Source organism: Natrix helvetica (assembly GCF_964273705.1).
Source record: "Natrix helvetica genome assembly, chromosome: 9".
NCBI classification, from domain to species: domain Eukaryota; kingdom Metazoa; phylum Chordata; class Lepidosauria; order Squamata; family Natricidae; genus Natrix; species Natrix helvetica.
The window spans coordinates 13,327,820-13,616,177 of record NC_138560.1 but is presented as its reverse complement, the minus strand read 5'-3'; the positions used below and the strand labels follow the sequence as shown (position 1 = coordinate 13,616,177).

Genomic DNA, 288,358 nt, shown 5'->3' with positions numbered 1-288,358 from the left:
GTGAAAGAAGTAGATTTCCTTTTATCAGCCAAATTCACAGGGTTATGATCAGAAAAAGGCTTTGGTAACATCTCAGTTTTAGAAATCGTAGCCAAATTAATGTGTTTTATATCTCCAGACATTTATTTTACAGAATTTTCCATCTTATCAAGCCTTTCATCTTTTTTTAAGGGCTGTACATTTGAATTCAAGTGATTGAGCCAATTTAGTTCCTAATTGATCGAGCATTATCTGAAGTAACCTCAAATTGCTTTATCATCTTTCTTGACCAGCTGTTCCAAGGAAACTCTTCTACTCTAATCTTGCAGCCCAGATGTTAAGCACAAAGAATCAGGACCATAGGTTAAATTGCAGTTCAGAAGATTTATTGCTCAATCCTATACATAAGAATGCAGTCAACTAAAGTTCAATACTAAATTTGGTGTCAGATAAGGATCAACAAAATTGGAGAGGCTGGAGTTAGACTATGGGAAGATAACGATTCTAGGCTAATGACTTGTTTAATTCCACCTCCAGCTTTGTCTGCTTTTTTCCTGCACCCTTATTTAAAAATGAAAGTGCTAAAGAAGATAAACAAACTTCACACACCCTTTATGTTTTTTAAAGCTGTAATTGCAAGCACGTCATATTTGCATCTCCATGGTTACCATCAAGTACTCAATCTACTCAAGTTATCTTCATAGTTTGTTTTGGAAATTCAGGCAATTATCAGGAGTCTTTTAGTGCAAAGCAAGCAGCGTTCCCACAGAAGAACTGAGCCAATTGTTTAATTCAGATATGATTTTGGCAATGCATTTTCATAGAAAAATTAAATCTTTTCCAAATAACTTTCCCCTTCATCCAATTTAAAGTTACTTATATCATCTCTTGTTAAGCTTTCTGCCAAAAATCACCAAGGTAAGTCCTTATCTGTTGTGAAAGGGAATCTCTCTCAGACTGTACAGTAATTATATCAAAATGTGATTAAGAAATGCAGAATGGCGGGTGGTTTGGTCCATTTGTGACTGTTCCCCAGCTGTGTACGTAGATGGAATCCCACACCTCACAACCACTCAACTCACTACCAAATTGCAAAAGCTTCCAGTTTTGCAGTTAACTTACAGGAGTATCTGTCCAGAGTCAAATAGGTTATTTCATCTTCCCTTCTTTGTCTGGAGAGAATTTGGTGCCTCCAGGTGCTGATCTCTGCTGAAATACTGTCTCCGCTCCCTGTAGACGATGAAACCCCTCTTAATCCTCACCAGAAACCTTACTGCAACTTTTAGATGCATATAACTCAGTATGCCTGTTTATGAAGTCCTGTGAAGATCCTCAAGTTTCAGGATTATGTTATTAGACTGTTAAAGAGTAGCAGCAGCTTGCTGTGCGTTACTGAAACGTAACCTCATGTTACAGAAATGCAAAACACAGTTTTGCTTTGCAGAAGCAATGGTTAAGAAGAGAAGATAATTCTCTATTTGGAGCAGATGTTGAAATAAAAGGTTGTACCAGATACCATACATGGGCATGACCAGCACAACTCATTTATGTTATTATTTTTTAATGGCTCCCTGAAGCAATTGAATAAGAGGTATGGGAATTATGCCCTATGAAATACGTCACTCAGTGACGGATGGCAACCAGAGTTTCAGATTTCAGATTAACAGAATTGGAAGGGACCTTCTAGGTCATCTAGCCCAACCCCCGCCCAAGCAGGAGACCTTACACCATTTCCGACAGATGGCAGTCCAATCTCTTCTTGAAAGCTGATGAAGCTTCCACAACTTCCAAAGGCAACTTCTGTTCCATGGATTGATTGCTCTCACTGTCAGAAAGTCCCTTTCGGGAGAGGGGGCGGTATATAAACGCTAATAATAAATAAAATAAAATAAATAAGTTCCTCCTTATTTCCAGGTTGAATATCTCCATAGTCAGTTTTCATCCGTTATTCCTTGTCTGGCCTTCGTGTGCTTTGGAAAATAGCTCAACCCCCCTCCTCTCTGTGGCAGCCCCTCAACTGCTATTAAGCCTGGTTTCACCCAGTCTCCCAGTCTCTTATGTGTAGCTTTTGGTTTTTCTTGCCTAAGTGTAAGACTTTACCTTTCTCTGCATTGAATTTCATTGTGTTAGGTAGGGCCCATTGTTCAAGGGTTGCTTTCCAAACTTATAGCTTAATGAGTCCAACCCTCTCTTGTTCATGGATCCATTGCGATGGGTATTGGGTTGTGGTAATGAGCAGAGTGAAGTCACTCCAATGGTCTCCTTCAGTTTTTCTCCAGACCTCGCCTTGGATTCCCCTGGCACCGATCACTTTGTCATCATAGCCCAACTGAAGGAAGAAGTAGCTACTTTGAAGAAAATGCTACACCAGAAGGATCAGATGATCCTGGAGAAAGAAAAGAAGGTAACATCTTAGAGCTCCCCGCTGGGATGCTTTGCTTCACCACAGACTCTCCTGTGTCGCTCACTGTCCTACTTGCCGAGTGTTACTTGAAGAGGAGGGGTCAGGATCTAGCACCTTGATGTGTCTCTAAGCCAGTGTTTCTCAGCCTTAGCAATTATAACCCAGCTATGCTGCTGAGTGGGGAATTCTGGGAGCTGAAGTCCAGAAATCTTTAAAGTTGCAAAGGTGGAGAAACACTGCTCTAAGACCGGAAGGGCTATGGGGGTGGACCCATGCTGTCTTTTCAGGGTTTGCATTTGAAAGTGATTGATGAAGTAATGTCTCTGTTGAGTATAACTTTATACTAATCTGAGAAAAGCAAAGAAAAATCATCATTTCTTTTTCTGATTATTGTTTAATACAGTGGTAGTCAACCTGGTCCCTACCGCCCACTAGTGGGCGTTCCAGCTTTCATGGTAGGCGGTAGGGGTTTACTGTAACTCTGCTTTATAAATTTTATAAAGTAAAGTTACTTCCCTACTTTATAAATCACCATTACTGTGGAACCGCTGGGCGGTTAGAAAATGTTACTACTAACAGAGATACAAAAGTGGGTGGTAGGTATAAAAAGATTGACTACCCCTGGTTTAATACATACAGCCGCCTTCCCAACCAGCAGTTAAAACAGCATCAACTTATCCATCCATCCATCCATCCATCCCTCTCCCCCCCCTCCTCTCTCGTATTAAAAGAATAAACATTAAAAATCCAGCACCAAAGTTAAACTTTCACATGCAGTCCATCACTGAGTCCTCTCATCAATCTCACCCTCTTTCACATTTGGAAGACTAGGAGGGCAGGGGACTGCTGAAATTCAGAGGAAAGGTGTTCCATAGGTAGAGGCTGTCAACAAAAACATCATGCTTCCTAAATCCTGTAAGATAGCAACATTTAAGGGAATGGAATAGGAACATGCCCATCCTATTTGACCTGATAAGACTGATGAACATCCTTAGGAAGAGGCAGTCCTGCAGTACCTGACTCTGTGCCATGGAGGGCTTAAAAGTAATGGCCAACACCTGGAATTCTGCCCAGAATAAAATTTGGAACCGGTGCAGCTTGCACAACAGAGGTGTTGGAGGTGCACAGTGGCCATGAATTTCTGCACCACTTCAGATCCCTGGCCCAGAGAAAGCAGGTTTAACCACCACCCCCAGAACCATAAACGTGGGGAACGCCACTGCTCTCCCAGTCAAAGTCCAGGAGCACAAGCAAGGATGTTGCTGCAGTGCAGGGAGCAAGGTAAGTAAGCAGCAATCCCTATGGATCCGTTTGGCCCAACCTTACAAAGAAGGTCTCACATCTAGCAATCTCTTCTTTTATATATATACATTTTTTTCATAAACACTTTTTTTGAAAAACAGTGCATTGTCTGGTTATACCATTTACAAATAAAAAAGACCAAAAGAAGAAGAGCGGTATTAAACATTGATATACAAGCTAATAACAATAATAATACTATAGTAACAATAGTAACTATAACAAAAAAGCTTTTAGCTAAGTTTCTTCTTACATGAAAGTATTGTAATTATTTACCTTCTTGTTTTCTTATTTTATCATCTTATGTTTCTCTAATTTCTACCTCTTGCTTCTATCCATTCATAGAATTTATTCCAAATCATATAATACTCTGTATCTTCTTGATCTTTAATTTTAAAGGTTAGTCTAACCATTTTGGCACAATCCAAAAAAATTTCAAATTACAGCCTCCTCTGGTGGGCTATTCACATCTTTCCAATATTTAGCATATATGATCCTTGCTGCTGTTAGTATGTGTAAAACTAAATATGTGGTCCCTTTATCATAGCCTTCTGGTAGTATACCTAGGAGAATGTTTCTGGTTTCAAAATATTCTATTTGACTATCATTTCCAGCCGGTTTTGTATTTTCTCCCAATATTCTCTTCCTTTACTACACGTCCACTACAGTAGTAGGTACATGGGGTCTGATTACATTTCCAGCACTTAGCATATGCCACTTGTAAAACATTTTATAAACATTTTCTTTGTAAGCTGAAGCCATAGTCAATTTGTAGTTTCTGTCCTTAACCCTAACCCAGCAATCTCTTGTGCCTGGTGGCCACCAGTGACTCACAAATGACAACAGTCACACCCTTATCCCTGCCCTAGAGTCATGCTTGGTGCCACGGTCGAAGCCCAGGAGGGCACGTTTCAGGGAGGGGAATCTTTGATGTCTTTGTTTCCTTTCTTCTCACTATCATTTTTTATTACTATTGTATCTTTTTAACTGTTCTTCTATATTGTTGCCAAGAAAACAATGTGGGGATTGTCCATAAATTTCCCAGGAGTCTAGCTTCATTTGAAGTTGGTTTTTATCTTTTCCTTGTTTCCTCTTAAATCATCACTTTGAATGAGATGATTGAAATGACTGATGAAATCATGACATGGGGGGAAAAAAGAATAGAATTGAAAAGGCAAGATAATTGTCCAAAAAATAAGTAAACTTGTTTGAAGTTTAAAGCTGGGATTTATTGGTAGACAAATAAAACACTGGGTTGTGTTTTATTTTGCCAGTTCTATGGGGTAGAAATAAGAACAGGGACCAAAATGACAGTCAAGAAAATAGAAACTTTGAAATGTTGAGTTACAAAAGATGACCAAAACTATCTCATTTTGAACGTGAACAAACTGTGCTAGCCCTCCATATTATGGGAAAGATGGAGAAGTTGTAAATAATTTCCAAAACAGAAATAGGAATATTTAGGACATATAATCATCATCATCATTTAAAGACCCCATAATCCCTTGCGGGGTGGAGTCTGGGCAACTGAATGGAGCTAGCAGAGCATTTAATGGCCAGATGCCTTTCCTGTCGCCAATGCAAAGCTTTGTTCAGCAGATATATTCCCATTGTGCCCAGAGAGAGAAATATCTGCCTCTACCTAGGACTGAACTCACAGCCTCCTGATTGTGAGGCTAGAGCTCCACCTCTAGGCCACCGCACCATTCTATTTAGGACATATAATACACCCCAAAAATCCTGACTTTATCCATATCTATCTCTATCCATCCATCCAGGTATCTATCTATCCATCCATCTAGGTATTTATCTCACACTGCAATCACAGGACTAAGAATAAACCCGAAACACAATACATGGCATTAGACCTTAAAAGCTCCTCAGAAAAGCTGCATCTTCAGCTTTTTCTGGAAGACAATTTTGGAGATAGATGAATCTCCAGTGGGAGATGATTTCAGAGGTCCTGCCCCATCATGGAATAACATTTCTGCAAAAAATGGGGACAGCTAGTTACTTGTCCCAGCATGATTGAAGTTGACTTGAATTAGGATTGTGTGGTCCTACAGATAGCCAGGCGCCAGTCCATAAAGGTTTATGGATTGAAATCAGCACTAATTAATTCAACAGAGTCATGGGAGATGCAGCACTCAAAAATGATACATATTCTGGCTAAAATATTTAACTGCGTGGTTTGGCCCCAAAAATCATGCCCGTCCTTTGGACAGCAACCCAAAATAACAAATAGTACTGATAGTCACCAATGTCCAATAGAAGATAGCATCATTCTTCTGAGGTGCTTTTCTTCCTCTTCCTCTTCTTTTTCTTTTCTTTTTTTAAATATATAGTGTTATTATTTCACTGGATACTTAGTAGGATGAGGCTCCAGTGTTAGTATATTTCATGTGTTTGAAAAAGTATTTACTGTAACAAAGTACACATGCATCATCAATGTAATCATTTCTTTATCTATTGTTACTTCTTAACTTTTTGTGTGGGTGCTCCGTCAAATGCAGTAAACCTCATGTCTATGCACGTATTTCACGGATGCACTGCCCAAGGACAGAGGCAATATTCAGCTCCCGGAAAGTGATAACAAAATGGATTAACTTTTCACTATCACTCCAAAATACAGATTAGAGAAATGGAACTAAGGTACCTTGGAGAGGCAAACCAATCCAAACTCCGCCTTTTTTTTTTACTTTTCTGCCATCACCAATTAGTTCATAATTATTTCTAGTGTTTAAAAATTTTAAGTCCATTGTTCTCAATAGGATGGTAGTATTAAAAGAGACAAGGAAATGGCTTCATGTTCTGCAAGTCTGGAAGAAATCAGAAGGAAATTGGCCTCAGCTAGGCCAGGTGCCTGTTTCAGTTTTCCAGAAAAATATATTAAGAGGTTAATAAAACACCTAGGGACACAGTGACTCAGTGGCTAGGACGCTGAGCTTGTCAATCAGAAAGGTCGGCAGTTTGGTGGTTTGAATCCCTAGTGCCGCGTTACTTGTCCCAATTTCTTCCAACCTAGCAATTAGAAAGTGTGCAAAAAAATGCAAGTAGAAAAATAGGAACCACCTTTGGTGGTGGGAAGGTAACAGCATTCTGTGCACCTTCAGCATTTAATCATGCCAGCCAGATGACCACAGAGATGCCTTGGGACACCGCTGGCTCTTTGGCTTTGAAATGGAGATGAGCACCGCTCCCTAGAGTCGGGAACGACTAGCACATATCTGTGCGGGAAACCTTTACCTAAAATACCTTCTGTTATTCTTCAGCCCGGAACTGACTTATCGATTCCCCTGGGAAGGGATGGCGTTATATTAGTTCACTTCACTGCAAATGCATCTCAGCAGCTCTATTTTCTTTGTTTTGGTTTGCAGATAACAGAACTGAAGGCTGACCTGCAATACCAGGAATCCCAAACGAGGGTGAAAATGAACCAGATGGAAAAAACTCACAAAGAAGTTACAGGACATTTGCAGGTAACCTTGATTTCATTTGGACTTTTTACAAGGATTCACGCAATTCGGTAGACTTGATTGCTACATCAGGTTGTGCCAAAATGTTGTTTTTTCCTCAGTTTTGGCTTGATGTTCGGTGCATTGCATGAACCCAGCCATTGTGGTTTATAATGTCCCTTGTTATGAAAGTGTTTCCAGTCTCAGCAACTCAGGTGTGTGGACGTCAACTCCCAGAATTCCCCAGCCAGCATGGGCTTGTTCCTGCGGTCACTAGGAATCAGGATCCAATTTGGATCAATCACCAGGACCAGAGGTTTAATCTTTTGAGTTTTTGGACTCCTGCTGAAGCTCATTCTCAGAGAACTTCTCTCTCACCAGAATGAGGTTCCCTGAGGATGGGCTCCAGTAGGAGTCCAAAAACTCAGAAGATTCAACCTCTGGTCCTAGTGACTGATCCAGATTAGATCCTGCAACGATAATCTCTGCCTTCATTCACCAGAAATCAGGTTTGATTCAAGAGACCATAGCAGTGTTAAAACCACAGATTAGCAGTAAGCAAATCCAGCCATTTTGGCTTACTCCAGGGTAGTTAGCCATGGTTTAGCATGCTGAAATGCACATTTTATACACACCTCTCTTCCTTTCTCCCTGCAGGCCAAGAACCGAGAGCTCCTGAAACAGGCTGCAGCTTTATCCAAGGGCAAAAAATCGGAGAAATCAGGAACAATAACTTCCCCTTAAATTCATCAGATCTCTTGCCTTAAGATGTCTGGAGTTTAAGGCCCCATGGTTCCAGAACCACAGATGGATTGCTACTCTTGCGCACATGACAGAATCCTTTGAGATTGGCTGTTTAATAGAGTGCCCCAGGGCTGGTCTATAAGATCTCTTCCTCCTGTCATAGTACAGTGATGAGAATGATTGGGAGGCTTGGTCCTCCTGTCCCCCAAGCTCAAGAACAAGCCCTTTTTAGCTCAGATGTTCCTCTCCAACCATTTTTACCGCCACTGCCTTGGGATTGATGAAGAAAGAGGGCCTCCTTGCCAATTGGATCCTTTACTAGACAAGAGAGCCGTTTTTTTAAAAAAAAAAATTTTTTAAGCATTTTTAAAATGAAAATTCTGCCTATTTGGGGATGTGTCTACCCTTCAATTTTTAAGGACAGTGTGAGACTTTTTCTCACAGGTTTGTAAATGGAGAACGGAGTTTCAATCAGCAATTCTCTCTCCAGCTTCTAAAAATTCAAGAGTTTCTTGGCAGAATAGTTGAATACACTCACGTGGAGGCCCAACACTTATGAATTAGTGTTGGCTCACGTTTTTTATGCTCCTAAAGGTAGCACAGCTGTTTAGGCTGGTCCAACAGCTCCTTCCGTTTGGAGTGATATCAGGAATCAGAAGTAGGCTAAAATTACTTTTCAGGTACACAAGGTGAATTAGTAACAAGTGTACATCTATGCAGTTTTTCTGAAGAAAAGCAAGATCATTTTGACTTCCTTGGCAGCAGAATTAAAGGAATTGGGGGAAATGCTGAAACTAGAGGACAAAGATTTTCTGAAATCTTGATCTATTTTTTTAAAAAAAAGACACCCTCAAGTCAGGTTTATGTGGCTTGCAAGAAAATGAGGCAGCTTTAAGTGCTGAGCGAGAACTCTTGATGCCTGTAAAGTAGAGATGAAAAGAATTCAATGAGTTTTTCAGCTAAGGTCCCTCCCTGAATTTTCTGGGAAATGGTAAGTGTTCAGAAGCAATGAGAAGCTGCTAGTTTGTTTTCAGTTTGCTCCAGGCTGATTGAATTGGGGTGGGGGTGGGGGGTGAAGAAAATCATCGCAAAAAAATGCCTCACATAGCAATTTGAGATGAATTAATCACCTTTTTATATATAAATAAGAGAAGAAACCTGTGCTGCTGTTAATTTTCTGATGCCTATCTCTTTAAAAAAGGAAGACAACCTTGAATGGGGAAGCATGTAGAAATTGACGCTGTACTTCAGGTTATTTATTTTTTCATCTTTGCTCTTTTTGCTCATTGCCTAAGAAAGAACATACTAAACAGAACCTAATTTTTATACTTAATATATATATATATTTAGGAAGAATTCATTCATACAGATTTAAGTATGTGGTTTTTCAGCAACCTTTTCCCCATCCCACCCAATTAAGAGGAGAATGTTATTTCTGGAACAATTTAGGTGCCCCCCCCCTGTTGTGACAGTTCAATCATGCATTAAACTGATGCTTTGCCGTGATGCTGTTCTTTCTGGAATGTATTAATTTGATTTGTACAAAAGACATGCTAAAATACGCATCTGGGGGAAGGGGGAATCTTACAGCAACTTTTTGTTTTGGATATTTTGTGTATGGCTTTCTGGAGTGGTCCAGACAAAATAAGCTTTATTTTCTTTCTCGCTGAACTTGGGCCTGGTTTAGGCATTGCAATCCTCATGACACACAAAGAGCTTTGGTGCTAGGGTTGAATTCACTGTCTGTAGCAAATTAAACACTTTATTTTTCATGATTAGGATTTATTGTTTGGTTTGTCCCCTTAAATCTTCTTTGCCTATCTCTGTAACTGTTGTTATTGCTTTAAAAGCTTCTGGGGATTTTAATAGACTGAATTGTTTTCTACCTGCGCTACAGTTGAAAAAGTCTCTCAGTTTGGAAGATGACATTTCCTGATCAGCATTCTTCCCACCACACCTCCATGCCCAGAGTGATGTTTCATGAATTAAGCAGATAGCTGCACCTTTGATAAAGGGCACAAAATGACAGTCCCTTAGGGAAATCCATACCCTCATTGCCTTACCCCTCCAGGGGGTCCCCAACAGATGAGTAACTGATCCCACCCTTCACCAACTCAATGATGAAGAAAAAGGTGTGATGTTTGAAGTGGCAGATTGTGAGGGCCATCAAAAAGAAAGTATATATTCCTAGACTGATTATGAGCCACAGTGGTGCAGTGGTTAGAGTGCAGTACTGCAGGCTATTTCTGCTGGCTGCCTGCAATTTGGCAGTTCAAATCTCACCACGCTCAAGGTTGACTCAGCCTTCCATCCTTCCAAGATGGGTAAAATGAGGCCCAAATTGTTGGGGGGCAATAGGCTGACTCTGTAAACTACTTAGACAGGGCTAAGCACTGTGAAGTGGTATATAAGTCTCAGTGCTATTGCTGTTATAGTTTAATAGTAACAATTATTTTTTCCTTCACAAGTGATTAAACAGGCTACTTTGGTTGAGGTCAGAAAACCTAGGCAGAAGTGTAGCTTAATAGGACTTTGATGGCAGACCACCACAAAACTTCCCAGGTGTGTGCAGACTAGACTGGGAAGTTAAAATACATCCCTGAAGCAGTACTTCTGTATTGTTGTTGCCAAGAAAGCTACATTGTAGCACTCAGGTGTCTCAATTTAGGGACATCCTTACCTGTTTATACCTGTTCATTTTTCATATCAAGTGCAATGGCATACATGGGGCATCCTAAATGCAGGAAAGGGCAGGTAAGGTTGATGACATTTGTTTTGGTGGTTTGGGTTTGTTTTGTTTTGTTTGTTTTTGCTTTTTGTTTCTTAAATGGGCCCATGAAATCTTTCTGTGAAAAGTTAGTGGAAATGATGTCTTAGAATTAAGGAGCTCTATTCTCACAAACGAAGAATTTTTTTTTAAAAAAAATAGAATGAAATAGAAAAATTGGATTTTAAAGCATAATTTTAAGGAGAAATGCCAACACTTTAATTATTTCCAACAGTTCATAACATTTTACAGATGATGGCAATAGTTAATACAGCTAACAAATGACAACCTTTGAATATAATGAATCTTTCATTGTAAGGTTTTTTTAAACTTGTTTGATTACTTTTTTTTAGCAAGAACAATTGATAATGTTTAAATACCTCTGAAAGATGTAGTTTAGCTTTCCAGTATTTTGTGAAAACAAAGGAAGAATCATTTCTTATATTTATATGCTTAAGAAAATGTGGATAAAAAACCAAAATTAGAATTCATAATGAAATGTTGGATGCTTACTTGTTTTCACAGTTCCTTCAGGCTGTTTTCATTTTGTTGTTACTAAAATTATAATTTCTTCACTAACACTGTCCAAAATATAAATACATTCAAATGGAATATTGTGCCATTTATGGATTACTTCCATGATCAATTCTCTTTTTCCTCACTTTTTAATGCTGAAGTAGATTTAAAAGGAATTCCATATTGCGAAGAATTTGCACAAGCTTCATTCTCAGAGGTTTTTTAAAGACTTTCAAGAAAATATAACATTTTTAACAGAAATTTTTTATCACTGACAATATTCTTTTGGCAATAAAGTTGATGTACATCATTGTTCAAATATTAATGGTCTTAATTGATGAGATTTAAAGAGCTTGTAGAATGACTTAACTTGGCTTATTTGTAGCTAATTTAAAGCTTGTGACCAATCCTTTTGCAAAGTATATTCAAAGTAACAGCATAATCTTCAGCTCTATAAAATCCCCATTCCTTGTGCTGAGTAAATTTATCCTCATAGTTGAGAAGAGACTAATTGGAGAATAAGAAAATATCAGGCACTATTAATAGATTCTACTTTTCCAGACTTCTTAAATAATATTTGAGGATTTTGAGACAGTGGATAATTAATGTTTTTGTACTCGGATGAAACAGTATCACTTTAATCAGATCCAGAGGGAGAATGTATTTATCCTTTAATTATTATTTTTATATATAATCACTTTTCATTTTAATTCCATAGCAACAAAATAATATTCCAAATTGGTACGTCTAAGCCTCTCTCATGCTTTTATTAATATTCTGTGGTCAACCTAATCTGTTTTTCACTGTACATAACTGAAGAAAACTTGCCAAATATGATATGAAAGTAGGTAATAAATTGGGAAGCTTGGAATAACATAGAATTTTAAAGGAAAAGACATTTTAAGCTATTTTGCCAAATAATGAAAGCAGGAAATATTGCCCTGACTTAAATCCTCTTTTAATCTTGTGCAGAAGAGAATCGTTAATGATTAAAGCTTCTTTAGCTGGTGCCAATTGTTTGAAAAACTATGCCTAATTAAACTCACATGAATTAACATAAAACCCAGTAACTTTTTAAAGCCCATTTTATGCCTGCTTAATGTTAATTAAACAGAATTGTTTGTTCTGCTATTCTGTTCTAATCATTTTATAGTAGCATTCAACAAAGTAGTCAGATTCAACCAAATTTATTTGGAGCTTTTATTTATTTGCAAAAGAAAATACGTATATAATCAATTGTTGGTAATTGCTATTCTCCTTAACCTCTTCAGAGCCCAGGAATTAGATCAAAGAAGTACTGCTTCTTTAGTAGGGGTGGGGGAATCTATTCCTAGCTGTCTTCCTTCGTCTCCATAAGTTCTGAACCAATACATTTACAGTTCCCATCATGCCTGACCTAAGGTATGCTCCTCTTCACCTGTCACACAGCTGGCAGCTCCTTGGCTCTTTCCTCAAGTGACAGGATGGGTTGCATTAGCCAGCAAGAGGTGGGTTTTTGTTATTGCTTAGCTTTGCAGCCTGTCCCCTGCTATAGCAGAATTAGGGCAGTGAGCTCATTGGGAAAGGATGGCATGAATGTTAATAGCTGTCTACTGGATACGCTTCCAACTGTACTGTCTGGTAGCTGGCTTGTCCTGTTACAAAGAAATGGTAAGCGTGAGAGTCATCCAGAAGATTAAAAAGCATGGGGGGGGGGGTAATCATTAAAGGAATACAGTGCCCCTTAATTCTAGAGTGTGACGAAGCAGCATGATGGTTTAGAAGTGAAGCTCTCGCCTCACAATCAGGAGGCTGTGAGTTCAGTCCTAGGGTAGCAACAGATATTTCTGTGTGTGCAAAGAGAAAATATGCTGTGAACTCTGCATAGGCATCAGGAAGGGCATCCGGCCAGTAAATGCTCAGCTCCATTCAATGGTCTCAATTCCACCCAGATGCAAGGGATTATAGGGTCATTAAAAGAGAAAGAAATTCTTAGAGTGACCATTCTGCCCAATTCTGAGGTCTTAACTTGGCTTTTCAAGCTCTGGGAAGCAGGTCATCCTGTGAGATCAAAGGAAAGATCCAAGAAGAAGCAATGGACACCAGGGTACTGATTTCTATTCCCCATCCCTCGGGTCTTTCTTAAAATGGTCTGAAAAATAGATGTTCCTCAGAAGCTCTCGTGTTGGAACTGCATAAGATGCTTCTCCCACTAATGAGTCCAAACATTGTCCTTTCAAAGAGATGGGTGTAGTGCTTAAGATTGCAATAAGCCAATGGTATACAAGTTAAAGAGAACAGAAATAACAAAATGTATTACCGTATTTTTCGGAGTATAAGGCGCACCTTTTTTCCTCAAAAAAGAGGCTGAAAATCCGGGTGCGTATTATACATGGAATACAGCCTTTTTGCCTCCCAAAACCCCGCCCCCTTCACCAAAATGGCCTGCATGCCCTTATAGAGTCTTTCAGAGAGCTCCTGGGGGCTGGGGATGGCAGAAATGAGCGGAAAAATTGACCGTTTTTTGCTCAATTTTGCCCAGCCCCTAGGAGCACTCTATAGGCTTCCTAAAAGCTATCCATGCCCCTTTTTATAAAAAAAAGGGGTTGTTTTTTTTTTTGCAAAATACGGGCCATTTTTGGGAGGTTTGCAGAGTGCAAAAAGTTTTTTTTTAATTTGCTTCTTCAAAACCTTGGCGCGTCTTATACTCTGAAAAATATGGTAAATCCTAAAACATCATTCCGGAGTTTTCATTTGCAGATCCTAATTGATGTTAACCTTGTAGTCTAGCTTGAATGTAAAGAAATGGTTCCAAAGTAGCAAACTATCTAGAACAGGAGTGTCAAACTCAAGGCCTGAGGGCCAGATCCAGCCCGCGAGGTGTTTAGATCTGGCCCATGGGGCCACCCTGGAAATAGCAAAGGAGTGGCCCGCAGTGCTTCTGCCAGCGAAACCGGAACTCAGGAGCCAGTTTTCACTGGCAGAGCACTCGGGCCACCAGAGGAGCCTCTGGCATACAATACAATAGCAGAGTTGGAAGGGACCTTGGAGGTCTTCTAGTCCAACCCCCTGCCTAGGCAGGAAACCCTATACCATTTCAGACAAATGGCTATCCAACATCATCTTAAAGACTTCCAGTGTTGGGGCATTCACAACTTCTGAAGGCAACTTCTGTTCCACTGATTAATTGTTCTAACTGTCAGGAAATTTCTCTTCAGTTCTAAGTTGCTTCTCTCCTTGATTAGTTTCTACCCATTGCTTCTTGTCCTGCCCTCAGGTGCTTTGGAGAATAGTTTGACTCCCTCTTCTTTGTGGCAACCCCTGAGATATTGGAACACTGCTATCATGTCACCCCTAGTCCTTCTTTTCACATGAGTCATGTCGAGCAGGCCACGCCCACCCTGATCCCCTAGTCAACACAACCCTGATGCGGCCCTCAATGAAATCAAGTTTGACACCCCTGATCTAGAAGTTACGCCTCCTTTTTTCTTTGCTTCTCTCTCAGAGATTTCTCCAGGCCCAAAAGGTGCTTAGCCAATGACCAAAAAGGAGGCATAACTTCTAGATCAGGTTCTTGCTTCAAGTGAGAGCTTGGAACTGAAATGATGAAAAACAGATGTTCTTGGATCACTGCAAGATTATACAGAATAAAATCTATAGATACACACTTCATTAAGTATTGCTCATATGCCACATGTATTCGTTGCCAGCACTCGTCGAAGTATTTTGTTCAAAGGAAAGCTCTCATATTTTTAAGATATGGCCTGTTCTAGTTTTTCTGTTTGCATGACCGAGCCAAGAATTCACAGTGCAGAACATGATGAATTGATAAGGAAATCAATGAAGACAAATGCAAAAAGAAATTAAGTATATTTTTCCCCCACCCTCATTTATTTTAGATGAGCCTCTCCAGAGCCAGGCTTGGAAACTTCTGCAATATTTCCGTGTAGAGCAGAAAATAGCAACTATTCCGCGGCTGAGTCCATGCAATATGTTCAGCTACTTAAAGCTGAGTTATAGATCTAGCAGCTGTTTTGCAGAAGCTAAACTTGGTTAGATTTATTTGTGGCTTAGTGTGTTGTGCAAACCCTGTCTATTTGGACAGTGGTGTGAATACAAAACTTGAATAGTTTGAGTAAGCATCTTGTGAGTTCACCCACTTTTTTTTCCTAACTAAGGCAGCTGTATGAACTACCAATACATGGTATCATCGTATCACATAATTGGCTGTATTTCACCTACCTTTATTTGACACTCAGAACAGTTGGCAATTAATACTTTTGATATTCCCCTTCTAACATTTTTTTAATGTTATTTGCTCATTTTATGTTCATTATTTATACTCTCCCTTTAAGGTTCAACAACCCAATTTGCTGTGTTATTTAAAAAAAAAACTGCAAGAGAGTGTAGTAAAAGAAACGCCCATTCTTCAAAATTTAGCTCCTGCTACAGAATTTTCAGAAGCAAAATATGACGAATACTCAAAAAATAGATATTGTCATCTTTAAGATGTATGGACTTCAACTCCCAAACTTCCCAGCCAAAGGTTAGCTTGTGTGGGTGTGGATGTGCGGGCATGTGTGTTTGATACCAGATCCTTAGGAAGGACCAGTCTCCTGCAAACATATATCCATTGTATAGAGCAGGCTGACTCTGGAAGCAGAGGCCAGGACAGGATAGAAGGGCCTGTATCAGATGCCTGTTTACTTGAATGAGCAAGATGGATGTAGAAATCACATCATTCCTTTCCATTTTAGATGCAGGGCGTTTAACTTCTAAGAAGCTGATATTTATAACGGGCCAGTTCTGTGAAGTGATGTCTCTTTTTAAGCTTGATTCACACATGCAGTGTGTGGCAGGTAGTGGAAGAACTGTGACAAAAGCTTACAACAACAGTAAGCTTTTGTGCAGCTGGGCAGCTAAAATTCAATCAACTATACTTTAAAAGAAAGGAATATGTATGATAATGTACTACCAACATAACATCTGTGCAAACAAATTGACTTGATCCCCAGTGTATATTCAACTCTTTAATTTTGAATCGGTTTCTGAAAATGGTTTGCTAAACAGACTTCCCCAGTGTAGAGTCTTGAACATTGGAGTATCTCTACTGAGCATGATCGTTGGGTATTACTAATTGCATGATGGGACTTGCAGTCCCCCTGGAGGAGACTAACCTAGAGGAAGCTGTTGTGACTTGAACCGGCTGGCTGAAGATGATGGGAGCTGCCAAACATCCTATATGGCAGACATCTGGTCAAGAAAGGCTGCCTTATAAAGTTACTGTTCCTCTTTCTTGAGTCCTATATCAAGCTGTGGTACCCATGGTTTACCACATAAAGGAGCTGGTGTGAGACATTATGGAAAATAGTGAGAAATAGCTTGACTGTTCAGAGTCAAAACCAAAGAGACTATGGCTAAGCATAATGCACACTAATTAGAAGCCATTGTGTTGGCATCTGCTTCAGGTTCTGGAGAGCTTGTGGTTAAGAGTTTCCACTCTCAAATGGTCTCTGGTAATTACCTTGATAAATCCTTTGGTTCTTCCAAGGTGTTTGCAGTCTCTGTATACTTCTATGTTTATATGTGTGTGTATACATACACACACACATCCATCTCTTTAGTATCCTATACATCCTATTAGTATAGTGATGTATCTTATGATTCATGATGAATGTATTTATGATGACTGATCATGATTCATCACGTATCTTTTATGTACACTGAGAGCTTATGCACCGAAGACAAATTCCTTGTGTGTCCGATTACACTTGGGCAATCAAGAATTCTATTCTACTCTACTCTGTATCAGGTGAAACCTGTCAAGTTGAACTTGGCACCTAATAACTTTAGGTTACCTCCATGTAGTTTCTTCGACGATCATATGGAAGTGATTTTCCATGGTTCCTTTTGATATATTTTTCAACTTCTAGCCTTGGAATTCTTTTGTTGACTTCCATCCAAGTTGAAATCGGCTCCAATCCTGCTTCACTTTTTCTAGATCAGACAAGGCTGACTATCCCTTGGCTCCTGTGTGTTTGGGCACATCCATGTGTTTGCATCCAAATCAAAAGGATAAAAGATCCCACTAGAAAACTCACTAAAGGCAGCATGGTCCGTTGGCAGAAATGTCCATCTGGGTTCAGTTCCAAGTGGGGAAAAAGACACTGAATTCATGGAAGTTGATTGGAAAGAAGGTTTATTGATGAGGGACAGGAGCACGTGGTTTGAGGTCCTGGGAGGGGAAGGGTAGAGATGCTGAGAGTGCCCTGGTTTTATGCCATCTCTGGGCTGTTGAATTTGAACTTGTATTCTGATCAGTTGTCAGACTCCCATGGGGCCATGCAGGGGCAACTCTGTAGGCTGTCCTGAGTCCCAGGCTTGGTTAAGCCTTGCTAGGTGATATAGTCTCCCCAGGTGCCATGTCGTGAGATGGGTAGACGGTTAATCCTATCATGTCCTGAGGGCCATATCTTAATCCCATCACCCTGGAGCTGAAGGGGGGAGGGGCAGGGAGCTGCAGGGAACTATTTTGTCTTTAAAAACATGTTTCTCCTTTTCTCATCCAGGGAAACAATATTCTGCCTTTTTAATATTTCCTAGGATATTTCACTCTTCTGGGAGAGGGGTGAGTGCTAACTTCCTACAATACCTAGTCCATAATCTATCTGGTGCAAGAAGACCTCATTTCCTCCTCCCCCCCCTCCTCAACAATTCAACCTTGCTCAACAATAATCTCCCTGAGACAGTTCACAACAACAGCAACTGGTTCAACAAGTTCTTTTTCCAGCTATGTTGGTAAATCCTTATTGAGCCACTGTTGAGCAATGGTGAACCGTGGTTAAAAATAGCTCTTAGATGTGTGTGTGAGAGAGAGAGGGGGGGAAGGGGGCATTTTTTTCTGTCCTTGCTATTACGGCAACAATTCCAGGTGCATTGGGACAAGCCAGCTTCAGCTAAACCATAAATCCCTTCTCCTGCCCCTTTCTTTGTGCCCAAGCGCACACACCACTACCCCTTTGCAGTGTGATTTGCCCAGATTGGAGGAAAAGCCGTCTTTCTCCATAGACTTTGTGTCTTCCTCTGCCCCTCCTCTGCTCCCAACTGATCACTCATTGGCTCTGCTGCAAAGCAGGAAGGCAAGACACAGAGATATGTTGCTCTAATTGGCAGACTGGCTTGATTCATAGAGAGAGAGAAAGGCTGTTGCTGGGCAAAGCAAAAAAAAAAAGGCATTGAAATACTAGTTGCAGCTTCTGCTTTATGGACTGCAGCATAGAGCTCTTAAAAATCAAAAAGCAGAACTTGTTATCAGGGCATTGTTACCCCAGTTAAAAATCCTTTTCTCCTGCTGAAAGGAAGCTCAAGCTAAAATAGGGTGAACGGCATCAAAACTGCAACAATCCACATAACCATTAGATGGCATCAAAGAGATAGAGCAAATTCTCGTTCTTGGTGGCCCTCTGATGGCCATCTGGGATTTAGCAGCCCAGACATACAGTAACCCTGTCAGAACAGCTGGGAAAGGCAAAAGCCAAGCTTAGTAGGGTTTTATTGCTGCTGCTTCTAACCGTGATTTTCTGGAATCAGAATGGAACAGTTACACCCACCCTTATTTTGGAAAGAGACAGAAGAGTTTTGCACTGCTTGCAGAGATTGTGTGTAACTTACACACTTCTTGGAAACTTTTCTTGGATCTCTCAAGAAATAGCAGCCTGGCCAATACACACTCCCACTTAGAGCTTCCATAACTCATATGCGCAATTCCAAATGACCACAAGATATTTCCCCCCAAAAAAAGTTTTATTTGATGCCATCTTGGTTGTGTCAACCTGTAGATGAAAGCCCTACATATCGGAATTTTGTCCTACTGAAATATGTGGAGCTGACTTTGCGGTATTCTGACAAGACTGTCCGTCAACTACAGTCCTCTATGTTCACTTTTTATTTCACAAAACTTCCTGAGGAGGAGGAGGCCTTCTCATCTTTTTATCTTAATTTACAGCCCTGTTTTTGTGAATAACCCCCAACTCCCCCATCCCAGTATTAACTAGGATCACCCCCTGTTTAGCCAAGGTCAGGCTAACCATCCCATCCCAACAGTTGGGTTCGGTGCCCCATTCTCCGCTGAGTACCCCAGCATCTTCTATTAATTACTAAAGGATGGGATGAGAGAGGCTCAATCTTAAATTAGGTAATTCCCACATTGCACGTCTTTTGATTTAAACACGTCCTCCTTGAGTACAGATGGTAAAAAAAAAATTAAACATAACTTCTCCGTTATGGCTTCTTTGTGCCTTTTTTGTTTTTAAAAAAGACGATTGATTTCTCAATCTCACTAGAGATGCCCGACTATACTTATCTGTACCTTCTTGGAATTAAATTTGTTTTAGCAGCTCACAATTACCTTTTTCATCTATCTGCAAATATCCAAATATCTCTTTTCTTCAGGAGAGTTTCAGTCTGATGAGTCACGAGTTAATAAAAGCAGATGATTGCATTATGTTTAATCTTGCCAGTCCAGTTATATTTCAGGGGTTGGGGAGAACCTTAATCCAAGGTTGCCAGTGATAAATAATATATTTAAACTGACTGAAGTTTTTGAGTAACCAAAACCTCATTAGATTAGAAAGTTAAAAAGTGGGGAAGTAGAAGAGAAAACACAGCAAATGTTAAAGTGACGTTCAACTAGCAAAACATGTTTTTTAACCAGTGTTAAGTCCAGAGTAATGGGACGCGTTGGTTCAGTGGCTAAAATGCTGAGCTTGTAATCAGAAGGTGGGCAGTTTGACGGTTCGAATCCCTAGCGCCACGTAACAGAGTGAGCTCCCGTTACTTGTCCCAGCTTCTGCCAATCTAGCAGTTCGAAAGCATGTAAAAAATGCAAGTAGAAAAAATAGGGACCACCTTTGGTGGGAAGGTAACAGCATTCCGTGTGCCTTTGGCGTTTAGTCATGCCGGCCACATCACCATGGAGATGTCTTTGGACAACACTGGCTCTTCGACTTTGAAACGAAGATGAGCACCTCCCCCTAGAGTCAGGAACAACTAGCACTTATGTGCGAGGGGAACCTTTATCTTTAAGTCCAGAATTGATGGGTTAGCTTCATAATGCAGTAGTGCAAAATGTGAGTTTCTCATAATGAAATTCAGTTCCAAAACATTAGGAAGAAATCTTCAATACCACACCAGCATAGCATATAAGGTAGTCCTTGCCCTTCAACAGTTCATTTAGTGACCGTTCAAAGTTATGTCATTGAAAAAAGTGACATGACTATTTTTCACATTTACAACGGTTGCAGCATCCCATGGTCATTTGATCAAAATTCAGATGCTTGGTTCATATTTATGATGGTTGCAGTATCCTGAGGTCATGCAATCACCTTTTGTGATTTTCTGACAGTCAATGGGGAAGCCAGATTCACTTAACAATCATATTACTAACTTAACAACTGTGGTGATTCACTTAACAACTGCGGCAAAAATGGTCGTAAAATGGGGCAAAACTCACATAACAAAAGGCTTAGCAACAGAAATGTTGGGCTCCATTGAGGTTGCAAATCGAGGACTACCTGTAAATTGCTAAATTGCTAATTCCAGTAAACTTCCAACTCAATAAAATACAGCTCCAAGATATACCAACTACTGCTAGGACTCAGCCAGTTACTTACCAAAGACTTGTAAAAGTCTCCTTATGAGGTTCATGGAGTATGGACTTGTCAGGGCCATCTCTTCTATATAATATGCTCCCTGAAAATGTTGTTGTTAGTTGCAAAGTCGTGTCCGACCCATCACGACCCCATGGAAAATGTTTCTCCAGGCCTTCCTGTCCTCTACCATCCTCTGGAGTCCATTTAAGCTCACACCGACTGCTTCGGTGACTTCCTCCAGCCACCTCATTCTCTGCCGTCCCGTTCTTCTTTTGCCCTCAATCGTTCCCAGCATGAGGCTCTTCTCCAGGGAGTCCCTCCTTCTCATTAGGTGGCCAAAGGATTTGAGTTTCCTCTTCAGGATCTGGCCTTCTAAAGAGCAGTCAGGGTTGATCTCCTCTAGGACTGACCGGTTTGATCACCTTGCAGTCCAAAGGTACTCACAGGAGTCTTCTCCAGCACCAGAGTTCAAAGGCCTCCATTCTTTGCCACTCTGCCTTTCTTATGGCCCAACAGCCATACATTGCAATTGGAAAAACCATAACCTTGACTATACACACTTTTGTTGCCAGGGTATCCCTGAAAATACAGTTGGCCCAATCCTGCCTGAATATTACCAAAAGGTTAGGACTATCTTGACTGAGGGAGCTTTTAGTTCTTCATTGTTATTTGTGCCTTGTTACATCTTTTACATTTTTTTTTGTACTGTGTTGTTTTATCTTATTACTCACCCAGAAGTTTTTTCAGACCAGATGGAAATACAATAAATACAGGAACTTTTTTCCTCTCGCAAACCATTTAATAGATTGTCCCAATCTCCTGGACCTTATCTATGACATTCAACACCACTGTGGTATTCCCTACATAAAAAGATTAACCAAACTTCTATCTTAATTTTATTTCAGGCAGCCTGTGTGTAGAACATGTCCATTAGAATGATTATAATAGGAATATGAATTCATTCCATCTTTTGTTTTTAAAGCTGGTCATCTCTTATCCTCAATTTATTCACAAGAACTGGAACTGAAGACCATGAAACTTGTCCTTCTCCTTGGAGAGCCTTTTAAAAGCCAAACTGTGATTCATAAACAATGATAGATGTCAAGAACAAAACTTGTTTATAAGGTGATTACTTGTTTCCTGGGATTGCAGAAATGGATTTTTTTAAGCATTCCCTATCTTGAAGACAAAATTTATGAGCTGGAATTGGTACTCCCCACGAACAAATATTATTCGAAGAAAAGCAACTTTGACCTCTCTCTACATATCCTTTATCCCTCCGTGGGATTTTGCCCCACTGCACTTGTTTTGCACATTCCACAGACAAGACTGTCCCAACATATACACCTATGATCTGTCTGTGTTTGTTTCCTTACCATATCTCAGAAACGGAACGGAAGGAGAGACACCTATTTTGTTTGTCACTCGCAAAACATCCCTATTCGCAGTTGAGTCATAGCAAAGCAATATGGGAAGATTATTAAGTCCATGTGTAGAGCGATAGCGGTAGCAGAGAGTGAGTTACAGTTCAGGCTGTTACAATTCAGTTCAATTCAGTTCCTTCGCATGCTTACTCAGAAGTAAGTACCTTAATTTAGGAAATACTGATTGCTAAGTAAGAGTCTACTAAACTGCACCTCAGCTGAATGAAACTGCCATTCTACTATGTAATTAATTAGGAGCCTATCCTACTCAGCTTACCTAAGTACTCTGTTTCTCCGAAAATAAGACCTCCCCGGATAATCAGCCCAATCAGGTTTTTGAGCGCATGCGCTAAAATAAGCCCTCCCCGGAAATATTTAAATGCATGCGCAGCCAGTCCCCGTCATTTCATCTGGTTGCTTGCTGTACAAACAACACGAGGTGAGGCAGCAAGGCCAGAGGGGGGGGGGAAGGGAGGCGGAACATGCCCCACGCACCCCACAGGCCCTTACCTAACAGCTGCTCCCACAAGCCTAGCCACCATGCCCTTTCTGTCACGCTAATGGCCGCCACAAAAAAGAGCAGCCTTGCACCTTGCTGCCACAACAGAAAATCAGCCATGAGGTCACCACACTACCACCTCCTGCACCTCAAAAATAATAAGACCTCCCCGAAAATAAGGTGGTGCTTATTTCAGGGGTCAAAAGAAAATAAGACCCTGTCTTATTTTTGGTGAAACATAGTAAGTGCATGTGGGACCATAGACCATTATGAGCCACTCTGAATTTCAGCAGGATGCAGTCTTTCATCCCTCCACGTAAGATCAAGTTGTGCAATTTAAAGCTTGGACATTTAGGTTTATTTTTATTTCACCTGTCAAACAATGTCTGCCACTGGTGTCCTTCAAAACAGTTTACATAATAAAAGCAGCTACGACCCAAATGCTGCAAAGTAAAGAAAAAAAATTAAGACAAAATGAGAAGTGTGAACTCTCTCTGATAAATAAAATGGAAGGAAGGAAGGATGGATGGATACTGGCATTCCATTAAAAAAAGAGGGAGAGAGAATGGAGAGAATTCACTAAATGTGGTGAGCATTAAAAAGATGTTGGGACTCTAGAAAAAGTGCAGACAAGAGCAACCAAGAAGATTAGGGGACCAGAGGCTAAAACATACAATGAACGGTTGCAGGAACTGGACATGGCTAGTCTAGTGAAGAGAAGGACCAGGGGAGACGTGATAGTCTTCCAATATTTGCAGGGGCTGCCACAGAGGGGGGGGGGTATTTTCCAAGGCACCTGAAGGCCAGACAAGGAATAATGGATGGAAACTGACTAAGGAGAGTTTCAACCTCGCAATAAGGAGAAATGTTTTGACACAGAAAGCAATCAATCAATGGAACAAAAGCTGCCTTTGGAAGTTGTGGGAGCTTCATCACTGGAGGCTTTCAAGAAGAGACTGGAGTGCCATTTGTCACAAATGGTGTAGGATCCCCTTGGGCGGGGGGATCAGGGGAGTTGGACTACATTACCTACAAGATCCCTTCCAACTCTGTTAATCTATAAATTACTAAAAAGGCCCTGTTTCTTCACTGCCAGCTATATTTTCAAGGGTGGAAATGTTACAGAGAAAAATTCCAGTGCGTGGCATAGGCTTCCTGTAGGATGAAAACAGATCTTCAAACCCGATGATACCGCACTAGGTTTTAAAGTATAGGGCAGCATTTTCCATTCAGAGCAAGTCAGCAGCCAATGTAGACCAAGTGAGTATCCAATTCAACTTGGCCCTTGATATTAAGCCAGAAATGTCCACTTATTTTTCCACTGTATTTATATGATGGAGTCTACCTAGCTGAAGAGAGACACAATGGCTCAGTGGCTAAGACGCTGAGCTTGTCGATCAGAAAGGCCAGCAGTTTGGCAGTTTGAATCCCTAGCGTCGTGTAACAGAGTGAGCTCCCGTTACTTGTCCCAGTTTCCGCCAACCTAGCAGTTCAAAAGCACGTAAAACTGCAAGTAGAAAAATAGGGACCACCTTTGGTGGGAAGGTAACAGCATTCCATGCACCTTCGGCATTTAGTCATTCCAGCCACATGACCACAGAGATGTCTTCGGACAGCACTGGCTCTTGGTCTTAGAAACGGAGATGAGCACAGCCCCTTAAGAGTCGGGAACGACTAGCACATATGTGCAAGGGGAACCTATACCTTTACCTAAAGGTCACCATGGCATGCGCAGCAGGGACAGAATAGTCCTCCTTGCCTGCAATTGTTAAATTGATTTGTGAAACAATGTCATCCAAGCAAAAAGTAAAAACCACAATCATGGGTTTGTGTGGTCCTTTCTGGAATAAATATTAGCCTTTTCCCATAATGGTATTTTTTGTGGTTTAGGCTGATTCTGTATTAAGAATAAGACTGTTCACACAGTGCGCCAAACCACAAATTGTCAAACAAAGCTCAGCCTTATCAAGCACCCTATCTGTGTGATTAATCTATTGCTGTGCAAATCCAGACTAATTATTGAGCAACCTATGTTTAGATGAAGCATGGGTTGGCGTATTAACTGAATATAGCCATAATGAACTTTTTCTATATTATTCTGCATTTAAATTTTGAATCTTAAGAGCAGACACCTTGAAGGTGTATGTTTCTCCTCAAATTTTGAAGATTGGCAATTAAATTTTTCAATATAGTACTGTATACTAAGCTTTATTACAATCTTAGACCAGCATGTAATGCAATAATATGCATTTATTACAAATAAATCCTATCAAAGTTAGCAAGGCTTGCCTTTTAAACACAGGTAAGTTTGTACTCATTAGGCAACTAATTTTATTTTTTTAAAGGTAACTTAATGGCAGCTCACTGGCACATTTAAGCCTTGTTCTTTTTAGATGCTTTTTGTTTTGTTTGTTTTGTTTTATTGGATTTATATGCCGCCCTTCTCCCAAAGGACTCAGGGCGGCGTACAGCATTAAAAAACACATATTACAAAAGTTAAAAGGAAATTAGAAACAATCCAAAAAACAAACCCAATTAATATAGCACTAACATTTTAAAAATTGAATAATTTTTTTGCTTCAAATGACATTTTAATATCTGTTGACCAGATTTTAAACTTGGCACAAATGACGTACAGATGCCAAATTCTTCTTGCATGTGTCAATAACTTGGATCGCTGCAAGAAATATTTTTGTTTTTGTTTTCCTGCCCCAGAACAAATACATTGTGCAGTGCGATTCTTCCTCGTGTATTTATGATAGTGTTGCCATATCTCTTCTAGTTTATGGGAGTAATAGCACAATCCTAGACATGTTTATTTGATTTTATAAAAATAGAATAGAATAGAATTCTTTATTGGCCAAGTATGATTGGACACACAAGGAATTTGTCTTTGGTGCATATGCTCTCAGTGTACATAAAGAAAAATAAAATAGAATACATTAATCAAGAATCATAAGATGCAACATTTAGTGATAGTCATAGGTTATTAGTAAGCTATCAAATTATACTAGGAAACAAAACAATATAAATCGTAAAGTTACACGCAACATGGTTATAGTCATAAGTGGGAAGAGATAGGTACTGGTAAGGAAGAGAAGAATAGAAATAATACAGTCTTAGTAAATTATTTGACAGTGTTGTGGGAATTAGTTGTTTAGCAGAGTGATGGCATTTGTGGGGGTGGGGAACTGTCCTTGTGTCTAGTTGTGCTGGTGTGCAGAGCCCTAAAGGGTCGTTTTGAGGATAGGAGTTGAAACATTTGCTCCACACACGTTTTCATTGATCTTTGATGAGTTTGTCCAGCACATGCCCCCCTGGTGGTTTAAGTATGCAAGACTGCTTGCAGAATTAATCGTGCCACATCTCTTTCTGATACATTTTGCCAGCTGAATGAGATTCAGTATGCTTAATACACAATGAACCGATGTAGATTTCACTCCTGTTTCCAAAATTTAATGAAGCCATTTCGGTGGCATAAGAAATTTTGTGTTGAATTTATAACCAGATAGAGCCTTTGAATAGACGTAGTACAAAAGTTGGATTGTATTTTATTTATTCATTGGATTGTTGAACATTTGTGAATCCCACCACTGCCCCACCCCCACCCATTCCCTCCGCACCAGCATTCAGGGTACACGTGAACCCCCGCTGGAGAGACAGCCCTCAAAGAGATAAACAATCAGGACGGGAACTACATTTCCCATGACGCCAAGCGCGCCCCCTTCCTCCTCATTGGTGCAGAAAGTCGGAGGGGCGGCGCCTAACTGTAGAAAGAACCACGCCTTGCTCCGACGCGATTGGCTGCGGGGCGGGTGTCCGAGGCTTCCTCGGAATGATCTTAGCGCCTCCCTGCCTCTTCTCGGCTATGAAAGAAGCGACCGGCGGGACGCTTGGAGCGCTTGGGCTTTTCCCCGCCACCACCGATGCCGCTTTGGCAGGCGCCTTCCGACCCGAGTTAGTTTGACTCCGGCCCGCCCGACAGCCGCCCTGAGCGTTCTAGAACCCCGATGCACCTGGACGTTCTAGAACGTTGCAACTTTCGGACGTTCTGTCGGCTGCCGACGCTGGACATCCCCCCCTGTCCTCCGAGGGGACCTTCCTCAATTACGCCGGAGCAGTTTGGGAGAAGAGAAGGGACGACGGGAGGCGGCCGACCCACCCACCCACCCACCGCCCGCTGCTGTTTTTTTTCCCTCTCCCCCTCGCCTTCAGCTCCGATCGCGTTAAACGGACACCATGATCGTCGCCGACTCGGAGAGTTGCGACCCGGCCGGAGTCGAAGGCTATTTGCCCTGCGAAGGCTGCGAAACTTTGAGGCGTAAGAAGGTAATCAAGTCAGACAGTGAGAGAGAGAGAGAAAGAGATGCGCTTTGCCATCTCCCGATCTCGATCTTTTCGTCGTCGTCGTCTTCTTTTTTTTTTTTTTTTTTTTTTGCTAAGCGATCCGAGTCTTTCTCTCCCTCTCTCTTGTGTGTGTGTATGTGTGTGAGAGTGAGTGTGCGTGTGTGTGTGTGTCCCGCCGCGTTCTTTGCCATTTTCGGGGGAAGGGGCGAGGGCGGGGGCGTGCGCTCCAGTTGTTGCTGCAAAATTGCGTAAAGGGGCGGTGGTGGTGCTGGTAGCGCTGGAGTCCTTTCGAAGAACATGTATCAGAATGTAGTTGCATCAGCCGGAGAATCGGGAGTAGGAAAAATAAGCCGGGGGGGGGGGTTGAGGTGGAGGGAGGTGGGTGCTTTGGGGGGGGTGAAAAGGCTGGGGATGCAAGCAGGCGGTCGCTGCAGGGATCCAACTCGGGGGTGGGGAGAAGTGGATCCCCACGGCGCGAGCGTGGAGATCTTCCTTCCCATTGTTCAGGGTGGCAAAGGAACTCAACTGTCAGCGGTTGGCTTGCAAAGGTTTAGACCAGGGGTCCCCAAACCTGGCAAATTTAAGACTTGGCTGGCTGGAGAATTCTGGGAGTTGAAGTCCACAAGTCTTAAAGTTGCCAAGTTTGAAGACCCCTGGTTTAGACTAAGCCAACCACCCGGATCTCCCTGAAGATGAGGACTATTCTCCCCCCCCTCCCATCCGCTCCTATTTCCCTCCACGAAGCATCGGGGCTCCTTACATTTCACTTTCTTAGGGACTAGAATCTTTCTTCCTCCAGTTCTGCCCCGCCGCAAAACCCCCGCGCCGCTTGATCCATCTTCCCCGCGAGATAAGCAAAAAACAAAACCCCCCCCAAAAAAAACCACGTCGCCCCCTCCCACCCAGGCCCGATCGCGAATCAAAGTCGGCTCTTGTGCCTGCGGGAAGCAGGCTGGATCTGGGTCGGTCGATGTTGGGGTGATCCTACCTAGCGAACGGTTTAGTTGCTGGAGGACGCTGGAAGAAGTTCCTCTTTGGGTAGGTCGGCGTTATTGGGCGATTGCTGGGTCCCTGCATGCACGGGCATGTCCGACACGCGCGGACCGAGGGGCGTGTTGTGCGCGCTCTGAAAGACAGCATTTATAAACCTTCGCGTCTGCCTCTGCCCTTGGGCGACCGATTTCCTTGGCTCGAAAGGGCTTTTGATTTTATGTATGTATGTATTTTATTTATTTATTTATTTATTTGTCAACATATTTGTCAACAGGTATTAGTATAGACATGGACATAATCACATGAGATTGGTACAAATAGATGGATATAAATAAGTATAATATGGCCATGAACGCATAAAATGAGTACCTGTCAACGGGGACAGTAGGACAGGGACGTAGGCACGCTGGTGCGCTTATGCACCCCCCCCCCAACTTTAGGGACCTCTTAGGAATGGGGTGAGGTCCACGGTAGACAGTTTAAGGTTAAAGATATGGGGGTTTGAGGAACTGACAACGGAACCAGGTCGAGGGTTCCAGGCGTTGACCACTCTGTTGCTGAAGTCGTATTTTCTCCAATCGAGTTTGGAGCGCTTTACTTTGATTTTTTATCTATTGTTTGCCCCGTGTATTATTGAGGTTGAAGTTGAAGTAGTGGTTGACAGGTAGGACGTTATACAGCAAATAATTTTGTGTGCTATGCTTAGGTCGGAACGTAGGTGGCGTAGTTTGAGGTTGTTCACAACGAATCCTGCTTTAAAACTCTGTGCTTGAGTGCAGCTAGTTTCCACTTTGTTTACTTGCTCATTGCTTAATGTGTGGTGTGTAATGGCCCTGCAATGAGTTTACACTACAGTGTGATAGTTGTTAGTTGCAAAGTCATGTCCGACCCATTGTGATCCCATGGACAACGTTCCTCCAGGCCTTCCTGTCCTCTACCATTCTCTGGAGTCCATTTAAGCTCATGCCTGCTTTGGTGACTCCATCCAGCCACCTCATTCTCTGTTGTCCCCTTCTTCTTTTGTCCTCCATCTTTCCCAGCATCAGGCTCTTCTCCAGGGAGTCCTTCCTTCTCATTAGGTGGCCAAAGGATTTGAGTTTGCTCTTCAGGATCTGGCCTTCTAAAGAGCAGTCAGGGTTGATCTCCTCTAGGACTGACCGGTTTGATCACCTTCCAGTCCAAAGGGACTCACAGGAGTCTTCTCCAGCACCATATCACATACAGTGTGATACGATTGTGCAAACCCAGATAATGGATTTTATTTCATCCTCCTTGATTTTGTTTCATTTTTTTTCCACCCACCTTTTTGTAAGCCACCTGGAATCGCTTCACGTAGTGAGACAGGGCGACATATAAATTAAATAAATAAAGGAGAAATCCAGTGAGTAGGTCAAGGAGATGTTTAAACATTAGCTCCTGAGGCAGTCCGTATCTATTTAAACTGCTGTGTCAGCTCAATTTCAGAGGGAAGCTTTCAAGCAATGATGCAACCAGATAACTTAATTAAGGTCCTTTAATTAGTGCATTTAAAGGAAGTCCGGCCCACTTGTCATTTCAATTAAGAAATATGCAATTGATCCTAAGCATGTTGGGTATCTTGCTGGTTTTTTTAAAAGCATTCTTATCCTTATCTTTTATATTTTACTGTAGAAGTAGGAAGAACTGTTAATGAAGTATCTATATCACCTCTCCCTGATTGTAAACTTGTGCATGCAAGCAGCACTTGGTGGAAATAAGAAAAGCGAGCTTCACCCATTGTTAGGCACTGTCGCTTTATATTGACTTGGATAGCAGTCCTCGACTAACAAGAGTTCATTTAATGACAAGTTACAACGGCATTGAAAAAAGTGACTTATGACCATTTTTCACAGTTACAACCTTTGCGGCACCCCCATGATCACATGATCAAATTTCAGGCACTTGGCAACTGGTTTATATTTATGACCGTTGCTATGTCCCACGTGTTCCTCTTTTGTGGCCTTCTGACAAGCAAAGTCAATGGAGAAGCCAGATTCGTTTAACAACCAGGTTACTAACTTATCGACTGCAGCGATTCATTTCACAACTGTAGCAAAAAAGGTCGTAAAGTGGGGCAAAACTCACTTAACAAACATCTCATTTAGCGACAGAAATGTTGGGCTCAATCATGGTCGAGGACTCCCTATGTTTCTCCCATTATCTGTTACTCTTTGGATGCTTGGAAAAAAGAATATTAAAGAGTAGCAGGCAGGTGTCTTTCCTAACCACCCCACCCCATTTAAGTGTAGGCTTAAGAGCCAATAGTAACAGTCATAGTAAAAAAGGAAATATTCAGTGTTTTTCATACCAATTGCCAAGCAGCTTCCCTTGGCTTGGCTCCAGTCCCCTCCTGTGTAAGGGCTGAGAAGTGTGGTTGTCTCCTCTTCAGTAGTTGTGCAACTGAGAGACACACCCCTCCGGATTGTGGCTTTGTCCGTTAGGCCCCAAGCGGGGAAGCCCTAGGCATTCTCCTTGCCCCTTTTTCAGACTCCAAAAGGATGGGGAAGTTTCTGGGAAGCTCTCCCCATCATCACACAGCTATAGGCACAGACTGGGGGCTTTTAATTTCTTATCCCCCCTCCCCATTGCTCTATTACAGTATTTATATATTAAATGGACAGCTTGCTCTTCCTTTGGTAATTTCAGACAGCACAGTGTGGAATTGTTGTTTTTTTTACGACAGCAATAGGGCACTGCACACCAGAACAACTAGACACAAGGACAGTTTTTCCCCCCCGAATGCCATCACTCTGCTTAACAACTAATTCCCACAACAGTCAAATAATTTACTAAGACTGTATTATTGTTATTCTTCTCTTCCTTCCTAGTATCTATCTCTTCCCACTTATGACTATAACCATCTATAACCATGTTACTTGTATCTTTCCTTTTACATTGTTTTATTTGTTTACTAGTACAATTGGATAGCTTATTAGTAACCTTGATTATCATTAAGTGTTGCATCTTTTTATTCTTGATGAATGTATTTTATTCTCCTTATGAACACTGAGAGCATCTGCACCAAACCCAAAGTCCTTGTCTGTCCAATCACACTTGGCCAATAAAGAATTCTATTCTATTATGTTTAAAGAAAACATGAGTGGCCCAAATTTACTCCCTGAGATCCAGGAACTTAACATTTTTGGTCCAGCACTTTTAACAAATACACAAAACTGCCCCCCCCTCCCCCGGTTAAATTGAATAAGTGGTTATTTTTGTTGCATTCCAAGGTAAGAAGATAATACAAATAGTCTTAAACTCTCTTGGGCCTCCCCCAAGCCCCAAATTTTGGCTGTTCTCGCTGAATAATTCCATTACTCTCTTATCTTTTTCTACCTGATTCGATAGCATCATGGGTTCACACTAAATAATTAGCCCGGTTTATTAAGCCATTTGATTGCCTTCCTGGGCATAGCAACATAAACCAACTAGATATCCTGTGTTGTACAATACGCTATCTCAGATAATGCAATGAACCTAGTTTACCTCTAATGAAACTTTACATTTGTGCACTTGCTGAGTTGATCGATGGCTTGGCTAAGCGTGCTGTGTGAACCCAGCCAACAAATGCAAGGGTTAAAATCACATAGTACACATACTGTTTTTTCAGCACTTGCGTCAGGACAGAAGCAGTTGTGTTACTAGGCCTGGAGATCAGGAGGTGTGGTTATGTTGACTTGTGATAGATGGGTGTTTTCACCCCGACTGCTATTTCTAGGTGTGTTGTTTTTCTGTTTTTCTCAGTGTGGTGTTTTTATCTTAACATTTTAATATTTTCTTTGGATATTGTTCGCTGCTCAGAGTCATGATTTTGAGACGGGCGACCTTACAAAACTGAATAAGTAAATGATGTGATTGGTATCATGTATGCCATAATGTTATTTTATTTATTATGAAATGTATTTGCTATCCGCCTCATATCTGACGATGAAGGATGCAAGTTAAGTGCCAGGACATTATAATGCCTGTAAAGCAGGGATGTCAAACTCAATTTCATTGAGGGCCGCATCAGTGTTGCATTTGACCTTGGGGGGCCGGGGTGGGCATGGGCAGGGCGGGTGTGGCCAGCTCGACATCACTCGTGTCGGGGGTGCCTGTGGTGGTCCAAATGCTCTGCCAGTAAAAACGGGCTCCCGAGCTCCATTTTTGGCTGCTGCGGCCTCCCACAACCCTCTGCCAGTGAAAATGGAACTTGGGAAGGCATGTGGCCGGCCAGTCCTTCACTGTTTCCAGGGTGGCCTCGCAGGGCAGATCTAAGCACCTTGCGGGCCGGATTCGGCCCCCGGGCCTTGAGTTTGACACCCCTGCTGTAAAGTCACTCACCAAAACAGACACCTGCGAGGAACAGGAAAGTTGGAGATTATGATCCCGCATAACCTGGAGACAGAGTTTTAAAAGGATATCACTTTGTAGCTGTGATTCACCCAGCTGCCAAATGCTTGTTGGTCGTTTGAGGTTGTGCACGGGCTCGTCTATGAACTGAGCAGTTCACGATTTGCAAATCATAGTTTAGGGCTTAATTTTTAGGAGATCAGGCAATTGTGACCGAGTCCACCGTGATCTTTTGTGTGCTATTCAGAGACAGCCACTGAATCTGCAGGTTGGTGTGTGTGAGAGAGAGAGTTGGGCTTTTTGGCTTGTGCAAATACATGCATGCAGGAGCAACGCAAAGCTCATGCAGGCGCGCAGGCACAGATTGCTCGCCCTGAGGAGGTAAAACGCAACCTAAGGAAATAACAGAAGAAAGGGAAGGAAGTATGGGTAAGAGTAAACAGGGAAACAGCCTGTGCTTGTTTGCTTGAGTAAGACGTGTATTAGCGTGTGCATGCACCAGCCACAGAAAGACATTAAGGCTTTGCACACACAAAAAAAACCCACCCACAAAGATTTTTGGAAGAGGAATTGAAGGAAATAGAATGACAAAATGCCATTCTTCTGGATGGAAAGGATAGAATTAGAGTTCCATGGGAGACTGGCTTCCGCCATTGACTTCACTTTTCAGGAGGTGCCTGGGAAGGACGCAAATGACTCTGGGATGCCGCAACCATTGTAAATACACAATGCCCGAATTTTGATCACCTGACGATGGGGATGCTGCAGCGGTCATACGTCACTTTTTCCAAGGTCATTGCAACTTTGGTCTGTAAACAAATGGTTGTACGTTGAGAACTGCCCACACCTCTGTTGCAACGAGTACTAGAATACTTGTATTCCCCTGGCATCCTTGATTATTAACCTCACTAGCTAGTTTTGATGGAGATCAATAGAGGTAGTTCTCGACTTACAACGGTTCGCTTAGTAACTGTTCAAAGTTGCAATGCCACTGATGCATCTTCTTCATTGTCAATGAGAAAAGTGATTTATGACCGTTTTTCGCATTTATCGCAGTTGCAGCATCCCCACGGTCACATGATTAAAATCCGGATGCTTGGCAACTGACTCACATTTATGACGGTTGCAGTGTCCCCGGGGGGGGCGGTGTCATGTGATCTGCTTTTGCGACCTTCTGACAAGCAAAGTCAAGCCAAACGCACTCAACAACCTTGTTATTCATTCATCACAAGTGCAGTGATTCACTTAACGTATGGCAGGAAAAGTTGTCAAAGGGGGCAAAACTCGCTTAACCAATTTCTCACTTAGCAACATAAATTTTGAGCTATATTGTGGTCGTAAGTTGAGGACTACCTGTAGTTTTTGGAAAGCCAAGGACTATTGTAAATGATAAGTTTATTGCAGAAGTTGGGTTGGCATGCACACTTTGGGTAATTGGTGGATACACCGTCGTGTGAATGTACCAGAGTTTGGAACATAGTAGACTGACATTGTGACATTGAAGAAGATGGACCAGTTTCAAGTAATTTGGTGGTATTTGTTGGGGTGTCACCCCAACAAATTATGGGTTATCAAATGAAACCAAACCTTTGATGTACAACATGTGTACAATGAAATTGAATGAGCCTCCCTGGTGTAGCCCAGCCAAGGACACAGAATACATCTCAATAAATCAGTAAGTAAAAAGAAATCCCTAAACCCAATAAGTAATAAACTAACACAACTATCCTCATACATACTAACACACACACACACACACACACACACTATTATATTACACCATGAGGGACGCGGTGGCTAAGACGCTGAGTTTGTCGATCAGAAAGGTTGGCAGTTTGGCAGTTCAAATCCCTAGCGCCGCATAACAAGGTGAGCTCCCGTTACTTGTCCCAGTTTCTGCCAACCTAGCAGTTCAAAAACATGTAAAAATGCAAGTAGAAAAATCTGAACCACCTTTGGTGGGAAGGTAATAGTGTTCCATGCTCCTTCGACGTTTAGTCATGCCGGCCACATGACCACAGAGACGTCTTCGGATAGCGCTGGCTCTTCGGCTTTGAAACAGAGATGAGCACTGCCCCCTAGAGTTGGGAATAACTAGCACATATGTGCGAGGGGAAACTTTATCTTCTTGTATTACACCGTACATACATGTTGCATGTTATACTGGCACTGCAAGTCTATCACATTAGCCTGATTGTGGTGTTATGTTGCATTTAAAAGTCTGACTGCCCATGGATAAAAGCTATTTTTCAGTATATTTGTTCAGCTGACTATGCTTCTATATCTCTTACCTGATGGTAGGAGAGTAAAGAAATGCTGTCCAGGGTGTGACTCATCCCTGAGGATTTTCCTTACTCTGCTGAGATTTCATCCAGTGGGGTTGGGGGGCAGCCCATGATTTTTTTCTTAGAAAGTTAGAAGCTTTTTGTTAGAAACTTCAAAGCTATACAAATACATTAAGTCATCACATGATTTGCTTGTATTTTGGATTAGCATGTTGTTTGAGATTGATCACTCTGGTTTATGACTTACTTTGTGTTACAAACCCAGCAAGTTATTGTTCAATTATAATCAAGCATTTAGCTGAGGATGAATATATTAGAATAGAATAGAATAGAATAGAATAGAATAGAATAGAATTCTTTATTGGCGAAGTGTGATTGGACCAACAAGGAATTTGGTGCATATGCTCTCAGTGTACATAAGGAGAATAAAATACATTCATCAAGAATAAAAAGACACAATACTTAGTGATAGTCAAGGTTACTAATAAGCTATCAAATCATACTAGTAAACAAATAAAACAATATAAATTGAAAGATACAAGCAACATGGTTATAGTCATAAGTGGGAGGAGATAGGTACTTGGAAGGAAGAGAAGAACAATAGTAATGCAATTTATTTATAAAAATTATTCAGTTTGCACTGGCTTTGCCAGGTTTTTTAGATGTCTTTCCATTGAAGGAGAGATTATTCTTCTCTTTAAAATTTATATCCAACTCAAACATTCCTGCAGTGGCCCCTTCTGCATCATTAGGGTGACTTTCAAATCCTGATGGTGGAACAAGGAATGGAGTTGATTGCCTAGTCTGCAAACACTGTAGGAGGAGAGCCATGTTAGTTGCTATGTTAGCCAAAAATCAGAAGCCGTCTGTAACACCTGTCCAGACTAACAGATTTTATTAAAAGTTATATCAGGTGCAGCTCACAAAAATGTCTGCCTTTTAATAAAATTGGTTAGCCTGAAAAGGTGCCACGAGACATCTCCTCCTTCGGTTGGCCTGGAAAGTAGGGCAAATGCAGAATTAATCAGAGACAGCGAGAACTTCTATGAGATTACTATATATTGCATGCCCAGAGATGTGCCATTTCAGAAGGCAGAATAAGAAGACATGTTTGGCAGTGTTTGGCTGTGGGATGGTGGGTGGGGGAGAGATTGTAGCAAAGTATGTCTTAGAAGATTATTGCAATTGACAATTATGAGCTCCAAACAGATTGACAAATGTTATGTGTGTATTTTGGGAGAGAAGGTGCTTTTGAGTCAATCTTCACTTCTAGAAACTGCCTGGACAAGTTCCTGCCAGATCTCACAAGTCATTTGTTATTGCCTCCTTCCTAGGGCTAAAAAAGAGTGACTGGCCCAAGATCAATCAGTTGGCTTCATGCCTAAGGTGGGGGTAGAACTCACTCTCTCCCAGTTACTAACCTGACACCTTAACCCACTACGCCAAACTGGCTCTACAGTATTGTATGTATTTATTAAACAGATTTCTGTGCCACTGCAATCAAAACAACTCTTGATGGCTTAAACAGAAAAAAAACACCATATAAAACATATCCAGTGCAAAAATACAATCACATGACAGCAAAACAAAGAAGATAGTTTGAAAGAGATGGCAAGGTCAATTCAAACGAGAAGAAGTCTCTCAAAAGAGTTTGTCTTCAAGCTGATAATATAAAGGAGCTTTATTAGCTTGTATGCAACTGGATCTATTCTTCCAAAACAACACAAACTGGATTTCTTAGATCCGTCAATGTAGAATTAGGGCTTCAGGGCTTCAGACACACTTTTAGCATGCCTTGTTATCTCTTACAAAATAAATGCAATTAAAATGCCAGAAGTCTTATCATGAAGTTAAATAATCAGACTTGAGTCAAGTCAGGAAAGCTCAAAATACATCGGAAACTGAAAATATAAAATACATACATCTTCTTCTGCGCCAGTGTTTCTCAACCGTGGCAACTTTAGAATTCCAGAATTCGTGGAGTAGAGTGGAATAGAATAGAATAGGGTAGAGTAGAATAGAATAGAATAGAATAGAATAGAATAGAATAGAATAGAATAGAATCCTTATTTGCCAAGTGTAAAGCCAACACTTCTTAAACTTGTCAAGGTTGAGAAGCACTGGTTTAGAGATATATTTGACCCCAATTTATTTATTTCCAACACTGAGAAAAATTGTTAATAATAGCAACAGTGAATTCCTAAACCAGAGATTTTCAAATTTTCGGGCTGCAGGCTGTTATTAGTTAAAATAATAAATATATTCACCAGAACCTAGCTAAGGGGTTGGTTTTGTTCCTGATTACAGGTATCTGATCTGAACTTCAAAAATCCAGGCAGTTATTAGATAGTATTAGATACCTAGAATATTATATATCCAGGCAGATATTAAATAGTAGCCTTTTCCCTCTATCTTTTTGTTGACATCTAATGGCGATCCAGTTTGCTACAGTCCAGAATTGATGGCTCTGGTTTTGAAACAAATAGAACAGATGTGATGGCTCTATGTGAATTAATGCCTGTCATTTTGATGAGCAGTATGTTTACACAGTGAGAGATTTTAGCATCAGTCATCTTAGGATCTTTCTTTCTTTCTTCCTTTCTTTCTTCCTTCCTTCCTTCCTTCCTTCCTTCCTTCCTTCCTTCCTTCCTTCCTTCCTTTCTTTCTTTCTTTCTTTCTTTCTTTCTTTCTTTCTTTCTAAGTTTCCGTAGTGAAAATGTAGATCTAAATAGCTGATTCATCATTATTTGGTTTGCTTGCATTGCCTCCAATAGGTTGAGTAAACGTCGACCTTCAGAGTTGGTGACGATATAAGAACCTTGTTTTGAAGCCTGGCTTGTAATTTGCTTAACCTCTCCTGACTTGCTTATCAAGAATGTGGGTGCCAGGTTCAGACTAAGTACAAGTGGCATCATCACCCCACTTAGTCAGCATCTTGGTACTTGCCTGGTCATTTGGCTACCTAATATCAGCTCTGGGAGGCGGGAGGGAAGGGAGAATTAATTATGCAATTTGAGATGGGGAGGCAGATTAGCTCTCTCTGAAATAATTCTTTTCTATTATTGGATAGATATCACCGCTGGAGGAAGTGGGTGTGATGGTAGATTAGTTTTATTAAGACTTAATTATTCTGTAGGTGTATTTTCCTAAACCTTGGGCCCCTTGCCAGACAATTTCTATATTGAAGGGGATTCGTCCAATTAGGCCGTGCTACCTGCAAGCAATATGTGGTCCTCAATGCATTCATGGCAGTAAATCATGATTTGTTTAACTATGGTTTGCTAATTCAACTTCCATTGCTAAGCCCTAAACTTTGGTGTCAATCTCAGGGAGGCTGTTGACGTATTATATAACATAACCTGTCAATCCAGCCTTTGCATAAATTAAGGCAGAAATAATATTTGAAACATAGAATAATATGGTTGGAAGGGGCCTTGGAGGTCTTCCAGTCCAGCCCCTTCCTTGATTCGGAGTGTCTATACCAGTGATGGCAAACCTTTTCGGCACTGAGTGGTCAAACTGAGCGCGTGTGAATGGAGCCCCAGAAACTTGGAGGCCAGTTGGCCCGTAAGCATACGTGTGCCGGTCACCTAGTCTTCTGGCTTCCAGCCAGCTGGTCTTTGCTTGTGTTGAAGCTCCGGAAACCCAAAGACCAGCTGGCTGGTGTGCATGCGCATGCTGGCCACCTGCTCTGTTGGTTTACATCGCACGCATGCCTGCTGTGCAGCTGCTCTTTCTGCGTGCCAGAGCCCTGGAAACCCAAGGACCAGGTGGCCAGTGTGCGTATACGCACCGGCCAGCTGGTCTTTGGGTTTCTGGTGCTCTAGCACGCACGAAGATCAGCTGGCTGGCATGCATGCGCACACCGGAAGCCAGAAGAGCAGCTGGAGACAGCGCATGTGCCCACAGCGAGGGCTCTGTGTGCCACCTCTGGCATGCGTGCCATTGATTCGCCATCACAGCTCTATACCATTCTGGACAAAGAGCAGTCCAGTCTCTTCTTGAAAACCTCCAGTGATGAAACACCCACTACTTCCAGAGCTAAGCCAGAAATTTGAATTTAAATTTAGAAGAACATGTTTATGTCATTTTTCGTCTGTCAAAAGTACCTAGAATCAACCTCTTTGTTTCTTAAAAGGGGGTGGTGGTGGAATAAGCAATAGCTGGTTTGCCAGTTCTTTTAACCCAGTGGTTCTCAACCTTCCCAATGCCGCGACCTTTTAATAATGTTGTGGTGACCCCCAACCATAAAATTGGTGTCTCGGTTCCTAAGACCATCGAAAATATGTGTTTTCCGATGGTCTTAGGCGACCCCTGTGAAAGGGTCGTTCGACCCCCCAAAGGGGTCCCAACCCACAGGTTGAGAACCACTGTTTTAACCTGACCTGATATATTGAAGCTTTAGCTTTTAATGTTACCACCAAACTTCTAAAAATGTTAGTAGTGAGACTTGGGAAGAGTTTGAGCTCTGTTATCAAGGGTGCTGAAATCATTAAGAGTTCAGAGCAAAGCTGAATGATGATCAACTCTGATGAATAATAGGTAGTCTTTGACTTATGACCGAAAGGGAGCTTACCCTTCAACGGTCGTAAGTCATGGTGTCATACAGTAAGTTACCCAATAGACCAACCTGATTGTAGGACCCATTTTGTGGTAGCCATTAAGTGGCCATCATAATTGTTAAGTGGAATTGGAGTTCGTTAGGGGCCAGTTTTTTATAAAAACCGGAAATAAATACGATTTTTTGGCAGAGACGTCATAAAACATGGTCATGTGGCTTGCAGGATGCTGCAAACAGCCATAAATGATGGCCAGTTGCTCGGAATATGGTCACTGGGGGAAGGGGGCCACCGGAACTTCAGAAACAAGTTGTGTAAGTTTTCCCAGGGAGATCCATCATAGCCTCAAGCAGCCACTCAATGATGGGTCATAAGGCAAGGAATACTTGAACACAAGTTTGCACTCATCTTCAGCAGGGGACAAAGAAAAGAAGAGATCTCTAAGATCTTTTGTTGTAGATTGAAGAATAGAATGATATTTCTTCCCTGTTCAATGAACACATTCTAGCTGGGCTGAGGGTAGAATCTTGTTCCAGCCATAATTGTGGAATATATCTCCATTAGAGGAAATCCAGGGCAGGCTGTGTAGCACTTACAACTGCACTCCAATGCTAAGATAACAACTGGGGAATTCCAGAGGAACAAGTTGGATATTACCCCCTGCTGTCCTTGGGCATCTGTACTCATGGTAGTACTAGCCTGTGATAGTTATGGGGAAGACTTTATCTTTTCCCAAGAACTCTGGGTTAGTCTGTTAATGCATGTTTTGTGTTGACTGATATTTGTGAGAAGGAGTGATGAAGCCATTCATGGGAGCCTCCCACTCGTGGTTATCTGAGGTTTTTTTAACCTTCTCTATTTCTGTGTAACCCAGTTTAGATCTCGGTTGTTTTGGAGATATTAAACCCGAGATCCCTGATTTTATGGCACTTTGAGAAATGCTTATGAGACTTTAGCTCTGGGAATTGAGGGATATTGGATTTGCAAATAGAGTTATTAGTGGAGGTTTTCTTTTGGTTTCAGTATTTCTACCAATTAAGGGATGCGGTGGCTCAGTGGCTAAGATGCTGAGCCTGTCGATCAGAAAGGTCGGCAGTTCGACGGTTCAAGTCCCCTAACGTAACTGAGTGGGCTCCCGTTACTTGTCCCGGCTCTTGCCAACCTAGCAGTTTAAAAGCATGTAAAAAGGCAAGTTGAAAAATAGGAACCACCTTTGATGGGAAGGTAACAGCGTTCCATGCGCCTTCGGTGGTTAATCATGCCAGCCACATGACCTGAGAGGTTTTTGGGCAGCGCTGGCTCTTTGGCTTTGAAACAGAGATGAGCACTGCCCCCTAGAGTCGGGAAAGACTAGCACATATGTGCGAGGGGAACCTTTTCCTTTGCCAATTAAGGGCTTGTCTTTTGTCAGGAGAATCACCTGGTGGGAAGTGGAATTATTCTGAAGTTAGACTGGATGCATTTGAACTTTTGGGGGGGGGCTCTTGATAGAAAGAGGTTGCATCATAAGCATGAGACGAAACCATGGGCAGAAACAGGACTTTTAAAGACTAGAGGAAGAATCTAAAAAGCACTGAAGATGGAAAGAGATTTAATTAGAAGCAATCGTTTTTCAAAAGTCACAAGAAGCCGCCTCTACCTGCTTACCTTGAACTGGCTTGTAGACTTAAATAATCAGTAATTGGGAGTCAACCAATTCTGAATTTGTCCATGTTCTCCAATCTAATGTCCTCTAAAAAAAATTGGCCTATATGCTAGGATGAGGATGATCGGGTTGCGGGCCCGTACACCAAACTGAGGAAGACTGTCTTGACTTCTCAAGTTACTGTCACGTACTGCTATGTGATAGTATCTAGTATCTTTAGATCTTGTCCATCCTTGAAGAAAAGGGACTTGTGATTATAATGCAGGTTACCAGTGTCGCCCTGTCCTTATCCAATGGGATCAAGCACAATATAAGAGGCTAACAACTGGTATCCCAAGATTGACATCTAGATCAATATGGAAAGTGATTTGGCTCCATGAGTGATAACTTGATAGCCAAGTAGTTGGTTGAGATCTGAAACTATGAGGGTCACAATGAGTCACATCACCACACCTTTTGTGGATTGGGAGAGAAGAAATAATTCTTGCAGGATCCAATCTGGGTCAGTACCCAGGACCAGAGGTTCAGTCTTCCAAGCTTTCAGCCTCATGCTGAAGCTCATTCTCAGGAAACATCTCTGAGAAGCTTAGTCCCATCCTCAGGGAACTTCTGCCTCTTATCAACTTCTGTCTCTCTTCCTTGTGAGAGAGAAATTCCCTGTGGATGGGCTCCAACATGATTCCGAAAGCTCAGAAGATTAAACCTCTGGTCTCATAAACCATTCTCATAAAGCAGGGGTGTCCAAACTTGGGAACTTTAAGACTTGTGGACTTCAACTCCCAGAATTCCCCAGCCAGCATGGCTGGCTGGGGAATTCTGGGAGTTGAAGTCCACAAGTCTTAAAGTTCCCAAGTTTGGACACCCCTGTCATAAAGCTAGTGTAGTAATAGGGGATCAGAAATTTGGAATAGAGGGATTGGATTGGATTGGGATCACCTTTGATTTATTTATTTTTTTGCCTTAGGTACTGCAGATCTTGTTTGAGCAAATCCAAGCCATGCAGGCAGATTCTAGCCTCAAGTGACATGTGTGAAATCAACTGTTAACTGGTAGGAAAGCATCAAGCACAAAACAACATCTTTGTGGTGCGAATTAATCAAATTTAAAACGTAAAGGAGTGGGGGAGGCAGACTGCTGCCAAATTGTAATTAAGGTGTGGTGTCGTTGCACCTAAATCTATCTGGAGAAAGAGGAAGCTTGCCAAATATTGAAATAATGTTGATTAAGTATTCAGGATTCGCATATTTGCTGCTCTTGGCTAAAATACACTCTTAATGCTGTGCAGGTTGTCCTTGACTTTACACAGTCAGAAGTACCACAATTGGGACTAGAATTTCTGTTGCCAAGCCAGGCAGTTGCACACCCAATTTTACAACTTTTTTTTTTTTTTGGCCTGGTTGTTGAGGCAACCATTTCAGTTGTTAAGTGCATCACGTGGTCGTTAAGCGAAGCTGGCTTCCCCCATTGACTCTGCTTGTAAGAAACCAGCTGGGAGATTGTAAATGAGGATCGCACTCTGTAACTGTTATAAATACATGCCTTTTGCCATGTGTGTGAATTTTGATCACATGACTGGGGAAACCATTTGTTTAGTGACCGTTCGAAATTAAAACAGCACTTTTCGAACGGTCACTAAACAAATGGTTGTAAGTCGAGGACTACCTCTATTAATGTACATTAATATATTAAATAATAGGCAATCACAATGCAATATTGTGAGTGCTACATCCCTGGAGGAGATTGGGCCACCATTGGTCTAAAATGGTCCAGGGTCTCCTGCTTGAGCAGGGAGTTGGACTAGAAGACCTCCCAGGCCCCTTCCAATGCTGTTATTCTGTAATGTGATATGATGTTAACCACCCGTGGTGATTTACCTTTTGAAACAAACTCACCCTATTTTAATGCAAGTAGTCCTCGACTTACGACCACAACTGGGCCCGGAATTTCTATTGCTAAGTGAGACATTTGTCAAGTGAGTTTTTCCCCATTTTACGACCTTTCTTGCCACCGTTGTTAAGCGAATCACTGCAGTTGTGAAGTTAATAACCCGGTTGTTAAGTGAATCCGGCTTCCCCATTGACTTTGCTTGTCAGAAGGTTGCAGAAGCGGATCACGTGGCCCCAGAAACACTGCAACCGTCATAAAAATGAACCGAATGCAAATCACGTGACTGTGGGGATACGGCAATGGCCATAAGTGTGAAAAATGCACAAGTGCCCTAAGTGTGGAAAATGGTCCTAGGTCACTTTTTTTCCAACAGTGTGTGGTAACTTTGAATGGTCCCTAATTGAACTGATGTAAGACGAGGACTACCTCTACCTTTTTAAATATAGTTACCCTTTGCTGAAGCACCTGGTGCTGAACTAGCAATTTGGCAACCTGTGCCAGCTGCTGGGCTGTGGCCCTGCTGTTTTCCTTTGATGGATCACATGTGCGCTTGCTCTCGCTGCCCGGCTGGAAAAGACGCCTGCAGAGTCAGCAGTTCTGCGGGCTTTATTTGCCATCGGAGTCGCACTTGCTCACTTCAGATATGTGTGTTGCAAGGGGGGGAGGAGTGGGGCTGGGGAGGGGGAGGGCCAGAGGGTTGCGGGGAGAAGAGGGGTAAAAGCTGGTCTTCCAGAAAATCTTGTTTGGGCTTCCGGCTGTCGGTTGCTGGCTTCTCTCCATTATTATTATTTTTTTTCAGATCCAAGAGTCAGCATTTGTACGAAGTGTTGACTCAGGTTGCTTTTATCTTCCTAGTGAACCGTGAGTGGGTAAAATGTGAAGATTTTTGCTTCATGAGAAGGGGAGGGGGAAAATGAGTCCTGTTCCATCCCTCAGTATCCAAGGCAGCTTTACTTATGCTTTCAGCATTATTTGCGTTATGCTGTAGTGTAACATCTCTAAGAGGAGAGCAGATTCACACATTACGTATCTGGCACGGATTCTGCCCGAACAGGTGTCTCTATGAGATTTGTAGTTTGCAAGTAGACTTATGCCTTTGAGTGCTGGTTTCCAAAAGTGTAACTATGTTAAACATCTTGCAGTCTGGATTCATGTGAAGTATAGTTCTTCTTAATCATGATTCCATTTGTTCATGATTCTAATTGACTAAATCAGGAGCAGGGACCTACCTGCACAATAGTAATATTTTTTCTCTCAAGACCCTTTCCCACTTTTAAAAATTATGGAGCACCCCAAAAATCTTTTGTTTGTACAGTGTGAGTTATATTTATCGATATTTACTATATTAAACACTGAAATTGATTTATTCACTGTTTCCTCCTCTCAGAATGATAAGATGGGAGAATAGAACAGAGTAGAGAACAGAACAGAACATAGAATAGGAATCTGGAAGGGACCTTGGAGGTCTTCTAGTCCAGCCCCCTGCTCAAACAAAAGAACCTATACAATCTCAGACAAGTGACCGTCAAATCTCTTCTTAAAAACCTCCAGTGGTGGAGCGCTCATGATTTCTGGAGGCAAGCTGTTCCACCGGTTAATTGTCTTCACTGTTTGGAAGTTTTTTCCTTAATTCCAGGTTGCTTCTCTCTTTGATCAATTTCCAACCATTATCTCTTGCCCGGTCCTCTGGTGCTTTGGAGAATAATTTAACCCCCTCTTCTTTGTGGCAGCCCCTCAAATGCTGAAATTTTAATATTATATTCTTTTCCGACAAGGGCTGGAAAATAATTTTGATTTCAAGGATCCCTGAGAGGGAGTTTTTTTTTGGGTGGGGGGAGTCCCAGGTCTCGTAGGACCATGCATTTAAGAAACAGTATACTAAGCGATAACTCCATAAATTTACAAACTAGGTTGCCTCGTTATACATAGTGTACTAAGCCAGTATCTAACATGCTGTAAAAACTGCTGGGAACGTTCACCTTTATAGCGCTGTCAGATTTTAAAAACAACCATAAGAAGGAAAACAAAACGAAACAAAACAAAGGCTGAAGTTTGCCTAAGAAATCACAAGGTTGATCATATCCCTTGATTTCGTGGCAAGGAGCATGTTTGCTACGAAGCCACATCAAAAGAGCCTAAACAAGCCCTCGAGCTGATCGGCTTTACATATCACGGCTGAGCATAATTCTCTTTGTGCAAGTTTCTCTGTGGTAAGAGATTGGAAGCTGCGGTTATTGGGCGCATAAAACCCCCTCCTTCTTGGAAGAGACGTGCTTAAGGGAAACAGCTCTGTAAGGAAGGGCGGTTCTAGTGTGTTGGTTAAGAAGATGTGAGCCAGTTCAAATGTTCATTCTGCCTCAAGTTCACTTAGAACAGGAGTGTCAAACTCAAGGCCCGCGGGCCAGATCCGGCCCATGGGGTGCTTAGACCTGCCTGGAAACAGTGAAAGACCTCAGTGCCTCTGCCAGTGAAAACAGGCTCCCAAGCTTCACTTCGTCCAAGAAGTGAATTGAAGAAACTTCTTGGATGAGAAGCGAAACGTTTTCAAAGGGAAAAAAAAAACCCAAAACCTACATTGCCTTTTGGAAGAAGGACCTTTGGGCATGCAATTATTCTGGAGCTACTGGCCTGTACATCCAAAGGTAGAATTGGTGCCACCTTGAGTTGGCGGAGGGAGGGAGGGAGGGAGGCAGGCGTTTCAAAGAAAGAAACATCTGCTTTCTGTTTACTTAGTCATGGAATTCACCCAGCAATGGGTAGGATCAGCTGTCTTGATAGTCTAATAGCCTGGAGGGATTTCCCCCCCTCCTCCTTCTTTTCATTTGGCACCGTCAGCTCTGCGAAATAAGAAAAGGAAACTGGGTTAAAGATCTCCAGCTTCTCCAGAGCAGAGGTGGGGGTGGGAAGTGAAGTAAAATGATCAGCACCTCCGGCTGATGTAAGCCTGAACTCCATTGCACAGCACGGATGTCTCGACCCATAGCAAGGAATCCTGGTCCTGGTGGAGGTTGAGGCAGTTGAGGTCAAATATGGGAGCTTGTTATTCGGGGGTTTAGTCCTGCGCCTCACTGCCTGCCCTGCCATGCACCTGGCTGCACCTAAGTCGGTCTTTCTACTGGGCTAACCAGGTTTGGATTGGTGCCTCTGATGCAGTTCCTGCAGCCGTCCCATCGGGGAGAGGAGGGCAGGGAACAATTTATCAGCAAGCGTTTCCCCCCCCCCTGGGAAATCGGTATAAGGATTGCTCTGGGCTAGGTGTGCTCCTCTCTACCCCCCCCCCCCCCCCCCCGTGCTCTTTGGCCTTGCAGCTTTGTCTTCCTCGTCCCGTCAGATCCCTGCCGCTGTTTGATCCCGGCTCAAGAGAGCTGGGTGGGGAGCTTCCCCTTTGAAGCCTTGAGGACAACAGGGGTGTGTCCAGGATGGGAGTGTCTTGTAACATCCTTTCTTTTATTCCCAGGATAGAGGGATAAAAATCCCCCAGCAGTTGGGAAGAGGCCCCAGTTCTTTCATCCCAGTGGAAGAGGTAAGGGGATAAGCACAGTTTCTCTTCTCCTCTTCCCTCTCCCTTCCCCTCTTTCCTGCCCTCTTCTCCTCTCCTCCCTTGTTCCTCTCCCTTCTTCTCTTCTCCTTTTCATCCTCTTCTCCCTCTATCCTCCCATCCTCTTCCCTCTCCATCTCCCATCTCTCCTACCCTCTCCTCCTCCTCTTCCTCTCCCCTCCTCTTTTCCCTCTCCCCTCTTGTTCCTCTCCCTTCTTCTCTTCTCCCTTTCATTCTCCTCTCCCTTTCCCCTCCCTCCCTCTTCCCTCTCCCTTCTCTCCTTCCCCCTCCCCTCTCTCCTGCCCCCTCTCCTCTCTTGTTCCTCTTCCTTCTTCTCTCCTCCATTCTCCATAGTGAGGGGAGGAGTGTGCAGGATGGGTTGACCTTGTCCTCTCTTGATTGGATTGAGTCAGATAAGCTCTTTTAGCCATGCCTTGGTCACCAGGCTCCACCCAGTTATCGACTCAGTCCACCTACGGACTGCTGTGTTCATCCTGAGATCCTGAAGAAACCTAAAGGGAAAATGTTAAATTGCTGCAAAAGCGATCGAAATTGCCTCCATGCTGCCTGATCAATCACTAGAAGAAACCCCCAGCGGGGGTAGAAAGCCCCGCAGCAACTGCTAAGGGGGCGCACAGCCCAGGTCACAGAGCGAGATCCAGGGCACTAAGTGAGGACTCTCACCAAAGACAGGCAAGCGAGCTCCGCAGAGACCTCTGTAGCAAGGGTGACGCCCAAGGAGGCTCTAAGGGCGCCGGAGCGCTCCACCGCTCCCCTCAGGGTTTGAGCAACGAACCACAGCATTTTAAAACGCCCTGGAGTGCCTGCACTGGTAGCGATCGCCAGAGAACAAGGTGAGAGCTGGAGAGGCTCAGAAAGAGCTGCGGGAGGCAGGGGGAGGCGAGGGGGAGCCCCCAGCAGCAGCGGAAGCCGCGCAGCAGCCTGCAAAGGCACAAGCTGCTTCCACGTGCACCAGCAAAGAGGAGCTTTTTGAATTTGGAGCTGGGAGCCATTTTGAAACCATGTGGTCCAAGATGGCGGTCCCCAGCAGCTCAGAGGAGGCCAGCAGGAGCCAAGCACTCAGCCCTGCAGCCAGCAACCACCGGATGCACTGAGGAGCCCTTAAAAGGGTTAGAAACCATCTCGGAGGCATCAGCCAAGGGGGGGGGGGAGACAAGGCAAAGGCCAAAAAGGAAGCATATCTCCACCAAGGGGGCTAAAGAGGCAGGCTGTGGATCCAAACCCCCCAAGCCTAGATCCAAGTATGAAAGGCAGAGGCACCAAGCCTTGGAGTGCATCGGCCATCAGCAAGAAGGCTCCCCCTGGTCTGGAGCCTGATTCGATCACAGAGGAGGATCCCTCCCAGCAAGTGAGAATTGATACCTCAGGCATCTGGGGCTCTATCCAGGGATGGCAGTCACCCTCACTATGGGGCATTCTCCTCAAGCCTCCCTTCTACCTCTGCAGGCATGAGGGTGGGGCAACCATCCGAGGTAGAACAGTGTAAAGATGAGGTTATTTTGAGCTCCCCTTGAGTAAAAGGAACATTGAAATTGAATCCCAAACTCTGTTTGCAGTCTAACTAAAATCAGCTGCTGGGATTTCCCCTCTTGGAGCAAAGAGGAACATCCCGTTTCAGTGAGAAAGGCTGATGATCTCTCCTGAGATGAAGGACTCTTGTGATTAAGAAAATATGTTTAAAAGGGGCCAAGAGTTGCATGAGAAATGCAGCGTCTACCACCTAGCTGATTCAATCTGCTCTGAAAAGCCTGTTTTTGTTCTTCTCTGATACACTGAGAAAGCAGATCATGCAAAGTTAGAAAAGCATGTTTCCTCTCTCTCCTTGTTTGAAAGCAAGATCGACCTTGTTTCCATCTAATTGAGCTCCAGGGGAAGGGATCCAGGAATCGCATGATAAAGCAACCCCACCCCTTCCCAACCTATGTAATCTGATCTGCTGTTGTTAAGGCCAAACACATGTGGCCTAACAAAGAAAGAGAAACCTGATGCAGATTCCAAGCCTTACCCCTTAAGTGGTTGTAAAAGTGGAAAGATCTCCATGGAAACGAAACTTGAATGAGAAAGAGGTCAGCTAGCCCAGACTCCACCTCCCAAATCCTCTGAACTTTAATGATAAGTTGTCCTGACAACGAGGGGCAATAAAGACGCCCCAACCATCCCAACATCAGCTTACTTTGTAGCCTTCGGGCAGCCAAAGGGCCAAAAGGCAGATGTAGTTCAGCTGAAGAGATTGTTATGCTCTTGTGGATTGGTTACTATTGTTTCTGAATTATTTGGGAAGGGCTCAACCCCTATAGAAGGTACCAAATTAGCCAGGTCCAAGACGGGTTCCGAGTTCGGGTAAAGACCCTTAGGAATTCCAAAATTGGAGAGTCAGGTTGACAAATTTAACCAGCAGAATAGCCTTGGCAACTAGAGCTGAGGTGGCACAGGGGTAGAATGCAGTACTGCAGGCTACTTCAGCTGACTGCTAGCTGCAGTTTGGCAGTTCAAATCTCACTGAACTTCATACAAAAAATATTGCGGGAGGGGGCGGAGGTGGTACTGATTGCCCCACACTGGCCCCAAAGGCCTTGGTTTGCCGATCTCCAATCCTTCTCAGTGGACAGCCCTGGAGGATACTCCAGGAGAGGATCTCCCTCAGTCAGGGGCCACTGGAACACCAGGCATAAGTTTGGGCATATACTCAAATGTGTAACCCTCCCTAGGGACGTGTAGGCTTTGGTACGTCCCATCCTGGATACTCCTCCCCTCACTATGGAGGAAGGGCGTTGGTACTTACCTGATACGCCTCTTCTCATAGTGGGGGAGAAGTATCCAGCCCCTCCCTGATATGGGTATGTTGCAAAGTTGTTCTGTTGTTTGTTGAACTGTTCTGTTGAAGTAATAAATAAAGGTTTGAAACTAAAATAAAGTCTAGAGTGGACGACACAGCGAGTCGGATAGAGTTCTTCGCCAATAACTGGGTGGAGCCTGGTGACCAAGGCGTGGCTAAAAGAGCTTATCTGACTCAGTCCAATCAAGAGAGGACAAGGTCAACCCCATCCTGGATACTCCTCCCCCACTATGAGAAGAGGCGTATCAGGTAAGTACCAACACCCTTTTTCATCCCCTTCTCCCCCTCCCTCCCTCTCCCCTCTCCCCTGCCCCTTCTCCTTCCTCTCCTCTCCCTTTCATCCTCTCCTCCATCTCTCTCTCTCCTTCCTTTCCCCTCTCCCCTCTCCTCTCCTCTCCTCCTCAGTCTGGATTCCAGGCTAATTTCTTCTAAGGCACACCTTTGCCAGGTTACTTTGCTTGACCAGGCAGAGGTTGTGTATGTGTGTGTGTGTATGTGAGGGGTGCAATTGGAGGAAAAGGGGGCTCCTCCCTTGCTGGGATGGAGTGGGCAGGGATGGCTTTGCAGAAAAAGAGCTCGCATTCAATCAGAGTTGCAACAAAATGTTGCACTTTATTTCATGGCTGTTCAAAGTCCAGCATGTCCTCCTCCTGGAGACTACGAACCACTGGGAGAAAATCCCTTGTGTTTGTTCTGCGGTCTCACATGTGCAACATACTAAAGCACAGCGTCTGTAACTGTAGTTTGCAGAATAAACTCCAATTTACAGCACAATACAAAGAAAGTGTCTAGATTCACATAATGCCCTAATCTAGTGGTGGGATTCAATTTTTTTTACTGCCGGATCTGTCGGCATGGCTTGGTGGGCGTGGCTTGGTGGGCTTGGCAAGGGAAGGATACTGCAAAATCCCCATTCCCTCCTGATCAGCTGGGACACGGGAGGCAGAGAATAGATGGGGGCGGGGCTAGTCAGTATTTACTGGTTCCCGGACTACTCACAATTTCCACTACCGGTTCTCCAGAACTGGTCAGAATCTGCTGAATGCCACCTCTGCCCTAATCCATGGTTACTTTAGTCGTGGCTTTTTGACCGTGAAGGAGGAGATCCGTGTCAGGCTGGGTTAGGCAACATCAGAAGGAGTTTGGTAGCCCCTTTTCTAACTGTCAGATTTATTCAAACGCATCAATGTTCTTGAGCTGCCGCTCGTTTGATCAAAAGCAGATCCTGGTTGAATCAATGTAGGATTTAACTTGGAAAGGGGCGGGAAGGAGGGTGATGGGGTGAGGACCGGATTCTATGTTTCTCCTAAGGGAGTACTGGTTAACTGAGTGTTGGGTAAACTCAACCAGGGTGTTGGGCATTTAGAATTAGCTCTTCCATCCAGTTCCCTGCCAATCTGTTTGCACTCCATCACCGAAGTGCGTTGGGGAGTTGCCCTTCTTCCGAAGTCCTTCAGTCCAGGTCATCAAAGAGAAACTCCCTTTTGAAACGGAGGGTGAATGGCCAAGGCAGTGGTTTGCCCCCCCCCCTCCTTTCTGTGAAGCCATGCCAGTGTTGCAAGAAAGCTGCGGGTTGGGCGCCGTTGGGAGGTGTTAATTCGCCAGTAAGCCAGGCATCTCGCAACATAGGGTAGATATGGTATTTACTTATTGCAGCAGTTAAGACCTTGGCTTCCTCGTTATTTTTTTGGCTTGTGTGATGAGAGAGAGAGGTGATAGCTTTGCCCCAGGGGTGTCGTCATCGCCGTATTTATCAAATGACCTTCCCTCCCTGTTTTGCACAAACAACTTATCAGGATGACTGCCTTTCTTCCTGGCTGACTGGCTGGCTATCCTGTGCCTTTCCCCCTTTGCTGGATGCCACGGCTCCTTCCCTTTCCAACTCAAAGGGCTTTCTCATCCAGTGGAAAAGCTCCGTGGGTTTTCCCCTCTGCCGACAGCTGGCCCTCTCCCTCCCTGCTGGTCCAAGGCCAGCCCCACCGCCTCCTTTCCTGCTGAATTGGTAGCTCTTGGCTGGAAAGGGGATCCTTGCGTGGTCCTGGACAGCTTCTTGACAATGCCAGTTGCAGAGTGTTTGGGCTTTTTTGTGTGTGAGAAATTTGCTGTAATCAGCTGGGGTTTGGGACACCCCTATCCTTTCCTCCACTTTTGCTTTGCAGAGCATGCAGCAGGGGGGCTAAATATTTGTGTTGTAAAGGGGAAGGGCTAACTTTTTCTTTTAATTAGATTTTTAAAATCTGTTTATTATTATTATTATTATTATTATTATTATTATTATTATTACTACTACTACTACTACTACTACTACTACTACTACTACTACTACTACTACTACTATATACTTTATTCATTAAACATGAATCTCAGCCAACTGAACATTCAAAAATGCATTATAAATACCAGTGACTGGTGTTAATGGTTGATACCGGTTGCTGCCAGCATCCTAGGTATCAACCAAGTACCTTCTTAAAATATACGATGTTCCAAGTAGCACAGTTTTTTGCAGTTCCGCTGGTGTTATTGCAGGAAGCTGCAATTTGTTGATGTATCTTGTAAAATTCATGGATGATTATTATTATTATTATTATTATTATTATTATTATTATTATTATTATTATTGATAAATAACTCAAATTAGTGACCATGGCTAAATACTCCTCCTTCCTCCTATTTTCCCCACCATGACATCCCTGTTAAGATAGATTGGGCTGAGAGAGAGAGGGACTGATCCCAAACATCACCCAGCTGGCTTTCATCATCGCTAAAATGGAATTAAAACTTACAGGCTCCTGGTGATTGGCCAAAAGTCACCCTAGCTGATGTCATGCCTAAGGTGGGAGGAGAACTCACAGGCTCCTGGTGATTGGCCCAAAGTCACCCTAGCTGATGTCATGCCTAAGGTGGGAGTAGAACTCACAGGCTCCTGGTGATTGGCCCAAAGTCACCCAAGCTGATGTCATACCTAAGGTGGGAGTAGAACTCACAGGCTCCTGGTGATTGGCCCAAAGTCACCCAAGCTGGTATCATGGCTAAAGGGGAACTAGAACTCCTGGCCTCCTGGTGATTGGCCAAAAGTCACCCTAGCTGAGATGGGACTAGAACTCACAGTCTTCTGGGGATTGCCCCAAAGTTACCCTAGCTGGCATCATGGCTAAAGGGGAACTAGAACTCACGGTCTCCTGGTGATTGGCCCAAAGTCACCCTAGCTGTTGTCATTCCTAAGGTGGGACTAGAACTCACAGTCTCCTGGTTTCTACCACTTCTCCTTTACCACTAGACCAAACTGCAGCTCTCTTTTTCGTTCTCTCTCTGTTCTCATAAGTTGTTTTGAATGACGCTTGCAGAAAGGGGGGGCAACAGCTGACCTCCTGTCTGATTTCTAGGCAACTGGTAAAATAACATCAGCAAGCATTTCTGATATCCGTATGATTTTTCGTGGCAGCGATGAAGTATCTTCTCTTGAAATTAAGCAAGCTCGGAGGGAGGGGACAGTGAGGCACGTGACCAAAATTAGCCTTTTAACATTGTCTTTCTCCACCTATCTACCTGGAGGCTTAAAAAGACTTTCCTGGGTTCCGCATGTTGAGCCTGTGTCTTTTGCATGGGGCTTCAGCAGCTGGATATTGTAGTTTCAAAAAAATCATCCAGGAGGATGGTCTTGAACTCTGCCCATCCCTGCTTTTAGGACAGCAGTGGCAAATAATAAACAGGAAACCATAAACAGTAGCAGAGTTGGAAGGGACCTTGGAGGCCATCTAGTCCAACCCCCTGCTCACGCAGGAGACCTGTAGTGCCAAGTGGGGACTGCTCCAAACAGGTGGATTTAATTTTAAATTAATGACACCTACGTTCCAATCCTTTCATACTATTCCTCCCAGGATATTTAATACCTTTTTTCTTTTACAATAAATGACAGCTTCATAGTTGTGACTTTGAACGGGCTCTGGGCAGCAATTGACTGCGGGCATTCAGGCGTGAAACGGACTGGATAGAGAGCATGTCTTGTTTTTCAAAACAGGAAGAACCATTTCAGAGTCAGGCTAATCTTAGAACTGTTGACTAGCATCCCGATTTTGGTAAATAGCCGAGAGGCCGTGGAAAGCTACGGCTGCGGATAAATCAAGTTCAGTTTGCAGATCTTTCCAAATAAAAACCACCTTCTCCCGTTCTTCCTCCCCACCCCACCCTCTTCTGCTAGTGTTTTATTTCTCCAACTTCACTTTGATTGCTATTGTTAGACAATTAGGAAGAAGGAAAATGGCAAATGATCTGAGAGACATCCCTGCAGCCTGCTCTGCCTTGCATTCACCCCAAATCGAATATATTTATTGTGAATGTATTTACTTTATTAAATCTATGGACCGATGGAGCATAATTTCTGCTGTACCTATTCTTTGGGAGCTGGTTTAAAGTAATGGACAATGGACACGTTTTAGATAGATGGGTAGAATTCTTTATTGGCCAAATGTGATTGGATGCACAAGGAATTTGTCCTTGGTGCATAAGCTCTCAGTGTACATAAAAGACATAAGTGATAAATCAGGATCATAGTCATCATAAAAACATTGGGCCAGTCTCACACACTCGTCCCTTCTACTTAGTGATAGTCATAGGATATTAAATAAGCAATCAAAATCATACTAGGAAACTAAATAAAACAATATAAATTGTAAAGATACAAGCAACAAGGTTATAGTTATAAGTAGAAGGAGATAGGCAATAGGAAGAATGAGAAGAAGAATAGTAATACAGTCTTAGTAAAAAGTTTGACGGTGTTGTGGGAATTAGATGTTTAGCAGAGTGATGGCATGCGGGGAAAAACTTTGACAAGATGCGGGGCGGGGAGAGGAATTGACAAGAAATCTTGTTTTCTTGACAAGATTTCAGAAGGGACGAGCGTGTGAGACTGGCCCACGGTCACCCAGCTAGCTTTGTACCTAAGGCAGGACTAGAACTCACAGTCTCCTGGTTTGCACACCTAGTGCCTTAGTCCAGGGGTGAAATTCAATTTGTTTTACTACCAGTTCTGTGGGTGTGGCTTGGTGGGCGTGGCTTGGTGGGCGTGGCAAGGGAAGGATACTGCAAAATCTCCATTTCCATCCCACTCTGGGGCCGGCCAGAGGTGGCATTTGCCGGTTCTCCGAACTACTCAAAATTTCTGCTACCGGTTCTCGAGAACCTATCAGAACCTGCTGGATTTCACCCCTGCCTTAATCACTACACCAGGGGTGTCCAAACTTGGCAACTTTAAGACTTGTGGACTTCAACTCCCAGAATTCCCCAGCCAGCATGGCTGGCTGGGGAATTCTGGGAGTTGAAGTCCACAAGTCTTAAAGTTGCCAAGTTTGGACACCCCTGCACTACACCAAACTGTCCCTCATTGTTTTCTGCCTTTCGTCCATTTGAGATAGCAAAATTCATCCCAAGGGATCTTTGGGCAAACCAACTATTTTCCTCTCCTGTTGCTCCAGCAGTAGAAACTATGATGATGTTCTACCTTGCAGCCCCCCCCCTTTTTTTTGGCCCATTCTCTGTATATATCAATGTACTTTAACAGCTTAGCTAAATGCTCTGCCCAGGTGAGTTATTCTCTCCCTGCCCTTCTCCTTATTGTAGATCCTACAAGAAGGAGTGGAAAGCGCCCAGCGACGTCTCTTCATCGAAGCCTTTGTTTCAACGGGCAGAGTGGATAACATTACCATGGTGATGGGACTACATCCAGAGTACCTGACGAGCTTCTGGAAGACTCAGTACCTCTTGTTGAGGATGGATGGGCCATTGCCATATCACAAGCGCCACTACATCGCAATTATGGTGAGTGGGTGAGCACCGCAGGGTTCAAAGCCCCAACAGGCAGGGACATGCAGCTCCATGGGAAACTGGGCAAGTGATGTTCTCAGCCCAACCCTCCTTTACTGGGTGGTTGTTGTAAATAGAACTTGCTACCCATGTCGCCTTTTACCCCGTGAGTATTAGGTGTGAAGAATCAGGGCCATACTCTAAGTTGCAGTTATTGCTTAAGCCTAAAGATCTAGTTAAGTAAGGTTCAGTGCTAAATCAGTGCCAGATAAGGGTCAGCGGAATTCAGGAGGGTTTGGACTTGCATCATTTGTGGCAACGTATTGATTCTAGACTTATGACTCGCTTAACTCACTCACCCAGCTCAGTCTGCTCTTTTGCTACAACAGGGGTGTCCAAACTTGGGAACTTTAAGACTTGTGGACTTCAACTCCCAGAATTCCCCAGCCATTCTGGGAGTTGAAGTCCACAAGTCTTAAAGTTCCCAAGTTTGGACACCCCTGTGCTACAATGAGTGTCATTCTGGATTCTGGGGAATTCTGGGGACTGAAGTCTACCCATCCAAGTTGCCAAGGTGGAGAAACACTGCTAGGACTAAAATTACAAATAGAACTAAAAAAAAAAAAATAGACCCTCATTTCGATTTCCTGCCATTGCTGTAGATAGCACTATACTGGATGGATCAAAGTCAGTCTTGATATAAGGTTGATTCCTAGATATCTCTCCCTTCTTCTGGAAATTACGTCTTGCCCACATGGGAATGTGAAAAATAACAGGCCTCTAGCAACCTACAGGGACACAACAGCTCAGTGGCTAAGATGCTGAGCTTGTCGATCAGAAAGGTTGGCAGTTCGGTAGTTCGAATCCCTAGCTCCCGTTACTTGTCCCAGCTTCTGCCAATCTAGCAGTTCGAAAGCACGTAAAAATGCAAGTAGAAAAATAGGGACCACTTTGGTGGGAAGGCAACAGTGTTCCCTGCACCTTTGGCGTTTAGTCATGCCAGCCACATGACCCCAGAGACATCTTTGGACAGCCCTGGCTCTTCGGCTTTGAAACAGAGATGAGCACTGCCCCCTTAGAGTCGGGAACGACCAGCACATATGTCCGAGGGGAATCTTTACCTTTACCTATAGCAGCCTCTGATTCTGTGCTTATCTTGGTACTTGGGCATATTTTGCACCTCTGCATTAGATCCTCGCAGGTTGTCCCTGGGAGTTACTTTACAATATTTTCCTTCTATTCCAGGCAGCTGCCAGGCATCACTGTTCCTACCTGGTTGGCTTCCACATGGGAGAGTTTCTGCAGGTAGGAGGGGACCCAGCCTGGCTGCGAGGCTTGCAGTATGCCCCGCAGAAACTCAGGAACCTGAATGAAATCAACAAGATCCTAGCTCACCGGCCTTGGCTGATCACTAAGGAGCACATTGAAGTGAGTGCCAAACTTGGTGGAAAGTGAGTTGGATCAAACCAACTTGGAGCTAGTATTTTTGTTTCCTGCAGTCGAAAGAAGAAGGCAAACATTTCGTTTTCCTATCGGGTTTTTTTGTAAAACCAGTTTGTCCGGCATGCACAGCAGCTTGGTTCTTTCCACACTAAGCCATAAACTGTGATTTACAGTCCATAATGCCTGGGTTCACTAAGACAAAACCAAATAAACGAAATTATAGCATTGCACAAGGAAGGAGACATCTCAAGACTTGGTGTGTTGAAGCAAATTCCTCTGGGGAATTTCCTTGGTCCATTTTACTTTTGTAGATGGCTTTGTATGTTTCCGAATGAGACAAATAATGATTTGGGGTAGACTGTGGAATTCTGGGAGTTGAAGTCCACAAGCCTTAAAGTTGCCAAGATTGGACACTCCTGCTTTACGGAAAAGCTGTTGTCTTCTCCCTAAATACAGAATAACAGAGTTGGAAAGGACTTTGGAGATCTTCTAACCTTCCAACCCCCTGCTCAGGCCGGAAACCCTATATATACCCTTATGATGGGGAACCTATGGCACACGTGCTGGAAGTGGCACATAAAGCCATCCCTCTGGGCACACGAACCGTTGCCTGTTGCTCTTCCGGGTTCCAGAGCACCAGCCAGCTGGACTTCATGCTTACAGGAGCACCGGAAACTGGAAGAGCAGCTGCCCGGTGTGCATGCACATGCCAGGAAGATGATCTTCCCGTTTCCGGCACACACATGCGCACCAGCCACATGGTCTTCGGGTTTCTTGTGAAATGCGCAGGTGAAAACCCGCTGGCCAGTGTGCATGCATGCACTGGAAACCAGAAGATCGTCTTTCTGGCACGCATGTACCCAGGGACGTGCGGGCAGGGGAGGCAGGGGAGGCAGAGCCTCACCGCTCTCATCATGAAAAAAAAAGGGAAAAGGCGCTGAGGAGCCTCGGGGAATGTGACTGCGCGAGCCGCGGTCCCCTTCATGTTGACTCAGGAAGGCGGGGAATGGGACCACGTGTGCAGGACAGAGGGAGGTGCAGGAGGCCTTCTGTCGGGTTCTGACGCCGGAGCTCATGGTCCAGGGGGAATGCGCATGTGCGAGCGGCTCCCTTCCTCGCACTGAGCAACGTCAGGTTTACAAGAAGTTGCTCGCGAAAGGACGGATTTTTCAGACTGTCGGCTACCATTTCCCTGCCAGCTCGCTCGCGAAAGGACCCTGGAAACTGAGTCGTGGCCGGCGCCTTGCTAAGAATTCCCCGCCTTCCTGATGTCGTCACCAGCCTCACTAGCCATAAACCTCACCACACGTCACTGATATTCACGCATGTTCCCGTTTTGGCACTCGGTGCCGAAAAGGTTCGCCAACACTGCCCTACACCATCTCAGACAAATGATTATCCAATCTCTTCTTAGAAACCTTAAAAACCATTTGATAAATGTGATAGAGGTTACCAGTCCTGTTATTGTGAATTGGTAGGAAAAACAGGTAAGAATTCAAGCACAAAAGAGAAGAGATGACGTTAGACATTCTCCTTTGATGTATGGTTAAATAATACAACGAGGATTATATAAATTTGATAAAGGCGATAGAGACGATGAGCGATGTTAGCGCGAATTGGATCCATATGAATGATAGCTAGTCAAATTTGTTCATACACAATAGAGAAATGTTTAGATTGAACAAGAAAGACACAGATGGAGATAGAAATAAAGATGAGGAGTCAGGTATTTCTTCTGTAGGTATGTTGGAACAATATAATGAGGATTACTTAAATTTGATAAATGTGATGGACATTACTAATACTGTTATTGTGAATTGGATTCAGATGAATGATACTCAGAGCCAACTCCGTTCACACACAATATGGATGCGTATTTAAAATAATAATAATAATAATAATAATAATAATAATAATAATAATAATAATAATAATAATAATAATAATTATATATATATATATATATATATATATATATATATATATATATATATATATATATATATATATATATATATATATATATATATATATATATATATATATATATATATATATATATATATATATATATATATATATATATATATATATATATATATATATATATATATATATATATATATATATATATATATATATATATATTAAAAAACCTTCAATGTTGGAGCACCCACAACTTCTGGAGGCTAGTCATCCAAATGATTAATAGTTCTAACTATCAGGAAATCTCTCCTTAGTTCTAGGTTGCTTCTCCCCTTGATTAGTTTCCACCCATTGCTTCCTGTCCTGCGCTCAGGTGCTTTGGAGAATGCGTTGATTTGAGGCAGAGAGCTGAGAGATTTTTTTTGGATTTCTTTCTTCCAGGCCCTGCTAAAAACGGGGGAAAACAGTTGGTCTCTAGCCGAGCTCATCCAAGCCTTGGTCTTGCTGACACACTACCACTCGCTGGCTTCCTTCGTCTTCGGCTGCGGCATCAACCTGGAGCTCGACCAGGAAGCTGGGAACATCTTCCGACCACCTTCGCCACGCAGCTGCGACAGTAGCCCCAGCTCAGAAGATGGGACAAACAGTTCCAGCGTAAGCCCATTATGGGGAGATGGATCCTGGTGGTTTTTTTTTTTTTAATGCCTTTAGGGAGCCCTTAAAGTTGGAGAAAAACTGGCCCCAAAGTGGGTGGGCTCTGGTTGGCGCGGGGGACACAACATCTTGCGAGATGAGCAGTCACAATGCCTTTGCCTGGGACTCCCAAAGGTGCTTTTTCAAGAGGCAACTCGACTTTTTCTTTGAAGATGCTTCGCTTCCCATCCAAGAAGCTTCTTCAGCTCTCTTCAGTAGAACCAAAGAAGCTTCTTGGATGAGAAGCGAAACGTCTTCAAAGAAAAACCAGAAAGTCCAGTTGCCTCTTGAAAGAACACCTTTGGGACATCCACGACCTGGATGGCTGAGAATCTCCATAGACTTTTTGCCTGGGGAGTTAGACAAAGAGATAGTCTTTGATTTGCCACCATTCTAAGTTACATCAGTACTAGAAAAAGGTGACTTAAGGCCTGTCCTCAGACTTAACAACTGTTGCAACATCCCCACAGTCATGTGATCAAAATTCGAGGGCTTGGAAACTGGCATGTATTTTTGATGGTTGCAACATACCAGGGTCATTTGTGACCTTATGATTGTTGTTTGTGACCTTCACAACCAACCTTTGACAAGCAGAGACCATTAATGATTGCATGATTCATTTAACAGCTGCATTGACTCTCTTAATAACTGTGGCAAGAAAGGTCGTAAAGTTAGAACTCACTTAACAATTGCCTTGCTTAGCAACAAAAAATCTGTCCCCAATTGTGTTTGTAAGTTGATGACTAATTGCATTGCTGATTTTTCCTCTACAGTCGTCATCCTCCTCCTTCTCCACTTCCCCCTCTTCCTCCTCCCTGGATAATCCCAAAACAAGCAACATAGGTGTGGTCTTACTAGAGTTTGCTTGGTTCCCCGCTACTCGTCCCCACCAGGGTTTCACCAGTGGTAGAAGAGATCAACAGATAGTAAAGGCAAAGCATAATAATGCAACATTGCCGCTGAATTGTGAAGTAACGCCGGTGGATTGCTGCCTGAAATGATCTTCCCTGTTCTCACTTTTTCTCAGAGCAATGATGCTATGGAGGATGTGGAAATGCTGATGGAGAGGATGAAACTGCTGCAGGAGTGCCAGCTGGAGGAAGAAGGTGTCACCCAGGAAGAGATGGAGACCCGCTTTGAGATGGAAAAGAGAGAGAGCCTACTTGTGACTCCCTCAGGTGAGGCAGGGCCACATCTGAAGGACGTTGAGACTTCCACCCATTCAGAGTTTTAGTCAAACAACTTAGTGGAGAATGGCTTGGAGATCTGGAATCTTTCAGTGTGCATGCTTCATCCATCCCCCCCAAAATCCAACCAAACCTTTTGATGTATGAGCAGTAATGGCGCAGTGGTTAGAATGCAGTATTGCAGACTAATTATGCTGACTGCCAGCAGTTCGATCCTCGCCGGCTCAAAGTTGACTCAGCCTTCCATCCTTCCAAGGTTGATAAAATGAGGAGCCAGATTGTTAGGGGCAAGAGGCTGACTGTAAACTAGTGTCCCTCAACCAAGGATTGGATCCATGGAGAGGGGTTTTTCCGTGGCCCGAGGGGGTGTGTTCTTTTGTGCTGCCTGCATCCCATGGATGGGGAGCATGCTTGTGTGCATGATCCGTTTTCTGGCATGCTGTGGACCAGTGCCGGTCTATGGCCTGGGGGTTGGGGACCCCTGCTGTAAACCTCTTTGAGAGGGCTGTAAAGTACTATGAAGCAGTATGTAAGTCTTAATAGCACTTAGACTTATATACCGCTTCACAGTGTTTCACCAGCCTCTCTAAGCAGTTTACAGAGTCAGCCTCTTGGCCCAACGATCTGGGTCCTCATTTGACCCACCTTGGAAGGATGGAAGGCTGAGTCAACCTTGAACCGATGAGACTCGAACTGCTGGCAGTGAGCAGAGTCAGCCTGCAATATTGCATTCTAACCACTGCACCACCAGGGCCAAGGAAAGGAAAGGAGAAATAGCAATAGCCCTTAGACTTATATAATGCTTCACAGTGCTTTATAGCCCTCTCTAATTGTTTTATAGAGTCAGCCTATTGCCCCCGACAATCTGGGTCCTCATTTGACCCACCTCGGGAGGATGGAAGACTGAGTCAACCTTGAGCCTGGTGGGATTTGATCTCCAGCCAGCAGTCAGCAGAAGTAGCCTGCAGTACTGCACTCTAACCACTGTGCCACCGAGGCTCGTAGCTTAAGTGCTATTGAGGGCATTACAACATGGTTTATGTGTGTTTGTTTTGATTCCTATCTCCAGCAGACATTGCTGAACACTCCCTGCCCCCCAACGTTCTGTGCTTTGTGGAGGATCCAGAATTTGGTTACAAGGATTTCACCAGGAGAGGAGAGCAGACACCTCCCACTTTCCGAGCCCAGGTACCATGAGTCATGCTTTGGATACATGCTTATCCCCATCCCCAACAGAATGGCAAAAATCCCACAGCACCCGCTAATCAAATGATGAATTGTTTGGTTTGGCTTAATTAATGTGTTCTGTAAATGTACCCTTTGGCTGTATGAACTATGGTTCATAGTTTAATACTAGAAGTGAGCCAGGTGTTAAATGGCTCAGCATGATAGTTTGTGCACTGGTTTATATGGTTTAAATAAACTGGGACGCGGTAGCTCAGTGGCGAGGACGCTGAGCTTGTCAATCAGGAAGGTCAGCAATTCAAATCCCTAGCGCCGCATAATGGAGTGAGCTCCCGTTACTCGTCCCAGCTTCTGCCAACCTAGCAGGTCGAAAGCACGTAAAAAATGCAAGTAGAAAAATAGGGACCCCCTTTGTTGGGAAGGTAACAGCGTTCCGTGAGCCTTCAGCGTTTAGTCATGCCGCCCAAACGACCACGGAGACGTCTTCAGACAGCCCTGGCTCTTCGGGTTTGAAAAGGAGATGAGCACCGCCCCCTAGAGTCGGGAACAACTAACAGATATGTGTGAGGGGAACCTTTACCTTTATCTTATGGTTTAGCTTTTGATATGAACTCAGCTGTAGTGACTTCCTGGATGGCACTGGCTTGAAGGAGATGTCACCTTTATTGTAAAGCTAATCCCGGTTTAGTGCAGATTATAGATCCAACCTGTATTTCACCTTCTACAGGACTATACGTGGGAAGATCATGGTTACTCGCTTATCAACCGGCTGTACCCTGATGTGGGACAACTGTTGGATGAGAAATTCCAAGTAGTGTACAATCTGACCTACAACACCATAGCCATGCACAGTGGGGTGGACACATCCATGCTCCGGAGGGCTATCTGGAATTATGTCCACTGTGTCTTTGGCATTAGGTGAGTCGCCTCAGCATCCTCTTTTTCCATCCCTCCTGCAATTCATTTTCTTCATCCTTGCTGGATTTGGGTAAACGGTATCCAGATTTTTCCTTCTGCCTTGCCTTTGGCCCAGACCAGTTACCAATGTGCATCCTTAATCATTGGAAAGAAGAAAATCGCCCAACTACAGATGGTTCTCTACTGAGCAACACAAATTTTGGGCTCTGCTGTGGTCGTAAGCAAGACGTTTGTTAAGCGGGTTTTGCCTCCTTTTACAACCCATCTTGCCACAGTTGTTAAGTGAATCTCTGCAGTTGTCAAGTGAGGTCGTTGAATCCGTGAATCTGGCTTCCCCCATTGATTCGTTTGTCAGAAATGATCCGGGACACTGCAACTGTCACAAATTATGACTCTGTAGCAGTGGTGGGTTTCATCCGGTACGCCCAGTACGGGTGTACTGGTACCTGCTGGGAGCCATAGGCACCGTTCCGGTACAGTGCTGCAGAGGGCCCACCCGCTCTCCTTAACTCTATTTAAGTCAGCCGGGGCATTTGCGCATGTGCATTCAGCGTACGGCGCCTGTGCGATGCTCCGCTGAGCAGCTGGAGCGTCGCAGGGCAGTGGTATGCATGCACGCTCAGCTCACGAGCACGTGATGTCCACCCGGCCCCGTTGCAGTGTACCGCTTGTGACGGGATCCGGAAGCCACCACTGCTCTGTAGCCAAGTGTCTCAATTTTCATCCCATGTCCGTCGTAAGTGTGACAAGTGCTCATAAGTCACTTCTTTCAGGGCTGTTGTTAACTTAGAACGGTCACTTAACTGTTGTACATCAAGAACAATCGAATGGCCTGTTTTGCCTACAGTGGCAAGCCATACTAAGCGGCAGTAGGAGTTTGGGCCTACTGTGCTGCTTCCCATCTCTTCTCCCCTGACCTGCATAGCTAGTTTATTTCTGGCTTTAAATCATGCTGGTTCAGCCGATCCCGGCTGAGCTGTTGTTTGCCAGCATGTGCAAAGCAGGAGGAGGTTTGCTTTTCAGTAGGGAATAACCGAGCAAGCCGAGTGCACCAGAGAAGAGATGGAGGCTGTGAGTCCAAAGTTCAGCGTATAATTTAAAGCATGCCCTGGCAAGGCAGGGGAACAAATGACTGAGAGCATCCTTGTCCTGTCAAACGAATTGCCTCAGGTAAATCATTTGTGTGTGGGGTGGCCAGGTGACTTTAGGATGGATGGCTAGGCAGAGATGGCAGCCGCCGGTGTGACCGAAGGATGTGAATCATCTAATTTACAAGAGATAGGAAGTAACGCATGCTCAAAGCATGAGGGAGAACTTGTTTCCTCCTTGCATGTGTTTAAACTGAGGAAACCTTTTACAGCAAGGACTGGACAGAGGATGGATTTCACACAGCCTCCTTCTCCATTTTATTTTTTAATTGTTTCAGAAGACCAGCCTGCCAAAATGCAATAATGAATCGCTGATTCAGGGCCATGGTTTCCTTCTGAAATCAAACCTTCACCAGTTTTATTTTTTGAAAATTTTTATTAAACAGGTGTTTTTTTTAAAAAAATATTTTTTGCAATTTCCTTCTGTACAACATTTCCACCTCGGTATGCATCCATTGTAAATGCACGTCTCCCCCCTTATTCCAGTTTCTCTTTGTCTATATATGTGATACTATTATATACAGTCCTTAATTTACAATTTATACATGTTTGCTCATCTCTACCTATACATTGTTAATTTCTAACTCCTGTGTCTTCTTCGTGTAGTCTTTCCTTAAGCTTTACACCTGCCCTCTGGCCATTTGTACCACTCGTTCCATACCATGTAATATTCCGTTTCCTCCTTTTCTTTTATTTCTATTGTAAATTTGTCAGTCTCTGCACACTCTTAACCCTTTCATGGTAACTTTTCCCTCTGTTGGTATATATTATTATTCTTCCAATTTTGTGCATATGTTATTCTCACTGCCGTTGTGATAAGTATAATTAAATATTGTGGGTTTTTTGTCATAATTCCTTGTAGGTATTCCCAATAGAAATAATTCTGGTTTCATATCTATTTGCTGTTTAATGTTTTCTTCAAGCCATTTTCTTATTCTATTCCAATATTTAGCCTTTGGGCATAGCCACCACATGTGATAATACATTCCTTGGTTTTGCCTACATGTCTGATGATAAGTTTGGGTACATTTTATCCAGTCTCGCAGGTTTTAATGTGTCTGTTTCTCTAGGAAACCCCACAGGCCAAAAAGTCAATCTCAGCCATTTTATTGATATCTTTGCACTAAGGGTTGTATAGTTTCTTAGATATTTTTCTTTTTCAATTAAAAAAAAATGCACCACAATTGCCACTATTGGCTACCAAACCCTCCACTCAATAATACAAAAACAACAACAACAACCCTTCCCTCCTCCCCGCCCAGCCCACCTCCCTGGCCTTAAGGAAAGAAAGAAGGATGATGCAAATGTTGGCTTGCTGGTATTACATTGGAGACAATTTCTCCAAACAAATTCTCCTGACCACCTGCTTTGCATGGAGAAGTTCCCAGTTCAAGCTCTGGCACTGTAAAAAAATTTGGCAGGCCTATTTTATCTTTAAAAATAGAACTGGCTGAGGCAACCTGGAGCTCTGGGGCTCTTGAACGAGATCCCTGGATTACTTTCAGAAATCCTCTACCAGCCATTTTTCCATGCTTCCTGCGCAAGAAAATAAATAAGATGGTTTGGAAAATAACAGAGAGAGAAATGGAGGTGTAAATATTATTTTTACAAAAAGTGATGTTATAGTGGTTTAGATTTGACTTTGTATTCATGACCTGCTCTCAGTTGACCGTTTCCAAGGAAGACAGTACAGGTAGTCCTCGACGTACAACAGTTCATTCAAAGTTACAATGGCACTGAAAAAAGCGAGCGAGGAGCATTTTTCACGGTAGCAACCTTTCCAGCTTCCCCGTGATTCTAAAGCCCATCTGTGATCTCTTGTAGGTATGATGACTATGATTACAGGGAAGTGAACCAGCTTTTGGAACGGAGCCTGAAAATCTACATCAAAACCGTGGCCTGCTACCCGGAAAAAACCACTAAAAGAATGTACACTCATTTCTGGAGACACTTCAAACATTCGGAAAAGGTAATGCGAGGTCTACTGGGTGATGGGTTGTTGGGCTTCCCTACTTGGAATCCCTGATTTTATTTATTTATTTATTACTTGAACTTATTAGTCGCCCCCTCTCCCCACAGGGACTCGGGGCGACGTACAAAGGTATTATATAGCGTATAGAGGAGGTAAGAATAAATAAATAAGTTACAATACTTAAAAAGTTAAAACCCCAGTGAAATTAACCCTTAAAAACTAAAATTACAATTAAAAATGCCCTGGGCTGGGGAGGTTGTAGAGTTATGCCAGGTCAGCTAGTCGAAACAGGTAGGTTTTCAGCTTCATACGGAAGGAGCGAAGGTCGGTTGTAGTTCTGATGTCTGGGGGGAGGTCATTCCAAAGGGTGGGGCCCACTACAGAGAAGGCCCTACTTCTGGGCGCTGCCCTCTGGCACTCTCTGGAGGACGGCACCCGGAGTAGTCCCTCTCTGTGTGAGTGGACGGGTCGCAGGGATGTATGGGGCAGGACGCGATCCCGCAGGTAACTAGGCCCTGTGCCATGGAGCGCTTTGAAGGTGGTAACCAGTACCTTGAAGCGCACCCGGTAGACCACAGGAAGCCAGTGCAGCTCGCGCAGGATAGGTGTTATATGGGAGAACCTCGATCTCCCCATAATTACCCGCGCGGCTGCATTCTGGACCAACTGCAGTCTCCGGGTGCACCTCAAGGGGAGCCCCATGTAGAGAGCATTACAGTAGTCCAGGCGAGACGTCACCAGCGCGTGAGTGACTGTACGCAACGTTGATTGACCAACGTTGGGGTTGCATGTCACATTTAGCGAGCATATGTTTCCTTTGAGTCTGTAGATGGTCTCCTCAGCCACTGCAGAATGTAGTTCCCAATTTATGGGTTAGCACAATGTGTTTCACGCTTGGCAACTTTAAGATACATATGTGGATTATACGGCCAGCTGGGGAACTCTAGGAGTTGAGTCCACACATCTGAAAAGTTGCCAAGTTTTGAAAAACATTGTATGTTTTATGACTCCCACCCACGGTGGATTCAACAAACAAACTGTGGTTTAGCCAATGTAGGAAACCATTCACTAAGAAATAAAAAAGGTAAAGGTTCCGCATATGTGCCAGTCGTTCCCGACTCTAGGGGGCAGGACTCATCTCTGTTTCAAAGCCGAAGACCCAGCATGGTCTGAAAACGTCTCTGTGGTCATTTGGCCGGCATGACTAAATGCCGAAGGCGCACGGAACGCTGTTACCTTCTCACCCAAGGTGGTTCCTATTTTTCTACTTGCATTTTTACATGCTTTCGAACTGCTAGGTTGGAGAATCTGGGACAAGTAACAGGAGCTCTTCCCGTTACGTGTCGCTAGGGATTCGAACCGCTGAAACGGGTGACCTTTCTGATCGACAAGTTCAGTGTCTTAGCCACTGAGCCGCCACGTCCCTTTCACTAAGAAATAGGAACTGGCCAATTATCACCTAGTGAGCTTGATGGCTAAGATGGGGCCTTTGTCCCTTTTGGCTTCTGTCTGTTGTGTTAACACGACACCATTTCTTTATAGCTATATTAAGGACATTCCTACATTAATGATATCACATTGACTCTTGCCAAGAGCTCACAAAGGAGGGACAGAACAGGCCTTGTTTTGGAGAAAGGAAGGAAGAGAGGAAGGAAAACTGGATCAGGAGGGGTGTGTTTATATTAATTAATTAGCTTCTTCCTAATGAACCACAACAGTATTCTGGGATGTGGGGGGGAAAAATCCCAATTGCTCAGAAGGGCACGATTTTCTGCTTTCATGATTTTCAGCTCTTTTGGGGACAGGAAGCACACAACAACTGAAGTATAAGCCTAACACACACATAAAGTAGCAGAGCAACAACAAAAAAGAAGCTTTAAATTTCACCTGCAAACCCAGGAAAATAAGCACCTACACCTCACCCATTAAGTTGCATCATCAACCTAGCCCAGGATGATCTTTGAGTTCCTCCCAGGTGTTAAGGGTGCAGATCCTCAACTGCCAAAATGTTTGCCTTAGGCACATTTGAGAGCTGCACAATACTCAGCTGTAATCCTGAAAAGGAAGAAAAACAAGAACCAAACAAGGGACATACTAAGTAAAGAGGTGGTAGTGGATCCTTTTGATATCTATGTGATAGCAGTGGATCCCTTTGTGTGGTAGCTTCACTGGCTGAAGGAGAGGGGCGACCTCGAGGGCCGTGATGACAAACCTATGGCACGCGTGCCAGAAATGGCATGGAGAACCATCTCTCTGGGCACGCGAGCCGTCGCCCATTGCTCTTCCAGTTTCTGGCGCGCATGCATGCACCGGCCAGCTGGCCTTCATGTGCACAGGAGTGCCAGAAGAGCAACTCCCTGGTGCGCATGCAATGTGCCGGATAGCTGAGCTTCTGGTTTCCCAGTGCGCGTATGTGCACTAGCCAGCTGGTCTTCGTTCACGCATACATGCCAAAACCGATGACACATGCACACACCAGAAACTCAGTGACCCAGCATGCACACCTGCGCTGGGGAACTGCTCTTCCGGTTTCTAGCGCTCCCCCTCTCCCCCCCCCCCCCCCAGGCACATAACCTCCCGTCCCAAAAAGGTTCACCAACACTGTTCAAGGAGGAGTAAAGAGACATTCCAGCTTGGGGTCGGTTCAGGGGAGGAAACATTGGAGGGTAAACCTTTAAGTCTACATCTGCCATTTCCCAGGCAGTTTGGCACGTTTCCTGTAATGTAGGTGATCGACCAGAAAAGTGTCTATTTAGGCCTATTCATGGAGTGGTTCTGGTTGTTTGTGCCTGATATTTTGAGATCTTTCTGGGATGCTAAGTTTTGGTGCCAGGCCTCTCTGCTTGTGGCAAGTCTCGCATCGCTTTCTATCATGCCTCTTCTTGCCTTCGTAGGTGCATGTCAACCTGCTGCTTTTGGAGGCCCGCATGCAGGCAGCCCTGTTGTATGCTCTGCGTGCCATCACCCGTTACATGACCTGACTGGACTTCCATGGGCGAGGCAGCTTTGCTCCTGGACCCGGGAGCTTTCTTCCAAAGACCTGTTTCTGGAATGTCTGGTGGAAAAAAAAATCGAGTTACCTCACCTTCTACCTGTGGCTATTTTGGGGAAGCGTTTTGTATGGAACTTTTCAGTCGCTCTGCCCAACAGCCACCCAGTGAGACAGAGGTGGGCTGAACATGAACCGTTCCCTTGTGAAGGAAACCGACCACAGTTTCATCATTACCGTGGTTTCTTGGTTTTGCCAATGGTGGCCCAAGGTTTCGGAGTTTGATGCTCTTGTGGTGGCCACCTTTTGTTCACAAATTCAAGAAGGTCTTGCCTCCCACGCTGATGTCTCTTGATGACTACCTTGGTGCGCCCCAAAGTTGGAGATGGCAGCATTTTAATGAATTGTGCAATGAATACCCTCTGCCCTGTCTACATCTTCTTCTTCTTCTTCTTCTTCTTCTTCTTTTGGCAATGAAGATGGCCCTCAACCAGCTGAGGCAAAGATTGCCAAAGAGATTCCCTCTGCCATGGACACACCTTTACTCTTTCTCTTTGGTCTCAACTGGCTTACAGAACTTTGAATGTAGAACTTTGAACATTTCAAGCGGGTAACCCCTGAAGCTCTCTTAAGAGTAGGGAGCGGAGATGTGCCCTGAGTGTGTATGTGATGATGACAATGTATGTGCTGAATTTATAACTGGCGATTACACACTACATTTCTTTTCTTTTTTTCTAAGCTTCAGATCCCAAGAACTTTTGTGTTTCAGATGTTCTCTTTGCGAATATGGAAATCTCTCATCCGCAGAGTGGGTGGCGGCTTGCGGACGAGGTCAAATTAGAAAAAGAATGTGGGTTTGTTATTAGTTGGCTGGAATATTCTCCCCTCCAGTTGTTCCAAAACATGGGATTGATTTCTCAGATCAAAAAGCTAGTTTCAAGTTCACAAACCTCTCTTCCCAACCCCCCAGGATATTTGCTTTTTCCTTGTCCTTTTCTAAGAAGATTTTTTTCCCCTGATGTCAAGCTGTGTTGTTTGGCTATTAGATCCCATTATCTCCTCTTGCTCAAGGATTTGAGCTTTGGACATTGTGAAACTCTTTATCTTCTTTACCGTCTACTCCCCGCTATTCGGAAAGCTTATATCGATAGCTGTAAAAACCGGGAATGTCTCTCTCCATCTGTCAAGCCCATCTCCTTTTTGAGGTGACCGTCATAACACAGTCCAGGCAACTTAGACATCTGGAGGTTGGGAGAGAGATTGTTAAATGTCTGTGGAGATTTTCCAACATCCAGCTCATGGGTGCCCTAACGGTGGTTTTCAAAAGGCAACTGGAGTTTGTTTTTGTTTTTTCCCCTTGAAATTCAAATTCAAGGAAAAAAACCAAAGTCCATTTTACCTTTTGAAAAGCACCTTTGGGATCGTCACCTGATCTATTCATGCAATGAAAGGAGACTCTAGATTTAAGAAGTGGCCTGAATCATTTCAGATTATAGAACTGCAGTTTAAGCTTCTTTCTTATCATTTAAAAAAAAACCCATACTCTCTGTAATAAAATAATTTAGCATGGAAGAAGCTTGGCTTAGTTTCTCCCCTCTGCCAGACTAAATTTTATTTGCAAAGAATTTTAGACCTTGTTCCTTATAAGCCGGCCCGAGTTACCACTGCCTTGAGCGACTGACTCATCCCTTGAAGTAGCAGTACGTGATGACTGACGACATGGCCAGATAGGGAGTGGCCAAATTTGATTTTCCCCTAACTACCACTGATATTTGCTGGCAGTGTCTTCCCTAAGGGTTCAATACTGCCCCAATCCAAATAAAGGGAGCTTCATTTCTCCTCATCCCTTTCTCCCTTACCCTGCCCTGTTTGGAAGAGCGGGGAGAAGAAATGAACCACTTTAAAAGATGCTGATTCTGGAATTCTGGGAATTGAAGTCCACGCATCTTAAACATTTGCTAAGGTTGAGAAACGCTGCCTTAACCTTTGTCTGTTTTGTCAGCCACATGGGAGGTTGACCTCGTATCAACCCTCTTCGTGTTCACAGCTTTGTGCTGGTCAACCTGATCATGTGAAGTCTGCGCTGAGCTGCCAGTTCCCTACCTCTGATTGATTGGATTCTACTGCTTCTTGAAGCGTTCGCCATGTGTGTGTGTGTGTGTGTGTGTGTGTGTGTGTGTGTGCGTGCGTGTAACAAGACCTTTGTTGGAATGCTCAGTTGCACAATTATGATCCCTGAAACTGTAGTACAGCAGATCATGGCTAGTGTTGATGATACTGGGCTTTCCGTTACGGTCCAATGGATCTTCTAAACTCCATGCTCCTAATTATCATCAGGTTATTGGCAACTGGAGAATAGGATGGGGAGGATTTGAACGATGGGTCTTGTTGTTCCCTCCTGTTCCCTCTCTACTATGCTTCAAGCAATATTGCAGAAGATTCATGTTTTATTTAACTCATTTCACTGTCAACGCTAGCAATCCCCCTAACAAAAGAAAGTTACTCATGAGGCTGAAAGAAAAGATGATTGAGCTTGTTACTTCTGTCAAGCAATTTCTCCCTCCTGCTATTACTCACTCTTCCTACTCTGAGAAGGAATTAAACGTCCATCATTTCAAAAATTAGTACCTAGGAATGGGAGGGTTTAAAATACTTTTATCCCAACTTCCATGGACCCATTGATGTCAGGAGCTGGTAGGAGTTGGAGTCCAGCAGCTAGAAAACTGTATGTTGGTTAGATTCCCTGGCTCCTTGGCTCCTTTTTCATTTTTCCCCTCAGTATTACATTTCAGTTTGGTCCCATGTGAGTCTTCTCAATCCTGGAAAATTTCAGCTCTGACTTTTTGCTGTCTCTGCATGCTTATTATAGAAGATCGACACTTCTTTAGGTATTATGGGTTGCTAAAACCCATCCACTTTAGCCAGGGGTGTCCAAACAGAATTCTGGGAGTTGAAGTCCACAAGTCTTAAAGTTCCCAAGTTTGGACACCCCTGACTTTAGCCCTTGTGGCCTGTAAGTTGGAGATGATAGAAACCATAAGTCAACATATAGAGAACCACATATGGTTCCTCACCTCTTGTTTCCGGTTTCTTTCTTTTTGAAATCTTGGGATTCAAATCCGAATTTTAGACGGGGTACTAAGCCCTAAAGTCGCACAATGCAAAACAAGCAACAATCTGCCCCCCCTCCTTTTCCTCCTTGGTAACTACAACCCAGCAATAACCAGCTCCAAATAGCAGCTGTGATGAAATTGGGTTCCCATGAAAATGTGAAGCTTTCCAGGCATTTCTGAAATATACATAAGGTTCAGTTTGGAGCAAACAACTCGGGTTACAAGAGCTAAATTTAACTATTGCAGGCCTGGTCAAAGGTTGCCCCACCTAGACTGTACAGTTGGAGAGGGAGGTGAGTTTAGCAGCCAACACAACTTGGTGCGGTACCTCCTTGATGCAGAGTTTGTTTGGCTTAGAGACGCGGCCTGCGTTATTTTGTCCATTGGCCAGATTCCTACAGTAGACATATATCCTAGACCTAGAGGTCCATGAGAGAAGTCCAAATGGGATGGTTTACGCTTGTTGTTACTCTCTGTACCAGGAACGGTTATCCAGGGTATCCATGGTATCCATGGAAAATCCATGTTTTCGGGCATTTTATTCTGTTTTAAACCAAAGAAAAGAAATCCAGGATTCATTTGTGGAACCCGGCTTATAAAACAGGATAATCGGACGCCACCCAACAAGATTTTTCAAACATTTTGAGAGCCAATTTGGTCTAGTGGTTAAAGCACCAAGCTAGAAAGCATAGGACAATGAGGTCTGGTCCCACCTTAGCCAGGAAATCCAGCTGGATGACTTTGGGGCCACTCACTTGCTCTGGGCCCAACTGACCTCACAGTTTGGTTGTTGTGGGGGGGGTGGAAATGAGGAGGAAGAAGTGTTGGATATGTTCACCACCTGGAGTTATTTGTAAAAATAATAATAAATGCAAATAAGTAAATAAATACATGCGGGGTACATAATTGCAGGATTCCGGTCAGAAATTCCTGTTTGGCATAGAGTCAGTAATGGGTTTACTTAATTCAAGGGTGTCCAACTTAAATCCAACTTTAAGATTTGTAGATTTTAACTCCCAGAATTCCTTAGCCAGTATGGCTGGCTGGGAAATTCTGGGAGTTGAACTCCAAGTCTTAAAGTTGCCAAGCCCTAACTTAGTATATTTTCTTGAAAACTCACAAGAACCATGGTCTAAAATTTGCAAACTTTCTGACAGACCTTCTCTGACATGAGAAGATGGTCAGAGTATTTCCAACTACCGTAGTTGAAACTTCTTAGACTGAGACGAAAGCGCTTGTGTGTGGGGGCGGTTATTATATTGTTTGGTTGATCCTACTTCAGTTTTATTTGGATACCTGCCCATTTAATGGTTGTTACCCATCTTGAGCTTCAAAGCAAAACTTTAAAAATCTCTTGCAGTCTGTGAAAAATCACCATTCCTGCAGGTTCTTAAGTCTCTTTTATCTTCTCACTTCAGACTTAAAGGTCTGTAACGGGGATGAAATGCTATCAGTTTGGACCAGTTCGCCCGAAACGTTAGTAAAAAAATGCTACTGGTTCAAGTGAAACCAGTATTTCTGACGATCAGCTGTGATACACGATTTATATTAGCTAGAAAGCAGGGTTTCCTGCTTTCTAGCTAATCTAAATCGCATGATTCCCGCCCCCCCCCCCTCGTTGTTTGACTTACCTTTGCAGGAGCGCTCAGTAGCAGGCCCCGCCCACCTGCCTGGACCTCATCACATCTGTTTTTGACACTCTGTGCATGCGCGGAAGGTCCTGCGCATGCACGGAGGTGGCACGTACGCTCACATTTGCGAACCGGTAGCAAAGGTTAGTAGATTTCACCTCTGGTCTATATCCCTGAGCATTCAATTGATAACTTTCTTTCGCCTCTTCCTGAGGGAGGTTTGGTCCCCTTGCCTTAAAATGGTACAATTCTGTGTCCGTGAGGCAGCGAGAACATAACGTCTGGAGGTTTCACTTGAGTGTGCCACTACATTTCACATTGGTGCCAGCTTCAGTGAAATGTCCCCTGATGGACAAACTTGCCATCTGGTTGCCTCTTTTCCTCCAGGCCTTCTCCCAGATGGTGTCCTCTTCTTCCCTTCTTACTTATCACCCAGTAGATCTGCAGATCGGGCAGCCCCCAAATCTCCTGAATTCAATCTTTTGCTCCGCATTAAGTTATGTTGTTGTCGTTTTTTTTAATGTATTTTCTGTATCGGCGCTGTGACTCTTGATTCAAAGTGTTTGTTTTGGGAAAAAATAAAGTTGCCTTTTTGTTTACCAGAAACACGCCTGGAACGACATTCTTGACAGTGCCGGTTTTATTGAGAAAAGTTGGGGTTTTAGAACCTAAGAATCAGTGGTGGGATTCAAATAATTGAACAACCGGTTCTCTGCCCTAATGACCAGCTGGGTAGGCGGGGCTCGGTGGTCATGTGACTGTGTGGGCGTGGCCAACTCAACATCACTCACGTCGATGGGTGCTTTGTCTTAGCTGTTTCAATGTAATAAGGGTTACCCGGAGAGGCAGTTTCTGTAAGCAGCGCAATAAAGATTAGGCTAGAAACACCAGAATAGTTTCCTTCCTGCTTTCCTTACAGGATTAGCCCTGTAAAGTGGGAAAAAACAAAAGGAGATTTCTTCCAACAACTAGTTCTCCGAACTGCTTAGAAAGTTAACAACCGGTTTTCCCGAATAGGTGCGAACCGGCTGAATCCCGCCACTGCTAAGAATGCTCCCCTCCCCCATTTTTAATCACAGTAAGACTTTTTTGTCATTCTGTGTGGGTCATCACCCATGCTTCTTGTCTTATGCTAGAACTAAGGAGACATTTCCTGACAGTGAGGCCAGTGGAACAATTAATCGGTGGAATAGGTTGTCAGCAGAAGTTATGGGTGCTCCCATCACTGGAGATTTTTAAGAAGAGACTGGACAGCCACCTCTCTGAAGTGGTGGAGGGTCTCCTCCTTGAGCACGGGTTGGACTAGACTAGAGCAGGGGTCAGCAACCTGTGGTTCTGGAGCTGCATGTGGCTCTTTCATCCCTCTGCTGCAGCTTCCTGTTGCCGGTCAGCTCCACAATTGAGAGAGCTTTTGGTTAGGACAGGTAGAGGAAAAAGGACGCCCCGCTAGGAGGAGACTCTATGGGGAACCAGACTTCTGGTCAGCTCCAGAATTGAATGGGGGGCTTTTGGTTAGGACCTCTGTGGCTCTTTGAGTGTTTAAGGTTGCCAACTCCTGGACTAGAGGATCTCCAAGTTCCAACTCTTATTCTGTTATTTGGCTGTATTAATTTAAGAGCCTTACTGTATCTCCATAAATGAATCTTGGTTTTTTTCTATTCAGATGTTGGAACCTGGTCATTCTGGATTTCCAAACCACAGTTTATGACTTCATATATTATGTGACACCCCCCCCCCCTACCTAGCATTCAATAGTCTACAGGTAGTCCTTGACTTACAATGAATCATTTAATGATATTTGAAGTTATAACAGCACTGGAAAAAAGGGACTTATGATAGTTTTTCACACTTATGACTAGTGTAGCATTTCCACGGTGACATGATCAAAATTTGGGCATTTGACAACTGGCGTGTATTTATGATGGTTGTAATGTCCCAGGGTTCAAATTATATTTTTTTATCATTTTATCATTTTAGAAAAACCCAAATCGAAAGCAAATACTTTGACAAACAAGGATATTAATCAAGATACTACAATGCCCAACATCAACAGTTTGGCCCAATGCACCCTCCGGGTCTTTCTTTGGGGGACATGCTGTTCCATGGGGCAGGCATAGTGACAGAAAAGGCATGCTTCCTTGGTCTTCTCAAATGGCACTGCCTGGTGGAAAAGATCCAGAACATGCCAGCTCTATTGGATCTGGTGGGACGAGCAGAACAAATGGGGAACAGGTGGTCCTGGAAACAACTCTCCAATAACAGACCGAAGCCCAAAGACAACACCCCAAAATCCAGTTGAGTTCAATCCTTTATTTGTTTGCATCTAATGGACAGAATCGTGAGCCATGGTGGCGCAGTGGTTAGAATGCAGTACTGCAAGCTACTTCTGCTGCCTGCCAGGCTGCCTGCAGTTCGGCAGTTTGAGCCTCACCGGCTCAAGGTTGACTCAGGTTGTGAGAGAAGCTTTTAGTCATGTGCTTTGTCTGGAGTTGGTGAAAAATAGTGTCGCTTTTTCAGATGGGCAAAAGGGATCTTATCAGTAATGTGCAGAAGCGAAGAAGATCTCCCTCAGTCTTTGGGATCCATGAAGCAGGTTGTATTCCAGAGGTGGTATTCAGCTGGTTCCAGTTCAGGCTCACTGGTAATGGTGGCTGCAGGAGGCTCTACCCACCGTCCCCGACGTAATGCGCGAGCACTGCGCATGCACAGAAGGCGGTGCACTTGCACAAACAATGCACTTGCGAGCAAAGTGAACCAGCAGGGAAGGTAAGTGAATCCCATCTCTGTTGCATTCCTATATAATTTGGTAATGCCAATCGCCATGTCAACTTGGTGACCCATTTTGCTAAGACAACATAACTTCAACACATCCATGGTTGTATTTGAGAAACTGTAACTCGGTGCTAGAACAAAATGCATGTGGAGAACCTTCAGATTCATCCCCGGACTTCTTCTGGGCTGGGGAATTCTGGGAGATGGAGTCCACGCATCTGAAAGCGCTGTGGTGGAGAAACTCTGCTATTGATAATATAAAACTAGCTGCAACTATGCTTCCCCCAAAGCAGCTTCTTATGTTTGCCAATCAGCACATCGGACTGGATAATTTATCTCGACTAACTATTGCTGCCAGAGTCGAAGTCTTGCAAAGGCCCTTGAAAACAAAATCTTTGCCAAGCTTATCTCTCAACCTTCTGAAATTCCCTGAACAAACATTTCAGCTCTTTTAGTTAAAATCCACCAGCACTCGAAAGCAAACTTTTGACAAGATAAAGAGCTAAAAGGAGGGGCCTAGATAGCTTATGGGCTCACATGTGAATGTTTCTCAGAAACGGTTGTTTGTGGCATTCAGCTGCCTAGCCCAGCCCAAAAATGACTGCCAATTGGCCTTCAGATCACCTGAAATAAATCCCTGGTGTAGGCCAGTTTAAGGGATGCAGTGGCTCAGTGGCTAAGACGGTGAACCTGTCGATCAGAAAGGTTGGCAGTTTGGCGGTTCAAATCCCTAGCGTCGCGTAATGGAGTGAGCTCCCATTACTTGTCCCAGCTTCTGCCAACCTAGCAGTTCGAAAGCATGTAAAGATGCAAATAGAAAAATAGGAACCACTTTGGTGGGAAGATAACAGCGTTCCGTGCGCCTTCGGCATTTAGTCATGCCGGCCACATGACCACGGAGACGCCTTCAGACAGCGCTGGCTCTTTGGCTTTGAAACGGAGATGAGCACCACCCCCTAGAGTCAGGAACAACTAGCACATATGTCTGAGGGGAACCTTAACCACTACCGCCAGTTTGGTGATAGTGGTTAAGGCAGCGGTCTAGCAACCAGGACATTGTGAGTTCTAGTCCCACTGTAGGCATTAAAGTCAGATGGGTGACTCTGTCCCAGTCACTCTACCTCAAGTTCGCCTCCTAGGCTGGTGGTTGTAGAAGAAGTACTAGGAATGTTTGCCACCTTGAGTTACTTAAGGAGTTACTTAAGGACCCTATCAGAAAACATTATACCTGTGTGGGCAAGTAATAAAGGTGGGATAAAAATCTAAGAACTATTGGTTCTCTGCATAGGGTCAGCCCAACTATTTGGTGGAAGGTGTCATTAGTTTGGTGTTAATGGATACCACTATATATGCCACAAAGTCTGTTCTTCACCGATACCAGTAGTGGCCTGTTAGTGCATATAGGTTTGAGGGAACATATTGGTTAAAGGATATTTAATTGATATTCCATGTGCTGGATGTGGGGTGCAGGTGATATGTCATCTTTAGAATAGAATGACAGTTGGAAGGGACTTGGAGGTCTTCTAGTCCAGCCCTCTGCCTAGACAGGAAACGCTATACCATTTCAGACAAATGGCTATCCAGCATCTTCTTAAAGACTTCCAGTGTTGGGGCATTCACAACTTCTGGAGGCAAGTTGTTCGATTGATTAATTGTTTTAACTGTCAGGAAGTTTCTCCTCAGTTCTAAGTTGCTTCTCTCCTTCATTAGTTTCCACCCATTGCTTCTTGTCCTGCCCTCAGGTGCCTTGGAGAATAGACTGAATCCCTCTTCTTTATAGCAGCCCCTGAGATATTGGAACACTGCTATCATGTCTCCCCTAGTCCTTCTTTCTATTAAACTAGACATACCCAGTTCCTGCAACCGTTCTTCATATGTTATGGCCTCCAGTCCTCTAATCATTTTTGTTGCTCTTCTCTGCACTCTTTCTAGAGTCTCCACATCTTTTTTACATCATGGCGACCAAAACTGAATGCGGTATTCCACGTGTGGCCTTATCAAGGCATTATAAAGTGGTATTAACCACTTAATCTTCTACCAGTATCTCTGGCAGCTTAAATTATCAGTATGAGACCCTATCAGAAACTCTTATATCTGTATGGGCAATCCTGTTTTTGAAAGCTGTGTGAAGTTTGTTAAGACGTGTTGGGAATGTAATGAATATGACCAAGAGATTCATGTATGGAGTCAACCATGGGAAAAGGTTAGAAGAACCAAGGGAAAAAAAGACAAGGGGCATTTTAATAATATCCAAGAATGGATTCCATGTAATTTTGAAGAATCACTGCCTGGCAAAGAACTCTTGCATAAATCAGGAATAATCCTTGAGATTTGGCCCTTTGTGTTCCAGTTGACGTTTTCTGCTGCAGGTCATGGATGATCTTACATCAGGTCTCTGTGACACAGATATAAAGGTCAGTGAAGGGCAGCTCTTAAGCCTTTAGCAGTCTCGGTCAAGGAAGCATCGGAACTTTTCTCAGAACTACTTCAAGCTGGAAACAGAAGTACAGAAGAATGTCTTTGGGGTATGTAAATAAAGCTAAGCTTGATGTTCCGTCGTAAGAACATCCAGTGCTGGCCCCAGGATTTGGAGATGCTTCTCCCCTAAAACAAGTGGACAGACTGAAATTTCTCTGGCCCTGTGGCCGAACATTTAGGATGTTATGCGGAAAGTATAAATAGTATAGTAAAGTTGTTTTATCATCTTGAGATCTTCTGCTAATCTTGAAGTCATGGCACACGTCCTGCCTTCTCAACCTCTGAAACTAGCACTCTTACTTTATTAGGATCAAGGGTGGATCTCAGATCCATTTTATCCTCTTGAGAGCTGTAGCCAGGCAAAACTAAAGATGTAGGACTGTTTTTTTTGGCAGTATTTATGTATGTAGGGAATTTACTTAGGGAATGTATATTGCCGCCTATTCGCATAGGGCGACTCAAGGCGGCTTACAGAATATAAAACCTCATAAACGAATAAACGAAGAGTCATATAATAAATTAATATAATAAAATCATCCACCACCACCCACCCCGCAACAGCACCTCATGGCAATCATTTAATGGGCTCCATCCCACTCTGGGTTCTCCAAACCCACAAACAAATAATAGCTGATCACCATGGAAATGAAGAACGGTTGCAGGAACTGGGTATGTCTAGTTTATAGAAAGAAGGACTAGGGGTGACATGATAGCAGTCTTCCAATATCTCAGGGGTTGCCACAAAGAAGAGGGAGTCAAACTATTCTCCAAAGCATCTGAGGGCAGAACAAGAAGCAATGGGTGGAAACTAATCAAGGAGAGAAGCAACTTAGAACTGAGGAGAAACTTCCTGACAGTGAGAACAATTAATCAGTGGAACAGAAGTTGCCTCCAGAAGTTGTGAATGCCCCAGCACTGGAAGTCTTTAAGAAGATGCTGGATAGCTATTTGTCTGAAACGGTATAGGGTTTCCTGCCTAGGCAGGGGGTTGGACTAGAAGACCTCCAAGGTCCCTTCCAACTCTGCTATTGTATTGTATTATTGTATTGTATCCCCGCCTCCCCACTTCAAAATAGACTCTAGCAGCTAAAGTTTAATCATTGGACATTATAATTCTATTATGGCTACATTAGGTTGCATTTGATAATAGTCAGAAACGTGGAGCAATTTGCTCCTACGCTTATTTGGATGGCCCTGGACAAATCATTGCTTCTCTGGTGTTGCAAAAACAAGAGATAAGAGTAGCAAGCCTCCTCTTCTTCAAGGATTACTTTAAACCAGAGCGGCTCCTGTTGACAACTCCTGTTGACACATATTAGAAGGGCGAGTTGCTGACCGAGCCATACGTGATGGAAGTCTCAGAGCTGATCCCACTGACCACATGATCACTCTGATCAGCATGCAGCTCTCTCATTAGTCTGCTGCAAATGTTTTCCTGGGTGCAGAAGACGTGCGCTCTTCCGAATCAATAGGTTAATAATCACCCATTCCCTCCCCCCCCCCCACCATCCACCACCAAAAGCCTTGTTTGCAAAGTGCCAAGGGAATATAATGGCTGCGAAACAGCTGTTTGTGCTTTCTAATTTTGGAAGATCGGAAATCATGCATAACGAAAGTGAATTTGGACACTTAACTTTCCAAAACAGAAGGGGAGGGAATATGCAAGGATAACAGCTTGACATGTCAGATAAAACGCCCTGCTAATGTATTTTTTGCTCCTTTCATTTTGTTGCTCGTGTTAAATTTGGAGCACGCCCTGCTGCAGAGCATGGACTAAAATAACACAGGCTGGTAGGTGAGATTGCAGAATAGTAACTGTGTATTTATCATGCATCTAAGCCAGAACCTGGTTTGGTTGGGTTTGAAAGAGCACATTCAACAGAGGAATGAAACCAAACCTTCATTACAGGTAATCCTTGACTTACAACCGTTCATTTAGTGCGAAGTTACGACGGCACTGAAAAAACTGGCTTATGACTGTTTTTCACACATGGCCACATGATTTACATTCGGATGCTTGGAACTGGCTCATATTTATGACGGTTGCAGTGTCCCAGGATCATGTGGCCATCTTTTGCGACCTTCTAACAAGCATAGTCAACGGGGAAGCCAGATTCACTTAGCAACCATGTTATTCATTTAACAATTGCGGTGATTCACTTAACAAATGGGGCAAGAGCAGTTGTAAAATGGGGCATTTCTCACTTAGCAACATAAATTCTGGGCTCAATTGTGGTTGTAAGTCGATGACTACCTGTACAGTGATTGCTTTCCAGTGGTGAATACGCGATACGAAAAGTGTATGGAGCACTGTACTATGTACTTGTCATTCATACAACTGCATTACCACATACGTACTATCCTGCCCTAAAATACAGTGGTGATTGCTGTACTTTAGCCCAGTATTGGCTAGGGAATTCTGGGAGTTGAAGTCCATACACGTTAAAACTGTTGAGGCTCAGAAATACCGCTCTAGCCAGCAGACCTGTCTCCTCACCTCCAATAGATTTATTTATTAATTTTCTTAATCGCAACTTTATTACTTTATTACTCAAGGCAGCAGACATATCTAATACTCCTTCCTCCTCCTATTTTAGCCACCACAACTACCTTGTGAGATGGGTTGGGATGAGAGAGTGACTGGCCCAGGGTCATTGAGATGGCTTTTGTGCTTAAGCCAGGGGTGTCCAAACTTGGCAACTTTAAGACTTGTGGACTTCAACTCCCAGAATTCCCCAGCCAGCAGACTTGCCAAGGTTGAAAAACGTGGATCCAGCTGGATTGTTTTCATTTCTCCATTTGCCAGTCTGATATTTAGAGGCTGGCTGTGCCAGTTTATACCTGCATTCTGACCTAATACCGTAGCTCTCAGCTACATAAATCTCTGTGATAATGACAACAGTTAATAAAACCAAAGGTGTTTTTTTTTAAAAAAAATGTTCTCCTTATCAAAACTCATATGGAATCCGAAACAAGGACAAAGACAGATGAAAGAAGTAATGATTCCCAACCTCCTTTGGTGCAGTAGATTACAAAAATAATATAACATCATTTAGCTTTACATCTTACATTGCAAGCCATTTCTATAATTATAAAGTCATTCTAATCGTGAAAACCAAGTTCATGTTATCGTAAGAGCAACCTGTTCCAAGTCCAGACATTAATTGACTGTAAATGTTAAAGTGGGTAATTGTTTTTGAGATGGTCAAAGATTGCTAGCTGTAAAGCAATATAACAACTTTCTATCTTGCGATCCATATGATGAAGCGATGTCTGAGACAGATGGACTATGAACAAAACTTAGAAGTAGTTTACTGGAGCAAAGGCTAAGAGTCATTTTAAAAATTGAAAATAGGAATATATAAATCAGTGTATCTGATAGGCTGTTGGAATAACAGAGAGAGAACTGCAGCACAAAAGACTCCTAACTTAGCATTCTCGTCAGCCAGTTCCTCACTCAGAAAATTTTGTTCTGGTGCCAATGTCATTTCCCTTAATCCTGGAACATGGAATAATAGGACTGGAAGGCACCTTTAGTCTCTTAATCCAACTTTTTGCCCATTGCAGTAGATCCTGAGCGGTGGTGGCGCAGTGGTAAGAATGCAGTATTGCAGGCTAATTCAGCTCATTGTCAGGAGTTCGATCCTGACCAGCTCAAGGTTGACTCAACCTTCCATTCCTTCCAAGGTTGGTAAAATGAGGACCCAAGGCATGTTGACCAACTCTGTGGCCGCCTCTCCAACTCCACTCTTAGACAACCAGAGGTAACCCCTGCATGAGTTAGCCAAAGCCCTACCCAAATGGAGCAAACACTCACTCCTTTCACGGCCAGTTCAAGCCCGAGGGTACCCGGGAACTTATCTGGTTATGTTGTAGGCCCACAGCGAGCTCCGAGAGAACCGGCTCTAGAAGCTCCAGCCGCGGCCTGTGAAAGGTTCCAGGAGCTTCCACCAAGCGGAGCTGCGGAGCAAACAGGTCCGTCCGACCTGTCCAAGGAAACCCCTCCTACTGAACTGCGCAGGTCAGGCAGAGCTACCCAAAAGCCCGCCTACCTGCGTGACTACGTAACAAGTAGGATTGTTCCATCCAAGAGGGGAGGGGTATTAGATACTTGTTCTAACTACAGTGGCGAGAACAGAGGTTTAATCCTATTGGTCGAAGAGTCTGACAGCTCCCTATAAAAGGGCTGCTGTCAGACTCAACCTTCGCTGGATTGTTCTCACTTGTTGTTCTTAATAAAGAGCTGTTGTTACCGTTGAGCCTGTGTGTGCCTATCCATTACCCAATCTAACATTGGAGGCAATATGCTAACACTGTAAACCATTTAGAGAAGGATGTAAAGTGGTATATAAGTCCAAGTGTTATTGCTAGTGCTATTCTATACCATTCCGGACAAATGGATGTCCAATTTCTTCTCAAAAGCTTCCAGTTTTATAGCATTAACAATTTCTGGAGGCAAGCAGTTTCACTGATCAATTGTTCTTGCTGTCAGGAAGTTCTAGGTTGGATCCCTTTTTAATGATTTTCCACTCCTTGTTTCTCATCCTGTCTCCAGGAAAACATTTTATAATATTTTCTTGTTTTCTCTCCCCTTATGCTTAGTCAGCATCCAGTGCCCACCAGATTTTGGGCAGTGTGAGGAATTCCTGACTCAGGAGGAGGTGAGTTGGGTTTTTCCATCCCAAGGATATTTTTGGACTTCTGTAGCATTTGGCTTTTCCCCAATGCTGCTGATTCCTGATACTGAAGGTCTGGATTTATACAACACACCTAGTTAAGGAAAGATTTAGCAGCAGCATATTTATCTAGGGATAAACTTGCTTAGTTGCTATCTCGGTTCATTCTTTTTCAGATAAGTAGACTGTGTGAATCCGGGTTATTGGCTTAGTTTATATTCCAGAGTATTTTGTAAGGCCAGTAATTAGTTAATCAGAAACCAGGTTAAAGGTTATTGTGCAAATGTTAAAAGTGTGCATGAATACAGTAGTGTCTGAAGACTTAAATATATATATTTGGAGACTATAAATAATACTAATGCAGGTAGACCTCACTTAGCAACCACAATTTCAACCAATAACTCCCTCACTAAACACTACAGTCATTAATGGAAAACCAGGTGACTGTGACTTATATTGCTTCCTATTCAGTCATTAAGTGAAACGTCATGTGACTGCAACTTGCAATTTTATTTCCATGCCAATCCTTCTGGTAAACTCACAAGATTCGTTTTTCGCACCATGTCCAACAACCATGTCTAAATTGATTGTTGTTTCTCTGTATCATATATGTGAGTATATGCATAATTTTGTATTTATTTATTTTGTCATGTTTATGTAGGGTGTATTGGAGGTAGGGACTTTTGAGAGCTTATGCAACGAAATTTCATTTTAATGTATGCCGATTAGTGTACATTCAAAGTGACAATAACGTTTATTCTAATTTTATGATTCAAAATGGCCTCAATTCAATATCTTAAAGTTTGGCTAGGTGGCTGAGGGGCTAAGACACTGAGCTTGCCGATCAGAAAGGTTGGCAGTTTGGCGATTCAAATCCCTAGTATAAGTCTCCTGTGTGATCAGGGGATTAGGCTAGATGACCTCCAAGGTCCCTTCCAACTCTGTTACTGTTGACAATAAAGTTTATTTTAACTTTATGGTTCGAAATGGCCTCAATTCAAGATCTGGAGCATTTAGTATCCTAAACTCCAGCATGCCTTGATCTAAACCAGGGGTGTCCAAACTTGGGAACTTTTTAGACTCGTTGGCTGCTGGGGAATTCTGGGAGTTGAAGTCCACAAGTCTTAAAAGTTCCCAAGTTTGGACGCCCCTGATCTAAACTAAAGCACGCCAAATGAAAGTGCAGAATCCGGGCTCTTGTGTACCACCCATGCCTTCTGAGCGGCGCAAAAATTAAACGTCACGCAGAGCTAAGGCCAGGCTTCCCCAGGGGAGTTCCTTTACTGTAAAGCACCATTTTCTTTTCTCCCTTTCACCCAGGCCGTTGGCTGGGGGGGGGGGGACAGCTTTCCGTACAATGACGTAATAAGAAAGATGGCGCCGTCCAGAACAGGCAGAGAGGAACACGCATGCGTGCGCGCGCGTGCTTTGCCGGGGTCCTGGCTGAGAGAGCCTCGCGCTTTATAGGAGAGCCTTGGTGAGATTCACACGTGCATTGCTCCACCGGGGCGGACAGGTGCGTGTTGGCTGACCCGGGAGCTTTACCCTTTAAGCGGAGACTTGGGGCCGCGGCGGGGGGGGGGGGTGTCTTGGGGGTGTGGGACCCAGTTGCAGCTACATGCAACTTTCTCCAAAAGAGGGTAAAAAGGCAAAACGTTTGCATCTGTCCCAGGATACTTATCGTAGGATAACGACGCCAAGAACGATCAAGACGATTATATGTTCCTTATTATTGAGCCGAATTTCTTTTTTTGCTCTCTTTTAATTTATGAGCGCTCCGGAGACACGAAAAGTGAAAGGAATTAAAAAATAAATCAAAACTAGCAAAACAGTTCAAGGATGAAAACAGTTGCCCTGATTCAGACGTTGCTCCAAATCTTGCTGCTTCTCCTCCTCCAGGGAAACTGGGCGCTGCAGCAAATGCAGGAAGACTTCGATGGGAGTTTTGGTGAAGTGGGGTGATGTCGAGCAAGGGCCTGGTGGAGTTTTTACTTCGGGGTGGGTGGGCTCTTAGGCAGGGGGGATTGAAACTTGCACCAGGAAGGAGCCCACCGTGCGACTTCTTGGGTAGTAGCCAAGGTTGACTGAATACATTCTATTGTCAGGATAGAGCGTACAAACTTCAGTTTGTAAAACATATCCAACCCACTTCACCGAATAATGGGGGAAATAGGCACGTTTCCCTCTTTTGAGTTTTTTTTTTAATCTATTTTTGTGTGTTGTGTGGTTAAAATCTAATAAGTAGAGAAGAAAAGGGTGACAGAAGGAAGAAAAAGGAGGTAGGGAGGGGGAGGAGAGGGGGAGAAGAAAGTGATGGATAAGGTACAAATATGGTGTATGGAGAGCAGAAGAGCCAATAATTGTTTTTGGGAGTTGATGGTAAGATGAATTGATGTAAACATTTAATAATACAATATGATGTTGTCTATGTAATAGTATATGTGTGGTTATATGTTATGAAAACGAAAAAATAAAAAACTTTATATATGAAATCTAATTTAATAATAATGCTGTCTAGCTTCACACCATCCGAAAAAGCCAATTTATTTTAGCATGCATGGCATATTAACCTAGCCACTGAATCATCTTTTAGTCTGCAACAGGCTGTTTGTTTCTCATCTGAAGGCTAAACTAGCCATTTTCAAAGGCTTAGTTACAAGGATTGCCTCTTTTCTTTGCAAGAAAATGATCTGAGTGTCATCATTTGCCTTTGGATTGTCTTGCACCACAGCAATGATATTAAATCTGTGATTCTATACCTCATTTAAAGAAAAAACATACCACCGCAACCAAATGTTCAATCAACTTCTAATTGACTCTGGATTCCTAATTGACTATTAGACAGTAGGAGATGTATGCCCAAAAATAATAAAAGGAGAAAGGCCTATCAGCTATATTTTCCTTGGATAAATCCTTTCCTTTTTGTTTGCAAAGACAATATGGAAGCTTTGTATTTTATTGACTAAGTTATCTTTCTCCCCTCTGTGTTGGAACTACAGCTCCCATATTGCTTTGGAAATTTTGGGAGTTAAAATTGTAACTGGAGAGAAAGGGATCATGTAGGACAGGGGTGTCCAAACTTGGGAACTTTAAGACTTGCGGACTTCAACTCCCAGAATTGCCCAGCCAGCCTGGCTGGGGAATTCTGGGAGTTGAAGTCCGCAAGTCTTAAAGTTCCCAAGTTTGGACACCCCTGATGTAGGAGAACCAGGACTAGATTTTTAAATTATATGTGTATGTTGTGTTCTTTGCTGTTGTAGGGAACGTCATAGAATGGAGGCCCCACCTGTTACTATGATGCCAGTCACTGGCGGCACCATTAACATGATGGAACATTTGCTTCAAGGTGAGTTATAGGTTTGACTCTTATATCTGATCAATTTTACAGTATGTGTTAGTCCCTTGAAAGAGCACAACGCTGTTTAATTATTCAAGGACCTTCCTTTTATAACTGCACTACTAAAAATATTAAAAGAAATATTACCTAGGATTTTGAGCTGGCAACCCACGGGGCTGTTGGACATATTGGCCTTTAAAAATAAAGGTTACCCTGCAATATATACTGTGAATTATCCGTGACTATCTGAGTACAAATAGTCCTCGACTGTTCAAAGTTATAACGGCACTGAAAAAAATCGACTTAACGACCATTTTTCACACTTGTGGCCATTGCAGCGTTCTCATGGTCACGTGATTCACCTTCGGATGCTTGACAAATGGTTCATATCTATGACCGTTTGCAGTATCCTGGGGTGGCGTAATCACCTTTTGTCACCTGACGAGCAAAGTCAATGGGGAAGCCAGATTCACTTAGCAGCCATATTGCTAATTTAAAAACCGCAGTGATTAGCTTAATAAACGTGGCATGAAACGTCGTAAAATGGGGCAAAACTCACTTAACACATTCCTCACTTAGCCACATAAATTCTGGGCTCCGTTGTGGTTGTAAGTTCGAGGATTACCTGTCCTTAATTTGGCACCCAACAACTGCTTTACATCCAGATCTCATACATTTGCTGTGTACAAAGTATAATTTGCATTAAGTCCCCCTTGTTAAGAAGAATCATCATAGCTGTATCTTTTGTGAAGGGTTGGTACCTTTTTCTACTCAGTGCAGTTTCTAGAGATACCCTGGTACTATATGTGGTCCTATATAGTTTTTAGAAGATGGCAGATTGATGGAGAAGAAGAAACTTTGCTCCTGTCAGTAAAGACAATTCAATCTTTGGGGGACTGCCACAGAGAGAAAGGGATGGTGGGTGTCGAGCTATTTTCCAAAGCACCCAAAGGCCAGACAAGGAATAATGGATGGAAACTGATCAAGGAGAGATTCAACCTGGAAATAAGGAGGAAATTTCTGACAGTGAGAACCATTAACCGATGGAACAGAAGTTGCCTTCGGAAGTTGTGAGAGCTTCATCACTGGAGGCCTACAAGAAGAGATTGGACTGCCATTTGTCAGAAACGGTGTAGAGTCTCCTGCTTGGGTGGGGGTTTCGACTGGATGGCTAACAAGGTCCCTTCCAACTTTGTTAATCTGTCATTTGTAATCCTCCAGGTAGCGTTTTGGATCAAAGTCTAGAGAGTCTTCTTCATCGACTCCGTGGTCTCTGTGACAACATGGAGCCCGAGACTTTTGTAGATCATGAGATGGTCTTCCTTCTCAAAGGCCAACAGGCCAGTCCATTTGTCCTCCGCACGCGACGCTCCATGGACAAACCGGGTGCTCCTTGGCACTTGCGCTATCTTGGACAGCCAGAAATGGGAGACAAAAACCGCCATGCCTTGGTACGGAATTGTGTGGATATTGCCACCTCCGACAACCTGACAGACTTCCTGGTAGAAATGGGCTTCCGCATGGACCACGAGTTTGTAGCCAAGGGGCACATGTTCCGCAAAGGCATTATGAAGATTGTGGTGTACAAGATCTTCCGCATCCTTCTCCCCGGAAACACCGATAACATTGAGCCTTTGTCCCTTTCTTACCTTGTGGAGCTCAGCATTGTGGCACCCGCGGGACAAGATATGGTTTCCGATGACATGAGAAGTTTTGCTGAGCAGCTGAAGCCCCTGGTCCACTTGGAAAAAATAGATCCTAAAAGATTGATGTAACGGCAGCGGGATCAAAGGTGGAAAGATTTCAGAAACCCATGTATGTCTCATGTCATTCTGCAGAAAAATAAAGGGGTCGGGTAGCCTTAACACTAATCTGACTTTAGGTTATTTTCAAAGGACGAACAATAAAGAAGATAAGTATTGCCGTTGGCTTCCTCCTCCCCCAATAGTAGCCAAATCTTCTTTGAGCCAAATTAATTTGAAATGGTTTTGATTTTAAAATTGGTTCTTTTTGTTGGTTTTTAGGTTCGCTGCAATTTCTGTGTGACCTAAAATAATGCATATTCATTCTTTTTGAAGAATTGGCTAACCCCGTGATGGCGAACCTATGGCACGCGTGCCACAAGTGGCACGTGGAGCCATTTATCAGGGCACGTGAGGCACTGCCCTGTCAGCTGGCCAGCGCGCATGCACGCGCTCGTCAACTGCGTTCGCCTTTTTAAAAGCTATTTTTCACCTTCCCCAGGCTCCAGAGGCTTTATAGGAGCCTGGGGAGGGCGAAAAGAGCCTCCCCTGCCCCTCCGGAGGCTTCAGGGAAGCCTCCGGACAGTCCCTGAAGCCTCCGGAGGGCCTCCGGGGGGTCGGGGGAGGCTCTTTTTGCCCTCCCCAGGCTCCTATAAAGCCCCTGGAGCCTGGGGAGGGCAAAAAAAACATGTAAAAATGGGGGGGTCGTGCGTTGTGCGCGTATGCGCACTGGGGGGGTTGCGCATTGCATTATGGGTGCGGCACGCCCGCCCTGACCCCCCTGCGCTCCCCCCACTTGTGGCACGCGAGCCAAAAAAGGTTCGCCATCACTGGGCTAACCTGTATTCAAGTTGCATTTATTAACTCCTTGGAGTTTAGACTGATTCCTATTGATCAGGGTGTCAAACTCAAGGGGCGAGGGGGGGGGAAGCACCCTAGAAACAGTGAATGACTGGCCTGTAGTGCCTCTGCCAGTAAACATGGAGCTTGGGAGGGCCATGCGTGGCCCCTCTGACCTCCATTTTCACTGGCAGAGGGCTGCAGGAGGCCATCACAGCCAAAAATGGAGCTCAGGAGCCTGTTTTTCTCTGGCAGAATGCTCAGACCACTACAGGTGCCCCTGACTCACGAGTGATGCAGTGGAGAAATTCAAATTGTTTTACTACTGATTCCGTGGGTGTGGCCTGGTGGACATGGCAGGGGAAGGTTACTGTAAAATCCCCATTCCCTCCCAATCAGCTGGGACTCAGGAGGCAGAGAATAGATGGGGGTGGGGCCAGCCAGAGGTGGCATTTACTGGTTCTCCGAACTACTTAAAATTTCCGCTACCGGTTCTCCGGAACTGGTCAGAACCTGCTGTATTTCACCCCTGGGGTGATGTAAAGCTGGGTGACGAATCAGTGCGGTTGTTAAGTTAGCAGCACGGTTGTTAAGTAAATCTGGCTTCCCCATTGACTTTGCTGGCTAGGGTTGCAAAAGGGGATCACATGATCCCCAGACAGTGCAACCGTCATAAATTATGAGTCAGTTGACACGTGTCTAAATTTTGGTCACGTGACCATGGGGATGCTGCAACAGTCGTAAGTGTGAAAAAATGGTTATAAGTGACTGTTTTCAGTTACGTTGTAACTTTGAATGGTCACGAAATGAACTGTTGCAAGTCGAGGACTACCTGTAATTAATTAATTATTGATTCAAAATCCATTTATCATGAGTCCATTAAATGTTGTTGTTAGTTGCAAAGTCATGTCCCACCCATCGTGACCCCATGGACAACGCCCTCTTCCTGTCCTCTACCATCCTCTGGAGTCCATTTAAGCTCATGCCTGCTGCTTCAGTGACTCCATCCAGCCACCTCATTTTCTGTCGTCCCCTTCTTCTTTTTCCCTCCCATCTTTCCCAGCATGAGGCTCTTCTCCAGGGAGTCCTTCCTTCTCATTAGGTGGCCAAAGTATTTGAGTTTCCTCTTCAGGATCTGGCCTTCTAAAGAGCAGTCAGGGTTGATCTCCTCTAGGTAAACTGACCGGTTTGATGGCCTTGCAGTCCAAGGGACTCGCAGGAGTCTTCTCCAGCACCAGAGTTCAAAGGCCTCAATTCTTCGGCGCTCAGCCTTTCTTATGGTCCAAATTTCATAGTCCATGAAATAGATTTGTCTAAATTCTTGGATATATAGGAGAGGCCCCACTGGAAAGCTCTGCCGGGCTTCGCCGCAGTTTTGGAACTGGCTCTCATAAAAACTACTCCGAATCATTGGATATGAAATGGGCGGCCTATAAATTTCATAATAAATAAAAGAATTTGCTCAGCCAACGGGCTAAGCTGGAAAACCGGCCCTTGGTTCAGCCCTTGCTTTTCAAAAAAGAGATTTTCACGCCTGTTTTCCTAGCATCAATAATTAATAAGTACAGATTGAAGTACTGGTGAAAATGTAGCTGCTACTTCAGTCATCGCGAATCTGTAACCTTTTCGGATTTGAATTAATCCTCTCGTATGTCAGCAATAATTAACTTGCCCTTCCCCCTGGCTGCTTCAATACAATATCATGCCACCTGGTCAGTACGGAACTGAGGCAAGTGGCGTGGGGTGAAGGTTGTGCCAGGAAAAGTCTTCTCCGCCTGTGACTGATGCCACCTCATATTTCAGTCCTTCACTGAGCGCCACCGACGATTCTGATCCTTTCTCCTTTATTGACTGTATATTGTTATGGGATGCGAAGAACATAAAGTGGTGTTGATGGAGCTCACAGCAGTTGCACAGACGTGTTCGAATGACACATCACTCCAGCCCTGCTCTATTTGAGGTGAGCCCGCTGTGCAGCGTGGTAACGCGAACAGGGAACAGAATGTAATATGGCCTTCAGCATTCTTTGTTCCTCTTCGGAGAATGCAGCTCTTCTTTTGTTATGTAATTGACATAACAATCACCCTTCCGAGCTGCATCTTACAAAGCTGGACATAATTGTTCTGCTAAATACCTTCCATGGTATAGATGCAAATCATAAAGACGTGTCTAATCATAACATAATGTAGTGGGTAGCATGTTTTTTTCTAACTCTGATCCGGTATTACCCAAATGTTTCTTGAGATTCTTAAAAAAAAAAAACTATTGTGTCTTATCACTTAGGAAATTGTCAAAGGGTGGGGACCAGGAGGTGGTACTTCTCTGCCATAGCCCCTGCCCGCTTGAGTATTCTCCCTTCAGATATCAGGGTGACCCTGTCTCTTGACTGCTTTTTGTAAGGCCGTGAAGACTTGGTTATGCGCTTGGACTGCCCAGGATCAGTTGTTGAGATAGGTGGCCATGGAAATAAATAAATAAATAAATAAATAAATTGCAGGACTCTGCATTGCAGATAGAATGCACCAAGGTGTAGAAGACTGATAAAGTTGCATTCGATTTCAAAAATCTTCAGTGTAAGCTTGGATACGATACCCTGTTTCCCTGAAAATAAAACCTCCCTGGATAATAAGTCCTATCGGGCTTTTGAGCTCATGCGCTAAAATGAGCCCTCCCCGAAAATATTGCAACACAGCAGCAGCCGTGAGGTGACCACGCTCACCGCCTCCTGCACCTCAAAAATAATAAGACTTCCCCGAAAATAAGGCCAAATGCTTATTTCGGGGGTCAAAAAAAATAAAGCCCTGTCTTATTTTCGGGGAAACACGATAGCATGTTGTAGATGTTGACATTTGCCCATTTTAAAGTTGCAAGGTTGAAAAATATTGGCACACATTTTTATGCATTTATTTGTATCATGCCTTCATTATTTTTACAAATAACTCAAGATGCGGAACATATCCAACACAACTTCCTCCTCTTTTCTCCACAACAACTCTGTGAGGTGGGTCGAGCTGAGAGAGAATGACTGGCCCAAGGTCATCCAGCTGGCCTTTGTAGCTAAGGTGGGACCTGAACTCAGAGTCTCCTGCTTTTCTAGCCTGGTACCTTAACCACTAAACCAGGGTTCTCCAAACTTGCCAACTTTAAGACTTGTAGATTTCAATTCCCAGAATTCCTCAGCCAGCCAATTCTGGGAGTTGAAGCGTACAAGTTTGGAGAGCCCTGTGCTAGACCAAACTGGCTCTCATCATCAAAATTTTGTAGGAGTCGTCAGTTAAACGATCCAGATAGTTTCTACTGAATCCTGAGATATTGGAACACTGCTGTCGTGATTGGGGTTGACATGGTAGCAGTGTTCCAATATTTCAGGGGTTGCTACAAAGAAGAGGGAATCAAGCTATTCTCCAAAGCACCTGAAGGCAGGACAAGAAACAATGGATGGAAATTAATCAAAGAGAGAACCAATCTAGAACTAAGGAGAAATTTCCTGACAGCTAGAACAATTGATCAGTGGAACAGTTTATCTTCAGAAGTTGTGAATGCTCCAACACTGGAAGTTTTAAAGAAAATGTTGGATAACCATTTGTCTGAAGTGGTGTAGAGTTTCCTGCCTACACTAGACTAGAAGGGGGTTGGACTAGAAGACCTCTAATTTGGACTAGAGGACCTCCAAGGTCCCTTCCAACTAATTCTATTCTATTCTATTCTATTCTTACAATAAGGAAATATAACAAAGCAGTATTGCTAAGAAAAAAAAGTTGAATCCATGTACATTTCTGATAACTCTATAGACACTCTTACGTTTACTTGCCTCTAATATGGAAGTGGTTTGCAGCTATCTTTCTGGAAAGTTTTTGAACTTCACAATCTACAAGATAAAGTCTACTCTGAGTCAAGTCGGATTCTTTATGTCCTGATAGGTGTCATCATTTTTCTTAGCAAAAAATAAGGAAACGCTTTGTCATTTCCTCCTGGACTTCTATTCTGGACTTCCCAATTCAGCTACAGTCCTGGGATTCCAAATGGCAAGAAAACCCAAAGACATTTCGAAGAATGTGCCACCACACACCTGGATACAGGTACAGCAGCAGGTGAGCTGATCTGACTCACCTGAGCCAGTTTGTCCCCCATGTGTAAAAACAAACAAATGTCAATCCTATAGTACAAATGAAACACAAATACACAAGTACGGCAAGTGCCAATACCCAGTGTGTCATTGTTTCTGAATTCTACTTGCAGGCAAATTACACAACACTCGCATGTTTTGCCTGCCTTTTGGCCACAAACAAGTAACAGTCATCACAAGTCAATCCAGGATATGTTGATACAGGAGAATATAAACAATTGATAGCTGAGACCTCACCATCTAGGCAGCTAGAGCAGGGGTCAGCAAACTGCAGCTCCGGAACCGCATGTGGCTCTTTCATCCCTCTGCTGTGGCTCCCTGTTGCCAGTCAGCACCACAATTTTGAGAGGAGTTTCTGGTTTGGGGGAGGGGAAAGCAGGGTGCGCTGAAAGGAGACTATGGCAAGGGGCGGGTTTTCTGGTCAGCTCCACAATTGATAGGGCTTTCGGTTAGGACAGGTAGAGGAAAAAGGGCGCCGCGCTAGGAGGAGACTCTATGGTGGGGAAACCAGACTTCTGGTCGCTCCAGAATTGAATGGGGGGCTTCCGGTTAGGACCTTTGTGGCTCTTGAGTATTTAAGTTTGCTGACCCCTGAGCTAGAGGAACTGTTCTTCCAGTTTTTCCATGAAAGTTGGCATTGGGAGTAGTTCAACGTTTCTTTAACTATTTCCTTTAATTAAGATACTGATTGGGTGTGTGCCGAACCAAACTGTGGTTTAATTCTGGCTTCATATGTTAGGAGACCACAGGTATTTGATTTATAGGATTTAATACATGTTAATAATACATTTAATACAGGGGTGTCCAAACATGGGAACTTTAAGACATGTGGACTTTAAAGGACAGGTAAGGAGCTCGGGTGGGCAGGTGGACCCTCCGGAGCACCGTACCAGAACGATACCCAGTGCTCCGGGCAGGCTCCGGTACACCCGAACCCGGGGCGTACCGCCTGCAACCCACCACTGTTTCTATCCCTCTATTAATGCAGCTTAGGGTTGCATTGGCTTCTTTTTTCCTACTGCACCTTCTAAGCCAGATTTTTAGAATTCGCAGGTGAATATTAACAGACTTGACGGTACTTAGCTTCTGAGTCCATACAGGTTCAGTCAGATGCCACCACTTGCCAAGATGGGACTCCTGTGAAAGAATAAAAAGCCACGGTAGGCAGTCAGAGTTCAAAAGAGGACATTTCCCTGCCATTCTGCAAGCGTGTAGAATCCGCCCTCTTCCGGATGTTGATCCCAGCAGCTTCTGTCCACCTGGCCAAAGGTGACAATTGTTGGAAACTGAATTGAGCCATGTCTGTGAAAGGACACAGGGCTTCCTTTCCTGTTTGTGTTGTCTGGATGAAGACGGAAAGGTGCAAAGGAATCTGAAGGGAACTGCAGGTCATCCATTCTGACCACCATGGAGCCCAAAATTTCTGTGGCTAAGGGGGGCATTCGTTAAGTGGGCTTTGCCCCATTTTACGACCTTCCTTGTTAAGTGAATCACTGCAGTTGTTAAGTAAGCAACGCGGTTGTTAAGTGAATCTGGCTTCCCCATTGACTTTGCTTGCCAGAAGGTTTCAAAAGGAGATCACATGACTCTGGGACACTATAGTGGTCATAAATATGAGTCAGTTGCCAAGCTTTTGAATTCTGATCACCTGACCATGGGGATGCTGCAATGGTCGTAAATGTCCCCTAATCCACTTTGTTGCTCTTCTCTGCACTCTGCACATATGGTCATAAGTCCCTTTTTCGGTGCTGTTGTAAGTCTGAATGGTCCACTAAATGAACTGTTGCAAGTCGAGGACTACCTGTGGGATGCTATTTCTTTAGCAGTGGGGCCAAACATTTTCAATTGTCTGAAATCAGAGGAATCTATTAGTATCTTAAAATAGCCCTGAATTGAAATGACTGTATGCTGCTTGTATATTGATTCTGTGACACAGAAGCATATGAAGATTTCTCAGTACAAGACAGCCACCTTCTGGATGTTTGCGGTACTACTTACGGCAGGGGTGTCCAAACTTGGCAACTTTAAGACTTGTGGACTTCAACTCCCAGAATTCCCCAGCCAGCCATGGGGAATTGTCCACAAGTCTTAAAGTTTGGACACCCCTGACTTACGGCATTTCTTAGACAGACAAGGTGCTAATTATGAATATCATCATCAAGGGCATGTTCATTTAATTGAGCCGTGGTGGCGCTGTGATTAGAATGCAGTATGGCAGGGCTGAGGGACGTGGTGGCTCAGTGGCTAAGACGCTGAGCTTGTTGATCAGAAAGGTCGGCGGTTCGGTGGTTCAAATCCCTAGCACCGCATAACAGACTGAGCTCCCGTTACTTGTCCCAGCTTCTGCCAACCTAGCAGTTCGAAAGCACGTAAAAATGCAAGTAGAAAAATAAGAACTATCTATGGTGGGAAGGGAACAGTGCTCTGTGTGCCTTTGGTGTTTAGTCATGCCGGCCACATGACCACGGAGACGTCTTCGGACAGCGCTGGCTCTTTGGCTTTGAAATGGAGATGAGCACCCCTAGAGTCAGGAACGACTAGCACATATGCGCGAGGGAAACCTTTACCTTTTACTGCAGGGCTAACTCACTTCCCACTCCAGGATTTCAATTCTCACCAGGCTCAAGGTTGACTCAGCTTTCCATCCTTCCGAGGTGGGTAAAATGAGGACCCAGATTATGGGTTACAACCGGTACACCCTAGTACGGCATACCGGTGCCTGCCGGGAGCACCGGGTATACCGTTCCGATATGGTGCTCCGGAGGGCCCACCTGCCCCGCCCACCATCCCTACCTGCATTTGAGCTCTTTGGGGCTTCCACGCATGCGCACGGAACATATGGCGCTTGTGTGATGCCCCGCCAAGCAGCTGGAGCATCTCGCAGGCATCACGGAGTGTCGCAGACGGTAAGTACGCATGCGCGAGCTGCGCACATTCATGTGGTGGACGCCGGGCCCTGTTGCACCGTACCGGTTGCACCAGGATCCGGAACCCACCACTGGGCAACATGCTGACTCTGTAAACCACTTAGAGAGGGCTGTAAAGCACTGTGAAGCGGTATATAAGTCTAAGTGCTATTGCGATTGCACTGAAATCCCCAGTGGTGTTTATTTCTGTCTCCATGACCCTGCAGCTAACTGCGCATGCTGAAAATCAAGACAGGCTGAAAGAGAGGGAAGATTGATGCAGACTGCTACGGCATCAGTTATTGTTTGCAAACCACAGATAGTCCCCGAGTTACAACAGTTCACTTAGTGACTGCTGATGTTACAACCATGTTACTAACTTGACAAGTGCAGTCATTCACGCAACAACTAAAGCAAGGCGGATCTTAAAATAGGGGCAAAGTTCACTTAGCAACTGTATCACTTAGCAGCAGATATTTGGGGCTCAATTTTGGTCATAAATCCAGGATTATCTGTATAGTGCCTGAATTGATTTTATTTGCAATCCAGATTTCTAAAGCCACCCATTTTCACTCTGGCTTTTGGTGGCGTCACAAATTAAAAACCAAGGGAATAAAACAACATCCAATTACAGAAAAGAAAGATGAGAATCTTCATGGAACAGACCTAAGAATCCCTCACAAAGAGAGCCAAATCTCTCTTCCACCCTCCTTCAGTACAGGCAGTCCTCAACTTACAACAGTTCATTGAGTGACCGTTGGTTTTTCCGGCACTAAAAAAAACTTACTTATTACCATTTTTCACCCTTACGATCATTGTTGACGTGATTTACATTCGGATGCTTGACAACTGGTTCGTATTTATGACGGTTGCAGTGTCCTTGCGTCATGCTTTGTGTGACCTCCTAATAAGTCAGATGCACTTAAAAACCGTGTTCCTAATTTAACTATTGCTGTGATTCACTTAACAAATATGGCAGGAAAGGTTGTAAAAAGGGGCAAAACTCAAACCAATTTCTCACTTAGCAATGTAAATTCTGGGCTCAATTGTGGTCGTAACTCGAGGACTACCTGTCATAGCTATTCGTATGTGATTCCCGCCGGGTGCCACCTTGAACAGCAACAGTTAAACAAAGGAGGGCTCTAAGCATTGCAGAGTTAGTCTCAAAGCCGAGCAAATCACAATGTAACTTTGTGTTATGGATGGACACAGCCTAAGAGATTACAACTGGTGTTGAATAGCACAACTGTTTCCAGGAAATTTTGCCAAGCTGCCGTTTTGAGGAATTGTACAATTGTAACCAAAACTGGCTGAATTTTATCTGAAGTTATAAAGTCCAGAGCAGGGGAACTCCTCCTTCCTTCATTCCCTCCCCAACACTGGATTTTTGTTTTGTTTTTCTACTTAGGTGCTCCTCACTTATGCCATTCTTCAATGAAATGAAATATTATAAAACAATTAAGTCATCATTTGACTATGGGTATTTGGCTACTGTTGCTTATAGATCCTGGTTTATTGATCAAGGACTGTTGGATTCAATTGGGACTGAAACTAGTGCAAAGATCTGCCTTAGAAATTTCTCGTATTTTTTTTCTCTGCAAAAAAGGCTTCCAGTTTTGTGCCTTCTCTCGTCCTTGAGAAGTTTGGGTGGCTTCTTTTATTGTCAGAAGATACTACCCTGTTTCCCTGGAAATAAGACCAACCTGGAAAATTAGCCCAATTGGGCTTTTGAGCGTATGCGCTAAAATAAGCCCTCCCCGGGAATATTGCCACGCAGCAGAAGCCATGAGGTGACCACGCTCGCCGCCTCCTGCACCTCAAAAATAATAAGACCTCCCCCAAAATAAGGCCAAGTGCTTATTTTGGTGGTCAAAAGAAAATAAGACCCTGGCTTATTTTCGGGGAAACATGGATATGCTCCTGTTGCTGATGGGATTACTTTCCATTTTCCGTATCTGGCAGTTTGAAAAAGTTCCATAAGGAGTTTTTTGCCTGAAATCTTCCCTTGGGATTTAACGAAAACAAGCAAAGCCAGGAAATGGGAACAACATGAAGGAACATTTTATTATGCTGGGTGAATATACAAAAATAAAACTTTAAAAAATGGATTCAAATTCATACATTGATACTAGGATTTTAAAGATTCATATTCAATTGAAGCCAGAATTTTTCCTTTTAGGATTGATGGATGAACAGAAAAAAGCCAAGGAAGATTATTTCAATGTATGATGACAGTACTATGGTGAGATTACTGTATCATATGCACAAAGATGGAGACATTCACAACTTCCCACCCTGGAGGCCCTGAGACGGATGATCTGACTTCTTTGATTAGAGGAAGGATAATATTTACATTTATTGGTGATTGGAAACTTCACTTATCAACTTTTTGCATAAAAAAATGAAAAAAAAAAGTGTGATTTATAGTTCTGTTGATCAGATGGGATAAATTACAGAAAGAATAGAGTCATGATTTAACTTTAGAGAGAGAGAGGTTAAAATATAATTGCACATGTAATTTCTGTGTAGAAATTTGGAAGCTACTCCTTGATAGCGTTACATCTTTCTTTCTTTTTCTCTATTTCTATTTTCTTTTCTTATTGCACTTTCAGTTTTTTCTGTTATTTCTTTTTCACTTTCTCTGCTCTAATTTAGTTTCAGTTCTTGTTTTTGTAAAATCTATAATAGTTTTTAAAAACAAAACCATGCAAAGCTAGAGAGGCTGCAGGTTATCAGAAAGAGGCCTGCATCACAAATATGGCTTTCACACGTATCCCAGCTTGCAAAATGTGGGCAAAATCAGATTTCCTCCTTGACAATTTCTGCGGAATTCTTTTCACCTTGAAAGGGATTTCTAGAGTAGCCTCCCTCCAATGAGATCCAGTTTAAAGGGCAACATAACTGTGACACACTGATAGGAAATCCACCCTTTGCAATGGGACAAAATCGAAGTGTAGAACCATCTGGTTAATACCTCTCTGAAATTTGCCAAAATATAAAATGTCTCAGAGGTCTGATTCTGGAAATGTTCATGAAGACTGTTTCGCCTGCAGGACACGAATGTGCAATGTGATCTGTTAATGGAGGAAAACTAAACATGGCAGTGAGGGGAGAGACAAAAAAGAGGGCGTGTGCTTGAAACATATCCTGGGTGAAATACTTGGTTTTCACCAATGACATTAGGGAGAGCGGGATCAAAAAGCTCAAATTGGTAGCCACAACTTCATGACTGAAATCTGTCGACGTTTTCATTTATTTATTTAAACCCACCATCTTTCACTCATCTATGGTCAGCTCCCAATCAAAGATAATACACAGGGGTCACCTGTGATGGTCATAAATGTCTCTACAGGTAGTTTTTGACTTACAACAGTTTCTTTAGTGGCCGAAGTCGCCACGGCATTGAAAAAGTGACTTATGGCCGTTTCCCATACTTAGGACCATTGCAGCATCCCCAGGGTCACACGATCAAAATTTGGCAACTAGCTAGCATTTATGACAATTGCAGTTTCCTGAGCTCATGTGATCCCCTTTTGCGACCTTCTGACAAGCGACGTCAATTTGGGAAGCAAGATTCACTTAACAACCGTGTTACTAACTTAACAACTGCCATGATTCCCTTAACAATTGGGGCAAGAAAGATCGTAAAATGGGGCAAAAGTCACGTAACAAATGTCTCACTTAGCAATGGAAATTCTGGGCTCAGCTGAGGTTGTAAGTCGAGGACTACCTGTATTGTGTGGTCACAGCGGCCATCCTGATATTTTTTATTCCCCACCACCACCAACAGATTTTGTTTTGATTCATAAAGGGTGCAAAAAGTGTTTCTAAACTCTTTCTCAACATTATTTGATTCTTTGCTGAAAACGGAGGATTGCAGAGAGCGCAATCCCCATTGTATGCATTTATTTGTTTTTTGTGGCGGGCTGTTGTTTCCTCCCCCAGGCACGGCTTGCAAAAGTCATCTTTGCTGCTTTGTCAGTTGTCTGTTGCTGCACAACGGCATTCTCTTCCACGGGGACAAGGTCAAATGGATTTTGCTAAGAGCAGCAGGTTACTTATTTACTTTGTTCTGCAGGGAAAGGTCCTGAATTTTCTCTGTTCCCATCAGTTATTTTTGTTTGTTCTCAGGCCAGGGAAAAAAATAAACGAATAAAGCCAGTTTGGTGGTTCTTAAAAAACAACGTGTGTCAGAGCAGGCATCAAGCGAGCCAAGATTTTCATCCCCGGAGATAGAAAGGGGAACTTATATGCCAGATTTGGCTTCTTTCGCTTCATTTCTTCCTTTGAATTATTTCTAGAAATAAATGGGATCCAATAAGGCGGTCAAACAGTTTAGCCTCTGATTGGGAACAAAATGGAAAACGTAGGATAAATCCATAATCCAAAATTCACATTTGGGTATTAATATTGCCGTAATATTAAAATGAGACAATAATAGGTAGTTTTCAATTTATGCCCATATTGTTTAGTGACCAACATTATAACACTGAAAAATGTGACAGTTAGTCCTCGCACATATGACCATTGCAGCATCCCTGTCGTTACCTGATTGTGATTCAGATGCTTGGCAATCAGAAGTCATTTATCATGGTTTCAGTACCCCAAAATGTTACCACTATTTTGCAAGCTTCCCAGCTGGCTTTTAACAAGCGAAGTCTAGTTTAAGAGAAAGAAGGACTAGGGGAGACATGATAGCAGTGTTCCAATATCTCAGGGGTTGCCACAAAGAAGAGGGAATCAAGCTATTCTCCAAGGCACCTGAGGGTGGAACAAGAAGCAACGGGTGGAAACTAATCAAGGAGAGAAGCAACTTAGAACTGAGGAGAAACTTCCTGACAGTGAGAACAATTAATCAGTGGAACAGCTTGACTCCAGAGGTTTTGAATGCCCCAACACTGGAAGTCCTTAAGAAGATGTTGGATAGCTATTTGTCTGAAACGGTGTAGGGTTTCCTTCCTAGGCAGGGGGTTGGACTAGAAGACCTCCAAGGTCCCTTCCAACTCTGCTATTGTATTGTATAAGTCAATGGGGAAACCAGCAGGAGGTCAGAAGTTATGGTCACATGATTTGCTTAATGATTCTGGCAAAATGTCTATGGAGATTCTCAGTCATGGAGGTCATGGTTGTCCCAAAGGTGCTTTTTTTCAAGAGGCAGCTGGACTTTCTGGCTTTTCTTTGAAGAGGTTAAGGTCCAGATGACCTTAATGACCCACTGAAAGAATGCAAATGACCCGCTATCTGCAGGGAGTATAAATCCTTCCATTCAATACAATACAATACAATACAATACAATACAATACAATACAATACAATAGTAGAGTTGGAAGGGACCTTGGAGGTCTTCTAGTCCAACCCCCTGCCTAGGCAGGAAACCCTATACCATTTCAGACAAATAGCTATCCAACATCTTCTTAAAGACTTCCAGTGTTGGGGCATTCACAACTTCTGGAGGCAAGCTGTTCCACTGATTAATTGTTCTAACTGTCAGGAAGTTTCTCCTCAGTTCTAAGTTGCTTCTCTCCTTTATTGGTTTCCACCCATTGCTTCTTGTTCTACCCTCAGTTCCCTACCATCCAGTCAGAGCTGAAGAAGCTTTTTGGATGAGAAGCGAAATGTCTTCAAAGGAAAAGCATAAAGTCCAGTTGCCTCTTGAAAAAAAGACACCTTTGGGATTCTGGCAAAACAAATGTGGTAACATTTAGTGCGGTCATTTGATGCCTCACTTAATGACCATACACACTGCTTAACAAATTTTCCAGTCCCAATTGTGATCGTAAAACTTGTGTAACGCTTGGGGGACGGGGGACGGGCTTATGATTCTTAAGTAGCTGATTTCCAAATTACTCTGCAATTAGTTAGTTCAGACACACAGGTTGTGTTCACAAAAGTCAAGATGGTACACCCCCCCCCCAAAAACCCCATACACATAAAAACCAGACAGAGCTTTAATCATAACCTTGTGGGTGTGATCTTAACTTTTTTGACTGCGCCCCGTAGTTCAGACCGGAGGTAAAATCCTTCTCACTTACCCCAACGGCCTGCCAGCCTGGAAAAATAGAGGAAACTGAATTGGTAAGAAAAAGAGAAGAGATGAAAGCATTAGCCAGTGAATGAAAAAGTATTGTTGGCTCCAACCTTACCGTTTCCTGGTATGTATTCCCTATTTTATCTTCAAGAAAACCCAATCCTTCCTAAGGCAACTGTGCAGCCCCATTGTGCATTGAACAGAAAGACCTTTAGTAATTAGCTAAGAATTCATACCCTCTGTTAAAACACTGGTTGGTCTAGGACAGTGATGAGGAATCGTTTCGTCACCAAGTGCCCAAACCGGAATGCACATGTGCCAGAAACCTGAAAACCTAGACCCATGATGACGAACCTATGACACGTGTGCCAGAGGTGGCACACAGAGCCCTCTCTGTGGGCATATGCGCCATTGCCAGATGTTCTTCTGGTTTCTGGCCAGCTAGTCTACACAGGCCCTGGAGCCCTGGAAAATGGCATGAAAATGGCATGAAAAACAGCCCAAAAACAGGCATATGCACACCGGCAAGCTGGTCTTCGGGTTTCCGGCACGTGCATGCAGGCCGGCCAGCTGGTCTTTGCGCATGCCGGAGCATGGGAAACCCAAAGATCAGCTGGCCAGCATGCACATGCCTGCTTTTTTACCATTTTGCGTGCTGTTTTCAAGCTGTTTTCCAGAGCTCCAGGGCCTGCGCAGACCAGCTGGCTAGAAACCAGAAGAGCAGCTGGCAACGACGTATGTGCCCACAGAGAGGGCTCTGCGTGCCACTTCTGGCACGCGTGTCATAGGTTCGCCATCACATGTCTAGGAATTTAAGCCACAATAGTTGGACAAACTCTGGGGTCTGGTTCACACAGCACAATCCCCAGCAGGCCTGATAATCTATGGTTTAGGACAATGTGTGATTGAGGTTTTTATACTGAAGAAGGAATGGTTTCATATTGGTGAGAGACCAAAAGCTTCTAGTCTCACATTTCACTGAGCTGGAAATGCTGGGAATATGTTACTTAAATCCTAACATCTGGACAGCATTAATTTGGGAAAAACTGGTTTATGTACATGCTTACCTGAAATTCCAACTGCCTTTAATAAAGTTTTGACTCTATGTGGGTGAAAGTGTGTTAACTTCAGCTAGTTCTTAGACATTTCTGGCGTATAATTGAAGGTTACAAACTCAATGATCTTGTGGTTCAAAGAATATTAATATGTTTCTTGTGATCTTGAGATGATATTAATTATTCAAAAGAATCCTTTGAAGTGTATTTCAACTACGGTGCATGTTTAGGAAGATTTGTGTGTGAACCTCTGTGTTGTAAAGATAATTATGAGGAAGATGGGTGGTTGAGAAGTTTGATATATAAATCAGTAATATTTTCAGAGACTTTGACACATATGATTTGGGCTTGTTCTATAGTTATTCCATTTTTGTTTAATTCTCATGTTGTTGTTGAAAGTATTTGGGGAAGAAAAACAGGTTTAAAATATGAACAAAAGGTTGAGTTATGTACCAAAACCCTGGAGAAAATGGAATTCTTTGCATTTTTCAGGAGTAGAATGGAATTGCTTAAATGGAATTGCTTTGTTAAAAATCTGCTATTTCCGATTTCATATCCTGGATTGAAATCATGTATTTATCCTCAGCCTTTGAACTGGCTCTTTATTCACATAAATGGAAGGATTGTTTAATACAATTCTGGGTGGTCAAGGTTTAATTTGTTTAAAAACGGATTGCTTTACTTTAATATCTTATACCATAAGTATAAGATGCAATGTATTTCTTTTTTATTATTCTCTATTTGTGTCTCTGTATGAATGACTGGGTATGTCTATGGTTTGTTGCCCCCAATCTCTCTCTTTTTCTTATATTATTATACATAATTTAAAAACTCTTAAGCTAAATAGCATATATGTTTTCCTCATTCCCTGCTGCGCTACAAAGATCTCCTGGGTCAATATATCTACAGTTGTAACTAACAGCACACTTATTCCTCAATCTCTCTATGAAGGATGGCATTTTTATAGGCTAATAGCCAAATCTACCCAGGAGGGAATATAAAACAAAACGGAGGAAAAATTGACTTGCTGCTTGAAGTCTTTGCTCTATACTGTATAACTCAGTGAAAATGTCTTCGCTCAGAGTGCGGTAGATTAAAGTAATATTTCCTAGCTGTTTTTTTTTCCCTTCTCTTTACAACAACCACTGTACTAATTAATCCCCCGAGCTGTTTAGAACTGGTAAAAGACTTGTGGTTGTTAAGAAGAGGCTGAACTTCCTTCGCTATCATTTGCTGGTGAAATGCAATGCATTTTCACGGACTGAAAAATAAACCTTCTCAGGCTGGTCCATTCATTTTATTCAGCAATTGATACTGGGGGTTATAGGCATCGAAGGGCAACCCATCCGAAGAAGGGGATCATAATTATCCTGACTTTGATAACAGTACAATAGCAATAAAAATATTACGTGTCTTAGCGGGAGGGGCAGGAACCACATTCTCCTTCCCAAGGTGCTGTGCTCCCCCAAGAGACAACTGGACTTTGTTTTTCCTTGAAAACGTTGCACTTCTCCTTCAAGAAGCTTCTTCAGCTCAGAACTTCTTGGATGAGAAAGGTCTTCAAGGAAAAACAAAGTAAGTCCAGTTGTCTCTTTGAATGGCCACCGAATGAACTGTTGAAGTGAAAGACTACCTTTATGTGGTTTAAATAAATGACACGATAGCAGTCTTCCAATATTTGAGGGACTGCCACAGAGAGGAGGGGGTCAAGCTATTTTCCAAAGCCCCTGAAGGCCAGACAAGGAATAATGGATGGAAACTGATCAAGGAGAGATTCAACCTAGAAATAAGGATTAACTTTCTGACAGTGAGTACAATCAACCCATGGAACAGAAGTTGCCTTCGGAAGTTGTGGGGGCTTCATCACTGGAGGCTTTCAGGAAGAGATTGGACTGCCGTTTGTCAGAAATGGTGTAGAGTCCCCTGCTTGAGCGGGGGGTTGGACTAGATGACCTATAAGGTCCCTTCCAACTCTGTTCATCTGATATCTTGGGGGGAGGGGGGAAAGCACATTTGGGACAACCATGACCTGGATGACTCAGAATCTCCATAGACATATTCTCCGTCCTCAGCAGCAAACAGCCAAGAATGAAGCAGGCGCTTTGCTAGAGAACAGCGATAGACCTTTTATCGCTGCAACAACAACTTTCCTAAGGACAATAATAATACAGTCATCATAATAAATTACAGTCCCACAAACCACGTCGCCTTTCAGCGGCTCAGTGAGATTATCGGTCCTCTTTATAAAACAGCCCATATAGCTTAATTAATTCACCATACCTGCACCACAGGTGCCTAGGATCACGTGGCTCTATTTGTTCTTTTTTGTGTGTGTGGTTGTTTCATTTGTCCCCCCCTCCCCCCCGGCACCTTTCTGCAGAAGTGCAGAAAAAACAATTACTGCCAATCTGCCTTCCGTTGAGGACCTGTACACTGCACGAGTCAAAAAGAGGCTTTGAAAATATTTACAGATGCTTCACATCCTGGACATAAATTGTTTCAAGTCCTACCTTCAAAACGACGCTATAGGGCACTCCACACCAAGACAAATAGACACAAGGACAGTTTCCCCCCGAACGCCATCACTCTGCTAAACAAATAATTTCCTCACCACTGTCAAACTATTTACGAAGTTTGCATTTCTATTATTATTAGTCTTCTCATCGTTCCTATCACCCATTTCCTCCCACTTAATGACTGCAGGACTGTAACTTTGTGGCTTGTATCCTTACGATTTATATTGATATGGATCGTTTCCTGATTGCTTATTTGTACCCTATGACGATCCTTAAGTGTCCTCCTATCTTATGATTCTTGACGAATGTATCCTGTCTTTTGCCCTATCAAGACAACTAGACACAAGGACAGTTTCCCCCCGAACGCCATCACTCTGCTAAACAAATAATTTCCTCACCACTGTCAAACTATTTACGAAGTTTGCATTTCTATTATTATTAGTCTTCTCATCGTTCCTATCACCCATTTCCTCCCACTTAATGACTGCAGGACTGTAACTTTGTGGCTTGTATCCTTACGATTTATATTGATATGGATCGTTTCCTGATTGCTTATTTGTACCCTATGACGATCCTTAAGTGTCCTCCTATCTTATGATTCTTGACGAATGTATCCTGTCTTTTGCCCTATCTTGTCTTGAGAGCATATGCACCAAAGATACATTGACTGCAGGACTGTAACTTCGTTGCTTGTATCCTTACAGTTTATATTGATTGTTTCCTAGTATGATTTGATTGCTTATTTGTATCCTGTGACTATCATTTAAGTGTTGCACTTTATGATTCATGATGAATGGATCTTGTCTTTTTATGTACACTGAGAGCAAAGGCACCAAAGACAAATTCCTTGGGTGTCCAATCACCCTTGGCCAAGAAAGAATATTCTATTCTATTTTATTCTGAGGAAATAAATACAGCAAAAAAGAAAAAGGCATTTTTTTTTAGCCGCCGCTCTGCTCCTGGTCCGCAGCCAAGCCAGCCACGCGCCCTTCGGCACCAGCCTCTCATCTCGCCGGACCTCACCTGTCCGCCTCCCCCCGCCCACCGGGGGAAAGGGCGTGGCCTCCCCAGCCCCTTCCAGCCGGGCTACAAGTCCCGTCATGCCGCGCGCCGGCCGGCCTCCTCGCTCTCTTTCTCTCTCTCCCCCCCTCGCTCTCTCTCTCTCTCGCTCTCCCAGGAGCCGGGGCTTCCGGCAGCGAGGACCTTGAGCCTCCGAGGGACGGTGTGCGCCGGCGGCAGCAGCGGCGGTGGTCTCGGGAGACGCCGGAGACGGAAGGAGGCGAGGCCGAGCCCTCCGGGAGTAGCCCAGGTGAGCCGGCTGCTCTCCGCCTTCTCAGGTGCGTGGACAAGTTCGGTCCGGGTTGACTCCAAACTCGCCCCTCCCAAGAGGGGAGGGGTCCTGCGGAGACCCCCCCTTCCTCCTCCACTTGGCTGGGCGAGGGTCCCCCCCTGCCCTGGCTTCCCTTTCTGCGACCCCCTCCCCCTCTGTCCGCCCCCCCTAGCCCTGCCTTCCTCCTCTTCCTCCTCCTGCCTTCTTTCTGCCAATTCTCCAGCCTCCCTTGAATTCCTCCGATCGCCCCTTCCTCATTCCATTCTTTTGGAAGCTTCTCCGCCTTCTCCTTCTCCTATCTAGTCCTCCCCCCCCCCACACACTTTTGTCCCCCCCCCCCCCGTCCCAGCAATTGAACGGCAGGGGAGCACCGCTTCTTGGCTGTGTGCCTGATGGGCTCTGTAGTGCGATGCAGCTAGAAAGCGTGAGGTGTGTCTGTATGCTTGTGTAGGATTTGTAGTCCATGTGGGAAATGTAATCCAAGGCATCCAGAAAGTGAGATGTATATGGAGGGGGGGGGGATGAATTGTAGCACAAAAGAATTCAGAAAGTGGTATGTATGTATGTATGTATGCATGAATGCGTTTATTATGTATGTATGTATTGGGGAGGAAGGTAATGTAGTCCAAGGCATCCAGAAAGTGGAGTATGGGGACTGTAGTTCAAGGTGTTGGGACAAGCAGTATCTGTATGTGGGGAGGGGGTGGGTGGGAAGAGACTTCTGCAGGGGATTTCTCCTTTGACTTCATAATTGTTCTTTGGGATTCATTGCCACAAGATGGAGTAATGGTCACCCCTTTGGATGGTTGGCAAAAAAGGATCTGCATAGATAGGGGAGGATTATGCCACTACCAGTGGCGCTGAGTCCCAGGGTTCACATGCTATTTGCACACTCCTTTCTCAAGAGTGCATGCTAACATACCTGCTGGTCAGTAGGGGAAGCAAAGGCAAGCGTCCCTCCCCCCTCTCCCCCACCACGTCTGGACTGCCAGGAGGAACCAAAATGTTACACATCAAAGGCCAATGGCCTAATCGAGCCATCTCTCTATTGCCTCGCTCATGCCTTCTAGGCATGTATATCTAAAGATTAAGTTTCTGTATCTCTTCCCCCCCTCCTTTCTGAGTCAATGCTGCTCCGCCTTTTTGTGTAAGCAGCACAACATTGAATAATAGCAGTTGTTGGGAAATTATTAAACTGTATCAAGGTATTTTTAAATTGTGTAAGGCATGACTTGAGGGGAAGTTGCACGTTGGTTTTCAAATATCTGCACTGTATTGAATATACTGATTATATTTTTAAAAGTTATTGAAAGGAGTAGCCTAAGACGAAAAAATTTGGGGCACGCTAGAAATAAGCCCATGGCATGCCTCTGTGCTACGTCATTGAAAACTATTGTACTAAACGATCTGTTGAATGAGGCAAAAATTCTAAATTTCTAAAAAGGTGATCACTTACCTGGATGCTTTAAAGAGGAATTTCCAGGGGCATCTGTTATTACTTTTTTAAATTCTTGCAAGATTTGTCAGTACAACCTTTGAACGCATATCCTTGTTGTTATCAGGGTCTCCCTCTTTACCTTTGTAGCTCTATTCCTGCTCGTTTTTCTTCCCTTGTGAATATCGAAAGTTGTGAATGCAAAGGTGTTGTGGTTGGCCGCAGCACAGAATTAGACTTCCTTGTGGTTCCTGCCTCCTTGTGCTGCAGGGGAAAGTGCCTGAACTGTTGGGATGAATGAAAACTTCCTTTCAGGACAGTCCTCCATTAAATCTTCCCCATCCCAAATCCTTCAATGATTTCCATACCTTGCCAAAATATGGGAGGGGGCCTAGAGGTGAGCTAATCTTTATCGTTTTACCTTTGATCACTTTGTGGAAAAAGGACAGTAATGAGTTTTGAGAAAATGAAGAATGTGCATGATAACTAGGTCAAATGAATGAAACCTCCTGCTGCCTGTGCGCTGAAAATCAAGAATGAAAATAATTATAGTGATTAGGTAGGAGTAAGTGTAGCTTTCTGTAGGATAGTTTTCTCTAACTTGGTGTCTTCTGTCTATCTTAAATTGTAGCTGTTATCCTCCCATATTGATAAGATGCTGATGTTTTTTTTCAGTTGCCCGTTTTGGAAAATTCGTTATAGGTTGTATTAAAAAGATATACAGTAGAGGAATAAGGTAAAGGTTCCCCTCGCATTATATGTGCTAGTTGTTCCTGGCTCTAGGGGGAGGTGCTCATCTCCGTTTCAAAGTCGAAGAGCCAGTGCTGTCCAAAGACATCTCCGTGGTTATGTGGCCGGCATGACTAAATGCCAAAAGTGCATGGAGCATTTTTACCTTCCCACCAAAGGTGGTTCCTATTTTTCTACTTGCATTTTTACATGCTTTTGAACTGCTAGGTTGGCAGAAGCTGGAAGAAGTAACAGGAGGTCACTCTGTTATGTGGCACTTGGGATTCTAACTGCCGAATGTTTTGATCGACAAGCTGAGCATCTTAGCCCCTGAGCCACCGCATCTCTTGGAATAGAGGAATAGAGAAGAAATGTGGATTGTCACACAGAATCTCGTATGTTGTGATTATATCTTTTCATAGTTTCAGATTAGAAACCTTTGATTACTCAGATTTTCCATTTAAGTTGGATAAATAAATAGACAAATTCAAATCTGTGGAAAGCCAGTTTGGTGGTGTGGTTAAGGCATCAGGCTTGAAACCAGGAGACTGTGAGTTCTAGTCCTGCCTAAGGCATAAAGCCAGCTGGTTATCTTGGGCCAGCCACTTTCTCTCTATGCTATGAAGGAGACAATGGCAAACCACTTTTAAAAGCCTTGCCAAAAAACTAGGGACTTGTCCAGGCAGCCTCTGAGAATCAGAAATGATTGAATGGAAGGGGGAAAAATCTGTACTTTAATTGATAAAAGCAAAGAGTATTTATTGTGGTAAACAGAATTGTATGTTTGTCATACATAGCTCTTGTTAGGTTGTTGTCTTTGTATTCATTTGAACTTATGTCATTTATGTGAAGTTCTAGTGGGATAGCTAAGCAAAGTCTGTGGCATAAGCAAAGTGAATTAAAGTATTGTGGCATAAACTTATGCTAATTCATTGCTTTTAAAGCACAGGAAAGATGCGTTGCATGAAAGTTTCAATGGATATTTGAAACGGTGAACTGTTCTTCAATAAGTGCGAAATAAATAAGTGAAATTGATGTAAAGCCACACAGGGATACCTTTAAATATTAGAAATTTGGCAAGGCAATACAATTCAATGTACGTAGAAATAAAGTTTTCATTTGTAAGAGGAAGGGTTTTTTTTAAGGTCTGCAGCATATAACGAATGCTTAGTAAGCAAATCTGTGGGATATATAGACCCCCCTCAATTTTTTTAAAAAAAACTTACTGTTGTAAAAGTTAACATTAAAAATACTGAAAGTTGTATACGTCTATTGAAAATATATATATGCACTTGAATAATATTTACATTTGGTAAGTATATACAGAATTGTAACTATTAACTCTGGTAACATCCTGTTGGTTTTAGTTAGTGTGAAAGAGAGCGTAGGTGTAATTGGTGGCACTTCATTTTGCCAAATTGTGCTGGTCTGTGTTGAATGTGACAACAGTCTGTGAGACCAATTCCCTTTTCTGATGCAAAGAAAAAAGAAAAAAAAAGTAAATATATTTGTAGCAGCCACATAGTGTGAAGAACTTGCTTTTCTAATGTTTATTTTTAACTGTTAGTCATAGTCACTGATTAGAGAGTTCCTTCTGATAAGGATAGTTGCTTGGTACTGTTGTTTGGGGCTAGTGGTAATAATGTCACAAATGCTTTTAAGCAGTGGACTTAAGCAGCAAAAATATATATATATTTCACTTCCCCAAAACTTGTTGCTGTATTTTGAAAAACTACTAAAAGACCCCATGTCATTTATGACAAGAGGCCTCCCTAAGTAATAAGATGTTTATATGTGAACTAGGTGGCTCAGTAGCTAAGACGCTGAGCTTGTCGATTAGAAAGGTTGGCATTTTGGCGGTTCGAATCCGTAGCGCCGTGTAACGGAGCGAGCTCCCGTTACTTGTCCCAGCTTCTGCAGTTGGAAAGCATGTAAAAATGCAAGTAGAAAAACAGGGACCACCTTTGGTGGGAAGGTAACAGCGTTCCATGCGCCTTTGGTGTTTAGCCATGCCGGCCACATGTCTTTGGCTTTGAAACAGAGATTATCATCAGCCTCTAGAGTTGGGAGCAGCTAGCACATATGTATGAGGGGAACCTTTCCCTTATGTGAAGTTGGATGAAAGGGAATGGATAGCTGCAATAACAATTTTGTGAGTGAACCATCTCCTAGGGTAGTCACTTTGTGAATGCACCCACTGAAAATTTCAAATGCATCTCTGGGGCCCCCAAAGTTGCCTACTTTGGTTTAGGTTTTCTGCAGGTATGAATTTTATGTTGACTTCCGTCTAGTTGGGAGGTCTAACTAAAGCTTCGCCCTGTGGCCACGCTAAAACTTTATTGACACTCTGCACTAGGGAGCCAAACCGCTGTACCTCTGATCGAGCCACTGAGCCACTGTGTCCCTAATAGACCCATATTGTAGTTGATGCTTAACTATAGAAACTCACTGGGTAACTTTGAATCTTTCTCCCTCCCTCTCTTCCCCTCTCTCTGTTCACCCTACATCACGAGGCTTTTATTTTGTCGCCTTCCAGCAACTGCCTGCACAAATCCCAGTTTTGCAATTTGATTGGCAAGATTTTTTGAAATGGTTTGCCATTGCCTTTTTCCTACAACTGAGACAAATGGCATTATTAGCACTTACACATTTGAGGCCTTTGAACTCTGGTGCTGGAGAAGACTCCTGTGAGTCCCTTGGACTGCAAGGCCATCAAACTGGTCAGTCCTGGAGGAGATCAATCCTGACTGCTCTTTAGAAGGCCAGATCCTGAAGATGAGACTCAAATACTTTGGCCACCTAATGAGAAGGAAGGACTCCCCGGAGAAGAGCCTCATGCTGGGAAGGATTGAGGGCAAAAGAAAAAGGGGACGGCAGAGAATGAGGTGGATGGATGGAGTCGCTAAAGCAGTTGGCGTGAGCTTAAATGGACTCCAGAGGATGGTTGAGGACAGGAAGGCCTGGAGGAACGTTGTCCATGGGGTTGTGATGGGTGAGACATAACTTTGCAACTATCACCAACACCAACACAGTCTTCTAGTTTTTAGCCTGGTGCCCTAGCTACTACACTAAACTGGCTCTGTTGGAAAACTAGGAGGGAGCAATATACTTATGCATCACTTTGCTCCAGTTATAAGAAAGCAAGCAAGTAAGCGAACAGGTTTATTTATAATAGCTCTGTTTATTGCCAACTTACGTCTGGACAACTTTCACTCATTGGGTAGGAAAGATTGGAATGATCATACTAATTTCCCACAATTCCCCTGATGTAACTTTGTTCTGGAGTTTGTGGGAAAGTGGTCTCATGCTGCCTGGGGCTAATTGCAATCCTGCCATTACTACTAAAAGCCTTTTAAAAAGGAGTTCTTCAGACAGCTAGATTGTTGACAGCCTGGGCTTCATACAGTTACAGACACTGCTAAAGCCAGTGGCCCCTGTGGACTTCCATTGGTTTATTCATGCAATTCAGTGGCTATGATGTCGTTGCCTGACTTTCCTTATGCGACGCCAAGAATGCACTTTTGCAAAATGCTGTTTTATCCTTGTGTCAGGGGTATGCAAATTGCAAAGTAGAATTTGCAGCTGCGTAATTAAAAGTGAGCTGTCACCAAGAGCTGTTCTCAAGAGGAGGCAAGGCAGGATGGTCCAGCAGTGGAAGTTTAGCTATGAAAGAAATCTTAACATCTTGACGGATTTGCCAGTGTTGGTAAAAAAAAAAAAAGCACCTCATGCACAGAGACACACTGTCACCTGAGAGCGAAGTGGCACTGTAATGCATTTCATAAATAAAATATAGAATAGGGAATTAGCACAAATCAAATTACAAACCTTTATGCCAATAAATAAGCCGCCTGGGAAACCAAGCCATTAAAAAGCGAAAGTTAGAGTATTTTGGACATGTGATGCGACACCCAGAAAAATGCAGCATCCTTCACTTAATCCTCCAGGAAAAATTGAAGCTAAACAAGGTCCAGGCAGAGGAACATTATGGCTTCAAAATCTAAGGGACTGGTTTGGACAAAACTCAGCAGCACTTTTTCATGCGGCTGTTGACAAAAATGGGATTGCCAACATGATAGCCAATGTCCAGTGATGGATATGGCACAAGAAGACGATGAATGCCAATACATTGTGCTACTGCCTGGCCCGGTTGCCAGTTTCTTTACCTTGCTTGACTGTGCTGGGCATGGTACCCTACCAAGTGGCCAGCAGTTTGAGGGTAAGAAAAATTGTAGTAGTAAGTCATTGAAAGAATTCAGTGAATCAGCCATCCCTGCTCCTATCCAAACATGGACTGGATTCAGAACCACCTTCAGCTAAAACTGTAGCCCAGTCAAGACTTTTGGATGAAGCCCAACTCCTGATGACTTCATGGGCGTTTCCATCTGGTTTTCTTGGCAGTTATACACAAGTAGCTTGTTATTCCTTCCTGGTTCTGGGATATTATTTCTGCCCTCACAGCGTAGCATATATGCATTGTTAATCTTTACTTAAAATCTCCTTTGGATCAAGGTTATTGGTTTCATGGACACTTCCTGTAGTTTCAGTTTACATGGCAAGACTTAAAAAGTGGTTTGACATTTTCCCTCTTCAGGGATTTTGTTTAAACAATCCAGTGTATCTTAGCTTGTTTGGTGATCTCCCAGCCAATATTAATCAAACCTAATCCTTTTTTAGCTTTTAAGCTCAGATAACTGAACCCATTTTCTGGATTCACATCAAACATCGAATCATATCCCAGTCAAATGGTGATCCACAAACAAAAAAATTAAGTGTACTTCGCATGTTGTCCAAATGCCAATGTTAACTGAACAGATGCTGTGTGAACCCAGCCTAAGATGATAATGAGAATTCTGAAGATAGAAAAAAAGTTGACTGTTACCTCCTTGGATCCCCCCCCCCCTCTCTTCTCTTTTTTGGGTTAAGTTTAAATTGTGATCTTGTGTTAATTTGCTGCTGAAATTGGATGTGACTAGTGCAAAATCGCAAACTTGAAATACCTGTGTTCATTTTTAGCCTTAATTGTAACATGTGTGGAGTTCATACAATTTGAGCCAGGCTGTAGGTTGAAGGAGCTTGGGGTAAAAATTTATCAAATGGGTGAAAATTACATTCACAGCCTGAGCGCCATTGTTCCAGCTATCTATTACTGCATTATTATTTCTGGTTGGAAATAATTACAAAGCGCTAGCGCTAAGGCATATCTTTAATCTCCTCCTTGATGTCTGTGGCTAGTGATAACACTGCAGCTTCTTAGAGAAAGGATTCCGGTCAATCCTGAGATTTGTAATTATTTATTTTAATTTTTATTCCACCTTTATTAATTTTTATATTAATAATTTATATAGACAATTCTTTCCTTCTCCTCCTGTTTTCCCCAAACGATAACCCTGTGAGTTGGATTGGACTGAGAGGGAGGGATTGGTTCAAATTTACCCATCCGTCTTTCATGCCTAAAGTGGGACTAGAACTCACAACCCTCTTGACGATTGGCCTAAAGTCACCTGGCTGCCTTTCATCCCTAAAGTGGGACTAGAATTTATCGCCTAGTCCCAGTCTCACTTTAGACATGAAAACTGGTTGGTGATTTTGGGCCAATCATCAAGAGTCTGTGAGTTCTAGTCCCACCTAAGGCCGGAAAGCCAGTTATTGATTGGGCCAATCATCAAGAGGGTTGTGAGATAAATTCTAGTCCCACTGTAGGGATGAAAGCCAGCTTCTCTTCAGAGGCCAGAATAAGGTGCTGTGTACTAGCACTCTGGTCCTGGAACTGACCTTGTGAGAAGGAGTATCAAACTCAAGGCCCGTAGGCCGGATTTAGCCCGTGGGGTGCTTAAATCTGCCCCACGGAGCCGCCCTGGAAATAGCAAAGGATCGGCCCGCAGTGCCTCTGCCAGTGAAAACAGAGCTCCGTTTCCATTGGTAGAGGGTTGCAGGAGGCTGTCCCAGAGGTGGCATTCAGCAGGTTTTGACCAGTTCTGGAGAACCGGTAGGGGAAATTTTGAGTAGCTTGGAGAACTGGTAAATACCACCTCTGACTGACCCCACCCCCATCTATTCTCTGCCTCCCGGAGTCCCACCTGATCGGGAGGGAATGGGGATTTTGCAGTATCCTTCCCCTGGAGTGGGAAGGGAATGGAGATTTTGCAGATATCCTTCCCCTGGAGTGGGGAGGGAATGGGGATTTTGCAGTATCCTTCCCCTGGAGTGGGGAGGGAATGGGGATTTTGCAGTATCCTTCCCCTGGAGTGGGAAGGGAATGGAGATTTTACAGTATTCTTCCCCTGGAGTGGGGAGGGAATGGGGATTTTGCAGTATCCTTCCCCTGGAGTGGGGAGGGAATGGGGATTTTGCAGTATCCTTCCCCTGGAGTGGGAAGGGAATGGAGATTTTGCAGTATCCTTCCCCTGGAGTGGGGAGGGAATGGGGATTTTGCAGTATCCTTCCCCTGGAGTGGGGAGGGAATGGGGATTTTGCAGTATCCTTCCCCTGGAGTGGGGAGGGAATGGAGATTTTGCAGATATCCTTCCCCTGGAGTGGGGAGGGAATGGGGATTTTGCAGTATCCTTCCCCTGGAGTGGGGAGGGAGTGGAGATTTTACAGTATTCTTCCCCTGCCACGCCCACCAAGCCATGCCACACCCACTAAGCCACTCCAACAGATCCAGTAGTAAAAAAAATGTGAATCCCACCACTGGGCTGTCCCAGCTGAAAATGGAGATCAGGAGCCCGTTTTCGCTGGCAGAGCACTTGGGCCAGCATTGGTGCCCCCAACATGAGTGATGACAAGCTAGCCATGCCCCCTGGCCACGCCCCCCAGACCCCCACGAGGTCAAGTTGGATGCAGCCCACAATGAAATCGAGTTTGACACCTCTTTTGCGGAGGGATTTGTCTTGTGAAGACCTTCCTCATCACATAGTACAAAGAATGGCTTTATGGTCTGGTTTGATCCCCTGTGTTGTTGTTGTTTTCTTTAAATACTTCAGTTAACCTTTAAAAGGAAATAACTTAGTGCTTTTTAAAACTAGTTAGCACATGGAACCTTCTTTTAGCATGTCTATGAAAGCTTGGTAAATAAAATAGAAATGTCTCTTCTCTTTGGGCTGATGAAGCTATTGCCTTACTGAGAAACTAAGCAGGCACGAACCGAACGGGAGAAGTGAATATTTCCCATTTTTTCCTGTCTTGCTAATATAGACCAGGGCATTGTGCTCATCCAGGATTAAACCCTGGACACCCACCAGATGTCTTGGAAAACTTTGAGTTTGGGAACGTTGACTTACCTAGTTTGTTTATTGCCACTCTGAATTTGAACAAGGAGCCCTTTCAAGTTGCCTCACCGTAGCAGCAATTTTTTTTAAGGCAATCCTAAAATGAAGCTAAATACCATTAATACATAATAATTTGAACTGGAAGAATGATAGAAGACAAGCCATTTCATAATTGGCTAACTTCCGTTGTCTTTATGGATGGGTCCAGATTCTTAATGCCTTTCGGAGTTGATTAATTTTGTATAAGGCTCATCTTGCCAAAGGTGTATAAGGGAGAAATGTGTAGGTGTCTGGTACAGTGGTGAGATGCATTTTTTTTACTACCGGTTCTATGGGCGTGGCTTGGTGGGTGTGGCCTGGTGGGCATGGCAGGGGAAGGATACTGCAAAATCCCTATTTCCTCCCGATCAGCTGGGACTCAGGAGGCAGAGAATAGATGGGGGCGAGGCCAGCCAGAGGTAGTATTTACCAGTTCTCCGAACTACTCAAAATTTCCGCTACCGGTTCTCCAGAACTGGTCAGAACCTGCTGAATACCACCTCTGGTCTGGTACAAACTGAGGATTGTTACGGGTGACACAACATCAGCTCCCGAATAACAGCCTGCCACATATGCCATTACTTCCCCTCCTCTCACTGTGGATGCACTTTCAGCACCAGATCCAATAGTGGCTTAGTGTCACTCGGTTACTTATAAAGGTAGTCCTCGACTTACAAAAGTTCATTTAGTGACCGTTTGAAGTTACACTGGCACTGAAAAATGTGAATTACGACTGCTTTTCACACCTATGACCATTGCAGCAGCCCCATGTGATCAAAGTTCAGATGCTTAGCAACTGATTCATATTTATGACGGTTGCAGTATCCCAACGGTCATGTCTTTTGTGAGCTTCTGACAAGCAAACTCAGTGGGGAAACCAGATTCATTTAACAACCACGTTACTGACTTTTAACAGCTGCATTGATTCACTTAACGACTGGCAAGAAGGGTCATAAAATGGGGCAAAATTAATTCATTCTTGCTTAGTGACAGAAATTCTGGGCTCAAATGTAGTCGTAAGTTGAGGACTACTTGAAAGGAAGGGGCATGTTTTGACCTTACAATGGTCATTTCAGAAGTTTTGAGCGTCTCCCTCCCCCATTTACTTGCATAGGGATTATTCTTTATACTATTTATGTTGTTTGCATTTTTTGTCATGGATTGAACACCAGTGGAGCTAAAATCAGTTTTGTTGTATACATGATGTACAATGACAATAAAAGCTATACTATACTATTGTGCTAAGATTGGAACAAAACTTAAGATTTCTTTCAGGCAAAATTATTCCTAATGCTCTGGCCATGGAGAAGAATCTTAAAACGAGCCGTTTCGATCTTTATTTTTATTTCTCAAATTTATATAGTATGCTCCAAGTTTGAAACCAATGGATACGTTCTGAGAGTTTGTTTGAAGTCAGGATCCCTAACAGATGCTGTATTGGAGAAGCTTCATTTAGCAACTTGAATTGCAGATTTAAAAAAATGAGAAACCTTTGCACACCTTCCTCTTTTTAAAGGATTTGTTCTGTTTTGACAGCGTTCGTGGCTGTGAAATAATCATTTCTGAATGTTGGCTTTTGTTGCCATTGATGTGGCAGGCTGCAAAGCAGGGATCAGGTCTCCTCATCTCTCTGACTTGGAAGCAGGCCAGCCACAGGGTGCATTATTTGTGATGAAGGTAGTTAAACACTTGAGTATAAAATCTGGGTTTGCACAAGGTAACAGTTTAGGCTAAACGAGGGCCGTGCAGTTTGCAATTCGTTGTGATGTAGGAACCCAACCTTTGTTAAGTTACAATGTGCTTTCTTTTTTGGGAGCCTAGCCTATTTTTAAAAAAATTTTTTATGAACCATTACAATTGTGGTTTGCTAACGTGGCTTTAGAATTTAATGTGTTGTTAAAAAGTCATTGAAGTGGCTTATCCTAATTGCTCAGATGGACAAAGTTATGGGAAACAGAAACAAATGTTTCTGTTTCTCAAAACTGTGCTGAACTGGTTGTTAAAGATCGGGTAGGGATCCCACCACTGACTCTTACTGCTGCATTTCAATGCTGTATGTTAAAAAAAACAACCACACACATTGCAAAAGCCCAGCATTGTTAAAGCTTGCAGTTTCTTTTATTCATTTGTTTATTTTTATCCTACCTTTATTGCTTTTATGAGTAACGTAAGGCTGCAAACAAACCGAATACTCCTTCCTTTTTCTATTTTTCCCCCTCAACAACAACCCTGTGAGGAGGATTGATCTGAGAGAGGAGGGCTGGCCCGAAGTCACCCAGCCGACTTTCATGCCTAAGGCAGGGCTAATGTGGTGAAAAAAACAACAACACACACGCACACCCCTTCACCCTCATTCTAGGAAATCCCTCGTGTGACATAAACGCAGGGTCTCACCTTCACGGTTATGGCTGACATTCAGTGGTGTTTTATGTTTGATCTCCCATGAATTGCATGTTCAGTAAGGCACAGCATTTGATATTAATTTGAGAGGGATTTTAGCAATGGCTTCTTTGTAGTGGCTGGCTATTCAGAAACCACTTTGTTACAGCTGCTGAATCATTCATGGAATATCATAAACTGATTGCAGAAACTTTACTAAGAGGGTGGGGTTCCTAGTTCACTGAAACCTGGTTTGAAACCTGTGTTTTATATCTAATTCCGATAAGGACTTTTAAGTAGGCAAGCTGGAGCAGACAGCTAGTATTTACCACCCCCCCCCCTGCTCTAAATGGTTTCCCTCTGAAAGTGTTGATAGATAGATATACTGTTGTTGTTTTTTAGCTAAGCGAGTTCTGCTTTATAGTATAAATTTCCAACAGAAGTAGTTGTGTTACGCTGGCAACAAAGCAAACAAGACACCTCTTGAGTGTTCAGCACAGCACACAAGCCAAATAAAGCCCTTCAAAACAGCCTAAGGCTTAGGAGTCATCTACAATATACAATGTAAGGACTGCATCGACCGCTGTGTAGGACAAACAGGCAGAAGGAGATTGGCAGAACTCATCCACAAACCCCAACTAGCAGTCCGAAGACACGATGCAAATTCTTTAATTTCACAACATAAGAGACAGATTTAACCATAGTTCCAACTGGAAAAATGTGACCATCCCAGACCAAGCCAAGTCCAAAAAAACACCCGGGAATTTCTAGAAGCCTGGCAGTCTGACAGATCAGCCATCCATAGACACATAACAACATCTATAGATTATGCAAAAGAGGCAAACCAGCCCAAAAGAGAACAAAAAGACTCCAGCACCTCTTCACCAGCAATCAGCACCCAGATCAGCATAGATTAATTCCAAAGTTAGCAACAGACCAGCAATCATGTAAGCCAGGGGTGTCCAAACTTGGGAACTTTAAGACTTGTGGACTTCAACTCCCAGAATTCCCCAGCCAGCCATGCTGGCTGGGGAATTCTGGGAGTTGAAGTCCACAAGTCTTAAAGATCCCAAGTTTGGACACCCCTGATGTAAGCAATACCCCAATCAAGAAACTGCAAAGAAACCAACAGTAAACAGCCCAACCAAAGAATCTCTTAAGACCATCCCCACCAACACTGACAGACAAGCTACTAGAACACCAACCTTTCAGAGGTCAGGGAACCCAAATTCATAATTTTAAATCCCACGGACCACCAATATTAATTAAAATAAAAGATAAATAGTATTTAGTGCAATATAAAAAATGCAAATAATTTTTTCTGTGGACCACCAAAATTTTCTCACGAACCACCAGTGGTCCACAGACCACAGGTTGGTGACCCCTGCGCTAGAAATATAAACTGAAAAACAAATCACTCCTTAATAGCACTGATGCTGCTGCCTAGTTTGGGACATGAAATGTCTGCAAGAAAACAAGCTCAGAGAGCACCAAGGACCCCTCAACCCTTGAGTTTGAGGCCATCTTCAAGACTGCCAAGTAGGTTTGTTTTAGATGTTCGTCTACCCTTAGGCTAAAACAAAAGGGGTCCTTGAATGTGCTGTGCAGTTTCAAGCTTTAAAAATCAGGACTGGCATTTTGAATTGGGCCCAGAAAAGAAATGTATGGATTGGTGTGTGTGTGTGTGTGTGTGTGTGTGTGTGTGTGTGTGTGTGAGAGAGAGAGAGAGAGAGAGAGAGAGAGAGAGAGAGAGAGAGAGAGAGAGAGAGTGTTTGTCATACAGATAGTCCTTGATTTATGATTTCCAGAATTTCTTTCCTCTTCTATTCTATTTTTTCCCCATATTCTCTTCACTTCCCCCCCCCCCCTTCCGCATATTCCAATAAGCAAGAATGTTTTCCCATTTTAATTCAAGTCAGGAAACCATGGGTAACAATTTCAGGGTTTAAATCTAGTGTTATAGCTACAGTTGTTCAAAAGCCAGAAACTATTCTCAAGTTTGAATGAATTGGGAAACTCAAGTAACTGAAGCCTTGGCTTGTCTCCCAGCACACACAAGGGCAGAAACAGCCTGCTCTCTACTGGGAACACGTGTTTTCAGCTTTAATAAGCTAAGTTATGATTGTCCAAGTGCCCATTTCCTTGCTTCCTCCCCCGCCTCCCCCACAGTGCTTTGGAAGAGCGAATGCTGGAAAACACAGTAGGCATTTAAAAAAAAATTAAACATCTTATTCTCTGGAATTTGAATAAAACTCCGGATTGTTAGAGTGCAGAATCTGGTTTTGACTGGAGGGACTCAGGCATTTTAAAAATCACACAACAGGCTTACAAATCAGTCCACTTTTGCCAGGAGAATCGGTTGTAGTTTGCTGTGAGCACAGCCAGCTGCAATTGTTTTGCCGTATGTTCAACTGGGGGAAATTAACTGTCCTTTGTACACCCTAATCATTTTAAGCATACACAAGCAGTACCTGGCAAGATTTCTGTGCCAGATACTGTGAATAAACACAGCTCTGTGGAACAGCACCAAGGGCATATTTGGCGGTGGAGTTTTGAATAGTAGAAGTGTCTAGAATTTAAACACTTTCTTTATGCGAGGGCTATTTGTGTGTCAAAGGCGTCACACGAACATTTATACTATTCTGACATGCTGTTCCAAATCTGGATTTTTTTTAGCAGTCTCATTTCTGTGTGTGACTCGTTAGCAGTAGGCTAGTATAATTTCATGTGAAAAGTTTAGAGCGCCTTGTGTTGTTGTTGTTGTTGTTGTTGTTGTTGTTGTTGTTAGTTGCGAAGTCGTTTCCAATCCATTGCAACCCCATGGACAATGCTTTTCTGTCCTCTACCATCCTGTGGAGTCCATTTAAGCTCACGCCTGCTGCTTCGGTGTCTCCATCCAGCCACCTCATTCTCTGTCGTCCCCTTCTTCTTTTGCCTTCATTCTTTCCCAGCATGAGGCTCTTCTCCAGGGAGTCCTTCTTCCTTCTCATTAGGTGGCCAAAGTAATTGAGTTTCGTCTTCAGGATCTGGCCTTCTAAAGAGCAGTCAGGGTTGATCTCCTCTAGGACTGACCGGTTGGATGGCCTTGCAGTCCAAGGGACTCGCAGGAGTCTTCTCTAGCACCAGAGTTCAAAGGCCTCAATTCTTTGGCGCTCACCCTTTCTTATGGTCCAACTTTCACAGCCATACATTGCAATTGGGAAAACCACAGCCTTGACTATACACACTTTTGTTCGCTGGGGGATGCCTCTGCTTTTTACCATGCTGTCTAGATTTGCCATAACTTTCCTCCCCAGGAGCAAGCGTCTTTTAATTCCTTGGCTGCAGTCCCCAATCTTTTTTAAATATCTCCATTACGAAAGACTTGAGTAAATATTGTAAATTATTTGAAAATTTAAAAGTAAAGAGGCCCCATTCATCCCAAGTAACTGAAGACGCACAAATTAAAAGACATTCCCATAAAAGAGAAGGGAGAATAAATCCCATCAGGTATCTCTTTGGATCAAATGTCCCTGATATCAATAGTGATTGATATATAACTTGGCGTCATGCTTGGATCTCCTTTTTTTATAAACACAGTCTGGATTTTTGCCTGGAAGAGTTATTTATTTGGATTAATATTACTTCCTGTCCCTATCCTAAAATCTCTTTCTCTTTCTTGGGGCATTTCACATAATTTATTCCTTTAGGAATAATACCTTTTGAATGACTAAATTGTGAGAAGCCAGGCAGGGAACCTACAGTGAGTCCATGTTGTTCCTTGAACTGCAGCTGTGAATGCTTAGCTCACTGTTTCTCAATCTTGGCAACTTTATGATGCATGGACTTCAAGTTCCAGAATTCTCCAGACAGCATGCTGCCTGGGAAATTCTGGGAGTTGAAGCCCATACTGTTCTGACCCAGCTCCCCAAACACAACAAACCTTCTATAGTTTAAGCAATGATTCCTTTATTAGGAGCGCCAGCAAAAAGTTTCTCTTTCACCTCAGGTGTCCGGCAGGGAGATGAATAGTTGTCTGCCACATCTGTTCATCTCTATCCTCTGCCTTTTATTCCCCAGAGTTATGATGGGATTTCACTAGCAATGGTGGTTCTTCCGTCCCAAGGACCGGCCCATAGATTTCCACTGCTCTCCTCTCCTCTGCCTTTTGCGCATCCACGCGTCAGGTACTAGACCCAGCTGTCACCTCCAGACCTGGGGGCTATTGACTCTCCATCTGAGGGCTGACGGATGGTCCAGCCTCCATCTCTGTCTCTCTGTTCTCTCTGTCTCTCTCTCTTTCTCTGTCTGTCTTTGTCTCGCTCTCTCTCTTTTGGAAAAAGCACCTTTGGGACAACCATAACCTGGACAACTGAGAATCTTCTTAGACAACCTTGGGAAACCTTGTTCTTAAGATTGAAAGTGTATTATCGATTGCAGGTGATGGTTCAAATCCCCCTGATTAGGGGTCAGCAGTAGACATGGCCGAATTCAAGTATCACACCTTGAACCTCCTCCCAAGCAGCTAATGAAGACTTTCAGATTTTAATCAGTTTTCTTGTGAATGGCTCGATTTACATAATATAGCACAGCATTGTGGGGCTTATAGTATTTAATTTTAGCTGAGCATTTCCTGTGAACTCAACTGTTGTGGTGTGCAAACCACGGTTTGTGTTATGGGTGAATCCAGTCACTTATGTGATCCATTGAACAAACCATATGTCGGGTCCTTGATGCTCTCTGAGCTTGGTGGTTTTCTTGCAGAGGTTTCATTACCCAAACTAGCCAACATCATCAGTGCTAATAAGAAATGGGGTTAGCTTTCAATTTATATTCTAAGGCCGTGATGGCGAACCTATGTCACACATGCCCAAAGTGGCACGCCAGAGCCATGTTGCCAGGCACGCGCGGCGTCCCTCATTCCTCTTCCGGGTTTGTGGCATGCCTGCGCATGCACGATGATCAACTGGAAGAGCTGGTCTTCTGTTTTCCTGCATCAGCAGGTGCGCCAGCCAGCTGATCATTGTGCGGACATGCGCTCCATTAACCAGAAGACTAACTGGCACTCGGTGCCCAAAAGGTTCACCATCACTGTTTTAGTGGCTTGTCCCGTCAGTATTGATGGGGCTAATCTTGGAGGTTCTTTGGTTGGGCTGTTTCCCATTCCTTACTAGCACTGATGATGTTACCTAGTTTGTGAATGAAACGTCTGCAAGAAAATAACCAAGCTCAGAGAAAAACCAAGGACTTTTCATGTCAACCCTGAGCTACAAATATTCTCTTTTATCGAAACCATAGCTAAAGAACAGGGGTCGACTTGGGAGAAAGACCACAGGTGGACAGTGAATGGCCCCTCCCAGAGGAAATAAAAGAGGAGCGAAAGGGGAGTGGAGTTTGCAGGAGACAATTACTGATTATAAAGTTGAAAAATAATGTTTTAAATGGTCTTTTAGACTTTTCTGGGTAACGCAACTGCTGATCTGCTTAGAACAGTGGATATGGTAACTTTCCATTGACCCAGAAAGGAATACCCAATTAAGAACGCATTAGAGAATCAAAACTTTTCTCTCGAATATGGCAGAAGGTTTTATTTATATGTGAGAAATTATTGCGGCTACTTCTCTGAACTTCCTTATTAGCAGCCTCTGAAACATTTCCTATTTTCTGCATTTTTAAGGCCAGCTCCCTTGTGGGAAGCTGTTCTGTTTTCTTGCTCCTATTGCTGTTCTTCCTTAGGCAATTGTGCGTAGCGAGCAAAGTACCCATTTTGCGGTTATGTAGGAAAATTGGTAATTGGCCTTTCTGCAAGTATGTCAAACTTTCTGGCGGAGATGATGATGCAGGAAGCTAAAATTCAACACAACATCCAAATCAATTCTCTCAGCTTTCTGAAGCGTAAGCTGAAAAGAATGTGGCCGATTTAGGACACATTACTTCTGAACAAGTGGCAACCTGCAGTGGTAGCTTTGCATGGCTTTACTGTAGACCAGGGGTGTCCAAACTTGGGAACTTTAAGACTTGTGGACTTCAACTCCCAGAATTCCCCAGCCAGCCATGCTGGCTGAGGAATTCTGGGAGTTGAAGTCCACAAGTCTTAAAGTTCCCAAGTTTGGACACCCCTGCTGTAGACCATTGTTTCCAAACTTGTAGCCATTTTAAGATGTGTGGACTTCAACTCCCAGAATTTCCCCACAAACATGGGGAAGTGCCAGATGGGAATTCTGGGAGTTGAAGTCCACAGGGGTTAAAGTTGCCAAGGTTGGATACCCCTGCCTTAAAAATCCATTTTCATTTCATTTGTCCTTACAACATTAGTCTATTAGGCAGCTATCTAGGGTGGCCTTTGGCAAACTTGAGATAAGAGAGTACAGGTAATCCTCGACTGACAACCACAATTGAGCCTGAAAATTATGTTGCTAAGTGAAACATTTGTTAAGCGAGGTTTGCCCCATTTTATGACTTCTCTTGCCACCGTTGTTAAGTGAATCGCTGCAGCTGTTAAGTTAGTAACCCGGCGGTTAAGTGAATCTGGTTTCTCCATTGTCTTTGCTGGTCAGAAGTTTGCAAAAGTTGATCACATGACTCCAGGACGCTGCAACCATCATAAATATGAGTCAGTTGACAAGCATCTAAATTTTTGATCATATGACCATGGGGATGCTGCAACGATTGTAAGTGGGTCATAAGTCTCTTTTTACAGTGCCGTTGTAACTGTTGTGGCCCGCCAGCGGCCAGCAGAGCTGGTAACAGATTCGGACAGTGAGAAGGTTGGGGAGGAATCTGGGGAAGGCTCTGATGAGCGCTCTGTGACGGAGGCAGAGAGGGGGCCAGAGCCGTCTGACAGTTATCAGCTGCTGCCTTCAGAGTCAGACATCAGTGAGGCAGAAGAACAGCTGGAGCCTGTTTCCAGTGTGCGTATGTGCAGAGTTGCCAGACGAAGGGAACAGCTAAAGAACAGGGGTCGACTTGGGAGAAAGGCCACAGGTGGACAGTGAATGGCCCCTCCCAGAGGAAATAAAAGAGGAGCGAAAGGGGAGTGGAGTATGCAGGAGACAATGAGTTTGCTCAATTGGTTCATGAGTCTCCGAGACTCCTTGCCAAGTTTTGCAGAGATCGGCCTGTCCACTCTCCAAGTCAGATAAGGTCTGTGACTGTAAATCCTCCTCTGAAAGACTTTGCCGACTGTGAAAGAGCAGAATTCACTGTAAACTAATAAAAGGTTTTTTTTGTCAGGACCAGGAGTTTGTTTCATGCTGTTGGGAAGCTTCGGTCAGAACAGTAACTTTGAACGGTCCCTAAACGAACGGTTGTAAGTCGAGGACTACCTGTGATACGATTTCTGGAGAGGAATTGTTTCCTTCTTGGTAGCCTATCACACGCACTTCTTTCAGCTTTCTTCTCGGTCAGGAAGAGTTCCTGAATTTCTGATTCATTTTCCAAGTATAGAAAAGCCTCTAGGTACAGTAGAAGCAGAAGTGGGTAGACATCCTTAAAAAGGAAGTGAAATTGAGCTACTTTGGAAGCATAGAAACCCAACTGGAATGTGGGTCATAATGAAACCACACACAGCAAGGGTATTTAATGTACCTTTATTTTTCTGGTTCATGGGTTTGTATTTCTGGTTTGGAGTGTGACCCAGGATATGTCCCTTTCTCACAGGGTTTTTTAAACACTTACATACCACTTCACAGTGCTTTTACAGCCCCCTCTAAGCGGTTTACAGAGTCAGCCTCTTGCCCCCAACAATCTGGGTCCTCATTTTACCCACCTGGGAAGGATGGAAGGCTGAGTCAACCTTGAGCCTGGTGAGATTTGATCTGCCAAATTGCAGGCAGCCGGCATCAGCAGAAGTAGCCTGCAGTACTGCACTCTTAAGCACTGCGCCACTGCGGCTCTTAATCCAAATACTTGATTTAACCTGACTTTAATCCATCCTACCCGATTAGCGGTGTCCCAGTCTGCTGCCGGATTTCACTCTTCCTTGCTCTTCCGAGGAAAGGTGCTCTCTCGTGGCAATTCCTTGCACCTTAATTTTTTTAAAATAAGAACTATCCTTCCCCTAAAGACATTTTATGGCCCTGCAGAAATTGTGGTGCCTATGAATAATACTCTTTAAAGATAAATGTCCTTATTTTCCCACATGGACCAAACCAATATACAGTAGCACTTACACTTATATACCGCTTCACAGTGCTTTACAGCCCTCTCTGAGCGGTTTACAGAGTCAGCCTCTTGCCCCCAACAATCTGGGTCCTCATTTTACCCACCTCGGAAGGATGGACGGCTGAGTCAACCTTGAGCCTGGTGGGATTCGAACTGCCAAATTGCAGGCAGCCGGCAGGCAGCAGAAGTAGCCTGCAGTATTGTACTCTAACCACTGCGCCACTGTGCCTCAGTTCACGGGATCATGGAGTTGGAAGAAGAATCATCTATCCTAGGGCTTCTCAATTATGGCAACTTTATGATGTGTGACTACAGTTTTTTTCCCCCCGCGTCTTTGCAAAATGTCCAGTTTTGGAAGTTCCCCAAGTTTATGTTCAACGTACCGTAATTGGACATTTTTTTCCTAATTGGTTTTTTTTCTTTTGTAGGACTGGCTCAGCTGCTCCACTGAACGCAAGATGTCACAGGAAATGGAAGATACCATTGGTAGGTGCTGAGTTGAGATTCATTGTTTCTGATCATTGATTACCTAATGTTTGAATCGGGGGCTTTCGGGCTCAGCTTTGAGAGTCTTCATTGTGCTGTGCAATGACTAGCCTAGCCATTTTCATTACAATTTGATAGTTCCACCGAGGTGTGTTGTTGTTGGTGACTGAAAAATTGGATTGTTGCCCATGTGGCTGTGAAACATTAATTCTTTGCAAGAACGTTGCTGTTGCGTTAATTTTATAACGCTGTTTACTTTTGCTTTTTATACTTTGTAACTGATCCAGAAAAAACAAACGTCCAATGCTTTATATACAGACACAAAGATCCTTAGCTACAAAACCTTAGCTATTAACATATTGCAATTATAAATTTGCCAGGTATCGTTACACAAAAGTAGTTAACTTTTTTTCCTAATTGGCAGAAGAATGAAACTGATCGTTTAATTGTATTCAATTATTTAGGGGTTTCTAAACATTGTATTTTATTGTTTTTATTCATTAGCCGACCTCCTCCTTGTACATGTCTTGGTATATGTTTTTGTAATATGTATGTCTTGTCTATATATTTATTTCATATGTTTTATTGTACTCCGCCCCGAGTCCTTTGGGAGAGGGTGCGGCTAAGAAATAAATATTTATTATTATTATTATTATTATTAAGTTTACGTGCCAAGAAAGCTTAAGTTTTAGATATGTCTGATTATTTGGTAAGTTTGATCAAATGCGATGGATCAAATGCCTGAGCCTATACGAGTAAATCTATATTAGTAATGGTTGTCCAGAGAAAATGAGATGCTACATATTGCTTTAGAGCAGGGGTGTCAAACTCAAGGCCCTGGGGAGCTGGATCAGGCTCGCAGGGTGCTTAGATCTGGTCTGAGGGCCCCCCCTGGAAACCACAAAGGACCGGCCCACAGTATCTCTGCCAGCAAAAACTGAGTTTGGGAGGGCTGTGTGTGGCCCTCCCAAACTCCATTTTCGCTGGCGGAGGATTGCAGGAGGCCATCACAGCCAAAGATGGAGCTTGGGAGTCTGTTGTTTTTGCTGGCAGAGCATTTGGGCCACTACAGGTGCCCCCGACATCAGTGATGTTGAGCTTGCCATGCCCCCTGGTCACTCCCCACCCCCACCCCACCAAGGTCAAACACAACCCTGATGCGGCCCTCAATGAAATCAAGTTTGAGACCCTTGCTTTAACGCTTTCAGATTTTGTGTCGTGGTTCCGAAAAAGTCCCTTTTCTCCTTTGCTTAAAAAAAATATGCAATATGCAGTTTCAAAAACTTCTACAAATCCTAGATACAAGTCCCACCTGTTGGTCACATGGCCGCAGGACACTATGATAATTCTAAGTGCTAGGGCTGATCATAGTTACTGTTTCAGAGCTGTTATTGTGGCCTGTCAGCTGCCCGCACCTCCAGCAGCCGAATCAGAGGAGGAGGAGGTGGTGGTGTGGGAGTCCGGGTCAGCATCAACGCAACCTGAGAGCTCCGAGGGGGAAGAGGGAATGGAGCTGTCAGAGAGAGACAGAGGCGGAGCCTGGCCCGTCCGTCAGCCCTTAGATCAGTGATTCTCAACCTGTGGGTTGGGACCCCTTTGGGGGTCGAACGACCCTTTCACAGGGGTCGCCTAAGACCATTGGAAGACACATATTTTTGAACAAATATGGAAAACATAAAATAATTTTATCATTGGGGGTCAAGGAACCGAATTAAAGGGTTGCGGCATTAGGAAGGTTGAGACCCACTGCCTTAGATGGAGAGTTAACAGCCCCCAGGTCTGGAGGTGGCTGATGAGGAAGAGGAGGAAAAGCTGGGTCTAGTGCCTGATGCGCAGAAGGCAGAGGAGAGGAGAGCAGTGGAAATCGATGGGCCAGTCCTTGGGATGGAAGAGCCACCGCTGCTAACGAAGCCCCATCCTAGCTCTGGTGATAAAAGACAGGGGGGGGGGGAATGAATAGATGTGGCAAACAACTATTCATCATCTGGCTGGACACACTTGTTAGCCTGCGTTGCGAGAGAAACTTTTTCCGGGGCCGCCGGCACTTCTAATAAAGGAATTTGTGAGTTCACTACAGAAAGTTTGTCGTGTTTGGGGAGCTGGGTCAGAACAGCTGCCTTAATTTTGAACATTCACTAAACAGGGTGATTGCTAAGCAAGGTTGTGACTTGCCTGATTAACTAGATGTTGCAGTCACAAATTCACAGCGTGGGTGTTTTGCTCTCCCCATTGAGGCTGCCATCTAGGGCAATGATGGGGAACCTTTTCAGCACCGAGTGCCCAAACCAAAATGCATGTGTGTGCATGTGCACATGTGTGTGTGCCAGAGCACTGGAAACCCAAAGACCAGCTGGCCAGTGCACGCATGCCTGTTTGGGGGGCATTTTTGGCCATTTTTGGGCCATTTGCAGGCTGTTTTTCAGACTTTGGGGCCATTTTTCAGACCAAAAATGATCCCAAAAATGACCTGAAAATGCCCCCAGAACGGCCTGTTTTTTGGCTAGTTTTGACTGTTTTTGGGGCTGTTTTCAGGCTGTTTCAGGCTCCGGCACCCACGAAGAACAGCTGGCGATGGCGCATGTGGCAACAGAGAGGGCTTTGCGTGCCCCCACTGGCACCGTGCCATAGGTTTGCCATCATGGATCTAGGGGGTTGGGAGTCAGGAGGCGCTGCTCTGTGGGCATGATCCAAATCACCGTAACGGCAGGGGGTGTTTTGAAAAGGCCACCTTGGGACGCCACAGCAGTTGGTCTCCAAAGCTCTAATGAACTGGCTGACGCCTCCTGTGGCTTCTTGCCTATTCTGAGTCTGTAGACTGCAATGTCTTCCGTTGATACAACAGAGCTGCTATTATGTGCCGTGATTGTTCTTTTAATTGAACGTTCTGGTGGTTGATAATGTCCTCTTTCCTCTGGAGGCTTTTTCGGCAAGCCCTTCTGCGGCCGTGAGCTCTGTGCACTCCAAGCAACAGTGACAGCAGAACTGTCATCATTGGTTATGTTTAAACACTTCTTTAGAGTGCGGCAATGAAATAACACAAAATTTATCCTGCCTTGAGGATTTAACAAACAATGCTCAAATCTCTGCAGCTTTGGAATTGGACGTTTGGAAAAGGGCCACTCAAGTAGAGATATATATATTTTTTGGCAAGAAAATGTGTTTTCTTTTAAATTTAATTTGGAGGCCTGCGGATGGCATCAGGTGCAGATGTGGGCTGCTGGGGGTTTGCAGGGGTTCGGGAGAACCTCTAGCTAAGATTCTGTGCAGTTCAGAGAACCTTCAAATCTCACTCCTGGCTGGCCCTGCCCACCCACCCCTTCCCTGCCAGGAGTCCCCACGCAGCCCATTTTGGATGCAGGTAAGGGCAGGGCATGTGTGGAGGCTCTGGCAGGGCGAAAAATGGGCCTACCAGAAGTTTGGGAAGCCTCTGGAGCCTGGGGGGGGGAGGGTGTTTTTGCCCTCCCAGAGTCTGGAGGAAAACCTCCAGAGCCCGAGGAGGGCAAAAACAACACCCTCCCCCCCCTGTGGTGCAGGAGGCTGACTAGGCCACGCCCACAATGGCCACACTCACCCAACAACCGTGCAGAGAACCCCTTGCTAAAATGTTTGAAGCCCGTCCCTGATCAGGGGGTATTGTGCTGATGCTAGGTGCTGTCCGCCTAAGATATGCCATCAACTGCTATATTTCATATTAAATCATTTCATGTACGTGCCAGTTTGACAAGCCACAAGTTGGCTTTCACACCAGTGTTCGAAGTTCGTCCTGTTACGCATGGCTGGTTTATCCAGTGTTACTCTGCTATTGCATTATGTTATTGTGCTGTTATGCTCTCAAGGCACTAGAGGGCATACGTGACTTAATATTTTGTCTCAAAGGTGCTTTTCCTTGAAAACCTTTGGCTTCTCCTCCAAAGAGCTTCTTCAATTCTGACTGGATGATCAGTCACCATTCAATCAGAACTGAAGAAGCTTCTTGGTTGAGAAGCGAAATGTTTTCGAGACAGTCCCGTTGCTTTTCGAAATAGCACTTTGGGGACAAACCCTTTTTAATTCTGTTATTTGAATTCATGTTTTGCACCTCTGTGCTTTTAGTGTTATTTTAGAGATGGTCTTATCTTGTAATTTACTGTACCTATAACATCCTTCTTTAACTTTCAAAGAAGTCAGTAAAGTTCTGTATAGCAATTCTGAATTAGGGGGGGGGGCATAAAAAGCTGCAGGGAACCAACCACCAAAAAATTAGGATATACTTCTGGTGAAATTGTTGCAATTTTTAATGGATTCTGCTAAAACCTGTGGTTGCAAGTAAATGTACTAAAAACATTAGTAAATTTGAATGACAATTTTTCTGGGCAATCTTCCTTCCTTGATCATTTTAACCAGTTGTAAAGGGCATGTGGGATAAATCATTACTCTTTTGAAAGGCAGAGTGTCTTAATTGGATTGATGAGTGTAGATGCTGATTTGAATAAATAGATGGAATTCTGCATGGAGTATGAAGATTTAGGACAAGGGGGAGTGAACAATTCATTTCAGCAGCTTCGAATGGTGTTGCGTGGGGAACTATTTCCATCAAATCCCAAACTATTTTTGGCTGGTATGCTATTCCAGTTGTTGTATCAGGGCATTTTGTGCCTTTTTAAAAAAAAAAACAAATTGTGTGGTAAATTAGATTCCCACATAGAAACTAATTCACGAGGGGTCCTCTCATTCAGATGTGCTCCAAGAATTGTTGTCACAGGACAAAACAAAAAAGGTGCTTGTGTGTTTTTATTAAGTGTTTAGGATTCACAGTTGCAGGCAGACCCACGTATTCTTGATGAGGTAACTTTAAAAAAAAATTAAATGCATGGCTAATTTAATGAGCCAACTTGACGTAGTCCTTAAGGTGCTAGCTAGAAACCAGGAGTTCTAGTTCTGCCTTAGGAATGAAATTCAGCTGAGTGACTCTGGGCCAATCACTAACTAGGAGGAGTAAGAAGTACTATGTATGTTTGCCACCTTAAATTACATATAAAGTCATTAAGGCAGGATCCATCCATCATCCATCTATCTATCTATCTATCTATCTATCTATCTATCTATCTATCTATCTATCTATCTATCTATCTATCTATCTATCTATCTATCTATCTATGTGTGTGTATGTTCCAGAATAACTCTGGAATGCCTCAAGCAAATTCAATCAAACTTGGTACACATATGACTTACTCTCCGGAAACAAATACTGTGGAGGTAAGACACCCCTAACATCCCTCGGGGTATGTGTTCTGTTAAGATACAGCCTATTGTGCCCTACTGCCCTACTGGCTTCTACTGTACAGTGCAGTGGAGTTGCCCTGGTAACGGCTTCACATTACTCCACTAGGGGGCTCCTTCTGGTAAGTGGAAAATCCCACATTAGAAATTATGTTTGGTCCGGACATTTTCCCTCTATAAGTAAATACCCGGGCAACGCCAAGTTATAGGCTAGAATCAAATAAATAAACAATGGCTCACTGCTATTTAGCTTCCTCTAGGAGTCACGCCAATCAGTGCAAAATAAGACTGAGTGTGGGGCCGTCCATTACCTAAATGGGAATTTTAAAAGTTGCAAGTAGTGGTACCTCCGGAGACCTGAATAAATCTTCTGTATAGAGTCTCCATGTTCCTCTTGGAAGTCTTGCTGAACAAGCTTTTAGAAAACTGCCAGGAGCGGCGGGTTGTCATGTACCCATGCTAACCTTTTCCCTAATTAAATAGGCGCAGCCTCCTGGTATGCAAAGAATGAGCACTTGGAAATATGATTGCTGAGTCACTATTCTAATTAAGTTACCCAAGTTAGATTTTTGCATTGGCCAATTCAGAAGACTGGTGAGAAAATGCTCTAGAAGAGACATCAAGTCGGTCATTAAGTATGGGGAAACTCCATCCGTTGTCTACGAAAAATCCAATGGAAGGGTGTATACAGCCCAGGGGGCATACCTCGTACGATATAGCTATCACCATGGCTACTTTACCAGTGTTAGCACAACTGCAGCAGATGTGGGTTCCTTCCAGTTTGCACCAGTTCGACCGAACCGGTAGCAATTTGGCAGCCTGGGTCACTGGAAACGGCAGCAACCCAGGCCTGCCACGCCCCCTAACCGGTTCTCCCATGGGGCCGTCATCTTGATTTTCGGTTCTGCGCATGTGCAGAATAATTTTATATTTGCAGAAATGTAATCCCCCCCACTCCCCCCTTTAAATGTTTTGCCCATGAGCAGATCTTTTTAGTCGCATGCCGAACTGGCAGTAATTCCAGCATCAACCCACCCCTGAACTCCTGCATATTAAATCAGCAAATGAAACCATATTGTGTATTTTGTTGCCTTCTTACTTGGCCATTGGAGATACTGGCATAATCCAAAACATTTGGATGCATTCACACCCCATTGACCTCTCCTATTTCCTCCTTCAATTCTGATGCAATAGAGTACTGGGGCAAAATTCTTTGTATCTCATTTTAGAGATGGCTCATTTTAAAACTTTTAGCTGAGAAGTTTCAAAGGAAAGCATGTGGCTGAGTGTTCCTTAGGAGTCATGACTTGAGAAATAGGGTAAGGAATCCAGCTAAGAAGGGAAATTCAGAGCAAAGTGGCAGAGCCTGTATTAATCACAGGTATTGTGTAATGCCAGAGGTATATTTCTACCATCATAGAAGAGACTTCAGAGATCTTATAGTCCAACCCTTGCCCAGGGCAGGAATCCTTATTCTATTGAAGACAAATGGTTGAACACCACTAGTAATGGTGGAGTCTCTATGTCTTATGTGAAAAGAAACCATTTTTGGTTAGATCAGGGGTCAGCAACCTGCGGCTCTGGAGCCGCATGTGGCCCTTTCATCCCCCTCCTGCGGCTCCCTGTCGCCAGTCAGCACCACAATTTTGAGAGGAGCTTCTGGTTGGGGGGGGGGGAGTAGGGCACGCCAGACTCTATGGCAAGGGGTGGGATTTCCTGTCAGCTCCACAATTGATAGGGCTTTAGGTTAGGACAGGTAGAGGAGAAAGGATGCCGCGCTAGGAAGAGACTCTATGGTGGGGAAACCTGACTTCCGGTCGGCTCCATAATTGAATGGAGGGCTTCCGGTTAGGACCTTTGTGGCTCCTTGAGTGTTTCAGGTTGCCGACCTTTGGGTTAGATCAGGGGTGTCCAAACTTGGGAACTTTAAGACTTGTGGACTTCAACTCCCAGAATTCCACAGCCAAGCTGGCTGGGGAATTCTGGGAGTTGAAGTCCACAAGTCTTAAAAGTTCCCAAGTTTGGACACTTCTGGGTTAGATTGTCAAACTAGGAAGACTTTTCTTCTAGGTTCCTTCTTCTGGGACCTGTAAAACCGATGAAATTATTGCTATCTGCCTGAAAAATGGCAGGGTTGCAAATCAGAATGGATGCCTTTACTTCGAACGTAACACTGCGATAGTCTTTAGGCGCCTAAAGCTTTTCCCGTTTATTATCCGACTGTTGTAGAAACAGTGATTTAAAACAGACACTAGATTCAGCCACAGGCGTCCTCCGTGATAAGGTGGTAGGCGTGGGAAAAAAAATTGGCCTGAGGATTTGGAGCGTAGTCAATTTAGACAATATGTACAACTGCCTAAAATGATACGGCAACACCTGGTATTCTTGTCTCTCGATGGGGAGGGAAATTGTTGAGCAAGAGGGTGGCTGATCCTTAATAAGCTAATGAGATCCGTAACGGAGGTGAAATCGAATTGTTCACGTTCAGTTCTTGATTCAACTACTGTATTTTTCTGAGTATAAGATGCTCCAGAGTATAAGACACTCTGAAATATAGCTTTTGGGGAGGAAAACAAGGGGGGGAAATCTGCTTCTGCCTCCCAGCAAACAGTAGAGACAATATGCACTGTTTGTAGTGTTACATTTCAGACTCTACTTGTACAGATGCTGTTAAAATTGATGTGCTTTCTGGAAGTGTAGTTATTCTCTGCTATTTAAAAGAAGATACAAAATGCTTCAGATCAAGCATTTATTTTAAAAAGCTTCTTCATTTGGTTAAGCTGTCTAGAACAATAATAAAGCAGTCTTTAAAAAATGTCTAATAATTTGAACATTTTATAGGCATTTATAGTTATTGATTTACCTTCTTGCAACAAACAGCAAACAGCCTGATTAGCATAAGAAAAAAAATCTGCTTCTGCCTCCCAGCAATTTGCCTTTTGGAGCAAACACAAAGTTTCACTTTCAGTTTAAGGGAGCCTCCTGATCATCAGCTGTTTCAGGCTGCAGGGATTGCTATAACCTATTGCAGCCTTGGCAGGCCCCATTTTCCCCGTTTGCAGAGGCCAAAGGGTGGGGGACAGTGGGTGGGTGGGGCTACATTCAGTGTATAAGACGCACCTAAATTTTCACCCTCTTTTAGGGGGGGAAAGGTGCGTCTTATACTCTGAAAAATATGGTATATATCCCACATAGATCCTTTTACAACAGCTGAGCCTTCATCGGTTTCATAAAAGTTGGAGATGTGACCTCTGTGGCTTTTCATACTTTTCTTCTGTTTGTCTTATCTCTTAAGCATAGTAGAATTTGTGGACGTGGCATTACAATGAAAAATAGTCTCTGTCTCTTAATTCAACTCCCTTGCATTCAGCTTGTCTTTTAATTAAAAAAAAAAGACCTACCTTAAGTGCTCCGGCATTAATTGCTTCTCTACTTCGGTCGCAAGTTGATTGCTTAAAACAAAATCTAAACAGCCAGAAGGGAGGCTCACTCCCCCAAACTTTGAAGCCGAGGCGTGAGAATGCTGCTTTTTTTTTTTTAGCAAAACGGAAGGTGTATGGTATTTAGAGAAAAAACAAAGGAGTCAGGAAGGATGGAAACTTGCATCTGTTGGAGGATAACCTCATCAGCAGCTCTTCCCTTCGTAAGAATGCAAGTCCAGCAGTGCTGTGTTTACCTGTTTCAGTCACGGTTATCACTCAGGGCCAGTTTCCCTTTTGTTCTGAGGACTGGTCTTGACGTTGTCAGCAGCTGTTATTTTATTGTCAGAAGGGCTGGATCCTCAGGGTGTAGAGCTCCGGCCTCCTCAACGTTTCCACCATGTTCGAGAGCTGCAGATCCTCATTAGTTTGGGTGAGGCCTCAGATTTCTTTGGGTGGTTCCAGCGTTAGTGCGCACACGCTCTCGTTTTATACGGATGGCTTATTAAATCGGCTTTGCTTCTCGCGCCCACAATTTGTGGGTGCTCCAACACTGGAGGCTTTTAAGAAGAGACTGAAATGGTGTAGGGCCGTGATGGCGAACTTAGGTCACGCGCGCTGGAAATGTCACACAAAGCCGTCTCTCCAGGCACGTGAGCTGTCGCCCATTGCTCTTCCCAGTTCCGGCTCACCGGCCAGCTGGCCTTCACGCGCCTGGGAGCACTGGAAACGATAAGAACAGCTGCCTGGCGAGCAATCTTTCCAGCGCATGAATGTGCACTGGGTGGATGCTCTTCTGATTTTCAGTGCATGCATGCTGGTCTTTGTGCGTGCATGTACGCAGGAACCGGAAGACCAGGTGGCCGATGCACATGCACGCACCGGGGACTGGAAGAGCAGCCACCTAGTGCACATGCATGTGCCAGGAAGATGGTGCACCGGGCGGCTGCTCTTCCGGTTTGCGGCATACGCATGCACGTTCACTCCAGTTTTAGCACTCAATGCCGAAAAACTTCGCCAACACTGGTGTAGGGTCTCCTGTTTGAGCAGGTAGTTGGATTGGAAGACCTCCAAAGTCTCTTCCAATCTGTTCTGTTCCGTTCCGTTCCATTCCATTCCCTATTCTATTCCATTCCATTCCATTCTATTTATTCCATTCTATTCTATTCCATTTCATTCCCTATTCTATTCTATTCCATTCTATTCTATTCCATTCCATTCTATTTATTCCATTCTATTCTATTCCATTCCATTCTATTCCATTCCATTTTATTCTATTCCATTCCATTCCATTCTACTCCATTCCATCCCATTCCATCCCATTCTATTCCATTCCATTTCATTCTATTCTATTCCATTCCCTATTCTATTCCATTCCATTCTATTCTATTCTATTCCATTCCATTCTATTATTCCATTCCATTCTATTCCATTCTATTCCATTCTATTCCATTCTATTCCATTCTATTCCATTCTATTCCATTCTATTCCATTCTATTCTATTCCATTCCATTCCATTCTACTCCATTCCATTCTATTCCATTCCATTCCATTCTATTCCATTTCATTCTATTCCATTCCATTCCCTATTCTGTTCCATTCCATTCCATAGACCCTAACCCCATCCCCATCCCTGTTGTTTTGTTCCCTTTTATGTAGTGCTTTCAGAAGTCTGGAGGAAAATTTTCCACAGGTTCTACTTTGGGGGATGCTGCAGAGATTGCAAAATTCCCTGCACCCCAGAAGTGTTTTAGAGCATGTCAATTATGTTACAGCCACGTTGGATCACAACGGGAAGAATGGAGGATGCTGGGTGAGAAGAACCACTATAGCTTTCAAGACCTTACCTGATCAGAAAATATTGGCTGCCTTCTCTGCTCTGTAAAGCACAGCAACTGGGTAATATTCAGCATTTTTCTGAAATATCAAGGAGCACTAAAGATGTCTGGACAGGTAACAAAACACCTACAAGAACACAGCCATGCTCAGAGAGCACCAAGGATTCCACAGTCCAGGGGAAATTTTGACCAAGGAGCTTTTATATCTCAGTACTCTGCTATTTTTTTTTTTATATGCCCAATTGGGTGGTTTTCCCACAGTGGTTACTTCCATGCTATTTAACTGCTTTATAATAGTCTTTTCTTCTTCTTTTCCACGTGACCTGCTTGAAGGCTGCTGGATGGAAAACAAAAACAAATCATTTGCTGGGAATGTGTTAACTGGTATTTCTCAAAGATCCTTTTTCAAAACTCTCGGTGGGGTGGAGGTGGGGGGATTATTTTAAACCTGTTTAATTTTCTAAGATTTTACATTCTACACACTGTTACCGTTCTGTGTTGCCATTCAGGCGTTACAGTTAATCGCAATCATAATTGAGCCCAGGGGTGGGCTTCAAAAATTTTAACAAGGGGCTCCCTGCCCGGTTGCTGGGCAGGCGTGGCCTAGTCGTCCTCCTGCACCCGGGCTCCGGAGGTTTTCCTTGAGCCTCTGGGAGGGCGAAAACAGCCTACCCAGGCTCCGGAGACCCTCTGGAGGCCGGAAATGGGCCTGTTTCCATCCTTCCCAAACTTCCAGTAGACCTGTTTTTCACCTTCCCTGAGCTTCCATGTGCGCCCTGCACTTACCCGAATCCAAAGCAGACAGCACGGGGACTCCTGCGAGGGTGTGTGTGCCAGTGGTGGGATTCAAATAATTCAACAACCGGTTCTCCTCCCTAATGACCACCTGGGTAGGCGGGGCTCAGTGGTCATGTGACCCTGTGGGCGTGGCCAACTCAATGTTACTCACGTCGATGGGCGCGTCGCCTTACTGTTACAATGTAATATGGGTTAACGGGAGAGGCAGTTTCTGTAAGCAGGGCAATAAAGATTAGGCTAGAAACAACGCCAAAATGTTTCCTTCCTGCCTTCCTTACTGGATTAGCCCTGTAAAGTGGAAAAAAACAAAAGGAAGTTTCTTCCAACAACCGGTTCTCCCGAATAGGCGCAAACTGACTGAATCCCACCACTGGTGGATAAGGCAGGGCCAGCCAGGAGTGGAATTCGCGGGGTCTCTGAACTGCGTAAAATCTTAGCTATAGGTTCTCCCGAACACCTGCGGACCCCCACCAGCCCTCCCCTGATTGAGCCTGGAATTAACAGTCATAAGTCTTTGCAGTCATTAAGTGGGTACCTACATAGCCACAACTGATTGAAAGACCTTTTTTACAGGGTGGTCATTAAGCAGACTTGCTGGTCTTTAAGCAAATCCATTTTTATTAGAAATTGGAAGTAAACTCCTAAACCTGGCAAAAAAAACCATTGAAAATCAAAATCATTTGACCAGCAACAACTGTAAAGGTGAGCTAGTTGCAAAATGCTCCAAATGCGATCCCACTAATTCCAGGGAGTTTTGTGTAGCCATCAGAACTTCAAAATCATCTTCCAAGTACCTTTTGCAGGGTCCATCAGAACTTAGAGCAGTTGCTAAGCGACCAGTCGTTAAGTGAGGACTACCTATACTAAGTCACAACTCCAGCACTGGCCCTACTGGCTGAAGTTTTGGAAGATGTATGCAGTTCAACATCTTCAAGGCAACTGGTCCTTCATGCCTGTTTTCCATTACTAATAAGTAAACTTACTGGTCCCTGTCTGCTTTCCTCAGAGCAGCTTCCTCATCACTTGCCATCTGATTCTTCAATTGGAAAAGGGACGGTTTGGACACAGGACCTTTCATGGACAACGTACATGCTATACCTCGGGAGTGAGCCCCTCCCCACGTGGACACAATCTTTCCCTTAGAATGTCTTGTCTGTTTTACTTAATACCTGAATTTGAGGAGGGAAATCTATAGCTCCAAACCCTAGGTGACTCACAGTGGTGGGTTGCAGGTGGTACGTCCCAGTATGGGCGTACCGGAGCCTGCCTGGAGCACCATGTACCGTTCTGATACGGTGCTCCGGAGAACCTGCCCGCCCGCCCGAGCTCCTTACCGGTCCTTTAAAGCTTTCGGTGCTTCCGCGCAGAGCACATACAGTGCCTGCACGATGCTCCGACGAGCAGCTGGAGTGTCGCGGAGGCTTGCGGAAGCATCGCTGGCAGCTACAACACATGTGCGCACTGCACGCATCCATGTGGGCATTGCCGGGCCCGTTCCAACCGTACCGGAACCCACCACTGGTGCCACCCCTACCCCTGGTTTTAATCAAATTATATACTGTATTTTTCGGACTATAAGACGCACTGGAGTAGAAGAAGCACCATGATTTTGAAGAGGTAAATTTTTAAAAAAGTTTTTGCACTCTGCAGTCCTCCCAAACCCTCTGCACCCCTCCTTTTTGCCCCCCCCCCAAAAAATGCATGCAGAGTTTTGGGAGGCTTGTAGAGTGCTCCTGTGGGCTGGGAGGGGGCACAGCAAAATATGGCCCGTTTTTTGCACATTTTTGCCCTCCCAGCCCCCAGGAGCACTCTGCAGGCCTCCCAATCCCTCTGCACATCCATTTTTGCAAAGGGGGCAGGGTTTTGGTAGGCCAAAAATGCTGCATTCAGTGTAGAAGACGCACCCAGATTTTCACCCTCTTTTTTTGGGGGGGGGGAAAGGTGTGTTTTATACTGCGAAAAGTATGATTCTTCTCTGTAGTTATCTGAAGGGCTTCATAAGCAGAAAGGTAAGAATACCTGTGTACATCTCAAACACTAAGCAAAGCACCTTTGGAAATTCTATCGCTGCGTAGGAAGTACAATAGCATAGTATATTAATCAGCCGTGAGCGTGGGCAGATTTACTGGATCTCAATAATTATTTTGGCAGGCATTCCATAATCTTCGTTGGCAATTATTTTGTCTGGATCGGTTGGCAGCAATAGGCATTGAGAGACAAGGAAAGGAACAGCTCCGTGTTTTATCTGCAGCCGACAACATTTTTGGGTTCACCGGCATAATGGGGAAAGCCTTTAGGGGTTGCTTTAGGGGTAGCCCTGCTGGTTTTCAATCTAAAAGATGGATTGAAGCCCACTTTGTCACAGGTGTGAGGAGGGCATGTCATTAAAGAGAAAGGTGTGATGGGATCAGCCTATAGCAGGAGATTTGTAAGGAGTGGAAGTTGGAGAATTGGGAGGAGTGGGGGAGGTGATTCACAACGTAAATAAGATTACAAGATCAGGCTTGAGATGGCAAAATCTAATAACCTTCATCATATTTTTTTTGGCAGATATACTGGGGACTTGTAGTAACCTGAATTGGAGAGGTTGTTAAACTGGAAGGATTTCTTCTGAGCGCTCCTGTCTTTGGGCAAATATTTATTCGTAAATTGTTTCAGAAGGTATATTGATGCAATACACAATGAGGACAACCCTGTAATTACGTTTAGATTCATTCTATGTGGGAACCCTTGGAAAAACACCTAAGTGAACGAGTGTGAAGTATGTACAGTACCTTTAAAATCCATAACGAAATCTAAAAAGCCTTTTAATCCCTTCATTTTCCTCTTCGGTGTGAAAAAAAAATGTAATCAGTTGTTCTTTGTAAATTAGTGATTGGTGGTGGCCAAAGTCTTCTCAAGAAATCAGCTATTGACCGTATAAATGCAAAGTTTGCTTTGCGGTTTAACAAGTCATTTCTCTCCCAATTCCAAACTAAAGTTAGACCCATTTCATTTAAATATGAAAGAAGACTTAAAGATTTACATTTAAAAGAGCAAACATACCTTGTAGGATTCTCAAGATGTGAATCTTCCTGGATACGTTATGGGAGAACTAATGAATTAAATTGGAATAAAGGTAAAGGTTCCCCTGGCACATAAGTGCTAGTCGTTCCTGACTCTAGGGGGCGGTGCTCATCTCCGTTTCAAAACTGAAGAGCTAGCGTTGTCCGAAGATGTCTTCGTGGTCATGTGACTGGCATGACTAAATGCCGAAGGCGCACGGAACCTTCCCACCAAAGGTGGTTCCTATTTTTCTACTTGCATTTTTACATGCTTTTGAACTGCTAGGTTGGCAGAAGCTAGGACAAGTAACGGGAGCTCACTCCGTTACGCGGCGCTAGGGATTCGAACTGCCAAACTGCCGATCTTTCTGATTGACAAGCTCATTGTCTTAGCCGCTGAGCTACTGCGTCCTGGTTAAATTAGAATAAGTCTGCCATATTTGGAATATCTGAAGCAATTAGTACAGATGCATTGATGGATTACAGTGAAAAATTTAAAAAAAATATGACTTTTGTAATCCTTCTCTTTTTCTTTTCCTTACAGAAATGTTTTCTTTCTCCATCTAATAACCCTTATTTCATATTAACAATGGTGTCACATATTAATTCAGTGCATAATGAGACTGATCCTTTCTTCCTGTTTAGAAAGTATTTCTAAATGCTTTCTAAAATGGGACACCTATAAAAACCAGTTCTCTAGACGCTTTTCCTACATTCAACCTAACAATGGGTACAAGCGTTTTTTGCTTTATTTGGTAACTGACAGTTAACTGATTTTAAAGAATTTGAGGTCTACAGTAGATGCCTTGCAAGAAAGCCATTTCAAAAATGGCAGTTCTAGTTTTAACTCACCTTGCAAAATACTATAAATCTGTACCTTTTATTAGTTGCATCTCCATGACAGACTTATGTCTTTTAAATGGTCTAAGGGAGCAGCCCAGCTTTTCCTGGGGACTGAATTCTTGTGCCCAAATGACATTTTCTGTGTTTTGATCTTACGTTATTTCAAAACCCTTCTAGTATTTGGGCTTTTCTCAAAGTTGGATTTGTTTGCATTTTCTGCCATGCAAGTAATTTAAGATATTTGCTTGCCAACCAGTGACAGGGTTATTATGCTTGGTATTTCATATTGGTCTTCTTGACATTTTGAGGCTCACAAGTGTGCAATCAAAGTATTTATTTATAATTTGCCTGAAATGAATTAAGGAAAGTGGATGTAAGACACTATGCAGACTGGCCCTCCTTCGCCTCCAAATAATAAATATTTATCTTTTATCAGGTTGAGAAGTATTCCTTTGTGTTGAATGGTGAAGTAAATTGGGATTTGAAGAGAAAAAAAAAGTGTTTGAGTGAACCTGAAATCAATCCGGTTTACCTCAGTGCGGAATGGATTTTAAAATGTATTTATTGGGCTAAGGAAGCTGAGTGTTAACACATTTGAGTATTTGCATTTGAATTCATTGGCTTGGTATTAATGGTTTTAAGCAAGGCTTATGCTGCTATTAATATATTATGTTATGCTGTTAAGGGACACGGTGGCTCATTGGCTAAGACGCTGAGCTTGTCGATCAGAAAGGTTGGCAGTTCGGTGGTTTGAATCCCTAGCTCCGCGTAACGGAGTGAGCTCCCGTTACTTGTCCCAGCTTCTGCTAACCAAGCAGTTCGAAAGCATGTAAAAATGCAAGTAGAAAAATAGGGACCACGTTGGTGGGAAGGTAACAGCGTTCCGTGCGCCTTCAGTATTTAGCCATGCCAGCCACATGACCATGGGGACATCTTCGGACAGTGCTGGCTCTTCGGCTTTGAAACTGAGATGAGCACTGCCCCCTAGAGTCAGGAATGATTAGCACATAGTGCGAAGGGGACCTTTACCTATGCTGCTATTCAAGCCAGATTTCTGGACCTGGACCTTTCAGAGGGCTGATGGATCTTCACCTTGTTAGGAATTTTTGATGCCATTTTCATCCTCAATGTATTGACAAATGTGCCTTATGTCAAATTTAATGGGAAAATAGTTTTCTAAATCTCTTAATTTCAAAATTTTGGTGCTGCTCCTTGTTTCAGACTCCAAAGTGGGAGTGGAATGAGTTTTTTTGCAACATGGAAGTTTGTAAATGCAGTTAGATGCTTAGAAAATGCAGTTTTGGTAAGAAATTTTTAATGGAGAATTTTTTCCCCACCAAAGGGAGAAGGGAGAGCAATTAGCTAAACCAGACTCTAAAATGCCACCAGTGGTGGTCGTATAAGATTGGTAGACATGGTTTGCAGGCAGAAAACTCAAGATTCAGTTTTCAAATCATTTAAATAGGACTGGCAATGCCTCTGCTGTTCATTCTACTGCCCATCGATGTCAGCTAACTGACCGATGGGCTGACTTTGCATAAAGCATTTTCTTAAATTCCTGTGACACGTTCAGAGACAGCTTATATGGAATTCAGCAACAACATTCTCACTTTTTAGCTCCATTATGCCTAAAGGAAGTTTCACTTATACGGAACTGATTTTTTAAGGTGCCACTCAACCTTTCCCCAAGGGCAAGTAACAATGTTTTTTTGACCTCATTTGTTATTTTAAGGAAACCGTTGTTGCTTCTTCACATATCAGAATGGAATGCAGAAAATCACAAAGCCACTCTAGAAATCTCTACGTCTTAATATGGAATCCAGGTCTTCCTGATCAGAGTCCAGTGAACTTTGTGTGACACAACTAGTTGGACTAAAGTTGGCAGAGTGACTGTATTCCATGTTGCTGCTCCTACTGATATTCTCTGTCTCTTTGTCTCTGTGTGTCTCTCTCACAGAGAGAGAGAGAGAGAGAGAGAGAGAGAGAGAAGGAAATAGGCATTTTTTTCCTTGGTTGGTGTTGTTTTACCCTGGGTTTGCATACTTCCTTTTTCAATCACTTTTGCAAATTGCTTTTTAACTGCTGTTCAGTTATTAGCATCAATATGCTGTAAAGCACCAGGTGAGTTTCCTTCAATTTTTAGAGAAAGCAGTTTTAAAGAAGTTTAAATTACAAGTTTAAGGGCTTAAAAGCAAGCATTGTTTGGAATAAACAACAAAAAGACTGAGTTTGGAAAATTACAAATGGGCTAATGGCCCTGATGGATTTGAAATAAAATGAAGGGAATCCTTAAAAAAGTAGGAAACACTATTCTTTTGAATTAAAAAAAAAAGTGATAGGATGGGAATTTGAAGGTTGGACACTATAAGGAACTAAATATTACAATTAAACGAGAACACTTAAATTTGGCATACTAATACAGAATGGAGCAAAATACTTCATCATTGTATTAAATAATATTTGTGAACAAAGGACCCAGAAGTTAATTTTAAGATTGTATGTCATTATAGATAAAGTGTTTAAAAGATATTATGGAAGTGGAACAAGTTTTACCACATACAACTGAGGCCGATTTCAAAATGGATTTAAAAATGACAAGCTACAAGGGTGATATGGCAAAAGATGCCACACTGGATATACAAACAAAACCAGCTGATGACTTAATAAGTAAAAGAAATATACAAATAACAAAGCAAAAAAAAAAGCAACCTGGATAACTTTCCTGTGTTGGATTTATAAAAGAGACCTGTTAAAGATTTGGAGAATTTTGAGAGCAGAATTTTGTGCGATGTGGCAAATAAAAAAAAAATGGAAAAAACCCCAAAGTCCTAAGACATTATTTGAAGGGATTAAAAGACCAAGATTATTCAAACAACAAGGAAGGAATATAAAGTTGACTTATTTGATCAAAGTTAAAATAGATAAGTTATCTCTGGTAACCTTCAATGGACTTTTGCTGACCAGGTGTGAACAACAAGGCTTTAAGAATTTATAGATAACGTGCACGTAAATAATAACCAGACTCCTCCCCCCACTTCAATTAGAAATATCCAGAGAAGTCAGATGTGTGATTTTGGGGTATTTGTTGCATTCAGGGGAGGTGCCCCTGCGTTATCTGCAAAAGGTGCATAGCCTCAGTGACACACAACGTTGTTATGTGCAGTCTTTGGATTCCAGTAATGTTTTCTACTTAAAAGTGCTTTTTATTAGGAAACCGAATGTGGTGTAAAGCTTGCACTGAGGAATCTTCTGGGTGGAAGCAAGCAAGTAACAGTAGAATTCAATAGAATTCTTTATTGGCCAAGTGTGATTGAACACACGTGCATAGGCTCTCAGTGTACATAAAGAAAAATAAAATAGAATACATTCATCAAGAATCATAAGATACAACACTTAGCGATAGTCATAGGTTACTAATAAGCAATTCAAATTATACTAGGAAACAAATAAAACAATGTAAAATGGAAAGATACAAGCAACATGGTTATAGTCATAAGCGGGAAGAGATAGGTACTAGGAAGGAAGAGAATAATAATATTAATACAGTGTTGGGATAATTTGTTTAGCAGAGTTATGGAATTCGGGGGGGAAACTATCCTTGTGTCTAGTTGTTTTGATGTGGAATGCCCAATAGCGTCGTTTTGAGGGTAGGAGTTGAAACAATTTATGTCCAGGATGTGAGGGGTCTGTAGTTATTTTCACAGCCCTCTTTTTGACTCGTGCAGTGTACAGGTCCTCAATGGAAGGCGGGTTGGTAGCAATTATTTTTTCTGCAGTCCTAACTATCCGTTGAAGTCCGTGTCTGTCTTGTTGGGTTGCAGAGCCAAACCAGACAATTATGGAGGTGCAGAAGACAGACTCAATAATTCCTCTGTAGAAGAGAATCAGCAGCATTATATAGCATCAGTATTTTTGATCTTGGTGCCACCAGAGTCTGTGGAACGTCAACTCTCAAAAATTGCATAGGTAGATCACTCTGACTGGGATTCCTCTGAGGCCATCACAGGATAGAATTTCCTTGGAAAAGGCTACACCAGACACACCTACTTGCTAATCTCCCTCATCCATCTTGGGTTTGGATGAGGAGATGCCTTCTCCCTGACATTTCCTCCTCAAGCCAGGGAATTCTCTTATCTGCCTCCTGAGATCCTGCAGTTTTGCCCATCCTGGACTTTGTGTCCTTTTGAATGATTGTGTATTTAAAGGCTTTATCTGTGGGTCAGAACAAACAACTTGGGCTTTAAAGGGAACTTTTTGAACGAAATGAGCAAGTGGGGTCTTTGGTGCTCTCTGCGTATGGTTGTTTTCCTGCAGATGTTCATTATAAAACTAGGTTACATCGATGCTCACATGTGTCTGTTGCACATTTACAAGTTTTGTGGAAGTGTAATATATATTTGTGTAATATAATATAAAAGGGGAGGTGGTGGCTCAGTGGCTAAGACGTTGTTGAGCTTGTCGATCAGAAACGTTGGCAGTTCAGCGGTTCGAATCCCTAGCGCCGCATAATAGAGTGAGCGCCTGTTACTTGTCCCAGCTTCTGCCAACCTAGCAGTTCGAAAGCACATAAGAAATTCAATTAGAAAAATAGGAACCACCTTTGGTGGGAACATAGCAGTGTTCCGTTCGCCTTTGGCATTTATTCTTCCGGCCACATGACCACGAAGACGTCTTTGGACAGCGCTGGCTCTTCGGCTTTGAAACGGAGATGAGCACTGCCCCCTAGAGTCGGGAACGACTATTACATATGTGCGAGGGGAACCTTTACCTTCACCTTTAATATAACTGAACATATGTAGGAGGAGTGGTGGAACATAGGGTAGAGTGAAAAGAGGCATTGGTCTAGAATCCCTACATAGCCAAAAGTGAACTAAGTCCCCCCTCTTGAATTCCGTTGACCCATATCTAACTCCAAGCAGGTGTGTATTAGTTGAGAATATTTCCGTGCAAGGGTGTGAGTACCTGTAAATCAGTTTAATTGAACCTTCACATGTGGACCTAATCTTTTGGGTGTGAGAATGTACGACTTTGCATTTCTTCTTAGATGAGATTTGAAAACTTGTCATTTAGACTTGAGTTTTGAAGTTCATGAACTTCTTCCTTTGTTCAAGGGAGTCTGGGTAGCTCATAAAGATCACTTGAATAAAAAAATAACTGCAGTAACATCTCATGGTTTCTAACAGTGCTTCAAAATAGAAGGAAATAAATTATTGGTCCAGCTCATGGGCAAAATAACAGTTCTAGAAATGCGTTAAGCGTAACATCTCTTCTTAACTTGCACAGTTTTATTGATATGCTATTTTGAGGTAATCTAACACATGGGGAATTAAAAAGCAAATTACGTATTTGATGACACGCATTTGATTGCAGAAGTAATCCAAAAATGCAGTTCTTCCTAATAGCCAAATACTTAACATTTACCCAAATTTAGTTTTCCTTTGATACGGAGTATTTTTCTATTTCTGTTAATATATCGTATATGTGATCTTATATAATTTCTATATAAAGCCATAATGTATATTTATGGGGCTCTAAAACCTTCCGGAAAAAGAAACTATTAATGGTTTGTTCTGGAACAGGATTGTTTCACAATTGCATGCATTATAGATGGGAAATTTTAATTTGGTGATAAGGGGAGCTCTGAAGATACACATAGGTTTAGTTTGAATCTCTTCCCTACTTGTGTTTATAGGATTAGTAAATTTAGTTTTTTTCCCTATATGCAGCAATACAAATAAGGAAAAATAGGGACAATTTAATACATGGTTTACAAAAAAGATAGCATTTCAAACCCTGACACTAATTCTTAGCATGATCGTGTTATCTGGCAATGTTGGGAATAATCCAGCAATAGAGAAGTCGATTTAGAAATAGAAGATAATGAAGTCCCAAAGGTGCTTTTTTCCCTGTTTTTCCTTGAAGACATTTCGCTTCTCATCCAAGAAGCATCATCAGTTTTCAGAAAAAAGCACCTTTGGGACAACCATGACCTGGATGACTGAGAATCTCCATGGACAGAAGATTTTTTTAAAAATTCCAATTAACGCGGCTTGGATACTCAGAATACATTACCTCTTGGATTCCTCATTTCTGGATTGAAAAATAATAATAATGATATGAAGAACTGCATTGCTGCATCCACCAATATCCCCTTGGACTCTGTGTTGATCGATCCAAAGAACACCTAATTCTCGGTTCTGTCCTTCCAGTTGGCACCAGAGAATAAGAATCCTTTCTCTGTTCCCCTCCTCCCTCTTCCTCTTCTTTTTAATCACTTCTTTTCCCTTTCCTGATATGGAAGAAGTTGGAATCTCAGGGGTAGCTAATCCATTTCAGATGGTTTCCGTCCTTCCACCTCCCCCCCCCACCCCAACCTCAAGAAAACCAGGGTGCTCAGATTTCTCCCTTCAAAGCAGAAGAATGACAATTAGTAGTGGCTTGTTTATAAGCTGTTTTGGCTGTTTGAAGTCTTCCAAACCCATCTGCTTGTTCGTCCTCCTTCCAGCCTTTTAACTCCTGCCTTTAAAGAGCCCAGGGGATGTTGATTATTTGGCTTCTGTAGCTCCGAAGCCTCCTCCTCCTTCTCCTCCTCCTCCTCCTCCTCCTTCATGAGATCCACCCCTAAGCAGAATACGCACTGTGGAATGACAGGCATTTGTTCCTCCTTTGGAGGGAGCTGGCATGGGAGCGTATTTATGAGAATTACACGGTGCCCTGAACCAGGGATACAGCAGAGCTTCGACCCATCATCCTGGACATTTTTATGACTTGGGGGGGGGGTATTCGACTTGGGGGATGATCTCGGCGTGATTGGAGGGGCGCAGCGAAGTTTCTCCACCCCGCAGAGTCTTGTCAACTTTCAGGGGCTGATGTCTGTTCCACGGATCCGCTTGCCTTGCTCCCTCTCTCTCCGAGCCTACCTTGAAGAATAGAAGAATGGGACAGACGCGCTACTCCAGACCGGTATATCCAGCTCCCTTGGGTGAGTAATGGAGGGGTCTGGTTGCAGCTGAAAGCAGCAGCCAAGGATCGCAGGCGAAGCACGTTGAAAAAGAGATGGCTAGGGTTGTGTAAGTTGGAAGGGCTTTGGGAGTCTCAGAAGAGCCGAGGAGAGAGATTGTTTTCGTAATCCTTGCTTTAAAAGAGAGACAGAGACAGAGAGAGACAGAGAGGGAAGGAGGGAGGAAGGGAGAGAGAGAGAGAGAGAGAATCCCTCCTTTGGAACACTTATTGCTCTGTAACTTGTACCTGATGTACTTTAAGAACCAAGTTTTTTGATCTTTTGCTTGTGGCTGCCAGAGTGGTAAAAAAAAATTTAAAAGTGAAACTTGGGTCAGCAGAAAATACGTACCACAGATCTTGCTTGGAGTTAAATGCCTCAGACAGGGATGATGTGCTGATTTGCCTTTTCTCCTCTGTACAAATACTTCGTTATTAAAAGATTCATTATTCTAATCACCATCCCGAAGCAATTTATTCAGTCATCCTTTAGCAGGAGATTTAAAAAAAAGACCAAAATATGGATTCATATCCACTTGCTTCCATTTAAAAAAAAAACCCCATTCCCTCCACGATCTTACGCTTTAGAATTAAAATGGAATTATTATCGAAGAAGGAAGGAAGAGCAATTTCAGGTTGAGGATTCCAGACAGTGTCCTTCCAGTCCCATCCCACGGGTTTTGGGGCACTATTAATGCCACAGTCGTGGTCATTGCTGCTGTCCCTACAAAATCTCATAACTGTACGTCTCTTGGGTTCTGTTGAATGTTTGGGCAAAGCAGAGAGTCAAAGAATTGGGGGCAGATGCAGGGGAGGCGTCTTGTGGTGCCTCAATAGAGGATTCAATCTTCAGGATTGGGTACGTTTTGCATTTTAAAGAGTTAACATCAGAATTGTACAAGGAATCCCCCCCCCCCCATCTTCCTCTCCTATTTAACTGTGGACTCAATTGATTTGTCTAGGGAGACATCCAGAAAATATCTCTATAAGGCTACCTAGATTGACTTGATGTTGCCTGCTAGTCAACCAGGAGCTGACTTAAAGATGCTGACAGTTGAGGTTTTTAATGTACCTGCCATTAATATATTTTTCTCACAGGACTCCAAACTCGAGTTAAGAAACATTTCTTAGCCTGACTCTGTGTACAAGGTATATTGCACAAATAGGGTGTGACTTCAGTAGAGGCAGCCTTTGATTTGGGAAAGGAGCTTTAAGAGTTAAATTATATTGGCAGCTTGTCTTGTGGCCTCTATTATGAGTCGCATTTTAAATCTCCACTAAGTGCCTCCCCATTTTTAAGAAGCGATTTCTAATTTCGTGTGTCTGTGCATTCCCTGCTAATTTAAATTGCTAAATGTATTTAGCAATTTCCTTCTTTGCAAAGGAGCAGATTAGATAGTAGCTTACAGATCCTTGTGTTCTATTATCTTGTGTTCCCAATGTTTGGAAGACTTAAACCAAAGCACTGATAGTTGAAATTAAAACAAAACAAAACAATTCTTTAGCAATAGATAAACCTTCAATGTACTGTAGGCATCTGAAGAAGCCCGGTGAGATGGTTAGTACAGTATTTAGGGTGCAACATAACCTATACGTATATATTGTCTGTTCCATTGAGCTCACCTGGTGTTACTGAATGAAATCAACACACCTGTTTTGCACCTTAGTTTCTTTTAGATCATATGCATTCACCAGAGACAGAATGTATATTTGCCCTTATTGCAAATAGAGGTATATGTGGTATTTGTTGATGTGGCCGACACAGGTTACAATATTGGAAATAGCCATTATTTTTCTGCAGCAGGTTGTTTTTCTTTTCAGGTAGGTGGGGTGACCTTCCCCATACTTAAGCCCTGAGTGCACATAGTTTTGACTTCAGCAAACATATTGCAAGACAGTCTGGTGCTCTTGGGAAGGTGTGAGGAAATGTGGAATTCAGTTAAATTAAATATTTCCCAGACAAGGGCTTTATCCAACATTCTCTTGGCTCGTGCGTGTGTGGGTTCCCAGTGAAAGTATGTGCCGTGCAAATGACAGTATGCAGTATGCATGTAACAGACAGCTATAGGTGCACAACCTGTGTGTCCCTGGTTGTGTGAATGGGGAGTCTGTAGAGATGCTCAGTTATCCAGGTCATGGTTTTCCCAAAGGTGCTTTTTTCAGGAGGCAATTGGATGTCCTTATTTTTTTCTTTCGAAGACGTTTCACTTCTCATCCAAGAAGCTTATTCAGCTCTGACAAGGCAGTGGGGAATGGAAGGATTTATACTCCTTGCAGAAAGCTGGTCATTTGCATCCTTTTAGAGAGTCCTTGAAGCCCTTGGAGGTTTATCTGTGTCCCCAGGGTCACCTGAGTGGGGCTCCTGGTTCCTGTGGTCTGCAATTTTTCTCTCTATTCCTACTCCCACCCATTCAAAGGGTGTTATAGGGAGGTTCAGTTCCTTTCATTTCCTCCAAGAATTTGCTGCCACTACCACCATACACTTGTTCCTGCTGAAGTAGAGCATAGCCTTTTAAAAAAAAATTGCAGCATTAGCGTCTTTAAGCTTATCAACAGTAACTCTGGCTCTTTTTCACCCCTCAGTATCTAGCGCTATTAACTCTGATTATGATGAAAGAAAGAAAAAATGACAAAATATATTGTGTGACTTCGTGATGCAAACAAACCTCACTATTTTGTACTTGATACCGGGTGCAAATACCAAACTCACAGGGCTTTCCACAGGGATGCTATGATGTGTGTTTTGACACTCCCTCCACCCTCCTGTTCCCTGGGTGTTGACTTGACATTCATCTCCGGCAACTTATCCAAGCCATGGGTTGAAAAAACGAGAGTTAGCCGACCCCAATTACACCTCCTGCCAGGTCCCCCCACTATTTTTCTCAATATGCAAATGTGCTGTGTATCTCCCGCATGGTTCCTGGATAGTGAGAATGTTCGCATAGCGGATGCATCGTGTCCAAAGAAATACGGCTTGTGCCCAAAATAAGCAGATGTTTTGTGATACGGAGTTTAAACTTACGAAAGAGGAATAACCCGTTGTTTTTAATCAGAAAACATGCCAGCTTGAGAGCAAAAGATAAAAAGCCCGGGCAGACTTCCTTAATGAAAGAGCAAAAATAGTAGCACTTGGTCTACTTTTTGCTGCTACAATAGCATGAAAAAGCCTGCCGCTTGGGATCTTCTACCATAGCTGGAACTAGCTAGCTTTTATTCTTTTTTCTAATTGGAATATATAAATATATATCAATATTTGAAGAAACACATGACCTCCAATGTTTGTACCAATCTATATAAATCTGTTAGGAAAGATGTACAGACAGGACTTCGTGGCCTTGTGATTTTCAGTTGTTTTGTTAAATAATTTTAACAAAATTGACATTGTTTACCTCCAGAGAGTTTGCTGCTAGCCTGGGGTGACTACTAATGCAATAGCTGAAATACCAGGAAGAAGCCCCTTTGTACTCTTCCAGGATCTAGTGGATCGTTGTGCTACCTCAGAGCCATCATGGGTCGTTCTTGGCATCGTGACATCAGCCATCTTCCTCTTCTGCTTGTCACGCGGTGCTTGGTGCAATGCAGAATAAACTAATATAATGCCATCAAATTTATTGAGTTATTATTGAGCGCCTAGTGGATGCAGGACGTTGGCATAGGAATATATATGCATTTCTGCTAGGAAAAGGGGGGGGGGGTTATTTATTTATTTATTTCGAAAAAGCTTTAATTTGGTGGGTTTTTTGGCACTCCTTGACTGGCTTTGTTGTTACGGGAAACTGCTACCCTTTGGGAATATATAACTCAAATGAAGATTATAGTTAACAGTGGAAGAAATAGGCAAGATAACAGTTGCGTTACCCCAGAATTTTAAACATGTATAAAGAACGATGGGATCTACTGTCTGCATTAAAGCCAGAGGTTTTCTTTTTAAGACTGATGGGTGAACAGTTAGGAATATTATTTCAGTCTATGATTACTGCAGTGAGATTACTGTATGCTCAATGAGGGAAAGATTGGGCATTACCCAATGGAGTATATGGAGGAATGGTTAGAGAAATCGGCAGAACTTGTCAATATGGGAAAATTGACTTATTGTTCAGTGTTTCGCAACTATGGGAACTTTTAAGAGGGGTGGACTTCAACTCCCGGAATTCCCAAGGTTGAGAAACACTGGTCTTATTTGATTAGACAGAAGTCATTATTGACATTCATCAATGACTCCAAAACACCTTGCGGACTTTTTGCACAAGAAAGAAATGTTTGTGATGTAGGCTTTTGATGATTAGAAAATGTAAGTTATAAACCCACATTACCTGTTGATCCATCCATTTTTACACAACACAATTTTAGAATATTTATGAAGAAGAAAGTGAATATATTTTATTTGACTAAGATTAGCATACTTCATTGAGTTTTTGCATTTAACAGTTACTACTGTAGAATTATGATCTGATTACAGGTGGTTGCACTATTGCTTCAGAGTGATTATATTCCCAGTATGTCTTCACTGAATTACCCCTTTATAACCAGTAATCAATAGGATGAATTCTAGAACTTCATTGTTTTTTTCATGGCATTGGGAAGAATGATGAACATTATAATTTGGGGCTGCAGCAAATATCATTAAAATAAAGTTCCGACTGTGAACTTGGAGATGATCATTTCATCAAGTGAATGAATAAAATTAGACCTCTTATTAAAATACAACACATGAGTTAAGAGCTGTCCTTGGCATTTTCCTAAAGAGGAAGCAAGTTTTCAAATACTTGGAATATTTAGCAATGTTGCTTTTGATGTCCAGAACTATGTTTGCAAAAGATATCCTAAAACTGTTGGCTTTTGTGTTCTGCAAAAATATGAAGAATGCTTTTTCAGAGATACTCACTAAACATGGGGTCTCTTTTGATCTATTTCATAATCTTTAGATCTTACTCTTCTTTCTGAGCAGGTCATGGAGATAAAAACACAGAATGTTCCCAAGGATTTTCCTCTGTTGCTGAGCAAAACCAGACTTGCTTTGTTTTCAGAAACTATAATCTATATATTATTCCTTTTATGGCAATGATGGTTATATACTAATGTTGATGAGTAAATAAATCCTGATTTAAAGTGAGTTTTCTTGAGTGGTGTTTTAAAACTGTTTCAGTCAAATCCACTCTACCAAGAATTCAAGAAAATACCTTTCTTTTACCAACTGAATACAATTATTTAAGTAGCGGTGCCAAGGAATTAGCTGGAAGTGTCCATATACAAGACATTTGCTCTTTTGGAGAAGATATTTACCTTGGTTTTCTTGTTTTCTCCAAAACATGGAGTTGTGAATTCCCATCCAAAGATTTCCCCTAAGTAGTTAACGTGCTAAGTAGTTACTTGTACACATTTCTGCATAACTCAGTATGGTTTAAATTGGGTTTTGCATTGGGAGGCATTCTCTATCCAAGCATTTGTTGCATCTGGAAATACTGTATTCTATATCCCTTGAGTTTGTTTATTTTAAGGACACAGGTCTTAAAAGTGTTCTTGTGCAGCTGAGATTCAAAAATGTCTCGTGTCAATATTTGCCAAAAAATAGACTTATTTTTGGAAGGTTCCATGGGAATACCCCCTACAGCGTGAGCCATCCTGGCAAATAGATGGGAAAGAAATGTAGGTAGTGACCGATTTTATTTTCCTGGGCTCCAAATCACCGTAGATGGGGACTGCAGCCAAGAAATTAAGAGACACTTGCTCCTAGGAAGAAAGTGATGGCAAATCAAGACAGCATACTAAAAAGCAGAGACATCACCCTGCTAACAAAAGTGCATATAGTCAAGGCTATGGTTTTCCCAGTTGCAATGTATGGCTGTGAAAGTTGGACCATTAGGAAGGCTGAGCGCCAAAAAATTGAGGCCTTTGAAGTATGGTGCTGGAGAAGACTCCTGCAAGTAGCTTGGACTGCAAGGCCATCCAACCGGTCAGTCCTAGAGGAGATCAACCCTGACTGCTCTTTAGAAGGCCAGATCCTGAAGAGGAAACTCAAATACTTTGGCCACCCAATGAGATGGAAGGAGTCATTGAAAAAGAGCCTAATGCTGGGAACGATTGAGGACAAGAGAAGAAGGGGACGACAGAGAATGAGGTGGCTGGATGGAATCACCGAAGCAGAAGGGGTGAGTTTAAATGGACTCCAGAGGATGGTAGAGGACAGGAAGGCCTGGAGGAACATTGTCCATGGGGTCGCGATGGGTTGGACATGACTTCGCAACTAACAACAACAAAAGGCAGTTACTTTAACATCTCCCTCTGAAAGAATTATGATAATACCTGATCTACTCACTAAGAACATAGAACAAGAGTAATATATTATTTCCTCATCAGATTGGTCTTAAATTGCCTTTGTTCCCATTCATACATGATCTCAACTGTATCGTTGTATGATATGAACCCTTTTGAAGCCAGTGTCACTCCAATGATGCCAGATTTCTGAAAACATTCGTTTGAATAGAAATCTGACTTGGGCTACAGGATGTTGTAAATACTGGAAGAAATTGAAATGGCAGTCCTGTGCCAGGAGAACATTTACATCATGACTTCATTGAAGAAGGCATTCTTGATGTAGAGTAATAAGGCATGGCAAGTAGAAGTGAATGTTAGAAGATTTCAATTTAACTTAGGTTTTATGCTTATGCTAAACCACAAATTTCAACCCTGGAATTTTGGAATTTGCACATGGTATGGCCGTTGCTGAGAAATGGAATGGCCGTAGATGTGGAGAGTATGCAGGTTGCAGGATTCCTAAAGTGATTTGTTCCATTTTAACTTCATGCAGTTTGCGAAACTCGGAGAAGGACTGGGAGAACCTGGGGTGAAGTCAAAAGAGAAATCAGCCCAGAATCTCTATGTAGCCACAAACGGATTAACTCCAACTCCTCTTGAATTCCACGCCAAGATAGTGCTGTTAGTTGAGTAGATTATTGTATATAGACATAATTATTAATGCATCAATTTAATTGGAACTTGTACCTGATCTTTCACGCCTGACAGAAACTACCCATTAGTGTTTGTCATCTGTGCTTTATAATATAGGTTGGTTTTGTATTGTTTTTTGTTTACAAACATTTTTAATAATTTGCAAACCACCCAGAGCCCCTGGGAGTTGGGAGGCATAGAAATGATCATAATAATGACACCGGTAATAGAAAATCTATGAATTGACAACATTTCTGTCAATTACAAAACACTACACTGCTTGGAGCTGCCCATATATTATACCAATACATTACAACATCCTAGGTTCCTGGGAAGAACTCAATGCGTATCAAGACCAATACCAATTAAAGAACTGGCAGCTGTGATTTTACATTATTGTGAATAAAATGATGTCACAGTGAACTTGAATGGATGAATTAAGGCATACTATACAAAAATCTAAGGAATAATGTCTTGGTCACTCTTTAACTTAAAATTGATTGTGCCATTTTGGAAGTGAGTTCTGTAGTAACGAATCAGATGTGATTCATCTTTTCCCTAGATGATTTTTTTTTTAAATTTTGTTTGACTTTGTTTGCAGTTTGTTCCTAAGGAGAACTGTTTACTGCGTTGTCATATTTGTAGAAAGAGAAAGATGCTGATCAGCATTCTTCATTGTGATACCCTCTAGATCACTGTTTCTCAACCTTGGCAGTTTGAAGAGGTGGGGACTTCAACTCCCAGAATTCCCCTGGCAGCAACGTGTGGACTTCAACTCCTAGAATTCCCCAGCCAGCAACATGTGATTTCAACTCCCAGAATTCTGGGAGTTGAAGTCCACACATCTTCAAACTGCCAAGGTTGAGAAACACTGTTCTAGATCCATGATGGCGAACCTATGGCACGTGTGCCCACAGTGGCACGCAGAGCTATGTTGTCTGGCATGTGCCGTGTCACCAGTTCCTCTTCTGGGTTTCTGGCGTGCATGCGCACATGATGTTCAGCTGGCCTTTGTTCATGTGGCAATGCTGGAAACTAGAAGAACTGGTCCCGTTTTCCGGCATGAGCACTGGCCAGCTGATTGCCGCGAGTGCATGCACACCAGAAACCGGAAGACTAGCTGTCCGACGTGCATGCGCAGGCTGGAAACCCAAAGTTCATTTACTAGCACATGCATGCCCCCTGGGCAGCTCCTCTTCTGGGTTGCGGGCCAGACGAGCACACCCGCTCCCTTTTCGCCCTCGGTACCGAAAAGGTTCGCCACCGTTGCTCTAGATGTTGGAAATGAAACTTCCATGTTTCCACATAGAATACGTGACATCATTCTAAGAATTATATAGACACATTCTGGGGCACATGAAGTTTAGTAAGCTCATTTACAAAATGCCATAGTTTTAACTCTGAGCAGAGGGCACGTGGCCATATGACCAAGTAGCTAAAAAGATGGAAAGTTGCAATAGTCAAACTTTAGCAGCATTATTTTGGAATATTGGGCAGGCAATAAGCACGGCCAGGGAAGCTGTGGGATGCATAGGGCATTTTGATGATTTTTAAAATAAAATATTCTTGCTTATGTCTGCCCTCCCCCTCCCCCCCCCAATAAAATGTAAGTTTATGGACATGACAAACTAAAGAAAAGAAGAAGAAGAAGTATGAATTGAAAGTGATTCAGAGGCAAAATATTTATCAATGAATATGAAAAGGCTTTCTTTTGGCTAATGGAGTTTGTAAATCATGCCGGTTGACTAACATTTTACAAGGAAAACTCCAAGTGCCATAAAAATGGCTCGAAACGGTAAAACCCTAAATGGGTTTTCCATATCTGGCATCTGTTTGCTTCATGGAACAGCTTCGCCATAAGCTGCAGGGATATTTTCCCACTGGCCCTTTCTCTTCCTCCTGCGCACTCTTTGTTTTTAAGAATGTTTGGGGAATGCCAGAACAGAAGGTGGAGTGGGAGGCTGTTATTGTGTTGATTTCCTGAGATTGTTACTTTTGGCGTGGGATGCTTTTTCCTGCCCCCTCCCTCCCCTTTAAAACAGGAAGTAAATCAAAACCACCCAACCCCTCATAATTCTAGCTTGTTTTCTGTCTCCCCATTTTATAGCACATCCACCCAATAGTGTGATGCACAGTATTTGTGCTGCTGTGATTATCGGTAAAGGGTTCCTGAACCCTACCAAATGTTGAGTACAGAAATCGTACAGAAAAGTTTTTTTCCCTGTGTATTTTCCTGCTGTGTAAGCTTTTTAAAAAACACCTTAAAAAGTTATATTCCAGCTACAGCTAATCCATGACATGTGACCACAATTGAGTCCAAAATTTCTGTTGCTAAGTGCGACAGTTGTCAAGTGAGCTTTGCCCCATTGCATGACCTTTCTTGCCACCGTTGTTAAGTGAATCCCTGTAGCTGTTAAGCGAGTCCCAGTGGTTGAATGAATCTGGCTTGCCTATTGACTTTGCTTGTCGGAAGGCTGCACAAGGTGATCGTACAACCCCGAGACGCTGCAACCGTCATAAATACGAGTCAGTTGCCAAGCGTCTGAATTTCGATGCTGCAACGGTCGTAAGTATGAAAATTGGTCATAAGTCGCTTTCATCAGGTTCTCTCCGGTGCGGACGAACCGGTAGCGGTGGCTGCAGGGGGCTCCGCCCACTCACCCTGACGTAATGAGCGAGCACTGCGCATGCGCAGAAGGCAGACATGGCATGCGCGCTCGCATTTGCGAACAGATAGGGAAAGTAAGCGAATCCCACCGCTGGCTCAAATGGTCACTTAAGTCACCTTCCTCTCTAGTTACCTTCATCTGGAGCGAGTCACCGTCGTACCAATGTCCTCTTACAATGAATGTTCCCCTTTTCTCTTTCCTGTGCAGCTGAAGAGAGGGAGCATCCGACACAGGATGCCGGGATGGTGGCTGAAGTTCTGGAATCCGGCGACACGACGCCCCCTTCCAAGAGAAAGAGCAAATTTGCTGGGTTTGGCAAGATCTTTAAGCCTTGGAAGTGGCGGAAAAAGAAAACCAGTGGAAAATTTAAGGAGACGTCAGAAGGTAACTTGCTGGACTCCACTTCTGCTCTTCTCCTTTAGAAATACCTTTTTTTTTTTTTTGGAAGTATAAGATGCACCAAGGTTTTGGAGAGGCAAATTTTAAAAAAATGTTTTTGCATTCTGCAAACCTCCCCAAAACGGCTTGTTTTTCGCGAAAACGGGCCCCCTTTTTTTAAAGGGCACAAATAGGAGGCTTGTGGAGTGTTTCTGGAGGATTTGGATTTGGATTTATTAGATTTATATGCAGCCCTTCTCCCAAGGACTCAGGGCGGCGTACAGCATTAAAAAACACATAGTACAAAAGTTAAAAGGAAATTAGAAACAGTCCAAAAAAACAAACCCAATTTATATAACACTCACATTTTAAAAATTAAATAAAATTAACAGCCCAGGCCGGCTTGCTCGAAAAGCCAACTTTTTAGGGTGCGTCGGAAGGACCGGAGGTCAGGGATTATGCGAAGCTCCGGGGGCAGCTCATTCCAGAGGGTAGGGTAGGGGGGCAAAAACAAGCAGAAAATGTCCAGTTTTTTTGCAAAAGCGGGCCTGTTTTTGTGTCAAAAAAAGAGCATGGATAGCCTTTAGGAGGAGTGCTCCTGGGGCTGGGGGTGCAAAATTGAGCCAAAAATGGCCCGTTTTATTTCTCATTTCTGCCCTCCCCAGCCCCCAGGAGCACTCTGAAAGCCTCCTAAAGGCTATGCATGGCCATTTGGGTGAAGGGGCAGGGTTTGGGGAGGCAAAAAATGCTGTATTTAGTGTATAAGACGCACTCAGATTTTCAGCCTCTTTTTTGAGAGAAAAAGGTGCGTCTTATACTCTGAAAAATATGGTAGAAATAGAATCATAGGGCTGGAGGGAACCTCAGAGGTCTTCTAGTGCAACCCTCTGCTCAAGGCAGGAGACCTTAGATCACCCCAGACAAACAGTTGTCCAATCTCTTCTTTAAAAACCCCAATGTGGGAGCATCTATGATGTCTGTTCCACTGATTTATTGTTTCTCCTTAGTTCTAGTTACTCAGTGTTGCTCCCTTAAATTTAGTAAATTTAATCCTTAATCCCTTGGGCATTCTTAGCCCGAGTTTACTGCATTAAGTGGTAAAGTAGCTTGATTTTTTTTTGGGGGGGGGGTAGAGCTTTGAATGGTAATGAGAGATTTCTAGCCATTGTACTTTGTAAATCAGAGGTCTTCAAGCAGCTATGCTGGCTGGAGAATTGTGGGAGTTGAAGTCCACAAGTCTTAAAAGTTGCCAAGTTTGGAGAGCCCTGTTGTAAATCATGTTTTGTGGCTTAATTCAAAGGAAGGTTTAATTGACAAACTACCAGTCATGGTTTGTGACTTTCGGAGATCCCAGTCCTTGTTTTGGAACTGATATTTGTTCTTGGGCCATTTTTACCTCCCCTGGCTGCACTGAATCTTCAGGCTTTCCAGATCAGAAATGATCTTGCATAGCACTTTGCATTCTTAACTTGAAAATAGCAGATTCCAGATCTCCCTCCTCCACAGAAATGTTTCCAAATGTTTTATTGCCTAATAATAATGATAGCCAACTGCGGCTATAACTAAGCTTTGCTGAAGTGGCCTGCACTAGGGATGCCAATGTAGAATTTCAGACAAGAGGTGCATGGTTAAAAGTTCCATTGACTGTTTCCCAGTTGTAAAATACCGTATGTATTTAGCTATGAGGTGTATTCCTCCTCTTGCAACGTGGATTGAGGAAAAAGAAATATTTACAAAAAGAATGTAACACTCGTCCTTAAAGCAATTGTAGCGAGCCACTTAAACCGTATCTTAAAAGTGATTTCTCCTCCCATCTTTGCCCTCTATTCTGAGTGCTGGTTTTTTTTTTCTTTCTTTCCAATTTAATGTCAGTTTTAGAACGAAAGATTTCAATGCGAAAGCCAAGAGAGGAGCTCATTAAAAGAGGGGTTCTGTTGGAAGATGATGAACAGGGTGAGTTTGTCTTCCATTGTCTTCCTCTGTCTATTTGCAGTTCCAGCTCTGATAAGCCTCATCATTGGCATTTCATGCCTGGGTGCCCCCTCGTTTCCTCCCATCCCTTCCCCACTTCTGCTAAATGTGACTCTCTGTCCTTGTCTGCCCTTGGAACATTTTTGATATTATATGTTCCGGGGAGAGCAGGCGAAAGAGCGGTTTCATTTATTTCCTTCCTTTTCTCCAAGGAGACATTTTAGGTTGACAGATTATGAGTTTTTGAAGGTCAACTGGGGAGTAACTGAAAAGCTGAGTTGGATTCCAAAGTAACAATGGAAAAGGAAGAGCAATAGCACTTAGACACATATATCGCTCAATAAAGTTTTACATAACTCTCTGAGCGGTTTGCAAATGCCAACATATTGCCCCCAACAATCTGGGTCTTTGTTTTACTGCCAACAGTAGTAAAACCTCGGAAAGATAGAAGGCTGAGTCAACTTTGAGCAGGTCAGGATCGAACTCCAGACTGTGGGCAGAGTTAATCTGCAGTACTGCATTCTAACCACTGTGCCATCATGGCTCATAATATTGCAAGGATTAAAACACAGTCTTGATATATAAATGACTTTGGTTCAACTCTTGATAATTGATGATGGGACTGGACAAGACTTTATCTAAAATTGTGAGTGACTGGATGATTGACAGCCAACTTGCAAAATCCTTAGCAGATGTGAGCTCATATCTGGATAATTCAAGACTGGAAACCTCAGTGTGGCAGGCCAAAGATTCTTAAAGGAACCTCTGCAGGCGCTAACACAATGATTTGGGACCATAATTTAGATTTGGGGGACCATAAGTGTAGACTTTTGAAGCATAAGCTGTGTCAGAGTTTGTTGCATAAATTCAAATCCAGAAGCATGCACAGATAACTGATTCAGCTGGATTCATTAACTTCTTTATATACATAGGAATAGATGAATAAATGTACAATACCAACAGGTGGTTCTTCCAAGTAAACACAAGGCAGGATATTTACAGGCAAGCACAAGCAGTTAGTTTCATTTCAGCAGACAAGCCCAGACAGACTGCTAGTTTACTTCTCAGAGCAGCAGACTGCGTAAGTTTCTGTTTTAATTCTCTGCACAGACTCAGATCTGTTTAAGCTTCCATTGGCGGACTTGTTTGCCAAAGTTGGAGACCCCTGTTCTAATGGCAGCAAAAGAACAGGTAGGCTTTTCCTATAGCATCTTCAGCAGAAAAAGACGTTACTCTTCCCCAACTGGATGAGGAACGGAATTCCTGAGCGAAAGTTGTCCTTTTTCGAATTTAGGAATGTTGCAAAGAGCAAGTTGGTCATTCTCCCTTCCCCATTCAGTCAGATGCTAAATGGTAACCCTAGATCTGATTTTACAGAAGGTGCCGTAAAAATTGCTGATCCAGCCCTGCCTACAGGAAAAGGCAGAGGAGGAAATACCCTTCCCTTCTCAGCAGCACAAGAAATCCATGCCTCTCCCTTCCTATTCCTTATTTACTGTGAGTTAAAAATATTTGTGTTCCACTTGACAGCAGGATTCAGAGGCTCACTGTAAATAAACACAGGAGAGATCTGTAGTGACAGAAACTGACTCTCCAAGCTTCTTCCTTCCTTCAGTGTGATACGTTGGAAAAGAAGAATTGTTCCATTTCTGTTAGCTTGCTCACAGCATTGTCTATACATCTGGGATGTGGCATGCATCTGTGGGATGCACGTAACCTTTAGGTAACCCTGGATTTTCCCAAATGCACCACTGCATGGAACACACACATACACAGGCACTCCCACGCCCTGGGGGTGTGTTAGGGGTGTCTTACCCCCCACAATATTTGTTTTCAGAGAGTAAGTCATCTGTGTACCAAGTTTGGTTGACATTGCTCAAGGCATACACAGAGAGAGAGGGAGGGAGGGAGGGAGGGAGGGAGGGAGGGAGGGAGGGAGGGAGAGAGAGAGAGAGAGAGAGAGAGAGAGAGAGAGAGAGAGAGAGAGAGAGAGAGAGATAGATCGATCTTATTTTCTAAACTGCCCTTCCTGGCTGCCACCACCTCTCTCTGTTCTCTTCCTTTTGGCCTGCCAAGGACACAAAAACACTAACAATCCATCTCCCTCATCAGAAATTCACAGAGATCAGAGAGTTTTTTGGTCTTGAATCATATAGACCACATGAGAAGTACTTGCCTGCATATGTGCCAAGATCATTTACTCAGCCGCTGCCTTCATTTCCTCCTTAAACAGAAGCTGGAAATTCAGAAACACAGAACAATGTGTATTTTGTTGGGGCCGGTAAAAACGATCACAGACATGTGATATATACAGCATTGGAGAATAAATAGTGTGTAACGTCACACTATAGTTACACTGTTAGAGAAAAATGAACAAGGATAAATTGTTTGGAGGTATAATGACTGAAGCGGCATGTAAACATTTGGAAAAAAAGAAGGGACAAATGAATAGATGTGTAAATATGAAAAGCATACAAGCATAAACTTGCATGTACAAGCTACAGCATGAAGGTGAATGTCTTTATGGTAGGAGTTTCCTACTGATAACATGAATCTAAAAGAGAGCCTACTTATTTACAGTCTGAGGCCAAGATACAGAATTTAAAAATACAGCACACTGTTAATGCATGCGTGTGCGCATAAGTAGTAGTACATCTATATACTACTACAATTCTGTTTGTTTGAAAACTTCAGTTGCAGAAATGGGAATATCATAGTGATGGCAACCCTTTTTCTTATGGCGTGCCAAAGTTGTGCGCGCGCACCCACACCAATTCAATCCTCCCCGTCCACCTGCGCATGCGTGCACGACCCCTCCCCAGGCTCTGGAGGCTTTCCTGAAGCCTGGGGAGGGTGAAAACGCCTACCCAAGCCCTCCGGAAGACCGAGAATCAGCGCACCGGAGCTGATTGCTGGGGTGGCAGCAAATATGGCTCTGTGTACCACCCATGGCACACATGCCATAGGTTTATCATCATGGTCATAGGGCAACAGTTTTTGAATCAACATCCCTGAAGTGAGCTAACTCAAATAATGCATCCTAATCTGGGTACCATTTGCTTCTGTGGGCTTGAAATTTGGCAAAAGTGTGGCTGTTACTGCACTGCTGGGCTGCCACACCACCGCCCTGCTGTAGTCAGCTGTGGTTTCGTCATCTCCATTTCCCTGTCAACTTTCCCAATGAAAGTCAGTGGGGAAGCCAGCAGGAAGTCAGAGGTTGTTCCTCCTCCTCCTCCTCCTGCTTTTTGTGTGCCTGGGCTCATTTTGTTTCTCTGTAAGAAATATCTTTGAAATGATGACCCAAAAGGTTACAGATTGTCTAGTAAATTTATAAAAAGGTGAACCCCCTACAAAATTAATAATTTATTGAAGGATTATGAAGGTTTCCATAAGCGAAGGCAATAAAAAAATTTTTTTCCTCCTGCCTTTAAAACTCTTGGGTGTGGCTCATTTAAACAGAATATCTCTTCATCATCCATGAAATGTCTCAGCCTCAGGACTATTAGCTCTGATCACCACTGTGAGTACAGCCGGTCTTTTAAAACAAATAAGTGAAACAAACTCAGCCTCTGTTTGAGCAAATCCATACGCAAACCTCATATGGAAGCATATCAAGCAGCTAGATTCTGTGTTCACTGAACTGTCTGACCCTGAGTTTTAAGGATCGAAGAACCCACGGGGAAATTTGACTTTCTGCAGTAAATCCTTTTTATAAAAACTCATACGGCTCCCCCTCCCCACCCATACCACTGAAAGCAAGGTGCCAGCTAGCTGGGGAATTCTGGGAGTTGAAGTCCACTAGGCTTAAAGTTGCCAATGTTGGAGACCCCTGCTCTAGGCCAAACACAATGTAAGGTTAATCAAGCTCCACAGCTCTCCATATCCCATATTTCTCATTTTGGGCTATCCGAGCTATTTTTTTACTGAAGCTTATGCTGCATGGGTTTTCTCCCCCCCCCCTCCTCTCTTTCTACTATATTCCTGATTTTTAACAAGAGCAGAAGTTTGAACAGAGGGCAAAAGGCTACTTCAAACATTAAACACTTCAGTATCAATAATTTATTAACAATGATAAGACCTTCACAAGTTATGCATGTCATCCAAGTATGTGAACTTGCTTAGCTAAACAAAGCAAGTATTTTAAGATCTTTAATCCCTGCTGTATAGTTTTTCTTTTCTTCTTCCTTCCTTCCTTCCTTCCTTCCTTCCTTCCTTCCTTCCTTTCTTTCTTTCTGTCTTTCTTTCTTTCTGTCTTTCTTTTTTCTTCTCTCCTTCCTTCCTTCCTTTTTCCATGAAATCTAGAATCACCTTCTAAATAGAATGTATTCCTTATTTTTATCCTTTTCTTTTTTCTCTCTCAGCAGCTATATACAAGAGCTGTATACAAAGATTCACATATAAGAGCCTGCTCCCAAACCCCTACATACACAGACACACATCTGAGGCAAGGAAAGTGGAGGATGACTTCATCTTTGGCCCCTGGGTTTTGTCTGGAAGAAGAGACCCCTTGCTTTGTCTCCCTTTTGTCAACCAGAAGTATCTTATTTTCTCTTCAGGGGTTGGTTTTTTTTTTTTAGGCGGGGGCAGGTGTCCCAAACTGTACTCATCCTTTCTTTTAAAAACATTGAAATTTCACAGTCGACTGATCGCACGGATCTTGGTGTAGCCTCACCTAGCTCTTAGTAAGTAGGGTCTCCCACCATTTCTTGAAAAACAAGAAGGACTGGACTGCCCATCCCATGCGGAGGGCACGCTGCATCATGTTGAGTTTGATACTGCATATTCTTTGCTGTTAATCTTCCTCTGGATTTGTCTCATAAATTACGGGCCCTGGGCACATTTGGGGAGATCCTGTGCTTTGCGTGACAAGCGATTGCTTAATTCTCCCTCCTCCCCCTCCTCCTCCACCCTTTTCCAGATGGAGAAGAGCCCGAGAAGCTAATTCATGCCACTTTGAAAAATGGACACACCATTCCCGTGGACTATTCTGGAATCGTCAATCTTACACACTTGGAGGAAGAAACCGGAAAGAGATTGAGCCTTAAGAAATCCAGTCCCACTGAAGAGCCAAAGAAACTGCAGGGTGAGAAATTAAGAAGTCGTGTGTGTGTGTGTGTGTGTGTGTGTGTGTGAGAGAGAGAGAGAGAGAGAGAGAGAGAGAGAGAGAGAGAGATATTGAGGGGGAGAGACTGTGTATGTGTGTGCATATGAGTGAGTGTGAGTGGAGGAGGTTGTCTCAGACATAAATGTTGTTATCTATCAACTTCTTAATTGTGAATATAACCAGTTTTGGGTCTTGTCTCTGAGACACTCCCACCCACAAGCTGTTATCACAGCAGCTATCATACCATGGCCTGGCCCTGCCCAGTTTATCTCTTTCCATCTCTCCACTCAACAACCTTGATGTCTCTTGCCACCCACGCTTTGCAAAGGAATACCAGCCTTGGAATTTGGGAAGTGGCACAAGCCTTCATACTTTCTTTTAGACTGTAGAAATACATTTCATTCCTGCAGCTCTCCGGACATGTTCCCTCCTCCCCTCCTCTCTCTCTTTCAGTGGCAGGGCCATGGTTTAATGCAGCCATTCTCTTTTCTAGGGCCCTAGTAGAAGATGGCAATTCCAAGCTGGCATACTGTCAGCCTTTGGAAGCAGTCTATATAAGTACAAACCAGGTGCATTATAAAGTTCCTGTAACAGAATCTTATAGGGACTCAGTGGCTAAGATGCTGAGCTTGTTGATCAGAAAGGTCGGCAGTTCAGCGGCTCGAATCCTTAGTACCGTCTAGCGGAGTGAGCTCCTGTTACTTGTCCCAGCTTCTGCCAACCTAGCATTTAGGAAGCATGTAAAAATGCTTGGTGGGATGGGAACAGTGTTCCATGCGCCTTCGGCATTTAGTCATGCCGGCCACATGACCAGGGAGACGTCTTCAGAGAGCGCTGGCTCTTCGGCTTTGAAACGGAGATGAGCACTGCCCCCTAGAGTCGGGGATGACTAACCCATATGTGCGAGGGGAACCTTTACCTTTAACAGAATCTTGCAAGTCTGAAATCACTTCTCCCTTCCTTTACTTTTATGTTCTAAGGCAGGTCCTTTCTGAGATAACAACAGCAAAAGCACTTAGACTTATATACAGCTTCACAGTGTTTTACAGCCCTCTCTAAGCAGCTTACAGAGTCAGCATATTGCCTCCAACAATCTGGGTCCTTTTTTAACCGGTCTTAGAAAGATGGAAGGCAGAGTCAACCTTGAACTGATCAGGATCGAACTGCTGGAGGTTGGCAGAATTAGCCTTTAGTACTGCAGTCTAACCACTGCGCCGCCACTGTTCTGTTCTTCCTACACTCCTTTTTGTATGATGGCTGTCTTGGCTGTGGCTCTTCCTCCTGTCTGTTAAGCTTATTCCCACATACTTGTCAGATGCAAGAAACCAGGATAGAGCCCAAAAGTACTACAAGTTATTTCTATGCTACCTATACACAAGAATCTGATCTACTAAAGCCAAGGCCCTAGATAAAGAGTCAACAAATTCACGGGGGACTGGACTTAGTTTCCTTGTGGGCATGTAGTGACTCCAAACTTATGATGCATTTGACCCCGCCCTCCAGCTTAGCCTGGTATCTCGAATACTCTTACACAGAAACAGTGGGTGTATATTGACTTGGGATGACCCAAGCGTATCAGTGGTGGGTTCCAGATCCCATCGCAACCGGGATGCTGCGACGGGGCTGGGCGTCCACTTCGGGCATGCGTGCTGTGCACACATGCGCACCCACCGCCCTGCGACTCTCCAGCTGCTCTGCGGAGGTCGCACAGGCGCCGTACACTTTGCGCGCAGGCACAAATGGCCCAGTTGGCTTAAATACAGGTAAGGAACATGGGAGTGTGGGTGGGCCCTCCAAAACCCTGTTCCGGTAAGGTGGCTGCTGCTCCCAGCTGCCACCGGTATGCCCGAACCGGGGGGGTACCGGCCGGAACCCATCACTGAAGCACATGCTGTAATGCGGAAGAGGAGGTTGGCTTGATCCATATTTGGAATATTTGGAATGGCTCACGTAGAACCAGATTTTGGGCTAAATTAGAGAATTTGGTTCCTTATTGGCATCTTGTATATTTAATACAGGCATCATATCAAGATAGTATGGATGCAACAGAAAAGGTTTACCTACAGACAATATGACAGTGAATTAAGAAGGGACGATTCTTTTCAGCTCGGGGGGGGGTTAATCTTTTTTTGAATGTTTCTTCACAGGATCTTACAGCAGCCACCCCAATTCAGAAACGGAACCCTACCCTATGCCCCCTGGTCCCAAGCAGCCGCTGCTTCCTCCAAAGCGACCGTTGTCATCCTCTTCGCAGGAGACGAGTGATCTTCCAGCCAGGGAGTTTGGCCTTGGCAACAGCAGCGCAAGGACAGTGTCTCATCCCACAGCTGCAGCTGCCACCAGCACAACGAAAGGGGGCACTGCTCCTACCCCTGCACCCCGGACTCTTCTTCCTGCTCCCACAAGTGGCCACGCTTCGGCCACCAATACTAGCAACGCCACTTCGACCAAGCAGCCCCCTGTGCCACCACCCAAGCCTATTAATAGGAATAGCAACCCCTTAATAGGTAAGTGATTATTCTTCTTTTTCCCCTCCTTCCCCCCTTCCCCCCTTTTCTTCTGTTTAATTGTGCCCGATTCTCCTGAGCAAGTCCTGGCAGTTTTCTTGGCAAGGTTTTTCCAAAGCGGTTTGCCATTGCGTCCTTCCTAGGGTTGAAAGAAAGGAGCTGGCCTGGTTTCTAACTTGGTGAGTTAACTGCTACACCAAATTGGCTCTCATACATTAAGTAAGATCTTGATCTTCTTACATTTGATTTTGCTTATCACTTTTGTCCCCCAGTGATGCTGTTTCGAACATCTGTATCACGGCTGTTGGCTGATAAGTTTGTCCCTTCTCTTCCAGCTCAACTAAAAAGCTACCACCACCACCCGCCACGTTTGAGTACAAATATCAATCCACTTTCCATTTGTGATGTTTATATCCGTTTAAAATCTTAGTATCGTACCACAGATTCTGTTCCAGGTGGACCCAGAGAAATGGAAATCCTTAAATGTTCCTTGTAGAAATGTGCCAACATTTTCCAGGGTATTTTGCTCCGATTGGCGCCCAAGTCTCTCCTCCAAGTTGTAGATTGCAACTGTTTTCTTAGAGGTGTCTTCTCAGGGATCAGGAGCACTTTTATGACTAAGAAATTTTAATAAGAGGTGTAGTAGGCTTTTATCGTAGGCACGTGACGGCTCAGTGGCTAGGACGCTGAGCTTGTCGATCAAAAAGGTCGGCGGTTCGAATCCCTAACGCCGCGTAACAGAGTGAGCTCCTGTTACTTGTCCCAGCTTCTGCCAACCTAGCAGTTAAAATGCAAGTAGAAAAATGGGGACCACTTTGGTGGGAAGGTAACAGTATTCCATGCGCCTTTGGTGTTTAGTCATGACGGCCACAAGGACACGGAGACGTCTTCGGACAGTGCTGGCTCTTTGGTTTGAAACAGAGATGAGCACTGCTCCCTAGAGTTGGTAACAACTAGCACATATGTGCAAGGGGAACCTTTACCTTACATCTTTAAGAGCTTGGAGATGACCTTCCAGAGCAGAGCCAAAGGTCCATGCTCGGTGACCCACCCAGATATCACCTCTCTGTTCCTAAGTTCCAAATTCTCCATTGTCCCTTGTTGTACAATTTAACCGGATTCTAAAATTATTCCGTGTCCTCATTATGTTGATTACTTCCTCAGCGCCGGCTATATACTAGGGATTAAAATGGGATTACATTTATGCTAAGTAATTTGTTAGCTAAGTGTTTTTGGAACCTTCCCTACCTTAGGAGGAGCCGGTTGGGAGAGCCAGATTGCAGAAGGCTGTACACAAAAACAGGGAGGAAGTCCCTACAACAAGAGTGTCAAACTCGTTTTTATTGACGACGGCATCTGGGTTGTGTTCGACCTCGTGGGTGGGTGGGGGGTAGGCATGGCCAGGTAGGTGTGGCTAGCTTGACATCACTCGTGTCAGGGGCGCCTGTGATGGCTGAGTGCTCTGCCAGTGAAAATGAGCTCCCGAGCTCCGTTTGCAGCTGGGATAGCCTCCTGCAATCATCTGCCAGTGAAAACGGAGCTCCAATTTTGCTGGCAGAGGTACATTGGTCCAGTCTTTTGCTGTTTCCAGGGCGGCCCCGCAGGCCAGATCCAGCCCCCAGGGCCTTGAGTTTGACACCCCACCCTAAAATATTCTGAGATTACAGTGCTGAAATCTGGTGGGATTTTGATAGTGTGATCTTTGGGCCTTTTTTCTTTTCCTTTTTGTTGTTTTACAACAGCGGCCCCTAACCTTTCGGGCATCAGGGACCGGTTCTGTGGAGAGAGATTTTTCCACCTTCCGCCAATCCATTTAACAACGATGGCAAGAGAGATCGTGAAATAAGCCCAAATTCACTTAACAGCTGCCTTGGGTTCGGTTGTGGTCATAAGGACTACCTGTAAGGACCCCTGTAAGAAACATTTCCCTGCGATATGAATGTACCACAGTTTTTTCAGCTGTGTCCATCAAATAGTCTGGCGCAGGGGCATCAAACACAAGGCCCATGATGTGGTCGGATCTGGCCCATGGGGCCGTCCTGGAAAACATAATGGACGGTTGCATGGCTTCGGCCCGGTCCACCCAATGCGAAGAGGAAACATGCCAGCATTTGGGGGAGTGGCCCACCTGGCCTCCTGTGGTCAACCACAGCCCTGATGCGGCCCTCAATGAAATTGAGTTTGACACCCCCGGTCTAGTGCACTGATCAAAATGTGATCCGACAAAATCCCATTGGAAGGGGAGGTAATAAAGAAGATATTAGACTGTGCAGAAATGAATAGGTTGACGTTGAGAATGAAGGACGAGGAGGAACCAGAGTACTACAGGACATGGGGGCGATTTTATGAGTGGCTTGAAAAAAGATATAAATAGAAAGAAAAAAGAACAAAACATGAAATAAATATCTCAGACGACACATGATTAAAATAGGGGGGGAGAGGAAATAAGAAAAATATGAGGGGGTACAATATTTGAATGAGAAATTTATTTTAAGACGGGGGGAGGGAAGGGGGTATAGTATTTGTATGTGATCTATATTATATGTTGGGGGGGGGTAAAAAGGGGGGAAATTTGTTTGTATAAAACTTTTTCAATTAAAAAAAAAAGAAATAAGGGGAGATTTCCTGACAGTTAGAACAATGAAACCAATTTCGTTGTATTTAAGTACAATGACAATAAAGATTATTATTAATGAAAAAAAAATATCAAAATGTAAATATACAGACGGAAAAATGATATGAATTGACATACGGTAAATAACAATTATAAAAATGTATATCTTAAGAATGAATTTGAAAGGAAAAATAAAAAAAACCTCTCACAAAATGCGATCCGAGGAAAAATATATCTTGCATCTGAGCACAGATGTGGTCACTATATACATAGTGAAAATCTGCAGAACATATATATATATATATATCATGAATGATATATATATATATATATATCATGCCAGACCGTCAGATTGCTGGTAAATTTCATTGCGTTGACGTCAAGCCCAGAAATCAGCCTGGAGAGCAGGCAGTCCAGTTCAAGAAAGCATTGGTTACGCAGACGGTCTCTGTTGCGTTCCGTTGCTTGCCGTATGAAAAGTCTGGTTAGAGCCACCAAGGAGAGTGCTTTTCGTAGGCTACCTGTCCACCTGGACTGGTTGGAAACAGGACCTCCGTGGGGGAGGGGACGAGAGTGAAACCCGCAGGTAGCTAACGTAGTTTAGGGAAGGGCCTTGCAATACCTGTGGTTTGAGGGTGTGGAGAGAAAGAAGAGTGACATGTAAGACGATCTGGCAAATCCACACTTGTTCCTGCTCACCTGCTAAGAATTCACGGTGGAAGTTGGGGGTGGAGGAGGGCGATGGTGCAATCCAGTTCCGGATGCACACGGGGCTTTCGTTTCTGACACACGAGGCGAGGACAGCAAAGACTTGTCCAGCTGTGTAACTTGCCGAGTTTTACTACCTTGGCTCTATTATGGGATGGAACAACACAAATACGGAACAAGAAAAAGCTCATTGAGAAGAAAGCAGCTGAGGTTGTTACGTAGGGAAGTGTTTTAAGTGAAATCCCTTCCATGTTCAGTCTTAAGATGGCGATTCTTAAATCATAAAACAGCTTGCTTGTCTTTGCAAGCAAACCAAGTCATTGTGGGTTGCAAACCAGGTTTGTTGTTCGAGACAGTGCGGATTATTTAACAAATCAGAGTCACCGTGTGAGTTGGGCAGCTATATAAATTTGTTTTAATAAATCACAGTTAAAACAAACTATAGTTTAATGTTATGAGTGGAACAGCTTGCAACTGAATGCAAAGCCCAAAGCATCAACGTAAACCTTTCTTCATTCTAGCCCCACAATTCATGAGTCACCTTGGAGAGAGCCCTAAGATTTGAGGTTACAGACAGGTAGTCCTCGACTTACAACCATTCATTTAGTGACCAAAGTTACAATGGCACTAAAAAAGTAGCATTTTTTACACTTAACGACCGCTGCAGCATCCCCATGGACACATGATCAAAATTTATATGCTTGGCAACTGTCTTGTATTTATGATGGTTGCAATGTCCCGGGGTCATGGGATCCCTTTTTTGCGACCTTCTGACAAGCAAAATCAACAGGGAAGCCAGATTCACTTAACAACTGGGTTACTAACTTAGCAACTGCAGTGGTTCACTTAACAACTGTAGCAAGAAAAATCGTAAAATGGGGCAACTTTACAACTTCCTCCTCCTCCTCCTCCTCCTCCTCCTCCTCCTCCTCCTCCTTCTTTTTCCGCCTCTTCCCCTTCTCCTTCTCCTCCTTCCTCTTCTTCTATATCCCTCATTGGACATTGATGATCATGTTGGCGATCCTATTTTTGTCAACAGCTGCATGAAAAAGTGCTGCTGAGTTTTGTCTTTAGATTTTGAAGACATTTAGGTTCCTCTTCTCCCTGGACCTTGTTTCCCTTCAATCTTCCCCTGGAGGATTAAGTGAAGGATGCAGTATTTTCCTGGGTGTCCGAAATATTCTAACTTTCATTTTTTTATGGTTCTGATGATTTCCCTTGGCTTTCCCAGGAGGCTTATCACCTTCTCGTTTCTGATTTGGTCAACCCAACATATGCATAACAGCCATCTATAAATCCATATTTCAAATGGTTCTATTCCAAGTGGCTTTCTGTCGGAGACCAGAAACATTTCTTAGCAACAGAAATTTTGGGCTCAATTGTGGTCGTACATACTACCTGTATGTATGTCTGATAAGACATCATTTCAGAAAATTTCCCAGACTTCACTGAGATACATGAATGTATGAATGCATTTAAAGGTGCTTAGGACTGGCTGGCTAAGTTCAGAATGAACAGGACCTACCTAATATGTGACAAGTCCTTATTTTGCTTTCTTTTATATGGAAGGGTAAAAATAGAAGCTTTGCTTTTATCTTCAGAAAGCGCCCTCTGCCCAAACTGACATTTTTAAGTTGTTCCTAGACAACTTGTCCTGTCCAGCAAAATTGCTTCTTACAGATAACAGATTAACAGAGTTGGAAGGGACCTTGCAGGTCATCTAGTCCAACCCCCCGCCCAAGCAGATGGCAGTCCAATCTCTTCTTGAAAGCCTCCAGTGATGAAGCTCCCACAACTTCCAAAGGCAACTTCTGTTCCATGAGATCATTATTCTCACTGTCAGCAAATTTCTCCTTATTTCTAGGTTGAATCTCTCCTTGGTCAGTTTTCATCCATTATTCCTTGTCTGGCCTTTGGGGGCTTTGGGAAATAGCTTGACTCCCCTCCTCTCTGTGGCAGCCCCTCAAATATTGGAAGACTGCTATCATGTCTCCCCTGGTCCTTCTCTTCACTAGACTATCCGTGCCCAGTTCCTGCAACTGTTCATCGTATGTTTTAGCCTCCAGTCCCCTAATCATCTTGGTTGCTCTTCTCTGCACTTTTTCTAGAGTCTCAACATCTTTTTTATAGTGTGACCAAAACTGAATACAGTACTCTAGGTGTGGTCTTACTAAGGCTTTGTAGAGTGGTATTAGTACCTCCCTTGTTCTTGATTGTATCCCTCTGTCAATGCAATTTAGGATTGCATTGGCTTTTTTGGCTGCCGTCAACACACAGTTGGCTCATATTTAATTGGTTGTCCACCAAGACTCCAAGATCCCTCTCACAGTTACTGCTCTTAAGCCTGGTTTCACCCAGTCTATATGTGTACTTTTGGTTTTTCTTGTTACGTTCAAGATTGATTTGCAAGACAGGTAAAGAGATGTGTCTTACAAATTTTCCAAAGTGAATTTTCCTTTCCCAGAAAAGCCTGGTGTGATTCTTTTTTACATTTATAAGAATTGCTTTCTTGTCTGATACTTGTAAGACTTTCAAAGAGTTGGTAACAATTTGTACAAAGACAACAAAGTGAAGGAAGAAAGAAGCTGGTTCAATTGCATAAACATGCTTGGACAGGTTGTGGTTGATGATCATTGTGTGAAGTCAGAAACTTAGCCTGTGAAATCTTGGGCAGAAATCCAGAGTTCAGTGTGTAGGTGTAAGAACCACCTAAAATTGTTCTTTCCCTCTCTTTTCAAACCTGGTTTAATTTCCCTTTAAATGTATTGTTGGGGGAATTGGGGCCAAAAAAGTACAGCATCACAAAGTCTGTTCCACAGCATTTGTGGCTTGTGCCAGCTTCAAACTTGATACCTTTCTTGGTATATTTCAAATATTTGTGTCTTGTCTTGGGTGTGGTGGGGGAATAAAAGATGATTCAGTGCTGTTAATGGAACAGACAACTAGAAACCTTCATGTAGGGCAAAATAATGAAACATTACATCCAATATAGGTGACGCAGCTCTAGTTAAATCAGGAGTGTCCAATCTTGCAATTTTAAGACTTGTGGACATCAACTATCAGAATTCCCCAGCCAGCTATATACTATGCTGGCTGGGGGAATTCTGGGAGTTGAAAATCCATAGGTCTTAAAGTTGCCAAGGTTGGAGACCCCCCTGAGTTAAATGATGAAGGTATGCAGAGCAATTAGTTAGCAGCTGAGCTGTTAGGAGGGATTTTTATTAACAATCTTGGTGACTAAACAATTTAAGAACAACTAATGTTTATACCCGACCTCTGGAAATGGTCCAGGGGTGAAATCAACTTACCTTCGCTACTGGTTTGCAAATGTGAGTTCCGTGCATGCCCAGAAGCGTCAAAAACGGGGCGTGATGACATCCGAGCAGGTGGGCGGAGCCTCCTGCCGCCCCCCGCTATCGGTAACTGGATAGAACCGGCTGAATTGCACCACTGGAATGGTCTGTAGACGCTTAACGTATTAGCGTCTCACGCGTGTCTAAGGTTTAGAAAGGTTCTGTGTTTGCAGAACTGATCCATCCAATGAGAAAAGATTTTCATGGTCAGCCAATGTAACAGCTTTCTCTTCCTTTCCAGCTGAATTATCTCAGGTGATTAACAGTGGCACCCCGATGCTGAAGCCTTCACCGCCTCTGCCTCCCAAGAGGGGCCTTCCGCTGAATGTACCTTCCCTGCTAGAATCGGCCGTTGCTCCCAAATCCCCAACCGAGAGGGTCGTGTCCTCATCCTATCCTTCCTCGCTACCTCCACACATGATCTCGACTCTCCCTCCAGCTGTCCCTTCACCTTCCCTGCCGTCTCACATTCCATCAGAACCCGCCAATGCTCCGTTGCCCATCTCCCTCTATGGAGCAGAGGCTCCCTTTTCTACAGAACTACGGATGGACAGCCAACAGGAAGGTCTCTCTGCGATGGATCCAACCAAGAGAGTGGCCGAACTGGGATATGGAGAACCTCAAGGGCTTCCTCGGTTGTCCCAGATCCCGCTGCACATCCGCATCCAGCAGGCGTTGAGTAGCCCTTTGCCAGCGACCCCGCCTGCTGAAGGCTCACACAGGGCTCACTCGTTGCTCTTTGACAATGACAGCTCCAGCGAGGATAATGGAATAGTAGGCAGGACGAGGTCTCTACCTGTGACTATCGAGATGCTGAAAGTGTGAGTCATGCTTTGGTTTACTAGTCGGAAGCCGGGTGTGGTCAGGTGGCTCCCCATTTTTGGAATTTGTGATACCGTATTCTTCGGTGTATAAGACACCCCCATGTTTCATGTAGTTTCTTGTAGTAAGCGCACTATAAGCCTCACTAAGTAAATACAACAAGAGCAGGAAATGCATCACAGGAACAATAGAGATGAAACCTAGAGTGTGTCAGGCCTTCAGCCATCTTTTCTTTTGGATCTTTGGCCTGCCACACTTTCTATTATTCTACTATGCGTTTTCTATGGTGGGAAAATGGGAGCGGGGGGATTGTACAGAGTTAGATGATATGTAGCCATAGCAAAATTATTTCTAGAAAACCAAGGTCATCCTTTGTCTTTGCACTTCACTTTGCACTTCACCAGAACTGGATGAGTGGAACTCCCAGCGTGGCAGTGGGAGATTGGACCATGGGATGGACTTGTGGGTGTGGGGGCAAGATCTTGAACTTTCAACTGGGTGGGGAAAACTGGGAAGCTTTCAGATTAGGGTTTACCCAGATGTGCCAACATGGCTCTCTTAACAAATTAGAACTTTGAGGAATCCTTTGCCTCAGACTCTGACTTAATTTTGGATGCTATTTGGAACCCTGACAGAGTGGCAATGTGACACGGGAAACAATTATAATAGAGAGGAATGATAGAGCTTCATATAAGATAGAAGCTGTGCAGCCTTCTGCCTCCTGTGTATAAGATGCCCCTCCATTTTCAAGTAAATATTTTAAAGAAAAAGTAGTGTCTTATCCATGGAAAAATATGGCATTTCCTTTTCTTTTTGTTAAAATAGTGATAAGGTGCAGATTTAAACCACTTACAGGTAGTCCTCAACTTACAAGCACAATTGAGCCGGACATTTATGTGGCCAAGCGAGAAATTGGTTATGTGAGTTTTGCCCCATTTTACGCCATATTTGTTAAGTGACTCTTTGTTTGATAAGAGAATTTGAGTCATCCCCATTGGTTTTGCTTGTCAGAAGGTGGCAAAAGGGGATCCACATGACTCCTGGACGTCATAAACATGGCTCATTTGTCAAGCATCCGAAGGTAAATCACGTGATCGTGGGGATGTTGCAAAACCGTCATAACTGTGAAAAAGATGGTCATAAGTCACTTTCTTCCGTGCGGTTGTAAGTCCGAGCGGTCACTAAATGAACTGTTGTAACTCAAGGACTACCTGTATCGGAGTGTTCTCAGTTGAGATCTATCCCTTGCTTCTTCTCTTCGATACCTCCTGAGCACACTTTGTGGAGATATGCTTTGTGAAAATCCAGCATTAAGGTAACCAACCCTAAGATCAATTAAACTGTCTGGAAATGATTAATGGTATAATCCAGCACATCAGGAGGGCACTAGGGCAGAGAAGGATGCCTAAAAGTATTTACAAGTGATTGATTTGTTGGCCGGGGTCATGCAATATAGCCAATCCTAAGCTTGGGTAAATAAAAAAAAAACAACCCCCACAATTGCTATCTTCGCATAATATGCTGTAGCTAAACAAAGAAGCCGTATATAATGGCTAAACAGGATGACCAATTCGTATCACGTGCTAAGGCCAGGGGCTGAGTAGGCTAAACCACAAACTAGCAAATGTAATTTTATCCCGGTCTTTTGCAAATTGAGAACCAATCCAAACTGTGGAAGGAAGGTGGTGAAATAATCACATTGACCCACTTTGCATTTTAATTTTCGTTTAGGAGGGCAGACAAGCACGGTGTCTATAGTCCATTGATATGCTTGTGCAGTTCTGTGCAAGATTGGGTACAAAAGGTGAATACATTTCATGAAAGGAAAGGAGAGGAGAGGAGAGAGGGAGAGGAGAGGAAGCTTTTCACTGAAGATGCACTGGATGGAAAGGAAGAGTAGATACCTGCCTTCCTTGAAATTGCCCTATTGCCCAAATTGAATGAGGGGTGAAGGGAATGGATGAAGTAGAGTTGACTAGAATTTGAGAATTCCCCAACGAACACATACCCTCAAGAGTCATGTATCCAGATGAGGTGGAGAACTGTATATTTTAGGCAAATAGAGCCAGAATAAAGTAAAAACAAAGTTTGTTAACCTCCCCTCAAGCCAATACCTGTTATGGTCATTGAGACTAACCCTGGGAGGCAGGAGGAAGAGCTACAGCCAGGGCAATTGCGAGACAAGAAATATCCTACCCACAGAAGAAGGGAAAGGGGTGTGGAGAGTGTCTCAGAAAGGACCCTCCCTGGTCCTTTGGAAAGGAAAGGTAAAGCAGAGGAGAAGTGCAAGATTCTGTGACTGTAACCTTACAATAGGAGTAGTGGTTTTAATTTCTTGTCTCGAGTACAGTACTTGAAGGGCTGATAATACCACACTTCCATTCTCTTCTTTTGGAAATTTCACTCAGAGAGTGAGATGGGCGGTACCCAAATGTGATAGATGGGTAGGTAGGTAGGTAGTAGGTGGGTGGGTGGGTGGATGGATAAATTGATTGATTGATTGATTGATTAGAGGATAAGTGATAGATGATAGATTAGATAGATGATAGAAGATAGATTAGATAGATAGACAGACAGATAGATAGATAGATAGATAAGATGGATAGATAGATAGATGGATGGATGGATGGATGGATGGATGGATGGATGGATGGATAGGTAGGTAGATAGATAGATGGGTAGATAGATAGATGATAGATGAGATTGGATGGATGGATGGATGGATAGATAGATAAGATGGATAGATAAGATGGATAGACACAGGATGTGATGGATGATAGAAAGATGATAGATTAGATAGATGATAGAATTGGTAGATAGATGATAGATGATAGATAAATGATAGATGAGATTGGATGGATGGATGGATAGATAGATAAGATGATAGATAGATGGATGGATGGATAGATAGATAAGATGGATAGATAAGATGGATAGACACAGAGGATGTGATGGATGATAGAAAGATGATAGATGAGATTGGATGGATGGATGGATGGATGGATGGATAGATTGATTAGATGGATAGACGGATAGACAGACTCATAACAATAGCAGTTGTTATTAAATAATGGGAATAACTGTGTGCCTTTTCCTTGTTAGTCCAGACGATGAAGAAGAGGAGGAGGAGGAGGAGGAGGAAGATGGCTCAGGAGATGCATGTCCTTCCAATCACCATGTGTACATTGGAGAGGCCCCAATGGTTGCAGTTATTCCCAGGCTGATCCTGCAGACGGTGCATGATGAAGACGAGGGACCGAGTGATTCGGATTCAGAGGGACCCATTTTGTACAGGGAGGAAGAGGAGGAGGAGGAGGAAGATGAAGACGAAAGCCACAACAGTAAGAGTCTCTCTCTCTCTCTCTCTCTCTCTCTCTCTCTCTCCCTCCCTCCCTCCCTCCCTCCCTCCCTCCCTCCCTCCCTCCCTCCCTCTCTCTCTCTCTCTCTCTCTCTCTCTCTCTCTCTTCCTTGCCTTTAGGATCACATTTGCTCTACGTATGTCAGAATTACGGACTACAACAACAAAAAGTGTGATTGTGGTTGAATATTTCTTGCCCCAAGTAATGCACCCATCAGCCTTAATTTCCTACCGCATGTCATGAATGCAGAACTGGAACTGAATCTTAACACTTTAAGTATGGTTGGATGCAGAGATAGTCCTTGATTTACGACCATAAATGAGCCCCAAAATTTCTGTTGACGAGTGAGACTTTTCTTAAGTGAGCTTTGCCTGCTTTACAACCTTTCCTGCCACAGTTGTTAACTGAATCGCCGCAGTTGTTAACTTAGTAGCACGGTTGTTAAATGAATCCGACTTCTGGGGCAATGTTTGTGTGAAAAATGGTCAAAAGTCCCTTTTTTCAGTGCCCTTGTCGCTTCAGACGGTTGCTAAATAAACTGTTGTAAATCAAGGGCTTCCTGTATATTACTGTATTTTCGGAGTATAAGACGCACCCCTTTCCTTCAAAACAGAGGCTGAAAATCTGGGTGCGTCTTATACACTGAATACAGGAATTTTTGCCTCCTGAAACCCCGCCCCCTTTGCAAAAATGGACATGAAAAGGATTTGGGAGGCTTGCAAAGTGCCCCTGAGGGTTGGGGAGGGCAAAAAAAGAGAGCACTCTACAAGCCTCCCAAAGCCTCTCATGCCCTTTTCTTTTTGCTCGTTTTTGCCCCCCCCTTCCCCCCCAGCCTCCAGGAGCGTGAGGTGTGCAGAGAGTTTAGGAGGCCTGCAGAGCGCAAAAACTTTTTTTAAAAAAAAACCCTCTTCAAAATCATGGTGTGTCTTATACTCGGAAAAATACTGTAGTTTCCTTTTATTTTCCTGCACGGTTTTCTTCTAGATGTACATCATTCTCTTTTTTTTTTCATTTTGGTTTTCGATCTTTTTAAAGATTGTACACACCCAAGGCTTTGTGACATTGGTCAGTTCTCTGAATTTGATCAAGAAATACATCGATCGCTTTTGATTGTCTTGTGACCCTTTGTGGTCTTGTTCTCCCTAGCGGCCCTGGCCAATAAAGTCAAGAGGAAAGACACCTTGGCTATGAAATTGGGGAACATGGCTCCCCGGCAGGAATTGCCGCGAGAGAGCACTTTTCCTCGGAAGAGCAAGGAAGAGTGGAATGAAATCCGACAGCAGATTGGGACAACGCTAATCAGGTAGGACGGATTAAAATCAGGTTAAAGCAAGCGTTTGGATTACTTGTAACCTGTTGTTAAGAGTTTGGGCATTATCCTCAAGGATCATGGCAGGTACCAGTAGAAGAGAATATTCATAGCTCAGGGTTGAACCGTGGGGTCCTTGATGCTCTATGAACATGGTGATTTGCTTGCAAATATTTCATTACCCAACTACTGATGATGATGTTACCTAGTGTGGATGGGAATGAAACGTTGGCAAGAAAACCCTCTATCTCAGAGAGCACCAAAGATCATGGCTAGGTTTGCCATCCAGACCATATTCCCCAGTTTTAAAGGTATGCAGTCCTGTTACCTGTTTTAGGTCCTGGCAGTCTTATGGACACAGCTTTCGGTTCATACGACTGTTTTTGTTTGAGCCGTGGGGGCGCAGGGGTTAGAATATACAGTACTGCAGGCTACTTCTGCTGACTGACTGCTGTCGGCAGTTCGATTCTCGGCGGCAGTTCAATTCTCACGGCTCAAGGTTGACTCAGCCTTCCATCCCTTCGAGGTCAGTAAACTGAGGACCCAGATTGTTTGGGGGGCAAATATGTTGACACTGTGAACTGCTTAGAGAGGGCTGGAAAGCACTTTGAAGCGGTATATAAGTGTAAGTACTACTGCTATTGGTTTGGTCTACGTGGGTGAATAAGGACATTTATCTTTAAAGAGTATTATTCCTAGGCACCATAATTTCTGCAGAGCCATAAAATGTATTTAGGGGAAGGATAGTACTTTTTTTTAAAAAAATAAGGTGCAATCAGAAGTGGAAAATGGTGTCTTAATCTGGACCATGGATTGCAACAAAGAGATTTAGGGGAATCCTAATGTTGATCTGCTGTTTAATGTTGTGATCCCTCTCTCCCTCTCCCTCCCTCTCCCTCCCTCCCTCTCTCTCTCTCTCTCGCTCCCTCCCTCTCGCTATCTATCTGTCCGTCTGTCTGTCTGTCTATCTATCTGCATCATACACAGATTCACACACTCAAAACATACTGTCAGCGTTCCAAATATCATGCCGAATTAAATCAGAGTCCAAGGGAAAACTAAAGTTCCAATTTAATAAGTCAGACATGTTGGCAACGAACCATGGAATCCCAAATCTGAAAACTTCCTGGGATTCCACCCAGTTTAAAGTTCATGATCATATCCCCCACACCCAATAAATCCATCACATGGTCCAATCTTCTTCGGCCACGCTGGCATCTCTACCCCGCTGGTTCCGGTCAGGTGCAGAGGTGCGGAGACAAAAGATGACCTTGGGCTTTTAGAAAAGAATGACAACAACACATTCCACAATTCTACTCCTATCTATTCCCCCCCCCCAATTACTACACTAATGAAACAGCGTAATGAAATAATAGAGAGTGTGGCAGGCCAAAGATCCTAAAAAGGAATATAACTGCAGGCCTGACACATACAACATACACACACATAGACAATAAGTAGACTGGGATCAGTTGATGGATTTCCATAAGCCGGCAAGTGTTTCTTGCCCTCCAGTTGCTGAACAATAGCAACCAGAATAAAGTATTTTCTGTTTGCTTTCCTTTCTAAATTAGGCTGCCGAATGTTTGTAGGAAAGGCCCATAAATTCATTTCTGCTGATATAAGCAAATCAGACTCTTCATTCTTAAACATGAAGGGTTCGTACTCCGCCAGCTGTGGCTGATAGACCAATGCGGCTCCAGGGTTTTGGCTCCCAAACAGCTCTTTGCACAACTGGAGTCTTCCTGGCCTTTCCCTTCGGGAAGATAGGATTGTGCAGCATTTGGGCTTCCAGAGCAAAAACACAGTTTTGGAACAGGAGGTGGGCTCTGTCCGGCAGCTATTGTGGCAGCCACCCCTTTCCCAGTTATCCTGCAGCTGGGCCCCACAACCCCCATATAATCCTAGAGAAGACTTTCCTTGACGTTGTTTGCTGGAAGCCAGCTGATTTGGAAGAATAGCAAACCAGTGCAGGGTCCATGCCCTTACACTTTTTTTGCCTTCCAAGCCAAAATGCTTCTTTTAAAAAGATAGATAGATTTTTATTATGACCGCTGCTATTATGAGAGCTTGCTTTTATGTGCTTGCCTTTGCCTAAAATGATGTTTTTCTTTTTTAAAAAAACAAAAAGGCGATTGAGCCAGAGACCAACGGCTGAAGAACTGGAGCAAAGGAACATACTTCAGCGTAAGTACCGGCAACTCAAGATTTCCCTTATGTTTGTCTAGCAGTGTTCTGCCCGAGGCTTCCCAAGAGCATGAAGCAAACTCCTTGTCCCGACAAAAACCCCTGTTATTAATTTCCTGTGAATTCCACTCATTCCCATCAAACAAAATCTTTCAAGGGAGGATTTACAGTCACAGACCTTATCTGGCTTGGAGAGATGACAGGCCGATCTCTGCAAAACTTGGCAAGAGTCTCAGAGAATCTCGAACCAATGAAGCAAATTAATTGTCTCCTGCAAACTCCACTCCCCTTTCACTCCTCTTTTATTCCCTCTGGGAGGGGCCATTCATTGTCCACCTGTGGCCTTCCTCCCAACTCGACCCCTGTTCTTTAGCTGTTCCCTTCGTCTGGCAACTCTCCGCATGCACACACTGGGAACAGGCTCCAGTTGTTCATTTGCCTCACTGATGTCTGACTCCGAAGGCAGCTGATAACTGGCATACGGCCCTGGCCCTATCTCTGCCTCCGACACAGAGCCCTCATCAGAGCCTTCCCCAGATTCCAGGACTGGCCCATGTTCCTCCCCAACCTCCTCACTGTCTGAATCTGCTGCCAGCTCTGTTGGTGGGCCACAACAGCCAGATAGTTGATACTCCAGATAACTCTTCAACTTACGACCGCGTTTGGGATGGGAATTTCCATTATTAAACACAAGGTGGTAATTCATTGATCCATGCCTGATTTTACCTTTTTTTGCCATGGTTGTTAAGCAAATCACTGTAGTCGTTAAGTGACTCACATTGTCATTAAGTAAATCTGGCTCCCCCCTCCCCAATTGACTATGCTTGTTGGAAACCAGCTGCCTTATCTAATCATAGTTTGCATGAATCTAACCAGGAAAGAGATTTCAACATCTTTTCTTTTCCTTTCCTTTCCTATTTGGCAGAAAAAAATGAGGCTGACCGGCAGGCTGAGATGAGGGAAATAAAAAGGAGGCTCACTCGGAAGGTAGGAGATACTTCAGGTGTTTTCCCCCTTTGCACAGTAATCTGTAGGAAGGGACCCTACAGAAAAGGTCCCCTCCTACAGAGGTGTTACAAGATTTATTCAGTATTGATCCTGAGGTTTTCATTTAGAGATTCTGTCCAGAATACACTGGGAAGCGCTTTAGACTCTGGCCTCCTGTGCAGGGGTGGGCTTCAATTTTTTTTAGCAAGGGGTTCTCTGCCTGGTTCCTGCATGGGTGTGGCCATGGTGGGCGTGGCCTAGTCCGCCCCCTGCACTATGGTGGGGGGGGGAGGGCGTTTTTGCCCTACCTGGGCTCCAGGGGCTTTCCTCAAGCCTCCAGGAGGGCAAAAACGGCCTCCCCAGACTCCAGAGCCCATTTCCAGCCTTTCCAAAAATCCGGAAGGTCCGTTTTCACCCTCCCCAAGCCTCCTCGCACACTCTGCACTTACCTGCATCCAGAACGGGCCACCTGGGGACTCCTGGGAGGGGAGGGGTGGGCAGGGACATCCAGGAGTGGGATTTGGGGGTTCTCCAAACTGCACAGAATTTTAGTTTAGAGGTTCTCCCGAACCCCTGCGAACCTCCAGCAGCCCAGCCCTGCTTCTATGGGTTCAGTAGGTTATTGCCAAATCTGCACTCTAGATAAAAAGGATAGGGGGGAAAAATCACAGGATAAATGGTCTGATATGCGTTATATGTTGCTGGTTGGGGAATTCTGGGAATTGAAGTCCGTACATCTTCAAGTTGCCAATGCCTGCTTTGAATTTCTTTCTTTTTTCTTTTTTTGCAAAGATGGGTATACAGTAAGTGTGAGCCCCAAATGGGTATATAAAGTGCATCCCTCAAACTCGCTCTGTGTTTTTCCCTTTCTGGATTTCACCACCTCATGTATTGGACTTTCAAAACCCCGAACTGAGGTTTTGCTCAACATAGCTCAGCTTTCCTCAAACTGGTGCTCTCCAGAAGGATTCTGGAGCTTTCAAAAATCCCAACCGGTTCAGAATGTGGGTTGCTGCCGGTTCGGCCCAGATCGGGCAAACCGGTAGTAGTGACCGCGGGAGACTCCGCCCACGGAAGTGTTGCATGCGCGCACGCATGTAGGAGGCACGCCCGAACCAGTAGTAAAAAAATTAGCCACCCACCTCTGAACCAATTGGTTAATCCCAATAAGTCTGAAGGCTGCTGCTGGTTTGAGGAAATGAGACACGCAGAGGCTTATTTTGAAAATTTAACCCTGAAGATTAAAGGCAATGGAAGCAAGGGACACTCTTGCTTTTTATTATTGTAACACTGCTACTTGCACCAGGGTTAGCTAGTCATTACCATGTGAGAATGATGGGTTTGGCATACTCATGACTTTCAAATTAAGTCTTTGCAACTTAGTCTTGCAAAACTATTACAAGACTTTCTCACGGGACAATTGCACACAAGCGTTTCTACCTTCCTGTGTTGCTCTCCACACACACACACCCGTACAATGCCCAGGAAGTGTGACAATGCAGAGATAACAGGGCATTATGGCACTCACTTCGACTTGCACAGCAGAGTACCATGTGATGACTTTAGTACGTAGGTTTCTCTCTTTCTCTGCCTTTTAGCTTAGCCAAAGGCCTACAGTGGCTGAACTGCAGGCCAGGAAGATCCTGAGATTTAATGAGTATGTGGAGGTAACCGATGCCCATGACTATGACAGGAGAGCTGAGAAGCCGTGGACAAAACTCACTCCTGCTGACAAGGTAAAAAAAGCAAAGTCAACATTAAATTTACAAAGTTAAAAACGCTCTGCTCAGCCTCCCTCCGGTCCTGCTTTTGCTAGGTTCACATAATTTCCTTAAGAGTCCTGCGAAAAAATCAGGTGGAACAACGGCTATCGGTCCACTGTAGAAAGCGTCCTCACATATTGTATTACAGTATGGTATGGTATGCTGGTTTAACAGCTGCGGACAGGAAGGCACTACAGAGAGTGATCAATTCGGCACAAGAAACCATTGGTTGCCCTCTGACACCACTGGAGGACATCGCCAGATCTCGCTGCTTTATTTATTTATTTATTATTTATTTTATTAAATTTGTTAGCCGCTCCCTCTCCACAAAGGGACTCGGGGCGGCGTACAATAAATAAAAACACATATTATAAAATTACACATTGTACGGAGGAGGTATAAAACACAATACAATATTATAATAACATAGAAATATTAAAATAAGTTAAATTAAAACCCCAATGGAAATTACAAGTTTAAAAATTGCCAGGAAGAATAAAATGGAGCTATGGTTGAGCCAGGCCTGCTAGTTGAAAAAGGTGGGTCTTGAGTTTTGAACGGAAGGAGCGGAGGTCGGTGGTAATCCTAATATCCGGGGGGAGGTCATTCCAGAGGGCTGGGCCCATCACAGAGAAGGCCCTACTCCTGGGCTTCAGCAGAGTAAGGAAGATATTCAGAGATGATTCACATCCTGGTCAGGGTCTCTTCGCACTTCGACCATCGGACAGAAGGCATCAAAGCATAGCCAGCCGAACAAAGGTTTAAAGATAGTTTCCATCCTTGGGCTGTGAGACTTTTAAATACCACCACAATCACTCCATGCACACGCTAGGTTTTTTTCTTTTTCTTTCTTTTTTTCCCGTTTCTGTTATAATTTTGCACCAGTGAGGTTAAAACCAATTTCGTTGCATTTAAGTACAACAACAATAAAGATTATACTTATAATTAAGCCTCCAACCTGGCCATCTTGGTTATTAAATCACTAATTGTTAAAACTTAGAGACTGCCCAACTCCAAACAATGCAGGGCAGTTTAAAAAAATAAGAAGCACACGCTTCAGAACACGACTGCAATAACAAACCTCTAGATCAGTGTTTCTCAAACTTGGCGACTTTAAGTCCAGCTATGCTGGCTGGGGGATTCTGGGAGTTGAAGTCCACAGGACTTAAAGTCGCCAAGTTTGAGAAACACTGCTCTAGATAGAAGCTCAGGGCACATACCACTCCCATGGCCTGGGAGAAGACCCCCGACTTCAAAGAGGTCATGGGGAGCCATATAGATTTTAGGGAGGATGGTGTTACAAGAGGGCAGATGCTGCAATAAGGAAGTGGTGCTTCCTGGTCCTGCTAGGTATAGAATATATAATAACAGAGTTGGAAGGGACCTTGGAGGTCTTCTAGTCCAACCCCCTGCTTAGGCAGGAAACCCTACACCACTTCAGACAAATGGTTATCTCATCTCTTCTTAAAGACTTCCAGGGTTGGGGCATTCACAACTTCTGGAGGCAAGTTGTTCCACGGATGAATTGTTCTAACTGTCAGGAAATTTCTCCTCAGTTCTAAGTTTCTTAGTTCTAAGATGCACAGAGTTAGAACTTAGAACTGAGGAGAAATTTCCTGACAGTGAGAACAATTAATCCGTGGAACAGAAGTTGCCTCCAGAAGTTGTGAAAGCCCCAACACTGGAAGTCTTTAAGAAGATGTTGGATAGCCATTGATCTGAAACGGTATAGGGTTTCCTGCCTAGGCAGGGGGTTGGACTAGAAGACCTCCAAGGTCCCTTCCAACTCTGCTATTGTATTGTATTGTATTATTGTATTATTGAGTACCAAACTGCCGACCTTTCTGATCTTAGCCACTGAGCCCCTGTGTCTCCGTACAACTGTGTTTCTACGTTAATATTAATAGCTGGGCTAAGTAAAGATATTTATCCCTTTGCTCATCTCTGCTGAGTATCAAGATCCCTTCTCTCCACCTGTTTCCTTTCTTGACGCATTTCATGACCTTCCCAACCAGATACCCTCCCACGCCTGCAGACTGATACTTCCTGAGCTAGATCCAAAGTGGGGAACTGCCTGCTATCCTGACCATAAAAAGCTGTGTGTATGTACAGTACGCAGGGGAGGGTATCTGCCTTTGGTTTGTATAGATACATTCATGTATATCAGGGGTGTCCAAACTTGGGAACTTTAAGACTTGTGGACTTCAACTCCCAGAGCTGGCTGGGGAATTCTGGGAATTGAAGTCCACAAGTCTTAAAGTTCCCAAGTTTGGACACCCCTGATGTACAGGTACAGCCACAATTAAGCCCAAAATTTCTGTGGCTTAAGCGAGACTGTTGTTGACTTTTGCCCCATTTTACTTATTCATTTCTTGCCATCGTTTTTAAGCGAATCACGGCAGTTGAGCCATGATGGATCGCTGTGGTGAGAATGCAGTATTTGCAGGCTACTTCTGCTGCCTGCCGGCTGCCTGCAATTTGGCAGTTCGAATCTCACCAGGTTCAAGGTTGACTCAGCCTTTCCTCCTTCCGAGGTGGGTAAAATGAGGACCCAGATTGTTGGGGGCAAGAGGCTGACTCTGTTAACTGTTTAGAGAGGGCTGTAAAGTACTGTAAAGCTGTATATAAGTCTATTGTGTTTTCCCGAAAATAAGACATGGTTATATTTTTTTTTGACCCCCAAAATAAGTGCTTGGCCTTATTTTGGAGGAGGTCTTATTATTTTTGAGGTGCAGGAGGCGGCGAGCATGGTCACCTCATGGCTGCTGCTGTGTTGCAATATTTTCAGGGAGGGCTTATTTGAGCACATGTGCTCTAAAGCCCAATTGGGCTTATTATCCGGGGAGGTTTTATTTTCGGAGAAACAGGGTAAGTGCTATTGTTATTGCCATTGTTAAGTTAGGCACAAGGATGCTAAGTGAATCCGGCTTCCCCGTCGACTTTGCTGGTCCAATGACCCATCCAAACCTGGGGAACTGATGGGATTTCTCTGCTCTTTTATGTAGGCTGCCATCCGGAAGGAGCTGAACGAATTCAAGAGCTCGGAGATGGCAGTGCACGAAGAGAGCAAGCAGTTCACTCGGTACGTTCAGAGGCGGTTGCTCAGGTGGATGTGCGGAATTTTAGCTCCTGATCTGCTGTAGCTCCTTTATTTGGAATAAGTTGTACTGCAAGCTGAACCATGGTCACGCAAATGGGGGAGGGCTACACACACACACACACACACACACACACACACACACACGGTAGCTGTAATCAGCACAACCTCGTTTTTGCAGATTTATTTGGAAGCAAGCTTGGGAGGGTGTTTTAAAGTTCAGTTTTTGGGCATGTGCATTTTGTGGAGAGCCAGCGCCACCTAGCATTGAGAATGTCTCCTCTTAGGGGGACACATAAACCATGTAGAAGTTGATCTGAATGTTCCCATCTCCAAATCTGGACTATCTAAGACAGGAGTGTCAAACACAATTTCATTGAAGAGCACATCAGGGTTGTGTTTGACTTTGGGGGTGGGGGGGTCAGGGTGGGGGTGGGGGTGGCTAGGGTGGGCTTGGCCAGCTCAGCACCACTCGTGTTGGGGACGACTGTGGCAGCCCAAGCGCTCTGCCAACGAAAACAGTCTCCCGAGCTCTGTTTTCAGCTGCGACAGCCTCCTGCAACTCTCTGCCAGCTAAAATGGAGCTCAAGAGGGCTGCCCACGATCCTCCCGAGCTCCATGTTTGTTGGCAGAAGTCCTGCGGGCTGGTACTTTGCTGTTTCCAGGGTGTGTCCTGGACGAGATCCTAAGCATCCCACGGGCCAGATCCGACCCCTGGGCCTTGAGTTTGATACCCTTGATCTAAGAGACTGCCTGTCCCCTGTTACTTCAGCCTTTCCCATTAGATCCGTCAGAGAAGGCATTCTGTGGATATCATCAATTAGCAACCATATATCTCAGGATATATGCCTTCTCGGCCATGCCTCGTGGAGTATTCTTCCCCCTGAATTTAGATTAGCTCCATTTGTTTTGATATTCTGGAAAACCCTCAAGACTTGGTTATAGTCTAGGGCAGTGATGGCTAACCTTTTTTGGCTCGGGTGCCGAAAGCGTGCACACGCGTGCAATACCCATAATTCAATCTCCCCTGCGTGCCCCCCGTGCATGCATGCATGACCTTCCCTGCTGTCCCACCCCCGTGCATGTGTGCACTATCCCCCAGCCCTCCTGAAGTCTGAAGAGGGCGAAAACAGCCTCCCCCAGCCCCTCAGAGGCTCTCCGGAAGCCAGAAACGGCCTGTTTCTGAACTTCTGGTAGGCGCAGTAGGCTCGTTTTTCACCCTCCTCCCCACGCTTTGGAGGCTTTCCTGAAGGCTGGGGTGAGCAAAAGCAGCCTCCCTTGGCCCTTCAAAAGCCCTTCAAAAGCCAAAAATCAGCTGGCTGGCATGCGCATGCACGCTGCAACTGACCTAGGGCAACGGCTCGCTTGCCCTCAGAGATGGCTCCGCATGCCACCTGTGGCATGCATGCCATAGGTTCGCCATCATGAGTCTAGTGCTTAAAACCACCAGGCTAGAAAGCAGTAATTGTGAGTTCTAGTCTTGCCTTAAGTATGGAAGTCAACTGGGTCACTTTGGGCCAATCCTCAGGAGACTGTAAGTTCTAATCCCATCTTAGATATGAAAGAGCCAGCTGGGTGACTTTGAACTAGTCCCCCTCTCTCAGCAACCTCACAGGGTATTTGAACTGGGGAAAATAGGAGGAGGAAGGAGTATCATTTATGTCTACACCTTGGGTCATTTATGAAAACAATTAAGGCGGTTTAAAAACATCTAAAGAAAAGCCCTCTAGAAATCTTGCAATCACACCTGAGATGGGCGAAGAAGTGAATATATGCTCAGGTGGCTGTATAGCTAGGTGCTTATCCTTATCCACCTTTTGCTTAGGGTGGCTATATTTGTTTTTAATGATTTTTATTTTAATCTGGATTTTATCTTTTTATACTGCTGCTTGTAACAGGGTCACATTTTGTAAGATGCGTGGTTATTTAAATTAGACTGACAGACAAATGATGGGTATGTAGGATAGATAGATGATAGATAGATAGATAGATAGATAGATAGATAGATAGATAGATAGATAGATGATAGATAGACAGACAGATAGACAGACAGATAGACAGACAGATCATGGGTAGATGGATGGACGGATGGATGGATGGATAGATTATAGATAGATATAAGATGATGGATGGAAGGATGGACAGATAGATAGATGATAGATAGATAGATAGATAGATAGATGATAGATAGATAGATAGATAGATAGATAGATAGATAGATAGATGCATGCATACATGCATACATACATACATATTATATGATTCTTTATACTTGTCTTGCAGATATCATCGGCCTTAAGGTTTTCTCTTTTTTAAAATAAAAGAAGAACAGCAAGAAGCACGAGCCGTCACCGGAAGGGAAGCGAACTAGCCGTGTCTGTCATTTCCTGCCTCACAAGTTGAAGAGGAATCTTGAGGCTTGTTTGAGATTAGCCTTCATTCACACATCCAGAAGAAAAGTTTCTCTTCGCCAGGAAACAGGCCAGGGACGGGAAACGCCCTTGACCCCAAAGGGAAGCATTTCATTGAAAGGAAATTTGTCACAAGTGCCACGAGATCACACGGTGGGGCAAGTCACAACCGAAAGCATTATACCTCAGATATACGGCAATACAAACAGACGATGTCCCTTGGCTCCTTATCTTCTGGCTAATTCTTAACCCTTTCATTTCCCGGTCTCAACGAAAAGCGAGACTTATCAGAGCAGACTTTGCAGCTATGGAAAGAGAAGTATGCACGTACCTACATGATGCTGTACCCAGAAGAAACTTTAACTGACACATTACTGGAGATTTGGGGAAGGTGCTTATGAGCTTTTTTTTTTTTTGGAGTTACTAATTTGCAGAATTACTACTGACCAATCATATGTTGTCTAGCGGAAGAATTGTTGAGCTCTAACGTGGCACATGCTGCATCTTGGGGGTGGGGGGTGGGAGGGGGGAAACAAAAAATGGACAACAAGAAGCTCCCTTTGACACTCAGATTTGCTATAAAGCCAAGAGAGCGAATTTTCTGTGGAGAGGGGATGCACCTTTAGGCCTGTTCAACAGGACACTGCAAAGCCTGAAATGAGTTGCCTTGAAGAAGCTGATGACGTGGAATATACTGTATTTTTTTTTAAAAAAAGAATCGTGACTTTTTTTTTTAAAAAAGCAACTTCCTGAAACTAATGTGGAACTTGCCTTTTTTTCTTAGACTTGTAGCAAAAACGTACTGAAGCGTAAATGATTCGCAAAGGGCTTAAACCCAGCTTGTTAAGGAAAGGGAAGATTGGCATGGCATTGAATAGATTTTACGGAATGGTTCTCTGAACTGTGTATCGCTGGCCACATCCGAGATGGTTCTCCTATAATGTTGGAGTGAGGAGATGGCGGGGGGGGGGGGAAGAGATACAAAAACGAGAATTTGGACATGTGTTGGTTCTGTAGTTGGAGCATCGGTTTGGCGGCACATCTCTTCACACATCTGTAAAAGGTCACACCTGTAGAAGCTTGTAGAGGCATGTAGGCTGGAGGCTGATATGGCTGTGCTTCCTCAAATCCAGAAGGAGACCTCTCTCTCTCTCTTTTTTTGCTGCTACTTTTGCAACTACACACCTTTCGGGGAGGAGGAGGATGATCCAGACACAAGAGGACAGGATTCAGATATCTTAAAAACATTGTGCAGAGCAAGGAATATATGTGCAGTCGATCTTCTTGAAAAAACTCCCTTCTGACTGATTTCAGGAGCGATTAAAGGGCAGCGGACAGCTTAGGCTGCATCCAGCCTCTTCTTATCTTTTCACACAGATGAGATAAAAGCTTATGCATATTGGAGGTCTTTCTATCCAAGAAATGGTCCTCCTAATGCAGGGGTCCCCAAACCTGGACGTGTGGACTTCAATTCTCAGAAGAATTTTGGGAGTTGGAAGTCCACAAGTCTTAAAGTTGCCAAGTTTGAAAACCTCTGTCCTAATGAGTGAATCTGGGGGAATGCAAGGCATGGGCAAACCTGCCTTCACCTCCCCCCCCTCCCCTTACTCTCATTCCAGCCTATGCCAGTTGCCTTTCTGGTGTTCCTGTGAGGGGAGAAGAATGTGGTCTTATCTTTGTAAGGAGCCATTTTGCAAGGAGAAAAGCTTTTGGTGTGGATTATGGGATAAGTGCCAGTGTACTCTTTTCATCCAAGCAATTCCCCCCCCCCCATGATGTATAAAATCTCTATTAAGGAAATCATTGTGCTGTCTTCCTATCAACAAGATTGTATGAAATAAATTTTTTTAGGAAAAAAAACACATCCTAGTTTTTCATTCTGTTTCTTCTCCACCATAATGCATATGCAAATGTTTATGAATAAACATCGGAGGTGTTTAGTTTCAGAGTGAGAGTGATTGAATATTTCTGTAGGTGGATAGGAAATGGGATTTTGCATTATTTCAATCACTTCTATTGTTATACTCGCAATCTCTGTTTCAATATCCAAGCGACTCTTTGTGTCCCCAGTAATACCAGTGTATTCTGTTTTTGTGTTCTTCAAAACTTCATCATACTTCATCATATCCTTAATGAAGTGCCCAATGATTTATGGTACATGTTAAACCCCCCCCCCCCATCTACATTTTAATTGGCTTCTGCAGGCAAGGTTCTTGAACTTGTCCACATAGTTATTTGCATGAACTTTGTGGTACATTGTGCTAAATCCATGTTTCCCAACCTTAGCAACTTGTTGATGTGTGGATTTGAAGTCCCAGAATTCCCAGCATTCTGGAGAATTCTGGGACACTACACATCTTCTTCATGATCCGTTTTCCTTGTTACCTTCTGGGAGGAGGCTTTGTGCTAGAAGCAGAACATCCATATTCAGTCAGTTTTGTTCCATATAGTATCCAATATGTATTCAAGATGGGCAGTGATGTATTTATAAGTATGGGTGTAGGTATATACATACGTATGTATCCAGGCATGTCTGTAAGTTATGTATGTCTACACTTTTGAGAGCAGGCAACAGAAATTCATTTTTAATGTGTGCCAGTGTGCCCACGGTAAAATAAATGACAATAAAGGTTATCTTAGTGGGAGTTGAAGTCCAAACATTTTAAACTTCCAAGGTTGAGAAGCACTGCTCTGAATTATGGCTTATGCTTAATGTATTGTGTGCAACTTTCTGCAATTGCATAATGTTGCTTGCACATAAAAGGAATACCGATAGATAGATAGATGATAGATAGATAGATAGATAGATGATAGATAGATGATAGATAGATAGATAGATAGATAGATATAGGTAGGGATGGATGGATGGATGGATGGATGGATGGATGGATAGATAAGACACACACACTGCGTAAGGCCAACCATTTGGGGCTTAATTTAAAAAATGGCGAAGCCTATGGCCCCTCACTGTGTTGGGGATTTTGAAGCTGCTAATTTGGTTCTAGCTTCTTACCTAAATTTACTTTCTTTTAAATGAGGGATGTCATATAGCCCTGGAAGGCTAGTGATGTGGCCCCACAAGATCGCAAATCTTTCACATTATTATGATATTTTTACTGATATTTATGTACATTAAATATATTATTTATTTTCTATGTGGCCCAAGACAATTCCTCTTCACTCAATGCAGCCAGGCAAAATATTGGACATGCCTGTTTTAAATGGAAGATATAGGAATAAAGAATTTCAACCAAAATCATTGGTCTTCAAATATCTTGGTCACTAACAAGGCAGAATTTTTTTTTGAAGTTTCAACCCTTGAGCTAAGCAGGTCAAGCAATCCAGTCCCTTTTAACCCTAAAAGCTTTCAGCCATCTCTAGGAAATATATATGGATATCCAATAGAAAAATAGGTTGGGGAAAGCCTTATTTTTGAGATTTGAAAAATAGATCTTGCATTCTAAAATAATTAAGAAAAAGTACATCATATTCAAGCAATTCGATAGAAGTTCTGAAAAATTGAAAACTAGAGAACAATTTTTTTCTTGCTAAAGGAGCTGCTAGTATTCGGTCAATAGGGGGCGTTTCCGCCTTGTTTTCTCATGAAATCTCGCTTTATTTTCCGAGATTTGGGTTCTTCCGAGATTTTGGGCTCATCCCGTCTGGCTGCACCGATTCGCCTGCCGCTGATTCGCGCACGCGTACTGTTGCCCAAAGAGATGTCCTTTGTAGAAAACGTGCGGTTCCCAATTGCACGCGGTGGCACTTTCCGTTTGGCAAGCAATAAAGCAAATGAACCAAGACCGCTTCAAGGGATTAGGATTCCTTGAAAACTAGTATGCGAGGAGGCAAGGCTCGCCAGCTTAGGTGTGATGAAAGATGTCCTTCTGGGTTCGGCTCCAAGTGGGGAAATCCACAGGTGGTTTGGGCTATTATAATATTTTGTCCCGCACCCTAAGGCACCGCGTGAGAACCGGAAAGCGAAGGTTGCGTGGAACAAGTCCAATGCAATCACATTGGCTTTCGGTTGATCACCTTCCACGGGATTTCTTCTGCGCATGCGACATTTGCTTTTCCCGGCATCCTCAGCGCACTATAAATACTAGCGTCGGGGGACTTTTCGTTCTTTCTTTGGCACGTGGCGAAGCGAGGTGAGTCTCCTTGATCGTACTTCTCGCTTAATAGGGCGGTTGCGGCAATCGCATAGATGACATTTTATTAAGATAAAAGATTAAGTCGGGGGTTGCACATCCAGATTTATTAATGTATTTATTAATTTTATGTCCTTCCCGACCCATAGCGGTTCTGGGCGTCTTTAGATAGTGGTGCATCAATAGCAACAATCGCAGTTAGAAATTGCACGAACGAATTAATTGCTCGACCTTACAAGAGGCTTAAAGGGGCGGCATTTAGAAAGCCTCTATTTTTAATTAAGGCAACTTAATGGAGTCTTTGGGAAAAGGGCGAAGTGAATCTCAGGCAGATGCTGCTGCTTCAGTCTTTGTCCGCCCGTCCCCGAATTATTATTAAAAACATATTGCCCCTCTTTCCCATGTGGAAGTGATGGGCAAAAGAGATGATACGGGTGTTGAATACTTAGTTGAATTAGCACCGCTTTATGTCTTTTTAAAGGTAATAATAGAAGGTTATGTGAATTATTTGAAACGCAATCGGGTTGTGAACAGGGAAAAAGTTGCTGGTTTATTGAGGGTATAGTAATCTACCAATTTTATTAATGGTGACCTTAAAGCGAGTTGGATTTTCTTTACTTAAAACTCTTACCTGTGACTCCTTGATTAAGAGAATAGGTCTCCTAATTTGGAAAGTTGGCTTATAATTGAGCTTTAGTTGGCTCAGAAGTTGTGATAGCGCACAACATGGATGTACATGGCTGGATGGTGCATTATGTTGAGTTAGAATCATTTATAATAGTCAATAGTTTAAGCATAAAACTGGCTCCCGAACCAGCATGGCTGTACATTATGTACATATATACATTATGATTGAACAAATGGTTTGCCATTGTTTATAGACTCATTTCCAACATGCTATATTAATTGCTCAGTGTCAATTATGGTTGTATTCATTTATAATGTAGGATTTATTGTAGGGAAGAACTTTGTTGGCTTTTGCTTGATGCTGCTGAAAATGCCATTCTCCTCAAAGATGAAGACTTTGAAGCATAAAGGTATTGTTAAACATTTTTCCTTTATTTTTTAAGTTTTGAGAGACATCTAAAATTGGTCCCAGTCTTCAGCTCAGCTTATTTTTTCAAAAAAAAAATCCTAGCTGCTCATAATTAAGGTACTTGGGCCTAAATAATCTCCAGATTGCAAAGCTTAATTAAGGTAAATGTATCTTCCTTAGTTTAGGAGCAAGGGCATTCTTCCCTGGAATAAATAATTGCCCATAGTTTGAATTAAATTTATATAAATGGAGGGATGTATCTATCAAACATAATTGGAGCCAACAGGGACACCTGGAGAGTTTTCACTCTCTCAGCTCTGTCCATGTGGCCTACGGGAGCGTAGGCTTCTGTCCTATGACGTATGGTCCCCTTCCACACTGTTGGAGAGCAAGTTGGGCCTCCGTGGTCTGCAGCCTGCATATTCCTACTGCTTCTCTGAGTCTCTGGACCGTGACAGAGGAGATAAACCATGCAGGAGACAATTCTATTTTCATCCTCTCCTCTCCTTGTTCTATGCCTGATATATCCAGTCTTGGCCAGGTTTAAGAATTGTGGATTTCTGGGAATTGGAAGTCCACAGGTCTTTAAATTGTCAATGTTAAACACTCCTGCTCTATGTTTTGTTTCATGCTCCATGTTAATCTGTTTTTCTCACGTGTGGGGTTTCAGGATTTTGAACTGGAGTTCCTTATGTTTTCATTAAATGAAAACATGTAGGATTTTATTTTGTAATTTGCCTCAAGTTGTCCAACTGACTCTTAGATGAAGTACAATATTTACTGAAAACACCAATAAACTGCAAAATTGTATAAATGTATTAGTTAATTGGGATCATATTTTGCATGAAAAGTGCCTTAGATTTGAAAAGTTAATGATGCCATTCACTCTGGTTTCTTTTCTATGCAGGCAGCCTTCTGGTTTGGCTGAATTCTGCTGCTACTGGAACTTCCTATGCATCATCTGACACTTGAGGACAAATCTTATTTGCTCTTCTGACCAGTTTCAGATGATGGACAAGGTTCAATGCTGTGAATCTAATCTGGTTCAAAAGTAGAAGGTATGTGCTTGCCCTGGGCAGTTTGGCATCCCTTGAGTTGTATAGGTAATATATGGTCACTGTTAGCCGAACTTTCAGCAATAGAACTTTAGCACTATATTGTTTTCCTAGCTGTCATAGGCCTCTAGCTGGATTGCAACAAGTGCACCGTAGCCTGATCATTTATCTCAGGTGTGTTGAAAGACTTTGACCAGGAACAAGCCTACAACAGTGGTGTTAAAGGCAAAGGCTTGCACACCTACACATTGTTCCTAGCTCCAATACTTAAAACCAAAGTTGAACTTGGAAGAATACGATCTGTGTTGCTTTAGAGTTGGCTGAATCATCCCTTGCTATTGTTGCTGGTGAAAGTAACAGAATTCTGGATGGGTGCAATTTTTTTCTCCCGTTAGGCAGTCTTGCAAATTCTATAATTGAAGTTACTTTTGTTGGAAATGTCTATTTGAAATAGCACGCGGAGCTTCCCCAAATGCTGATTTCTAGAATGTCTTGTAAGAGGCGCAGTGGTTAGAGTGCCGTACTGCAGGCTACTTCTGCTGACTGCTGGCTGCCTGCAATTTGGCAGTTCAAGTCTCATCAGGCTCAAAGTTGACTCAGCCTTCCGAGGTGGGTAAAATGAGGACCCAGATTGTTGGGGGCAAGGGGCTGACTCTGTAAACTGCTTAGAGAGGGCTGTGTTGCTATTGCTAATGGCAAGTGATTTTAAGGTGAGAGGTGACTTTAGATAACTGTTGGACTCTTATTTTCTTTCTGTTCAGTTTTATCTTGAGCCGCAGTTAATCTGAAATCATGAAGACTTAGCCACACTTCCAGAAAGGCAGGAATTTGTGCTTGACGTAACAATCCAGCGGGGACACCTGGAGAGATTGCGGTCTCTTCCGTTCTGTCCACGTGGCGTACGGGAGCGTAGGCTTCTGTCCTATGACGTATGGTCCCCTTCCACGCTGCTGAAGATCAAGTTGGACCTCCGTGGTCTGCAGCCTGCATATTCCTACTGCTTCTCTGAGTCTTTGGACCGTGACAGAGGAGATAAACCATGCAGGAGACATTTTTGCCTGCCGTTTCTCTATATTCCAAAGAAACCTTCAAAAAAAAAAACGTGAAGGAAAAGGAGACACAAATAAGTTACAACCCAATCAGGAATGTATAGCAAGAGCCACAGTTTGAAGATGTTAACTTACTATGTTGTGTTTCTAATTGTGTGTTTCAGTAGGCTTTTGAAAGCCCAACCAGGAAGATGGCGGTGTCCGCTCAGTCTTGAAATGGTGGGAGAAATATTTCGAAACCCGAGTCTCTTAGGTACCTTTTTTCCCTGATATTTTTTTCTGTATCTTACATTGTAACAAGGATTTGAAGGAAGATAATCTTCTATGATGTCATCCTCATCTTATGCCATCTCCGTCATCTGACCTTGGCGATCCTGTTTTTATAATGAAAAAGTACTGCTGAGTTTTCCCCAAATCAGTTCCTTAGATTTTGAAGCCACGATGATGATGATCTGCCTGGACCGTTCTGCCAGGATGTCTAGTGAAAGTCCATCCGTCCCCCCCTTTACCTATGATCAGGTAGTCTGGCAGTTCTTGATTTATGACACACGGGGACCAGAATTTCCCCTGGTACGCAAGGTTGAATAAGTCAGCTTGTTTCTACCTCTTTTTTTTTGGCCACGCTAGTAAATCACTGGCCGTTAATGAACCAATTCTCTCCCCCCCCCCCCTCTTCTTTATTGACTTGGCTTGTCCAAGGCCAGCTGAGAGGGTTGCAGCTGGTGATTCCATGATCCTTGGATGCTGGTTGCCAAGCACCCGGATTTTTGTCTGGGGATGCTGCAACTGCAAGGGCATAACTCAATTATTTTCCCCAGGGCTGTTGCAGCTTTGAGCAGTCATTGTTGTAAATCAAGGATTATCTGTATATTGCTCCAGTTCCCCCCTTCCTGGAGAAATGAGGGTGGTCTCTGGTCTATTCCCCCAACAGGGACACCTGGAGGGTTTTCACTCTCTCAGCTCTGTCCATGTGGCGTACGGGAGCGTAGGCTTCTGTCCTATGACGTATGGTCCCCTTCCACACTGTTGGAGAGCAAGTTGGGCCTCCGTGGTCTGCAGCCTGCATATTCCTACTGCTTCTCTGAGTCTCTGGACCGTGACAGAGGAGATAAACCATGCAGGAGACAATTCTATGTTCATCCTCTCCTCTCCTTGTTCTATACTTGATATATCCACCCTTGGCCATGTTTAAGAATTGTGGATTTCTGGGAGTTGGGAGTCCACAGGTCTTAAAATTGTCAATGTTAAACACTCCTGCTCTATTGTTTTGTTTCATGCTCCATGTTAATCTGTTTTTCCCCTTAGGTGTGGGGTTTCGGGATTTTGAACTGGAGAACCTTATTCAAAATTCCTTGCATGTTTTCATAAAATAAAAATTGCAATAAACCACAACATTATATAAATGTATATTAGTTAATTGGGATCATATTTTGCATATTTCTCAGTCATGTGTGTATGTGGTTATATATGTAGAAAAGAGACACTAGAAAGAGTGCAGAGAAGAGCAACAAAGATGATTAGGGGACCGGAGACTAAAACATACGAAGAACGGTTGCAGGAATTGGGTATGTTTAGTTTAATAGAAAGAAGGACTAGCTGAGACATGATAGCAGTCTTCCAATATCTCAGGGGTTGCCACAAAGAAGAGGGAGTCAAGCTATTCTCCAAGGTACCTGAGGGTAGAACAAGAAGCAATGGGTGGAAACTAATCAAGGAGAGAAGCAACTTAGAACTGAGCAGAAATTTCCTGACAGTGAGGACAATTAATCAGTGGAACAATCAATAATAATAATAATTTTATTTGATTAGCCGCAACCCTCTCCCGAAGGACTCGGGGCGGCGTACAATCAAAACGGATAAAAATACACATAAGACAAACATATATACAAAAAGAACAGAGACATATACATATGTGCATGGAGGAGAGTTGACTTATAAGTGAAAGACAATTAAAAACACAATTAAAAAACACAATTAAAAACACAATTTAAAATCCCCTTAAATAAAATTACTAAATTAAAAAACCCATCAGGAGTGTTACGAAGTTATGGTTGAGCCAGGCCAGCTATTTGGAAAAGGTGGGTCTTGAGCTTAACACGGAAGGAGCGGAGGTCAGTAGTGGTCCTAATATCCGGGGGAAGGTCATTCCACAGGGCTGGGCCCGCCACAGAGAAGGCTCTGCTCCTAGACGCCGCCTCATGGCACTGTCTGGTGGATGGCACCTGGAGAAGTCCCTCTCTGTGCGAGCGGATGGGTCGTAGGGATGTATGGGGCAGAATACGATCCCGCAGGTACAGAAGTTGCCTCCAGAAGTTGTGAATTCTCCAACACTGGAAGTCTTTAAGAAGATACTGGATAGCCATTTGTCTGAAACGGTATAGGGTTTCCTGCCTAAGCAGGGGGTTGGACTAGAAGACCTCCAAGCTCCCTTCCAACTCTGTTATTCTATGAGATACTAGAAATTATGTCGGGGAGTTATAATACATAAGTTCTATAGGCTAAAAGATATGAAGAACGGTTGCAGGAATTGGGTATGTTTAGTTTAATAGAAAGAAGGACTAGCGGAGACATGAGAGCAGTCTTCCAATATCTCAGGGGTTGCCACAAAGAAGAGGGAGTCAAACTATTCTCCAAGGCACCTGAGGGTAGAACAAGAAGCAATGGGTGGAAACTAATCAAGGAGAGAAGCAACTTAGAACTGAGGAGAAACTTTCCTGACAGTTAGAACAATTAATCAGTGGAACAGCTTTCCTCCAGAAGTTGTGAATGCCCCAACACTGGAAGTCTTTAAGAAGATGTTGGATAGCCATTTGTCTGAAACGGTATAGGGTTTCCTGCCTAGGCAGGGGGTTGAAATAGAAGACCTCCAAGGTCCCTTCCAACTCTGCTATCGTATTATATTGTACATGTGTGTACACACACATGCTATATTTTGAGAGTTGAATGCAATGAAATTTCATTTTAAGGTATGCTGATTAGTGTACATTTAAAGTGACAAAGATTTCTATTCTTAATTGAATTCTATACACGACCTCAATGGGAATAAAATTCCTGCTTTTAGTTAATGGATCTTTTTCTACTGAATTGAATTACTGAGATCTGGAGCTATCAAAAATCGAGTTCTAAACTCTAAATATGGTCATTTTTGTTTGCTTTTTCTTGTAAAGTTATTTGAAAGGAAGGAAAAAAAGGTGAAAGCATCAACTGTTCTCAGTCTTGCTGTGGAAGAGAAACTACTTGGACAGGGTTGGAGGAATAAAAACGCTTGGACCAAGCAGCATCGGATAGAAGTCTGGCATTGATGAACCATCCAGAGCTCAGGACAACCCAACGCCATGCAAGATCAAATGATGCAGAGAGTCCTGGCCCATAGAATGGCCAAGAATTAGACCTGACTGAATGGATAACATCATCAACTCTAGCGCAACGTAGACTGCCGCACCATTTATAGTGCTGGATATAGAACAAAACTGCAGCTTAACATTGGAAGTGCAAACCAGAAATATCAGGCAAGAAAAGCAAATTAAAGGACTGGAAATCAACAGAGAAAAGTACAAACTACAAGTATTTGCAGACGATCTAGTCGTTATTTTAAATTTTTGGGGTAGATTTTAATGTTGTTTTAATTTTATTATTATTGTACAGTTTTTTATGTAATTCGTTTTTACCGGGTTTGATGTCTCCTCTATGTATATGGTGTTTTAACTTTTGATTGTACACCGCCCCGAGTCCCTTCGGGAGAGGGAGCGGTTTATAAATTTAATAAAAGTAAAAAGTAAAGTAAAGTTTATTTTAGAGGATCCATTAAAATCCATTAAGGCCCGAGACTTAAAGAGAAATATTAGTGTGGAGAGGTTGCTGGAGTAAAAATAAATAAGGAAAAAACCAAAATGATAAGTTAAAAACCTTACAAATAAACAGAAGGATGAATTAATGAAGGAAGTGAATATTCAGATAGTGAGAAAAAAAATGAAATTCCTAGGTATCTACTTAACAGCAAGGTGTATAAGGATCAAAGGGAAGAACTACACAAATAACAGTGGGATAAAATTAAACAACAAAACTAGGAAAATACCAGCTTGTCTCTCCACTTTAGAAGCACTGGTAAACCGAAAATTTATAAATATGGAAATCTTATAAATATGAAATCTATATAAATTTAGGATATACTAAATGAGAAGGGTGAATTGAAAACTGGATTAGAATTAAAAGACCGAGGGATAGAACTGGAGTGGTGGTTGCACCTGCAGATTCAATCATTATGTGAAGGATGTGAAAACGGGTTTTTATAGAGAATTAACACAAATTTAGTGGCCGATGACAAATTGATACGGGTACTATACAAATATTTGATTATAAAATGGAAGAACAAGTTAAAGAGACGATGGTTGTATGGGCGAAAATTTTTGGATATAACATTGATTTGGACGATTGGCAAAAGTTTGGGAGAGAAATTGGAAATTTGACACTGGCCACACATGAAGAGAATCTTTATAAAATATTTGATAGGTGGCATCTCTCCACCCCCTGCAAGATTGGCTAAAATGTTTAGTAATAATGTCCCCAAAGTGTTGGACCAAGCACACGCTACCACATGTGGAGCAAGGAAATACACTGGATGTAACTGAAAGATGTTTTTATGTTTTATGTTTGGTACCTGTAAGTCTGCCTTTAAAAAAAATAATTTAAAAAAAGCAAGGAAATTTTGGTTACAAATTCATGCACAGCAATGGAAGATTGAAAACACCCCTTCAGAGGAGATAATAAGGAAGGTGGATAGACTAACGTTAAAAATAAAAAGACAGACAGAATATTATGACACATGGAACAGATTCTATCAATGGTTAGAAGTACGAGGTGGAAGTCGGAATGCGTAAAAATTAGGATAGGGGGACCTGGAAAGTTATATATGCATCGTGGTATTAGAATGAATATGATGGTCAAAAATAATTGTACAACACTAGCGCTGTTTAAGTAGTATATATGTTATTTGTTTTCACTTTGGATTTTATGACAAGTGAAATGTCAGGACAATCACTCTTCAATATACTTACATGTAAATAATAAAAATATTAAAAAATGCACCTGTGATTGGTATTTGTATTAGTTGTATTAATTACCTGTTCCAATTAGCTGGCCTAGCCCATTTATAGTCCCATTTTTATCCTGGCAAACATTTTATTCTGGGGTAGTTTTTTAGGGGTAGTTTTTAATGTATCTCTAATTTTAATTTTAATTATTATTGTACAGTTTGTATGTTACCTCCTCCATCTGTATCTATCTATATTTATATGTATTTATATTGTGTTTTAATATGACTGTACACCGCCCCGAGTCCCTTCAGGGAGAGGGTGCGGTTTATAAATTGAATAAAAGTAAAGTAAAGTAGTAACTGCAAACTCTTATTTGGTTTTTCTTAGTTTGCCATGAGAACATGTTCACTTTATCTTGTAAATGTTCATGTATTGTTGAACATTTGTGAACCTACTGATTTGAATTCCGCTATGCTTTAGCCCTGTTTAGCCAAATTTTGGGGATTCTGCTTGAGGCCACTGCTGTGGCTGGTGGGCTTAAGATGTTGAGAGGAACTGTTAAGAGCAGGAGGAACATAATCCTAAATTCCTCTGCCTTTTTCAGTCCTTTTTATACAGTATATTACTGGAATTTGATAAATGACTATATAATTGAATATCTTAGCATTGTTTTATGGTTTTACGTATTTACACATGTATTTAGAGACCAGTGCCTTTCATTTCATGTGCAAGTCTTCATGTTATTGATTAGTTCAACTATAATTGATTTTTAGAACCATTTCCAAAATAGTTCGCCAATGTTTTTCATGATCCCTGATTTGGCCAAAGTTGAGAATTAATTCCCCCAATTTACATGTTACTACATTTCTGTACATTCTGAGCAGCTTGCAGTATTGGTATTGAGGTTAAAACAAATTGATAAATTGCATCCTCTCAATCTGATGTGGCACCATTTGAAATAGTTACTCTTCCCCCAGTGCTCCAAGTGTCGTATTTTATGGTCTGGGATATTGAGATTAGCCGGAAGTTCACATATTGGATACTTTTTTATTTTCCTGGTTTGCCACTTAGCAATCTTAAGAATGAGGAAGTGAATTTTTGGAAGTGATAAGGTAAAGGTTCCCCATGCTAATTGTTCCTGACCCTAGGGGGCAGTGCTCATCTCCATTTCAAAGGCGAAAAGCCAGCGCTGTCCAAAGATGTATCTGTGGTCATGTGGCCAGCATGACTAAATGCCGAAGGCACACAGAACACTTAGCTTCCCACCAAAGGTGGTTCCTATTTTTCTACTTCCATTATTTACGTGCTTTCGAACTAGGTTGGCAGAAGCTGGGACAAGTAACGGGAGCTCACGCCGTTATGCGGCGCTAGGGATTCAAACTGCCAACCTTTCTAATCAAGCTCCGTCTTAGCCACTGAGCCACCTTCACTTGGAATTATCACTTAAAAGTGATAGGATCTGATTAATTTTATTTTTTAGCCTCCGCTTCCTCTAAGAAAGTCAGATTCCTAAACTTTTATTTTTCCTGGTTGTGTAGCCACCCTGTAAGATAAAGCGATGGCACCAGATTGTGAAATCAATATTGTGCAATATCGATTTATACTCGTCAAACCACCCTTGTATGTATTCAAATACCAATTGGCAATTGATGAGTAACCTGTAGACTTTGGAATGCATTCTTCCTAGTGTATTCTCGCAGGTGCAGGGTCTGCTTTTTGGATCATGGAACGCCACTTTGCAAGGTCAGCTGCGTCTCCAAGCCGCAGCGCCTGTGGCTTGGATCTCTTCGTTGATAGTGTCTTGCCATCTCTGTTTTGGATGCCCGTGAGGTCACCAGCCATTGACTTCTACTTGGTAGGCAGTTTTGGCCACAGTGAAAGGTGCTGCTCACTGGATGTATCCTTACCAGCCTTCTCTCAGAATATAGACTAGAATAGAATACAATTCTTAATTGGCCAAGTTGGCCACACAAGGAATTTGTCTTTGGTATAGATCAGAGGTCTTCAAACTTGGCAACTTTAAGACTGGTGGACTTCAATTCCCAGAATTCTCCCGCCAGCTATGCTGCTATGCTGGCTGGAGAATTCTGGGAGTTGAAGTCCACCAGTCTTAAAGTTGCCAAGTTTGGGGATCCCTGGTATAGATGCTCTCGGTGTATGTAAGAGAAAAGATACGTTCGTCAAGAATCATGGATTATTTGTACTAAAAATAAAAAAAATTGGAGGGGGGGGGGCGAAGGAAAGAGGAAGAAATCCCGCAGCGCCTCCCGAAACTTGTACAAGCCAGAATCTAGCTTCGCGCAATACATTGAGGATACGGATCAGGCCAACACGCTAAGCCACAGGGTAACCAGCGTTTGCCAGCTCCATCCATACCTGTGTTGCGAACGCAGCCAGATTTGCAACGGAGAGGGGGCAGTTAAGCGATTTGCTTGCAGTTCCCTTTAGGATCGCTGGCTAAAAAGTTCCCTAGGAATAGCTTTGCGAAGCCCACTTTTACCCCAAAACGAAGAAACCACGATGGCAAAGAACTGCGAAGAACGGAGAGAGAGAAGCCAGCCGCATCTTCTTTTTTCCCAGGCACACATTTTTATTTTTATTTTTAAATCAGTAAACTAAACCGGGTTTAGAAGCTACAGTGTGGTATGCAGCAAACTGCGCGTTGTTTTAAATATCTTTTAAGTTACCACACTGATGGCGCATTTTATGCTTATGAAATTCTGCACTCTGCATGCTAATTGCAGTGAATTAGAAGAAAACCTAGCCGTCTATTTTGGAAAGTATGTCCCAACGAGATCTAAGAGATAACTTCGCTTGCTCAATGGACCCGAATTTAAATTTCAGACGGTAGGGGGCGCTTCTCCTCTTCCACGGCCAATGTGGCCTCTGCGCCTAGTGCGCATGCACCTCCGGATCAGGCCGGGGAAAAGGGAGGGGGGAAGTGGAGAAAGAGAGAGAGAGAGGAAGAGAAGCTTGGCCCGACTTACAAGTGGAGGCGGCGAATAGGTAAAGAACGGAGGTGAGTTGATTTTGGGGGGGAGGGGAGACGGCGTGGGGGAGGGGAGCGGGGGAAACACGTCAGGCAAGACTGCAGGGGGGGAGGGGGAAAAAGAGAGGTAATATCTCCCCCTCCTTCCCTTCAAACCCCCATCCCAAAATCCACCATTCAAGTTGCAAAAGGGCCCAGTCCCGGCCCACGTGGTTCCAGGGAAAGTGCTGCAGGCGAATGTTCTAAGGATGGAACGCCAAGTATCAACTTCGCGTTCTAATCGGCGGGGGGAGGGGGGGAGCGAAGGCGCTCCGAGGCAGCACCGGGAAAGTGAAAGGGGCCGCCGCGGCGGAGTCCGGCGCGTGGGTGACCGCTTGCTCGGCCTCCCTCTCTCCGCCCTCCCTCCCTTCTTTCCCGGGAAGGCAGGCCCAGGCGGGAAATTCAAAAAGCAGGCGGCTTCCTTGACAGTTACGGGAAAGCCGTGGGGGTGGTGGGTGGGGGGATGGATGTAGCAATTCCATGCGACTTAGGAAAGGGTTCCTGTTTGATTCCTTATTTTATAATATGAATGAGCGGAAAGACGGGCAGGCTAATCTGGTAGGCCTTTCTTTCTTTCTTTCTTTCTTTCTTTCTTTCTTTCTTTCTTTCTCTTTTCTGTCCTTCTTTCTTTCTCCCTTTCTCTCCTCCCTCTTTTTCCTTCCTTTCTTTCTCTCTCTCTTTCCTCCCTCCCTCTTTCTTTCTCTTTCCTCTTTCTTTCTCTCTTTCCTCCATCTTTCTTTCTCTCTTTACTCTTTATTTCTCTCCTCCCCCTTTTTCTCTTTCCTTCCTTTCTCTCTCCTTCCTCCCTCTTTCATTCTTTCTCTTTCCTTCCTCTTTCCTCTTTTCTCTCTTTCTTTCCTTCTCTCTTTCTCTCTTTACTCCCTCTCTGTTTACTCTTTCTTTCCCTCTCTTTCCTCCATCTTTCTTTCTCTCTCTCTCTCCTTCCTTCCTCCCTTTCTTTTCCTTCCTTCCTCCCTGTCTCTCTTCCTTCCTCCCTTTCTCTCTTCCTTTCTCCCTTCCTCCCTTTCTCCCTCCCTCCCTCCCTCCCTGCAGAGTTCAACCAGAATTCAACCTGTCTAGAAATGGCCAAGTTGGGAAAAAAAACACTGCTGTAGAGAGGAGGGAGGAGGTCTCCCAACTTGGCAGCTTTAAAAGTTGAGAACTTCAACTCCCAGAATTCCTCAGCTGGCCATGCTGGCTGGGGAATCCTGGGAGAGCAAGTTTGGAGACCCCTGCTTTAGAGGGGTTGATCAGGGGCTTCTATGACTCCCAGGGAGAGGATTATTAAGTGCTGGAACAAGACTAATATGGGCCCCCTCACCCACACATGGAGATACACGTTTCTGTTTTTCCTGGCATTTTGGAGCTCCAGAATTTTGAGATGACATTTCATAACCATTCATAAACTGAAATGAAATAGAAAAAAAAGGGAAATGAACCTTGCAAACTTAAATTAATAAGTAATGAAATTAAAATTCAATAAATTACATAAATAACCGTTCACTGAGTTTCAGATTCGTAAAGGTTATGTCACACAAGGCTGCAAGGCGGTTTTGCTATACACACAAAGTATAGCGTATGAAGTATATATATCCAATGTTGTTTTTCTTTTTAAAAAAATGGTTTTGTAAAAAATCTTTTTAAAAATTCCCCTTCATGGGCTCCCTTTGAGCTCCATGGGCCCCCGGAACAATCTACCGGCTGCACTCCCCTATCTTCAGGCCTGATGACTCCCGTAGAGCATTAAGATTAATGCTATGGACTGTACACCGCCCCGAGTCCCTTCTGGGAGAGGGGGCGGTCTAGAAGCACAAATAAATTGAATTGAATTGAATTAGATTATTCATCAACCCACCCACCCTTTATTATAAGAGGATAATTTAATAAATGCTATTTTAATTACTGGTACTCCTACCACTAATCATAGCATCAACTTCTTGGATGGTCCCATTGATCTTTTTGGGGTTGATGAGGGACCCTGCCATAGTGGATTGGGACTGTGGGACTGTCTACCTGGGAGTCTCATCAGGTTAACAAACACTAGTGGAGACTGATGGAGCAATCATAACTTGGATCCAGTGGGGTTTATTCCCAGCTAAACAACTGCCTGGATTGTTGTTATCCTCAACAATCAGACTCTCTGCCTGATATAATGTTCTCCTCTTTCAGGAGGCAACTGGACTTTTTTCTTTTTTTTCTTTTGAAGATGTTTCGCTTCTCATCCAAGAAGCTTCTTCAGCTCTGATGGGATGGTGGGGAATGGAAGGATTTATCTTCCTTGCATCCTTTTATAGGGTCGTTAAAGCACTTGGCTGAGCTTGTTCATCAGAAAGTTTGGTGGTTTGAACCCTAGCGCTGTGTAATGGAGTGAGCTCCCATTACTTGTCCCAGCTTCTGCCAACCTAGCAGTTCGAAAGCACGCAAAAATGCAAGTAGAAAAATAGGAACCACCTTTGGTGGGAAGTAGGGGTGGGTTCCGGCAGTCCCTAATGTCGGTTTGCTCATGGGCGCGTGTGTGCATGCGCAGTATGATAAAAATTGTTCTGCACATGCGCAGAAGCAAAAAACCGGATGCCACCAAAACAATACCGGTTCGGCTGATCCGGTCCGTACCGGTAGGAATTCACCATTGGTGGGAAGGTAACTGTGTTCCGTGCGCCTTCAATGTTTAGTCATGCCAGCCACATAACCACGGAGACATCTCCAGACAGCTCTGGCTCTTTGGCTTTAAAATGGAGATGAGCATCGCCCCCTAGAGTCAGGAACAACTAGCACAGGGGGGCTGAGGCTCCAGTTGAAAGTGATTTGAGTATGGGAAATCGCATTCAAGAGCCAGTGGGTGTGTGAGCAGGTGGATTTGATTGAAATCAAGTCTATTTAAACCACGATTTAAATCAGTGAAAAGTATTGATTTAAATCAACTCGATTTAAATCCTAATTTTTTAAAGAGCAACTGTCATCTCCGTCCCGTAGCAGTGGCTCCTCTCACTGGCAGTCCCAATATTGCAGAATACACAGCCTCATGCAACATAGCTAAGCGTCATTTCATGCCGAATGAACTAAATTATTACTGTATCTTAAATAGAAAACTTTTTTTTTACTCCAAACTCATTTTATTAAAATAAATGTGATTTAAAAAAATATATGATTTAAGTTTAAAAAAATTAATTTAAATGAAGAAAAATCTGGATTTTTAAAAAAAAAATCATCAATTTTTATCCACCCTGTGTGTGAATGAGTGACTGTATGCCGAACACGCGTGTAACGGGATGAGTTTGTGGGTAAGCCTTTCCAAATGATATTCTGATCTTCCTTTTATTTTATGATTCGAAGAGTCCATGAGTTTTTCCAAGGTAGCCAGTATCTTGAGAGGACTGAACAGGTGCCTCTAAGGCAGCTGCACACTGCAGTTGTGAGCCTGTGTGGGTGTGTGTAAAATTAACAATGCTTTACTATATTCCAGGGCTCTTTGCAAACAGCATCGGGGGGGGGGGTGTAAAAACAAGGGAAGCCTTTTGTCTACGGAAGGGGCTTCTGTCCCTTGGCAATTTCGGTGTTAAGACACGATGGCCATGTTTCTTTCTCTTGACGCATGCAGGGTGCTCTCATCTTCAGAATGTCGCTTTCGGTTCCTTGCTGCTGCACATTGGGGGGGAAATAAAACATTTAGGGACAGACAGAATGAGTCAATTGACCACACCACCTTTGCCAGCTGCACTGGTTACCTCTCTGTTTCTAGCTACAAGTCAAAGTGGTTGGATACACCAGTAAACCCTTACGCAGCATACAACCTGGTTAGCAATAGCGCCCTCCCCCCAAAACTTTTGGGCACTCAGGACCAGTTCCATACACACGCCCTGGCATGTGTGCGCAGCCCCCCCCACACGTGACCCCCGCGCATACGTGCACAGCCCTGCCCCCACACTCCCCTCCCTCCCTCATGTATGCACTTTTTCTTACTCTCTCTTTCCTCCCTCTTTCATTCTTTCTCTATCTTTCCTTCCTCTTTCTTTCTCTTTCCTCCTTTCTTTCTCTCTTTCCTTTCTTCCTCCTCCTTTCTCTCTTTTCTCCATCTTTCTTTCTCTTTCCTTCCTCCCTCTTTGTTTCTTCTTTCCTCTTTCTTTCTTTCTTTCTTTCTTTCTTTCTTTCTTTCTTTCTTTCTTCCTCTCTTTCTTTCTTCCTCCTTCCCTTTATTCCTTTCTTTATTCCTTTGTTTTTTCTTTATTCCTTTCTTTTTTCTTTATTCCTTCCTTCCTTCCTTCCTTCCTTCCTTCCTTCCTTCCTTCCTTCCTTCCTTCCTTCCTTCCTTTTTCCATAATCTCCGTACGGACCTCAACCAGAATTCAACCTGTCTAGAAATGGCCAAGTTGGAAAAAAACACTGCTGTAGAGAGGTGTGGGGAGAGGTCTCCCAACTTGGCAGCTTTAAAAGTTGAGAACTTCAACTCCCCCACGTATGCGCAGCAGACACCTGAAGACCAGCTGGCTGGCGGGAGGCGGGTACACATGCGCAGTGGAGCTGAACTGGGGCGACAGCCTGCGTGCCCACAGAGAGGGCACTGCTTGCCATAGTTTCACCATCACGGGTGTAGGGTGTCCTGCTTGGGCAGGGGGTTGGCTAGATGACCTACAAGGTTCCTTCCAACTCATCTGTTCAACCTTTATCTAGGTTGCTTCTCTCCCTCCTGTCTCTTAAGGTGATTCGTGCAGGCCCATTTCAGTCCTGGCTGGTCTTGGGTTACGATAATTGGGACGAGTTTTATATTTGCTTGTGGGTGTGGATATTGTTAGCAGGACTCACCATAAATTCTTGTTCTTTATCACTTTTCTGTAATAATTGTATTATGTTGCTTTTTTGTGTGTGTGTGTTTCGTTTGACTTTATTACACACTATCCAGAATCAGTTTGGAGTCAGGCAGTGTCTAAATTGAAAAAAAAATCAAATTAAATATGGCTTTTATGGTCAATTTTATAGTGATATTTTCAATTCTTTATCACTCAAGCCAATTTAATTTGATTTTACTGCTGTCTGTCAGTAATTATTTTAATACATTTGAGTGTTGCCAAGCTTCTTGGCAGCAGCGTTTAAAATTTGTAGGGTGCTATTAGATAACAACACTTCTATTAGGATAGAAGTCCGTGATGGCAAACCTATGGCATGTGCGCCAGCTGCTCTTCTGGTTTCCAGTGGGCACATGCACAGCTGGTTTTCGCAGATGCTGGAGCGCCAGAAAATGGCCTGAAAACTCCCCCCAAAACCGCCAAAACCCACTATTTTGTGGGTTGTTTTCAGGCCAAAAACAGTCTGGAAAAGGGTCTAAAAATGACCCAAAACACAGCCTAAAAACGGCCAAAGAAAATGGCCAAAAACAGACATGTGCGCACCGGCCAACTGAATTTTGGGTTTCCGGCACTGAGGCACGCATGCACTTACATTCCGTTTTGGGCACTCGGTGCCAAGAAGGTTGGCCATCCCTGATATAGGTAGTAAACTCAATTGTATTTATACAGCTGCTGTTAAAACGTCCTTCTTTGTTCTCTACTAACTGATAGATACAACTTTTATTTAAGACGTTTTAATCCTCACTTTTATCTTTTTTACATGGAACAATGTAAATAAAGTTCTCAAGTGGCAAAAGTTAAGAGCCCAATAAAATGCAGGTAGTCCTTGACTTACAACAGTTCATTTAGCGAACATTCAAAGTTGCAACGGCATTGACAAAATGTGACTTACGGCCGTTTTTCACGCTTAATGATTGTTGCAGCATCCCCATGGTCACACGATCAAAATCATATTTATGACGGTTGCAGTGCCTGGGGATCCTGCGATCACCTTTTTGGACTTCTGACAGGCAAAGGCAATGGGGGAAGCCAGATTCACTTAACAACTGTGTGATTAACTTAACAACCACAGCAATTCATGTAACAACTGTGGCAAGAACGGTCGTAAAATGGGGTAAAACTCACTTAAGGAATGTCTTGCTTAGTCAATCGCGGTCGTAAGTTGAGGACTACCTGTAGAATAAAATAAGTGATAAAATAAAATAAAAATAGAAAGGTATTAAATGCTACTGGTGAGTGTTTTCACGTGTTTTCATGTTCATCCAGTGATTGCATTTTTTTAAATGTAAAGGTTTCTTCACTTGGTTTTTATCTGTTACTAGCTGATAACTTGGCATTGCCTGGAACAAATCCCCCTTACCAGAGGGAGTCCCTTGTGGAGTACTATAAAACCGTTACCATGGCAACTCCACTGTGTTGTACAGTAGAAGCCATTTTAAGGCACAACAGGCTGTAGCTTAACAGGCCTTTCATCCAAAATGCACACTATCACTGTCAAAAGTACTGTAAATTGATACTATAGATATAATTCATTCCTTTTCATTTCAGGCATTCCAGTGTTATGCTGGAACACAGACACACAGACATACCCACCCACACTGAGGGGTGTTAGGGGTGTCTTACCCACACAGTATTTGTTTCCAGAGAGTAAGTCATCTGTGTATCAAGTTTGGCTGAAATTGGTTGAGGGGTTCCAGAGTTATGCTGGAAAACACACACACACACACACACACGGGTAGATTCCTATACATTACATTGTTTTACATTTGCATTATATTGAATTGTATTACTATTTTCTCCTTGGCCTCTCTACTGTCTACTGTAATGAAATTTGATTTCATGTTAACATATTGAGATTTATTTCACTGAGGAGGTATGTTCTCCCCCCCCCCCCTTCTGTCCTGCAGCTTTAAAGAAACATGCCAAGAAAACGGGTATTAGAAAAAGGAGACATTTTAAAAGCAAAACGGACAAAAGGTGAGAAGCCCCTTGCTGGGAATATTGCTCAAATCCAAGCACTTTCAGTGCTTCAGCAACAAACATTTCAATCTTACCATAACGTTCTTGTTGTTTACCAAATCCTTCTTAACGATGGTTGATGTCAGCATGTTTCTTTGATCCGGTGTTTCTCAATCTTAGCTGCTTGAAGGTGCATAGAGTTCAACTTCCAGAATACCCCAGCCAGCAGGCTGGGGAATTCTGGGAATTGAAGTCCACGTATCTTCAAGTGGCCACGTTGAGAAACTTGAGAAAGTTTGGACTATGATTTTACCTGCTCCAAAGGGTTCATTTCCTCTGCATGATTGAATGCAGGTAAGTTTGGCCATTGTTGTGAGAATTAGCACATCCTTTTTTTAGAATTCATTTTTTTAAAATTTCAATGAGTATGCCATTCTCATGCTTTGCCCCAATAATGCTTCTCAACAGGTAGCCCTCACCTTGTCCAAAATAGATTTAGTACAGAGGTGGGTGAACTGCTGTTTCCCAAAGTTTTGGATTTTTTTTTAAAAAAAATTTTTAATATACATTTATACGGATCTCCGCTCCTTCCGTCAGAAACTTAAAACCCACCTATTCCAGCTAGCCGGCTTGGCCTAATTCCATCTTTCCCACCTCAGTTTTATTTCTAAATTTTTAGGATTGGTTTTAGGGTCTGTTTTTAATGTTTTTAATTTTTATAAATTCGTACAGGGGTTGTTTAATTTGATTTTTAGCTATGTATATGATTGTTTGTATGTTTTTAAATTTATTCCTGTACACCGCCCCGAGTCCCTCCGGGGAGAGGGGGCGGTCTAGAAATTTAATAAATTATTATTAATTATTATTATATCGTCTTTGCAACACTTTTAAATATCCATTATGTTTCTTTTATCTATACATACATACCGTGTACATCTATCTCTCTCTATCTATCTATCTATCTATCTATCTATCTATCTATCTATCTATCTATCTATCTATCTATCTATCTATCTATCTATCTATCTATCTACATATCTTTTATCTCTATTGATTCCATACAATACATCTTAAATATACATTTGATTCTCTTATATTTCTTATTTCGTACTATTTTTATATAGAATCTATCTTATATTTTATTATATTGTAGGTTTAGATTTCAACCCCTTCTTTGTATTTCTCCCTAACTTTGGGTTCAAGAAAATGAAATCTTTGGGGCAAGGACCCATCATTTGTGTCTTCTAGTTGTGCAACTGCAACAACAGATTAACCTTTGTAGGTTAGCCATAGGGCTAGTGTGTGTAGTGAACATACAGTGTATCTTACAGAGGTAGTCCTCTGCTTACGACCATAGCTGAGCCCAACATTTCCATTGCTCGGCAAGGCTTAGGTCAGGGGTGTCCAAACTTGGCAACTTTAAGACTTGTGGACTTAAGGCTCTGCTGGCTGGGGAATTCTGGGAGTTGAAGTCCACAAGTCTTAAAGTTGCCAAGTTTGGACACCCCTGGCTTAGGTGAACTGTGCTTCATTTTACAGTCTTTTTTGCCACGGTTGTTAAGCGAATCACTGCAGTTGTTGAGTGAATGATGCAGTCATTAAACAAAACTGGCTTCCTGCGTTGACTTTGAAGGTTATTAACGGTGATCGCATGACCCTGGGAAAATGTGACCGCCATAAATTCAAGCCAGTTGCCAAGTGCCTGAATTTTTCCAATTTTTTTTTATTCTCTTATATACCATTGTAAGTATACATTCACAGAATTATTCTTCTTATTTACTTTTTTCATTCTTATACGTTTGTTATTCCATTTAATAGGTTACAATATACAGTTTGGGCTGCTTTATTTACCATCCCTTCCTCCTGTTGTAACACCACTTTATTTTTCCTTTCTTTTCTCCCTCCCTCCCTTCTCTACTTCCTTCCTTCCTCCTCTCCTTCCCCTTCCTTCTTCCCTTACCTCTCCCCTACTCCTATTCTTCCTCTTCCCCTTCCTGCCCTCTCTCTTTCTCTCCCTTCCACTCTCCTCTCCTTACCTCTCTCTTCCTTCCCTACTCTTCCTCTCGTTCTCTCCTCCTCTCTCCCTTTCTTTTTTCTATTGTTATAGGTGTCTCTTTCCAATCTCAGTTTATGTTTTCTTGGGATGGTATTTCCGCAAACCCAAATATTTGATATCATTTCTTATTCCCTTCATTAATCTATCTTACGTTCTACCCCCCCCCCCTTTTATATCTCACTCTTGAATATATACTTGTATATTTAGTATTTTCTTTTCTGTTTTCGCCCTCTTCGCCCCCTTTCTCATTGAATAGTGCATCATCTGGATTCTGTATCTTCTTACTTTTCTAGCTTCTTTTCTCCAGCCAATCATAAAATCTTCCCCATGTCTTGAAGTACACCAATTCCTCTTTATCCTTTATTTTCAGTGGCAGCCTGTTCATCTCTGCACAATCTAGTATTTTTTTATATTATCTCTTCATCTGTTGGTAACTTATTTAATTTCCAATTCTGGGTAAATGCAATTCTCGCAGGACCAAGTGCCTGAATTTTTGATCAGCCATGGGGATGCTGCAGTGGTTGTAAGGGTGAAGCCATAAGTCCCATTTTTCAGTGCCGTTGTAACTTCCAACAGTCACTGAATGAAAGGTCGTAGGTTGTGAATGACCTGTTAGAAGATGCTGCTCTTGGGTTAGGAAACATCCGACTTAAACAGCCAAGTCTGGAATTTTAAACTCTCCAGTTGGAGAGGGAAGGAACCGAGTGCTATCAAATTTGGAATAGATGGTACTCCTAGCTTGAGAGTAAATATAAAACGTAGGGTATAAAATGTTAAAGTACAATATATAGAATGTAAAAGATATAAGAAATATATGATACTGATTTGATATCATTATAATTTAAATAAGGATATAACTTAGGATAGCAAAATTGAGATAGAATTTTTTTGTAAATAGGATTGTTACAAAAGAGATGGATTCCGATATGAAAAAGCTGTTATAAGTGTGCATTTGTGTTTTGTCTTTTAAACGTTGGAAAATTCAATACGTACTATTTAAAAAATAATTTTAAAAACCCTCTCCAATTGGGTTATGATGGGTTGCTTTCTTTTTCACATTCCTTCCTCCTGCTCTTATCCAGTTAGCCACTGCTCCCACCAAAGTGAGCCAGGATTGGTGTTGACCCTGGGACAAGGTGATCTTGGACAGCTGGGCCTTGGACCAGATGTGCTGGCACGGAAGAGGCCCGCCGTGGTGCAGCTCCCTGAGAAAATTATCCAAGCTGAAGCGGGCGGGGTTCACACAGTGTGTCTGAGTGAAACGGGCAAGGTGAGTCCAAGCATTCCTTGGTTTCCTATAAGAACAGGGGTCGGCAACCTTAAACACTCAGAAGAGCCATTTGGACCCATTTCCCACAGAAGAGAAAACACCGGGAGCCACAAAATCCTTCCTGCGCCTGACTTATTTCCTGAGCGGCCACGAAACCAGTATATGTAGTTAAATTAAACGTTCTGTTTCCTTCTGAAACTTTTCTTTTCTTGGATTTAACCATGGTTGGCCTACCGGGGGTTGAAAAGCTCAATAAATCACGTGCCATCGGGTGTCGCACATTGGCGGTTGCGAAGCATATTTTGAGCAACAGGGAGCTGCAGCAGAGAGACGAAAGAGCCACATGCGGCTCTTTCCACATGTGGCTCTTTGTTCTACAGCAGGGGAGTTGAAGAACATTGTGCTATGTTTATAGAGTGCTTAAATTACGCTTCTTCCAGATCTATACTTTTGGCTGCAATGACGAGGGGGCCCTGGGGAGGGACACTTCAGAGGAAGGATCTGACGCAGTGCCGGGCTTGGTGGATCTGAAAGAGAAGGTGGTGCAGGTGTCAGCGGGGGACAGCCACACGGCAGCGTTGACAGAAGATGGACATGTCTTCATTTGGGGTGCTTTCCGGGTACGTTGTCTTGTTTTGCTTGGGAGAAAAGCTGTTCATGTTTGGCTTCCTTTTCTGGCTTCCCCATTGGCCCTTCCTCTCATGCGTCTGCATCTTCTTTAGGATGAAAATGGCGTCATTGGTTTACTAGCCCCTCTGAAAGGCGAAGAGAATTTGGAGTCTGTCAATGGCAGCTTATTCCCAGTAGAACTACAGTTGGATGTCCCAGTTGTTAAAATTGCCTCTGGTGAGTGACGCTGGCTATAGTGGTGCTTCTCACCAAACAGGTTTTTGAAAACCAAGTTTGCAAAGCAAGAAAGTCATGTTGGTCTGTTTCACGTGTGATGTGCAACTCTCATGGGTGGCTTAGCTTCAGTTAAATCAGCTGAATTCGCTTAGTAAATTCATGAACCTAGTCAGTGGCTGATGTTTGGGTTGATAGTCTGTTGGATAACTGATAAACTGGGTTTAACTTCCACTGACCAAAGTTGTTGTTTTTTTAAAGGCAGGATTTCCCCTGTGCTTTGCATTCCAAAAAGGATAGAAATCTGTTATGACCTAAGCTCAAAAGCACGGAGCCGACTCTTCGTCCCGATAAGACCCCTTTTATTTAGTTTAAAGGGAATTCCTCTCCAGCATAGTCCCAGCCAACAGTCTTTCAAGAGATTTCACAACTACAGACCTTTATTAGGTTTGGAGAGTTGCCAGGCCGATATCTTCCAAACGTCACTCTGTAGCACACAATACTTGGCAAGAAGTCAGGAACAGATCTTCACGCTAATGAATTGAACTAATTGTCTCCTGCAAACTCCATTCTCCTTTCACTCCTCTTTTATTCCCTATGACGGGCCATGCACCGTCCACCTGTGGCTTTCCTTTCAAGTCAGCCCTTGTTCCTTAGCTGTTCCCTTCTCCTGGCAACTCTGCGCATACACACACTGGGAACAGGCTCCAGCTGTTCTTCTGCCCCACTGATGTTTGACTCTGAAGGCAGCTGATAACTGGCATACAGCTGTGGCCCCCTCTCTGCCTCCAACACAGAGCCCTCATCAGAGCCTTCCCCAGATTCCAGGACTGGCCCATGTTCCTCCCCGATCACCTCACTGTCTGAATCTGATCTGGCGGGCCAAAACTTTCTAACTCAACATTGCCCCTTGTCAGAAGTGGGGAGGGAAAGATTTTTTTTTTAAAAAAATCCATTTTATTTATTAGTGCATGCAAAGATAGAAATAGCACAACAGGGGTAGTATTAGTAGCTAGAAAAAAGGTAGTCATAAATGTATAAATAATAGTTATTAAAATCATCTTTAAAAAGGACCGTGTAATACCACTCCAATATTTTAAGCTATTATTAAATCTACGCCACGCGAGGCCATACTGCTCCAACTTCTCATTTTTACAGTAGGAAAACGCTTGCAAAAAATGATAGAAAACACACTTGAATCAATTCTTTAACTTCTGAAATATAGATTTTGTTCCAATCCACCTGAGAAAGCTCTCTTTCTGAGTCATAATGGAGTTCTTTATGAAAAGTCAGATTCCATATATACATATATGTGTGTGTATGTTTATATATATGTTTATGTGTGTATGTATACATACATATATGTATGTGTGTGAATGTGTGTGTATATATATATGTCACCGTGAAAGACCGAAATTGGTGAATGTCGACATTCACCGGTGAATGAAAGACCAAAATTGGTGAATGTCGACATTCACCGGTGAATGTCGACACATACCAATTTCGGTCTTTCACGGTGACATATATATAACGAGTCAGCGTAACGCTTTACTTTTGCTTTTCAATTCGCGGTCCTGGAAATTACTCGTTCTAACCGCGCAGGATCGCAGGTTTTTAAAAAAAAGAAGTCCGCGAATAGAAGACGCTTAAAAGGAAGCGAGGAGCCGAGGTGTCGACAGGATAAGGGTATTAGGGTAAGGGTGTCGAGAGGATAAGGGTATATATTTCGGACATACACCAAGCGACTATGTGAATGTCGACATTCACCAGATTTCGGACTTTCACAGTAACATATACATACATACATACATACATACATACATACATACATACATACATACATACATATTTCAGCATCTCATCTGAATTACATCCCCATTCCTAAGAAATAGAATGTTGGGGGGGATTTTTTAAGCCATCTATGAAGCAACTTGTCCTCTTTTTAGGGAGCCATCACTTGGCTTTAGTGACCAATACTGGCAACCTTTTTACCTGTGGATGTGGAGACAATGGTCAGCTGGGACGTGTGCCCCACATTTTTGTGGTCCGAGGAGGAAGGCGGGGCTTGGGTGAGTTCAGCATTGAATTTAATTTTAATTCCTTTGATATAGTATTTGGTTCAGCAGCAGTTTGTTTGATTGGACGGACCAGTTTTATCTACCGAATTTGTCCTGTTTGTTTTTGCCTTCTCTGAATGTGATTACAATATATATTTTTTGTGGTTAGCCATGCAAGTGGCATCTAAGCACCAGAAATCCATCCTTAATTAAATATAAAGGTAAAGGTTCCCCTCGCACATATGTGCTAGTCGTTCCCGACTCTAGGGGGTGGTGCTCATCTCCATTTCAAAGCCGAGGAGCCAGCGCTGTCCGAAGACGTCTCCGTGGTCATGTGGCCGGCATGACTAAATGCCGAAGGCACACGGAACGCTGTTCCCTTCCCACCAAATGTGGTCCCTATTTTTCTCCTTGCATTTTTTACGTGCTTTCGAACTGCTAGGTTGGCAGAAGCTGGGACAAGTCACGGGAGCTCACTCCGTTACGTGGCGCTAGGGATTCGAACTGCCGAACTGCCAACCTTTCTGATCGACAAGCTCAGCGTCTTAGCCACTGAGCCACTGCGCCCCTTGTAATTAAATACAATGCATGCATATTGAGCTGATTCTTCCTAAATATCTTTTCATTCTTCCACCAGAGCGACTGTTGCTTCCCCAAGCGGTGACCATAAAGCAGAGAGGTTGTAAGACCAAAGGCAACATCAGAGACGTCTTTTGTGGCTCTTACTCCACCATTGCTATCACGCAGGAGGGGCACGTGGTTGGGTTTGGCCTCTCCAATTATTACCAGTTGGGTGAGTTGATGTTCATCTCTAGGACTTGAGATATAATCAGTGCCCTCAGGATAAGACGGAGCTTTTGTTGTGGCCCACCGGCAAAGCTGACAGCAGAGTTGGACAGTGAGGAGGTTGGAGAGGAACATGGGCCAGTCCTGGGGTTGAGGAAGGCTCAGACAAGGGCTCTGCGTCGGAGGCAGAGAGGGAGTTAGACAGTAGTGAGGCAGAAGAACAGCTGGAGCCTGTTCCTAGTGTATGCATGCGCAGAGCTGCCAGAAGAAAAGAACAACTAAGAAAGCAGGAGTAAAGCTACACCTTGGAGGTGATTGGCCCCTCCCATAGGAAACAAAAGAGGAGCAAATGGGGAGTAGGTTTTTGCGGGGAACAATTCGTTCCTTCAGTCGTTTCAAGAGTGGAAAGTTTTGTTTGTGACTATAAGAGACTCTGCCAAGTTTTGCCTTGACCTGCCTTTGGAAACTAATTATCTGGCAGCTCTCCAAACGAGATAAGGTTCATGTTGATAAATATTCCTCGGAAAAACTGCTAAGCCTTGCTGACTATGAATGAAAGGAATACGTTATGTAGTTTCTAATCACTTGTAGCAAAATGGCCTTAAAATGGTAATGGGCTGCTGTTATTGCATTCATCCCCATTAATCTACCATTTGCTTTTCTGTCCCTCCCAGGCTCTCAAGAAATTACCACTTATTATTCTCCAAAGATTCTGACAGCATTTAAGAATTCCACCCGGTCGTGGGTTGGATTCTCTGGTGGGCAACATCACACTGTCTGTCTGGATTCAGAAGGTGGGTCACTTGGAAGTGTAGATTCATGGGAGGCAGTCGGTCGTCGCTCTGCCCTGGTCAGGTGCCACCCAGTAGAGCAATAGCTCTTAGACTTCTATATCGTTTTGTAGCGTTTTACAGCCCCCTCTTAGCGGTTTACGGAGTCAGCCTCTTGCCCCCACAACAATCCGGGTCCTCATTTTACCCACCTCGGAAGGATGGGAGGCTGAGTCAACCTTGGGCCCCATCAGGGTCGAACTCCAGGCTGTGGGCAGAGTTGATTTCCTTGGGTTGGGTTGATTTCTTTCTTTACATGAATCTCTGTTCATTTGGGGGGCGTTGAAGGGATCTTATATACCAGTGATGGCAAACCTTTTCAGCACCGAGTGCCCAAACCAGAATCCATGTGCATGTACACACGGCTGGCGTGCGCATGCTAATTTTGTAGCGGGTTTGGGGGCCATTTTCGAGCCATTTTTCATGCCGTTTTTGGGCCCTCCCAAAATGGCTGGAAAACGGCCTGGAAACCAGCTTTCTTTTACATCATTTTTCGGGCCATTTTCCAGCACTCCAGTGCCCGCGAACAGCAGCTGGCAGTGGCATGTGTGCCCACAGAGAGGGCTTTGCATGCCACCTCTGGCACGCGTGCCATAGGTTGGCCATCACAGTTATATACCAATCCAGATGCCGGGCTTGCTGGTCATAAGAGTCTTTAAAGAGTTTGTATCATAGAAACCCGTGTAACTCCTCTGAACAAGACCTCTTTCTCTCTCTTTTTCCTCTCTTCAATGGTTTCCACCTTCCAACAGGCACTGTGTATAGTCTTGGGCGTGCAGACTATGGGATGTTGGGCCTGGGAAAAGAAGTTGACGAGAAGAGCTCTCCCACCACTGTCCCTGATTTGCCCAAATCAACTTCGGTGGCCTGCGGGGAACGAGTTGGCTTTGCCGTGACGGAAGATGGTGAGCCTGAGCAAATAGGGAGAGCTGGGGGCTGCTTCTGAAGCTTTTGCACGGAAATTGTGTCTACTTTCTAGTCCCCTATGGCAACGCATGCCGGAAGCAGCACACAGAGCCATTCCGTGCGGGACATGTAGCCTCACTGGCTCTTCTTCCGTGTTTTTGGGCACCCAGGCGTGCCGGTCAGCTGGCCTTTGCATGCGCGAGAGTGTTGATAGCATTCCGGTGCACGTGTGCTCTCTGGCACCCAAACGTCCGGGTTTCCCTTGTGCTAATGCTCGATAGCCAGCTTTTCATTGGGTGCACGCCTGTGCTGGAAACTGGAAGTTTGGGTGCCGGCGCGTACATGTACATTGGAATGCTGCTCTTCTGGGTTTCGGCATTCCCGTGTTCACGAAGGCCAGCGAGGCCGCGTGGTCCAGACAGGATGATTTTGCGTGCTTTTTCCGGCACACAGATTGGCATGCAGTGATATAAATGGTTACCCATCACTGTTCTAGTCCTTGCAATAACACTTGGTTTATTTTTAAGGGCTACATTTGCCTCCTGCCTTTTCTCAAAGGCGAGTGTATACAGGTAGTCCTCGACTTACTACCACAATTAAACCCAAACTTCCTGTTGCTAAATAGATTACATTAGATTAGATTAGCTTTATTGATTGGCCTGTAGGTCCTATCGAAGTACAAGGTTCAAACATGTATGACCAATAAAACCCTTCACAAGCAATTTAAAATAAGAGTAAGGTAAATTACAGTAATTGTAGGATAACGTATAATAATTTAATACATCAATATGTAAAGTAGGTGGCGTATAACCTCATTTCTGATTTTGTCCACCCAATTTATACGTAACAGCCGCCTGTAAATCCACATTTCAAATGCTTGTAGTATCTTTCTGTCAAAGATGAACTCTCCGCTCCGTAGAGTAGGATAGAAAAGATGTAACTTCTGACAAGCCTGATTTTCAATTTCTCACATGCAGGCAGGAATTACTGTATTTTTCAGAGTATAAGAAGCATCTTTTCCCCCCCAAAAAGAGGTTGAAAATCTGGGTGCATCTTATACACTGAATACAGCATTTTTGGCCTCCCCAAACCCTACCCCTTCACAGAAATGGACATGCAGAAGGTTTGGGAGGCTGCAAAGTGCACCAGCCCCAGGAGCACTCTACAAGCCTAAAGGCTATGTATGCTGGATTTTTGGTGAGAAACGGGACGTTTTTTACTCGTTTTTGCCCTCCCCCAGCCCCCAGGAGCACTTTGCAGGCCTCTCAAACTCTGCATGCCCCATTTTTCACAAAAAAATGAGGCGTTCAGAAGGTTTGGGAGGTCTGCAGAGTGCAAAACCTTTTTTTTTAAAAAATGTACCTCTTCAAAATCTTGGTGCATCTTATACTCCGGTGCGTCTTATACTCTGAAAAATACGGTGTGTGTCCCGTTCCCCCCCCCCCCCAATCATCTGTGCATGTCTTAGTTCGATAGGATATGGCTGCTCAGTGTTTTCTATCTTCATGCTCTACCTCTCCGTAGGTCACGCCTTTGCCTGGGGCATGGGGTCCAACCTCCAGCTTGCCACGGGAGATGAAGAGGATGTCTGGAGCCCTGTTCAGATGTCCGGCCAGCAGCTGGAGAACCGCAGAGTTCTCTCCGTGACAGCTGGAGGGCAGCACACCGTCTTGCTTGTCAAGGACCAACAGAGCTGACAATTTTCTCCTGCGGTCCAACCAGGAACCCTCTAGGGGGCGCTCGCTGTCTGAAGCATTTTGGGGGGCCAGGTTTTGAAGACTGCCCTTCTGTGGGGGAAAGGGGAAAAAAACTTTTCAAAGTTTCTTTAGAAAAGAAAATTAGCTGAGATAAAGATACTCTTTCTGAATGCTGGAATTTGGTTGAAATCCAAAGCATTGTATCGAACGGAGACTGGCCTTCCCACCCTTAAAAGAGGAAAAAGAATCAGTGTCTGAAAATCTGTTTTAACTACCCTTTTTTGCTTTCGCTAGCTGTTTTTTCCATGCTTTTGTCGATCGTTGAAATCACTTGGAATTTTTAGCCTGTTCTGTGGGTTTTGGGACTTCGCCTCGGTTGCATTCTTAGCTACTTATTCCTCCCTTTTAAAAGTTTTTATCCCTCGCAATGCGTGTGCCGTTAACTCTTGGGAAGCGAGGTCTCTTCAGTTTAAGAGCCGCGGTGGCGCAGTGGTTTGAGTGCAGCATTGAAGGCTCCTTCAGCTGACTGCTAGCTGCAGTTCGTCAGTTCAAATCTCAGCAGGCTCAAGGTTGACTCAGCCTTCCATCCTTCCGAGGTGGGTAAAATGAGGACCCAGATTGTTGGGGGCAATAGGCCGCTTGGAGAGGGCTGTAAAGCACTGCGAAGCGGTATATAAGTCTTAAGAGCTATTGCTATTAAGTGCAGCAAAGCCTGCTTTTCACCACGTGTCGTCTTCTGCCTAAAGCATCAGGGCAAATTGGGATGGCACCAAGAGCCGTTTAGTTCGTGGCTCTTGGTTTTTCTTCCCGAGATCTCATCGTCAAGATTCAGGGGTTAATGTAGGCAGACTGCAGCCATCATCCCCTCCAGCCAGTGCACTCCAGGGAGAGGCTTCTTCAGAGGGAGGGACAGTGTCGATAAGCACATCATCCGAGTTGGATGCTTTCAAAAAAAAGACACCAATTGGTTCTACTTTCCCCTTATTCCAGGAAAAGAGTGCCTTTATCCTAGTAGGAACTCTGAATCCATCCATCCTTGTAGTTGTGGTTGGGGGAGAAACACGGTTCTTAAGTGGAGACAGGGTAAAAAGGTTTCTCCTTTTTTTGGAGAAATGCTTGAGGGTTTCCTTATGGAACTCTTGCTGTAACTCCCACCGATTCAACTGCTAATCTCCTGAACCACTAAACCTGAACAGAGATTTCCAGTGACACAGCACTGCTCAGGGCATCCAAAAATCCTATTTTTTCATATTTAAAGTAGCACCTCTGGTTATCTCCCCCCCCCCCTGAAAAGTTAGGGCCTTGAATTTAGGAGACCAGCTTCTAAGTTCTCTCAGGTGTTCCTCTATTAGTTGCCTTGCATGAATAGCAGAGTGATTCCCACCCACCCCCAACTTTTCCCAGGTGGGGGGCCTGCTTTTAAACCATATTTTCAATTTAGTCTGACAGAGATAGATAATTGCTTGTTCAAAGGAGCTGCTTGTCAGTTGATCCTCAACGAAGGTGAAGGAACAGAACCAGCCCAAGAAAAACCATGGTTAGATCATGGGGAGAGTCAGCCAGACTGAGATGGAGACCATTTTGCTATGGCCTTTGTGAACGCCATCCATGTTCTGTCATTTCCCACAGCCAGTGGTGGGATCCTCCTGTCTGAATAACCAATTCAGTGATCGTGCGATTTGCACGGGCGTGCGCAGTTTGATGTGCTTACGGGTTTCTTCAAAGGAGTAACAGCTGATTCGCGCAGCAGAGCAGATCAGCTGAGAACATGTAGGAAAATAAGGGCGGTCTGATCTTTGGAGCTACACATTCACCCGAACTGGTAGAATCTCACCCCTGCCCACAGCTAAGATTTCTTGCAATTCTAGAAAACTGTTTTTTTTAAAAAATACGGAATTCCTGCAGCTTCAGGAAACCAGGGGTGGGGGTGGGGGAAATTTGGATAGGTAAAGAAAGCAAATATATATATATATATCTTTGGTAGCATTTGCCAAAGAGACACAATAGATCTGTGAAATCCTAAAGTTTGAAATAAATTTGAGTTTTGATAGTTCGGTATTCGTGTGTTGTATAGGGCAGCTGAAAGCGCATTGCCTACAATAGAAGTAGGGGAACACATCATCCTGAAGACACCACACTACAGGTTCCATCATCTGACTTGGCTTAGGCTAGTTTAGGCTGGAGCAGGGGTCTCCAGCCTTGGCAACTTTAAGCCTGGAGGACATCAACTCTGGGCTGGAGGACGTTTGAGTTCAGTTCATAGAATGCATTCATACACACACACACACATGAATGAATGCATTCTAAACAAAATGGGACAGCTCAATCAACAGTGTTGTGAAAAGCATCTGTATTTTTCATTATGTGTGTTTGTGTATGTCAGTGGTGGGATTCAATTTTTTTTACTACCGGTTCTGTGGGTGTGGCTCGATGGGGGTGGCAGGGGAAGGATACAGCAAAATCCCCATTCCTTCCCCACTCCAGGGGAAAGGATACTGTAAAATACCCATTTCCTCCCGATCAGCTGAGACTTGGGAGACAGAGAATAGATGGGGGCAGTGCCAGTCAGAGGCTGTATTTACCGGTTCTCCCAACTACTCAAAATTTCCGCTACCGGTTCTCCAGAACTGGTCAGAACCTGCTGAATACCACCTCTGGTGTGTGTGTGTGTGTGTTTACAAGTATACCTGTGTTGACTCCTGCCACCTGCCTTGACAAATCTACACAGTTTGCTTGGCAAGATCGCAGATGTGGTTTGCCATTGCCTCCTTCCTAGGGCTGAGAGAAAATGACTGGCCCAAGATCACCCCCAATTGGCTTCATATGTCAGGCAGGAATAGAACTCACGGTGATCTGGTTTCTAATCGGATGCTTTAACCACGACAACCAAACTGGCTGCTTTGTGTATTTTTTCCCCTCTCCCTCTCCTGGTTCTTATTTTGATGAAAGCATTTGCTTGCAGAATGTTACCCGATAAAAAGATTACAGGGGGAAAAATTGTTCGATGGGTGCTCCAAAGTGAGTAAGGGATGCATATGTAGGTCATCTCTGTCTTCCTTGTCTTCCTAGCTCCATTAACTCCCCAGGGAAGGCATCAGGTGAGGCTAGTTGGGGAAGCATTTGTCTGATTGGGCAGCTGATAGCAGAGCAATGGCAGAATATGGGAGAGGAAAGGACTACAAGCAATACCCTGTCCTACTATCCCCAAAGTTAGGTTTAAAAACAAATTCAAAAGACACTCAGGTGAGCTGAGGATACTGTAATGTAGAACTTTAAAAGCTGCTCTGGCAGGGGGGAAACATGATGCAATTAAATTAGGGATGGGAAGGAATATCCATCTGGGTTCAGTTCCAAGCTGGGAGAAAGACACTGGGAACTTAGAGGCTGATTGGAAAGATGGTTTAAGGATGAAGCAGAACCACTTGGGTCATTCTGGTCAGCTAACCACATGGAATTGAGTGTGTGTGTGTGTGTGTTATACCTTCTCTTGGGCTTTGCACTTGAGCTTCCTGTTCAAGAACATGTATTCTATTGGCTGTTGTCAGACTCCCATGGGGCCATATAGGATTTATCTGGGGTCACAGCTGGCTCTATAAGGCAAAATACAAATCCTACTATTTGAGCTAATTCTGGTTGAAGTTTCTGAGGGTGATGCAATGAAGGGGCTTGTGTTCTGATAGGGGTAATTCCTATTGTGGTTTAATGGCTTTTTCTTGTGTTGAATCTTAGGTGAAGTTATTTGCTTTTGAATAGAACGATCTATCTCTTAAGTACTGACATCTGTGGACTATTTAGAATAGAATAGAATAGAATACTAAGGAATAGAATAAAAATAAAATTAGAACAGAATAGAATAGAAAAATAAGGAATAGAATAGAATAGAATAATAAGGAATAAATATCAGGATAGAATAGAATAATAAGGAATAGAAGGGAACGGAATAGAATAGAAAATAGACTAGACTAGACTAAAGAATAGAATAGAATAGAACAGAACAGAACAGAACAGAACAATTCTTTATTGGCCAAGTGTAATGGGACACACAGGAATTTGTCTTTGGTGCAGATGCTCTCAGTGTACATAAGAAGACAAGATACGTTTATCAAGAATCATAAGGTACAGCACTTAATGATAGTCATAGGGTACAAATAAGCAGCCAGGAAACAATATCAATATAAATCGTAAGGATACAATCTCCTAATACGAAAGGTGGGGGCTGCTTCCTCTAAAAAAGCATGTTTCTCCATTTCTGTCCAGGGAAATATAATATTCTGCCTTTTTAAAAAAATATTCCTCAAAATATTTCATTCTAGGAGGGTGGGTGCTGACTTTCTGCAGGTGAGAACAGCTGTCTCCATCAAACAAAGCTGTATAAAAAGCAGGTGAATCTTCTAATTATCATGGGACGCACATTTTCTAAGTCTATGAACTGCTCACTAGATGGCAGCAAAAATCAGATTATCAGCATTTTAGCAATTTTGGGCAAAAAAACCTTAAAAGACATTGATGAAGATCCACAGAGACTAATAGAAACACTAATGCAAATCACTGAGCAGAAAAAAAAATACAAGTTTGACTTTTCATAAGCCTGATGCAAACAACACACTACAGATGGAGATTTTCTGAAGGGTGGTTTTTATTGATATAAACCAGTTTGTTTGTTTGTTTTCCAAACTGGGCAACTTTCAGATGGGTCGACTGAAGCTCCCAGAATTCCCCAGCTATTCTGGGGAATTCTGGGAGTTGAAGTCTACATTGCTTTCCTGGTGATGATAGGGTGCCAGTGCTAGAGCCTTAATCCAAGGGTGTCAACCTTGGTGACTTTTATGTCTTGTGGGCTTCATTTCCCAGAATTCCCCAGCTAGCATGGTGGTGCAGGGCTGGTTTCTGGCTTCGGTTACTGCCAGTTCGCTCAGGGATGTGCTTCGTGCACAAGTGCTTGATGTGTGCTATGCACGCATGCGCAGTAGTAAAAATCAAGATGGTGCCACAGGCACCACTGATAGAACCAGTTTAGGGGCATGGCCGGCCGAGTTAGTACCTACTTGGCCGAACTGGTCCCAACCAGTAGGAACCCACCTCTGGGGTGATGGTGTTTGAAGTCCAGGAGTCTTAAACGTTAACAAAGTTGGACACCCTTGCTTTAATCGCTAAGAAATAATTTAACAAAATAATCCCAGCTATAAAAAGAATATGGCTCCTTGTTATACAGGAGCTTTTCTAGAGCTATGAAGAAAATTTAAGGCAAGCCTTGAAGTTGATGGTATTCACTGACTATCCGTTATCGCCTTTTAATAGCCCCATAATCCCTTGTGGGGTGGAATCTGGGCAACTGTATGGAGCTGTTTGCTGGCCAGATGCTCTTCCTGTCACCAATGAGGAGTTTTGTTCAGCAGTTATATTCTCAGTGTGCCTACTAGAGAGAAATAGTGCCTCTACCTAGGATCGAACTCACAGCCTCCTGATTGTGAAGCAATCCTCCAGGCTACTGCACCACTCCACTGACTACCCATTAAGGCAGGGGTCAGCAAACTGCAGCTCTGGAGCCACATGTGGCTCTTTCCTCCCTCTGCTGCGGCTCCGTCACCAGTCGGTGCAACAATTTTGAGAGGACCTTCTGGGGGGGGGGGGGGAGAAGCACAATGTGCCAGGAGAAGACTATATGGCAAGGGGAGGATTTTCCAGTTGTCTCCACAATTGATAGGGCTTTCGGTTATGACAGGTAGAGGAAAAAGTACGCCGCACTAGGAGGAGACTCTATGGTGTGGGAACTGAACTTCCGGTCAGCTCCAGAATTGGACAGGGGGGCTTCCGGTTAGGACTTTTGTGGCTCCCGGTGTTTTCTTTTCTATGGGAAATGGGTCCAAATGGCTCTTTGAGTGTTTAGGTTTGCCAACCCCTGAATTAGGTAAAGGTAAAGGTTCCCCTCGCTCATATGTGCTAGTCGTTCCCGGTGCTCATCTCCGTTTCAAAGCTGAAGAGCCAGCGCTGTCCAAGGACGTCTCCGTGGTCATGTGGCCAGCATGAGTAAATGCTGAAGGTGCCCGGAACGCTGTTACCTTCCCACTAAAGGTGGTTCCTATTTTTCTACTTGCATTTTTACATGCTTTTGAACTGTTAGGTTGGCAGAAGCTGGGGCAAGTAACGGGAGCTCACTCAGTTACGCGGCGCTAGGGATTCGAAGCATCAAACTGCCGACCTTTCTGATCGACAAACTCAGTGTCTTAGCCACTGAGCCACCGTGTCCCTATATCTATTATCCCTGTGCGAAAAAGTATGACATAAAAACAAGACTTTCAACTGATGTGAATTGTCTAGGCAGTTGATCTATCAGTTTGAGTGCTCCAAAGGGGTTTTTGTCAATTGCAGAAAAGACGCCTTGACTTTGATCCTTTATTGATGGAGCTTGGTTTAAAAGCTTTTAAACCCACAAGATGTTAGAAACCAATTGTCTCCTTTAGAGCTAGCAAGATTCAGGTCCCTTCTGCCTCATTCATTTAGTGAAAGCATCAGTGCCTGTTGAATTGCCATCCCAATTACTGGAGTACACAACCTCCACACCTTGGTTGATGGTGAAAGCCTGAAGGGTCCTCAAGAAACAGCCTACTCACATAGTTTCCGTGCTGGAGCTGCACTTTGGCTGATCATCTCAGCAGGACATGCTACGTGGCGCTGATGTGCAAAGGAGAAGTAATAAGGAAGAAGGGCCTTTGCCATTCCAAACCTCATGGCTTGCCTTCCTGTTGTCTGCCAGCTTTAATTTTACAACAGGGGTAAGAAGTCAACATCACTGGCTACTTTGCTCTGTTGGGGAGGGCTGGTAAATTTAGGAGAGGATGTTAAAAGGGAGGGGGTAGAGATGGAGAAGAAGGAATTGAATTAAGAAAGGGCCTTTTGGGGGGGGGATAGTCATGAAATAGGGGAAGAGCTTCAAATGAGGATCAAACTGAGCAAAAGGGAAGGTTAATAGCACTAGAGCAGAAGTGGGGAACTTTGGCTTGTGGACTTCAACTCCCGGAATTCCTGAGCCAGCATGAATCCTTGGAGTTGAAGTCCACAAGTCATAAAAGGGCCATAGTTCCCCACCCCTGCACTAGAGGATAGCAATAGTACTTCGACTTATATACTGCTTTACAGTGCTTTACGGCCCTCTCTAAGCAGTTTACACAGTCAGCTGATTGCCCACAATTATTTGGGTACTCCTTTTCCCAGCCTCGGAAGGATGGAAGGCTGAGTCAACCTTGAGCTGGTAGGACTTGAACTGCCAAACTGCTGGCAATCAGCAGTCGTAGCCTGCAGTACTGCACTCTAACCACTGTGCCACCACGACTCTTCAGGATGCAGACAACTCAACCCTACCTAAACAGCTCAAAGGACCACAGCCAAAACGAGGTGAGGCCGTTTGTTTTCTTCCCAAGACCTTAGATCTCTGAGAAAGGGATTAATAGCTGTCATTAGGTCTGAATCTGATCACTTGCAAAGTGGCTTTACAACTAGACCCAGGACAATACCACAGATGGTATTGTATTCTATTTTCTTCACTACCGGTTTGGTAGTGGGAGTGCACGCTAATTGCCTGCAATTTGGCAATTCGAATCTCACCAGGCTCAAGGTTGACTCAGCCTTCCATCCTTCCAAGGATGATAAAATGAGGACCCAAATTGTTGGGGGCAATATGTTGACTCTGTAAACTGCTTAGACAGGGCTGTAAAAGCACTCTGAAGTTGCATATAAGTCTAAGTGCTATTGCTATTTGCTAAACAGTGTCTAGCAAGAAATGTGTGAACCAAATCACAAAAAGACTGACCAACAACAACAACAAAAAGCTAATAATAATGAGTTACCTCTCATAATGTTTCAACACACTTGAAAAATAAGTTTTGTAGCAAATGGGTTCACTCAAACAGCGTGCTAATCTTGCTAATATGTGGTTGAATAGCTTTTGTTTCAGCATGTTGTGAGAACATGCTTTCTTAACTATGTTGGTGCAGTAGTTAGAATGCTGTATTGCAGGCTAATTCTGCCAACTGCCAGCAGTTCGATCCTGGCCTGCTCAAGGTTGACTCAGCCTTCCATCCTTCCTAGGTGGGTAAAATGAAGGCCCAGAATGTTGGGGGCAACCTACTGATTCTCTAAATCAGTGTTTCTCAACTTTGGTGACTTTAAGTCCTGTGGACTTCAACTCCCAAAATTCCCCAGCCAGCTGTGCTGGCTGGGGGATTCTGGGAGTTGAAGTCCACAGGACTTTAAAGTCGCCAAGGTTGAGAAACACTTCTCTAAATCACTTAAAGAGGGCTATAAAGCACTGCGAAGCGGTATATAAGTCTCTATTGCTACAGATTGTAAAAGCTAGTTTATTACCTGTGTGAGTGGATGGCTCAGTTACTGGCCAGTCGCCAAAGTTGGAACATTGTTATCTCATGGCTTCCAACAAGAGCTTTTCAAGGCACAATCATTATATGCTGAGCAGCTGATCCACTGGGGTAAAGAAATCAAAGGGAAGCATTGCATTCTTAGATATGCATCCTGTCCCTTGGTATTCCAGCAGCAAAACACTCAAGTTATACTGGAATTGAAGGAATGCTGATGAGCAAAAGCAAAGCTTGCAGGAGCTTAGAGAAACTTATGCATGGCTTTGATAGCTATGCTCCTGAAAAAAAAAACACCCAATAGCTTTGTTGCCATTGTTTAGTTCCATTTTGAGAAACTGAATTTGATAGGCTCAATATACACGGGCATTAGAATTGTGCAAGCATTCAATTCCAATGTGAATAAACAGAGTATTTAGATATCCCTTCAGGGACTCTGCCCCTCATTTCTTATTTCTTAGACACTTAGAATAACAGCGTTGGAAGGGACCTTGGAGGTCTTCTAGTCCAACCCTCTGCTTAGACTGAAAACCCTACACCACTTCAGACAAATGGTTATCTAATCTCTTCTTAAAATCTTCCAGTGTTGGAGTATTAACGACTTCTAGAGGCAAGTTGTTCCACTGATTAATTGTTCTAACTGTCAGGAAATTTCTCCTTAGTTCTAGGTTGCTTCTCTCCTTGATTAGTTTCCACCCATTCCTTCTTGTCTTGCCTTCAGGTGCTTTGGAGAATAGCTTGACTCCCTCTTCTTGGTGGCAACCCCTGAGATATTGGAACACTGCTATCATGTCTCCCCTAGTCCTTCTTTCTCTTAAGCTAAACATACCCAGTTCCTCCAACCGTTCTTCATGTGTTTTAGTCTCCAGTCCCCTAATCCTCTTTGTTGCTCTTCTCTGCACTCTTTCCAGAGACTCCACATCTTTTTTACATCGTGGCGACCAAAACTGAATGCAGTAAAACTAGAACAATCTTAAAACTAGACAACCATTTCTCCCACAATATGCATAACCAAGTCGGCTCCAACCGAGCAGCTGTATTTGCCCAAAAACCTAGGTGAAGGTTGGTTAGTTTTTTCTGTGGTTAATCTAAAATGTGAATCCAGGCCACTTGTTTTTAGGGCTTGGTGTATTGTGCAAACCCAGAAAAAGAATTTACCTCCAAGGTAAGTGCGCTATGTGAATGCAGCCAAAGTGGAAGTCACCAAACTAAGTGATTTTAAGACTTGTGGACTTTAATTCCCAGAATTTTCCAGCCACCAGGGCTGACGGAGGAATTCTGGGAGTTGAAGCCCACCTGTCTTAAAGCTTCCAAGTTTGCAGACCCCCTGTGTAAAAGATTTCCCAAAGTTTAAAAAGAAGTTGGATGAAAATGCTTATATTCTTGATATGTTTGCCATCTAAACCAGGGGTGTAAAACTAGCAGCTCGTGGGCTGGATGAGACATCTGCTGCCCCTGTCCCCGCCTGGTTTAACAAAGAGGGGGAAAATCACGTGACAATGCAAGTTTGACACCCCTGATCTAAACCATCCCCATGTTTTATTTATTTGTTTGTTTGTCAAACATGTGCAAGATAGCAAGTGTAAGTATAAACATAAACGTGAACAAGGGAAGTAAATACGGATAAATGGGGACAGTAAGACAAGGACGGTAGGCACGCTGGTGGGCTTATGCATGCCCCCTTTACAGACCTCTTAGGAAAGGGGTGAGGTAGACAGTTTAAGGTTGAAGCTGTAAACTCTGTTGCTGAAGTCGTATGATCTGCAATCGAGTTTGGGGCGGTTTACCTTGAGTTTGTATTGATTGTTTGCCCGTGTATTATTATGGTTGAAGCTGAAGAAATCATTGACAGATAGGACATTGTAGCAGACAATTTTGTGTACTATGCTTAGATCAGACTGCAGACGGCACAGTCCCAGATTGTCCCAAGCCCAGAATTTCAAGTCTGGTGGCATAAGGGATAAATGTTGTTTAGGGAACTCTAGAAGTTGAAGACCACATGTCTTAAAGTTGCCAGGTTTGAGAACCACTGATCTAAAAAGCTTCAGCTGCCATCAGTCTTGTTATATTAACGATTGGATGCCCTACTAGTTCTCAATTACAGGATCCAATGATATGTTTAATTAGGTTCAGTGCTTTCATTTATCCAATTACCAGAAGTGTTCCCAAGCTGGAGACTACCTATTCTACTTTGGGCAAAGTACATCACTTTTCCTGAGCTGAGGACCAAACATTTGTATGCAAGGCCATCTGAAGCACAAATTTTCTGAAGTTATGTTTGAGCCAGGACAATTCTTATATAGAGTTTCATTTTATTTGGGTGCAAGGTAATTACATCAAAGTAGAATAGAATAGAATATTTTATTGGCCAAATGTGATTAGACACACAAAGAATTTGTCTCTGGTGCAGAAGTTCTCAGTGTACATTCAGCAAATATTCAACAATATGCTGCAGCTGCCAAAAAAAAAAAAGCCAATGCAATCCTAGGCTGCATCAACTAGAGGGATAACATCAAGATCACAAGAAGTGATAATGCCACTTTAATACTGCACTAGTGAGAGTTGAAAACGGCGCCCATTTCTAGTCCCCACGATACAAAAAAGACGCTGAGACCCTAGAAAGTGTGGAGGGAAGATTAACAAAGATGATAAAGGGTCTGAAGGTTGAATCATATGATGAATGGTTGAGGGAATGAAGTAGTGGTGGGTTTCCATTTTTTTTTTTACTATCGGTTAGCTTGTCCACTTGCGCACATGCGCAGAAGCATCTGGGTGGGTGGGCGGAGCCTTCCACCACCGCCACTACCGGTTCGTCCATTCCGGACAGAACCGGCAAAAACCCACCTCTGGAATGAAGTATGTCTAGCCTATCAAAGATGAAGGACTGGAGGGGACCAGTGATGTGCGGTGAGGTTTAGGGCTGGTGAGGCTGGTGACGTCATCAAATTATCATCATGAAGGGAGGACTGTGACAACTTTGATCTTTGCAAGTGTGCAAGCAAAATACCCCAGGATCACAGTGGCAGGGACAGCAACTCCTTCCGCTGCACTGCAGAGAAGAGCCACAGGAAGGAGGGGGATGGGACCACATGTGCAGGAGGCAGCCCTTCATGTTGGCTCAGGAAGGAGGGGAATGGGACCATTTGTGCAGGAGGCTCCTCAGCGCCAGCCTCAGATCAGTGCAAGCCGCGGTCCCCTTCCCCTGCACACGTGGTCCCATTCCCCTCCTTCCTGAGCCAACATGAAGGGGACCGCGGCTGCGCTGATCTGAGGCTGGCGCTGAGGAGCCTCCTGCACACGTGGTCCCATTCCCCTCCTTCCTGTGGCTCTTCTCCGCAGCGCAGCGGAAGGAGTTGCTGTCCTCGCCAACGTGATCCTGGGGTATTTTGCTTGCACGTGCAAGAAAGAGATGAAAGAGAAAAGGGGAGATTTTTCTTTTCTTTTCCCGATGAGAGCGGTGAGGTTCTGCCTCCCCTGCCTCCCCTGACTGCACGTCACTGGAGGGGACACGATAACTGTCTTCCTGTAGTTGAGAGGCTGTCAAGAGAAAAGAGGGGGTTGACTTATTCTCCAGAGCACCAGAGGACAGGACAAGAAGTGATGGTTGAAAGCTTGTTAAAGAGAAAATCCAACCCAGAAGTAAGGAGAAATGTTCTGACAGTGAGAACAATTGATCAAAGGGACAGCTTGCCTCTTGTTGTCGGTGCTCCATCATTGGAGGTTTTCAAAAGCAGACTGGGCAGCCATTTGCCTGGGATAGTTGGATTAGAAGACCTCGGACTCTAGCTCATCTGGCCCTATGACTCTATGTTCTATCTAGGTCAGGGGTGTCCAAACTTGGGAACTTTAAGACTTGTGGACTTCAACTCCCAGAATTCCCCAGCCAGCTCTGCTGGCTGGGGAATTCTGGGAGTTGAAGTCCACAAGTCTTAAAGTTCCCAAGTTTGGACACCCCTGACCTAAGCCTTGCCGAGCAATGGAAATGTTGGGCTCAGCTGTGGTCGTAAGCCGAGGACTACCTCTGTAAGATACACTGTATGTTCACTACACACACTAGCCCTATGGCTAACCTACAAAGTTTGGACACCCCTGATCTAGGTAAACTGGTTTAAGCAACTATTTCTCCCAGCAGAGTGTGTAGTTGAGATTATTTGCACAGTGTCTAAAATGGCAGGTATGACCTCATAGCATGACCCATTGTACCTAACAGGGATAAGCAAGTTGGTTCCCTCCATATCAGTGACTTTCAACCTGTGGTCCGTGGACCCCTGGTGGGAGTGGCCTGCAATGTCACCACAGGGGTCCACAAACGTTTGATGCAGTTTAGTGCTTTAAATCTTGAGTTAAGTCTTGGTGGTCAGTGGCCATGGTCTGGGGCCACAAAAGGTAGCCTATGGTGAAGAAACTTCGCAACTAACAACAAAACTTTGCCTACTCTTGGCATTTAATTTATCTTAACAGGAGCGGAGAGCATCTTCTTGGCATGGGGTCAGAATCAGGTCCAAAGACCACTATTAAATTTGACAGCTGATCCATGGCTTGCAATCTCCAGTCCTTGGGGGGGGGGAGTTATGGGGAGTCACAGACAAAATACCATATGATTCTTGGCTCTTGGTATCTTCGTTTTTTTTAACAAGCAGAATGTCTTCTATTAGGAGCACTTACTGAGCTTGTCTTATCTAGTCTCGAAACTCACCCACCCGGCATCTCCAAATGTCAGTCTTTCATTAGATTTTTTTCCCCCCTTTTAGCAGTGCTAATGGTTATTTTATAGCTCCCGTTTTGTAACGTCATTCAAGATGAAAATAATTTAATTCATTTTTTTTTAAATCTCTCCAGGGAAGGATATTATTTTTTCGCTTCTTGGCTCATGCAGAAATGCTTAAAGGGAGTTGGCACAATGGAAAATCAAGCGATGCGACTGAGAAATTGGGATCAGTTAAAAAAAATAAGATGAAAAAAACCTGCAGTGTCAGAGAGACTTATTATACTCTCTCTCTCACAAACATCCTTTGATTTGTCTCCCATTCGGTGCCTGTATTTAAGATGCCATGCGAGGACTCAATGCTTTATTGCAGGTATGAATAGAAAACTTCCCTGGGGAAGCTGTGAATGTGCGCATCAGTCTTTCCTTACCGACTGCTTACAGTTTCTGGACGATGGTGTCTCTCTTTGTACCTCTCCACTTCTTTCCTGCCCTTTTGCCCAAAAAGGTCACTCTTTTTAAGACATCAAAGTCCACATTCTGGACAGAGAGGACCACTGGTTTGAAAGAGGGGTCTAGGAGGCCATCCACATTAAGATTGGGCAGCTCTTACTCCACAGAGGACACCACCTATTGTTCTGACCTAGGTTTGTGGAGAAAGCATAAATCACAAACTTAGTTTCAAAAACCCTCTTTTATTTATATGGCTGTAAATTATGGCCATTCACAGTCCGCAATGCTTCACAAACAGTCTATGAAGAGTCCGACAGATGTCTGCTCGAGTTGCCACAGTCTTTCAGGGGAATGTTGATAAACGCCTAACTTATATCCCTGGGAATGCTGCCATAGACCTAATTGCCAAATGCAGAGCAAGGCCATATTTAGCACAGAGTCAAACAGAACTTTTCAGAGCTTGAACCGACTGGATGAACTAATTGCTTCCAGCAAAAACTCACGTCCCGTTTGCTCCTCTTTTATGTCTTATGGGAGGGGCCAATCATCTCCAAGCCTTACTCCCGAGTTGACCCTGTTTTCTTAATAGTTCTTGCCTTCTGGTAACTCTGTGCATGGGCACAATGGGAACAGGCTCCAGCTGTTTGTCTGCCTCACTGATGTCTGACTCTGAAGGCAGCTGATAACTGGCATACAGCCCTGGCCCTATCTCTGCCTCCGACACAGAGCCCTCATCAGAGCCTTCCCCAGACTCCAGGACTGGCCCAGGTTCCTCCCCAACCTCCTCACTGTCCGAATCTGCTGCCAGCTCTGCGGGCCACAATACCTATCTCCTTTTTACAATGCAGTCCTTTCAGCGGTTCCAAGAAGGTTACAAATCCATTTGCACTATTCAGTTGATGTGGAGGGCACAGATCAACCTCTAAGTGGCCTCAACAGCTCTCAGGAAGAATCATAACGACCAGATGATTGCAAGGAATATAAATCCTTCCGCCATTCAGTCAGAACTGAAGAATCTTCTTTGGATGAGAAGCGAAACATCTTCAAGGAAAAACAAGATCCATTTGCCTTTTGAAAAAATACCTTTGGGGAGAACATGAGCTGGATGAGTGAGAATCTCCATAGACATTTTGTCAAAAACAGATCCATTAGGGTAACAAGGGACATAACTTCTTAGTGCTCTGATTCATGCAACGTGTCACCAGGATTCGGTTTAGCATGTTTCCGTGCTTTGAATGCTTACTAGCTATTTATTTTTATTTTACTTATTGATTAAATTTATGTGACACCCATCTCGTCAGAGATGACTCTGGGCAGCACATAATTTGCTAGCTATTGTTGTTCCTGGCTCAGAATAAGGCAGGCGCCAGATATGGTGGTCTATTCAATAAATCATGATTAAGCAATCACTGATTTAATGTGGTGGAACCACGTCGGTGCTTCTTGAGTTGTGCTGCTAGGAGTTTTTTTTTTGTGTCACGCTGTTATTAGTTAGTGTTGTTTTATTTATTGTAAAACAGGATTCTACTCCCTTCATGTTTAACCATGGAAAATTGTTGACAGGAGATTCTTGAGCTATCAATGGTAAGGAAAAGTCTTTGATGTTCCAGAAAAACAAAGGTGTTTTGTTCTTGTTTTCAGCTTCTCTTTCCAGCCGTTCATCTGGAGCCAAGTTAGTCAAGAGAGAAGACAGGGAATGCTGGTCCTTGGCCAACAGTGTTGTGAGGTTGCCCTCTTTTGGGACTTGTTAAAGTGCCTGTCAGCCTTGGAGGCCATCTTTTACTTTGGATCTTCAGGGCTGCCACACTTAGTGGATGGGCATGCTGTGGGGAAAGGGGGAGGGTTGGGTAGAGTTGGAGTGAGATGAATAGCCATAACAACATTCATTTCTCTGGAAGTCAAGGACGTTCAGCCTTAAAGTGGCCCGCCAGTGGAGCTGGCAGCAGATTCGGACAGTGAGGAGGTTGGGGAGGAACATGGGCCAATCCTGGAGTCTGGGGAAGGCTCTGATGAGGGCTCTGTGTCGGAGGCCAAGAGAGAACCAGGGCTGTCTGATAGTTATCAGCTGCCTTTGGAGTCAGACATCAGTGAGGCAGAAGAACAGCTGGAGCCTGTTCCCAGTGTGCGAATGCGCAGAGTTGCCAGATGAAGGGAACAGCTAAGGAACAAGGGTCAACTTGGGAGTAAGGCCACAGGTAGATGTTGAATAGCCCCTCCCATAGGGAATAAAAGGGGAGAGAAAGGGGAAGGGTGTTTGCAGGGGACAATTAATTCATTCCTGCATTCTTGCCAAGTATTGTGGCGTCTGAAAGATATCGGCCTGGCCACTCTCCAAGCCCGATAAAGGTTGGTAATTGTGAACTATCTTGAAAGACTGTGGGAGAGGAAAGACATTGTTGGAGAGGAATTCACTGTAAATTAAATAAAAGGGGTTTATCGGGACGAGGACTCGGCTTCGTGCTGCTGGGGAAGCCTAATGCTGAGATATGCCTGTACCTAGAGATGCGTGACTGGGAGACATCTCCTGTTGGGACAGTGGACTCATTGGACCATGTGATGGACATCTGGGTGCAGGGGAAGGGGCTTGACTTTCCTTTGGGTGGGGGAAAACCCGGGGGCTTTCACATTTTACCAGATGTGCCAATATGACATCTCTAATAAAATGGAACTTTTAGGAAATGCTTCCCTCGGAGTCTTACTTGGTTGGAGGTGTTACTTGGAACCCTGTCAGTGCCCTCAGCTCATCCCGCCTCATTCCTTATGAGAGTCACTTGGTCTTGTTACTTTACTGCTGAAGACAGTCATGTGGGGGTAGATTTGTTTTTGCTGTCCACCATCACCTTCCATAGTTGCTATACTAAATTTTACAAACTCGGTCTTTTTTTAAAAAAAAATGAGTAAGAATTGTTGCTACTTTCTCCTGCTGTTGCTTGTAGTCAGTCTTGGCGATCTTCTTGCAGCAGCTAACCAGGTGGTCTACTGTTTCTTCAGATTCTTTTGCAGAGGCGGCACTTACTGTCTGTTGCTGTATGGTCATATCCAACCATTTGAGAAAGGGCTCCCAAAAGGGCCTGTTAGTCCTCCCCAGCCTCCTTCTCCTCCCCTACCCAATTTGTACCTGTCTCTAAAATGAGAATTCTTCTAGCTGTTGGTTGCTAAAAACCAAGGCCTCTTGGGCTACGTGCAGCAGTGAAACAAGAGGTCTGTAGACTTTAAAAATTTGCGAAGGATTGAATTCAGTCTTCTGCCATACCGAAGTAGTGGCAGGTGGCAGTGCCAAGATATTTCCGTAAGCGGATCTGTCTAACGATCATCTTCCTAAGCTCACAATTCGGCTTCCCGTCAATGTGAATCATTGGTTGTTAATTCAGGATGCTTCAGACTTCAGTCCCGTCACGGTGATATCATTGGGCACCAGCCAGCTGCACTATGCAAATTTGAGCTTTTAAATTATATAAAAGAAGCTAGAGCCTTCTTAGGAACTGGATCAAGACTGAAAAATCTCTGGATTCTTCTCCCACGTTTGTTCAGATTCTGTAGCTCATTGTAGTCCTGATACGACATGGAGAGTGAATGGATCAGCCAGCTTATGAAGAACTTCATGCAATAGGACAGCTGGACTGTCTGTGTGTGTGTGTGTGTGTGTGTGTGTGTGTGTGTGTGTGTGTGTGTGTCTTTCTTAATCATAAGTATTCTTTCAAGATATGGTAAGCCAGATCTGTTACATCTGAAGGCCTGTTTTTCCATTCTGAATAGGACTTCATAAAAATGTCTCTATTGACATTATTCATGATGACTACATTGGACTTTATTTTATTTTATTTCTTTTTTAAAAAATATTGCATTTGATTGCAGTTTAAAAAATGCAAATAGCTGACAAAATATTGCAAGTGCTCTGGGGATAAATGAGGAAATGAATTATTTTATCTGTCCCTCTAATATTGGTAAAAACTGATCTCTGACCTCTTCTCTTCATCAGAAAAAAGGGTAGGAAGTCTTCCTTTTTCCTCTTGCTAAATCTTACGGCACAAGATCTCGGTTAGAAAATGTCTTGGACTGTTTCTTGAAAATATTCAAGGTTCATTATATAAGGTCTCCTTGGGAAGGACTAGAAGACCTTCAAGGCCCCTTCTAGCTTTGTTATTCTATTCCCATTCTCAATCCCAATCCCATCCCCATCCCATCCTATTCCATTCCATACCATCCTTTGACAAATGTAATTTTGTAGCAGAGAAAGAACACAAGCATAGGTTTGCATAACATGTCCCCCATCAATGAAGGGGATGCAACTTCCATCATCCACAGCGAAAGAAGTTCAATGAAAGAGAAAATCAAAACTATCTCCATTTTGCCAAAAAAAAAAAAAAAATTCCTAGAGTGACAAGTGCAAATTTGTGTTTTAATTTTTACAATGGACTGTCTGGGTGACCTGTAATGTGATGTTGATTAAGGCATCAATATTGGGAAAATATTGGTCTTTTTTTTTAATCCTGCCTCTTCTCCCAGGCCTGTATGGGAGAAGAATCTTGCCACTCTGTATTTGAGTTCTAATCTGTTGCAAGCCTTGGCATGAAAAGAGAAGCCTCTGGGTCTTGGAAACTCAGTTTATCCAAGGCACAATTGGAGTTTGTTGGCTGCTCCTCCTGCATGGTCTTTTTGAACGCTCTCTAGTTGGCAGAGAGACAGAAAGTGTTCAAGCTATGGTGGCACATTGTGAGTGCAGTACTGCAGGCTACTTCTGCTGCCTGCCGGCTGCCTGTAATTTGACAGTTCGAATCTCATCAGGTTCAAGGTTGACTCAAACTTCCATCCTTCCAAGGTTGGTGAAATGAAGACTCAGATTGTTGGGGGACAATATGCTGACTCTGTAAACCACTTAGAGAGGGCTGTAAAGCACCAGGAAGCGGTATATAAGTCTAAGTTCATTCATCTTGGCTAAAACACAATATTGAATCAATCTTGAACTTTCTTCTTTGGCCAAACCTTGTGAGAAATGGAGGATCCATAGAGTTTTACTAAGGGGCATCATGTGATGTGATTATCTTGAAATAGATATGAAGGCACATTGAGAGCACTTGCTGAGCATACCTTGGCTGTATAAGCTGTTTGACAAGAAGCGAGTTCACATGTTGTATTCAACAAGAGTGTGATTTGCTTGTTGCAGTGTAAAGCCAGACATTGTAGTTTCTAAGAGATTTAGTATGGAGTGGGTTTTTCAACCTTGGCAATTTTAAGATGTGTGGCCTTCAACTCCCAGAATTCCCCAGCCACCATAGGCTAGAGTGAGAAATTAAATGAAAAATTTCTCCCAAAAAGGCAATGTAAAAATTTTCCCTATTTTCCAGAGATTTGTACAGTCATGCAGAAGATGAACTCAGTCTGTAAATTCTGTCAGGATGGGGAAGACAAGGAAAGCATCAAATCAAATCAAACAGCTCTTTGACTTTGTTAATAACAAAACACAAGAATTTCCAACTTGGATTCCTTTTGATCCTTTGTCCCATAGTTTGCACCACCTGAAAAATAATTGACTAGAGGTGAAAAAGGCTTGCTGGATTAGATCCTACTGCTTCTTAAGGAGAAGGATAGAATGGAATGGAATAAAATACAATAGAATAGAATAGATTTTTTTATTGGCCAAGTATGATTGGACATATAAGGAATTTATCTTTGGTGCACATGCTCTCAGTGTATATAAGGAAAAATAAAACATTCATCAAGAATCATAAGATACAACACTTAGTGATAGTCATAGGTTACTAATAAGCAATCAAATTATACTAGGAAACAAATAAAACAATATGAATTGTAAAGATACAAGCAACATGGTTATAGTCATAAGTGGGAAGAGATAGGTACTAGGAAGGAAGAGAGTAAATAATTTGACAGTGTTGTGGGAATTAGTAGTTTAGCAGAGTGATGGCATTCAGGAAGAAATTGTCTTTGTGTCTAGTTGTTCTGGTGTGCAGTGCCCTATCGCGTCGTTTTGAGGGTAGAAGTTGAAACAATTTATGTCCAGGATGTGAGGGGTCTGTAAATATTTTCACAGCCCTCTTTTTGACTTGTACAGAATACAGGTCCTCAATGGAAGGCAGGTTGGTAGCAATTGTTTTTTCCGCAGTTCTGATTATCCTTTGAAGTCCGTGTCTGTCTTTTTGGGTTGCAGAGCCAAACCAGACAGTTATGGAGGTGCAGATGACAGACTCAATCATTCCTCTCTAGAACTGTATCAGCAGCTCTTTGGGCAGTTTGAGCTTTCTGAGTTGCGGCCGAAAGAACGTTCTTTGTTGTGCTTTTTTGATGACATTTTTGATGCTAGGTGTCCATTAGAAATCTTCAAGGAGGTTCTTAAGGAAGATATCAGACCCAAAAGGTGATGATGGGTGTGCTTTCCTCATGATCTTCTTTGAATCTCGGATGCTGTCCTGGTTGTACTTCCCTGCCAAGGTGACATGTGCAAGAAGGAAAAAAGAAGCGTTTGCACAATAACCAAGAGATGACTATAGCTTCCAAATTATAATAAGCAGTTTTAATCCGTTTGGCACACCATTGTTCTGTACAGCTGCAGACTGCTGGTGATTGAAGGCTTTTGCATTCTGCTTCCCTCCTGTCTCTACCCCCAAACCCCATAATTTCATTTCTGACATTCCAGTCTTTGTCAACACTCACAATGGCTGTGCATCTCTGAATGACAAACAGGGGAACGCCTGGATGTGGCAAGAAGAGAAAACCAACTGAAATGTCTAATGTTGACAATGCTCTCCTTGGCAGCTGCCTCTTGTCTGGCATCAACAGTTGGCACCTTTGGGCAACTGCCAGAGGGCTTAGCATGGCCTACTGTTACAAGGTGTTCTGAGTAGCCTTAAAACAACATCAACAAATCTTGTTGCAGCAGAAAATGGATGAAACCCACTAGAAACATCTCCTCCTCCTCCTCCTCCTCCTCCTCCTCCTCCTCCTCCTCCTCCTCCTCCTCCTCCTCCTCCTCCTCCTCCTCCTCCTCTTCTTCTTTCCCCCCTCCTCCTCTTCTTCTTCTTCTTCTTTTTTTTCCTCCTCCTCCTCCTCCTCCTCCTCCTCCTCCTCCTCTTCCTCTTCCTCCTCCTCCTCCTCCTCCACCACCACCTCCTCCTCCTCCTCCTCCTCCTCTTCCTCTTCTTCTTCTTCTTCTTCTTCTTCTTCTTCTTCTTCTTCTTCTTCCTCTTCCTCTTCCTCTTCCCCCTTCTCCTCCTCCTCCTCTTCTTCTTCCTCCTCCTCCTCCTCCTCTTCTTCTTCTTCTTTTTCCTCCTCCTCCTCCTCCCCCTCCTCCTCCTCCTCCTCCTCCCCCTCCTCCTCCTCCTCCTCCCCCTCCTCCTCCTCCTCCTCCTCCTCCTCCTCCTCCTCCTCCTCCTCCTCCTCCTCCTAGCATATTTCTGTAAGTGCAGGGTCCACTTTTCAGATCATTGAAGGCACTTTGCATGGTCAGCTGCATCTCTAGGGTGCAGGCCCATGGCTGCATATCTTTGTTGATGATGGCTTGCCATCTCTGTTTTGGGCACCCGCGAGGTTGCCAGCCATTGACTTCTAGTTGGTAGGCAGTCTTGGCAACAGTGGAAGGTGCTGCTCTCAGGACATGTCCATACCAGCGGAGTCGTCCTTCTCTCATCATCTCTATAATTGGTGTCACACCAAAATGTTGTCGAATGGTGCCATTCTTGATGGGGTCAAGAAGGGAGATGCCTGACACGCAACAGAGCATTCGCATTTCCATGGCATGGAGAGAGCTTTCGGTCCCTGTTGTGGCTGCCCAGCATTCAGTGCCACACAGTGCAACAGGGTGGTCTTGTAAATCTTAGATAAACCCACTAGAAGCATCACACTGTTGGAGAAACCAAGTCCTAATTGTCATAGTCCCAAAGGAGAACTTTGCCCAGGTTAGAAGAGAGCCCACCCAAGACCCTTCCCATTTCACTTAGGAAAGCAAAACCAAATGCACAGATACAGAATGGGGAATAACTGACTTGAGAAGAAGGCATATGACAAGAGTCTTTTTTATAGGAGCATCATCAGTGAGTCATCAGGGTTATGAGACTGCCTAAGACAACTATGTTTTAGGCAGCATCGAGAGCCCTGTGCCCTCCAAAATTAGGCTGTTATGGATTCCACCCCTGGCTAGTATAGGTAATGGCAATGTCAGTGTTCCAAATAGCATCCAAAAGTAAATCAGAGTCCAAGGCAAAGTATTGCTCAACATTCCAATTTATTAAGAGAGCCATGTTGGCACATCTGGAAAAACCCGAATCTGAAAGCTTCCCGGTTTTCCCCACCTAGTTGAAAGTTCAAGATCTTGCCCTCACATCCACAAGTCCATCACATGGTCCACTCTCCCACTGCCATGTTGGCAGTTCCACCCATCCAATTCTGGCCAGGTACAGAGACAAAGGATGATCTTGGCTTTCTAGAAATAATTTTGTTATGGCTACATATCTCCCTACTCCATATAATCCCCCCTCCCGTTTTCCCGAAATAGAAAATGCATAGTAGATATATTATACTTTAACCTTTCATACTCTAAGTTTTATGTTTACTCTCAAGCCAGAAAGTATAATGTATAGAATGTAAAAGGTATAAGAAATATACAATATTGATTTGATGTTATTATAACTTAAATAAGGATATAACTTAGGATAGTGAAATTGAGATAGAATTTTTGTAAATAGGATTGTTACGAAAGACATTGATACCAATATGGAAAAGCTGTTCTAAGTGTAAATTTGTGTTTGGACTTTTGTCTTTTAAATGTTGGAAAATTCAGTAAATACTATTTAAAAAAAGCAAAGCAAAGCAAATGCATAGTAGAATAATAGAAAAATGTGGCAGGCCTGAGATCCGAAAAAAAAGATGGCTGCAGGCTTGACAAGCAATGGGCTTGAGGGAGTATAGTTCAAAATATCTGTAGTAAATTAGAGATTTTTTGTTAGTCCTAGTTTTTGTTAGATTTTGTTTTATCCCGCCTTAATTATTCTCATTAAAAACTCATGCTGGCAAACATACTGAATACTCCTTCCTATTTATGACTTGCTTTCTTGACAGGCAGCTGTTTATGATCAAAGTTCTGTTTTTTGCTAAGGGATGTACCATAGGAGAAAAGTCATCTCGCTTGAGAAAGAGGCAGATTTTGTGATGTTTTTAATTTATTTTTAAATTTTTAAATTTATTTATATCCCGCCTTTATTAATTTTATAAACAACCTAAGGCAGCAGTACCTAATACTCCTTCCTCCCCCTCTTTTCCCCATAACCACAACCCTGTGAGGTGAGTCAGCTGAGAGAGAAGGACTTGCCCAAATCTCCCATCCAGTTTTCATGCCTAAGGCAGGACTTGAACTCAGAGTCTCCTAGCGATTGGCCCATAGTCACCTAGCTCATCGGGCACCAACTGGTAGTCCGTGGACCACTGGCGGCTTCGCAAGAAAATGTTGGTGGTCCGCAGAAAAATTATTTGCATTTTTATATTGCACTAAACCAAACTACGACCCCTGGGACGGATACATGCAATGGACGTTTATGTTGCTGTAGAGTCTCCCCCTTCAGGGTCTTTTTGTGTGGGTCGGAAGGGGGCAGAAATTCTGACTTGGGGTCTGCTTCAGCCTCCTGGTGTGGGGCTTTGGGCGAAGACTGGAGGGAAGTGCCGCTGGTGGTGAAGAGTCTGAAGACCTTGTTCCAGTGGGACTGCATTATGGTCTGGAACTGGCTGACCATCTCCGCCTGCTGAGCCTCCAGGCACCAGTACCTGGCCTTGCACTCCCACAGTTCTTCCCTCTGCTTGGAAAACCTCTGCTTGTAGTCCTCAGTGGTGCTGCTTGTGCTGAGCCGCCTCCTCCGTCAGATCCAATCTGAACTGAGCTGTTTTGCTAATTCTTTCTCTTGGTGGCTGCTTAGCTCCAACAACTGCTTCCTATTGGGCCCCTAAGGAGCCTGGGGGGCAAGGACTGGCTGGGAGAGGATGGGGAGGGGTGAGCAGAGGCTGGTGAAGCATCCCTCAACATGAGTGACATCAAGTTGGCCACAACCAGCCAGCCACATGATCACCTAGCCACACCCATCCAATCATTAGTTAGATCATATTAGTGGTCTGCAGAATTTAAAATTATGAATTTAGTGGTCTTGAGGTCCAAAAGATTGGGGACCCCTGACCTAGCTGGCTTCATGCCTAAGACAGAAGTAGAACTCAGGAGCTCCTGCTTTCTAACCTGATGCCTTAACCACTGGACCAATTTTACTCTCACTCATTTGGATTTCTACATGGTGTAATTCCTAAACAATACATCTGAAGAATAAAGGAGCACATTACATACATTATCACCACTCTATGCCCTTGATGGAATCTCCCTTTGGTCTCTCAAATCATGTGGGGAGGAGAAATCAGACTGCTCAATAGCCTAAATGCTGAACCTTTGGAGGGCATCATCCTTCTAAATGCAGGAACATAGTTAATAGAGACAGCAAGAATCCCAGAGCCCGGAGCTCAGGAGAAGGGAGAGAAAGTGTTGAGTTCTTTATGTTGCTTTGGATGATGTTTGTGAAGAGATAATTATGGATAGGCGATGTGCAAAACACACAGAAGCTGTAGTAATGGCCTATAGAAAATCATTGAAAACCCATCTGCTGGGGAGCTTGATTGCTTTGAGTGATGGAGAACAATACCATCATCCTGTGCCGATAGTGGCATTTATGAACCTGTTTGTCTCCAACGGATCTTTTTGTGAATGGCTGTCTTAGCTTACACAAGGCTATTTAATTTCATCAGAAGCTGTTGTGGGCCACCAGTGGCCACCAGAGCTGGCAGCAGATCCAGACAGTGAGGAGGTTGGGGAGGAACATGTGCCAGTCCTGGAGTCTAGGGAAGGCTCTGATGAGGACTCTGTGTCGGAGGCAGAGAGGGGGCCAGAGCCGTATGCCAGTTATCAGCTGCCTTCAGAGTCAGACATCAGTGGGGCAGATGAACAGCTGGAGCCTGTTCCCAGTGTGCGCATGCACAGAGTTGCCAGATGAAGGGAACAGCTAAAGAACAAAGGTCAATTTGGGAATAAGGCCACAGGTGGGCAATGAATGGCCCCTCCCAGAAGAAATAAAAGAGGAGTAAAAGGGGAGTGGAGTTTGCAGGAGACAATTAGTTTGCTTAATTGGTTTGAGATTCTCCGAGACTCCTTGCCAAGTTTTGCAGATATCAGCCTGTCAGCTCTCCAAGCCAGAGAAGGTCTGTGACTATAAATCCTCCCTTGAAAGACTTTGCTGGATGTGAATGAGAAGAAGTCACAGTAAATTAATAAAAGGGTTTTTTGTTGGGACAAGGAGTTTGTTTCATGCTCTTAGGAAGCCACGGTCAGAACAGAAGCCAACATTTCGCAGTATTGGTTGGAAAATCCTTGACTTACAACCATTCATTCATTTAGTGATTTGTTCACAATTACAACAGTGACTTACACCCGATCCTGGTACTTACAGCTGTAACATCATCCCCATAGTCACCTGATCAAAATTCTGATGCTCCAAAAACCAACATGTATTTGTGATGCTTGCATCGTCTTTCCCTTCTTGATTGTTCTCCACCTTGCCATGCACCACCCTTGGCTTCCTATTTTGCCTTCCAAAAAACGTCCTTGCAATCAGAGAATACAAATGAGAGGGAAGAAAATAAAAGCGTGCCATAAAACCACTGTTCCACCATCCTATTAATTTCATCAGGAATTAATTGGATTCTCTGGCCAGATAGAGCTGTGTGAACTGCCACCAGGCAGACAATTTAGAAGAGGGATCTACGAGGCTTTGAACTCAGTTGCCGCTCTCAAGTGTCTTAAATGTAGGCTCAGCCACTTTCTATCTAACATCAATAGATGTTTGTCTCAGAAGAGGACAGTTTGGTGCAGCCAACCCACAGCAGCCCATTCACCACGGCCAACTGGCTGTGGTCAACGTGCCCTGGCCAACTTGCTCAACAGTTCAATTTAAGTATTTAAAATAATTTTCATTTTTAAAAAAATTTCTGTCATTCACATTTCATTTTGTCCCTCCTTTTGCATCCTTTCCAAAAATGATTTTTTAAATGATTCCATTCCTCCATTTCTTTGATATTACTGTAGCTCCTACTCCAGGGGAGAAATCCACTTACCTTTCCTACCGGTTCAGTAGCAATGTGAGCATGAGGCAAATTTTTTATTAGCTTCTCTGTCTAATGCTTGAGTTGGAACTCAGCTTTCCCATGGTTCACACCGGTCTCTGGATGTTGCCATGAAATGGGTGAGGAACAGTTTGCGTGCAACACCGTATAACTATTGGAGAAAATGAGTGTCTGGGCATGTATGTTTCATATGTAAAACCCATAGACCAGGGATGGCTAGCCTTTTTTGCCATTGCGTGCCAAAAGCGGGGGGAGTGCAGGGGGGGGTCGTGTGCGGGTGTCCGCACACCCCAAATTCTATGCATGTGACCCCCACCCTCCCCCTGCTTTTGGCACATGATGGACCTGTTTTGCGACCTCCCCAGGCTCCAGAGGCTTTCTAGGAGCCTGGGGAGGTCGCAAATGGCTTCCCGCATCCCCCCAGAGGTTCTTTGGAGGCTTCAGGAGGCTTCCCTGAATCCTACGGACGGCGAAAAATGTTCCCGAACTTCCGGGTTGCCCGTAGGGCCGTTTTTCTCCCTCTGGAGGCTTCCCTGAAGCCTCGGGAGGATGAAAAAGAGCCCTACGGGCAACCGGGAAGTCTGTTCCCAAACTTCCCATTTACGTGTTGGGTTTTTTTCACCCTCTTGAGGCTTCAGGGAATTGGCACATTGGATATGACCGGATGGGTCATTGGGTTTATTAAATTTGGATTTCATTCCCCAATGCCACATTATATTGAGAAGGCAATCATTCCTTTTCAACTGGTGTTCTCTATCTCCAGTGGGTCCTAGATTGCTAATCCTACTGGTCACAGATCAGCAAAATGGGAATGAAGGGGAACAGTTCTTTTGCATCCCTCTGGATCATGAGTGGTATACACTTACCTCCCCTACCAGTTCGCAAATGTGAGCCTTCCACGCATGCGCTTTTGGCAAAGAAAAGGGCCTAAATGGGATGCCATAGATGCCAGGGCAGGTGGGCAGAGCCACTCACAATTTCCTCTACCAGTTTAGATGAACGGGTCCGAACTGGTAGAATATTACCTCTGCTCTGGATATATTAGAACAGGGGTTTCCAAAGTTGGCAACTTTAAGACTTGTGGACTTCAGCTCCCAGAATTCCCTATCCAGCATGTATTTATGATGGTTGCAGTTTCCTGGGGTGATTGGCTGGGGAATTCTGGCATAGGACCTAGTTATCTGCAGGATCGCATCCTACCACACACGTCCCTGCGACCTATCCGCTCACACAGGGAGGGGCTCCTCCTGGTGCCGTCTGCTAGGCAATGCCAGCGGGCGACACCTAGGAGTAGATCCTTCTCTGTGATGGGCCCAACCCTCTGGAATGACCTCCCCCCAGACATTCGAACTACCACCGACCTCCGGTCCTTCCGGCAAAAGTTAAAGACTCACCTATTTCAATCAGCTGGCCTGGCACTTTCTTAGTTTACCTCCCGGGGATTTATTTTATTTTAATTGGGTTTGGGGTTTTAATTGTGATGTTTTTAGGATTAGAATATATTTATTTCTTAGTACAGCCTATCTCCCCCTCCAAATGTATCTTAAATGTATTTTATTATTATGACTGGTTTTATTTGTATTGACTGTACACCGCCCCGAGTCCCTTTCTGGGAAAGGGGCGGTCTAAAAATCTAAGAAATAAATAAATAAATAAATAAGTTGAAGTCCACAAGTCTTAAAGTTGCCAAGTTTGGAGACCCCTGCTCTAGAATAATCAGATTTCTACTTATTGCAAGCAATGGAAGGGAAGATTCAGACTTGAATAAAATCAGATTAAGGGACCTTATAGGTCATCTAGTCCAACCCCCCACTCAAGGAGGAGACCCTACACCATTTCTGATAAATGGCAGTCCAATCTCTTCTTGAAAGCCTCAAGTGATGAAGCTCCCACAACTTCCGAAGGCAACTTCTGTTCCATTGGTTGACTGTTCTCACTGTCAGAAAGTTCCTCCTTATTTCTAGGTGGACTCCTTGGTCAGTTTCCATCCATTATTCCTTGTCTGGCCTTCAGGTGCTTTGGAAATTAGCTTGACCCCTCCTCCTCTCTGTGGCAGCCCCTCAAATATTGGAACACTGCTCTCATGTCTCCCCTGGTCCTTCTCTTCACTAGACTAGCCATGTCCAGTTTCTGCAACCATTCATTGTATGTTTTAGCCTCCAGTCCCCTCATCATCCTAGTTGCTCTTCTCTGCACTTTTTCTAGCATCTCAACATCTTTTTTAAAATGTGGTGACCAAAACTGGATGCAGTACTCTAGGTGTGGTCTTACTAAGGCTTTACAGAGTGGTAACTTAGGGTTCTTTAGTTGAGATATTGTAGGGAGACCAAAACCTTTCACCATTTGCCTAGGGTGGATCCCCAATCTTCTCCTGCTCCAATGGGAGAGATCAGAATCTCTGCTTTGCGTATATATTATTATTGCATAATAAGGACACTCTGAAGACCTTATTTCCAGACTGGAATCCTAGTAGCAAAAATGCAGGTAGAATTACAGAGAGGCTGCCAGTCCAAGAATGCAAAAGCAGATAAAGAAAGAATGGTTTTTTTAAAAAAAAAATCCAGTTGAACAACCACTTACCTCTTTTTGCAGAGTAGAAAAATGCCATCCCCCAAATCTTAAATGCTGAGATTTCTGGCCCATTATAAAGACACATTTTCCTTTTCCAGGAAATTGAGCCAGAATGGTGGTAGGGGATCGATGTAGAATGACAGCAATTCCACTGGGATACAATAACTAGATAATAGCCTCATCCTGGCCATTTCAACTTGGTTCCTATATGTTTGCTATGTCTTTTCCTTCCAATAACGTCTCCATCTGCCAGGGGAATTTTCCTTCTGTCTCTGAATGCTGTGAAGCTGTGTATGAGTCCCTTTATTGTTGAGGGTCCATCCAGCTTCCCAAAAGAACAGAGCGTGATGATGGAGTTGAATAATGAATAAATAAATGAATAAGCTGAATAAAGCACTATCTAATAAAATGAAATTCAATGGTGAAAAGAGTCAAGTTCTACATTTAAGCAACAAAAACGGAATGCACAGGTACAGTATAGGTGGTACCTTGCTCAACAGTAGTAACTGTGAAAGGGATCTTGGAGTCCTAGTGGACAACCATTTAAATAGGAGCCAGCAGTGTGCAGCAGCTGCCAAAAAAGCCAACACAGTTTTAGGCTGCATAAATAGAGGGATAGAATCAAGATCACGTGAAGTGTTAATACCACTTTATAATGCCTTGGTAAGGCCACACTTGGAATACTGCATTCAGTTCTGGTCGCCATGATGTAAAAAAGATGTGGAGACTCTAGAAAGAGTGCAGAGAAGAGCAACAAAGATGATTAGGGGACTGGAGACTAAAACATATGAAGAACGGTTGCAGGAACTGGGTATGTTTAGCTTAAGAGAAAGAAGGACGAGGGGAGACATGATAGCAGTGTTCCAATATCTCAGGGGTTGCCACAAAGAAGAGGGAGTCAAGCTATTCTCTAAGGCACCTGAGGGTAGAACAAGAAGCAATGGGTGGAAACTAATCAAGGAGAGAAGCAACTTAGAACTGAGGAGAAATTTCCTGACAGTTAAAATAATTAATCAGTGGAACAGCTTGCCTCCAGAAGTTGTGAATGCCCCAACACTGGAAGTCTTTAAGAAGATGTTGGATAGCCATTTGTCTGAAACGGTATAGGGTTTTCTGCCTAGGCAGGGGGTTGGACTAGAAGACCTCCAAGGTCCCTTCCAACTCTACTATTGTATTGTATTAATGATAAGAGTGTCAGGGTTCCAAGTAACACACCCATAGAAAGCAGAACTCCGAGGCAGGTTGATTCCTCAAGGAACCATTTATTGGATACATCATATTGGCACAACTGATGAAAACCGACTCTGAAAGTTCCCACGGTTTTCATCTAATTAAAAACAATTTTTTGGCGCCCACTGAACCGTCAGTAATGCCCCTGGTTGACCGTCTCCAGAGCTTCTTTTCATTGCCCAGGGAAGAGAGGAATAAAAGCAGCACCACATCACAGACGCTCCCCAACTTACAACGGTTTGTTTCGTGACCCTTCGAAGATACAACAGGACTGGGGAAAAAGCGACTTATTACTGTTTTTCACACTTACAACCCTTGCAGTATCTCCATGGTTACATGGTCAAAATTTAAACAGTTGGCAACTGACTCATATTTATGACGGTTGCAGCGTCCCGGGAGGGGGGGGCGTCACTTGATCCCCTTTTGCGACCATCTGGAAAGCACAGTCCATGGGAGAGTCAGGTTCACTGAACAATTGTCCTCCTAATTCAACAACCGCAGCGATTCACTTACCAGCTGTGGGAAGAAACATCGTAAAACGGGGCAAAACTCACTTGAACAACTTTCTCTCTTGGCAACAGAAAATTGTGGGCCCAATTGTGGTTGTAAGTCGAGGACTACCTGTATTGCCAGAAGGGAGACTTGCGCTTGAGAAATCGGTGAATGATTTTGCTTTCATTGGAAAAACTGAAATTTATCTCTCTCAAATCTGCGTCTGATATTAATTGAAATCGAACCTCCCTCTGTAACACATAGGTAATCCCTGACTTACAACCACTCATTTAGTGAACGTTCAAAGTTACAGTGCTATTCTTAAAAAGAGATGGGTCCTCGCCCTTATGACCGTCGCTGCATCCCCATGGACACATGATCAAAACATGAAAATTTGGCAACTGGCTTGTATTTATGGTGATTACAGCATCCTGGGGTCATGTGATCGCTATTTGCAACCTTCCCAGCTGGGTTCCAGCAAGCAAAGTCAATGGGGTGGGGGGAGGGAGAAGCTAGATTCACATAATGACCACACGATTCACATAACAACTGTAGTGATCGCAAAGATCATAAAATCGTTTGCGATCAAAAAAATTGTAAAATCGGGGGTGGGAGGGCTCATTAAACAACTGTTCTACTTAGCAACAGAAAATTTGGTCTCAATTGCGGTTGTAAGTCAAGGATTACCCCTTCTAGTTTCAACCAACCCCTTTTTAAAGCTCCTCACTGCATTGGGAAGAGTTATTATTCAATCGGTATCATCAACAATCATGGAAAGGAAGCAAACAGCTCCTGCCCCGAAGGAATTTACAGCTGACATTTAGATTATGAAGATATAAAGACAACGGTAGAAAAGGGAAAAGGGGGGAGGGAGAGACAGATGTGATTGCGAAGGAAATAAATGTAAGCTAAATACAATTATGGCAGTTATTTCAACTGCCTCGAGTTATGAAAGTTTAAGTGCTCTAAGACAATGCATTTGTAATGCACATCAAGTTGAAGCCTCCTGAATTTATGTAAACATATACAGGAATGCAGTTTTTTCTTTCTCATCTTCTGGTCCTAAGCCCAGATGTTTAAGGTGAGAGGCAGCTAATGTATTCAGCAGCTGGCAGGTGGGAGGTCTGAATACAGGACATTTTGCATTATTGGCTTACAACAACTGTGTCCAACATTTCTGTTGCTGATGAGCCACCGTGGCACAGTGGTTAGAGTCAGTGGGTATGGCTTGGCTCGGTGGGCGTGGCAACGGAAGGATACTGTAAAATCTCCATTTTCACCCCACCCCACTAATCTGCTTTCCAGGTCTGTTCTCGTGTGCAGGTCAACAGAAGACCCAGCCGATCATCTGGGACTCGGGAGGCAGAGAATAGATGGGGGCGGGGCCAGCCAGAGATGGTATTTGCCGGTTCTCCAAACTACTCAAAATTTCCGCTACCGGTTTGCTAGAACTGGCTGGATACCACCTCTGGTCTGGATGATCCTGGAAAAGCAGAGACATTTCCTCATTTGGATCCGTTTATATTTCTGTGCAGGTTTCCCTTGTCTTCTCCACTAGAACAATTGCTTTTCTCTCTCTCTGTGGGTTTACAGACTGTAATTCTTGTAATAAGGCTTGTAGGCTTGGAAAGATTTCAAACTAGATCAGTTCTAATCCAGTTAACAATATGGTTGTTAGCCTATGACGGAATGTTCCACTGTAGGGGATTAACCTGAGCCTTTGTCATGTTTGTTTTTGAGCTATTCTTCCCAAAGCAGAATTATGTGCGCCTTCAAATCTTGCCCCACCCCTCTTTTTGGGGGGGTCTGGTTCGAATTGGTTTCACCTCATTTATGTTTCATGATACCATTTTCTAGTCTCCTTTCGCCAGGTTTACATTGGATTTGTGAGAGCCAGTTTGGAAGCCAGTTTGGAAGCTGGAAACTGGGAGACACTGAATTCTAGTCCTGCCTTAGTGTCAGACTTGCCAACACTTAAAGCTCTAAATCTGATGTGATGGCGAACCCATGGTACTCGTGCCACTGGTGGCATGCAGAGCCATCTCTGCAGGCACAACGAGCCGTCGCCCAGGTCAGTTCCAATGTGCATGTGCATGCACCTGCTGCTGGCCAGGTGATTTTTGGGTCTCTGTTGGGAGATGTGCTTGCACGCGCGGGTGGGGTTGGTCACATTTGCATGCAAGGCGGTGTAAGGGGGATGCGGCACCCCCTCCTCCATGCCCCATTTTTGGTCCTAGGAGGCTTCAGGGAGCACCAAAATGGGGCTCCCACGTGCATGCACCGGGGGGGGGGCGCTGCGGGGGGCATTGGATTAGGGGTGTCGGCACGGATGTGACTTTTGGCACCCGAGGGAAAAAAGGTTCGCCATCACTGCTCTAAATAGTAATGATCCTTGGCTCCATTTATTGAGAAAGGTATAATTTTATAAGAAGTCAAGTGTATTGCAGTAATGCAGGGGTGTCCAAACTTGGCAACTTTAAGACTTGTGGACTTCAACTCCCAGAATTCCCCAGGCTGGGGAATTCTGGGAGTTGAAGTCCACAAGTCTTAAAGTTGCCAAGTTTGGACACCCCTGCAGTAATGCATAGCCAGAACTGAGAATCATGTGACAAAACCCCCAAGTTCAACTTTTCTCTACCTTAACTGGTTCCCATCACTGCCCCCCCCACCCCCCATGACCCACCAGGTTCAAGCAAGATGTTTTCAGACTTCAAACATAGGTTGGTATGCAGCTGCTTCTTCTCCCAGTTGCGTGCCCTTGAAGCAGCATCTTGGGGAGATACAGAAGTTACTTTTGCTTTCCCCCAAGCATCCACCCTCCCCAGAATTCTTGGAAGACTGTCACTGCATGGTAGCAAAGCAGACAAGCAAGGGGAAAATGGCAGCTGGGTGAATTGGGTGATCTTGGGCCAGCCACACTCTCTCAGCCTTAGGAAGAAGGCAATGACAAACTTTGCCAAAGAAGACTACAAGCAGTAGTCTTCTTCTCTGCCTCTCCAGGACTATCTAGACTTGACCAACTAGAAGATAAATACTACTGTGTTTTCCCGAAAATAAGATAGGGCCTTATTTTCTTTTGACCCACGAAATAAGCACTTGGCCATATTTTCGGGGGAGGGCTTATTTTAGCGCATGCGCTCCAAAGCCCAATTGGGCTTATTATCCAGGGAGGTCTTATTTTCAGGGAAACAGGGTATATTTTTTCCTTTCCTTTCCAAGATCCTAGAAAGATGATCTGGGTTTGATTGCCAGTACCTTGCGAGAAACTAAACTTTGGTTCCCACACATTGCTTGGCTCACACCCAACACAAAGCTGTTAACATTTTTTCTAATGCGATTCCAGCCATTAGGATTTGGGTTCTTCAACTAATATACAGAACTGCAGAGAGGGGCATTATTCATAGGCCTAGAACAGCCCCCCCCAACTCCCAGGCCATGGATTAGAATCAGACATGATTGAATGGAATACCTCCTCGATCAGGTTATGATTTTTCTGCTTAATTCCCAATCACCATCTGTAGGACCATTAACAAATCTGCCCAGAAGTCATTTAGAATAACATGGGCGTAGTGTACTACAGGACATGGGGGCGATTTTACGATTGGCTTGAAAAAAGATATAAACAGAAAGAAAAAGGAACAAAACATGAAATAAATATCTCAGATGACACATTATTAAATTAGGGGGAGGGGAAATAAGAAAATCTTAAAATGTAAATATACAAGCGGAAAAGTGATGTAAGTGGAACTTATATTAGAAATAAAATGTAAACGGAGAAAATTATTTGTATGAAAAGATAAAGTTGGGATTGCTGAAATGCCATCCCGAGAACCACCAGAGAAAGCAAGGGCAAGAATGGAAAAGAGAGGGGATGAGGAGGGAAAAGAAGAAAGGGGAAAGCAGAGAAAGTAAGGGTGGGGAATTAAGAGTAGGAGAGAGGTAAGAAAGAGAGGAGGAGAGGGGAAAGAGAGGGGAAGAAGAAAGGAGGAAAGAGAGGAGGAAGGAAGAAAGTAGAGAAGGGAAGTTAAGAAGATGGACCAACAAAGGTGTTGCAAAATAAAATGGAGTTAAGGGGTGGCAAGAAAGTGATCCAAACTGTATTATATGCGTGTGTGTAAAAATGAATATAGAGACTATGATGAATAGAGAAATGTTAAATAGCAATTACAAGAATGTATATCTAAGAATGAAGTTGAAAGGGAAAAATAAACAAACTTTTTATTAAAAAAATAGAATAACATGGGGTAAAAGTTTCAAACAAATTGGAATGCATAGATTAGGGTTTGATATTTGGGTTGGAATAGGAATCCAATCTGACGGAACGTCATGTTTTCTGTACTGCCAGAGGACAAAGAGGAATAATTAACATCTATCAACATGCCAAGCGTTGCCGCACATTTCCCAGTGGAGCAGCGGACTGACAAGCCAGAAGTTCAGCTGCCGACATGGGAAAAGCTCAGGTGCAATTTGCAAGTTGGGGACGGATTGCGTTGTTTTTGTGACATAACGCCATCGAGGAGACAAGGAGGCCGAGATTCGCTGTCTTGATTGCTTGCTAATTTAATGGTCTTGTCAGGCGGGCAGCCCACCTCCTAAAGATGACCTTTGCCATGTTCGTCTTTAAATAAGGAAGACGTGCCACACTGAAAGCTGTGACCGCAAGGCTGAAAAACAGCTGAGGTCGGATAAGGAGTTGCCGGTGACGGCAATTAAAGAATTGGGCAGGTCAGAGTCCAAGCCTTGGGGCTTCGGGTGCAAAATAGGCAGGCATTTTAACTGCAATTAGATATGGGGGAAAAATGAGAAATAGGGATATATTTCATCTTAGGCAGAGTTTCAGATCTAAAAAGCAGCGGTTAGCAGAATCCTCACTGGGGAAGCAAATTGCTTGGAATAAGAAATGGAAGACCTCTGGCAGAATAGCTTTCTGTTAGTGTTGATGTCCCGTGTCCCCCCCACCCCTCCAGGATCCTGCTGGACATCAGTCTGCTGTCCACAGACTGATAGAATGACTGGGTATTGCAATAGGGGTGAATATCTACAGCTCGGGTGTAGGATGAGGGTGAAGGTTCTTTCTCCGAGCTTGTGGGTTGGTTTGCGAATGTTTCATTACCAGGTAACACCTTGGGTGGAGTTTAGGGGATGTCAGTGTTCCTCTGTTTATAAGGGCTGTGACAAGCGTGGGTCTTGTGATGGGACAGCTGTGGGTCATCAGTGAGTCTTGTGATGGGTCTTGCGATAAGGAGATTCCCACAGGTCAGGGTCATTGGAGGTGAACACTGTTGATAGAGGGAATTGCATGGGCTGGTTGAGGGTCAGTGTTAAGTAATTAAGCTCCCCATTAGGAGAGCGAGTGTGCAGAGAAGCGTAATGAGAGTGGTATGGAAGAACACGCACAAACCAGCATACAGGGATACAGGGACACTGAATAGTATAAAATATAGTAGTTTACTATGTGGAAATATAGAGGTATTCAGAGTCCAATTTACAGTCCAGATCATACACGGTTCAGTCAGTCAGTTATCAATAATTTCAGTTTCACACACAAAATAGCTAACAGTAGCAAGACTCAGTAACTCACAAGCAGTATCAAACAGTATCCACGATCAGCATCTAACAAACAGAGAGAGCTAACAATCATTCTGGCTCCCTCTTATGGCTGCTTGAGGTAACAGCAACCAATTACATCTCGCTAGCATTTAAAGTAACAGATACATTTGTTACAATCATGGCTTATATACATTGCCAAGCCAAGACTAGGGTTACATCCCTAACAGTCAGTGCTACCACTGGTTGGCTGTGTGGTTGATTTGGATTCTGAGGTTCGTAGGCTGATTGTAGATCAATGTGTTGATGGACTTGTTTGTGGAGTGCCCGGCTTCAATAAGCTCACGAGCCTGGCAGGTGGTAGCGTGGCTCCTGAAGATGTTACCTAGTCTGGTAACGAAATGTTCAGAAACCAACCCACAAGCTCGTCGAACGAACCTTCAACTTCATAAATGGGTCTGTTAGGTGAGATGATGGACATCAAGCAACTGAGCCATTTGCTAGAGCTATGGAAGGAAAATTGCAGTGTGTAGAGACTGTGGTTTTAGAGCTGGATTACAGATGCCCTCAACTTACGACCACAATTGAGCCCAAAATTTCTATTGCCAAGTGAGACAGTTGTTAAGTGAATCACTGCAGTTGTTAAGTTAGTAACACAGTTGTTGAATGAATCTGCTTTCCCATTGGCTGTCGTTAAAACACTTGGAGGTTTATCTGTGCCCCCAGGGTCACCCGAGTGGTGCAAATGGTTCCTGTAGTCTGCAATTTTTTTCCTCTGGAAATCCTTTCCTACTCCCACACCATCCCAAGGGTCTTCATCCCAAATTGTATAGCTAAAAGTCTAAAAGTGACTCTGAAAACACAGGTAAACCTCCAAGTGCTTCAAGGACCCTCTAAAAGGATGCAAATGACCAGCTGTCTGCAAGGAATATAAATCCTTCTATACCCCACTATCCTGTCAGAGCTGAAGAAGCTTCTTGGATGAGAAGCGAAACGTCTTCAAAAGAAAAAACAAGGACGTTCAGTTGCCTCCTGAAAAAAAAAGCACCTTTGGGATAATGTGTTGCAGTTTATTGTACTGCAGGTTGCCTTCCCCAGCTGAACCCAAGAGTTTTTTCTTCCCTCTGGATCTGGAAGAGAAGGAAACATGGTGTAGTTGAGTAGCCAGCTCGGGTACAAACTAACATATTTGCCTCCTCCTTTTGTTCTGTGCAGGGTGGTGCTTTAATCCTTTGTTTGACGGTGCCTCTGGCTTGGATGCTTTAGGAAAAATCTTCCAAGGAGATGACGCTTGAGGAGGGGAGATGAATTCAGTATGCATGGCCAGGGTTGCTGTGAATGAGTTCATCTTACCACAAACTTGAAGAAGCAATTGAAAGCATGGCTGATTTTTTTTTTTTAAATTACGCGCTTGGAAGAACTGGATTCATAACCGCTGGTGTTAAAGCTGTTATTTACAATCTTAAAGGGGAAATATGCAGGGAGCTTTGGTTATAGCCCTGGCAAATAATAGTTACCTGCCTTTGCAAGGCATGGATTTGTTTGGTACCGGAGGATTTTCATTGTCAGTGAGCAAATCTTTTAAGCCTACCAGCAGCCTCTTTTTATGATGTTGTAGTAAACGGCCATTCACATGGACGCCCTCCCTAAATTTCTTACTTGCCTGGATTAAACAATGGTAATATGGGTTTCTACAGTTTTCTTTGGGTGGAGGAAAAAATATATATGCGCGAAGTCTTTATTTTTACTTAGTTTGATCTAGCGGTTAAGGTATGAGGCTAGAAACCAGGAGACTGTGAGTTCTAGTCCTGCCTTAGGTGTGAAGGCTGGCTGGGTGACTTTGGGCAAATTGCTAGGAGACTGTGAGTTCTAGTCTTGCCTTAAGCATGAAAGCTGACTGGGCAATTTTGGGCCAATCACCAGGAGACTGTGAGTTCTAGTCCTGCCTTAGGCGTGAAGGCTGGCTGGGTGACTTTGGGCAAATTGCTAGGAGACTGTGAGTTCTAGTCTTGCTTTAAGCATGAAAGCTGACTGGGCGATTTTGGGCCAATCACCAGGAGACTGTGAGTTTTAGTCCTGCCTTAGGCGTGAAGGCTGGCTGGGTGACTTTGGGCAAATTGCTAGGAGACTGTGAGTTCTAAGCTGACTGGGCAATTTTGGGCCAATCACCAGGAGACTGTGAGTTCTAGTCCTGCCTTAGGCATGAAGGCTGGCTGGGTGACTTTGGGCAAATTGCTAGGAGGCTGTGAGTTCTAGTCTTGCCTTAAGCATGAAAGCTGACTGGGCAATTTTGGGCCAATCACCAGGAGACTGTGAGTTCTAGTCCTGCCTTAGGTGTGAAGGCTGGCTGGGTGACTTTGGGCAAATTGCTAGGAGGCTGTGAGTTCTAGTCTTGCCTTAAGCATGAAAGCTGACTGGGTGATTTTGGGACAATCACCAGGAGACTGTGAGTTCTAGTCCTGCCTTAGGCGTGAAGGCTGGTTGGGTGACTTTGGGCAAATTGCTAGGAGACTGTGAGTTCTAGTCTTGCTTTAAGCATGAAAGCTGACTGGGCGATTTTGGGCCAATCACCAGGAGACTGTGAGTTTTAGTCTTGCCTTAGGCGTGAAGGCTGGCTGGGTGACTTTGGGCAAATTGCTAGGAGACTGTGAGTTCTAAGCTGACTGGGCAATTTTGGGCCAATCACCAGGAGACTGTGAGTTCTAGTCCTGCCTTAGGCATGAAGGCTGGCTGGGTGACTTTGGGCAAATTGCTAGGAGGCTGTGAGTTCTAGTCTTGCCTTAAGCATGAAAGCTGACTGGGCAATTTTGGGCCAATCACCAGGAGACTGTGAGTTCTAGTCCTGCCTTAGGTGTGAAGGCTGGCTGGGTGACTTTGGGCAAATTGCTAGGAGGCTGTGAGTTCTAGTCTTGCCTTAAGCATGAAAGCTGACTGGGTGATTTTGGGACAATCACCAGGAGACTGTGAGTTCTAGTCCTGCCTTAGGCATTGTAAGCTGACTGGATGACTTTGGGCCAGTCCCCCTCTCTCAGGCCCAATCACCTCACTGGATCGTTGTGGGGAAAATAGGAGGAGAAAGGAGTATTAAGTATGTTTGCTACCTTAAGTTGTTTGTAACACTAATAATGGAGGGATGTAAATACAATTAAAAAAAAAACAAATGTCACAAAAAACCTGCCTCTTTCTCAAGGAAGGATGGCTTTTCTCCTGCACCCCTTAGCAACAAACAGAATTTTGGCCATAAACAGCTGCCTGTCAAGAAAGCGTCACAAATAGGGGATTGTGCCTGTCATCACCCCAAACACCGGGAGCATATTACCTAAGGTTACCTGCTCTGCTTTAGAGATGCCGGATGCAGAACTGAACAGGGTCCCTGGGGCTCAAATGGAGAGCTTGAACGATCCATGGTTGCTTCAGAAATACCGCATCCTTGTCCAAATGGCCATTTAAAATCCCAAAGGTTTTTCCTTAGTTTTGCATCTCTGCTGTCTTGTCTCTTAACCTTGCAAACCCCAAAAAAATCGCAGCATGTTACTGACAATAGAGTTTGATCCCTAATCCCTATAAAAGTCATTTAAAGCCACCACTTCTCCAGGAAAAGGTGATGATGCGTGAATGCAAAGCAAAAACCACTACTCGGAACATTGTATATTTTAAGAAGGTACTTGGTTGATACCTGGGACGCTGGCAGCAACCCGTATCAACCATTAGCACCAGTCAATGGTATTTGTGATGCGTTTTTGAATGTTCAGTTGACTGAGTTTCATGTTTAATGAAGAAAGTATGTAATAGTTTTCAGTTCAGTTTCAGTTTATTAAATTTATAAACCGCCCCCTCTCCCCGAAGGGACTCGAGGCGGTGTACAGACAGAAATAAAATATACAATAGACAACAAAAATACAAAACCCCAGACAAAATAAATTGAACACACAGTCTGTACAATAGTCATGAACTAACTGATGATTAAAACCAATTAAAACCAATTAAAATACCCCAGAATTTAAAATTTTAAAATGCCGGCCAGGAAGGTCAGGATTAGATTATAATTATGATTGCGATTGGGCCAGGCCAGCTAATTGGAACAGGTGGGTCTTGAGTTTCTTACGGAAGGAGCGGAGATCAGCAGTAATTCTAATATCGGGGGGGGGGGAGGTCGTTCCAGAGGGTTGGGCCCATCACAGAGAAGGCCCTACTCCTGGGCACCGCCAATTTTGATGATGATGATAATAATAATGCAAAATAGTTGGATTATTGATGCATGATTGAGCTGAGGTGGCGTAGTGGTTAGAATGCAGCATTGCATGCTGATTGCCCAGTGCCAAGAGTTCAATCCTGACCGGCTCAAGGTTAACTCAGCCCTCCATCCTTCCAAGGTCGGTAAAATGAGGACCCAGATTGTTGGGGGGCAATATGATGACTCTGTAAACTGCTTAGAAAGGACGGTAAAGCACTGTGAAGCAGTATTCTATTATGAGAGTATGCTATTAGAAGATCTTTTGGCGTCTGTCACAGTGGTTTCTTTGCAAAGTGCCACGGATTTCAATGGGACGGTTTCCTTTTATACTATGAATAATAAGCCCTAACTCGATGCAAGAAACCTGGAGACACTTGCTAAATAGGATTTGTTTGCTGTTTCTGTAAAAGCTAGTTGTAAAGTGGCAAGCTTCCCTATGAGGGGCTATTGTTTTATATCTGGGAACCTGCTTTCTATGATAAGCTTGCTACGTTAAAGGCCTAATCTCTGCATCTAAGGATTACGTTCCATAAAAAAGATTGGCTCGGTTGGCACTAGCAGTTCGATCAAAATTGCATCAACTTATCTTTGCCATCTACAGAAATAAGGGGAATGTATTGTCAGTTATTTTGTTTCCAGAGCAGTAAGATTATTGGATTGTTGGACTGCAAATGAATGGTTTTCCTTTCTTGTTCCGTCTATGATAAATCTTAGCTTCTATTTACACCACCCTTTCCTTCTCTCTGCTTGATGGGGTAGCAGTCTAGGGCAGAAAGGTTGAGTCGTTTACGAAAGAGGCTTTGCCTTCTTGGGAACGAAGGGAGCTTGCGGAGATGGGCTAATAAATCTGATTGCCCCGTTTTGCTCCGTGGAAGCCTTCTATGATGCTCTTTCTCGTTTGCTCAACTGCTCTTGAGAAAGGATCAGTCAGGAAAGTGACGTCTGCAATCAAAACTCTGAGTGCTTCTTACACTTCAGTCCAAGGAGAGAACTGGGCTGTTACTCCATTATTACTGTAATCTATGCTGCAAAAACTTCACCCAAGTTTTAATCATAGGGTTCTGACATAGACTTCACCAAACCACGAAACAGACTCCTTTTCCTGACAAAACCCCTTTTTATTAAGCTAATGTGAATTCCTCTCATTCACATCCAGCAAAGTCTTGGCAAACGGTCTTGCAAGGGTGGATTTACAACCACAGACCTTATCAGGCTTGGAGAGCTGCCAGGCCGATATCTTCCAAACACAAGACTGGACAAGAAAATACTTGGCAAGGAGTCTCTGAGAGACACAACCAAATCTTCACACTAATTAAGTGAACAAATTGTCTCTTGCAAACTCCACTCCCCTTTTGCTCCTCTTCATTCCCTATGGGGAGGGAATTCACTGTTGGGAGGGATTCACTATTCACCTGTGCCTTTACTCTCGAGTCAGCCCTTGTTCCTTAGCTATTCCCTTCTTCTGGCAGCTCTGCGCATGCGCACATCGGGAACAGGCTGTCAGGAAATCTCTCCTTAGTTCTAGGTTGCTTCCGTCCTTGATTAGTTTCCATCCGTTGTTTCTTGTCCTATCTTCAGGTGCTTTGGAGAATAGCTTGCCCCTCCTTCTTTGTGCCAGCCCCTCAAGTATTAGAACACTGTTATCATGTCATCCCTACTTCTTTTCACTAGATTAGACATACCCAATTCCTGCAACCATTCTTCTGATGTTTTAGCCTCTAGCCCCCTAATCTGTATACATTTGGCAAAAAGTTTTTCCTGCACCATTCTTTTTTTTTTAAAAAAAAACAACCACCAGGTGCAGAAGTAGCTTCAAAAGGGTGTAGGGTTAATTGATTAATCAATAGTTGGCAAACCACTTTGATTAAATCAGTCAAAATCCACATTCCTTCCTCTCTTAATCCTTTGGCTCTTAATCTCTTTTGCTAACAAGAAAGGCACAATGGAAAGACATTAGACATCACATTCCATGCAGCAAAATATTAACTAGCAGAGAGTCACGTATCTATATCATGAAGTATCCATGAGGTGTTCATGAGGAAAGCATGCATCTGTAAACCAATCAATAGTTGCCAAGTGTATTTTCTGTCCAATAAGCTTTTACTATTCTGAGAAGTTTGACAATAAAAGGGAGCCCCGAACAATGATCTGGGTGGGTGCCCTTTGGGGTGCCCTCCATCGGGTGGCCTTCCCAGCACAACCTTACTCCTGTCTGTGTCTGCTTTTCTACGTCACCAACAAAAGGTCACATTTTCATGAGGTCTGGGAGACTCTCTTCTTGGATTGGCTGGTTTATACTTCATGCAAGCTGTGGATTACTTAGCCTTAGTTAATTAGAGAAGCCGGAGTGTCTGCATACATATTTTCTAAGCCAGGCCTATTCCAGCTCAGTGGGTTTTGTTTATGCAACATGCCCTTATATTAAATTAAACAAACCCTATTACAAGATCTGAAACTAGCTGTTGATTGGCATGTTTATAAACTAGCTCAATTAACTTGCATCCTCCCTAGTATATTAATATTGTCTCTTTCCCAGAATTAACACTGTATTATATCCGTGCCCTCTATTAATGCGTTTGCCTCAATTAGTTTTCATGGTATCACCAATGATTGATTAATGCTGTCAGTTTCATGCCCATTTAACAGCGTGGACTGAGATTAATAGTTGAGTCAATGGTTTTCTAAAATATGGGAAATGGCAACCTTCCAGTTTTAAAAAGTTTTTTTTAAATGTTTTGTTGGCTGGGATCTACATTTGCAATTATAGAGATATGGCATACTGTTCTCTCTGTCTCTTGGGCATACATGATGAAGTTGTACATCAATATTAAATTCAGCACAGGTAGTCTTCAACGTACGACTACAATGGAGCCCAAAATTTTTAATTGCTAAGCAAGATAGTTGTTAAGTGAGTGTCAGGCCTCCGTTGGTGCCTGAATTGGTGGAGGAAGATGAGCCAGATGGAGCAGATGGAGATTGAGGGGGCATCTTCATTGGCTTGGGAGGAAAATGGGGAGGAGTAAGCCCAGTCAGGCCAGGGCCTTTCAGGATTCGGATGGCTTGTAGGCAGGGAGGAAGGGGGGCAGGATGACCAGGAGAGGCTAAGCAGTGAACATGAGAGACAGAGCTCAGGCGATGAGAGAGGACCACCTCCTCCTGATCCTTGAGCACTGAGAGCAGAGAGAAGGCGAGAACAGCGCAGATTGAACCTAGACTGGCTGGGGAATTCTGGGAGTCTTAAAATTTGCCAAAATTGGACACCCCTGCACTAGATGAAAAAGCTAGCTGGGAAGAAGTGAGCCTTAATGGCTGTCATTTATGAGTCAATAACTTGAGTCAATCAAATGAGTCAAAAAGGAAGAGTATCCTGAGAATGTCCTTAGAAGCAATATGGAAAATGGACAGCTCCTTGAAGTAAAAAGCTATTTCATGGAGCCATGTGCATGCTTACCTCATTTTATTTATCCTATTTATGTGCTTCCTATCTCATAGAAATGCGACTCTGGGCGGCATACAGTAAAACCATAGAAACAGTAATTACAAAAGCACTCTAAAATTAAAACACAAATACTGTTTATTATATCGAAAAACTAAATGGCCAGGGAGAGCATTAGGTGTCACTTGCAATATAGCCACCTCATTAAATCCCCATTTCCGTGAAGATATCTTTTGGAGTTCAATTTCGTGCAGGTTTTTCTAGACTCTTTAAAAACATGATCTCAATATACTCCAGCAATTTTCCTCAATGAAAATATGGACGATAAACCATTGGGATCAAGCAATGTTTGCTTCTGAGCTACCAAAGAATACACTGGCTAGGGAATTCTGGGAGTTGAAGTCCACATGTCTTAACATTGCCACGGTTGAGAAACACTGTGTCATGCCCCCCCCCCCCCCAATCAGAGCCTGAAAATGAGCTGAGAACTGGAGCAGGCGGAGATTGAGGGGGATTGAGGCTTGGTTGGCTTGGGAGGAAAATGGCGAGGAGCAGGCTCAGTCAGGCCAGGGCCTTTCAGGATTGGGATGGCTTGTAGGCAGGGAGGAAGGGGGGCAGGATAACCAGGAGAGGCTAAGCAGTGAACGTGAGAGGCAGAGCTCAGGCTATGAGTAAGGAGAGTGGAGAGAAGGTGAGAACAGTGCAGACTGGGATGAGTACTGGAGGAGAGTGCCCCACCCATTTTCACAAGGAATATGTGGGGACTGAGACTTAAGGAGATGCTGTGGGGAGGGGCATTTGTGGGGAACAAATTCAGGGAGTGTTGAGTGCTTTGGACTTCCCTGGGTTCCTTGCATTCTTTCTGGATTTCCGGACTACTTGCCATGCTCCCTTGCTCCCTGGACTCCTGCTGGATTTCTTGCTTTGCAGCCATGGTGCTCACAGCAGCGTTGGGATGGACTATTTGCAGTCAGAGGCTGCTTGAGGTGTGTGTGTGTGAGAGAGAGAGAGAAAGAGAAAGAGAGACGGGGGCAGGGGAGAGTGAGAGAGGGAGGGAGGCAGGGAGGCATGGGAGAGAGAGAAAGAGTGAGAGAGAGAGAGAGAGGAGAGAGATCACTTTGCTCTGAGACTTGCCAGAAACATGGGACTGTTTGGGGAAATTTGGAGCAATAAAGGGGCAATTTGAACTGCCAGCTGCCTGCGTTATCTCTGTGCTGTACCCCAGGTTATCACCCGCTGAGTTACAGTGCCAGATTCAGAAAGCAAGCGAGCAAGAGCGGGCTCAATGGATGTAACGGTGGCGTGCTTAATTCTAACTCAACAGGGAAATTATAAAAAAAATAAAATGGCTTCAAAACATTGAGCTTTGGGGAAAAGATACTTGCAATGAAGACAGGCGCAGAAGGTTTCGATAGAACAAAATGGTCTGCATCGCTTCTTCCATTCCAGATGTTCCCATTCTGTGACCCTGTCCCTCTCCCCATTGGTCATAAACGGGGGATATTTAATGACCTGAAATCTTTGCAGCAGCTCTCTTTCTACAGGTAGTCCTCAACTTTCAACAGTTCATTTAGTGATCGTTCAGAGTACAACGGGCACTGAAAAAAAAGTGATTTATGGTAGTTTATCATACTTACAACCGTTGCAGCCTTCCCATGATCACATGATCAAAATTCCCATGCTCGGCAACTGGTTCATATTTATGATGTTTTCAGAGTCCCAGAATCATGTGAATGCCTTTTGTGACCATCAAGGTTCCAAGTAATACATCCCATTCAATAAGTACTCCAAGGCAAGTGTATTCATCAAAGAACATTTTATTGGACATATCAAATCGACATTTTTGTGGTAGAAAACCGGCTCTTAAGTTCCAGCCGGTTTTACACCCAATTGAAAGTAAAACTTTGTCACTCCCCCACCACCACCACCACACAAGTCATCATTCACATGGTCCAATCAGCATGCAGGCCAGTTGCTAGGTGAGTCCCAGCCTCCACCTTTCGAACACCTGCACCAACGTCCTTGATTCCCAGGGGGAAAGAATCTGATTTCGGCTATAGCATCCCAGGTATCTCTACACTCCCCTCCTTGGTCTTGTGGGTGGGATGTGCCACCTGTAGAACATCTTGTATAAGTTTTCCTTATACGAGGTGGCTAAAGTTAACTTTCTGTTTCTTTCTCATAAGTCTTGCCAATTGTCCAAATCTATGCTGTAACCAAAGTTCTTACTCCATGCTAACATGGTTTCCTTTACCGGCTCTTCTGCCATTGTATAATCCAATAGATATTGACATAATTTTTTTATCATGTTACTGACTTAACAGCAGGGTTAGCTAAACCACTGTAGCAAGAAAGACCATAAAACCAGGCAAAGCTCGATACTTAACACAATTCTCACTTAACAACAGCGGTCGTAAGCCGAGGACTACCCATATTGCCCTATCCCACCCTTCACGAGACAGCCATCTGCCTTCTGTCAGGGAGCTGCCTTCAGTAAGTCTCAGCCAAAGCCAATTAGCAGAACTCTTGAGACCAAAGTACCAAGCAAGCATCTCTAAATTCCCTGAAATGGAGAAAATTGATTGCTAGGTTGTCATCCTTCTCTCTATCTGGCTCTCTCTTTTAACCACTTGTCCTTTTCAATTAACGGGGAAAAAATATTTTAATTGGGTTGTTTTGCAAGCGAAGATTGCTCTGCTACTTGCTTGTTTATTAACTCCTGTGCTTGAAAATCAGTTGCAAAAAATCAAAGCAGTGGTTGAAAAAGAGAACGTTATTCAGAGGGCTGTTACAATTCAAACACATTAAAACTCCAGGCTGCATGCAGTTCATGAAGGTCCTGGGTATGACCCCTGTAAGACTATCCAAACAGTCTTAAGAAAGAGGAGAATAATAAATAAGACTATCGATAAGAATAGTCTTAAGTGTTCTGACCTATTCTCCCCAGCAGCACAAAGCCGAGGCCTCATTTCAAAGCCAAAAAGCCAGCACTGTCCGAAGACGTCTCCGTGATCATATGGCCGGCATGACTAAATGCTGAAGGTGCACGGAATGCTGTTACCTTCCCACCAAAGGTGGTTCCTATTTTTCTACTTGCATTTTTACATGCTTTAGAACTGTTAGGTTGGCAGAAGTTGGGACAAGTCATGGGAGCTCGCTCCATTATGCAGCGCTAGGGATTCGAACCACCAAACTGCCAACCTTTCTGACTGACGAACCGCTGAACTGCCGATCTTTCTGATTGACAAGTTCAGCATCCTAGCCACTGAGCCACTGCTTTCCTAAGACAACTTACTAAGTTGAAGACTTAGTTATAGACAATTTCACAAAGTCATCAAGAATCAAACCAGTGAAGTCTTCGTCTGCTTTTTTTTTTTTTTTTTTTTTTTTTTTTTCTCTTTTTTTTTTTTCGTAATAAAATTTTATTGGTTTTTCAAAATTTATAGGGAAAAGGGTAAATGGACAGGTATACAAATTTTGGCAGTTGCAAAGTGTGTGAGGCCCCCCTCCCTCCATACCCATAGCGTACATTTATATATAATGCATTAGTATATAATTGATTATAATCAGCATATTAGTTCTATTATTAAATTAAACATTACAATATAAAATCCAAATATAATTCCATTTTCACTTTCGGTCAATTTATAATAATATGATTTTCATATTTATTTCTGTGATCTGAGTCTTCTTGCTATTGCCCCATCTCCCTCCACTGGCAGAGCTCTGGCCCCTCCCGTGTCCTGCGTGTCCGTTGTAGTGTCTGGTGGTTTCTCTAGGAGTGTTTTATTTTTTTCCATAAAGGCCTGCGCCTCTATGGGTGAATTAATTCTGATTCTTGTCTCCTCCCAGAATATCAGCATACCTTCAGGCATCAACCATCTAAACCACACCCCTTTCTGGTATAATTTATTCGCTAATTGCGAATAATTTTTTCTTTTTTCTCTAATCTTCTTAGGGATCTGCTTCAGAATGGTTATCTCCATATCATGATATGTCAATGCTTGCCCCCTTTGTACACCCAGAATTTCATCTCTTGTGGTTTTTCTAAGGAATTTAATGTGAACCTCCCTGGGTAAATTGTGTGTTCTAGCATAAGCTGAGTTCACTCTATAAACCAGATCTATATCCCACCCCATCTGTTGTTTTTCTTTGTGTGTATAGTCAGCCAGAATGTTTGTCATGATGTCCCTTATATTTTCCCCATCTTCTTCTATAACATTTTGAAATCTAAGATAATAGGACATTCTCTCAAATTCTAATTTCATCTGTTGGATGTCAAGATCTTTGTTCCCTTTCTGCACAGCTTCCACCACCCCCCTCACCTCCTCCACCCCCCCTTCCACAAGATTCAGTCTTTGTGAGTTCTTATATATTTGGGCTTGATTTTCTTTAATTTCATCTTTCATTTCCCTTAACTGTTTCTTGATTTCCTCCTGGCCCTGTAGAATTTGTTGAAGCATTTGTTGAAAGTCCATCTCTGTAGTCTTATGTTGCATCAGTTCTGTTATCTTTGACTGTGTGGCTGGACTGGATGTTGCGGATGTTGGAGCAGAAGTGGCAAAGCCAGGTTTTCCAGGAGGGGGTCTTTTAGATGCCATCCTTTATAACGTTAAAAGTTCAGTCCAAATATGAAGTAAGCAATTAGAAAAGAAGGGTAGCCAGGTGAATCCGGGAGCAGAATAACCAGGCAGAAGAGAATCTCTCCAATAAGTCTGGCAATAGATAGAAAATTTCCCCTAGAAGGTTAAAAAAATACCAATCCACAAGAGGTTCCTCTGGGAGACACGGAGACAAAGACCGGAAGCCTGAATTTTAAAGGTGGAGTCAGGTTTCAGAGTTCATAAAGACAACGGAAGTGTGCCATCTTGCCCTGCCAGTTTTGGGCACAGAGGCGTAACAAAGTTTTAAAAAGTTCCAAAAGTCCTCAAATCATTGTAATATGTAAAATTAAATTGAAAAGAAAATCATCTCAGCCTAAGTGAGGCTTCATTCGTTGGCTCTCCCCCCTCCTCCTTCCCCGGGGGCTGAGAGCAAAATTGTTTCTTGCCGCTTGTCCAAGGGGGGGGGGGAAAACCCCCCTCCCTCCAGCCGCACCTCCAAAATGCTCCGAAAGTTGTTTTAAAGTTTTAAAAGCTGAATCAAATCTTCATGCAAAGTAAGGGATGAAGAGAGAGGCAACCTCACCGCACCGCAGCTGCTTCCTTCAATTGTAGCATTCTCCAGTCGGCTTGTAGCGAGGCGCGAGGCGTGGAAACGCGATGCGCCCTCCGAGCTTGCTCCCCGGTGCCTTGGGCGCGCGAGAGAGCCCCCGCCGGCTGCCGCCGCTGCAGGAGACCTCCGCGATGCCGCCCCTCCGGCAGGACCCCTCTGCGGGGTGTCCTGTGCCCCCCAAGGAGTGGGGAAGCCCACCGGGGAGCCGGAGCGGGCAAAGAGCTGCCCGTCGCCGCCGCCGCCGGAACCGGAACTCAAGTCTTCGTCTGCTTTGATACAGAATTTTTCTTCTTTGTGGAGAAGCTCTGACTGGTTTTTAGTATTTGCTTTGAAAGCAATCTTAATTAACCAACAAAGTTTCGTTTTCAAAAAGAGAAATCATGTAACACAGAGTGTAAGAGGTAATCTGATTCAGATTGTTAATTATCCACCCAAGGCCTTGTTTTAACTGTATTGTCTAAAAGAAGAGAGTCTGATGAAGTTTTCTAACTAATTACCTCGGGAGGTCTCTATTTTACTAATTATGTCCTAAGGTCATTGCTACCAAAGCTAGACGTACAAAAATGATGCTAGATCTCAAAAAGGAATATCCTAAACTACGTTACAGCCTGTACCCGATGAATTTCACATGTGTGTGATTTGCTTAGATAAGTAGGAACTTACATAGATGACTTACAACAGATTAGGTGACCAAGTTAATTTTAAAAAGGCACTTTTAGTGGTTTCTATTGTTGTAAACATCACACCATCTTCTAGAAACTATCTCTGATTATCTGTCTTTTGAAGCAGAGGTGCTTAAATCCAAAGTGTTGAAATTTCAGTGTGGACGGAGGCAGTGGTGGGAATCCAATTTGTTTTACTACCGGTTCTGTGGGCGTGGTGTGGGTGTGGTGTGGTAGGCGTGACGTGGCAGGTGTGGCAGGGAAAGGATACTGCAAAATCCCCATTCCCTCCCCACTCCAGGGGAAGGATACTGCATAAACCCCATTCCCTCCCCACTCCAGGGGAAGGATACTGCAAAATCCCCATTCCCACCCCACTCCAGGGGAAGGATACTGCAAAATCCCCATTCCCTCCCCACTCCAGGGGAAGGATACTGCAAAATCCCCATTCCCACCCCACTCCAGGGGAAGGATACTGCAAAATCCCCATTCCCACCCCACTCCAGGGGAAGGATACTGCAAAATCCCCATTCCCACCCCACTCCAGGGGAAGGATACTGCAAAATCCCCATTTCCTCCCAATTATCTGGGACTCGGGAGGCAGAGAATAGATGGGGGTGGGGCCCATCACAGGTGGTATTTACCGGTTCTCTGAACTACTCAAAATTTCCGCTACCGGTTCTCCAGAACTGGTCAGAACCTGCTGAATACCAACTCTGGAAAAGAGTGGGGGGGAAGTTCACTAGTATTTTGGAGCCTCAAAGGTGCAGTTGCCTCTTGAAAAAAAGCACCTTTGGGACAACCATGACTTGGATGACTGAGAATCTCCATAGACGTTTAATATTCTGGAGCAACATGTGAGCACAAATTTGGAACAGAATCGAATGTTCTTCCTTGAAAGAAGGAGACATTTTTAAATACACTAGAGATGGCTATCTCAATTTGCAATAAAGTAAGGCACTTGCTTATCTAAAAAAGAGATTTAAAAATCATGTGACTGTATTTTAGCTGACATATTTATTTATCTTGTAGGCAGGGATGGATTAGAAGACCTCCAAGGTCCCTCCCAATCTGTTATTCTGTCTTTGTTGAAGTGGGAAAAGGTGGGCCCATTTTACTGTAATTCATAACCTGTAAAAAAAAACAACTCCACAAATATCATGCTGAATGTTTTTATCTGAGTAGTCCATGGAAACCTCAGGGAATTCGAACAAACCTTACAGTAATGTTTTTTTTTTAAATTTAATATACCTTATTGCATCGGTTGTCTTAGCAGCATCTGGTGATTGCTTGGCAGTATTTCTTTTGCTGGAAAAGTTTGATGCCATTTCTGGTGAACATAACTTTTTCCTTCTGATGAGATTTTTAACTGCCTCGCTGTGCTTTAATCCAGTATCGATTGTAGAGCCAGAGGACTCCTCTGGCAGAAAAACCCACTCTGTCAAAATGAGCGATCAATGCAATCTTGGAGGATACAAATACCTGGTTCCTTAAAGCACATTTTGAAGCTCTTCTGAAAAGGTCACATCCTCCCTTCCTACCTTAAAGGCAGGTGTGCAGAGGGAAAAAGGAAGCCTAGGGGTGTGTGCTAAGCCTTCATGTCAGCTCTCAGCAAATCTCTGAAGAAAGCTGAAGGTATGAGCCACAGATCATCTCACTTCTGGCTAACCTTGGACATCCCATTGTATAGGTAAACAGAATTAAAGCTATGGTGGCACAATGGTTAGAATCAGAGGTGGTAGGCTGCCGGTTCTCACTGGTTCAGGCAAACCCGTAGTGGTGGCGGCGTGAGGCTCCGCCCACCCACCCTGATGTCATCATGGACCTTCTGCACATGCGCAGAAGGTTCTACACATGCCCAGGCGTGCTCCCCCCTATCGAACCGGTAGTGAACAGAATAGAATACCATTACTGGTTAGAATGCAGTATTGCAGACTAACTTTGCCAATAGTCGGGAGTTCGATCCTGACCGGCTCAAGGTTGACTCCTTCCAAGCAGGGGTGGGTTGCTGTAAGTTTTACTACCGGTTCTCAACCTGGTCTTGCATGCGCAGAACAATTTACTGTGAACTGCGCACACGCAGTCACTAAAAACCAAAATGGTGGCAACCCAGGGGCGGCGAGGGAACCGGTGGCAGACCTGGGTCGCTGCCGGTTGTGCGACCGAGGCCTGAATTCCACTATCGGTTTGCTCAACCGGGCCGAACCGGGAGCAACCCACCTCTGCTTCCAAGGTCAGTAAAATAAAGACTGCTTAGAGAGTGCTGTAAAGCTCTATAAAGTGGTATATAAGTCTAAATGCCATTACTATTGCTAAATACCCTGCAGTAAGATGGGTGGCCAATAAATTTGATAAATAAAGTAAAATAATAGAATGGAATAAAATAAATATTATATCTGTCTAGGGTTGACTAATGTAAGTTCTTTGGGTTTCCAGGGAGACATAGAGTTCTGCTTTTTGGTCTTTTGGAGGCCTCAACCATTGTTCTATCCATCCATCCATCCATCCATCCATCCATCTATCTATTATCTATCTATCTATCTATCTATCTATCTATCTATCTATCTATCTATCTATCTATCATCTATCTATCTATATCTTCTTACTTTCACTGTGTTGTGTAAGCAGGCAACATTGTTCATAGCAGATAAGGTATAGAAGTTGCAAAAATACTTTTTTACCTGTATTGCCCATGGCAATGAACACATGCTCAGTTGTGGTATCAAGGCCTTCACAAGTCTAGTGACCTGCTCTGTCATTTCAACATATGGATCTAAATCATTAGACCAGTTTTCAAACCAATGATCAGAATCCTGATTAACAAGTCCATTGGCTATTTAAACCTGCTCTTATTCAAAGTACTCGTGAAGGTTGATAAAGTCCAGGATCCTGAATCCATTCCAGAATAATTCTCAGAATACTGCTCAGATGTGATTAGGGGACTGGAGGCCAAAACATATGAAGAACGGTTGCAGGAACTGGGTATGTCTGGTTTGATGAAAAGAAGGACTAGAGGAGGCATAATAGCAGTCTTCCAATATCTCAGAGGTTGCCACAAAGAAGAGGGAGTCAAACTATTCTCCCAAGCACCTGAGGGCAGAACAAGAAGCAATGGGTAGAAACTAATCAAGGAGAGAAGCAACTTAGAACTGAGGAGAAATTTCCTGACCGTTAGAACAATTAATCAGTGAAACGACTTGCCTTCATAAGTTGTGAATGCTCTAAGTTTAAAAAAAGATATTGGATAATTATTTGTCTGAAGTGGTATAGGGCTTCCTGCCTAAGCAGGGGGTTGGACTAGAAGACCTCCAAGGTCCCTTCCAACTCTGTTATTCTATGAGATCTATGTCTTCTCCATCCAAGGCTAGAGAAGGGAAGAAAGCTGTTGTCATGTAAAGTGGGAGGAAGATGTTACTTTTAAATCCTGGTTTAGACATTTAACTGGTTTAAATATGGCTTGACTCCCAAATACCACAATGGCTAATGATCTTTGCTATTGTTTGCGGTAAGCTTTAATAAAAGCAACCTCTCTGCCAGACTTAGGCCACCTCAATGCAGCCAGCACTTAAACACTTTCCCCTCCTCCAACAAGCAATTATGGTTTTTTGGACCGTACTCTTGTGCCTGTCCCCACAATTTATATTTCTAGATGAATGTGACTTGGCTCAGAGCCTCACGATAATCTTTCTCTATTCCCACAGTGCTGGCCCAAGAGACAATGCCATCTGCAAAAACCATCCTTGGTAAACAACAACATCAAAAAAAAGGTATTTTTCTGGAATATCAAAAGCGTGACTTGTATTCTCCCCCCCACCCGTAGCAACTGCTTTGTGTTTGTCACAAACAGCCTCCTCCTTCAATTTAAGCATGATTATGAATTCACACTCGTGTGGGGGCTGCCGTGGGCATTCTCAACATTTTCTTCTCCTGATCCACTGTCTTACATTCTGGCAACCTATTTGTCACCGTGTATAAAAATAAATAAACTCCTGGTTTGAGACAATCAGTGAAGTTGGAGGCACAGTGAGTTTGTTGTCCTCTTCTTTTCTCCTCCATCCCAAGATTAAGCAATAGGGTGAAATTTGCCACTTTTCTTTTATTCCACATGCTGCAATTGTATCTTTCTCCCCACCTCATTTATGTATTTCTTGATTTTGGTAACTTCTTTTTTAAAAAAAATTAAGTTAATTTATACATTTTCACATACATATATGCTTTGTGAATAGTGCAATGTCTGGGTCAATTGCTTACATAATATATATATATATATATATATATATATATATATATATATATATATATTCACATACATATATGCTTTGTGAATAGTGCAATGTCTGGGTCAATTGCTTACATAATATATATATATATATATATATATATATATATATATATATATATATATATATATATATATATATATATATATATATATATATATATATATATATATATATATATATATATATGCTGGTTTTGTTGTATTCGGGTCTTTTCCCGTGTAAGGTTGAGATTGTCTTTGCAACGTTTCTTTTTGGCTCCTTCAATCTCCAAAACAGAACACCTCCACAAGAGAATAATCATGGAAGCCATCGAAATAGAGAAACACGCCCACAGCATGAACAAACGTGATGATACCTCCCGCCTACCAAACATCTGGAAACCAGCCCTAGCCAACAAACGAACACCACCCACCACCCAAGCCGTTAAAATACAAAACAACAATGCACACACAACCTGCACCAATCAGCACCAATCTACCAATCATGATACAACCACACAACCAATCATTCCACTTACTGAAACAAAGCCACCACCCCATCCCCTCCCACCAAGACTTACAGAAAGACGGCAGCTCCGTTCCCATTTTAAGCCCACAGCTTGAAGATGGCTTTGAAATGACCATCAGATTATTAGTATTTCTGATACAGTAATTAACATGCTCTGATGCTAAGGAGTTCTACTCTCCCTCCCCACCTGAAAAGAACTCTGTTCTAACTGCCAGTTGCCTCACATTCCATCACCTCAGTTCAAACTGGCAAACATTCCACTCCTTCATTCAGGAACGGTCTGGGGCTCCTTACAGTACTATACATCAGTACACCACCAAAATGTCTACACCTTCCATCTATGGAACTGCTTCTGGACTCAAGGCGATATTACCTTATGTGTTTCAATCACCTACCACCACTGAGCCAATTTCTCCTACATAGCCCGATCACACCGTTTCGCAAAGCACAGTTATCCAGCTGGTATAATACATAATAACAACAATAATATTGATAATAATAACGAATAATAATAATTATTCATTAAACATGAAACTGAGCCAACTGAAAATTTAAAAATATTTGTGATACATTTTTAAATGTTCAGTGATTGAGTTTCATGTTTAATGAATAAAAGTATAACAACAGCAATCACAACATAATATTTTCCCAGCTCCTAATTTCTACTTCTATTATCCAACCAGCTGGGGAAGTGAGATGCATTTAACAACCGTTTTACTAACTTAACAGCTGTGTCAAGAAAGGTCGTAAAATGGGGCAAAATTAGCAACGGTCTCACTTAGCAGCAGAAATTTTGGGCTCCACTGTGGTCCTGCGTTGAAAACTACCATATCCTGCTTCTCATTATGACGCTTAAGGAAAGCGCTCAAAATGAGACATCACAGCAAATGGTTCATTCAACCAGCTGCCTTTGTACCTATGGGTGACACTCAAGGTGGGACCCAAGCATTAGGCTGCTGGCTGCCTGCAATTTGGCAGTTCGAATCTCACCAGGCTCAAGGTTGACTCAGCTTTCCATCCTTCCGAGGTGGGTTAAATGAGGAGCCAGATTGTTGGGGGCAAGAGGCTGACTCTGTAAACCGCTTAGAGAGGGCTGTAAAGTACTGTGAAGCTGTATATAAGCCTGAGTGCTATTGCTGTTACAAAAAAAGAGTGTCTCTAATGTTCGGATTAGTTAATATTTAATTCTGATCATTAAAAACGACTGCTTGCATTATCACAAAGGAACACAAACACCCAGCATGACTCAGGTATCAGCATCCATTGCTGCTTCTCCTGCACAAGTCTTTTAAAGTACTGCTTCTAGAGATTTTGTTGCAGAAAATGACAGGCTTTAGACTTCTCAGGATACAGGCGGAGTTTATTTGGCAGCCAGGTTCAGAAAAGTTAGCCCATGGCTAACGTTGCGAATTTCTGAACGACCTTCATTATCGAAGCACGCATTCTTATATATTCTCAAAGACAGCGTAACACGGAAACCTTTAACTCATTTCTTATTGGTTACCTTGAGGAAAAAGCCTTATAAGGAGATGGGGGTCTTACTTCTCCTTTTGTTACAGGTATGGACTACGTGCCATTAACAAACTTTAATTGAACCTTGTGGTTTTGGACTTTTGACATAGGGACATTTGCTGGAACATGTTGTGGTTGAAGGCTGATGACATTTCCCTGTCCCTTTAAGCAAGCTTCTAACTCTCCCTTCTATGCCACGTCTTCATTCTTATATTTTAATCCATATTTTATTCTACTTTAATTTCACAGCACTGTTGTGATTAGATGTCCATCACCAAAGCATCACTTAGTTCGTTGCTCTGAGCTTCATATTTTGTCACCATCTAAGATGGTCCTTCTCCAGGTTGGCAACTTTTGGATGTGTGGATTTCAACTGCCAGAATTCCCCAGGCAACTTACAACAGGTGATCTAAAGCTCACCTTTTATCTGTTTGGAATTTTCTGTTTCCTCGCTTCCTTCCAGTTTTGTGTATTATAAAAATAAGAGAAAATCCCACCCACCTACATTGTCTGTATAACGAATACTAGAACTCACAGTCACCTGGTTTCTAGTCTGCCACCTTAACCACTAGAGTCTGTGGTTAAGTACTGCAGGAGCAAAGCCCCTTTTCCAACTGGCCCTTCCTCCCTCGGAAGGCTTCGAAGGGAAGCTTCTGCAGTGACAACAAGTTCCCTCCGTTACGAAGTCTCGGAGGCTGTAATTTTCTGAGCTGTGCGCGCGCACCTGTTTTCCAAGGCGTGGAGCAGCGGCGAAACAGTCTTCTGCTTGCCAATCAGAAGGGAGGGCCGTGGGAGGGCCGCATTTACACAGAGCAGGGAGGGCTGTTAGAGGGCCATATTAAACCACCCCCCGGGCCGCAAATGGCCTGCGGACCGGACTTTGGACATGCCTGCACTAAACCAAACTGGCTTTCTAAATGTTAGGTCTGAAAAATATATATGGTTATGTTATGATGTTATGATGTTATGATGTTTTCTATATTCTATATTCTATATTCTATATTCTATATTCTATATTCTATATTCTATATTCTATATTCTATATTCTATATTCTATATTCTATATTCTATATTCTATATTCTATATTCTATATTCTATATTCTATATTCTATATTCTATATTCTATATTCTATTCCATTCTTACAGACCTAACATTTAAAGAGCCAGTTTGGGCCAGTGGTTCAGGTGCCAGACTAGAAACCAGGCGACTTGTGAGTTCTAGTCCTGCCTTAGAAAGGACTAGAAAGCCGGCTCGCTGACTTTGGGCCACTCTCTCTTTGTCAGCCCAACCCCACTTCAAAGACTAGTTGTACAATTATTGTTCTGGGGAAAATAGAAAGAGGAAGGCCTATTAGGTATGTTTACTGTCTTGAGTTATTTATTAAAATCATAAAGGTGGGCTATGAGTAAATAAATTCGAACACGACTCACTGTCTTTCCTCCCAAGCACTCATTTATTGTAAAGCTGAAAACCTTCAAATTCTTTCCCTTTAATAATGCATCATGTCAACTGGTAGATGCCATTAAGTATTTGACACTGATTAGGTTGCTGTGTATGTGTTGCTTTGTTAAAATGTCATCGCCGTTCGTTGAGGTCTGCAACACATAAATAGAAGGATTGTTTTTTTCAGTGCCGCACTGAAATATCTAACTATGCCTATTGTTCTAACCCCACCACACAATATTCTGCAGACCCCCAGCATTCTCCCGCCTCATGAATCATTCCCTCCCACCTGCAAATGTCGTGTTTTGGAATTCCTCATGTCTGTGGGTGGTGCTGCGTTCCCTATCTAAGCACTGGCACATCAGAAAATTGGTACCGCCTGATTAGAGATGCGGTGGCTCAGTGGCTAAGGCACCGAGTTTATCGATCAGAAGGTTCGGCAGTTCAAATCCCCTCTGCACCTCTCACTGCACCGCTCTGGCGAACTATCTGATAAATAGCCACTAATCGAAAGTATTTTGAAATAAAGGAAATTTTGGCGGGAGGAGGCAATGGGGTGGTTGCCTGCTTTCAAGAGATTGTAAGGTGGTGATTCTTCACGAAAATTTGAAGCCTTCTCTGAGCAATTCTGTTAGCTAGAAGAGGTATTTGACTATGCAAGGTGCAGAAATCTCTGTAGGACAGTGGTTCTCAACCTGTGGGCCGGGACCCCTTTGGGGGTCAAATGACCCTTTCATAGGGGTCACCTAAGACCATTGGAAAACACATATTTTCAATGGTCTTAGGAACCGAGACACCAATTTTATGGTTGGGGGTCACCACAACATGAGGAACTGTATTAAAGGGTCGCGTCATTGGGAAGGTTGAGAACCACCACTGTAGGAGACGAGCAGGCGGAGCTGGGGGTGGAGTTAAGTGCATCATCACCTTAGAGTCATTACGTTGTCACAAACGATCCAAGTCCAACCCCCTTGAATTCCATTGATGCTTATCTGGTGCCAATTTAGTGTTGACGTTGAGTTGATTAGGCTCTTCTGTATAAGCTAAGCAATAAGTCCTTTTTGAGCTGCATGTTAAGGTATTGTCCTGATTCTTTGTGCCTGTCAATCTGGGTTCGCTACCCCGTTGGGCATGGGTGGGCATAGCCATGGTGGACATGGTCTAGTTGGTCTCCTGCACCATGGTGGGGGAGGGATTTTTGCCCAGGCCAAGCTCCGGAGGCTTTTCTTAAGCTTCTGGGAGGGGGGAAACTGCTTCCCCCAGGCTCTGGAGGCCCTTCTGAGGCCGGAAATGGGCCCATTTCCAGACTTCCCGAACTTCCGGGAGGCCCATTTTTCACCCTCCCAAGTCTCCCCGCCAGTGGTAGGATACTACCGGTACACCCCAGTACGGGCTTACTGGTGCCTGCTGGGAGCACCAGGTACCATTCCAGTACGATGCTCCGGCAGCCCACCCGCCCGCTATTATTACTTGTATTTGAGTCCATTGGGGCTTCTGCGCATAGAGCATACGGCGCCTGTGCAATGCTCTGCCGAGCAGCTGGAGTATCGCAGAGCCGTCGCAGACCATCATGGGCAGTAAGTACACATGCGTGTGCTGCGCATGTGCTGCGTGAGTACATGTGGTGGACGCCCGGCCCCATTGCATTGTACCGGCTGCAACGGGATCTAGAACCCACCATTGCTCCACGCGGGTCCTACACTTCCCTTGCGTGATGAACGGGCCGCCTGGAGATTCCTGGGAGGGGCAGGGTGAGGTGGGTGGGGCCAGCCTGGGGTGGCATTTGGGGATTCACCAAACTGGGCAGCATCCTAGCTAGAGGATCGTCTGAACCTGTGCGAACCCCCAGCAGCCCACCCCTCAGGGGTGGGGTCCGGTTGCTGCTACTGCCGGTTCACTCAGGGATGCACGCGCACAGACGTGAGTACTAAAAAAAGAAAGGAGAGAACCAGTTCAGGGGCGTGGCAGGCCGAGTTACTACCTACTCAGCTGAACTGGTAGGAACGCACCTCTGCCACTCCTGCTTTAAAGGTTGAAAGGGAGGTTTGGTGAGCTGCTTGAAGCCGTTGGCTGAATTTTATGGACTGGTCTTCAGGCAGACCTTCGACAGAATCCAGCAGGCCCCGTTCAATGTCTGATGTGAGATGAGGGAAGTGTGTAAATTTGCCACGCTTTGCTTATGACTCAACGCTTTTGATACAAACAGGGTTTGTGACATTTTATCTCTCTGGTTCTTTCTATAAAAGGCAACCCATCCTTCCTCAGGCGGCAATAGAAACACTTCCCCCCACCGGCTTCCACCTGCACCGTTATTCTTAAATCTTGATGCCTAATAATCACCATCTATTTTCCACTCTGTCCCCTCGGCTGTTTTGCTTTGTGAACCAAGTGGCTTTAATGAAGCTGGGAGGAACTTTTGGATAACACACCGAATGCCCCATAATGACAAATATCTGGAATTCGAAAAGGTGGTTCAGGATTTGAGCTGGAGGGATGGAAAAGCCAAGATGGGGTGGGGGGGGGGAAGGGGGGAACAAATGAAGTAATTGTTTTTAAGAGGCAGCATTACAAGGGATGAATCACTGAGGGTGATAATTACTTACTGAATTAGGCTCCCTGTAGGTGAACATGAGTATGCACAGAATTAAATTATTTTCATCGGTTGCCTGATGCTGTTTTCCAAGTGACTTTTCAAAGGCAAATGTGTGATATTTTTCCTCCCGGGGGAGGGGGGGGAGGAGAGGACATTATTCTTGGATCCCTAACCTACTTTAACTTGGCAAACCCGCCTGCAGCAAGGATCCTACCCAAAAGTGAACACTGATCAGAAAATAAGCTGTCTGTTTCCTAGCATGTGCATGCACGCCAGCCGGCTGATTGTCGGGCATGCATGCGCACCAGTAACTGGAAGGATAACTGATCACGTGCATACACATGCCAGAAACCAGGACTTCATTTTGTGGCGCATGCATGCCCTCTGGGCAGCTCCTCTTATGGATTGCGGCCAGTGGTGGGTTTCAAACTTTTTTAGAACCTCTTCTGTAGGTGTGGCCTGCTTTGTGGGAGTGGCTTGCCGGCCTTGTGACTGGGTGGGAGTGGCTTGCCAGCCATGTGTCTGGGTGGGTGTGGCCAAACTCACTTAACAATGCTCTTGCTTAGCAACCAAAATGTTGGCTCAGAAACTCTGGCATTTGAAGCATGCAAGTCTTAAAGCTGTCAAGTTACAAGACCCTTGCATCCCTAATCCTTTAGGAAAAAAACCCCAGGGGTGTTCAAACTTGACAGCTTTAAGACTTGTGGACCAACTCCCAGAATTCCTCCTCTAGTCATGTTGGCTCAGGAACTCTGGCATTGAAGTGTGCAAGTCTTAAAGCTGTCAAGTTACAAGACCCTTGCACCCCTAACCCTTTAGAAAAAAACCTCCAGAGGTGTTCAAACTTGACAGCTTTAAGACCTGTGGACTTCAACTCCCAGAATTCCTCCTCTGGCTCTTCATCTTGATGATGTGCGGATGGGAGGGGGGAGGGAGCTGGAACCGGTTCTAAACGGCACGGTAGATTTGTGGAACCTCTTCTATAGAAGAGCTTAGAACTGGCAGGAACCCAGCCCTGGTTGCAGCCCACATGCGTACACATGGGGTCCCTTTTCTGCACTTGGTGCTGAAAAGGTTCACATCACTGGTATAGGCTTGAGCAGTGAGTTGGACTAGAAGACCTCCAAGATTCCTTCCAACTCTGCTAATTCTGTATTCTTTTTCTTTTCTTTTCCACCAAGCCATTCCATTATTTACAATACAATACAATAGCAGAGTTGGAAGGGACCTTGGAGGTCTTCTAGTCCAACCCCCTGCCTAGGCAGGAAACCCTATACCGTTTCAGACAAATGGCTATGCAACATCTTCTTAAAGACTTCCAGTATTGGGGCATTCGCAGCTTCTGGAGGCAAGCTGTTCCACTGATTAATTGTTCTCACTGTCAGGAAATTTCTCCTAAGTTGCTTCTCTCCTTGATTAGTTTCCACCCATTGATTCTTGTCCTGCGCTCAGGTGCTTTGGAGAATAGTTTGACTTCCTCTTGTTTGTGGCAACCCCTAAGATATTGGAACACTGCTATCATGTCCACCCTGGTCCTTCTAGACATACCCAGTTGCAGGAACTGATTATGTCTAGTTTGATGAAAAGAAGAACCAGGGGTGACATGATAGCAGTGTTCTGGCTGGCCCCAGAAAGGGAGGGTAAGGAGATTTTACAGTTTCTTTCCCCTGCCATGCCCACCAAGCAACACCCACAGAACCAGTAGTAAACAAAATTGAATTTCCTCATTGCTTTGTCCCTACTTCAAGTTCTCGACGGTGAAGCAAGGGAAGGGATTAAACAAGCATTTTCTGTGGCATTGGTAGCCAGACATTGAACTACAAATATTTTTTTTAAATTCATGTAAGGTCCTTCTTACTTGGCTGCCTTGGAAATGCCTGTTCTTGGCCATCTGGCCAATTTTGTTCCTGGAAAACCGCCATGGGGAGGTTGTTGTTTCATGGTCAGAGCTAACAATGTTGTGGTGAACATCTGAACATAGTTTAGTGCCAAAGGGGGGGGGGGAGGGAGAGCATGGCAGACTTCTTCTTTTTAATCATGTAAACAACTTTGCCCACTCTCGGTTTCTTTCCTCCCAGAAAGGCGTATATTAAATTCTGTACTGGAGACATTTATTTCTTATGGAAGGATATGCCCTGGTGGGTAAAATGTAATATAGAACAAAGTACCTTTTAAGGTGTGCTGCACGAGAGGATGAGGATTGCAAAGACAAATAAGATTGCCAGGAGAAGCGACAATGAAGCCTAACTGGAGCAACGTTTAAGTAAGGGCACTGAAGATTGTTAGTGCTGCTGGCAATGACTAAGACAACATTGCTAAAGTGCTTTCTTGGCTGGGATGTGTTGTGGCCCACCAGTGGAGCTGGCAGCAGATTCAACAGTGAGGAGGTTGGGAAGGAACATCGGCCAGTTCTGGAGTCCCTCAACTATTCCTCTCACTACCAGCCCCAACGCCCAGGAAGAAATAGGATTCCCTCATTGGATGCTCATCCAACTTTTCCTCTCCTTTGAAGAGAACTTTGGAGAAATACCAACCAAGCTAAAGGCCACTGCTTCCCTTGGCAAAAGAGATTGATGGTGGTACTGGTGTTTATCATTGTTATGGTTCTTCACATAGATGTTTAAACTGGACATGGCATTTTTATCCACCTATTGAGTCCTTCCAAGGACTTGGGGTAGCCAGATGTTCTTGTTCAATGGTGTTAAAGATATCATCACAGGATATAAGCTGTTCCAATTAAAGCTGCCCTTTGCATTATTATTACTATTATAATTACTGTTATCGAAGAGCAGAGAAGGTACCGCTGGGGTATGCGTGGACTAGCATTAGAATGTCCAATGTTAATTTCTAATTAATTTTCTTATTAATCGTTTTAATGACTAACATTAAGTCCTTCCATCCCTGCGGGATAGAAACGAAAAATGATCCTAAGTAGCTCAGTTACTTAGCAAGTTTATTATAATATGGACATAGACTAAGGACACGTAAGTTAAAAAATACCTTACGTTGCATTCAGTTAAAAAAGAGAATAGCCATAACCACAATTCTCCTCCTCCTCCTCTTCCTCTTCCTCTTCCTCTTCCTCCTCCTCCTCCTCCTCCTCCTCCTCCTCCTCCTCCTCCTCCTCCTCCTCCTCCTCCTCCTCCTCCACCACCACCACCACCACCACCACCACCACCACCACCACCACAGCCAACTTGCTGCGGGACAATTTAACAATTCAATTGAATTATTTAAAACAAATAAAAATATTTTAATTTTTGTCATTCACGTTTCATTCTGTCCCTCCTTTTTTGTCTCCTTTCTTTAACGAATCTATTCCACCGTTTCTTTGATATTAGTGTAACTCTTGCCCTGCAGTAAATTGTCTCATGGTGAGTTAGCCATGGCAAATTGGCCATGGCAAGTTGGCTGTGGTGAGTTGGCTGTGGCAAATTGTCATAGTCCCTGCCTTAAAGGTTTCCATGGGATGCATGATTCTTTGTAGAGACTACTGTGCTCAAATGCAGAGGTTACAGACAGATGATCTCAATGGTTGCTTCCCTCTCTAGGCTTAAAGCTTTCCCATGCTCCAAAATTCCCTTTGTATGTCTGCGCCTTCAGCAAATGATCTAAAAATGACACCGGCAAAATATAGCAGCTTCCTCCCAAACCGCGACACATTATTCTTATGCACACAATTAGATGCAAATTGCCCATGTCACCTTTCCATGGGAACCTTTCCCATCTGCTGGTACATTTTAGCTTCAACAATTTTCCCAGTTCTTCTATTCTTAATTTGTTTTAAAGGTCAAAAATAACTGTTTTGTTATTTTTTCACACACACCCCTCCAAAATGTATTTTGCTTGCAATCTAGCTCTGCATGATGGAATGCAGATAGATGGGGATTGTCTATGTCAAAGGACAAGTAACAGCTTTTTACTGTTGCTAAGTCGCTTCTGACCTTTTGTGACTTCATGGGCCACAGCATGGTAGCCCCACCCCGCATCCTCTATTGTCTCCCGGAGTTTGCCAAATTCATGTTTGTTGCGTCGATGGCACTATCTAACGAGCTCATCCTTTACTGTCCCCTTCTCCTTCCGCCTTCCATCTTTCCCAACACCAGTGACTTTTCCAATGAGTCCTCTCTTCTCATTAGGCGTGGTGGCGCAGTTGTTGGGGTGCACTACTGCAGGCTACCTCTGCTGACTGCCGGCTGCCTGCAATTTGGCAGTTCGAATCTCACCAGGCTCAAGGTTGACTCAGCCTTCCATCCTTCCGAGGTGGGTAAAATGAGGATCCGGATTGTTGGGGGCAATAGGCTGGCTCTGTAAACTGCTGAGAGAGGGCTGTAAAACATTGTAAAGTGGTATAGAAGTCTAAGTGCTATTGCTACTGCTAAATCTCCATAATAATTTGAGCTCCAGCTGATGTAGCTGGAGATGCCAGCTACATAAGAGTCGAGTGAAATTTATGAGGGCAAAACAATTGCAAGTTGCCAGATCATTCACTTTCTC

At 43.5% G+C, this 288,358-nt stretch overlaps 5 protein-coding genes and 1 long non-coding RNA gene across 15 annotated transcripts in view; all 6 read left to right on the top strand.

The window, feature by feature from the left end:
- FAM76A (family with sequence similarity 76 member A) overlaps positions 1 to 8,712 on the top strand; it is a 24,281-nt gene extending 15,569 nt beyond the window's left edge. Inside the window, exons 7-9 of the mRNA XM_081961987.1 lie at positions 2,248 to 2,383; positions 7,060 to 7,161; positions 7,795 to 8,712. Of these exons, the coding sequence (XP_081818113.1) occupies positions 2,248 to 2,383; positions 7,060 to 7,161; positions 7,795 to 7,881 (325 nt within the window). The 3' untranslated portion in view covers positions 7,882 to 8,712. The remainder of the gene's footprint in view (positions 1 to 2,247; positions 2,384 to 7,059; positions 7,162 to 7,794) is intronic.
- A 17,874-nt stretch (positions 8,713 to 26,586) lies between these two features.
- Positions 26,587 to 73,787, top strand: SESN2 (sestrin 2). 7 transcript variants are annotated; one of them, XM_081962213.1, is made up of 10 exons: positions 26,587 to 27,045; positions 46,240 to 46,305; positions 54,794 to 54,991; positions 56,222 to 56,404; positions 58,787 to 58,999; positions 60,066 to 60,216; positions 61,298 to 61,413; positions 62,138 to 62,328; positions 65,301 to 65,445; positions 68,343 to 73,787. In XM_081962213.1, the coding sequence occupies exons 1-10, from the start codon at positions 26,956 to 26,958 to the stop codon at positions 68,427 to 68,429; spliced, it is 1,440 nt and encodes a 479-aa protein (XP_081818339.1). In that variant the 5' UTR covers positions 26,587 to 26,955; the 3' UTR covers positions 68,430 to 73,787. The 7 variants fall into 7 exon arrangements, with proteins under 7 accessions (XP_081818339.1, XP_081818338.1, XP_081818340.1 ...); XM_081962212.1 differs by having other exon boundaries at positions 26,590 to 27,045; positions 61,295 to 61,413; XM_081962215.1 differs by lacking the exon at positions 26,587 to 27,045 and adding an exon at positions 45,637 to 45,720 and having other exon boundaries at positions 61,295 to 61,413.
- A 10,640-nt stretch (positions 73,788 to 84,427) lies between these two features.
- On the top strand, positions 84,428 to 88,483 carry MED18 (mediator complex subunit 18). Its single transcript, XM_081962009.1, has 3 exons — positions 84,428 to 84,623; positions 86,368 to 86,453; positions 87,666 to 88,483. Exons 2-3 carry the CDS (start codon positions 86,381 to 86,383, stop codon positions 88,217 to 88,219), a joined length of 627 nt encoding a protein of 208 aa, XP_081818135.1. The 5' UTR covers positions 84,428 to 84,623; positions 86,368 to 86,380; the 3' UTR covers positions 88,220 to 88,483.
- Positions 88,484 to 106,761: 18,278 nt separating this feature from the next.
- On the top strand, positions 106,762 to 193,717 carry PHACTR4 (phosphatase and actin regulator 4). Of its 3 annotated transcripts, none has more exons than XM_081961757.1 (14): positions 106,762 to 106,966; positions 127,411 to 127,468; positions 159,493 to 159,669; positions 161,536 to 161,616; positions 166,553 to 166,717; positions 168,886 to 169,245; positions 176,162 to 176,741; positions 179,845 to 180,083; positions 181,248 to 181,404; positions 183,542 to 183,597; positions 184,523 to 184,584; positions 186,183 to 186,320; positions 189,353 to 189,429; positions 191,728 to 193,717. In XM_081961757.1, exons 2-14 carry the CDS (start codon positions 127,441 to 127,443, stop codon positions 191,741 to 191,743), a joined length of 2,136 nt encoding a protein of 711 aa, XP_081817883.1. In that variant the 5' UTR covers positions 106,762 to 106,966; positions 127,411 to 127,440; the 3' UTR covers positions 191,744 to 193,717. The 3 variants fall into 3 exon arrangements, with proteins under 3 accessions (XP_081817883.1, XP_081817882.1, XP_081817881.1); XM_081961756.1 differs by having other exon boundaries at positions 106,762 to 106,994; XM_081961755.1 differs by lacking the exons at positions 106,762 to 106,966; positions 127,411 to 127,468 and adding an exon at positions 149,352 to 149,651.
- Positions 193,718 to 195,990: 2,273 nt separating this feature from the next.
- On the top strand, positions 195,991 to 204,817 carry LOC309396462. Its single transcript, XR_014176121.1, has 7 exons — positions 195,991 to 196,006; positions 196,966 to 197,043; positions 197,950 to 198,100; positions 199,311 to 199,399; positions 202,314 to 202,731; positions 202,933 to 204,240; positions 204,523 to 204,817. It is a non-coding gene; the product is annotated as an uncharacterized lncRNA (long non-coding RNA).
- Positions 204,818 to 207,059: 2,242 nt separating this feature from the next.
- RCC1 (regulator of chromosome condensation 1) lies at positions 207,060 to 226,502 on the top strand. 2 transcript variants are annotated; one of them, XM_081962487.1, is made up of 10 exons: positions 207,060 to 207,198; positions 213,956 to 214,025; positions 217,146 to 217,333; positions 217,774 to 217,953; positions 218,056 to 218,179; positions 220,123 to 220,245; positions 220,871 to 221,026; positions 221,694 to 221,813; positions 222,602 to 222,754; positions 224,280 to 226,502. In XM_081962487.1, exons 2-10 carry the CDS (start codon positions 213,968 to 213,970, stop codon positions 224,450 to 224,452), a joined length of 1,275 nt encoding a protein of 424 aa, XP_081818613.1. In that variant the 5' UTR covers positions 207,060 to 207,198; positions 213,956 to 213,967; the 3' UTR covers positions 224,453 to 226,502. The 2 variants fall into 2 exon arrangements, with proteins under 2 accessions (XP_081818613.1, XP_081818614.1); XM_081962488.1 differs by having other exon boundaries at positions 207,068 to 207,185.
- The last annotated feature ends 61,856 nt before the right edge of the window (positions 226,503 to 288,358 follow it).

Excerpts from the sequence above, each read along its gene's own strand:
- SESN2 (XM_081962212.1), top strand. The coding sequence starts at position 26,956 with ATGATCGTCGCCGACTCGGAGAGTTGCGACCCGGCCGGAGTCGAAGGC. Across the intron at positions 54,992-56,221 it reads GCCACTACATCGCAATTATG|GCAGCTGCCAGGCATCACTG; the intron begins GTGAGTGGGTGA and ends CTTCTATTCCAG. Across the intron at positions 56,405-58,786 it reads TCACTAAGGAGCACATTGAA|GCCCTGCTAAAAACGGGGGA; the intron begins GTGAGTGCCAAA and ends TCTTTCTTCCAG.
- MED18 (XM_081962009.1), top strand. The coding sequence starts at position 86,381 with ATGGAGGCCCCACCTGTTACTATGATGCCAGTCACTGGCGGCACCATT. Across the intron at positions 86,454-87,665 it reads GATGGAACATTTGCTTCAAG|GTAGCGTTTTGGATCAAAGT; the intron begins GTGAGTTATAGG and ends GTAATCCTCCAG.
- PHACTR4 (XM_081961755.1), top strand. The coding sequence starts at position 149,606 with ATGGGACAGACGCGCTACTCCAGACCGGTATATCCAGCTCCCTTGG. Across the intron at positions 149,652-159,492 it reads GGTATATCCAGCTCCCTTGG|CTGAAGAGAGGGAGCATCCG; the intron begins GTGAGTAATGGA and ends TTTCCTGTGCAG. Across the intron at positions 180,084-181,247 it reads TGAAGACGAAAGCCACAACA|CGGCCCTGGCCAATAAAGTC; the intron begins GTAAGAGTCTCT and ends TGTTCTCCCTAG.
- RCC1 (XM_081962487.1), top strand. The coding sequence starts at position 213,968 with ATGCCAAGAAAACGGGTATTAGAAAAAGGAGACATTTTAAAAGCAAAA. Across the intron at positions 214,026-217,145 it reads AAAAGCAAAACGGACAAAAG|TTAGCCACTGCTCCCACCAA; the intron begins GTGAGAAGCCCC and ends GCTCTTATCCAG. Across the intron at positions 217,954-218,055 it reads TCATTTGGGGTGCTTTCCGG|GATGAAAATGGCGTCATTGG; the intron begins GTACGTTGTCTT and ends CATCTTCTTTAG.